The sequence below is a fragment of the Falco peregrinus genome, chromosome 3 (genome assembly GCF_023634155.1).
Source record: "Falco peregrinus isolate bFalPer1 chromosome 3, bFalPer1.pri, whole genome shotgun sequence".
NCBI lineage: Eukaryota > Metazoa > Chordata > Aves > Falconiformes > Falconidae > Falco > Falco peregrinus.
In genome coordinates, this window is record NC_073723.1 from 103,540,804 (window position 1) to 103,773,791 (window position 232,988).

Here is a 232,988-nt window from a genome sequence, read left to right on the forward strand (position 1 = left end):
GTTGGCTGCCGTGGGTAAAGTGCAGCTGTGGCTGGTTCCTGCTAGTAGTTAAATAGCTCTAAGGGGGATGGAAGAGGGGCACTGGGTGAAGAGAGACCTGGAAGAAGCAGAGGGAGGAGAGAGAGCGCCCTGGAGGTAGGAGAGGCAAGGAGAGGGATGTAGCAGAGGCAAGAAGCAGGGTGGACTGGCCTGAAGAGTGTGAGGAAAAAACACGAACAGTAGATGAACTGTTGAAACCTTGTGGGGGATCAGTGGCCGTGCTGGGGCGAGGCGTGCTAACTACTTATTGAAGTTAACCTGGGATGGGATGGTAAAAGCCTTGCTGCAACCAGTCAGTTTTGAGAGTGCTGTGACAGTACAGTTGTTCCTGATGGCCCTGCGATGGGAACTGCAGCTCTGTGGTGCGTGCCGGCACTGTTCTGCGAGGCTGTGACCAGATCAGCCTGTCTGCACAGGCCGTGTGTTTCTGGGGAAATGGGGGACACGTGCCCCACTCTGCCACGCTGTACCCAGCCACTTCTATAAGGCACCACAACACAGGTGTCTGCATGTCACAAACACAGTGTTTGTGCTTTTTAAAAAAAAAAAGTGGGGTGCTTTTAAGGGCAGGAGGAGAAATCTGGCACGGTGACCAAGGCTGGACACTGTCAGCAGTCTCCCAGGGGAAGGCGAGTGGCAAAACAGCAGTTCATCAGGTCAGAAACTGTCCCCTACGGCAGGTCCTGGGGCTGCTTGCAGCTCAGTGGGGTGGTACCAGCCCCTTGCTATCGCTGTCGTTGCAACTAGAATTACACACGCCATCGAGCAGAGGCCCCTTACTTGCTTCAGTACAAAGGGTGGCTCTGCTCATCTGCACACCCCACCTACCCACAGGTGCCAGCTATTGCAGGGCTCAGTGGCAGTCGCAGACTTCTGTGACTCTTATTTTAATTGCCTTCATCTGACATGGGTGAGGCTAAGGCACTAGCAGCTGCAGTGGAAGTGCCAAGGAATAAGTCCGTGAGTAATTCCTGTTTTATCCCCAGCTTATATCATTTACCTCATTATGGTACTGCCTGCAGCCTTCAGCTGCTCTTCACTTGCTCAGTTAATAGATCTCACATGCCTCTGCGCCACGTCCCTGTCTCAGCTAAACTAACTCTGCGCAGGCACACCAAGGGAGCTCGCCGTGCCCGCGGCCGGGGGTTAGCATGCTCGCAGTCCTGCACCTGGGACGCAGCAGCTGCACACAGAAAATGTAAGGTGTTCAAAGAGCAGCCCCCAGCCACAGCACCCTGCCATGATGCAGCACACGCATGGTGTGAGCAGCAATGCAGAAACGGCTGCTCGTTTCAAAGAGCAAACGCTGATGGCATTGCCCATGCAGGGGGGGAGCCAGACAGACTGAGCTGCACCCCAGCTGCCTCGGCTGCAGCGAGCCCAGGGAAGGGGCATGCAAACAGCCCCCCTGCTCCGGGCTCTGGCAGGGCTGGGGGTAGCAAGCCCTGTGCCAGCATGACCCGTATGCTCCATCGCCCCGCGTCCTCAGCTGGAATCCAGGTCTTGGTATTAGGGCACAAATTGGGGGGCTTTGTTCAGATCCTGCCATTGCCTGTTGTGTTGGTGCATGGCCCTAGTGCTGCAGGGGGCTGTGGGACACCACGGGGCTCCCAAAGGGCAGCTCCCACCTGCCGCACGCTGCCGGGGCTCCTGTGCTTTGAACCCTGAAGGCTTCCAAGGAGCCCACGCTGGCTGAGGAGGTGCTCTCTGGCATCTCTGGAAGCTGTGATGGACCACTTTCTGGCTCAGAGGTTGGAATTCAGAACTAATCCAGGATGCTCTTCTAGGTCATTGTGCATGCAAGCCAGTGGTATTTGGAAACCTGGAGAGCACAGAGGAGAGAGTACTTTCATTGCTGAAGAGCTTCCTGATGTAACGTTGAAGGCTCAGTGCCTGCAGCTCCATTGTTACGATGTTCACCTGGCTTCCTTGGAAGTCATTTAGCTAATCAGTATACTTTAATACGTTTGTATCTCTAAACATAGCTGCACAACTCTTGCAGTGCACTTCTGCTACAAAACTGCTACTAACCCTCTTCCCATTTAAAACTGTAGTTTCTGGCATCTACTAACTACAATAATTTAGTTTGCACTTTAAGAAAATGGAAATTTTTTCCTGTACTCCTTCAAACTTTGCTTCACCAACCTGAAAGTATGTCCTGGCTGCGCTGTGAAACAAGCACAGCACCAGTAAGTGTACCTGGAGATTTTTAAGCTAAGCTCACAGCTTTGTGAGGGTTTATATGAAATTCTGCATGTGAGGGGCTATGAATAATAGTAACAGTGCTCTTGAGGCAAGTAGGTGGAAAGGTGTAAACAATGTGAGATTTCCCCACTGGGCTGAAATGAGGCTCCTTCAAGTCTTTTGTGAAATTTCGAAAACTGAAAGAAATGTTTTCTGAGCAGCACATGGACTGCAGTATTGAGAACAGGTTCTTCCAGCGTCAACAAGCAAGCATCCTGCCTCAGAAATTGCAGCCAAGCATTCTCAGAGCAGAGTATCTTTTATATATGTGTGTGTGTGTGTGTGTGTATATATATATATTCACTCTATGTTCTGGTATGTGAGATAGGGCACTGGAGGATGCATCTGTTTTCCAGCAGAGAGGATGTGAACAATGTATTTTGAAGAGGATTTAGATCTCAAAAATAAAGTCTTGCTATGAAATATTCCATGAAACAAGGAAGCTAGACCAAGACTCGGCAATACTGGGCTGAGAGGCACACAAACCACCCCAGATACCAACGACTTCCATGTAGTGGCACAAATACGGGGGTCTCACAAAACTCATGAGCATCCGTCATCTTTCAGACAGCTTTTGGCCCCATAAAGACTACCTGAGATGCAGGCTGAGTGCAATCTCTTTGGGGCAATTGGCCAAATTTCCACTTGCTATTTGCTATCCATTACTCAGGCATTTTGGGCCAAACATTTTAAAGTTTTTTCAGTGTCCTGTAATTGTCAATAAGCAATTCTTCACCAGTGTTTGCAAAGGTTCCAGGCTGCCTGGCTAGCTGCATTCACACGAACCAGCTAATCAAAGCGGTGGTGTGTCCTGCTTGCGCCTGCCTCTCCAGGGTCTGTCCAGGCCCCCAGCTGCAAGTCACTGTGGTCCCTTGTGTCAGCCCAGGCCAGGCCCCGTGTCAGGGTCGGTCTCAGCACAGGCTGGGGGTGAAGGGATGCAGAGCAGCCTGCGGAGAAGGACGTGGGGGTGCGGTGGGCAAAGCGCTGGATGTGACCCAGCAGTGCCCACAGCCCAGAAAGCCACCCATGTCCTGGTGGCATCACCAGCAGTGTGGCTGGCAGGTGGAGGGAGGGGGCTGTGCCCCTCTGCCCGGGTGAAACCCCCTGCAGTGCGGGGGGCCCCAGCACAGGACAGACATGGACCTGTCATAGCGGGTCCAGAGGAGGCACAGAAATGCTCCAAGGGCTGCAGCAGCTCTGCCGTGAGGGAAGGCTGGGAGAGCTGGGGTGGCTCAGCCTGGGGAAGAGAAGGCTCCGGGGACACTCACCGCAGCCTTCCAGCACGTAACGGGGGCTCACAGGAGGGATGGGACAGACTTTAGCAGGGGCTGTAGCGATAGGACAAGGAGGAATGGCTTTAAACTAGAAGACGGCAGATTCGGACTGGATGTGAGGAGGAAATCCTTGATGATGAGGGTGGTGGGGCACTGGCACAGGTTGCCCAGAGAGGCTGTGGGTGCTCCATCCCTGGGAACATCCAAGGCCAGCCTGGCCGGGGCTCTGAGCATCCCGATCCAGCTGAAGGTGTTCCTGCCCATGGCAGGGGGGCTGGGCTAGATGGCCTTGGAAGGTCCCTTCCTACACAAACCATTCGGTGATTCTATGACAAGCATCAAGACCCTGGAGCTGAGCTGCTGCACCAAGTTGATTTGAAAACTAAATTTTGAAAATATAAAAATAGGCTTTTAGCAGCCTGCCTGACAGAGGCAGAGATGCTGTGTGGGCAAGCTGTTCCAGAAGATGGCTGTGCAATGGTTATTAAGAGCTGTACTTCAATAACAACAGTGCTGGGAGGTTTCCTTATTAGAGTGATAAGCAAGTTTCGATTTCTTCCTCACCGAGACCTGGAGGCAGCGCTGTGCTTGGTTAGCTCTGGTGCATTATCCTCTAACAGCTAAGCAATATACTTCACTTGAAGGATAAATAATAGAGTGTTTTCTCTCTCTCCCCCTTGCTCCCCCTTTCAGAATAGCATCTTCTATTGTTGGTTATTGTCATTATCATCTAATTTCCCCAACCACTGCTTTAACCATCATTTCCTAGCTTCTAGGCATTAACCAAAGATTGCTGCAGCATAATTAGATTAATTTAGAGACTGACTTTGAACAGCATAATTGATTTGAATTTTATTCTGTTTTCTCTAGCTACTTCTTTCACTAAAAATCACAATGTGGCCAGGCCTGTGAGCCCAGGCATGGGCTCAAGTCTCCTGCAGGCAAAGCCCCTGTTAGTGGGAGTCCCACCTCGTGAAGGGGGTACCTTCAGCCCTGCTCCATGGCCCCCACCTCCAGGCAGGGGTCCCCACTGGGCTTTGTACCCCTTCCTTCTGCCACCCTCTGCAGGGCTTCAGGTGCCTGAGAAATCAGAAACCAACTTGCTCCTCGGGCATCACTGTGGGGCTCAGGCTTATTGTTGCTTGTGGAGGAGAAAACGAGCTGCGGAGGAAGCAAGAGCCAGGGCCGGGGTGGCGGGTGGCGGCACTGCAATTGCCTTTTCACGGTGAGGACTGCAAGCCCTGCTCTCGGGCCGTTTGGCAGGGACCGCTCAGGCACAAGGACGAGGGATCCCATTCGTGTGAAGGTTCCAAAGGCTGCTCCTGGGGCAGCACTCACCCTGCCTGTCACTGCCCTTCGCAGCTCTGGCGGTGCTGCCCGCTCCTCCACCGGGCTCATCGGTTCTCCCCTGCTGCAGCTGGGCCTCCGCAAAGCCCCAGGGGTCGGGGTGCCAGCATGGCAGATGGTGGCCTTCACAAAGGGAGGAAGGCCAGGGAGCTGAAAAGAAGCACATTATTTCCTCACCCGCTGATAAGCACTGCCACGTGCCTCTGCATCCTGCAAGCTGGTGGGACCGAGGTGACAAGTGTCCCCAGGCAGCAGCCCGTGGGGCTCTGAGGGACCTCATGCTGCACAAAGGGCTTTGTTTTCTGGCACAGCAACGTGCACATGCTGCGGCACGGGGCACGGGTGCTGCTGCCCACCTGGCTGTCCCCACGGGGAGCCTGCTCTGGGGGCACTCGGCAGGCTTGGCTCCAACGCCATGGTGGCATCTCCAGGCATTTAGCTGTGTTGCTACCGTACCCGGCACAGGACGCGATGCGCCCTGCTGTGATTTCTTACCGAGTTTTGATTCCCTCTGTCTCCTACCCACAGGCACAGGGCAGGGATCACCCCACAGATGATGCTGTGTTCCCCAGGCTGCCTTGCCGGGTCCTTGCAGGGGACACTTCCCAGGGATCCCCAAAACAGGCTTCCCGGCTCACCCCCAAAGCTGGCTTTTCCTGTGCACATCTGCTCTTGATTTTTGTCATACATCTTCACCAGTTGTTAGGGAATGAAAAGCCTTGGGGTTTTAATTATAAAGTAGATCAATTCAGCCGAGCAGTGTGGCTGCAGCCTGTCCTCCTGGGTAGCTCTGAACTCCCAGTGCCACCTCAGCCCCCCTCGGCTGACCACAGGGGTTTGCAGAGGTGCTCAGCATCTGCCCTTCCAGGTGTGGGAAGGGGCTTGTCTGGGACATTCAGGCAGCGGTTACCCCAAGACAGACCTGCGCAGTACTAGGTACAATCCCTGCATGAGTCACTCAGGCTTGCAAATATTGCCTGTCATGACTTACAGTGGATGGGGTTTTTGAATTCCTGCCAAGCCCAAGGCTGCCATCCCACTAATCTCAGCAAAGCCGAGATGTCCCTGCCCTGTGTTTGGAGAGTTAAATGCCAGCACTCCCAGTCTGACAAGCTTTGCCCCCAAGTGTGCCACTAACAGCACAGACCCTGGGATGCAGCACCCCATCCTTCCCAGCTGATACTGCACCCCGTCCTTCACAGCCAGGGCTTCAACCCTCTGCAGCTGCTCACAGGAGCATCTCCACCAGCCCCCTGGCCCCGGGCCTGGCAGCACTCACACTGCAGCTCCAGGCACTGCCTTGAGCAGTGAAAGCCCAGCGGTAACAAGCATGGGCTGCACCAGAGCCGCACCGGCGCTGTAGGGTTGCCTGTACCAGCAAAGGCGCCCGCAGACCGCCCACGCACGTATGCCCGGCTCTCGTATCCGTGCGTGGCAGTGTGCTGCTGTGGTCGCACCCCATCGTTCCCTCGCAAAGCAGGAAAGGAGAGGGAAAGGGGTACAGCTGTGTGACCGCTTCCCACTGTGCCAAGGAACAGCGGTGCTGGAAGTGCTGTTGGTGCCAAGGGCTTCAGACCCCTGTCCTTCCAATCGTTTTGGAAAAAAAGCAGTGACGCTGCCCAACTCCAAGCTCTAACATCCAGTCCCGAGAGGCCCCAGCTCCTGGGCCTGCCAGCAGCCTGGCATCCTATTTCCAAAGGCATTGAGGACAGCAGGGATGGAGACAAGTCACCCCCCACTGCCCAGCAATGCAGGGCATCCCCTGGAAAAATCGGCTGCTCCTCAGCTGTCAGTAGCCCCAGCTGCAGACATCAGCCCCAGGGCGCATGCACCCTGTGGCACTGCCGCCTGCCAATGCCATGATGTGGCAAAACACCTGCACCGGTGTCTTCCCATACCAAACTCTGCATGTGCAGTTGCAGCTGGAGTTCATGTCCTTTAGCACATAAAGGCCAGGATCATTGTAGAATTGTCGCTACAAAGCACATAATTGTTTTAACCTACTCCTCCTGCTCAGTGTTCTTTTGTAATAAATTTCTCAGTGGTTTGTTGAGTTAGTGGAAAGAATCCAAAATGAAGACATTAGCCATTTCCTTAGGGTGATGTTTCGCTGGAGTGGCCCCCACCAAACTGCTCTCCAGGAAACTAATCCTCCCCATAGCTGAGTGACAGCTTTTAGGGGTCAGCTTTGCCAGCTTTTGCTAACTTTGCTGCTTGCACTCCACCAATGCCAGGACTGTCACAGCCACAAACACGTCAGTCTTTTGTGGCTCTTCAGCTCTCAGGCTTTGGTAGGAGATGCACCTCTGTGATCAGCTCTAATCACGTGCCTTTGGGGCTTTGCCCCTAGCTTTCCAGCTGCTCCCTGGCAGCATAAAGCCAAGAAGAGAAAGGAACTCCAGAAGCGATGCTGCCGGGCCCACCCGGCGCCCCTACCTTAACACCAGAACCCCTCTCCCAAGTGGTCCATGTGGCTCAGCCATAGTCACACCTCCCATTGCCGAGGCAGAACTGGGCAGGGTTGATGTAAATCACTGAGACGATGCCTCTCTTTCCCTTGCTGAACAGGCTGATGTCTCAGTCCTCAACCTTGGCTGTTGCTTTTTAGCACCTCACTAGGCAGCGGACCTGCTGCAGCAGCTGCCCCCAGCTGGCCCCGCAGACACCCAAGCCTTCCTCCTGAGGCATCGCATCAGCAGGGCGCAGGCACACAACAGCAGGGCAGGTGGCTCATGCCCATCACAGTGCCTTTCCCAGTGCCTGGAAAACTTTATCCCTCTCCCATGTATTCCTCTTCATTCTCCTCCATATCATCGAGTTGCGGTCCCCTTTTCACATGCATGCACTTTCCACGCAGACATGAAGATTACGCAGGCTGTAACGACTGGAAGATTTCTTTTCCCTCCTCCACAAATATCTAAACTTATCCCTAACTACCTAGCTAATCTGTCTGTCAGATCCAAGTGTCCCCAGCATTTTGGGGGTGTTAGGGTTTGGGATTCTAATTCGGGCTTATCTAGAGAAAACATTGAAAGGTCACTGCATTTTCCCTCAGCCAGAAAATGAAGCTGAAAGCCGCTCAGTGCTCCTGTAGGAACGTACCGCCAAAACCAATGCCTACCTGCAAACCCAGTGTGACTAATCTGCATCTGAAAGAGTTTTATGTAAGTATTGTTTTACTTTTAATGTTCTCTTTACTTTTCATCCCTTCCTTAAATCCCACCAAAGGCAAGCTTTCTCACAAGATGATGTCTTGGCATTTTCACTCTGATATTGGCTTCCTAATGGCAGCAGGGGAATAAACCAGTAGATTAAACTGTCCGATCAATTGCCCTCCTGCCTGTATTACGTGCATTATTTCCCACCATACCGTTACACTCTATGATCATTAACACAGTGGGTGCTGTTAGACAATGAAAGCCAGCAGTGTGCTAATAAAAGGTTTAATGAATAACATGATATCCTTACCAATAGATATGGAAAAGTTGTTTTAGGGAAACAGGAACCGTGTGGTGGGGCACTTCGTACATGAAAGAGGGTTGTCTGCGCTAATAAGCAAATGCTCCTTTATTGCAGGGCTGGCATTTCAGCACCAGCCCAGGGAGAAAACTGGGCTGGAGAGAAATATCCCCTTGGATCAGAGAGGTGGACGGAGCAGACGTTACCTCCCAGCAACTCGCCTTCTGTGCTTAACTGCTCAGCAGGACATTAAAGCCAAGAAATTTAACAAGCATTTTTCCAGTTTCAGCACTGCCAGGTTGCTAAGCCATAGCATCACTCTTTCCTCCCTAAATTTGCCATGCAAACCTTACCAGCTGCTCTCCTCTGCCTTGCAAAACGGGACACAAACTGCACTTCTTTCTGAAGAGCAGGTCCGCCTCGCAGCTGCCCAGTTAGGGCATCTTGTTCCCAGTTGACACCCTTACCCGCTGGCACCCTCGTCCTGGCCAGGCTGAGGATTCCTGTGGGCAGGTGCGGGGCGGGCTGGCTTTGGCACAGCTGGGTGTGCGGGACGGGGAGCACCCTTCAGCACAGCTCATCGCCTGAGCCCGGCAAGGCGAGGGCTGCCCTGTGGGAGGTGGCGGGTGACTCGTGCCCGAAGGAGTCCCACAGAGAGCGAGCAGCAGCTGAGCAGCCGCGGGCAGGGCTGGGGCACGGGGGCAGCACCGGCCAGGGTCTGTGACCCGCTGCCTCGGTGCTGCTGGCTGACGTCCCCCTGGCGAGATGTGGGGGGCCGGGGGAGGGCAGGCAGCACCGGTGACTTCTGGCTGGGCAGCCGAACCTGCCCGCTGCCGGCTGCCTTCTCCTGCACGCTTTGCAGGTTTTGCACGGGCCAAGCGAAGTTTCTTTCATTCCGTCCCTGGTGAGACCCCTGCGCGAGCAAACAGAACAGCATTTGCTGCCGGGAAGGGCCTCCAGCCTGGCCTCCTCCTTTCTTAGTTTCACCTGTTTCTTTATGTTTGCTTTGAATTTGCCAGTGAAGTCCCTTTATCTACCTTACGTATAGGTTTTATGTATTTCAAGGCTATTCCTTTGTTCTCAGGCCGTACTTGTCTCTTAATCTAAATAATCTAATACGTTTTGAAGTCTTTTCATTCTTCCTTGTAAATCAAACGTTGGACCCTGATGAATCCATTTGCTGCACTGATCTGAATTCCCTCCCATTTATCAGATCTTCTTCATCTCACAAAGAAATGAACAGGCTCTTCCAGGTGTGCCTGAGAAAAGATCGTATCTGTGTTTTCCAGCCTCATTAGATGTTGCTCTGGCTGCCTTACCTTGCTGCCCCGCATTGCAATTACAGTCCCCTAAGATTCTTTCCATGTCATTTCTTAACAGGTTTGTCTGATTGTGCGTGTCTTAGATTGTTATTTCCCCTTGTGATTCAGAATAGCTTGTCATTTTGACTGGATTTTATCCCATAAATGGTATCTCATTTTCTCACTTTCTTCCTGTATTTTTTATCTGGACAAGTTCTTTCCTATTTTTTTCATGTCTCTTTTCTATTAGTAATCTCCCTCAATTTAATGTATCTGGGACTTTCATTAATATGTTCTTTATCCTCTACTTTAGATAATTAGTAAAGGCATAAAAGAACAGATGCACATTGTTTAACAAATGTCTCTGCTAGTGTCCCTGCTGACCTGTAAGTAATTACCAAAACCATTTGTTTATAATATTTAATTTTCTTTTTAGAAGATGTGATCATCTCTTAACCCTAGTAAGTGATGCTGAGATGAAGATTCAATGGACACTCTCATAAGATATTCTACGAGTGACTCCAAACATAGCACAGGGAGGCGGCCGCATGAGACAGCCATTGCAGGCTCCGGTGTCTGCAGGATCTGCGTTACAGATGTTATTTTCTCAGAGCTGTTTGTTTTGTAATTTTGCTGTTATCTATTAACCTTGACAAAAAAGGATGCTCAGAAAGACATGGCATTTCTGTGCTTTGCATTATTGACCCTTTCTTTTTCTTTTTTTTTTTTTCTTTTTTTTCTTTTTTTTTCTTTTTTTTTTTTTTAATTAAATTCTGTGGCTTTGGAAGGACATTACCTTTCAAAGGAAAAAGTAGACTGTCTTCCTTCTGTGGCAACCTACACCAGACTACCAGAGACGAGAAATTACTTTTTCTGGCTTCAGAAGCTCAGCAAAGAGCTTTCACGATTATTTGTGTTTTCAGTGAAATTAGTCAAAAATCTGGCCTAATGCTGACTGCGTATGGAATCACCCGCATGAAAGATAAAATCCTGGTTTTCACAGTATAAATCAGGGTTCTGCTTTTTGAAGCATAATTCAGTTCTTCCAATAACTTATTGGAAAATGATTAGTTTCCTCTACATTTTTCCCTGTTTCAAATCTTATGTACAAGAATAAAAAAAAAAATAAATTTGCAATGCACTGTGAGCACCCTGTCCCAGAACTGCAAATATAGGTCATTAAACCCATGTCTTCAAGAGGAACAAATTATCCCTGTTTCCCCATTGACCTTTGTATTTTCCTAGCTGATGGACAAGCAGTTGCTCTCACATTGCTCTAGTTCCTCTTCGTGCCTCTCCGCAGCACTCCCTTTGTGCCCCCCACCCTTCACACCACCATGAGTGTCCCCAAGGCTCCCAAGAGCTGCACGAGAGGTGGCTGTTCTTTGGCTGGGGCTCAGGCCATAACCTGCCTGGAGCAGGAGATTAGGCCTCTTCTGAAAATCCTGCACAGCTCTTAACGACCTTTAACCTTCTAGAAAGCCTTGGGCTGTGCCACGTTTGCCATGTTCAGCTGTGATACAAAGGGCGTAGTGGCCAACGCTACTGGAGCCCAGCTGGGCTGCACTGACTCTCGCTGTTTGGGGGGAGAAGGTTGCTCTCAGGCCCCTAGGATGCTCCTCCCCACCCTGATACTGAAGGACTTTGCAAAATCTCTAAGTCTTTGCAAATCAATTCCTTATCAATATTTCTTTTAATAATGGTTTTCTCCCTGCTGACTCAGAAACAGCCTAAACCAGCCACACGTCTCACGCCACCATAGCTGGCTGTGTAAGCAGCGTACCTACACCACACCTTCCCTCTATCTGTTTTGCTTTGTGATGGAATATTTTTCCATGCAGCCACTCAGCAACAGTTTCACTTCAGTTGTAAATAGCATTGCAGAATTGCTCATGCAAACGCTGTAAAAAAGATGGTTTAAAGTACATGAAGGTCTCAGCTGAGCAATCGCTGCCTGCACAGATTGTTGTACTGACACTAAGTAGCTTTGTAGGCCCTAAACCAGCACCAAACATTGCCAAAGCAGGCCTGATTTGTTCCTGCAAAATCAAACTCGCAGCAAAAACACAGTGTCAGAAGTGCCTTGAACTCATCTCAGATAAACGAGGACACTGACCACACATTCCAGTGGCACAGGACTGGCGGTGGGCAATGAAGTGCCCCGCAGGGTCCGTACCTTGGTGTCAGCCCCTAATTACATAGACTGAATGGATTCGTCTGGAAAAAAAAAAAACAACAAAACCGGCGGGGGTGGGGGGGCTGGGGGAAGAAAAACAAACCACTAAACCAAACAACCCTTCTCACTCAATGGGTGGATATTTCCTGCTGAAGGAGATGGCTAAGCGATAGTGCACGGTTTTGCTAGTGCAACTTGACCTTTTTGCTCATTTTTTGCTCATTTCCCCCTGGTAACAAGCAAAGCCAATTAATCTCAGATGGTGAGCCAATGAGTAACGGTTCTTTTTAGGAGCAGTCATGTCATATGCTGGCACATATGCCAGCGCTTTCTTTAGCTCTATTAATCGTACAGAGCCCAATGACAGTTTAGTAGATTTTGCCGTTCAGTAATTCATCCAGTGATTTCAGATGGCTTAAAGCAGATCTTGCACAGGAAGGCAAGACTAAACAACAAAAACTGAAGATTTGTCCATCTTTTAAAATAATGATTATACAGCACTAGTGTAAAAACATAAAAGAAAGCTTCATCTTAGCCTTGAAAAGTGGTTTTAAATTATGTAAGCTGTGTGTTATAACACAGAACCCTCAAAATATGTACTACAAAATCACAAGCACCTATACCTATAACACATTTCCCCAGAAGAGTTTCTGAGCATTATTGATGCTTTCTCCTATTTCCCTTAGCATAAAAGAGAAGCAAAATTTAATTGCACTGAAGAAGGAACAGCAGAGAACAGTGTTGTTCCCACTGGGCTAAGAAACCACTTGGTGCCTGGCTGTCTCCTGGCTGGAGCCCACCAGCCTGGGGCATGGAGGGGCTGCAGGCAGCGGGGTCTGCTCTCTGCCAGCACTCCCGGGGGTACCTGGGGCCAGCCACAGCTCCGCCGTGCCTCTGCTCTGCTGGGACCAGCTCCTGTTTAAGGGCTGCCTGAGCTTCTGGCTGCAGCGCTAGTCTTGCCCCGATGGGCCAAAGCTTTTTCTTGATGCGGTTCTGCTCCGGTGCTGGTGCTGCTCTGGCTCCCGGCCAAGCCCTTGCCGGCTCTGGCTGACAGATGAGCCCTGCCCGCAGCTCCCACTTGCCTTCCTGAAGCCCACCGCAACTGCCCAGATCCTCACGCTGGTTCCATCTCCGCTTCCCGGAGGCAGGAGCCCCTCGGCACCGTGCAAGCAGTGGCACAGGCAGCCCCGCACACCCAGCTCTCTGTCCGTGCCTGGTCCTGCCATGAGCAGCCCCGTCTGCTCAGCCCGGCGCACCATACCCGGGCTGCCAAAACTTTCCTTGGGAAACAAAACGACACTGTCAGTTGAAGCACAAGCTGGAAAACCAGCCACGCTGCACACAGACCTGCCTAAACCCGCACCGAGCTTCACCCCCAGCTCTGCGTAGCTTAATGACTGGTTTGATTGGAAATCTATATCCACCTGCCTCTGAGGTGCCATCTCTCCCAGCTAGAAGCTGCCTTGAGAATGCAACTGCTCTCCTTCGCACACCGGTTTTTTCATTGCTCACATGTTCTTCTTTTCGAAAATAATAAAATATTTAAGCCAAAAGGAAGAAAAGAAATGGAAACACATTCACTGAGACTCCGCTGACATGCTTCGCCTTGCACGCCGGCGGATGGCATTCTCTGCTTACCCCCACGTCGCTTGCCGGCAGCACGCAGCTGCCTCATCGTTTCTCTTGCAAACATGAACTGCTCCTCCGGATGCAGGGGGCAATCACTGGCTGCTCCTCACTGGGATGGCATTGTCTGCCAGGGTCTTACCAGCGCCAGAGCAGTTTGCACTTTAAAACACCGTGCATGTGCAAGGGCTCTGCTGGCCTGGAGGCAGGGAAAGGAGAGCAGTGACCACAGAAAGGGAGACTTTTTAAATGCAGTTGGTAATTTTGCATTGCACTACGATGCTGTGCACACAAAAATTCCTGGCCGGTCCGTCACTCCCCCAGACAATGTCGGGAGCTGCTCCGAGGCAGGCTGCCAGCAGCTGCTGCCTCCCAGTCCGCGGGAACTCTTTTAAGACAAGCGGTGAGCACCTCGGGAGGTTAACAGCCAATTTGCTGTATCAGTTGCCCTGGCAGCCCGATTATTACAAAGGTGAAAGCTGAACCGGGAGATCCAGGAGGGTTTCTGACAGAGGCAGGCAAATTGGCTTTCAACAGGTTTCTGACTCCTGTTGTAGAGCACCTTCATCACCCACAAAAGAGCTCTGCAACTGAGCAGTGACCCAATTATTAAATGCTGCTCTCAGAGGCCCTGCCTCTTGTTTGCTGTTTAATGTCTTTTTGGTAAATTCTGCTTTAAAGTCATTTTCTTTCAATTTTCTTGAATCCCTATTCTTGATCTGCGCTTATGCCAACAGCCGTTGGGCTTTGTCTATACTGAGTCTGGAAATCATTCTCTCCCCTCTCCCTAAGCCAACCATGTTCAAACACGGTGCTCATGGAGAGGTGCTAATGTGTTTTCCCAGGCCTCTTCAGACACAATTTAAAAGCTGGTAGTTAAAAGCATAAGTAGAAAAATGCATTTCAAAAAGGATACATTTCTCTCCCACTTATTTTTTTTTTAAGCAGAACTATCTAATTTTCTCTGAGAAACTGAGCCAGAGCTCATTTTACTTTGTGCATACTTGGTTATAGCTGAGTTACAATTTAATTGCAGATGTATTTTATCTTTTTTAATATTTTTTTTTCAGTTCACCCCTGTTTAAAGATCTGTGATCACTCTTCTTCAGATTTTACCTGGGTCATCTAATGTCCTCTCCACCTCTGGATCAGTAATGTGAATAACGTGTTACGAATAATGAAACTGCAAGTGGTAGGTTCCATTTGAAAAATGGTGCCTTCCATTTTAGAAATAAAATATTTTCCTGATTTTTCACAGTCCAATGTTTTCTGTAATATCCAGCTCTTTGGGCATTCTGTTCTTTCTTCTGATTAACTCTTTCAGACCATCCATTTTTCTGTCTGTAACTGTAGTTTCCTGCTCAAGCGTTATCTTGGTGTTCAGTTTTCTGCAGAAGAATGCTATTTTATGGTCACGTTTGCAACTTGCAAAGATGCAATAACCCATTCTCTCTTACTAGGCTGGAAGTTTGGCGCTTACTTCTTCGTTTCACTGTGCACCTTTGCATGTGCCAACACTATTTTTCCTGGGGATGAAGCTCCTCTTCTCTTGCACTCCCCCAGCCATAGTTGCCCCCACCCCTCTCCAGCTTCCTGGTACACTGTGCTGAGGGGTCAGGCCAAGCAGCCATAAAGTGGCACTTGTTGTGGTGATTTTTCTTATTTCCGTACCTGCCTTTAGCCTCTGGACATAGACCATGGCTTCCCTTCCTATCCAGCCGTTTGAGTCAATGTGCTGGTGACTCACTGCTGTCCCACCATGGCCAGTCCAATGGACCTGGACAGGGCTTGGGCCATGCTGGCGCTTGGCACGGTGCCTGTCAAAGCCCAAGCATCTCATGCTGCCGGAACCAAAGCGCTTATGATGAAAAAAAGAAGACAACTATATGTTTAGATGTCTAAATCCTGACATTAAATTTATCAGCTTAACTCAGCCCTCACTGACACTCCTCCCACAAGAGGCAGGTCTGAAGATAACTTCCAGGGTCTGGTGAAAAGTTAAGCTGCAAATGTTGTGCTAACGCCTTCCCTGAGACTAGTTTGATTCAGGTTCTTGGATATGTTCAGCCTGGAATAAAATAGATTGAACTTGCATATTAAACACTTTCTAACACAAAGTGGAACAGTTTGGAGTGAGTGCCATCTGTACAGCCTAGCCTGGAAGTGATGGGGAAGCATCTCCTGCAGTCCCTGCTTCTCTAGGCTGCTACCCAGAGCTGCCTGGCTCTGCAGGAATGTCCCAGGGTGACAACTGGGGACACACATCCACTGTCCCCATTAAGGTGGCTACAGGCCACATGTGCGAGTACGTATTTCTCATTTGGTAGCTAATGACCTGTAATTCATACGCAAGAAAGAGCTACTGCAAAATATTTGCAGATAAAAATAATTTTCTTGTATGCTGCAGTAAACTGCATGGGTTTGTATCACGAATAGTGAAGTGCTGGGGAGGGCACCTTAAGTATAACCTTTTCACACAGGTGTCTGTTGTTTGATAATGGTTGAGAGGATGTTGTCCTGGAGCAAAAAACACGTGGTTTGTTTGTTTCTGTCAGAAATTTACTGAGTTAATTTGCTTCCTGCATATGAACATGTTCATGCTCCTGGGCAATTGCTGTATTATTATAAATTGATTAAGTAGTAGGATGGAAAAAGCATTTGGATAGATGTTGCTTAATGTGCAGAACATATAACAATCTTGAGCTTTATTATTATGCTGCATCTTTTTAATTGATACCCCAGCTGAAGAGTTTCTTTTTCCCACTGCCAAGCTAGCTGCTAGATGCTGTAGCACTGCAAGGTTATGTCTGTCCAGCAACGGGGCTCTGGTACATGATGCTCCTCTGATCTACCAGGGTGGTTTCTCTCTAGAGCTTCAGGTCAGGGAGCAGATTAACAACAGCTGGTGGTGCCATGAGTTCCCACTCAGATGACTGGGACCCTCAGCCCCAGCTGTGGGAGGTCGTCTTTTCCCCTACAGCAGTGTCCCAGTGTCCCAGGCAGAATGACCTGTAAATTAACTGGAGGGTGAGGGTGGGTGGGAGCTGGTGATGTGGAATCTGTTAATTTGGTGATTACAAGTTCTGCAGAGTGCAGGGAAATGGGAAGGTTTTAGCAGCAAGGGGAGCAGCACAATGAGAAACACACACAGAATTGGTATAATTCCGTGGTGCAAGCTCAGAAAAACCTGCTGACTTCAATGGGATTAGAGCACAGCATGGCACTCTTTCCAACAATAGAGAGTGAAATGAGAAATAGCATCTTTGGTAATATCACAAAAAAACCCCAAGTAGATATATTTCTCTTAACTAGAAATTATGATTAACTGTGGCTTTTATTGGAATAAGCCTCAGAAAGACAGGTCAGAGAAAAAGCTGTAGCCCTGGAAGGCAGCTGTGTTGGGGTTGTCACCTGATAGCAAACCCAAGGGCAGCTGCTGCAGCTACTTCCAGCCCTCTCAGGCAGCAAGGTCTGAGCCTCAGGTCTCTGCAGTAGCTTGCTGAGCACCCGCACTGCCGCCGCAGCTCAAGGGGCACACCATGGGCATATCATGGGCACCGTGTCTTCTGTGCTGCACTGGGGTAGCTTTTTGTCATAGCAAAACTTAAACGCCTTGTTTTGTCAGTGTGTCAGCTTCAGAGATAGTGGGTGCTAAGAGGTTAAAATGGAATTGTTTACTATATTAAAAAAAAAAAAAAAAGAAGATGGATCTCGTTGACCTACAACCTGCTTTGCTTACAGCTTAGGAGCCCCATGGAGAATAAGGTAAGTGTGTCTCACTTGTACTGCCTTGAGAAAAATCAGGGGGTTTGAAATGTTACTGTTATCCAGAAAGTGTGAGATTAATACTTTTTGCAAAAATGATAATGAAGAACACACCCAGGGACCGGTCACAGAAATTACAAATATTTGGAGGGTGGATGAAGAAAGAAAAACACTGTCCTTGCCCCACTGTCCTGCTTTCCCTAGCAACACAGAAAAAGTTTTCAGTACTTTAGGTGGGTTTCTGTTCTAACAGACATTCTGGTCTAACTAACATCCCCCCTCAGAACCACCAGGGACAGGGACAGCCTGCAGCCCCCCAGCTAGCCATCGAGCCTCCCTTGGGCTTTGACTGGGGCAAGCTGACCCCCAGGTTCATGTGCCCCATGGGAGCGATGCCTGCTTGGGCTCCCTAGCCAGCATCCCTGTAAACAGCAGCATCATTCTCTGGACTCACCTGGGGCAGAGAACCTGTAATTAGAAGAAAATTCTTTACAATAAAGCTTCTAGCTTCTGAAGCTATTCGTGCTCAATTTTCATACAGCTTTTGGCAAAGTAACTGGGTGTTTAATCAATTTTAATTTCCATTTAGGCTTTGAAACAGTGTTTTGCCATGTGTGTTGTAAGGAAGCAATAGCACCATTGAACTAAAATAGTGAAATAGGATTTAATAGCAAATTACTCATAACAAAGATGAGTCTTGCGTGTCTGCTCATTCACTCATGGAACCATTAATTAAAAGGAAAAGTGCAAAGGCTATTGATGACATTTAATCTGTCACCTTGGTTTTACTGAAGACAGACAGCTAGGAGGAGGAGAGATGCCCTGCTGTAAGGTGACCTTCTCCAGCCAAGCAAACCCCCTTTTTTCACACGGCACCCAGAGCTGTCTCAGCTGGAACTCCTCTGACTGTTTCAGGCATGTTCTTGGGCTCTAAATGAGCTGCCACTTCCCCACTTAGAAAAAGTAAAAATAACCTGGCAAGATCTTTGTGAATAGTTCAGCAAAGATGCCTTCTCAATGTGTACCATCAAACAAAAAGGTTTATGGGGTACATCTATCTAAAAAAAAAAAAAAGGCTCAAAAAACAGTATGAAAAGGATTGTTGGGTTCTGTTTAAAGTAATAAAACTGCATCTCCAAAGTATCTGAAAGAGGGCAATGGAAAATGAGTGCGACCTTTTGCCTGCAGGCATTCAGCTCAAGAACGCCCCAGCACGAAGCAGGGTTTGATCAGGCTGCTGGCAGTGCCGGCAGCCAGGTTATAACCTTGATCAGTGAGTCAGTCTTGCACTCCCCAGCAGTTTCATCTCTGTCATGACCATTATATGACAATAAGCATTTCACAAAGGAGTGGCCTCATCTTGTGGCTCGGGTTAATTACTGGTCAAGAAGGGGCAGCCCACCAGCTCCCAGAGCACCCACTTCTCCCCAAACTGGCTGCACTTCAGAAAACGAGCCAAAGGCGCCCAAGGTGGCTGCAGCTCCTTGACAAGCCGCCTCCCTCCCTCCCCTTGCTGCTTCCCCATCCTTCTGCTCTGCGATGGTTCCCTGCTGTGGAAGTGGAGATGGTTCTTCCATCGCCAGGAGGGAGCAGAGCCGAGGGCAGGCTGCTCCGGTGTGACGCCTCCCGCTGACAGGCCCCCACAGGGGCTTCTCCATGATCATCCCAGCCCTGCGGATTCTGAAAATCCCTTTTTTATTTGCCAAAAATACTGCTGGCAACTGGGCATTCATTATGTGGTAACGCAATCACTCAACTTCCCTGACAATTTTCTGTTTGTTTGTTTTCAGCAGCTCCACTGCTAGTAAGCAGTAAATGTGATAAGCGCTGTAGATAGGACATCAGTCTTGTTCTCATCAAGACTAAACACTGTGAGAAAAGCCCCAGTTATCGCACAAATCTGCTTAAATAATTCTGCAGGTAGCACTGCTGGAATTACTCATGTTCTTCACTGCAGTGGCTTTGTTCTGCTTTATGCCATAGCTCAGCCACTGGCATTTGCGGGAGAAAAATAAATAAATTTAAACATCATTCAACTTAACAACTCGTGTAACATACGTCAGGCCTTCCTTTACAAGTCTTAGCAGCATCTTATTTGGTTTTTAAAGACACAGCATCAATGTAAGCCATGCTGGAATTAATGGGGTGACTGCATTCCCTCCCTCTTCTCCAGAGCAGCCTCCTCTGGACGCTGGCATCTGTGCTGCCTCCTGCAAATCCCAACTGTCCCTTGCTGTCGCAGCCCATAATGTTCACAGATGATGCGATGTGCAGCTGGCTGCCCCAACCTTCCCGTCAGCAGCCATCCCCACCTCTCTCCTGCGATTGCCACCTGTAGGAGCAGGCTGGCATCCACAAGAAGAACTCACGAACAGCCCCCAGGTTGTCCAAAGCCACCTGAATCCCAACAGGTGCCCTAGGGGGGTACCGGAGGTTTGTGCACAGCTCCTTGGGACCCACCTGTGGCCAGCTGTGTTCCTCTCAATCTGAATTGCCATGTAAAGAGCAAAACCACACTTGCAGAACCTCACTGTTCTCTCTAATTTATGTTGCAAGCCGCTGGAACGGTAGGTCTGTTGTTTTCTTATGAGAAAGATGCCACACGTGCCAGCAACAGCACCATGAGCAAATCAGTTACCTCATTTTTTCTGTTTGATGGCGAAGTGGATTCACGGCCAGAAGATGATAGTCACAGCAATGTCCATAGCTAACAAACACAGCACTGGAGTCAGGGGTAATACATCCCTTCCCCTCAAATGTGTTTCAAAAGCTCTGCAGTAACTTCAGCTTACATAAAGAAGCTGAAAATGTTATTAATAATAATATTAATATTATATTATAGGGCATGTAAGACCCATCTGTGTATATATACACGTCAGGCTCATCTTTATTATGTGTAATTTGTTATTAATTCCTATTATATTAATAATAATTAAAAGACCCAGGCAAATTCATTAAGCCCACTGACCTCTTGCTTCACAGTGAATTCAGTGGGCTGCACGTTCATTACGTATAGAAGTCCAGCGCTTGCGATGCCATTTAGTTTGTTGTTTCTGGCGGCAAACAGGCTGGGGGAGGGAAAGCTCCAGGGCCAGTTCTGCGTGCGCTCTTTGTAATGTGGTTTGTGTGCCGTGGTGCTCTGTGTGTGCTGAGCAAACTCTCTTCCTTCTGCTTCAAGTGCTGTGAGCGCCTGAACGGTGCCACAGGCATCAAGATGGAAAGTGCTTTTCTGCATCCTTTTTTCCACAAAATGGGAAACACCAACGTCTCTGCTAACCCCAGGAGCGCTGAGCCACCCGCCAGCAGGTCTGCAGGGCGCTGGTCACCCCAGGCGTGCCATGCAACCAGCCTGGTGTCAGACCAGCCCTTCCATGGGTGCCAGGCTCGGCTTGGCAATGTCTACACTGGTGTCGTGGTTCGGATTAGGACCGTGCTTTCAAAAGTAGTTCCTTCACTCTCCCCATTTACTGTGCTCGGGCTCACACTGCCCAGCCCAGGGTCCTTCTGCAGAGCTGGACTGAAAGGTGCCACCCAGCTGCTAATGGGCTTTGGGTCCCCGGAGCACCCTACAGCTGCGCGGGAGGAAAAAACTCCTGAAACACAGTGTGGATGCCAGGCATCGTTTTGCTCCTAATTGCAGACATAGCCATCGTTTGCTGTTTGTGCTCTGACCTGCTTTGTACCCATGCAAAGCAAGCTGAATAATGCATACATTGTGCCCATCTGGATGCACGCCTATAGAGGAAGTTACTGTGAAGTGAGTGAGGGGGACTCTGAACTTACCATAGGCTAACTCCTTCTGTAGACCACCCCTAGCAGTAGTTTACTCTTCCCTGAAAATGGTGTATTCGCCTTCCATGAAACTCTAAAAGCTACTTTGCAGCACATTGTTTGCCATGTTCGTAAGCCTCCAGACAGCCCGAATGCTGGGTGATTAAATATTAATCTGAATCAACTTTCAGAGTCGTTTAGTTAAACTGTTTTAAATTTCTCTGTATTGACATTCAGACTTAAAGGGGATGTACGGTTTTTGGGGGGTTTTTTGGTTTGTTTTTTTTCCAAAATGAACTACCATTTACTGTGAAAACCTCTGTTCTGAATGACAGTCAACACAGGAGCTTAGCTTTGTCTAATGATCCATTTTTTAAATCTGAAACTAGTCAATTTGGATTATTTTTTTCCCCAAGAACCACAGTGTAGATAAACCCCACAGAGATCATCCTGATGTTATGCTTCTCCCATTGTCCTTTATTTTCAGCCAAATGGCTTAGGAGAACCCTTCAGACCGCAAAGCCTGTGATGCAGCAAATACAATAATTTTAGGCACAATGTTGAGTTTACACAATGAATTGTATTTAAAAAGCATTAACTCTTGAGCTTGAAATCTTGCCCAAATCAAGACAGGATCGAGCTGAACACTGTTGGATTGTTTTTCCATGTGTTTGGCTGCCTGACCATGTCTTTATTCAGTAAGAAAGGTTTCATCTTTGGAGCTTTGGGTCCTGGCATTAGGTCTGAAAGATGAAAGCTAATTTCAAAACTGCCTGCAGTTTATGCTCTGTGTTTCTTCCCATTTATAGAATGTTTTCTGCCTTGGTACTTTGAGTGGGCAAATCCCAACACAGGCAAAATATCTTTCCAGCCTGAGCACGGCGGCTGGGATTTCTTATACCAGCATGGAGGCTGACTTATGTTGATTTTTACATCCAAAGCCTTTGCAGGAGAGCAATTCCCGAACACATGGCATGGCCTTGGGCCAGGGCACTCTTGCCTGGGTGGGAGGTGCAGGGCAGCCACCGGCTCTGGCAGCGCGGCCACAGCACGGGACACGCTACAGAGCCGTTTGCATCTGCTCGGGGAAAAAAGCAGCTGAAATCTAACTACATGCCATGTTCTCCTAAGGCTCCTGTTTTGATAAATGCTGTTAATATGGATACTGGGGTCTCATGTTCAAATCAAAGAGCCAAGTAGCTAACAGTTTCTTGCTTGGCAGAGTTACTTGCCCCTCCACCACCCCCGTGACTCTGGAGATCAACACAACAAGAGGAAAATGAACACCCCTGTACGTAACAAGCTTAATGAGGTTTCTGTTTCAGGGTAGATTTGCACATACTACCTTAAAATTGAGTTTAGCTTTAATTGCAAGGTGGCTTGTATGCTGTTTATTATGACTGTGGTCTTGCAACTGGATATAGGAGATTATCAAGACCTGAATTGGTTGCTGTGACTCTCAGCAAAGCTGCAGTAACGTAACCTGGCGTCTAATAAAGGAGGAAATACCAGAGCTGTAACTCACAGCAATATTACTGCCACACAGAAAAGATACGGAGTGTTTACAAGCCATCACCACAGTACCTCTATGATGTCTTCCATGACTTTCTTAATTTCCTTTGTTTATTTAACTCTTGTGATTTTCCAACCTGGGTAATTTTCCCCGGAACAATTTGAAAAATTGACTTTAATATAAAAAGTACATCCTGCTTGCAGCAGGTTATATGATTTCTATATATAGTTCGCAGAAAACTCTAAACTCTCCTTGTTCCTACACAAAAGAACATAAATACACAGAAAAAGTTATATTTGTGTAATATATACACATGGCCACTGTTGTAATAGATCATTAATGTTTTACACGTGCAAATGACCACTTGATTTACAAATCACTTCAGGGGGAAAATACTGTATTTTCTCTACTGCTGTCATTGGTGCAATGGTACTATCCCTCCCCACTGCATTGCTATTTGCAGCATTATTTCTTAGCTCCGAGAACTTTGTTCACATCAGCTGCCCTGAACAGAATTGGTTGCAGTCACATAAATAGAAGTTCACCTTAATTATTCTCCTGTTTGGAAAAAAAAAATAAATCACTCTCACCTGAAGCAAGCGATGCTTCATTTCCCTTTCTTGTTTTTTCCCCCATCCTTTTCCCCTCCCTACAGCTACAAAAAACAATTATCTCCATGACAGGTACCAGGATTTTGCTGTCTGCATCTCTCCCTTCAAAAGCACACTCAGCAATACTTTGTGACAATCAAGCAAAAATATTACAACAATAGTTTTTAACATAGCCTTCACCTGCATGTTCACCCACCCATCTCCGGGAGGAGCTGAGGACTGGGGGGCAGGCTCCCAGGGGCTTTCTTTTGTCCTTGCCACCGATTCTGAGAAGCGAGTTTCTACATCCATCCCCACGGCCTACACACACCCCAGGTGCCCCAAGTTCATGGGCACTATCACCTTCCCTCCCTTTTTGTGATTCCTCATTTTATCTTGGAATTATTTAACCACGGTGGCTCAGTTTTTCAATCTGTAAAACACATAGATACTTACAAACCCCCTAATCCCTAGTGCTACTTACCCAAAGGAGCCCCAAGAAGCTGAAGATATTAGAGGAGTTCTTTTTGACTCAGCTGAAACATCTTACTGACCTGTGACATCCTTTCTGGATTAGATGATACAAATCCCTAAACCAAATTCATTGTGGCAGTAATAACAAATGAGATGATAAAATAATCCAAAGAAATCAGCAAAAAAGCAATGCTAAAAGTCATCACATTGTGAGTCTAGAGGAAAAGTTAACTTTTTGTCTTCGCAGCTCTGGGATAACAGTCCAGTTTTTTCTCAGCTTTCAGGTAAAAAACCTGTAAGTATTGCACTTGAAGCTGGGGGGTGGGTTGCTTTATGAAAGTTGCCCTCAGTGAGCACTGCAAGCATATAAAGCTAACGCTTTTAAGTTTATTACTTTTTTTAAAAAATCTGAACATATTTAAGAAATTTTAAACTAATTGAACAAATTAAACTGTGGTGTGCCCTAGCTTCTGTGTTTGCCCGGTCACTGCAATTGTAGCTGCCATCTGTGGAACAGAAGCAATGGCAACACTGGTGGGATGGATCGGGACGAAATGGGTAAACACACCTGCAAAGCATTTAATCACACTCCCTTTGACATAATGGGGGCTTCAGGTGGTGATTTCATTTGGAGCAGGACCAGGTCCAACTAGAAACCAGAATTTTTAAACTGGAAGACTGATGAGGCTGCACCCACACTCCCATGTAAAGACAGCTCCTCACAGAAAACCATATATATCCTTTTAACTGCAGTAGGAAGGCTTGATTGTAAACCAGAATCAATTGCATTTACTCCAGGCAAGCCTGGGAACATGAATAAGAAGGACCAGTGTCTGTCCCACTCTCCTACAGGCCTAAGTATGAAACCAAGCTGCCATTTTACCCTTTGCAGCCCACTTTTGCTGCTAGGGTCTGCTGCTGCAGCCACAGGAGGCAGGGACTGGCACACACGAGGTGGCCTGCAAGGAACGGGGGCACAAAGCAGTGCAAAAGCGATGCCACCGCATGAAGACGGCTGGAGCCAGAGACCCCGATTTCCATCACTTCTGCCAAGACTGTTCAAATGTGATCCTGTCCAAACCAGCTCACTGCTCCATGCAACCTTTTCTCCATCTGCTCAAAAAAGTGGAATCATATGATGTTTGAGGGTAAGTGGCATGGACCCCATAACGGGGGTCTGGCATTGGCCCTCATTATCACTCTCCACTAACTATCACCCGAATTATTGCACCTAGTAAAGTATTTGCAACTCAGTGGAACTTGGTGGAGGGGAGGGATTATTTTTAATGCTTTGGACATATTCAAAAGCAGAATTTTACCTGTGTAGTCATGCTTGCTATTTGCTTCTGGGGCCATGCAATTAACCACACGCAGCAGGGCTTGACCCAGTTCAAGCCAGAAGGTAACCTCTGAAGATAACAGAACCCCTATCGGTTTGTGAACAGAATTGGGCTCCAAATGTCCATGGCCTTGTCTAATTACTGGTTAGGAACTAGAGGGTAAAAAAAGAAGTAATAGAGGCTTACCTCTGTGAATTTTAAGACAGAAAATTTTGAGGAAGTGCAAGCCATATACAGATGAAGCTAAATGGATAAATAAACAGAACAGGCACAGAAAAGTAAATGCATGAAAATCTCATGCCAGCCAAAATATGTCCCAGGCTAGGTGTGCTGCCAAGCAGCAAACAAATTAAAATAAAAAGATCTTGCTGTACGAGAAAGGCAATTGGTTTCAAATGGTTCTTTAGTACTGGTAAAACCAAGGTCAGATATTGTGATGCCTGTCTTGCTTCCAGACTTTAGCGGGAGAGCTGAGGGGAGAGCTGGCGGAGAGCATGCCAAAAGCAGTGCCAAGATGGAGCTGAGAAGGTTGAATAAGCAAGGCTGAATGGGCGGTCCTGTTTGTCTTTTCGTACTGCAAGAACAACAGAATATGAAATTAAATTAGAAGGCAATATGTTTAAATTGACAATTACCTCTTCAGTGTTACCTTGAAAACCAAGTAGTTCAAGAACAGTGAAGCGTTACCTTGAAACCTGATAGGTTTTGTAGTGAATGAATGTAAGCAATAATCAGTAAAAGCATGAAATGCGTATGTATGTACAAAGGAAACCTCCCTAATACCCACAGATTGTATTAATAAAACTATACGCTGGTTTCTTTCCCTGCGACACGCAGAGCTGGCTCCTTGCAGGGTCAAGGGGCTGCCTGGGACTGGTGGTTTTTATCCAGTTGGACCTGACCTTTCTTGCAGCTGATGCACTAACTGAGAAAAGACACTAATTAATGCATACATAATCTTTACTTTGGTCTTAAGAGGCAGAAATCATGACAGATGTCAGAACTAGCCAGAAGTTTCCACAAGGGAGGGAAAAGGAAAAATTAAAAAAAAAAAATTAAAATGGGATGAATACCAGGATACACGGTAAATAAATTAAAGGATGTAAAGACTGACAGAACTCCGGAGCCAGATGCTGCCAGAGACGTTCAGAAAGGACTGGCCGGAGCTCACGCAGGTGCCTCGGGAAATGTGTTTTAGTCCTTGCAAGTAAGTTGCAACTCGCTGTAGTAGCGGGGGGAGCGGGTGCACCAGGGCACCCCCGCTACCGGCGCAGCGGAGTTGCGAGGGCGGCGCTGCCGGCCCGGCGGGGGGGGGGGCGCAGCACCGGGCACCGAACGGGGAAACGGCAGCGCCGAGCACCGGCCGGGGAGACAGCAGCGCCCGAGCGTCTGCGGACGTCGCTCCCCACTGTGCCGGCCGGGGGGACCCGGCAGCCCCCGGCCCACGCCGCCCCCGGAGCGGGGCCCGTGCAAGCCCCCCCCCCTCCGCAGAGACACGGCGCGGCGGGGCTGCGCGGCTCCGCTCCCCGGCCCCAGCTCGGCAGCGCGGCGCTCCGCAGCCGCGGGCGCGCAGCCCACGCACCGGGGGCTCCCCGGCAGCGCCCACCGGCGGCGGCTGCGCTCGGCGGCTCCGGCGGGCCGGGGGCCCGGCCGCGCGCGCAGGACAGCCCACCGCCGGGACAGCGCGGCCGCTCCCCAGAGTGCGTTACAGCGAGACTCGGGATTAAGTTTTTGGGCGAACGGCGCCGGCAGCTTGCGGACGAGGGCTGCCAGCGGCGGGACGCCGGGGGGCGGGGGGGATAAATTGATTAACCGCGATGTGAACGCCGCCGCCCCCTCGGCGCTGAGCATCGCCGCTGCGCACCCCGAGCAGCACCGTGCTCTGCGGGCTGCCCGGGACCGCCGCTGACCCCGGCCCTCCCAGCCCGGCGGCTCCGGGCGACCCCGGCCCCGTGCCCCCGGCGGCAGGCGGCGCTCTGCGGCCGGGACTAGCGGTGGCGGTGGGGCCGCGCCGAGCCGGAGCCAGGCGGGCCGAGCGGGGCAGCCGGGAGCGGACAGTGGCCGCCGCCTCCCTCCCCGGCCCCGGCGGGGAGCGGCCAGAGCCCCAGGTGAGCGGACCGCGAGGCGGGGTCGCCCCGGTGGGCGAGGGGCGGGGGATCGTGGGTGACTTGGCCGCTAACTTACCGGCTCCCCTCCGCGCCCCGGGCTGTGCGCGGTGCGAGGGGCGCAGCCGGAGCCCCGTCCCTCCGTGCCGTCCCTCCGTGCCCCCCGCGGCGGGACTCCGCCGCCTGGTCCCCTCCGTGCCCCCAGCCCGGGCTGCGTGGTGGCCGCTGCCGAGCCCGACGGTCGTCCCTTGCCGGCGCTGGCAGCGGGGCTGGGGGCTGCGGGGGGCGTAGCGCCTGACCTGCCAGGGAACGCTCCCCTGCCTGCTCGGGTGGGTTTGGGGGGACGTTCCGTCCGAGTTACAGCAAGGGGTGGCCGGAGCGGAGGGTGGCCGGGCGTGCAGCGCCCTCGGCTCCGCGGTGTGGCTCGGGCAGGGTCCCCCGCGGCTCGGGTCCCCCCCGGTGCGCACAGAACGGGCCCTTGGTCAGGTTGCAGCGTCTGCTCAGCGACGTGTCCGGCTGGCGTGACTCCGGATTTCAGCGTGGATCCGAAGCAAAATTTGCTGCGAATATGCGCGTTACTCACAGTTAATGTTTGGTGAACGTTACGGATAATTGGAGCGCGGCTCCTCGGTGGGATCGGGCCGCCGGTCGTGACGGAGCCCGGGCTCAGCGCACCGCACCGTGCGTGGCTGAGGGGCTGAGGCTCGGCCCCGGCCAGGGGGGCCCGCCAGCCCTGGGCAGCACCGGGGGGCCCCGCCGGCACCGGCCAGCCGGGCTGTGCGTGCACCGATGCTGCACGCGCTTCTGCGAGAGCTTCGCAGCGCGCCCCCCTCCCCGGGGGGGCTGCCTGGCCCCAGACAGGGGGCGAGCCCCCACCCCAGGGCAGGCTTTCGGCTCAGCCTGCGGCAGCAGCGTTATTGCGGAGGGAGAGGTGCCCTCAGCTCACCCCCCCGATGTTCTGCGGTTCGAGGCGCCGGAGGGTGACCTTCCGTTCGTTGCTCGGAGGACTCCAGACCTCTTTTATTTGCTCATCTTAAGGCTTCCCTAAAACAAACAAGCGGAGCATTTGGAAGGAGACCTATGGCTGAATATTCAGCACTTCCTTTCCCTGGGAAAGGCCGGCAGACGTTCCCGCTTTCCGGGAAGCGTTTCCAGCCAGGCAGGAGGGACCCGAGGTGGCCCGAAGCAGAGCGCGGTGGGGCAGAGCAGGGCAGCGGTTTCCCATGCGCCACGCCGGGCGTGGAGAAACTGGCTTCGAAACCAGGCAAATTGTCTCGGTCTTTTTTTCCACGACACTTTTATTTTGGTGGGTTAATCAGCATATTGGTTTCTGTGAAAACTCAAGACTTCTTCCTTTTAAAAAATACCGGCAGTATCCCCCGACATTGTCAGGCAGTGGGTATCTGAGGCACTGCTGCACTCACTGGGACGTAACAGCATCTGGCCTTGTGCCCCTGGTCCTGTGCCTAATAATACATCGTGGGAGCACTGCATTAACTGTCAATGGATGTCTGTCATCTCTTCGGGCTTAATTACAGAGTGGTTTTAAAACAGCACACAAAGGAAAGTTTCAGCTCAGCTTTTAAATGTAATATAGTCCTGTGTATGAATAACTCTCATGGTGCCTGGATCTGTTGGCAGTGTCCCCATTAATTAAACCCAGCTTTGTTTACGTGGCTTGTTCTGAAGCCCTAAAATGTGCAAGTTCATTTTTTAATTTCCCTTTAGCAGCTCTGTGTTGATAAAACTGACAAGAGTTGCATTTCTTTGCTGGTTGTTTAGCCAGGATTGTGGTGGTCTTCAGATGATTCTCATCTTTCCTTTTTCTTTGTCATCATCATGTTTGGTTCTGGAAGAAATCCTTTCAAATGCATGACTGCAATTTCAGGACAGTTTAAGAAATGGCTCCCAGGCAGTCAGATTGCGCCTTGCACTGAACGCAGTGCCGTCTGCAGTCAGACGGGATCAGTAATCAAGTCGGCATCGAATGGGGTTTTTTATGCTGTGGAAACCCTCGTAGCACTTCTGTGGCACAAGACCAGTCTCATCAGAGGAGCGTGAGCCAGAAAAGCTGCCAGGAACCAGCAATGCTGTAGCTGACCTGTGCTAACATCGTGCATGGGTACTGTTGGTACAGGGTAAGAGTACCCAGGCAGTGAATGGATCTGGAGTGTTGTCTCCTGAATGCTCAGCAGAGCTTTTTGCTTGTGAACTTGCATGCAGACAGCTATTCGGTTGCTTGTTTTGAGCAACTGGGGGAAAGACCAAACTGGATGTGATCACCGTGTCCTCAGATTGTTTGCAAGGCAGGAAGAGAGGCAGCATTTGGAAGACTGAGCAGGTGATAAAAATAAATGTTCAATTTGAATGGTATTAAGGGAAGAAACAGAAAACTGGAGGTAGTGAAAACTCTTAAACGTTTTCGGAAGGTCTAAGTGATTGGGGAGCCAGTTTCCTATTTTAAAAATGACATAGGCAGTCAAGGACCAGAGTATTAATTTTGTGATACAGTTGGGTCTCAGCAGGGGTTGAAAAACTTTGCAGATGTATATAAGTGATAAGGATGGAGATTGTTCCTTTTAAAATTTTTTGTAGCTCTACTAAAAAAATGAAGAAGCCGTATCAGCTCTGGCCGGGTGTCTTTTTGAATATTGCGTGCCTTGCATTGCATTTGGTAGCTTATTTGTTTAAGACATCAGTTTTGAGTTATGTGACTTGCATGTTTCCCTACTCAGATTAATGCCCTCATCAGACTGATTATGGCACATTTTATCACCAATGGTCCTTAATGCTTTGTTTGTCAGGAATTTTTAAGTACCTATTGATTAAACCTAACAACTTAAGTTGCTTTGTACTGCTTTCCTGGTGCATTGTTACTGTGCGTCACAGCTGAATCTATGTCCTATTTCAGGTGGCAGTTTAGCCATACGGAAAGTCAGTCGCTGTTGCTCCTGTGCCTCTTGTGTAGTGTCTTGTCTGTGGAAGACCTCTTCCTTGCTCCTTGCTTTTCTGTGTGGTTTGGTTAAATGGTGAGCAGAATAAAAAAAAAAAAAGATTTTTGAAGGCTGGTGCTGGTCATACTGGCTGGTGCAAGACGGGCAGCTGTCCCCTTGATGTCCCAGCAGAATGGGCGCACGTTCCCCGTGTCTTAAGGTGAGAGAGGGGCCGGGGTCCCTCTGCTTTCTTAATTCTGTCCTTCTGCCCTTAGCAACTCAAAAATCATCTGTGATGTCTTAGTAAAAGCTGATGAGCTTTAGGAGGAGTGCTTTACATTTTCAACCGTTCAGTGCTTGCACTAACTTTAGGTGCACATCTTCCACTGAAGAGCAATTTCTGGAGCATTATTCTTCTTAAAAACTTAAAATCTCTTTTATGTTTTTCCACCTTGGAAAAAGATAAGTACAGTCTCCCAGCTTCTTCACATGAACTGGCATCTCTGACAATCATTCAGGTTATACCAACAAATTTGCCATTTCACAACCATTTGGTGATAAAATCTAATACTTTAAAGCAAAACTGAGGTTTGTGGTATTTTTTCCAAGTGACAGAAAACTGAAAGAAGAGTTTTTACAGGCTACAGTAATTGAATCAAGTCACTTTAATATGTTCCTACTCCTGAGTAGAAAAGGTCCCAGATGATCTCTTTCTCGTTGTCTTTTAGGATTCTACATGACTACATTAAAAATAAGGATAATAAAGGCTGCTAACTGGGATGCCACCTATTGGTAAAAATAAATATAAAGCCACTATGTTTGCAGAATATCTACGCAAATAATGGTTCTCCATGCTCTGTGCTACTCGGTTAACTGGTGTCTTTCATTTTGTGAGCTCTCTTGGTAGCATTCATGAAGTTTGTTGAAAACAAGGGATCCAACTAAAGCGTGTTAAATTAGAGTTCTGCGCAACCGGCAGGAGGTAAATCAATATTAGACAAATGGGAAAGAACATGAGCATTTAAAAGGAAAAATGTTGTACCCAAGCTTCTAGGAATATTAAAGCAACTGAGACAAAACAGAAATAAAGCATTAAAGATGTATCCTTTCAGTGTTGTTTCAAAAGAATTACATGTGCTGGTGATTATGGAAATTATTCTCATCATCTTTTTCAGAGCTTTGTGTTTCTTGAAGAAACAAATAGTGCTGAGACTGAGGTGGTATCCACAAGAAGCACTTTGTAAATAGTAGTGATGTGGGGGGTTTTGACAACTGAGTTTGAACCATTTGTCTCAGCCTTCTATAAATGGCTCCATTAGCAGAATAAATAGGCTGATGTCATCTGGACAGGGAATAATGGTAAGATCCAGCCCTGTCCGTGTGTGCAGGGCTGTCTCATGCCAGGATGCCTGTGCTCACCCTTCAGGGAATAGGAGCTCCATGGGAACACCTGTGAGTGCACTGGTGGTACCCTTCTCCGTCTGAACTCCACCACTCCCTGGGTGCAAAGGGGTGCTGACACCTAATAGAATCATTTAGGTTGGAAAAGACTCTCAAGATCATAGAGTCCAACTGTTAATCTGACACTGTGAAGTCCATCACTACATTGGCTTTGCTTGGTACACCTAGGATTTGAGTGTGGTCTCCTTGGAGCTTTGGAGAGGAATGATAAATGTGTTTATTTTCTGAGAAGAGCCATGCTGAATGTGTATATATCTGGCCATCCTGTGATTATTTTTTCTAAAATGTTTCTAGTCAGACACGTTACTGGAATGAACCGAAAATGAGGTTTCTCGGATGGACTGTAAAGCAGGCATCATGCGTTGGCTGTGAAGCAAGTTCCTCACACGTGCCATCATCTTTCACATACTTACCCCACTGTCTGTATTACAAGACATCTGCAACTATAAAATGTTTGACACTGGGCAGATGAAGGAAAAAGGAGAAGTAAACTGGTCAGATTTAGGATAAACCATCCTCCAGGGGTTTGGCACAGCTGTGAAAATAATTTTTGTGCCAAGCCTTGTACCCCTGAAAAATATACCAAACATCTCCAGTCCAGCTCATTTCTGAGACTGGGATTTTATCTACCCAGAGTGTTGAACAGACCTGGGTGCTGAATGGGAAGCTCATTTCCACCCACTTTTTAATTTCTCCAGTTAGAACTGGATGTAAGCTATTGCTTTTAAATCTTTGTCACATCAAACCAGCTTTGAATCAAGGAAGATTCTGCTTTGTTACCTGTTCAGCTGAAAACAGGTGTCTTCTAGGGAGATCTGCTTACTTGGGTGACTGAAGGTGTGAAAATTTGCATCATCTCCCAGTCTCTCCCTTTCGCCTCCCTGCCCCTCTTCGTCCCTCCCTTGCCATGGGACTCACTGTATGCATCATGAGCCCTGATTTCTGTGCCTTATCCCACTGCTGGTTCAGGTGGGATTGGGATTTCTGGGCTGTTCCTGGCCTGGGATGGAATGGTTTCATTCACAGCTAAACTTGGAATTTGGTTACAGCTGAAGTGATGCTGAATTGGGTGCGCAGCAATGGCAGAACACCATATACAGCGTCAACAACGATGGGAATGCTCTATTTTAACCACACAAGTGATGTAGATTAATGAAGGAAACTGTATGTGATTCCCATTAATGAGTTGAGCTCATGTGGCTTGCATGGTTTTGCATGGTTGGTGTGAAGCAATGCCAGACAGGAGACAGCCCAGCTGTCTGAAGTTGGTTATCACACTGATGGATGGATTTTTCAGTGTGTAGAAAAATGTTCTTTTTTTATATATATTTAAAAAAAAAAAAAAAAAGAGGAACATGCTGCTTTGGAAATTAGATGGAAACAATTGCCAGAGAAAGTGCATTGTCAACACTCAATCGCTGAGCAGTCAAAATAATGGGATAAAGGGTAGACTGAGCTTAGGGAAGATGAGGTGTTTTGAACTTCTCAGGGTGAAGTGCAAGAACCCCAGGTACTCCGCGCTGAACAGATTGTGATGAACAGCAGGAGAAACAGTTGTTTTCCTTCAAATTATCAGTGCATTTTTCTCAACTGGTGAAGCTGGGAAGCTGGCACCTACATGGAGACTCTGCAATCACAATATAAATTCATTCAACAAAACTCTTGAGTGAAAACAAAGTCTCTTTAGTTTAGAGCTTTTCAAATATTTCAAAGGCTAAAGTCTGTATGGGTTAGGATTCTACTTTATTCTGACCTGCCAGGTTGAAATTTTTTACTTGGTTTTCAAGAGTGAATTCTCTTTCCTCACAAGCTGCCTTTGAGAATGTTATGGAGTTAAGGAGGAACGACTTTAGAAAGCAGGTATGTCCCATGAGCACATCCTCAGAAATTTTAGTTTCTAATTCTGACATCAGAAATTACTGCTTTTGGAGATTACTGTAATTTGCTTCTAGTTAATAAGGATTGTGATAGACCATCAAGATTGATACTGCCTTTCCTTATTTCATGCTTCCTTTCCTCTTTTAGTTTTTTCTTGTAGTGAATTTGCAGTTCTGTTTTGATGGCAGACTTGCTATGTGCCTCCATGGACAGGCTGGTACCACTTCATTGCCATTACTGGACCTTTTGCCATCTTTTCAGGCTGCAAGACATGGTTGTTCAGCTGAGCTCTTATATTTGTGTGCAGTAGCACACACTGACCTAGTTCTGAGCTCACCCCGGTGCTCAGAAGAGTGACCAGCCTTACCTGCCAGACCTGAGCCATCAGCAAAGCCGCAAGGGGCTTGTTTGTGATTTCTATTGATGCTTATGGGCATGCTTACTTTGAGTGACATCACTTATATGATGTCTTTCAATATCCAGAAGCAGACAATAAAGTCTTGACCCTGTTGTATTTAATCGTGGCCACAGTTCCTGTGGCAGTTCTCATGTTAATATATTCAGTCTTAGTTCCCAAGGAAGTTTTATGTACCTTTTCCAGCTTGTCATTCGGCTGAGCTTGTGTTCATTGCTGAAGGGACCTTCACAGTCCCACATCAGTGCCTTGGGGATGTCTCTGCTCTTCAGTCTACAAGGCAGCAGGAGCAACTCCCGTCGTTCTAGTTCTAGTTCAGACACAGCTGATTTGCTCCACGTTCTGTACCTAGAATAGTTTTCTTGCTGTGTTCTTGTCTCTCATGTTTTTCAAGGTCGTTTATTAAGGTTTGCCTTTGAGTTGTAGTTTTTAACGTTATTAGATGTCTGTAAAGTCTTCAAAGGTGTTTCAGAAAGGACTTTTCCAGGTATGACTCTAAAGCCTTTGAAAATATGCATGGGTTAGGGAAGCTGATCGGGGTTACTTATGAAAGAGAGAAATAAGAGAAATGTAGAAAGTCTTTTCATGACAAGTTGAAGTAGTCTTGAAGCTGGTATAAGGCTCCATTTTATCCTTACTGATTAGGAACAAAAGGTTGGGTCCTTTGAGGCCTGGAAATGCACAGTATGCTCAACCTGTTCTTCAGCCGCCGAGAGCCGGAGCAGCACATCTCCCCGGCTTTTGAGAGCCCCAGCATTTGGTAACTGTAGACTGCGAATCTCCCCTTCTGTGTATATATTCTTCAATGTAAATGTCACTAAAATATTTCTCAGTTTAGTATTAAATCTAGTGTTTCCCTAAAACCCATATTCCACATTCAGCTTCTGCTGGTGGTCTTGGGGGCTCCTTGCCGTGAGGGCTTCCCCAGCAGCGGGCGCGGGTCTGTGGCGGGAGCAGCCCCTGGCTGGGCGGCAGGGAAGTGTTCTCTGCTACGCTGAGGTGGATCGAAGGAGCCTGCCCAGATCTGCCATGGTACGAATGAGAGCATATCTCAGCTCTAGACGTTTGTTCTTGTATCTCTTTGTATTTGTACCGTGGTCTGGAGTTAAAACCTTCAGAGTTACAGGCTACTAATGTGTTGCCCTTAGGCTAAGCAAGAGTAAAACTTCTAATTTTATTTCTTTTCTAGCTTTAAAATAAAAGTTTGTGAAAAGGGCTTACATTCAGTGCCTAATCTTGCCAGACTTTACCCTTTCCAGTAATTCTTAATGCACGCAAGCAATCCTACAGAATATATCGGCATCCTGGAGCTGATGGAGACTAGTGTAAGTAAGGGGTTTCAAGAGTGTTACAGAACATTTAAAAGCCTTTTATTTATCAAATCTCATACATTCTAATTACTAGTTCACAGTTTGTATGCTTTGTCATGTTAATAAGTGTGATGAATCATTTTTAATAGCCATTGTGTTTCTCTGCCGGCTCTGATGGTGCCTGTGGTAGCTGTGGCAGATAGTACCTGCTCAACGCTGTGACCTGTATGTGCGTGCTTCTCAGAAATACGCTTTTTTGTTTCATACCAAACACGGTCTGTTACGCAACAACCTACTACAGCTGTAAATGCTGATCTCTGTTTTCCTTTTTTTTTTCTTTTTTAATACTATCTAAAATTAAATTATTCCCCAAATGAAGGGATCCTCCTTTAGGTTAAGTGAGAGAAGACAGGTGTATGATCCAAGACTCATACTTCAATGTGTTTTCATGAACTGGATTAATTGAGATGCTTATAAAAAGTGTTATAAGGGGGGCACATTGCTTGTATCACTGTGAAAAACCAAAGTCAGATGAGGATTTCTCATGTACAACGGCAGCAGCCTGCTTCTTTTCTGAAGGCTCTGGAGTGAGCATTTCCCTGGGCTTTTCTTGCCTCCTTCTTGGTTGAGAAGATTTTCCAAGCATGATCTAAAGATCAAAGAGAGTTGGTGACGTGATTTTCTTTCCCCGAGTTTTTGCTTCCTTGGCATCCTTTGTTCTGATTACGCATGCTTCAATATCCTTGCAAAAAGGATAGTGTCTGTTTGCTCTTCTTTTACCCCAGGAAGTATGGGTGAATTAAATTATTACAGCTGTAAGCCAAGGGTGCTCTTGCTTGTAGAAGGCTAACAAGCAAGAGTGAGATGAACAGTAGGTGCAGTGGTGGCATGTGCAGTTGGTGAGCTGTTAATACCTGTTCAAACTCGGATCACGTCTTCCTGGAAGAAAGAAAAGCCAGTTACCATCGTCCTGGCCTTCATGGTGTCAGCAGTAGCTTAGACAGGGCTAATTAGACAGGGAAGATTTCATCTTCCCTTCCAGCACCTTTCACCACCATCACCTCAGAGATCTCCTCAGGGTCCTGGCATAGTCTGCTGCGGTCCTTGCCTTGAACTTTGTCGCAAGAGCCAAACAAGGCCTGTAATGACCTAGTTAACAGGATTGTGATAGTGCTTTCCTTCCCAATGGCCTAGTTATTGCCTGTGGGTACCTGCCTTAGCTCAACCAACCTCGGTTGCAGGCAGAACTGTCGAGGAGCCAGAGTACAGGTCTCAGAGAAATTCACAGAAATAATTTGCAATCCTGATAGAGCGCAATATTTTCTTAATTGTCTTTTTCTGTGAATCTCAATAATCCACTAGAGTATGTCAGTTTATACCACTCTTGGCATTCTCAGAAGTGGACTGTTATTAAAAAGAAAAGAGAAAAAGCAATTGTACCACAGAAAGATCCTACTCTGCAATTTTTAAGTTATTCTATGCATCACTGGAGATTTCAATGCAAAATAATAAAGCAAGAGACACAGCTGCAGTTATACTAAATAGCATAGAAAGGTATAAAAGAAATCAGACCCCTTATTTTCAGAATGTAAATTAAAATGCACTGTTTGGGTTTAGGAGCAAAGCACGCCAAAGAGCAAGACATGTCATGATTGCGCATTATGAGGTTCCTTGAAACTTCCAGTGAATTGTGTGGTATCAGCTACTGCTTTTCCCATCCTATTTCCATTTATGAAAGCTGGTAGAGATCGTCTGACTCTGAGGCATCCATTGCTGGCATTTCAGCTGGCCATTAAATGTATTCAAATAGTCATAATATAAGCGTAATGATCTCATTTCATTTAAAATAAGTTGGTGTAAAATTGCACAGACTGGTATTTTGGCTTACAGTGGTACCAGAACGAAGTGGAACAGCAGTGTTCTGGCTGTTCAGCTGTACATCTGGCATTATTTTCTGTCCTCTGTGTCGCGAGAAGTTTTGTCTCCATTCATCTTGTGCGTTCGCTTCCCGATTCACAGAGGTAATGGGTGTCTCAGCCCCTGATGTGGCTTCACAGCCATCAGCTGCATGTTCACAGGGCTGCCTCTGAAAAAAGGTGCAGTTCCTTACTTGCCAGGCTTGGCAATGCCTGACTGGAGGTTTCTGAATGAGCTGCTAAGCCCCAGATGTGGTTCCTGTGCTGCCCGTGGGTCCCGGAGCGACCTGTTCTGTAGCACCCACCCACCACGCTCCCTGGTCACTCTGCTGCAGCGTACATAGCTCTTGCACAATGTGACTGAAAGCGTGACCCAAAGCTTTTCTGCAGCCTGCACAGCTGGGTTCCTGCTCTTGGAAACCAGAGTACTGCAAAGTGTGGGAACGGGCAGGAAAATAGGGATCTGGAGCTCTTCAGTGTAGATTCCGGGTGCAGCCAGTTTGCAGAAAGCGCTGCAGCCTAGGCGTTGTCATTATCATTTGTTGGTTTTTTTCTCCACAAGAGTGTTTCTGAACCCCTGCCGCATAGCCAAGTCTGAGTCAAAGCTGTGAGCAGGTACCTCCCTGAGTCCCGTTAAAATGGGGTGGTCGTCAGGCATAGTTGCCTTCAGCCCCGGGGAAGGACAGAGCAGAGCCTGCTGTTTCCTTTGGAAGGGCAGTGGGGTGGGACAGCAGTCCCTGAGCTGGAGCTGTGAGGCTGGGAACTGAGCTGCCCTCCGGAGTGAGAACTGCCGATTCCGAGCCTCTGGGTCAGGGTCTGGCTTCTTGGCTGGGTGTTCCCTTCGACTCCTGTCATGCCCCCCACACCAGAAACTCTTAGGGCCGGATGGAGAAGGCAAAGGCAAGAGGGACCACGATACTGTGCCCATTTTCCTGGTGGCAGGCAACTTGCTTCTCATGCCGTGAGAGTGAGGATGGAAGGTAATGAATGAATGTGGTAATGGAACGAGTATCCCTCTGCCGCTTCCATAGTCTCATCTGAGCCAACTGGTAAGCGTTGGAGTGCCAGGAAACAACATGTGGGTTTCTAGGGATCCAAGGATGGATTTAAAAACATTTTTATGTTGCTTATTCACCCACTTTACATTTTTCTACACCAATCGGTTCTCAACAGCACGGCAATAAGTATGGTATTAGTACCGTTACAGTTAGGGTTTTGTGATTGTGTAAAAGCAGTTTCATTTATCAGTTTTTATCTCCCACCCACATTTTCTACTGTGTGTTCTGAGATGCTGTGAAGTGCCTCTGGAACAAACAACGTGGTAGCAGCAGAGGTTGTTAAATCCATAGTCCTAAAGGAAACTCAACATTTTTAACAGAAAATCTGACAGAGCTCCTTAATGAAATGTGTGTGTCGGGCCGGGCACTTTCTTCCTTGTGGTTGCACTTAGCAGCTCCGCCACGGCCCTGTGCCTTTCCCCGTGGGGACAGCCTCTCTGCTTCCCGGGGGGAGAGGGGCAGCGCGTGCGACGCCGTCCCCAGCCTCCATCCTGTCTGCTTTGGCACGGGGGCAGTCGAGGGGGAGAGGCAAAGCCCTTGGGCCCACGTGCCGGTGGTGGGAGGACGAGGTAGGCAGGCAGGGGTGCGGTGGCAGCAGTGCCGCCTGTGACCTGCCGCACAGGACGCAGTGGGAGAGGAGGCTTAGGGGAGGTTGCAAGAGGGGGATCTTGGCTGGAGCTTCCATTTCAAAGCTTTTTCAGGGCAACGGGTTTATTGCACCTGGGGAGAGCTGAGAAGCTGGCAGTTGGGTACAAGCATGGCTGGGGAAAGCAGGGACGGAGCTGGAGGAGCTTTGAGGATTGTTGCACTGGGCAGCACTGACTCCTTACGGGCACTGGTGTGGCAGAGCACTGAAGAGTCTGCCTTTCCACAGGGGCACTGCTCAGCCTTGATGCCACGTAGTGAGGCAGTTGGTTTGCTACAGCACATGGTAGGGATAGATTTAGGCTGGGTCTAGCAGAGCTTCAGTCTTCTCCCACTGCCTCTCTCCCCTGCTCCCCTGATGCAGGGCCAGGGAACCAGAACAGCGCTGTGGCTGCCCTTCACCTCAACCCTGTTTGCTACTCGCAGAGAATCAGAGACAAAAAGCCAGTGTCACACATGGAGTGAGAGACTGTCACTTGTCCCCCTCAGCCACGGTGGGTGTGTGACTCAGCCTGCCGCGGGCCCTCGGGGGAGTCCGTGTCCTTGTTCCATCACCTGGTGCAACATGTGTGGGAAAGGTGCATCTGCTCCTTCCTACAGCCTGAACACATATTCCAGCACCTTGGGGTGGGGTGAGAAGACATTAGCCTACATCTAGACACCTGTTGTACAGGGCCCATAGCGTGGGGCAGGTGGCGGGGGGCTGCAGCACCCAGAGCTGGTTCCCCAGAGGGCACGAGCGGGGCGCAGGCGGCAGCATATGGCACGTCAGTGTGCAGCCAGCACCTCCTCCCGCAGCGGGTCGGCTTCCTCGGCGGGTGCCCTAACTTGGTTTTGTAGAAGACCTAATTCTTTCCTAGATAAGTGAATGGATTTGGTCTGGAAATAGAGAATCTCATGGTTCCTCTGACTGAAGTTTTTTTCCAAAGTGGAAAGACACTATCAACTTCAAGGCAAATAACATATGTTGGAGAAGAATTTTGGGAGGCAGCATACCAAGATTTTAGGCCAAATGCTGAGAAAACATTTGGAAAGTATTTCAGAAGTAACTAAATGCAAAAGAAAGAATCGGGTGGGGGGGGTGGGGGGGTGGGGGGGAAGAAGTTCTTTTATTTTCATCTGCTCCTGAGCTGGACAAAATCAAAGGAATATCTTCACTTAACTGTGGACACATCTTGGAAACATCTGCAGGCTGATAACCTCCTTCCTCTGGCTCTGGAGCATCCGCTGCTGGGGGGAGGTGCAGGCAGGAGGAGGCAGGGCTCCGTAGGAAGAGGAGCCGTGTGTGCTCCGGCCCGTTGCACGGTTCGTTGTGGTGTGAAGCGACCTCAAGCTCAATGCTCTGTGAATCGCCTTGAAGAAGCCACCGAGCACTGCCATGAGCGGGTGACCCATGGCAGTAAGTCACCGACACAGCTAGAGCGATGGTGCTGGAGCAGAACCAGGAGGCCAGATACGACACAAATATCTCAGTGTAGCTGACAGGGTTTGTTTTCCTAGATACATGGCCCTGTTATGGCCACGTGATTATTTCTCAGGTTTCAAATGAACATAAGATTTCTGAAATACTCATTTTCAGAGCTAAAATTAAGGCAGGAGGTATACAGAGTATTTGGTTAAAGTTTGACTTTCAGGTATGTTGTTAGTCTAGTATAAAAATTGCTGGCCTCACCCTTCTGAAGAAAAAAAAAAAAAGAAGATATGTTAAAATAATCTGTATCCATCTGCCTCAGGGAAAGCAGTCAGATGGCGTGGTTTCACTCAAAGTAGTTGGAGTATTGCAAAAGTGAGGAGGAGGAAAATTTGGAAATGTTTGTTTATTCATTGACTAGGAAAGGGAAGGAAAGATGTTTTTCTAGGATAGGAAGGAATGCACGTTTGGTTTTGTGGTGTGGGTAGTATGCCCCAGTTACACTTCAAGGCATTGAATGGCAGATGAAATAAGACCGGTCAAGATAACTAGACAGGTGTGCTCAAAATTTGGCATTATCTCTTGTCAAGGTTTTAGACTGTCCTTATCTCATCTTGCACCGGCGTTGAGTTTCAGCAGACCAAATTTTTAAAGTTTTTAGAACTGCCAAGTGTAATCAATTGTGATAAATTGGTGGAGGGGAAAGAAGCTGAGGGAAGCTGAAAAGTGTTGACAGGTTTTTTGGTAAACTGTATGGCTAGGGGTTACACCTGCCATCTAGCAGTAAGGAAGAAGAAATAATAATAATAATAATAAAAAAGGAAATTTGATACCAGTCTTTGTCGTAGAAGGTAAATGATTATATGAGAAAGAGGGGCTTATGGAAGGTTAAATGTAACTGTTGCAGATACTTACTGGAAGTTGCAAGCAATAAAATTTTCAAAATTAAACAAAAAGAAATGGGAGGATTTAAAGTAACATTTATTAGGACATAAAATAACTCATAGGTAAAGGTTTTAAGAGCAATAGGAATATAAGCCAATAAGACAGAATGACTCGGAAATAAAGTGTAATGTGCCAGTTGCACGGGTTTGCTTGTTGTGTTTGTGGGAGCTTTTGCACATTCTGAATTTTATAACAGTCTCTGACCAGATTTATTTTCGATTACTCAGGTGTAGGGGTTTTTTTAATGCAGAAACTGCAGGTGTGTAAAGGGATACCATAACAATAATTCACAATATTAAAACTTAGATTGTGTTACTCAGTATGCAATATCCTCTAGATTAAATAGCCAAATCTTCATCAGACTTCCGATTTGTGTGTTTGCAATCATTCAGATATGAGAAATCTACGTTTTAGCATACATACAGCTGCACTTGAAAAGGCATTTGAATCGCTGCAGAGCTGATTAGCTGATACAATTATGTGGGCATATTTTGTACATATGAATAAGGAGGCAGTGGAAATGTAACATTAAATATCATTTATTTTCGTCACTGTTTTGTTAATTAAAAAAGCTATTAGTCATTGCTTATTGAAGACGTCAGGCAAATTTCATGTGTTGCCCACGTGTTCCCTGTGTGACTGCCAGCCCTGTGGCACAGCAGACCGCAGCGCGGGGATGGAGAGCCGGTGTGGCGCCAGGCGCAGAGCGGTGCGTGAGGGCGGGGGTGCTCACCTTCTGAACCAGGGACCAAAGAAAAGTTTACCAGACGAAAAGGTGATTTCAGCATTGTTTCAAAAATCAGAGTCAAGGCCTGTGGGAATGAGATCACCATAGCCTTGAAAGGAGGACTTGGGTACATAAATGACAAATTACTGCTTCCAAAACCCAGCTTCAGTAATCCATATTCAGCCAACTTTTGACTCTGCAGCTTAGATATGATGGGTATAAATATTTGGGATGAAGTTCTGTGGTGGATAACAATTGCAGCTCAATTTTTTAGAACATATGACTACATGGTAGATTATTTATATATGCTGTACCGCATAAATGTAATCATGCTTGTCACTGTGGAAGGGAAAATGGACCTGGTAATGACGAGCTAGAACTGATGCTTGGCGTGCTGGTACTGTGAGACATGTACTTGGGGTGAAAGGGTCCATAAACAGAAGAAAAGTGTGTTTGCTCTAGTGGAGGGTAACTTGGAGAGAGAGAGTAAAGAAGCTACTTAAAAGGATATTTGCCAGATTATGAGAGGTAAGGAGAGATATCACAAGTGACTCCTTTGCCTTTCCATTATTAGGAAAGAAGCGGAAAAGAGGCTAATAGATTAAGGTGTTTTATTCTTTAGATTTAGTTTTAGAACTCAGTATCTGGTTGAGGGGAGCAAGCATTAAACACTGGCAGGGGTGTAGGAGTGGATGCCCGTATGGGAGGTGCTCAGCAACAACTATGGCACATGCAGGAGAATTTGGAATGAAAATGTCTGTAACATCTACAAAACTGCTGCTCCCTGCTGTCTGTCTGGGATGGCTTGGCTGGGGGTAGTGGGCTTTCACTGCCTCTATCTTTTCCTGGTGGAAGTAGAGGTATTTAGGAGTGTGAGATGGCAGGGAAATGAGGATACATATTGTCTCTTCTTGTCCCCGTCTTGTCCCTACAATTTTGGATGGGGTATTCAGGAAGGCTCCTTTGTAGTGGTTTCTAATTCTTTGCTTTCTCTTCTTCCTCTCATTCGGTGGCACCACATAGGATCCAGTGGGTCTGCTGGAGCTGGGGAAGCACAGGTCTCTGTGTGCAAAATCATCATCACTCTGAAAATCTTAACGGATTTACATGCAAAAAAAGCTAGGATGCTGTACGCCATTCTGTATCCAGAATTAGAACGAGCCTTCTTAATTTAGATGGAAGTAGCCTGTCCATGTTGCAAGACTGCATCTACAGTCTGGGCATCTTTATTAGCTGTGTATTTGTGGTGTTTTAGGACAGTGTGACAAACACACAATAGATACCCAGGCATTCTGAAATGGCTACTCATTAATGTGTGACACCTGTACGTACGTTACGGAAAGCAGCTTGCTCTACTGTCATGGGCTGGTGAGTTCAGGGATGCCAATTTTCCTTTCACTGTAACAAATCCCCAGTTGCCTTAGGTCAGCGAGAATGCAGAGTATACATGAAACAGAGGCAAGGGGCCAAAAGCCTGAGATCCTCACCTATGTATTACAGAAAGGGATCGGTGTAGCTTTACCTTTTTTCTTTTTTTTCTTTTTTTTTAATAGCTGGGCTTTGGTTTTGTATAAATATAATGAATAGTAGGTTTTCCAGGGTTTGGAGGAAACCAGCGTTGTTGTGTTGTGGGTCCTGGAGACTGCAGTTTTGTTTAAAATCCTTCTGCCTCACTGTACCTGCCCTGGATTGTGAAGGCTATTTCTGATTTTTAGACGACAAGGTTTATCCAGCCGCAGAAGCAGTAACACCGACTGGCAGGGTTTGACCCTGTCACTGGCTTCTCTTGGGCTGTCGGTCCCTGTGTGTGCCTTGGGAGGGCTGTGTGGTGCCCTGAAAGGAGAGCCACAGCCCTGCCATTGGCAAGGTTTGCCACAATGCCATGATGTGACCAAGGTATCTTCCCTCCAAAAATAAGGAATAATATGCTCTGTTCTTCAGCTTAGATACACATTCGTAGTTACAGATATGCACATAGGTATTTCCAGCTGGTTGTCATGACCCTTGTGTGAGCAGACCCCTGACCAGGCTATGGACATCAGAAATGTGCACACGCAGGCTGCAAAACCAGTATCTGCAGGCATCACATGTAGCCTGGGAGTTAAGGAGTTATGCTCCATAATACAAATGTGTTCAGCTGGGATAAAACAAGAAGCATTCAGTAATAAATATAGCTGCCTAATGTGGATCTTACGGAAAGCTTCTTCCAGAATAGCGCTTAACTTTAATTACTGAGCGTTTCAGGTTTACTTGCACCCCAGCACAGCAGAAATCCATTGATTTTTATTTTTTTTAAACGGCACTTCTGCTGTTTCAGTGAGTACCTTATCTCCATGGAGAAATCAGTCGATACGCAGTGCTGACTTCTGATGTGAGAGTGCCATACTTTAAAAAGTTATGAATATGGAGGATCTTTTGTTGCTTTGAAGAAATTAAAAATAAATCCCCACAGACTGCGTGTGCAGAGATTTTCAAAACACCCAAAGTTTTTGTTGCTCAAAGATGAGCATCCCATGCTCTTTTAGATGTACTGGCACATCTTGTTTGGCATCCAGCTGTTGTTCCACATCTGCCATCCTTGACTACCCCAGGGTGTCTCAGATTGCACGGGGTGCCCCTGTGCAGGCACCAGCTTCCAGCTCCTCGCTGCTGGTGGCTGCCAGTGGGAGCTGGTGGCTGCCCTGGGGGGTTCCCTGGCCCTCACGCCACAGAGGGCTCTGGCTGGAGACCCACAAGCGTCTCACGTCTCACATCTTATGTCTGTCGTTTCTCTGCCTGTTCGGGGGAATATATATATATGTATGTGTATACATAGGTATATACTTATATATGTGTAGCATATTTGGGGGGGGAGGAACTGAAAATTTTGTAGCGGATTATTTACATATATTTATGTATATTTAGGCATGAGCTTAGTACCAGTTATGCATTTACTTGGCAATGGTTTTCTTGGGTGATATAGCAGACTAGGGTCCTGATTCTGAGAGGCAGAGGGCTTCTTACAAGCTGCTTGGCACTTGCTGACTTACATGAAAAGCACAGGGATTCAGCATATGCTTGGATTAGGCTCTAAAATAATGAAGTGTCTGCTTCGTACTATATTCGTCTCTATTCAAAGCCTTTCATCCTTCACTTCTCCTCTTCCTTCACAGGGTTTCAGGAAATTACATGTTTCTTTTTGGTTCATTAGTTGTTATAAGCATAAATCCACCATGTGATCTTAGTTCACTGTCATATTTTATCAGAAAACGGTGCAGTTTACATTTCTTAGTTGACCGCAAGAGGTTTACCTAAGTGCTCTCTTTCTGTAAACCCATCTGTGTTTGCTCTGGCCTCATAATTATTTCTAGGTCATTCTAGATCATGAAGCTATCCTTTACAGCCACAAAAACGTCCCTGTAATGACTACAGAGACAGAAATTCATATTATGAACTGGACTGACTGTATAGCACCAGTAGGATCTTCCCAGTTCTGTCTGGCCAGCCTTCCCGGGGTGCCCTCTGCTCCAGCCCCTCCGAAGCCAGAGGACCGACCTCCCTAGGAGCCAGCTTCCCAAGCCCCTTCAGCTCCTGCTGACTCAGCTGAAGCTGGGACTTGTGCAGTGCGGTGGTACACAGCTGCATGGGGCTTCTGACGTGGAGGGGGGCCTCAGGTTCCTGGCAGGGTGCAGAAGTATTCAGCAGCCAAATGGTTATTGCGTGTAATTGCATGGGACTGAGTTTGGAGAGCAAATGTCCTTGTTGGGAAGGGGACTGAATGAACTGGAGAGCAGCTGCTTGATCAGAGCTGGAGCTAAATGGTTCTGTGTCAGAGTGAGCTACTGAGACTGAATGCATTAAATAAAATGAGGTCATTTAAAGTGTAAAATAAATAATACAAAAAGAATTATGCAGTACAAATCAGATTACATGCTTTCCTTTCAAGCATCCCCATTAAGTATCTGTTATCTACTTATTTACTGATCTTTATTCAGATTTTTAGATGCTGATATCCATGTTTACTTTTTACTTGATGAGCAAGCAAACAGGATATGAATTCATATTTTATGAGATGTTATTTATTGAAAACTTTCAGGAGGAGAGAGAATGAAAGTTATTTTTGTGCATGTTTCTTCTAATGGCTCTTGTGTGTTAACAGTAGAGGCTGATTGTTAGCAAGACTACAATAATAAAATAATGAAGTTTTGTTTGGAAGTAATGCTCCTAGGTTAAGTAAAATGGAGGTGGCTAAATCTCAGCTGTTCTGTTGTATCACAAACATCGCAGAGCTGTGGAGCACATTAGAAGCGTTTCTAAGGCGCACTGCTTTTCAGTGCTGTCACTGTGGAGGGAGAGGAAAGGGTCTTGGTAGGGACCAGGCTCCAGACCCTTTGGTGGACAGGACATACCTACTTCCCAAAGTACAGGCTTGACACTGAGCTGGAGCCTAGCTTTTTATTAGTGCCTGTGACTCTCCATTCTCACGTAGCCAAACATGAAGCTTTTTTCCCCCCTGACCATGCTGGTAACTCAGTGCTCCAGCAGCCATGGCCCGATGTGTTAGACCAGCTTACTCCTCATCGGAGCACCTTCTAGGGAGCCTCCTTTGGCAGTCAGGCACTGTAGTCTGAAAGAGAGGTGCAAAATCATTCCTGCACTTGGCAGTCTCCAGCTTCTTTGAGAGCCTGTCGGAGCTTCTGGCAGCAGGAGAAAATCAGAGCAGCTTTCCGTTGCTGGAAGTGAGAGAGCACACGTGGCCCCGTAGCTGTGCGATGTGCGGGCTGGCTGCTGTGCTGGCCTCTTGGGTAAGGGTGTAACGGAGAAGCAGCAGGCATCGTGGAGCGGTGGAGCGGGAAGGGGGAACTTACAGAAGCAACTTCTTCAGCCCTGCTGTCCCAGAGCACCATGTTGGTCACCCTCTTTTTTTCCCTTGTTGCCCTTTGTAGATCTGGTTGTGAGCAGAGTTGTCAGGGCAGGCACTTGGAGCGACAGTCCTGCATGGGTATGCAGCATAATCCAGGTGCAGTGTAAACTGGTTTGTGTGGTTATACTGCTTTTGCTGATGTGAAAGCCTGTTCACATGTCTCCATAGTTCTGTAGAGACAAGCTAGTTATGTGGTGCTGTGCGGTACGGACAATGCAGTGGGAATTCAGAACCAAGTGAAAAAGCTGCTCCACTGGCAACCCTGAACGAGCCCTGCGTGCTGTAGCGAAGTCTAAACACCTCCTGAACAAAGCCCTTGGCTGGGGTAATTACCTCCTAATTTTCTGTCCTTAACTCATGAGTACTGCAGATGGTGCAGCCTGTGGACTCCTCATGGGAGGGGAAGGCTGGGTGGCAATGAACTGGAGTAGCTTGAAATTCCTGGTCGTCTTTCTGATGGTAATAAGATTTAAAGCATGACAATGTAGGGAAAGAAACCAGCAGCCTGGCGTGTGCCAGAGATACTGGGATCTGGCAGAATGATTTATTGTTTATAACACTTGCAGAATAATATGTGCTTTATGAGTAACAACATGTCCATTTGCAGCATGAAAATAACTGCTCAGAAACAAAACCCTGTCAGCAGTAGTGGCGCTGTAAAATGAGCTCCATAGCTGCATTTTATCCCGGTGTTTCTGTGTGTCTCCTGCTGTTGCAGGTAGGGCGGTGGTTCTGGCAGAAGCTGAAGGAGCTCTGAACAGAGAGATTTCTCGCGGAGAACAGGAGCTGTTCATTTGCTGGCCCCGTCACAAAAGCAAGTATTAAATAAATAACTGCCCTGAGCATCATGCAAAGGCCTGGATTGTTTTCTTGATGTTGTTTTCGTACCTGCCTTCGTTGACCCAAGAACTCACCTCGTTCAGTGGTTCATATAAACTTGTTAGGTCAAAAACCTCTGGGCAGGAGGGACTGTTGTTAGGACTGGGCTTCCTATGTTTCTGTCACTGAAGCAGTTTGCTGGAAGCGTTCTGTCAGCACGTGTGTTCGTGGCACCTGGTCTACCAATGTTCTCCAACAAGGTGTCAGCAACATGTTTTCATCTGTTGCACACATGATTCATTAGCCTGTCAGCCTACCTCTTGTTTCTGTTCCAGTGTTTTTGAAAGGGGAGGTGATTTTTGAATGAGTCAGCACGATTGTTGAAGCTATTAGACATAACTGGATCAGTCATATTTTACTTGATTTTTAAAGCCATCATCTTCACAGTGGAATCCATTCATTCCCACTGCATTGTGCAGGTAAGTCCACTGAAAGTACAAATTTATAGAGAACAAGGTCTTAGAAATGCTAACACCCTGGCTCTGTGAGCCTTGTGAGCCATCTGAAATAATTGCATTAGAGAAAATATAAAGTTTTCTAATCCTTTTGGTTTATTATTAAACATTAAAACTGAATTCTGATAACATTTATCAGATGATCCTTTAAGTGAGCAAGCGTGTTTAGTGAACACAGAAGTTTCTCTAGGGAACAGAGCAATGACAGTTCAGTGTAGGGGGAACTGGGTTGCTGGTGAGAGGAATTAACAGAGGTGCCTGAGACTATTATGGGTCGTTTTCATCCTTTTCTATAGCAAGGCAGGAATGGGGAAACATACCTGTAACCCTGAACTGCAAAAGGCCTCTGCTGTTGCCTGTCTGAGGGAAAAAATCAAACCATCTCCTGCCTTTGCAAGAGCCAAAAGCATCAATGTTCCCACCCAGAAGTTCTGGCTTTGTCCTGTCAGGCTTTGTTGGGAAGGCTGACGTTCCACCACAGGCATCCATCTAGGAGGAATTCAGACTAGAAAATGTCGTGAAATTGACATTTCAAAATGGAATTTTGTGTTAAAATTAATAAAAATACATGAGCGGTACTATCCTTGTTATAGTATTAATTTTCGTATTTAATTCAGAGAAAAAAATATTTTTTTTTAATTTACTTCAAGCTGCTGCAGTGTTTCCAGCTCGCCACACCTGAAAGCTGCAAAATGGGGATGTTCCCGGGTACAGACTGCACAGAACGGAGATGAAGGTCTCTGGGAGCTTCCTGCACCGGGCAGCCCTGCTGGTTCATTGTGGAAATGGAACTGGTGTACAGGGTGAGATCTGGAGCGCCTCCTCATTTAAAACCACGACGGGAGGACAGGGCTCTTGAAATATGCCCACAGCGGGAAGGAGGGGCAGTGCTCATTGCGGCAGCAGCGGTTATTTGTCGTTTGTCATTATCCCAGCGCTCCATGAGTGGCATCATCCTACAGAGTTAAAACTCCACTCTCATTGAAGGTCACTTCATCCAAGGGTTCTGGAACTGCAGCCTTATGTATGTCGTACTGAAATGTGCATGTGTCCCTATGGGCACAGGGGGGGTTACTGGGACAAACAAGGCAGAACCAGCAGTGAGCTCTGCAGGCGGGGGGGGGGGTCTCACCCAGGGGTTTTGACGTTGACAAGGTTCAGCTAGTGCACACGTGCAGCATATGAGCCTGCGGGTCTCAAGGTTGAAATAATGATTTACTAGTGTACCAGTGGTTTCAACTGCATGAAATTTTACTCGCCTAGTACATGGGGTCCATTTCCTCGAAGGGCAGTGCTGCTGTTAGGGGTATGTGCCTAGCACAGGTGGCTGGACTGGTGTAGGCACAACCTGCCAAGCTGCAGGGGCTTCTGCCTGGCTGCCCTGCTTCTCAGCTGGCTTCCTTAAACTGGTGTTTAGTAGAACTTGTACCTGCCGTGTGTTCCGTGGGTGTTGGCTTTGACTTCATCAGCTGCTGAGTGGTTGGACAGCATCTAACTCAAGTCTTCATTTGTTGCCGCTTTTTCTTGGAGCAGGAGGAGGTTTAATCTGTGCACAGCAGAAGATGTAGAAAATACTCGTGTTTTCACAAGTTGCTCGAGAATGATTGATGGGAAAGAAGTGTGAGAGGGAGGCAAAGGGGAGAGGGGTTGGTACAGTGTAGAGGATAAAAAGAGATGGTATGGAGGGGATAGGAAAACTAGGAAAGCTTCAGTCAAGTCAAGGACATAAGACAGGGTCAACATGTGGATGAGTTGGGGCAAGTGGCAGAGCTCCCTTGGCAGCTCCAGCTTCTTCTTTTCCTTGTGGACTGGGATCTGGCAGGCCTTGTCTGCCTGAAGCTGTTTGAATTCCCTTCCAGCTCCCCAAAGAGCACAGGATTTTCTTGAGAGTCTGCCTACTCCTTTCATCCTTCCTCCCTTTTTTAAAAGTGTGTTCAAAGGTTCCCTGCTCTTTCAGCCATGTTCTGGAGGAGGGAAGGGCTTACCGTTTGGTGGCATTTCATTGTTCTACTAAGCACATTTGCATCTGGGAACCTTCTTCCAGTCCTGACTTCTTCCCAGCTTTGACATGAGTCAGTGCAGACCTAGTGCTCCTGGATAGGGAGTCAAGACCCAGCGTTTTAGCAGCGTGCTTCCAAACACGCAATGCAGAGACGGGAGCAGGTGCTGAGAGTGAGCACACATGCTGCCTTACCAGCGCACCAGAGTGCTGGCACAGGAGAGCAGGTGGGAGGTCCCGGGGTCTGTGGCTGTCAGGCAGATGGGATCGTTTCCATAGCGAGTTGTCGTTCAGCAGAGCAGAGCACTGGGGTGAATGGGCTGCTTGAGTAGGACCCCAGTGGCAGATATGTCAAATGTCAAGTGTCTTCCCAAGGCTTCAAGTTATCTTCTTTTCTGCCGCGTTTCTGCTTTCTCTTCCCCTCTGACAATGCCTGCCTCTTCTTTTGATCCTACTGGCTACAGATGTAATGGGAACTGTTTCGGTGGTAGCTTTTGTGCCCCTGAAGCTGAATGATTCCTGCTGCAGAACTAGATCACTTGGTCTACTACAGTCCTTTTTGTAGTGTCCATAATAAAAGTTGCCTGCACCTGGGCTTGAATTAAAAGCTGAGGCTATTGGAACAAGTTCTCCATGGGATCTTTATGCTGTATATAGGAATGAGAATTAAGAAAGCAGACCAAGCCATAGAGGCGACAACTGGAAAATGACTTCCCCAAAATCAAGTTTCTGAACATGTAAGCTGAGAGTTTGCTTCTCACTGACTAAATACAAACTGATCATTCTAATCTTAGGCTGCTGAAATAATGTGTCTGAAATCAGAAAGTGTGTCTACCTCCACAGGACAGTAGAAACCATTTGTGTATTGTAATGTTTTGACATCAAAATGAAGACTTACCATAATCACCTTTTGGTTTTGTTTTACTTTCTCTGTTTCTTTTCCATCTGACCTATGCTTGAATCGTATGTGGTATTCCTCTTCCACTCTTCTCACTGTCTTTTCTCTAGCCTGTGTTCTGTTCTGCCTGTGCTCCTCTGCATTCATAGCGGTCAGAGAAATGCGAGCAGCAGGACTGCAGTCCCTTTGCCTCATCAATCCCCACTTCTCTTCCCTCTTCTCTGCGTTGCAGGGAGCTTGATGCAATAGCAAGAGCAAGCTGTGAGCCGTGTTACCGTGGGGTGGGGTTGGAACAGCTCTGTGCCATCCCTGTCTTGCCCATTTTGTTTCTGTGCTGATTAGACACCCTGCTGAAAGGGCTGAATTTGAAAAGTTCACAGTGTCTTAAAATTTGGAGTGCTTTGACAGTGTATTTCAGTGACAAGAAATGACTGTGTCCTAAGCAATAAAAAACTAGTAGAACCTGCAAAGATCAGGCAGAAAAGTTTTTCTCCACAGAATTATTATTACTTTCTGTAAAAAAACAGAGCACAGTGTTCAATCAGTGTTTTGTTTAGCTGTGTCAACCCTCATATATGTGTAAAATATGCTTGCATCGTCAGTTCATATTTCGTGAATATTTGGACAGAGACACCAGATACTCACCGAGTGGGGGGCTGAGACGACAGACTTCAGACGAGGAGCTGTGCTTTAACTGGAGCCTGAGGTGATGAGGTTGTACACGGAGCTTTGTTTGATCCAGCTCTGTTAACTGCAACCATGGATTAAGTAGACAGTCTTAAGAGTCTAAAATTAAAAGGTGTTCTATGCAATGATGTTAATAATTAACTAAAATTATGTTGAATTCAAAGGTAGACTTGTGTTTAAACAGAGATGGGAATATTTTTGAGGTCAATGCACAACTGACGTATGAAACACACAAAAGCAAGAACATCATCTGCAAGAAAGCAATGAAGATGCATAAACCCCAGTGTTAACTAATTAAAGCTAAAAAAAAGAGCAAGATGCATCTGTATACAATTTATCTTCTCTGCAAAGGATTTAATGCAGAAGTTAAAAAGCCTCGATCTGTTTCTAAAACCTGCGAGCACTTGAAAAGAAGCATTTATTCATAGAATCATTTAGATTGGAAAAGATCTTTAAGACCGTTGAGTCCAACCATAAACCTAGCACTGCCAAGTCCACCACTAAACCATTTCCCAAAGGGCTGTCTCCTAAATACCCCCAGGGATGGTGACTCCCCTCATCCCTGGGCAGCCTGTGCCAATGCTTGACAACCCTTGTGGTAAGGAAATTTTTTCCTAATACCCAACCTAAACTTCCCCTGGCACAACTTGAGGCCATTTCCTCTTGTTGTATTTGAACATGTATATTTAACAACCATTCATACCAACCTGTGAGTGGCCCTGAAAGAGACACAAGGCAGGTACACCCATCCATTTATTAAGAAAAGTGCCGCAGCAAATCATCATAAACATCTGAGTGTGAAACTGGGCCAAGAGTAGCATCACGCAGCCGAACCCTCTTATTTCCAGTCAAATCCAGTTGCTATGTTTTGTACTAAATGAAGCATGTTAATCATCTGGGTGGGAAGCTGCTAAGTATAGAATTGGAGAAATCAGTAGGATAGATCAGAAATAAAAGATACTGCTATCAGTGTCAGTGAGGGAGCAGAGCTCATGCTAAAAACTGCTTTTCCCCCTGCAGTGATCTGTAGATCCACCAGAACACCTGAATGTTAATTCTGGGATTTGAAAGACACCATAACTCATTTGGGTTTTCACTCTTCCAGAATTTTGGCAACAGACATGAGACAATCTGTTTAATTTCCTGGGTGAGAGGAGTAAATAATGCTGCTTTAACATACTACACAGTCTGTCACTTTTGCGTTTGGTGGTGCCGTTCACGTTGTACCTTGGGCCAGCTGTGGGCGCGCAATCTTGATTGGCGCAGGTATATAAAAAACTGGGGTTTGATGGTTGGTTATTCCAAAATACAGCAGTGTAAGGGCAGGGAAGGAAATGTGTCAGACTGGCAACTAATATCATAAAGTTTAGTACCTTATCTGAGCCTCTTAGACAGGATGCTAAAAGGATTAATCGTTACGGCTCCTAAAATTAAGCCTGTGTATGACCCAGGGAAGGATAAGAAACATCTCCATATTGTGGCTGCTGGTTGTGGCCAAAGTTACCTTGTTAGCAGGGTCCAGTCCCTGGCTAAGCGAGTGCAGACCAAACATGTTTTAATTTTAGGCTCTTGAGGCTGTGTACTTGTCCATGGTTGCAGTTAACGGGAACTGGATCAAACACATCTCCACACGCAAGCTCCTGACCTCGGGCCCTGGGAAGTGCTGCTCCTGAGCTGAGCCCATTCCCTGCAGCCCCTCGCCCACCCGGTGCCTCTCTGCGCCTCTGTGCCGGTGTTCGGCAAATAACTACAGGGGAGGAAAGCACAGCTGAGATAAACGTGTGGTTTTCTTGTAACCAGGTGAGGGTTAATACACCTAAATAAATAAAACGTGGCTTGAGCACAGTGCTCTGGTTCCTACCTTATGTAATAATAGTTCTGTGGAGAAAAACTTTTCTGCCTCATCCTTGTAGGATCTGCCTAAACCTGGCAGGCTCTGCTAGTTTTCTGTTGCTGGGAACAACAGACAGTTCTCTATAGTGAAATGCACTGTGAAAGCACACTATGTTTTAGGACATTTGTGACATCTTGAAGCTCGCCAGGTTGCTCGGAACGCGGGAATGCTGTGGGCATGCAGCAGCATGTGGTGCCACCCCTGCCTGCCCTGCGGCTGGCGTGGCCGCATCCATCCGCCGGGTGGCTGGGCGTGCAGGTAGCTTCGCAGAAACAGGGGCAGAGCACAAAGCTAAATGGGCGCTGAAAGCTTGTGGAAGTGCAGAAATAGGTTGGTTTGTGCTGTGGGGAGACAGGTAAAGATCCTGTGCCTTCAGGTGATTAGTTGGACCAAATCTCTGATTTCATAAAGATGTTGCAGTGTTAATACTTTCACTGTACTGCTCTGACAAGTGTGTAACGTCGGATAACTCTCAATCTGTCTAGTGGAGACAAACAGCGATGGATGCATGTCAGAATAATTAGCGTTGAGTCAAGTTAATTTGATTTGTTCATTTAACAAATTGAATTGTTTCAGCTAATTACATAGTGTGGCATAAATGCAATGAGGGATGTTCAGAGAAGAAAACCATCCCTTTTCCCCTCCACTAAATTAATGAAACTATTAAGGCAAACACGCAGTCAGAGTATGCAAACAGTGTCCAGTGTCACATGCCGAGTTGTGCGGCCTCCCTTACGCCAGGGCTCTTCCAGGGCTCCCTGCTGCACCAGCCAGCGCAGCGTCCTCCAGGCTCTCTGGAAATGCCTGTCCCAGCTGTCCTGCGCCCCGAGCAGCCTGCCTTTCCCTCCGAGGTGGCACATCCCGGCTAGGCAGGCAGGTGAGGTGCACCCCTGCCCCTGTAGCTGAGGAGGAAAAGCCCAGAAGGAAGGACTGTTGAAAATTCTAGCGTCTTTCCAACTTCTTGGACTATCGTCTTTTCTAAGCGGGAATGATGGTGGCTTAACACATTAGGGATATTAAAGTTTACTGATAATAAATACAGAAATATGTGAAATTCATCTTCTTGGGGTTACACAGAAAATACCCTGAGTGAAATCAACCTGGACTCTCTGTACTTTGCAGTGTGTCCTTTTGGAGATTATAGCAGTTCTACTCTGTTCTAATTGTCATTTGTTCATGGGTTTGGGTTTTTTCTTGAACATTTTGAGATTGAAGCTGGCAACATGTAGCAAACAAGATGTATTTACATATCTTCATGATTTTTAAAATCTAGACTCTTCAAAATTACTTTCAGCAGTGATTCCTTTACTTCAGAAAGCTTGCAGAAGAATGCTTTGATGCTTCTGGTTTAACCAGTTACTTCATCTCACTTTCATTCCTCATGAAACACTTTCACGACATAGAAGTACCAAAGCAACAGGGAGAGTTCAGCCCCCTGTTGTGCTTGGTGGGGCACTAATATGCTTAGAAAACTTGAAACAAAAATCTGAAGCAAAATGTGAGAGAAATACTGTCTGTATCTTCGTATAATGATTCTTTAGCAGAGATTGGCGCACTGAGTTAGAAAGTCTTGGATCTGTATAGCGTGGTTGACCTCTTCCTTATTTTGTGTCCAAGTTGTAGTCCCTGTCAGCCTCACTGCACATGCCTTGCTGTGTTCTTCGGTTCCGCTTGGGCACACGTTGAATGGTTCCCTTAGCAAGGGGATTTGACATAGACATGACATGGTTGCCAGAGGTAGCGTAATACAGCCTTTGCAGTTCTGAGTGCTCTGTCTGCATGGGGAAGCATCAGGCCGTGTAGCGGTGCCAGTGTCAGGTCTCAGTGTGTCAACCCGGGGGCGAGAGGCAGCAGCGCTGGGTGCGGCGGTGCCCGGTGGGCCCTGTCGGGGCCGCCCCTGGAGCCCTGGGCTCAGCTCTGGGCCCCTCGCTGCCAGAGGGACGCTGAGGGGCTGGAGCGTGTCCAGAGCCGGGCAGGGGCTGGGGAAGGGGCTGGGGCACAGGCTGAGGGGGGAGGCAGCCTGGAGAGGAGGGGGCTCGGGGGGGCCCTGATGGCTCCCTACAGCTGCCTGACAGGGGGCTGTGGGCAGGGGGTCGGTCTCTGCTCCCGGGGAAGGAGCGACAGGAGCAGAGGGAATGGCCTCGAGCTGCGCCAGGGCAGGGTTAGGGTGGGGGTGAGGGGACATTTCTTCCCTGGAAGGGTGGTCAGGCACCGGCACAGGCTGCCCGGGGAGGGGGCACCGGCACTGGGGGTGTTTCAGCGATGCGTAGATGTGGTGCTTGGGGACAGGGTTTGGTGGTGGCCTTGGCAGTGCTGGGTTAACTGTTGGGCTCGATGGTCTTAAAAGTCTTTTCCAATCTAGATGATTCCATTATAATGAGTATGTAGGGAGCCATATTAGTCTTCAGTGTGGACAAACTCAGAAGCCAATTCCCCCAAACTGGGCAAAGAGTCTGCTTTCTTGCTAAGCTGTGTCTGGTTTATTGTTTCCATATCCTCCTGGTCTCATTTTCCATTTTTAAATCCATATATTGGTTGCACCCCATCTTTTCTGCACTGTGTACGCCTCATGGGCTGGTGCTCTCCTCCCCTCTTCCTGTTTCCACAGTGCCTGTCAGGGACTAGTATCTGTGAGTCCAGGTTCTACTGGAATGTAGCAAGTACAAGAGTAACCTGGACCTCCTGAACCTTTCCGTCCAGAGCGTTAGCTGTAATGCTACCAAACGTATGGTCAATTGCATGTGTAAGCTTTACTACTAAAATAATTGCGTGCGTTGTAAAATACAGTGTCATGGTGAGAAGTGGGAATTGCTTTGGTCCTAGGCAGCAATGTCAGGTTCCAGCACGTCTCCAACTGGAAATGGCTGAGCGCTGTCGAGTGGATTCACTGACTCAACTCTAGCTGGACTTGACGGAAAACATCTTGTGGTTACCCTAATCTATCTTTTGTGTCTGTTGCTTGAAATTACTACACAATAACCAGTTCTCTGTCGAAGTGTTTCATTTCACAAAGAAAATCTTAAAACATTAATTACTAAAATGTCTCATGGCTTCCTCTTGCTACCATGGTACAAGCGTAAACCTTCGGTACTTTGTAACTTACAGCAGCAGTTAAAAAGAGGCTGTTCACAAAATCACAGGGCAGTTCAGGTAGGAAGGGACCTCCAAAGTTCATCTGCTTTAACCCCCACTGCTCAAAGCAGCATCAGCTAGAGCCAGTTATTCAGGACTGTGTTGGGTTTTGAATATCCCCAGGGATGGAAATGACCTCTGCTGGGATCCCGTTCCAGTGTTGGATTGCCCTCATAGCACCAGTTTCTTCTGTGCAACTGTGCGCAGACCTTCAAATTCTTCCCCTGTGCTCCCTGGCTGCCTGCATTAGTGTGCGGGTGCTTCAGAGGCACCTAGTCGTGATGCTTTCCCAGCAAAGGAATGAGCACCCTGCCCGTGACGCTTCCCTGTAGGCATACCCTCATTTATACACAGACATTAGATGCGGTCACTCTTCAGCCCTCTACTGCTCACGGGGTCTCTCCTGGCCATGTGACCCCCCACCAGCTCCACCGCTTCCGCCCCATCGTCACAATTTCCAAGCTCTCCTCACCAGGCTGGCCAGCCTGTTGGCAGGGGTGTTTTTGCCACATTTTTCATTCTTGCTCAAGGCAACTTGGGACCAGTGGAGCCACATGCAAAGCCATGTAGGACTTGGATGCATCCCTACTGATAAAACGGAGGGGTGAAGAATGTTTGGTGAAGAACAGTGATGGGAGCAGGCAAGGTGAAAAGACAGTAAGGAAAGAAATCGCCCTCTCTGCATTGAGAAAATAGTGCAACAAAAAGGACAATGTGAAGCAGCTGTATGCTTGTGACATTTATTCTTTAAAATCTTTGATGAGAAATACCTGCATTTTGAGGATCTCAACTGTCTGCTGTTGACAGAATTTGGCTGAACTTGTGTGTGTGTAGATGCACACATATGCATACATAGATAGCCAAAGAAAGTATTTCGTTGTGAATAAATTTGTGTGACTACTTAAAAAAAGAAAAGAATCCACAATATGTATGACCCACCCTGTGTATGATCATCAAACTGAAACATTTATGCAGCATTTCTCCCACAGTTTAAAATGATGAACAAAAATAGAGTCGAATTTTGTCCTGTGTCCCTGCAATGGGCAGCTTCTTGCAGACTGTGTTTTAATAGCCTTTCTTGCACGCATGTGTCAGATTAAATGATAGAAATGCCAACTGGATGATAATGTAGCATCATTTCTGGAAGTATTGGCTTTTAAAAGTAATCTTCAATGGGATGCTTTACATGTGCGTACATTAGATAACCTTGGCATGCAGAGAGTATTTTAAGACCCGCATAATTTTGAAACACCCTTTAATATTCAGTGGAGGTCATGATACATTCCATGCACATAAGATCAGAAACAGACCTTCCAGGCTTATTTTACTTCCCAGGATAGATGCCAAACTGGGAGCTCACAGTGATGTATTCTGGTTTTCTGTAGGACAGTTGAAGTGGCACAGCAGGCTTGGCCATGCTGTTCCACTGACACCTGCACCCTGGTCTGGGGCAACAACCTCACGGAGGTGCCAAGGAGAGTAATATGTATGGCTCTCTTCATGTGCTTCTTTCTTTTCTTTTTTTTCTTTCTTTTTTTAGCTGAGATTTCCAAAACAAATCCTGACAGCTGGTAATGTATACTATTATGGATTCTGGGATCTTGAAGCGTGAGGTCAGAAAATTCACCTTATTAACTAAACTCCAACATCTGATGCTACCAGCAGTGTCCAGAATCAAACTGTTGAACCACAGGCAATACCATCTGTAGCTACCTCTGTTATCACTTTCTATTTAACCACTGATGATACAAAAAGAAAAAAAAAAAAAAAAAGGGAAGAAAATTAATAGCTGCTTGCTGAAACTTTACATTTAGTCAACATCATTTTATATCCACAAAACAGAAGACTAACCCTCTGTAACTCAGAGATTTTGTAATGAACAACATGCTTACAGATTTTCACATTGAGTTGGCTGCTGCTTAGAAGAAGGAAGAAGCGCATGTAGGATTAGATTCAAAATAATTCTGTGAAATGTATCTGGCCCCTTTATGCAACAACCATGCACAAGGGAGAGAAGAAAAGCAAATCCTGGCCTTGATGTCAAAATAATATAAACTACTTCTTGTATGTTGACTTGTGTAACAAGCGAGGCATGAAAATAAAAGCACAGTGCCCTGAGTGGTGGCAGTCAATATTTTATCTTACCAACAAAAAGCAGCAAGAGACTAAATCCTTAAAGCGTCTGCCGTGCTGATGGTGTGCTCTCCTTGTGACAGTGATGGTATCTGCAGTCCCAGCACCACTCAGGCACCCATTTCTCAAGACACGTGGTGCAGCCTCTTGTCCTTTCCTGGCCCTTAGCCAGGTGAAGGAGCTTTTCTCTGTTGTTCATGTTGCCCCGTAGAAATGGATGTTTAAACAACTTTTTTGCCCAAGGTGAAATTGGAGAGATTTTGGCATCATTAGTTCTTTGGAAATTTTCACAGTGCTGAGAAGTATCTTTACGTGGCTTTAGGGTTTTTTGTATGTAAACCAGCCTTTCTCTGACTCTTATAAATACCCACCATAAATGCCCTTCTAAAATGCAGTGCCTGGATCCTCACAGAAGTGTTGAAGTAGGAGTGCTGCTGCTGTTGCTGTGATTTGGTTGTTCCAGTGTGGTTGGCAAGAATATTTAGAGGGTGATCAGGGCTGTGAGTAGCAAGCATTTGCTGCTTTCTTGACTGAGAGGAATGAGTTAAGAGTCAGTGAGTTGATTACGGATAAAGGAAGCTGCTGCTCTGAGATGGTGTTTGAATGCATGTGCTCTGCAGTTTTCCCTAGCACCCACTTGTTCTCTGTTCCCTCCGGGCTGAAAGCATGCGGTTCAAAGAAGACTGGAGAACATCGCTTATAAATTACAGAGTTACTCCCTCATGGTTACTGTCCTGCCATCATAGTGTCAGGCCATCTTTTGCAGCTCAGTTTTTTCTCTTGTCCTTTGTCAACTTGTAAGGTTTCTACATGCCCTGCTTCAGGTTGTTGCCCATCGCTGCACCCCTTCTCAGTCCAGGTCTTCTCTGTCCTGGTCCTACAGCAGTTTCTTTGTTCGTACTCCATATTTGAGCAGTTCAGGAAGTGCTGGGTGATTCACTGATGCGATTACATACTGAGCATTCCAAGACATCCATCCTAGTACTGCTTTGGAGAGACAGCTTTGGAGAACCTAGCGGCAAGCTCCAGAGAAAGTGAGGAAGCAATGTGGCAGGTGAAAAGATGTGTTCAGGAGGTCTGTGGATTGTGGTGTGGTAAAGGAGGGGTAAGCAGAAGGCACAAATGAAATCCTGGAATTAAACATAATGCACATAATTCCTGCTAAATGTGAGCAGTTGGGTTCTGCGTCATCCAGAAGTAAGAGCAGCCAGAAGGTTGCTTCCAGCTCTGCTTCGTTCTTGGGTTCAGTCTCCCATTGCAGAGCTGCTGCCAGGCCCCCTGCCCCCCTCCCCCAGCCAAACCCACTGCAGAGCCTCCAGCAGCCCCGATGAGCAGGGCAAGCTCTGGTCCCCACTGTGAGCTGGGCTGCTTACCACTCTGCGGGAGATGCCACCAGCCTGGGTGGCAGGCACCCCAGCACAAGAACAAAAGCTCTTCTACCTTCTGGAAGTGGGGTTGTCCAGGCTGATATGCCCAATACAGCTGTAATCCCGTTAGTCGGGGTACCAGTGGCAACTGGATCTGTAGCACACACTTTGTGCTCAGGCACCCAAACCGCTTGGCCGCAGGCTGGGTTCTCAGCTCCCACGTTGTCTTTGCTCTTGGTACCTGAGCTTGGTGGATTTAGATTGGGAATTGCCAACATTTCTGCAGTCATGTTTCTGACTGTACTGTAGGTAACCATTGCATCCTCACACTACAGGCATTTTGTAATAGAAACATTATGTAGACTCACTAAAATAAACAAAAACTCATTTGCAACTAAGTTTCTTTGTTAAGTTGCTAAAATATAAATCGTCATTATCCAAAAGACCCATTTTCCTTTCCTGTACCTACTGATGCCCAGGATATAGCTCAAACCTCTAGAAAGGAAATTTCTGAAAATGATAGTACACTGGTTTTGTTTCCATTCATTCACTGACTAAACCATCTAGAAGTATCAACATGGCTTCTGACCTTATCGCAGTTTTAAGTTCTTTCCCCAAGTGATGATCAAGCAAAGATAGGCCTAAAAGAATCGAGGAAGAAATAGTACCATGGAGAAAAGTTTCTTGGGATTGAGAGGATAGGATTGTTTTTCATCTAGCAATGCCCTGATTTTATTGTAATTTTAAAACTCTGTTTTGTAGGTTGACTCTCTGCTCGAGCTCCAGATGCATTTGTTTGAGTAGCCTTGACCTCCCTATGGTCTCAACAGATGTATCACAAAATGGCATTGCTCACTGGGAATGCAGATCCTGAGTTCAGCTACTCCTTCAATAACTTGGAAAACCTGTGTGAAGTGCAAACCAAGAAAGGATTCTTCTACAAAAAGGCCAAACTTCTGCACCCTGGGGAAGATTTGTGCTGCTTAGCCCACCTGGATGACCGGACCAGGTTTGTGATCATCAACGTAGGTGGTATTAAGTACAAAGTTCCATGGACCACCTTGGAGAACTGCCCCTTGACCAGGCTTGGGAAGCTGAAGTATTGCAACAATTATGATGAGATCATGAACATCTGCGATGACTATGATGTTAGCTGCAATGAATTTTTTTTTGACCGTAATCCTAGTGCCTTCAGGACAATCATGACTTTCCTGACAGCTGGGAAGCTGAGGCTTCTCAGGGAGATGTGCGCTCTTTCTTTTCAGGAGGAGCTTGTGTACTGGGGGATAGAAGAGGACCACCTGGAGTGGTGCTGTAAAAAGAGATTGCGACAGAAAGAGGAGGAGGCAGCTGAGGCCAGGCTGTACGAGGGGGAGATGGTATTTAGTGAAACCACGCAATGTGCCTTCCAGGACAGTAGCCGACTGAGTTTGTGCATGCGAAAGCTCAGGGACATGGTGGAGAACCCCCACTCGGGGATCCCAGGAAAGATCTTTGCTTGTATTTCCATCTCTTTTGTTGCCATCACTGCAGTCAGCCTCTGCATCAGCACCATGCCAGATGTCAGAGAAGAAGAAGATCGGGTGAGTGCAGCTTTTCTTGGAGTAAAGCCTGTTTGCGTTGTTGCCTCCTCCAGGGAGGTGATGGGCAAAGCCACTCCAGCAGGTATCGCGTTCGGTGCTGGTGGAGGGAGGGCTGGCGGGGAGAGCGCAGAAAGCGTTGTGTCACTGAATAGTGAGGAAAGATGGGGCCAAACTCTGCCTTGCCAGCGCAGCTTTGCAGGGTCATGCCAGCAGACAGCTTTGCCCAGCTGGTTTGCTTTCTGGCATCTCGGACCAGATGACAAACTAGCTGTTGTGTGTATAAAAGTCAGCCTTGCTTGAGGCTTAATGTTTTGAAGTTATGTCAAGAGCTAACGGATCAGTTTTCCTTAAAGGTCCTTTGACATACCACTTCCAATGGATTCTCAGTACCCCACTGTAAAAGCTACAGCTGAAATCTTTTGATGCTGTAGGTGAGGTAAAGGGCAAGGGCGCTGAGGCAGCAATTTAACAGTAGCAACAAAGCAAATGTCCCAATTTTCAGACGTGCTTAATATTCTCAAGTGTAAACTTTGGATGCTTCATGCCCTTGAAAATCAAGTACTATGGATATTTTGTTTATTCTTTAGTTCAACAAATTTCCTGAGGGTTTAGTCCCTTATTTCTGCAAGCAGTTCAGTTTTCTAACATTAGCTGTATGTAGGCCAGTGAGAGCTCCTCTGAAGATCAATATTCAGGAGAATATTCACATTTTCATTCAATACGTGCTGAAATGCAACCTACGGGGTTTGGGTGGCAGAGACTTTTCATGCTCTCCTTAGTTTTACTCAAGCCCAACATCAACAGTAAATGTTTCGGCTTATTTCATGGCCACGGGGGCTGGGAAATGTGATTGTGAAGTTCAGCTGCCCGGACAGTGCTTCAGCCTGCCAGGTCCTGCCCCGGGCAGGGGGCTGAGCCCCCGACCCCAGCACCCTCTTGCTGCGAGGCGCTGCCCTCCCTGCTGCCCGCAGAGGGGAGGAGGTTGTCACCTGGTGGGAGGCCCCCGCTGGTTTGTAGCACTGCGAGTAAGAAGCGTGCTGGTGGAAAATGGGTGCAGCAGCACCAGAGAGAGCCCTGCGTCTGCCCGAGCACCTGCCGATCGACAAGAGTTGTCCGGTTCGGAATCGGGCTGGTTCAGCAGCAGCCAGAAAGAAAAAGAGACATTTGGTGTGTTGTTTGATCTGTGATTTGTTATCTTTGTTTTAAAGGCTTTTTCTGGTCTAAAGTTTGAGGATGGTAGTACTGGGTACTAATTAAAACTATACTGTCGTAAGAATTTTGTAAAAATACTGTTTCCAAAACACATGCCTTTTACTGCAGTTAGCCAACAGTGCGCTAGTATGCTGGCATTTTAAGCATAAGGGATATCTTACAGCAGAAAACTGAGAGGTACTTAGTGCTCAGATGTTCCTGGGTTTAAGCGAGAGCTGAACAATCGCTTTCAGAATTACCAGAGCTCAGGCACTTTGTATTTTTCTAATGAACTGACCATAAATAGGGACTCATAATAACAGGCTAATAATATTTGTTGGGTGGAGCAGGGTAATAATGAGGATAGAGCAAGCCTATGAGGGAAGCTGGGATTTCTTGGTAAGCTGGGGTCGTTAAAAGGAGCACGTTTTCATAGTCAAATGCAAGTTTGTACAATAAAGATGAATGCAGACTTGCTTTGGCAAAAGCAGAGTCTCATTCCCAAATGGGACTCTAAATGGGATTTAGGGTACAAGCAATTGAATGCAAGTTCCAATTTGTAGCATAAAGTCAGAAGGGTTAATGTGCTCCTTGAATACCTAAGCTGGGGAGTAGTGATCAAAAGCTGGAAGATGATTTTGTGCCAGTACGCAGCATCGGTGAGACCGACACTAGAACATTGCATTCAGTTCTCATGTTCATATTTTTAAATGGTGCATTGAAAAATTGGAGAGGGTGCAAAACCCTATAAATATTAGACACCTGCAGAAAATGCCATACAATAAGAAACTTTAACATTTTGGTTTATTTAGATTATCAAAAGGAAGATGAGTAGATTAAGCACACATAAGTGGTTTTTATGGGGGGAGGAAAACTGTATCGTCTAAAGGACCTTTAAATTAAGCAGGGAGAGGATGCGTGGTTAAAAGCTGAATCCTGATAAATTTGTATGGGAAACTAGGTGCCAGTATTTAATACCATGGTGATTAATTACTGGGGCAGACTAGGAAGAGTGGATTTTGTATTTTTTAAGTTTTCAGTTCAAAGCTCACTGCCCTTCTGGAAGGTAGCTTTCAGCTAAACACACTCTGCTTCGATCAAAAGTAAATTACTGGTTTCAGTTCAAGTTACAAAGGTGAAATGCGTGCAATACAGAGGACCTCAGAAGAAATGATCTGCTGTTTTTCGGTGCCCTTAAATTCTAAAAGCCCAGAGCTCCTGCAAATAGGCTTTGTTCTGCCCTTTGCACAGGGAAGGTCTGTGGACAGAGCGGGAACTGTTTTCTGAGACAAAGACAGTTCTCCAGCGCAGGGGACAGGTGAAGCATCACTCCTTACATTGCTTAGTTCATCCCCAGCGTTCCTCGCCTGCTCCTGAATCAGTGAAGGTCAGCGCTCTACTGCAGCTGTAATTAGTCATGTAGGAGTCACACGGAGTGACTGGTTTTGGTCCTGCACAAATGGATGTCAATACCCATGTAGGTCTCTTCAGCCTCAGTAAGACTGGGCAAGGAGCCAGGCATCTGCCCACATGGAGCTGCTTGTAGGATCAGAGGCCTGGCTGCAAACTCCTTGCGTGTCATCTGCGCGTGGTTCAGCGAGCCCGTGCAGCTCATCACATAACGGGTGCGGAGAGAAGAGAGCTTGCATGGATTCAGAGTCGTGTTCATCACCCTGAGCTGCATTCCTGTACCTAGTTTAAAATTCGTGCCCAGGGATAGCTATTTGGTCTGGTTTTTCAGTCTCCTAACAAGCGCAAAATGCATGTACGTCCCTCCTGGCTATGGAACAAATAAACAGTCAATGTTATTTCAAGGACGCACCGTAGCCTGCGTGTACGTTTTCCAGGCTTGCGGGCTGGCATTGCTGTTGCTGGGTTCCATGTTGAGCTGTGGCGGATGCTCTGGCTAACAGGCAGTGGGCTTTTCCTGAAGCTGGTGTTTTCCAGAAAACAAAAGCTTTATGTGCCGCCTATCTGTCCTGTTGCTGCTTCAGGGAAAGGACGACGAACCAACCATGAAAAACCTGTGCTGGAGAGCAGGGTTCATACCAGCCCCAGTAACGCCCCAGGAGCGGGCCAGCTGTTACACCCAGTGATGTCCTACAGAGGTGTCAGTGACCTACACAGATGCAGGCGTGGGACCGCAGAAGTTAAAAGACGTTACCAAGTGGGTGAGGAGATTATTTGAGGTGCCTGCCTATCTCTTTTAAATACAGAAGACTCAGTCATATGTTTTGTCAACTTTATGAGCGGCTCCAGATGTTGTAGATGACAGTGGCAATCCCAGGTGCTTTAGCAGGAGCAGGAAAGATCACGTTCCTGTGTACCGTAGCCAGCTTACTAATGGTCACCCTGATTTACCTCAAGTGTTACTCCGTTTTGGAAGTAGTATCGTGTATTTCAGATGCTGTGCAATTATCAATAAAATTAACAGACCTAAACTACTTTTTACTTACCAAACTAGGACAAATATTTTGTCTTGTCAAATATTTTTCTTGTTTAGCTTTTATTTATTGATTAAATAAAAACCACCAATCCAGTAATGCACATAATAGCTGCTTCTGGAAATTTCAGAAAAGGGACACTTCAAATGTATAAAGAAAATGAGCCTGTGAAGAGAGTCACATTTTCCATGTAAAATAACAAAGCAATAATTGGTTTTTAATTTCAGAATTATTCAGAATGGGAGATTTCTATGCAAGATCTAGATTTAACGGTGAAAAGTCCCCTCTAAAGGCAGAATACTGCTGAGACAAAATCGTAGCAGGAGCCCTCAGGCACCGAATTCTTTCAAAACCACCACAAAAATGATCTCCAGGTCGTAAATAGAGCTAGAGGCATAGATTAAGGCATAATGCTTAAGGCATTTTAGGCATATGATCCCTTCAAGTGGGCTTCTCAGCTCTCTAAAATGGCAGGCAACGGGTGACTCAAGGAAGGCAGCTAATACATCACAGGAGCCTTAAACCAGTTGGGGACACATGACAGCAAATGCTTTAGCAAACTGAGAGCTGATCAATCAAAAGACATTGAGAGATTCAACTGAAAGCCAGGTGGTCGTCGTAGTAGACACCTCCTTTTTCCTTGGTGAAAAAAGAAATGTCGACCATTTCTATATGAAGAAGAATGCTTCTTTCTTTTCTTAGACTGTCTTCCCCATCACAGAAAAGAGGTGGTGGACTCAGAGATTAGCATCAAGCATTTTGTCCTGATTCACAAAAGCGTTTATAGGCCTGAGCCACGCTGAGCTCATGCATTTGTAGCACCGCAGTGTAAAACAGGAGAAGAGCAGAGAGTACCTCCTTCTGCACCACGCTTTCCAGCGCATGGGGAAAAGCTCGTCAAATTAAAGATGCTGGGATAGGAAGTTACAGTTCAATAACCTTCAGCTGAAGAACGTTACAACAAAGAGAGAGACTCATAAATAATGAAGTTAATAATAGCTCATAAAGAAGCCTGAAACTATTTAACCTCGAAACTTAATTTACACACTGTGCTTCAACTATCATGTTGGTGAGGATGGGGAATAGATAAATCGTGAATGTGCGTTTCAAACCGTCTTCTGGCTGAAGATTTCATTTCACAAAGGTACACAGAAAAGTAATTTCAGACAAGGTTAAGGGAGTGTCGTATAACGATTCTCAACAACTTTCCGTGACGAGCTGATGCAGTGACTGGACAAGCGGCGAGGTGGGTTGGACACGGGCTGGATGGCCAGGCCCTGGCAGTGCTTGCCAGTGGCACAGAGCCCAGCTGGAGGCCGGTGGCTAGTGCCGTACCCCAGGGCTCCGCGCTGGGTCCCCTCCTGTCCAACGGCCTCATCGGTGATCTGGAGGGTGGGCAGAGTGCACCCCCAGCGAGGCGGATGACGGCACAAGCTCTGGGCGGGTGGCCAACGGGCCAGAGCTGTGCTGCCATCCCGCAGGACCCGGGCAGGCTCGAGGGACGGGCTGCAGGAGCCTGGGGAGGCTCGGCAAGGAGCGGCACAAAGTCCCGCACCTGGTGAGGAGCGGCCGCAGGCACCAACTGGGATGTGCTGGGGGCCGCTGGCTGGAAGGCGGCTGGGCAGGGCAGGACCCGGGCATCCCAGTGGACACCAAGTTTTCCATGATCCAGTGCTGTGCCCTTGCAGCAGAGAAGCGGCCGGAGTTTTCCATGATCCAGTGCTGTGCCCTTGCAGCAGAGAAGCGGCTGGACCGGTATCCAGGGCTGTGTCAGGCAAGGAATTGCTCGTGGGCTGAGGGAGGGGATCCTTCCCCCCTGCCCGCACCGGTGAGGCCGTGCCTGGAGCCCTGCGTCCAGCTCTGGGCTCCCCAGCACGTGAGAGGTACGGGCATGCTGGAGAAGGTCCAATGGGGGGGCCAGCAAGATGACTAAGGGACTGGCGCCTCTCTCCATGAGGAGAGGCTGGGACTGTTCAGCCTGGAGAAGAGAAAGCTCAGGGGAATCTCATCCGTGTGGGAGGGTGCAAAGGGGACAGAGCCAGGCTCTTCTCAGGGGTGCCCGGTGACAGGACCAGCGGCAGTGGGCACAAACACGGGAGGGTCCCTCTGAGAGTCAGGAAACACTTTTTCATGGTGAGGGTGGCCGAGCACTGGCACAGGCTGCCCGGGGTGGGGGGGTGGGAGTGGGATCTCCATCCTTGGAGACACTGAAAAGCCTGGGCAGGGTGCCAGGCAGCGTGGGGGCCCTGTTTGGGCAGGGGTTGAGGGTCAGGGGGGCAGGACTAGGTGACCTCCAGAGGTCCCATCAGGCCTCAAGTCTTCTGTGATTCTGTGCTTATTACTATGGATTTGTTTAGGTTTGCAATCTAAATAGGTAGCTAAATAGGAAGAAATACAAGTATTCAGGGCCTTGGTGTGTCAGAAATGACAAATATTTTATTGAATGAATGGTGTCAGCTTGTCCCAAAACTCTTGCAGTTTGAGGTACTTCTGGGTGGGGAAAACTGTCATTTTTACCTTAAATCTTCCGTGTATTTCAGTGAGAAGTACTGTAAAGGAGTAAGACAGTTGTTATTGTTGGTGCTGCTTATCCTAAGATGGCACTCCGCTTGAGATTCTGGAACGAAGCTTTTCATTACTGGGGAGCTCGTTTTTAGCACTTTCTTTTGTGAGTGTTCAGCTGTTTTTCTGCATGTGGTGCTGAAACCTTCTTGATTTTAGCTCAGAGCCACATGTTTATGTGATGCATAGATGGTTTGTTTTCATGAATGAAAGTCAATAAAATTGCAGCTTGTGCTTTTCCTTTCTTTGTGGAATAAACTGTTCTAGAAATTACAGCACGGTCCACATGAAACACGTATTTTAAAAAATCTCCCCGCTGGTATTATGGATAACTATTTATAGTGTGTAGACACTGAGGTGACTTTTTATAAAAAGAATCTTGGGGAATTGAGCTAGCTAATTTCCCCGGGGAGCACCTGTGAATTTGTTACACTGTTCTCTCAGCTCTGCTGTTGAAAAGCAAAAGCCATGTAACAGTAGCACCAGTGGTGGCCTTGGAACTGATGTACTGACATACTGGTGCCCTGTGTGGCTGGTTTGCATCCCAGGTTGGCTCGGGACAGTTCAGGCCACAGCTGGCCAGAGGTCAGGGAAAGACCAAAGGACTCGGCAACAATTGTCACCTGCCTTTGCTATGACATCGAGCACAGGGAAGTTCCTGTAGACGAATGAGTTGTGTTCACTGTCACATTCGCCTCCCCTGGCTTGAGGGACGTGGGACTCGCAGCACTGCTGAGCTGTATTTTAACTAAAAGTAAGGTGATTCTTTTTTTTTTCTTTCATAAGCTTAAAGGAAGCTTTCTTTTCAGATGGTACAAAACTGAAAGTGGTAACACACAGTCCAGCTCACGAGGTTTGAGAGCATCCCTTACCCACAGCCTTAGTCATTGGCAATAAGAAAAGGTTTGCTTTCTTGTTGGTGTGCTCAGTCTGGCTCGTCTAGTTTCATCACCTGTCCAGCGTGGTCCTGCTCTTGGGTTGTGAATGCTTTGGGACACACTTAAACACTATAATGGCTATAACTATCACCATAACAGAAATAAAAGTTACATCTATGCTGTTCAAGTCCACGGGCACATTCCTTGAGCCTGGGGCTGCAGGCTGGGTTTCTAAGCAAGGAAGTTTTTTTCTTTTCCTGAGACCCACTTAGTTCATGCAAGATGCAGTTACTGTGCAATACCCTTAGAGTCCAAACCTGAGGAGTAACTGCAAAGTTCTGCAGTGCAAGTCTGAGTCATCATAGCGTGCTCTCCCAGCTCCTGTCTGATGGTCAGAGAAATTTGCTGTGCATGTTGCCTTTCAGACAGCTCGCGTTTGCCTGAAAGCAGTTGAAGTGATGAGGCTTGAAAGATAAAAATGGTGTTGCTTCTGTGGGACACACAGAGAGCTTTAAAATCAAGGAGTTGAGAACCTCTGCACTGCTCTGTCTAAACCTTAAATGTTGAGTTGTGTGGTTTTTTGAGTGGTGTGCATCGTTCATCTGACTCCCATGGAGTTTGCAAATATAAGACTAATAGCAAAATGTTCTTTGCAAATATCAAGAAGTGGTGATTATGTCCTTTGATCATTTTGCTGGGAACTGCACTTGTCTATGAATCATCTGAATGATACAGCCCTTAATGTAAAAGAAATACATGTATTAATCTTTCCTTTGTGGGTCTGAATCTAAACCTTTCCCAGCTGTTAGAGCCTATCTCTGTCTCAATTTATCTTACCGAGTTCAGGGTTGTTGTAATCTCACACCAGGGCAATACATTTGGTGCTGGGAGCCCTGATCAGCAACGCTGTGGCACAACATGCTGCCCGCTGACTGGCTCTGCTCGCCCCTGCCAGGGCTCCAGCTGCCTGGGACCCCCTGGTCAAACAGCACACCACCCACCAGGTTTGCCAGCTCTTTTCAGAGACAGTCTTTCCCCTTTGCAAGGCTGCCTCAAGCTGCTAATGAGTAGAGAATGTCTGAAGGAATGGTTGGTTATGCTTGGTATTGGTTGTGCGGACAGAGTGCTGGGTAACAACTGCGTTTGGAGAGCTCTCACCATTTCTTCTCAGCTTGCTTGCTTCTCTTGGGGAAAAAAAAAATAGATTTTACTTTGTGCAGTCCTTCCTCCCCTGGAGAAAAAAAAAATATCCAGCTTTCCTGCTTGACTGAAGCTATTTAAACTTTAGCAGACGTATCTAGTTCTGTCATGGCAGCTCCTTCAAGACAAGATAAAGGAAACACAGTCCCAGCAAGAAAATCTCTCTCTGTTGTGTCAGGGGCGTAGGAGAAATGTTGTATTTTCTTTCATTAAGAGTTGACTTCAGACGGGGGGGGTGGGGAGCTGGCTCGGTGGAACAGGTCTGCCCGGAGCCCCCCCGGTGAGCCACAGACCCTTTGCTCAGAATTCCCCACTCGGCAGAGTTCGTGCCCGGCTCTCGCCAGCTTTGGGTCGCACTGCAGCAGCATCTTCTGCCAAGTGGCTTTTTCTGAGTAAAGAGAGAAATCCTTATGGGACAAGGGGCTGCCCCGGAGGGTTTTGAGGGCAGCAGGTTACAATGCAGACTTTGGGAACCACCCCAGGCTCTCTGCAGTGTTTCAGGCTTAGCAGGCAAAAAACAGAGAGTATTTCTCTGCGCTGTTAGCTTGGGCGTGAGGCAAGCGTTGTATAAGGCAAAATTCCTGTTGCCTTGTTAATAACTTTCTGTTGTGCCAGTGAACTCTCAGCCTACAGGGTATCTTCTCATGAATAAATAGCAGGCTCAGGTCTTCTTTTAAATATTGTATAAATATGCTGCAACATAACATTAGTGATAAATAATTAAACGCTGCTAAGACTCTGCCATAAAAGCATTGGTAACTTTGTCACATTGTTACTGGCTTATGTTTGGTGGGTCACCCAGCAAAATATGCTCCATATTTAATTTCTTTAGTATTTCTTTGGTTCCGCCACCATAACTATCTGTACCTACTAGTGGGTTTATTCTCCTGACTTCCAGGTAAATCACCCAGGGAGTCTCTGAAGCAATCTCATGACAGTAGCTGCATGGCTTCCACTCATGTTTGTAGAATTACTGCAGGTACTCAGTATAGCCTGCTCTGTGATACCCTGAGGGTACAGCGTAGCTCCTTTACGCCAAAGGTTGCTCCACCACCTTTTGCAAGAGAGCTTGTGCTCTGTGGGCTTGTTGAGTACTGGCCTGATCTTCTGAAAGAGACATCTTTCATTTCTTTGTAATAAAAGTATCATCTGGAAATTTAATCTCAGAGCTCCAGGGTACGTTGCTATCAATTCTAGAGGTTTGGAAAGAAAGAAAGCAACCAGATTTACGTTTGGCTAGACCTCCAGTAGCTAGGCTGAGGTAATGAGCTGATGATTCATGTGTACAGCACTTAGAAAAATTGCGTTAAATCCTTTAACATTATAAATGCTTACATTTTCATTGCTTAAAATGTAGTGGTTGAGATGAAATGTAGAAGTTTTTGAAATTGGGGACTTTTTGCAGTATCCGTGGAGACATTAGATTCCAGACAAATTAAATTATGAGTGGTATAGAAATGGAGAAAAAGAAAAAAAAAAGTTAAAACATTTTTTGCAATAGGTTTTTAACAAAGGCTTAAGAAAGGGCCAGGAGAAAACTATAAGGTTGTTGGATTTTCTAAAGGTAAGCATGTAAAACCATGAAAAAGATGGCACTGAGTACTATCAGCAGCATTTTTGAGAACAGCATAGTTAATTCTAGTCTATGTAGAACACCACACTCAGTCAAACTTAGTGTAATTTTTATGAAGTTATAAAGTTTTCTGAAAAAAACACACCTTCTGATGTAGATACTTCTGTGAGATGTTTGAATTAGTGGCATACAAGACCATTCTTTAATAAAAATGGCATTTTCAAAAACTTACCTCCCTTACTAAATGTTTTAAAATTTTCTCTTAGATCTCGAAGTAGCAGCAAACTAACATGAGAAATCACCATCCAGTGGCAGTGCACACAGGCATGCAGGTGTCTGGTGTTAGCCCAGAGCTACTTGGTGTTTTGCTGATGACTGGGGAGAAAGCATAAAACAATTGCAAATGAAATTTGCAGGTGGCACAGAAATGACACACTGGTCAGGGACTGGAGGTGTCTGGCACAGTTAGCTGATGTGAACTTGTGGAGGTAACGATGTGCATCGAAGTGCGACCTGTAAGTGTAGCGTGGAGAGGGCGAAAGACTCTTGGGCAGCAGGCACTTAGAAGGGATGTTGAGACGCTGGTGGCCCACTGGATGTATGCAATTGCCCATCCAAGCTGCTAGTCGGGAGGGAGAGCATGACGCTTGGCATGCTGTGTCTGGTACCCATTAAGTAGGTAAGTTGCAAAAAAAGTCAACTATTTAAAATCTGAGAATTCTCTTTATAGTGAGACACTAGAAGAGTTTTTCATGCAGTAAAGAGCAGAATAAAAGAATGTCTGTGGACAGCAATGAACAATAACTGGATCCTGCAGCTCAACAAACTCATGTTCTAAATAAAGAGTATTACAGTGTGGGTAATTAACAATGGAAACCATTTATCTAGAGATGCTTGAGTACATCTCATGTAGTTGTTAAATGCATTCTGTCAGTCCTTCTAAACATGTCTCAGCTCAGTGGGAACCATGTGTGTGATTCATGAGCCACTTGGTGAGACACTCTGCTCTGCAGGGGGTGAGCTCAGGGGCCTCTTTCTGTCTGCAGGGATGGGCGAGCCATCACTATCCCGTTCCGGACTCCTTGTGCAGGAGCTCTGATCTGACCCCCTGGGCAAGGTGCCAGCATGGATGCTGCACGTCTGGGACTTCCTTGGCCCTCCTCTGTGGTCAGACCTGAAGTCATCAATACAATGAAATGAGCAGCGGCAGTTCCTAATTGTGATTAAAGCCAGCTGCCTGAAAGCCTGGAAGCTTTCTGAAGAGGAGTGGCATGGCATGAGTCTGGCCCTGTGAAGGCAGCATCCCAACCAAGGTACCAGGTCCAGCACTGGCTGCGTTTGCGGGGGGTGCTGCAGGGGCTGGGACACATCGCTGGTGGGGCTCGGTCCCAGCATTAGCTGCTGCTCAGACTTGAGCTTGTGGGTCACTCACAAGGTGGGTGCCTCAGCCAGAAGGGGCTGTTCCCCAGGGCACATGCTAGCCAGCCCTCTGGCCACTCACTGGCCAAGCCCCCGTAGCCCACCTGCCCACACAGGCACATGCGTGCGCTCCCTTTCCCTCTGCTTCAGCTCATTTTCTGAGCCCAGATATGAGTAGGAAATTGAGAGAACAATGTGAAGCCATCCAATACATCCTGAGCCGTGTTGGAAATTTGGCACATGCTGCTCTGGGTAATGACGGTGACAGAACAGAAATTGCAGCACCCTCCTGAAAGGTCCGCGCACTGTCTGTGGGCAGGAGCTGTGGGTATATTCCCCCAGCCCACAGCTAGTTGCCTTCATACACAGTAGAAATATTAGCTGATTTAAGGCAAGGCATGCAGCTCTTGCATTCAGCTCTGCTGTTGCTGTTGCCTTGAGCAGAAAGAGAGGATGTGGGAGAGTGCAGGGGTTTGCCGGGGTCAGATCCACCTTGCAAAAGTCCGTCCACTTTGCAGGCGCAGGGGCAGCACTTACAGCACATCAGTGCAAGGGCGGTGGGTAGCAGGCTGCCAGCTGCGGCTGAGCCGCTACCAGCGGGAGAGCAAATCTGCCCACAGGCAGCATAAGCAAATCCTTCACTGCCTTTCAGATAATAGGATAAAGGGAAAGAGGCCGGGGGGGGGAGGTTGGGGGGGCGGGCGCGGAAATAGGTTTGGAAAAAAATGTAAGAGGAAAAGAGTGAGCTTGACTCTGTCCCCCTTTCCTCCAAGAGAAAAACCAGATACCCCCAACTTTTCTAGCAGGTTACAGGGTTGCAGGAACCAGTGAAACTAATGTGGGTCAGTAAAATAGAACCTGCGATGAGTGGGAGGCAGGAGGAGGAAAACTGTTTCTAAAGCAGGGATTGAAAGAAGGGGAGGACTGGGAGAAGTAAGAGGGAAAATATACTTTAAAATTCTGAAAAGAATCAGTTGTTCTTAATACAGTTAGTAAGTGAGAGAGGGAGAGAGAAGACTGAGATTCTCTTTTAGTATGAGACAAGCTTGAGGAGAAGAAGAAAAGAGGATGGTGGGTTTGGGAAGGATTCTAGACACAGCCAGGTGCCACCACAGCATCGTCTTTTCCCAAGCGTTGGGTAGGTGTGAAGGTGTTGGGAATGCTGCTGCTTTGTAACGCAGCCCTGTATCTCCGGGGCTGGTCCTTTCAGAGGAAGGTGCAGGGTCTTGGTGCTGTCACTCCCTGGAGAGACTGATGGGCTGCGCTGCGGGTTGGTGCGGGCTCGGCCCCGCTCGGGTCCTGCTGTGTTTTGATTGATGCTGCCACTTAGGGGAGACACCCCCCACCTTTGTCTGTGCAGTCCTGCTGTGTTTATGAGGAGCAGGTGTGCTGTAAGGGCCAAGTGCCATTGCTCAAGTGTTTTCAGCAAGAACTGTGTCTGTCTTGCTTTCCAGCACTAGGATGGAAAATACAAGCTAAGATTATTCTCCAGAAATCAGGAGATTTGCTAATTTGCAAGGTAACTGGGTTTCTTCACGTAAAAACTCAGGATCAAGCATTTGCTTAGGTTTGCAGAGAATGGATTTTTACAAGAAGCATTGTAGTTTCCAAGCCTTGAGGGGTACGATGCCTCTATCAGACCTAGAAAAGAGTGGGCTGAGGAGGAAGATTTCTAGTTCATGTGAAATCAGGGGGAGAGGGGGACATTCGTCAGCAGGGAGGCTTCTGGTGCTTCATTATTCTCTTGTGGGGTTTCTTTCTTTCAATTTCAGTGGATAAGTGGGCCAAAACCAAGCAAAACTTTCTGGAAATCTGAAAATGGAAAATTCCAAGGGATTTTTTTACTCCAAAATGCCAAGAACATCAGTGTTTCTAAAGTGAAGCTGTTCTTCAGAGGACATGGTTGCTTGGTGAAATCCTCATTCTCTTCTCTGTGCGGCTGCCCTGCCCATGGCAGTGACTGCGGCAGCCGAGCCCCGTGCCGTGTGCCCGTGGTGCACCTTGCACCGGCCCAAGCACGGGGGCTGCACGGGGGCCATGGCCACAGCAGCACAGCTGTGCCACATCTGGGCGTTCCCTACGGAGGGGGTCTGCCACAGGGCAGAGCTGCCAGAAGGCAAGCGATAGTGGCCCATGGCACCCTGCCTCGAATGCCGAGGCAGTTGATGAATTTCAAATATAATACCTTGTTCTTGTGGACCCTTGTCTTCTGTAGCCATTTGTCTTCAGGCAATTTCCAAATGAGACCAAGATGTGGTAAAATCACCAAAGCAGACCCCAGGTACAAACCCACCCTTTTGACTCAGAATTTTTGTTTAAACAAAGGCAGCAAACCTATTCTTGTACGTATAGATTGTAATTATCTAAATATAATGAATAGCCTACTAGTGTCTTGCACGCATGACAGATGTGGACAGCCAGGCAGGGCTCCCAGACCCCCTGAGGCCCAGCTCCAGCAGCATCAAGCACATCGTTTCCTTTGCTGGCTGTACGGTGAGGGCAGGTAGGACTTGGAGGGGTCCTCTGAGGCGAGTGTGGTCGCCTCATCTTAAAAGGGCTCTGGCCTTCCCTGTCCTTGCAGAGGGGTTCTTTTGGAGCCTCATGTGCCTGCTAGAATCCGCATTCCAAAAGCTGCTATAGCTGTTTCTTCTCCTGCCAGCACGGTCCTTTCAGTTAGTGATGGGTTCTCCTTGCGAACAGCTGGTGCAAACTGAGTCTGTCCGGGTCCCTCTCCTTCCCCTCCTACCTCACTGCTGGTTGCCATTGCTGAGCTGATGGCGTTGCCTTTCCCCACCACTCCTGAACAAAACGCCAGGGTGACTTTGCACTGAGGAAGATTCAGGAGTGATCACACGTCCCATTCTGTGGGCTGAACTGCGGATTTTAAACAGGCAGGTCGTAGGTGGCGACAGCAGTGCTCACAGCAGGGCCGGGCAGACCTGCACGAGAACTTCTGACCGTGCCGTTGAACAGTGCTTCTCTTCCCCCTTGGTATATTTGTAGACAGCAAACGTGTCTCTTCTCAGCCTTCATTTGGTGATGGTAAAGTAAATGCATTGAAATGTCTATTTTTAAGATAGGTTTCCCATTCTGCTAGCCATCCAAGTAACCTTGGGTTGCTCTCCAAACTCCTTCCAGTTTGAATCATCCTTGTTGAACGTGGGGGGTTCCTGAACAAATCAAATCCTTCACTTACATACAGGGACCTACCACCAAGCTCCAAATAACAAACGATGGTTGGTTTGCATGCGTGCATTTGGTGAGCAAGAAAGAATTGGTGTCAAAGCTGGTTTCAGAGATGAAGAGCACAGGTTGTGAGACGCTGCCTGTCCTCATTGTAGTGAGGCAGATTACAAACACGAGAAAACCAAAGAAATGTGAAGTGAAGGGAATACTTGCCCATGAGGAGGTCACTAAGGGTGAGCATGGAGCAGAGTCTTAAGAGGTGACCTCAAAGAAACGTTACCCAGGGTGTATTGCCCCTCCCTAAGTTGGAGTGTAGCCCCTCTCCCGGTGCATGGTGTGGTCAGACCGGGAGACAGCAGCTCACTGCTGGATCATACTGGTCCCTCTGGCTGCTCCCAGCTGCAGTCACAGTCTGAGGAGTTTTAAGATGTTCAGTGTCTTTACACACACACACACCCCCCCACACACACACGCCACCCCCCAGCCTCTCCAGGTGAGTTGCTGTGCTGGTCCTGATAAGCATCTCAAAGTCAGGCAGTTGATGGTGTTCTGCTTCATAGGCACTTATGGTCTGTTTTATTCTTTATATATAGTTTCTTGCTTCTTACAGGTTTTAGGTTTTGGCTGCTTTGCATAAAGTAGAGCCAGATAACATTTGTTTCCCTCTTACAAACGCTGTCGCTTTTGGAGAGGTGTGTGCTAAAAGTAGGTGCAGGTGTGAGAAAAGCTGGTTGAGAAGAAATTAATGAGGGGGCATTTCGTGCATCTGTAGTACTACTTGTGTGCTTTCCATGCTTCCCAGCACCTCTGCTGGGGCAAAGAGAAGCAGGAAAGTGGACTGAAGAATTTATCTGCTTGTGGCAGGGACTGTAAGTGAAGGAGGCAGGGGAATGGAGTACAACAACATTCTGACCTGGTAGATGGTTGATTGAATCTCCCGTGTCTGTGTCTTCTTCCACACACAGATGCATATGCCACACCCATGCAGCCAGAGTACAGCTGGTCAGACATCTACAGCGTTTGCAGGGGAAAAGGTGACAGTTAAACAGGTCTCAAGGCTCAACATTTAAGGCTTAGAAACCCTGGTCCTACCTACGGCATCTAATTCTGGTGGTGCAGTTTGGGGCTGAGGGGGCCCGAAGCAGTGGGCTGCCGGTGGCTTGGGCAGCCCGAGGAATACAGCTGGTTGCCCTGTGGCCACCTGTGCACGCATGCCACCTGCCGCCCCTGCCCCTTGCCCGCCAGCCGCCACCCTGCGTGGGTGAACCCCTTGCGCACGTGGTGGTCTTCTCTTCCCTCCCGCTGACTGCCGGCCGCTTCCAGAGCTTTCCATGAATGCAGCAGCCATTTGGCTCTGTGGCTGCATCAGAAGTGCAGTCTGAGGCCCCAGTGCAGGGCGCGTGCAGGTGTTGCTGCCTCCCTAACCCCTTGGGTGCACCACTGCCACCGCACAGCTCAGCCTCCGACCTTACACGCTGATCAGGCTCCGCTGGGGGGTTCAGCGCACCCCAAAGTTACCTCCTAGCAGCTCCCGTAGTCAGCTGGCATCTCCCTCGCTCTGCTGGTGTTCCGTGTGGATTTGCAGCTTCACTGGCAGAATGAAAGGGACAGGCTGAGGGGTTCTGAGCGGTGGTGTGGGACTGTGCTGTCTCGGGATCAAAGGGAATCCAGAGAGCTAAGGCTAAAGCAGGTATAGCTCCTGCCCACCTCCTTGCCCTTTCTTGTCAACAAAGCCAGGTTGTACAGGAGCGGTTGCACAGGAGCTACCTTTTCTCCACGATACACCTGCAAGATGTTAGCGGGAGCCCTCCCTGCTGAAGGCGATGCTTGCTCTGTGGCTCTTCTAGCAGCTGGGCTGAAGATGAAGCACGAACTAAGCTCTACCTACAGATCAGAGTGTGTACAGCAAGAAGCAGAGGGCTCTTTCGTGGCCCCTTGGTGACTTTCAGAACAGGAACTGTTCCTTTGAATTCACAGCCAGCCAGCTTTAAGGACAGACTGTGCAGCAGCTGAATCATCTTTGCTGAGGAGCACAAGGAACACTGAGAGCAGGCTGGCTGCGAGTTCAGCCTGACCCTGGCTGCAGTGGCAGATGGGCGCTCGCCAAGCCCATGGGTGGTCTGTGGTGAGGGGAGCGTGGTTCGTGCAAGGGGAGCGTGCCTGTGCCCGAGGGCAGGGAGCGATGCTGCCCTTCCAACAGCAGGTCACGTCGCAGGAGTCACGCAGTCACCCTTACTGTGAAAATTATCTGGATGCTTTCATCAGAAAATCACTTTGCATCAGAAAATTGCTTTCCATCAGAAAGTGCCAGTGTGAGCACAATCATTAGGTTTTGTTGGGGAGGCAGATTTTGGGGAATGTTGCCGTTTTACTGGAATTTTCCTTGGGGCAGGGTCCTTCGTTTCGCAGCAGTGGCTGGGGCAAGGCTGTGCCCCAGCGCCGGGCACCCCAGGCTGGGCAGAGCAGCCGCAGGCTCCCACCAGCCGCTTGGCAGCGGGGGCTGCGCCTCTGCCACTCCAGGCAAGTGCTGCAGGTGCCGAGTGGGAGTGGAGGGTCTGTCCTCTGCATCCCCTGCGAGCTCCATTGGGAGGTGGCTGAGCATCGCGCCCACCCCCACCGCGGTCACCCGTAGCCGCTGGCTGGGAACTGGCCCGCTCTGGGCAGTGCTGTGGCCAGGCTGGGGCAGACCTTGTGCAGCAGCCTCAGGGGCTTTGGGGGTCCCTCCAAGCTGATCGCCGGTGCTGAGACCTCACTTACGTCGGAATTTCAAGTTCCACATTGTTAAAAACCAGAGAACGGTGTGCAGAGAAACACTGGAAATGCATGACCCCAAAGCCTCAAGGAACAAGGGGCAAGTGGAAGAGAACAACATCATTTTAGAAATGTTGCAGTTTTAAAGCTTATGTAAGTATTTTTATATGCAGTGCCTCTCATGTTGGGGGCACGGGGGTCTTAACATGCGCGTTTGCCAGGGAGGGAAATCTTCACTACAGGGGCAAGTGGGCAGCACTGAAACTTCTTCCCCAAAGGTACTGCTGAGCTGCTGAGCTTACCAAAATGTGTGTGCAAAGCACCATGAGAACTGGGGCGGTTAGAGGTGATCTGGCTTTTGACATCTTCTAACGCCAGCAGGGGAGATGGTGTCAAAGCCTGCACAAATCTGAAGGAGAGGCAGAATTTCTTCTCAGGAGATGGGTGGACAAAGGCAGGGTCACAACATCACACAGTGCGCAGGGCAGAGCGTTCCTGAGGCGCAGCACAGGGAGGTACCCGCGGAAGGGACCCCACAAGCCCAACCAAAGTGTTCCCGAGAGATGCCTGTGAATTTTAGATGGACCATGCAGAGCAACGAGTGCAGCTGAATTTTAACTCCAGTGACACCAGCTTTCCTTTTTGTAATTTTCCTTTTGGCAATGGAAATGTTTCTCCAGAAGAAAGATACTGTGGTTGGCTTTTTGACAGCAAATTTCTATAGATCCTACTGAAGGAGACTCACTTTAATTTGACTAAACAGAATTCCTTGCTGAGACCTTCCTTTCTTTTCTTGTGCCCTGAGATGACATTAGTACATGTCCCCAAAATCCTGTGCAACTGCAGGTATTTCTCCATACCCAAGTAATTTCTGCACAGGGAAAAAAAAAAATCTACTTGCTGTTTGAAAAAAACCACATGTATGCACATAAACAAACATACACATCTTGTTAAGAACAACTGTTTCCATATTATTTTTTATTATACCACTTCTTTTGTAATCAAAAACCTAAGATATTGCTTCTTTAATGGTACAGTTATATGCATATTAAAAAATAAAGAATGATAGTCTTTTAATACTAGAAAAATGCAAGGAGGGGTGTCCTTTATGATTGCCATTCTTCCTGGTTTTTGTTTAGACCTCTAAAAGACAAAAAGAAATGCAATTGTTATGAAAACTAAAAAAAGGTTTTCCTCGGGCCCAGTTTCATAAAGCTGTATATAAGAATGTAATTATAAAAATGTATCCATTAGATTACAAGATGGAGAACTAGCTGTTTTGCTTGCAAGAAGTAAAAAGGCAGTATGTATTTGTTCATGTACATGTTTGTGGCCTGGAGTTAATAAAACTTGATCTTTTTTGAGAACACACAGATTTGCTACAGCTCTGGTTTTGGCAGGATGCTATCCTATTCTGTTAGGACTTGTTTTTCTCATATTCCAATGGCTGATTAATTCTTCATTACTTTTTTCCATTTCTGTGTGTGTTTCTTTCTGCATGTTTTTGTTCTGTTTTCTTGAATGGAGAAGAATCTCAAAACCCTAAGCAGAGTTACACCATCCGGTTGGACTCTAATACACAGTTAAAAGTTTTAGAAAGAGAAAAATTGCCTTATTTTTTTCTTTTTTTTACATGCTGTACTCAAGGGGAAAAAAGAACAAGGAAAAGCAGCTGCAGCTGAAAAGCAAAGCGCAAAGAGCATGAAACGTATTTTTTCTCATATTGTTTTTGATTTCATGTGAGGATAATAATAGCTTATACTTAGATGATATTGAAACATGGTCCAGGGGACAGGAAGACCTTTAATTAGCAAGACAAAGGCTTCTGGCAGGTTAATTGATACACAGGGCTGTTTTCTAAAAGCCTGTTCAGACCCTCTTACTCTCAGGACAGCCTTTGGACAGAGCCTGGCTTGTTCAGATTGCAGTAGGTTAATAACGATACTGAGGAAGACGAGCACTTTGCTGAAGATAATTATGCATTAGCTAAAAAAGGGGATTGTTTCATCCCATTAAAATGAACTCTGTGTAGCAGAGCGTCATCGCTCCGCTATACTGACCATAAACATCTCAGCATTCACAGCGCTAGCTGCCAGCTGTGGGTGCTGGGAAGAGTGGCGAAGCAGCAGAGCCCGAGGTCAGCCTCGGCTGGAGCAGGCAGGACCCCCCCTGCACGCGGGGCACGGGGGCCAGGTGGGTGCCACCAGCCCCTGGTGCCCAGCCCAGCGGCTCCTGCGCTGGTGGGCTTGGTGTTGTGCTGCAGGAGGATCAGAGACATAAATAGCAAAGCTGTGGGTTTGTGAACCTACACAGGATAAACATGTCAGCGTGTGGGAGGGCAGAGAGTCTTCTGAAAATCATCTCCACTGGTAGTCTGTTAATGAGGAGCAATTTTCACTCTGCTTTGCTCCCACACCGAAGCTCATGCACAGAAGGACTTTGGAGAGTTGCCTTTCCTTATGCACCAAACAGCGCCGGGGGAATCAGGTGCTGAATTAGCTACTAAATGCCTTCATGTCTTTGTAGCTCTGCTCCAGCGCTAAATTCTCCATAGGCTTCACTGACTTTCTTAAAGTTCTAGTGGCATGAAAATGATACACGTGCACGTCAGAATCCAGAATGCTTCCCTCCAGCTAGGTCTCCTAAGGCAGCCTACAGCTCAGTGTCCATCCGTGGTGGTCCAAGCCGTGATGGACCTTTCAGAGGAAGCAAATGTGCACATCGGGGTTTTTTCCTTCTTGCCACTGCTGCCACTTGGCTCAAGCCACAGCCATTCCTCTATGGGCCATCGTCCTTCTCAGCCTGACCCTTTCGTCCGTGTGCAAGGACAGCACCAGGAGCTGCAAATCACCTGCAACCACTGCCCTGAGGCACGAGATCAAGATATCCTGCTGTGAGATTCCCAGGCAGGGGGCTCTGGGATGGTATCAGTCTGACGGCTGGTTTTTTGGTAATAAGGTGAGAAGTCACAGTGGCACCAGCCGTGTCCCTCCACTGGCCCTGTGGCCTTTGGCTCTGGCCCCCAATTGAAAGTGGAATAAAAAAATAAATATCTGTAAATACAAGGCGCTACAACCTTTCATTGTGTTAATACAAGGACCACAGATGCCGGCTCTGAGGATTTTCACGTTCTGTTTTCCTACTGACATCTCCTTAGTCATTGTCTTAGTGTCTTTTAACCGTGGGGTGGGGAAGGTGCCTTGGCCTTTTGGTTATCGTAGTGCAGTAACTCGAGGCTTTGTGCTCGGTGTGATGCTGCTGCTGTGGCTGCTGGCAGTGCAGCAGCCCTTGAAACGTGTGTCCATGTGTCCAGTGTCGCGTTGAGCCTGACGAGCGGGCGGAGCGGGCGGGGGTACAGCCCTCCCGCCGAGCCACCAGGGTCGGGAAGGACCCCCGTGCTTTCCAAACTCCCTGGCGGGAGGAGTATGGGTGCAGCTAGATCCAGTCCTGGTCCCAGACCTGGTCAGTGTTTTAGATCTGAGGGTTTCTATGTCCAACCACGCATCAGAGCGAATGTTTTCCTGCCAGAGCCCCATTTAAGGACTTTCACTGAAACAGTTTCACAAAACTGAATAGAAAATAGATGCTTTATTGAGGCAACAGATATAGCAAGTTCAGAATTGCCACTGCAATATAGTCTTTATATATAAAGTCTTACTATATAAAATAATAGTCTTACTGTAAAAAATCAAGCTCAAGTTAAGTGTACAGTGCTTTTGTTAGTAATATTGTCCCAGGTAACATCCAACATAGTTGGAGGCACAAACCTTACCGAAGAGGCATCGTTGCTTGGAGAGGAGAGAGGTCTAGGACCGTCAGCCTGTCCCATAGGGAGAGTTCTCATCCTCGAATCAAAAAAAAAGATTCTAACATGCCAGGTTTTATACTTAGGGCACAGTGGGGCTACGTCACTTGCTGTGTGCGGCTTGGCCCCGAACGAGGTGTTGGCTCGGGAGGGCCAGCGCGGAGCAGGGGGGCTGCGGCGCAGGCACAGGCACGGTTGCAGATGTGGGGATCTGCCTGCCTTCACCACAGCCACACAGGCTGGGACGCCCCCCCTCACCCCGGGCATCACTCACTTGGCTTGCCTGTTAGACCACATCCCTTACCAGCCGTACAGGCTCGTCATGCTGCTCACATCGTCCCAGATCCACTCTGGGCTGGACCCAGTGGTTGGCTCTCGGGTGAGGATGGGGCAAGCCCAGCCACCCCGGCGGCCTGGGGGACGCTGTAGGGAGCCCACAGGGCAGACATCTCCCCCCTCCTCTGCTGTTTGCTGTCACTGCAGGGAAAACCTGGGCACGGGCGCTTGGGGAGGGGTGAAGTTAGGATGCGGTGCTGTGCAGTTAAGATTTCCTCATCTCCGCCTAGCAAAAGGCACCTGCACCGAGCGTGTGGGCAGAGCTGTGTATAGATGTGCGAGGTTCTCAGATTCCCCAGTGGTGAAAGGGCAGACAGCTTGGCACAGCCTCGCCGCGTCTGAGTGATATTTTATTGCTGTAATTTAGCATAGGCGAGCAAAATGATGTTTTACATTGGTACCTTTTGGAATCAGTGGGAGTCTCACACCCCACTCGTACGGATGGACTCCTACGTCCATACAAGAGTTTTCATGAATTGTTCAAACTGGCTCCCCAAATAAACATACACTTAAATATACACATGCCTTCTGCTCAGAGACCCCAGAGCATTAACACTTCTACATGAGCATTCAGAGGAAACAGCACTAGCACTATAATTGTCCACATCAAAATCTGTTTATTTAGGGAAGCTGATGATTATTCAGCTGGAGCTCCTAACAGTGATGTAGCGGAGAATTGCCATAGTATTTGTGCTGTTAAATTAACAGCCAAGGAGCAGCCGTCGCCACTGTTACTGTGTGTTGCCGTTCCGATGCGCCGGGGCTGGCTTGTTTGCAGGCAGCGTAAAGGGAAAGAGCGAACCAGGGTTCTCTCCCTTTGTTGTCCAGCGAGTGAGCCTGCAGGGAAGAGCACCTCTGCCAGTGTCTCAGAAAGCCTGGGGAGGGCATTGGGGTCATTAGTTCTTACAGGTGAGGTAATTAAAAATCCTTATCGCTCCAGGCCCTCCCTCTATTCTTGTGGTACTGATTTCTTTTAGAAATACCCACATTTATCGATATACTCTGTATAAGCTTTTGGCTATAGGGCTAGTGCGTCAATAAATGTTCTCTGGAACATAAAAAGTATTCTGTGTTCTGTGGATAATAGATTATAGATGACTCTGAGCACGTAACATAAAATGCTGCAGGTGTTTATGAGCCATTTATAAGCAATTCCTGATTGATCAGGAAGGGAGGGAAGGATCACTCATTTATTAAAAATCCATGTATCCTGCACTGATCCTCCCTAAAGGGTGTTACAGGCTCGGTTAGAACCGAGGTGTGAGCGCCGGGCGCCTCAACAGGCTGGCGGGCAGCTGATACCACCGCACTGCATGCCGGCAGCCCTGGGGTACTCCTGCGGGTCCGTCGCCTGTCCTGCAGCAAACACGTCACTGGTAGCTCTGGTTTAGTTACGTGCCCCAGCTGCTCGTGGCAGCCCTGGTTTCACTTTGGTACCTCGTAACGCGTGGCAGTTTCACGTGGGGCTTTCCTGTAAGAACCCCGACTCTCTGTTTCTTTGGTTCGCTCTCTGGCTAAATCTTTTTCTTCCCCCTTTCTGTGTTTCCCTCTCCTCCTCCCCAGGGCGAGTGCTCGCGGAAGTGCTATGACATCTTTGTGCTGGAGACGGTGTGCGTGGCGTGGTTTTCCTTTGAGTTCCTGCTGCGATCCATCCAGGCAGAGGACAAGTGCGCTTTCCTGAAAACCCCGCTCAACATCATCGACATCCTGGCCATCCTGCCTTTCTATGTCTCTCTCATTGTGGATATGGTCTCCACGAAAAACAGCAGCAAGCCCGGCGGGGGAGCTGGGAACAAGTACCTGGAGCGAGTGGGGCTGGTGCTGCGGTTCCTGCGGGCTCTGCGCATTCTGTATGTGATGAGGCTGGCGCGGCACTCGCTGGGGCTGCAGACGCTGGGGCTCACCGTGCGCCGGTGCACCAGGGAGTTCGGGCTTCTCCTGCTCTTCCTGTGCGTTGCCATGGCCCTCTTCTCCCCGCTGGTGTACTTGGCTGAGAGCGAACTGGGAGCCAAGCAAGAATTCACAAGCGTCCCCACCAGTTACTGGTGGGCTGTGATCTCCATGACAACTGTTGGCTACGGGGACATGGTGCCTCGTAGCATCCCTGGACAGGTGGTGGCCCTAAGCAGTATCCTGAGCGGGATTTTGCTGATGGCTTTCCCGGTCACATCCATCTTTCATACCTTTTCCCGCTCCTACAGCGAGCTGAAGGAGCAGCAGCAGCGAGCAGCAAGCAGGCAGCTGCGCCAGCTGGAAGAGAGCACCGAGCTCCCGGGCAGTGGTGGTGCGCAGGGGCTCGGTGCCACATCCCCACCAGGTGCTGCTGGGCAGGGGGGTCAGCCTGTGGCTGAGCAGGGGGCTGAGAGAAGCTGGTGACTGAGGAGCTGAAGAGGCGCGTTGGCAGCACAAGAAGCGGTGGACGAGGCAGGGCCGGTTCTGCAAGGGGGACCTCCGGGACTGCATCAGTGCAGGGAGGCACACGCAATGTGGTCTCTAAGGACCAGCCTCTGATCTGAAGGACCCTCTGCAGAGTGCCCCTGGAAATACTGAGCGCTGCACCACTCCCTTGCTTCTTGTAGGGCTTTTCTTTTCTATTGGACAAGTATTTTTTGCAAGCCCCAAGGAGCAGCCATTGAATGTAGCCTGCCTGGAGAGCGGGGGACGTGCCGGCTGCGTGGGGTGCGTTGGGTGCCCCCTCCTCGCGGCTCGCGACACCCCTGTGCCAGGCCCAGCCAGGGGCTCCCCGGCCACGACACCCCACGCCAGGGCGTGGGTTCGGGCAGCCCCACCGAGGAGCGCAAACCTCAGACAAGCCGAGGGCAAGGGCGGGAGGGCAGAGCATCCCTTCAGCTTTGCTGGGGCCGGGGTCTGCCTGTAGCGCAGCCCGGGCAGCACAGTGCAGCTGCCGGCTCTGGCTCCTGCTGGCACCGTATGCATCAGTTAGTAAATACGCGTATTTACCGCCCTAAGCTTTGTGTCTTAGCCCCGTGTCAGAAATATACAGACAATCTTCCTGGCTATGGTACTGAATGTTAACTTGGTTTTTTTTCCTTTGCTAACAGTTGAATATAACAAATGTCTTTACAAGTCATGCCATTTCTCCTTCTGTTACCTATTTCCATCTCTCATGTATGAAAAAAAAAAAAAAAAAAAAGTGTTTAACAGACAACTAAACCTGTATGCTCACAGCCCGGGAAGGGGAGGGTGGCGTTAAACCAGCAGCAGCAGCTCCCGGCTCTGCAGCCCCTTCCCCAGCGGCTGCGCTGGCTGCGCCCGTGTGCGAGCGGGGCGATGCCCGTCAGCACCGTCGCAGGCTCTGGCCCCTGCTGCAGCGTGGCGCCGTGCTCCACCTGACCGGTAGTCCTTTTTTCTTTTTCCTGCTAAGAAAAAGACAATCTTGTAATCTAAAACCTACAATTATTGTTCTGCCTCTTCTTCCTAATTCTCAAAAGACTTAATTTAAGGGGAAGGTAAATCCTATGGTGGAATCTGCATCTTTGTTAACCGGTGGGACGCCAGGAGTGCCAGCCCCTTCCCTGGCAGAGCTGTGCCGCTGGTCCAGGCTGGCATGCTTGGGGTCCGTCAGCGCGCTTGCAGGTGGGATCCCATCAGGGGATGGAGGGAAGTGGAACATAACCGCCTCTGGTCCCCATGCCCCCTTTGGCAGTGAAGCCAGGCAGTGTCACCCTCCATATTCTCCTGCCGGGAAGGGAACACAAGCTGACGTACTGAGGATGGGGTTTGTCTGGTTTGGGTTTTTTTGCCTCAGCATCTGTTGTTAACACCAAGCCTACATTAGCAAACTCCCATGTTAAGCCGTTCCTTACAGGAATGGAGCAAGGGAAAATAAAAGGTTACACTATTTTAATAAAACCGAGCAGCTTTGTTGCTGAATGCTCACAGCTGGTGATGTGGGGGTGCAGGAGGGAGGCAGGGTGCCACGGTGCTGATGGGAAGCCGTGCATGTGGGGGCTGCAGCCAGAGCCCCACGCCATGGGGCTCTCTGCCCCACAGCAGCATCGCTACAGCACCGCCGCCCCACAGCTCAGAGCAGCAGGTGCGTTACACAAACAGCCCGCAGGCGAGTGCTGCGAGAGATGGAAGCAGCAAACCTGCCCCCGACCCTGGGTCCCCAGACCCCCAGCCGCATGGAACTGAACGCAGCCGCGCTCGCCCAGGTGCTGCTGGCCGGTCATAGCCCCACCAGCGGGACGGCAGCCCTTGTGCCGGGCCGGGGGGGCGAGGGCTGGGGGCTGGTGCCTGGGCTGACTCAGGCTGCTGGCAGAGCGGTACCAGCACTGGGCTGCTGTGAGTCATGAGAGATTTTCATTTTATTGGTTTTATTTAAACGTGGTTTCTTGCATTAAGGCTTATTAAGATTTGGCTTCAGGGGTACAGCTTTGCAGCCAGCCAAACGTAAATCAGCAGCGAGCGGTGGGGGGAGGGCAAAGTGTGGCATGGTGCTGGGGGGGCAGAAGGGCATTTATGGTGGTGGTTGGGTGCTCGGTCTGCAGGTGGGACCCAACATGCACCAGGGGAGCCCGTAAGTTCACCTTCCGGGTACCTTGGTTCTTGTGCACCAGGTGCTGGCTGATGCTCTGCCGCAGGTGTGAATGCAGGAACCACGGCTAGCGTGCACGGAGGGGGCAGAATACATCTCCTCCAGCAGCAAGGCCCATGAATGACCAGCAGCATGAAGTTTACTGTTAGAAGAACCATGCTGGAGCAGAATGAAGAGTTTGACGCTCGTGGTGCTAACGAACAGCCATGAATGAATGCTGCCTTTGGCCCCGCAGCACGGAACAAACCAGCACCAGGACAGCTAACTGCAGCTCAGCAGCTGTTTGGAAAACAGACTGATGACACACACCATGTTATTGCTCTGCTCCTTGAAGCTGCTATTGTCCTGCAATAGTGAGTTCTTTATAGTTTTCAAAAGGCACATAATTAATTCCAACACACACGGAGTTTTAATAAAGTGACAAAACCTCCTCATTATGTCTGTTAGTCAAGGCCTGGCTTTTAATAAAGTTTCATTTTATCTGTTGAGACGACAGATGAGGAAACAAATATAAACCAGGAACTTTTTAAACAAATTATTTTCGGAAGCTGTATGAAGTTGCAGTGCACACATTGCCAGGCATGAGCAATCCCCAGAGGAGAGCGAGTCGCCGGCGCAGCTGTTGTTACGGGTGATGCTTGTTGCTTTGGATCAGCCGCTGGAGAAGTGTTGCGTTTGTTGTGTGTGGTGGTGGTTGGGTTTTTTTTTTCTTTGACACAGCACACACATGATTTAAGGCCATTTATCTCTAACGATAATAAATGCCACACTGCTGCCTGCACACATGCCGGTGCCAGCAGGCAGTTACACACATTTCTTTGAAATGCAGTCTGGTGCTTCATGTTTGCAGCACACTGCTTTTGCCCCAAGGAAAAAACAATTCCTCTCTCCAATGGGACAGACTCACAGCAATGTGAGCAAAGCCGCCTGCTCTAGACGGCCATCTCGGTGGCAGCATGCGGGGGCCTGGGCGGACAAATTCTGGCAGCTGGCAACAGTCATAATCTGAAAACTGTAACCACGTTTGAGAGCTAAGGGTGCGGTAACTGGTAAAGGGGAGGGAATGGCACAAAAGCCAGACACAGTTCCTCCTGCTCGTGCAGCACATGCAGAGCCATCACCTTCCGCCTCACAGCAACCCCAGTTAAGGAAATGCAGTCATCGTAAAATCTGTGATGGGGTATCACCGCCTGAGCAGCAGCGTGGGCAGAGGCTGCTGCCTGGCGCCAATGGGCTCAATCAGGCACGGTCTGCAGCAGCCTCACAGGTGCTTCACGCGGCGAAGCATCCTTGGCTCTTGCAGGGCCTGGCACCCGCAAGCTACAGCCTGAGAAGAGCATGCAGCCTTGGGGTGGAAGAGGAGAGAGATGGATGGAGGGTCTCTGGGGTAGAGAAATCCAGCACGGTTCTGCTGGCCCACCTGAGGCTGAGCAAAGCCCTTCGGTCTCCCAGCACAGCTCAGCCAGCACCAGCCAGCTCCATGCAAAGGGCGATGCAGAAGGGGCAGGATGGGGGTCTGAGGTCCAAAGTCTGCATTTGCTGTTGGGGTGTTTCCAGATGCTGCTGTCCGCGTGGGACCCGGCCGCGTTACAGGGCTGTTGGCGGCAGACCTGCCCCACCGCAGGGCATGCCTCACGTTTGGTTAGAGTCCCCGTCGTATTTACTGCTGCTGGCACAGGCACCCAGGCAGCGTGTTTATTACTTACACGTTAACATGTTCTTTCTGTTGCAGAAAGCCACCAGCAAAGCCACAGCTATCAGTCAGGTCCCCGCAACCTTCCTGGCATTCGAGCCGGTGTTAAGGATCACCACCAAATTTAACAAACAGCATCTGTGGCCCAACTTTTGCTCTACTACCCAGTGCTGAATCAGAACTTTGCCTTTCATCTTGAAACATTATTTGCAACGACATACGTGGTACAGGCACCCTAACACCCAGCCATGGGGCCCTGTGCCCGCGGAGCCACCTGCCCAGCGCGGCTGAGGGAGGCCCTGCCCGCACCCAGGGCCAGCGCTGCCCCGGCCAGCGGCACACGGGCCCTGCGGCAGCACCCAGAGCTGCTGCCGGCGTGCCCACGTCCGGAAGGGGCTCCCCGTTTTTTCATTTAGGGCCAGTCCTACCGTTAGTTTCCCCTCAGTGAAGGCCAGAGCAGCGGCCGGTAACACCAGTACAATTTGGTGCAGCCCCTGTGGGTAATGAGCAGGCTCGGCTGCTGCAGGAACCGCTGGGGCCACTGCCCCCCGTGCTCTCCATTGCCCACAGGTTCTGAGAGCAGGCAGGTTTTGCTCCCCACCCTCATCTTCTTCCTCCTTTACCTGCAATTCATTGACTTACCTACCTTTGCCCTTCCAGGTCTTGGTTCTCCTTCCTTGCCTCCCCCACAGGAGCCCCTCCCTTCAGCCCCTCATTTGAGCAAGGTCAGTCTCCCCCACGTCTCTCCCCTGCGCCCGCAGCCCTCTCCTCACCGACTCCCCTTCCCCAGTTTCCACAGCCATGGCACGCAGCAGCAGCAGCCCGGCAGGGCCCAGGAGCCATGCCGGCCACAGGGCTGCTCCGACCCCTCCTCGCTTCTCCCATGTCCTGGGTCACAGGGAAAGGCTCCTCCTGGCACCGTGGCTGGCCATGAGATGACACACTCGGTTTCCCGATTTTCTGTGCAGAAGCTGCAGAGCATGTCCCTCAGCTGTGTCCAGTCTTTGACCTCATTATGCAGTTTGCATGATACAGGGTTTTTTTTAAAGCTACACAATAATAATAATAAAACTACATCATAATAATACATAGTAATTTGTTTTCACTGTGAGCATCACAAGCATGGAAGAGTTAAATGGTCATGAAGGTAAGTTTACCCCAGGATGGATGCAAAAGCAGGGGACAGAAATCCGGAATCCTGCATCACAACCTTAGGACATTATCCCCCCATCAGGAGCAAAAAGCATGCTAATTATTCCTATAGACAGTGCTCCAGACAAGGTGAGTTACAGTACGAGTTAAGCAGCTCGCAACTCTTATCATCTGAACAAAAGCCACACTACAATTTATATATAATAGGTAATTTTTATTTAAAAAAACATTGCAACTGACAGAGAAAATAAACTCCATGAAATGTGCCATACATTCAAAGACATGTATTTAAAGTAATTGATTTCTTATTCTCTGAGGTGATCATTGATACAGATACTTAAATGAAAGAACAAAAACAAAGTTCCGTAATATTCTGCTCCTAAAGTATCTTCCAAGATGAAGTTCAAGAGTTCCTGGCCAAGAGCCCTACCTTGCTAAATGCCACATACAGAAGATGACCTGGACATGGTTTCACTGGCTTCTCTTCCAGCATTTGCAGCTCTGGTGTGAGACTGGTCTGCAGAGCTCACTGGTTTGGGTACTGGTGACAGACTCGGGAATCTGCCCAGGGAAGAGTCCCAAAAGGAAAAAACAACAGTTGTTTTATCCTCAGTAATACCTGTAGTTCAAAGCCAAAGAGGTGGCCAAAGCTGCGCACTCCCCGGTGAAGCTGTAACATACAGAAGTATATTTCTTAAGAGCCATTTATTTATTATATCCCCGTTTCATAGAATATTAGAAAAAGACCACCATATACAAAAATCTAATCATTACAAGTTAAAAAAACCCCTTCAGACCATTAAAACACACAAGAAGGTCTTTGTTTGCATACAGTAGAAATACAATCCTCATTAAAGCATCATACTGGAGAAGCCAGTTGTTAAGTAAGTTTTCAATTAAAAAAGACAAAAGCCCAGATGCTCCTGTAACACAGCCAGGACACTGGAGAAAAGAGAGGAACAAAACATTCATAGTCTGCCACGCCAGGTACATAGTCTTCGTAAGGTCACTTCAGGCCTGAAAGAACTGAACATACTCTGTTCGGTATGGACCAGAGGGACAGCAGGGACCTCCTGAGGACGCCCCTCCCTCCACCCCCTGCACTGCCCCCGCCAAAGGGCTTGGCCACAGGGCAGGACTTCTGCCTGCGTTTGGGGCTGCCCCTGCCACCACCATGTCCTCCAGAACCAAGTGGCACGTGCAGTGGGAGCCCCGATGTCAGCCCGGGGCTACCTGGGGAGTCAGGAGGGCACAGGGACAGGGACAGCCCGCTCTTCCCCATCACGTGAGAGACATCCCCAGCCCAGCATCACACAACCACTGCCGCAGCCTTGCTGACGCCTCCCCTCCAGAGTACACTTTGCCACCAACGAGGACAGTCCAGACTCAAATCACGGGGTTCCCAAATAAAACCAGGCAGGGGAAGCACCTAACTTACACACTAAAGTTACTAAACCTCAGACTTGCTGCCATCAGTACAAAAACATAAGCTCTTGGGCTAATCCTGCAGAAAAAAGCGATTCTTGAAAACCTGTGACAGCTCTGACACCTTGCCGTGCTCAGCAGGACTCGCCTGGCAGCAGGGAGGGAGCCTCCCAAAGCAGCGAGGACCTGCGGGTCCCCACCACCTGCGGCCGCCAGCTGCATGCCGTTCTCCAAAAGGGCACGGTGACCTACACTGGCAAACAGCCACTATAGACAACATCTGTGTTTATAAATAAACTCTCTGCTCTTGCAGCTTTCCCAGTCTAAGTACAGGCTGCTGATTATTCTAAGGGCCTAGAAGATCTTAAGCAACAGAAAAAAGAAAAATGTGGTCTCCCTTCCTTGTCGAGTCAGTACAAGAAATACCCCAATGGTTCTTGTTTGGCATTAAATAACATGAAGATGAATCTCAGCCTCAGCAAACGGAGCTGTCAGATGCTAGTCCTGCTCCACAGGATACGGCTTTTTCTCTGGCTCAAGCTTTTTCACTTCCCCTTCTGAGGCAATGGAAGCGGAGTGGCGTTTACCTTTGTGGCTCAATTGCCATCTAGAAATAACTTGCCTGGCGATACAGGCAACATGCATCTGCTGGCCCTTGTTTGTGAAAGACTCCTGCAGCCCAGCTCTGCGCTGCGCACAGCTGGAGGAGCAGAGCTGCCCTGGGCGCGGGGCGGGCTGCTCAAACAAAACCCATCGCTTCACAGCACGACTACCAAAGTTACCTGCAGTCTCCTGTTAGCTCCTCCTTTGGCTGAGCCCTTGACCAGCTGTGCCTGCTCTAAGCACGGCTCCAGCACCGTGCATGCTCAGACCACCTTCATCACCTCATGTCGAGCGCTGATCCACTGCGGGGTGAACACCTGCCATTCACTCCTTAGTGCACCGATGCTTTACGCTGCACCTGGCGGGTTCATTTCTGGCTGCTCACCTCTTCGCGGGGCCTCCCGCCCTCACCTTCTCTGCTCAGCAGACACCCTTCTTCAAGGCAAGAGAAAGCTCCTGCACTTGCTCTTCAATGCTTCTTCCTACATCACGGAGATACTGAATGCTAGCATATGCCACGGACCTCCTGCTAATATACAGACTTTATATTATATAAATAGGTAAAAGTTTCAAACAAAATATCCTATTATTTTTGTGGTGTAACATTTTTAAATAGCATTAAAAACACAAACCATCCAGCCCTTGTGATTAAATATACAAACATTCGTGAATGTATAAGGCTCATAGGTACATATGCAAAAATAAAGTGCCCCTCCCCCACCAAGAAACAGTTCTGTACAGCGAAGTCTGAAAACAGAGAGAGCAAGTTATTTAAAATAAAACCTCCCGAGGTGGAAGTGCAGCCAGATTTTCAATCCTTGTTCTCATTTCTGCTTTCACCTTGGCAACACAGGAGTATTTACAGTGGAAGAGGAGCCGCCGTGGCTGGCTCTGCAGCGCCGCCGGCCTGCAGCCTGTCCTGCCAAGCCCCTCACAGGGCCTTGGTGCTGGCTGGGTGTGCAGTGTGGGATGCGGGCTTCTGAGGGTACTGGCTGTACAGGTAAACCTGCAGGAGGATAGTGATGTCCACAAAAACCTGCAGGAGTCCGCAGATGGAGAACTGGAAGGGGGCCTGATTCAAGATGAAGTACACAGTCTTGAATGTGTCCCCGCTGGTCCACATCAGCACCATCTTGACACTGAAAGACAGAAAAGAGGGGAAGAGTATTTACCGAGAAGAACTTGGCTGGTGATTAGACCTGCCACGCCAGAGGATCCTCCCCCCCCCCAGGGTTATACCCAGCAGTGGGCTGGGACTCCCCTCCCCCTACCAAGGGCAGACAGCCTGCCGAGCAGGAGTGCCGTACTTGGGAGGATCAGATTCTCCACCCCACCAACTGCAGCACTCTTATCTCAGCAATTACAGCTCCAAACGCCTGTGGCTATGAAGGTACCCAACATTTTAAAACCTCCAGCCAGGACAGGACTCGGCGGTGCTCTGTAAACAGAACTGCCGCATGCTGACAGCACTGCCCACGAACCACAGCAACACAGCCCACCGAGAGCCACGGCAGCCGCCTGTGCAGGCCGTTTTGTGCTCACACAAGGTGAACTGACAAATGGACTGTACCCTCATGCACACCCGCTTTGTTAGCATCTGCTGAAACAAACGCTTCTGATACCAGAAATCACCACAGAAAACACAAAACCAAAAAACCAGGTTGTCCAGTACCACAGGGAGAGGGGAAACAACATGCCTGCAGCTGTTACTGGAAGGACAAACATCACTAGGGATTTTTATCAAGGACACAGATCAAGAGCAATGCTCAGGCTTCCTTTTAATAGCCATCCTTGCTTTCATCTCGATGTACTGCTGAGCCATCCCCTGTTCTTGCAGTCCAGCTCCTGCTCCCCCCCACCAGGAGGAACTCTGGGGAACAGTAGCAAATTCTTCACACAGATCAATTTTTTTTTCAGTGCTTTCAACAAAATGTGAACAACAAGATCCTGAAGGCTGTTTCCCAGCTTTGTACACTTTAACAGGAGAGCTTTTTAAGCAGCTGGATAAGCCATAGTGGACAAAAGCTTTGTAGTTCACAGTATGAGCATTGCGCATGATTTGTCATAATTATAAGCAATTACATTTTGCCAGCACTGACTCCAATTCATCAAATGCAGTCAGGCCCATGCAGCGGGGTAGGACTTAATGTTCATTTCTCCAACATCAGGCAGGGAGCTAGCACAATTTGTATTTTGGACGCAAGTACACAACGCTGTCATAAGCCAAATGCCGCAGAACCCACTCTCCCCCTGTATGGGAAGGGCGGCCAAGAGCACCAGCTCGTACCGCCCCGCCACACACGGAGGCACGAGGAGCCCCTCGGACAGCCGGGAGCGTGGCACGGGTCTGCAGTCCTGGGGAGCTTCCACTGAGGGGGTCTGCGTGGAAGTGCAGGCAAGGAGATGGGGTGGAGCGAGCAGTCATTCCCACCCAAGGTCATTCTAAAACTGTAAATAAATCATCAGAGAAGGAAAACGACTGCTGAGCCCAGTGTGATTTGCGCTCAGTACACACAGCCTGCACCACCTGCCTTGTGTGCATTCCCAGCCACACCGACTCACCTCACATCACATGTAAGGGAGGTTTACAGACACAGGTGATGGTGGGGATTGTTTGGGATTTTAATCAGGAAGGGCAATAAACTCTGAAGGTAATAAAACTGGCACCTTGCTTGCAGGCAGCCAACATTCCCCATCCTCTGATTTTAAGCTTATCAGTGTGTGCTGAGCAACTGATCACAATTCAGTTGTGAATCTGTCCTGCGTGGTGGGGGACCCTCACTAAAAGCACATGCTAAACCTGCCAGGTCAAACTAACTGCTGACTGTTGACAGAAAGGCAATTCACAGACACCACAAAATATTGGAACAGTAATTTTACATGCGAAGCATATTTGTCACATATTCCCCATGGAGAAAGCTACCTGGGTTTTAAAAGTGACCCCACAGAGCAGTGCAGATGTGGAGGAGAAGGTACAGGCTGTCAGAAGATGTACAGCCTACAAAAGAGTTTACTCCCACAAAGGAAGAATCATCACTGGGGGAAGCCGTACGGACACGTGCAGCTCAGCAGCAGCACAGGATCAAGCACTAGAAGCACACCTCTCCATGTGTCACCTGCTGTGCAGAGTTTGCCAAAGCAATTCTGGGTTTAGCTAGGAAGCCGCCTGTGAACTCAACAGCCTGCAACACTGACTACGTGTTGGTGCACCCTCCCGTAGCCTTTGTGTGTTCCAGAGCCCTGCTCTTCAGGTCGTACACCAGGCACTCGAGGAAAGCAGCATCACACCTGGAGTTCTCACTGGGACATGGCAGAAAAACCTCAACTTGTCCTTTACAAAAATGATTTTAAAGAACCTAATGAACAGCTGAAAGAGCTAACACCACTGGTCTGTCACTGAATCAAAAAATACGCATGCTTCTCTATCCAGTAGCTGGACAAAACAGCACAGAAAAGCTGAAAATCACCAAGGTACTATAAAAATGCAAAATAAAAATATACAAAACACTTGACGGTCCACAAAACCTTAGGACTGCAGCTGCACCAAGGTTCTCGGAGCCCAGGGTTAACGCAAAGCAGTGGCTGTGGGAGTGCTGGCTGCTCTGCAGAGAGGCTGGGAATGGACAGAGGGAGCATGCCCAGCACAGACTTAAGAGTGTGGGGAAACCAAAAACAGCTCAGCAGGGAAATGGGGACAGTGTCACGCAAGAAGTGAGAAGAGGCATCAACGAGCCACAGAGGAAAGCAGAGGAGACATCAGAGGAGCAGAAGGTGGTCAAGTGAGAAGGGGGTAGGAAAAAAAGGGGGGAGCAGGACAGGGAATGACAGGAACAGAAGAGACCTGGGAACTCAGGACACAAGTCCTTGGAAACGATCTGAATTTGGGGTGGACAGATGGAGGAGTACAGCCTGGGACAAGGGCGTTCAGGGTTGTATTGGGTTTGCGTGGCAAGGTGTTTTGGTAGTGGGGGGCCACACGGGCGGCTTCTGTGAGAAGATGCCAGAAGCTGCCCCCATGTCTGATGGAGCCCACACCAGCCAGTTCCGAGGTGGACCCACTGCTGGCCAAGGCTGAGCCCGTCAGCAACAGCAGCAGCCCCTCTGGGATAGTGTATTTAAGGCGGGGTGGGGTGGGGGTGGAACTGCTGCCTGTGGAGGAGCCCATGGTGAGGCAGGCTGTCCCTCTCAGCCCATGGAGGTCTGTGGTGGAGCAGACATCTACCCACAGCCCATGGCAGGCCCCATGCTGGAGCAGGGAGATGCCCGAAGGAGGCTATCGCCCTGTGGGAAGCCTGTGCTGAAGCAGCTCCCAGCAGGGCCCATGAACCTGAGGAGAGAGGAGTCTGGGCTGGAGCACGTTTGCTGGCAGGGCTTGGGACCCCACAGGGGACCCGTGCTGGCTGGAGCAGTCCATCCCTGAGGGATGGCATCCCATGGGAAGGATACGCGGAAAGGACACACAGTGGAGTGGTTTGTGAAGAACCACAGCCCGTAGGAAGGACCCACATTGAAGAAGTTCATGGAGGACTGTCGCCCATGGGAAGGGACCCCAGGCTGGAGCAGTAGAAGAGCACGAGGAGGAAGAAGCAGCAGAGACAATGTGCAATGAACTGACCACAGCCCCCATTCCCCGGCCCCCTGCGCTGCTCCAGAGGGGAGGAGGCAGAGAAACCAGGAACGAAGCTGAGCCTGAGAAGAAGGGAAGAAAGGAGGGGTGGGGCAAAGGTGTTTTGAGATTTGGTTTTATTTCTCACTGTCCTACTCTGATTGGCAATAAATTAATTTCCCCAAGTTGGGTCTGTTTTGCCCATGACAGTAGCCGGTGAGTGACCTCCCTGTCCTTACAAAAGGCTCACGGGTTGAGGTATTTTTCTCTTCCCTGTCCAGTTGAGGAGGGGGAGTGACAGAGCAGCTTAGTGGGCACCTGGTGTCCAGCCAAGGTCAACCCACTACAAGGATGAAGCTCTAGGGAATGCACAGAAGAGGCGTGCACTGGACCAGGACCCCGCACCTCATCACTGTAATGTCTGCAAGCATCCCCGAATGCCCCCAGCACCCTCTGCAATTAAGTACACGTCTCATTCCTCACGTGCCCGCCTTGGGGGGGGGAGAAGCGCCAACTGCTGTCAGCTCTCCCCCATCTCAACCAGCACCCGTTTGCACACACAGCCTGAAAGTTTCACCTTACCGAGAAACCCATCGAGTGTCTGCATGGCATCTTGGGGGCAAACAGAGCTGCCCCTGCCCCCACTACCACATCATGCTTCAGGAGGCTGGGAAAGGGGCTGAATGACATTTAAACCAACATTGTGGCTTCTGCCACGTCCTAATTTCCAGGCACTCAGGTACAACAGTAATGGTCATCGTCGTCGTCCCTTTATTTGGGCTGTGCGACTGCCTTGTCCTTGCTGCATACACAGATGCCATTCGCAGTAATGCAACGGTGCGTGCATGACTATGCGTGACCATCACTGCTCTCGTACTCGGAGCTATCACTGTCACTTCAAGGAAGCCACACAGGATAGAAAAGCCAGGTTTTGTCCGCAGCTTCTCAACCTCACCCAGTCACTTGGGGAAGAGAGGTAACTCTTGCTATTAGTCTTACTTTTGGGGTAGAAAAGAAAGAAACCAACCTATCCTGGGCAGACAGCTGCCTCTTACCTGCCCCACAGGAGAAAAGAGCAGTGTCTGTGTGAAAAGGGAGTGTCTTGCTGCCCAAAAGAAATCGAAGTTTTCAGTTGGTTGTGGGGAAGGAAGAGGAAAAAGGGGAAAGCACACCAAGTCCTTCTTCCACTGCTCTGCTGTAACCTCCATTTGCAGAATGAAGCCGCGGTCCGTTCCTGTAAGATCTGCAAGGCTGATTTTTAAAAAAGCTACCAATGCATCACAGGGGGCATCCCTCCAGTCTCAGCTTTCTTCCCCTGCAGGACTCCATGTGCCAGGTGACAGAAAATCTGTGGGATCAAAGCAACAGCATGAGTGTCCTGGAGAGCCACATGACACAGCAGCAGCTCCAATGCAGGCTGCCAGTGGTGGCCAACAAATCCTCCGTGTGGCTCTGCTCCTTTGCAATGCCATGTGCCATCAGCTGGCAGATCATAGCCTGTGGGCATACGTCTGGCCCTTGGCCCCACGGTGCAAGAGAAAATGCTGCGCTATTAAGGTATGTGAGGCTTTGCTGCAAGAGCCGGTCACGGCCCACTATCAACACTGTGCGAGACTGGACAGCACCACACAGCAGCAAAAATCTTCCAACCTATCTCACAGGGATCAACTTCATGCTGTATCTTCCCCACATCTGCAAAGCCATGTGAGCGAGGCTGTTCTGCACAGCACTGGCTACGCAGCAAAGCAGGCTTTCAGAGTTAAGAAACCGGCGTCTTTCCTGAAAGAGCCTGAAGCCAAGCTGGGGAGATGTGGAAGGCAGGAGCTGCTCACCTCGCTGATACGGAGGATACAGTCCAGCGGAGCAGCACAAATGAGTGAGCAGGTTAGAGGTGAGCAGTGCCACAGAGCAATTTGGGGAGGCAGAAATAAACAAATGGCAGCATCTGGTTGTGTGACAACAGAGATGCCAACTGGAGGGGCAGGAGGCAGGGACTGTGCTGAAATAGCTGGTATTGCCAGAGGCTGGAGCAGACTTGCAGTAAAAATAGCACTTCCCAGTAATGTAAATCAGTACTGCAGTATCCAATGACAACAAACCTAAAAGCAAGCACCTTCCTCAGTTGAGTTTGTTACAAGGAGTTGCTAATGTACTACCAGTCAATGTCAAGTCTGTGTAAACTGCAGCTGACCACAAAGAGGAAAAGCCGGTATTTTTCAACTACTCTTAAAATCTGAAAGAGCACTTATTTATTCAGCTGCTGGAATTAATTCTCAGAAAGACACCATCACTTCTGATCAGACACCAGACTAGGGGTGGGTTGCTAAATGCTGGGCTTTAGTATGGTAATGTAAGAATACCCTACAGAGCTGCCATTCTCTACCACCGATGGTAGGTTTCAGAAAGACACAGTACCAATCTTCACTTACTAAATAAATAAATGGCATGCTGAAAAACAGCATTCCCTTTTCTCAAGGAACAGCTTGCTTTATTCAGGTTCCTTGTATATTTTGTACTAGTTCTGAAGTAACAGCAACTAGAGGTAAAAAACACTTATTAGTACACTGTATTTGCAGTCAGCCAACAAACTGTGATTTTTATGGAACACTCCTGAAATTATTCAATGTAGAAAGAGCTTGTAAAGTGCAGTCAAAAAAACCCAACGCCTTTCCGTTGCTTTTCTTTGAGAAACTGTACTAGAGGCTGACTTATTTACAAAACAACGGGATTAGCCAGATATGTAGGCTTAATCCCCTTTATCCAGGACTAATGCTACTCGAATCAAGCTTTTTAGCATCTTCATCCTTTTGCTCAAAACCTGGTTGCAACAGTCTCAAGTGTCCGATGTTCCACTGGAGTCTTTGCACACTCTGCTCAACGTTAGTCACTTCTTGGTCATTACACCTTTCTTCTTCCTTCATCGAAAGGGCAAAAACTACCAAAAAAAAGGGTCTTGTAAACAAACATATGAGATGTGAAGCCCCCTCTTCCCTCCTCCCTGGTAAAACAGTCTGTCTTAAGACTGGCTGCAACCATGCATTAAAGTCCGTCACAAGTGCAGCGCATTTGCAGAGCTGCAGAGCAACAGCCTGCAGCACACGGGCTGTACTTGGCACAAAACCGACACAAGACGACAGACACGGTGGTACTCGCTTCCCGTTTGCACTGTTGATTTTCTCACACCGACGTTATGACTCTGCATGTTTGTAGCTTAACACACAAACCAAAAATACCCTGCAAGCTGGAAGACACACAGAGAATCAAACGTTAGACAGTGGCTTCCGCTGAGAAATTCTGCAGTGGTTTGACCAGACGTTTCAGCACAAATAGCAACAGGAGGTACGTGTTGCCCTGATGTAATTACATCCTGCTACAGACACAAACTTAGTGCTAATTGTGCTTAGACAGCCAATGAACTCAAAAATCGTAAGTTATTTTCAATAACAGAAAAATTAATACAATTTATTGACCTTTATCTACTTTGAAAGTTGCGCGCTTTTTTTTTTCCTTTCTTTCCATGCCAGGCAGCTGGAACTAAAAAAAGGATAATTAGCCTGGACTCTTTTTGTTTAAAAATTAGTGAAGTTGGCCACAACTTCCCCACATCAAGGTCAAGTGCTAGACCAAGACCCAGGGGATGCGGATTCAAAAATGTGAGTTTTTAGACTGACACAGTGTCAGACATTTTTTCATGTATTGGCACTCGACTTTCATATATGTTAAAAAATGGTGACAGTTCTTTAACTGACTGGGCATACAAAAGCAGAATAAAATCATTTAAGAGCTGACAAGCTAGTATTTCCTTCAGGAATAAGGTCCACATCACAACTGCCTGTCAATGAGTATTTTGAACACTGCATTCGGTTTTGGGAAGCGAGGAAGTGGGTGCAGAAGGTATCTCTCCTGCAACCTTTTAAGCTGTTACCTCCCACAGCATGGGAATGTCTGGAAGAGAAACCAGATTCAGTTATAACATCCTGGCTTTGGAAAACTTTCAGCTCCCATTTGCAGCTCCAAAATAGTCTACTTAGAGAAGACAGCAAGCATCCGTAACACTGCACTTCAATCAGAGGCTGGCCTGCCTTCAACAGTGAATCACAGACCAGAAAACACAAAACCCAAATGCCATGGTATTTTTAACACTGCACAAAACAAACAAAAATTAATAAATAGAGCATTTGTTCCTAACAAAAAGCCATATGGCTTAACAGAAAAGGAGCTCTCCTGATGCTAACCAAATTGTTTAGCCTGCCAAAAATTATTAAAAGGAAAAAAAAAACCCCACCACTGGGATCAGATATCCAAAGTGCAAGTTTGAAAATCTGGAAACTAAACGTGCATACGCTGAGACAGGTCACTCTGTGTAAGTGAGCACAGACCTCGTTTTTAAATACTGCACAGCCAGCTGAGAATCCAAGCGTGAAACTCCACCAGCCCTACGTGCTCTGCCGCGGAGAGAGCACCTTACCTCACTGCTCAGCAATCCCTGAGCTGGGGCAGCGCTGACCATCCGCAGAGGGAGCCAGCTGCGCAGGCCCGCAGTGCTAGCGGGGGTCAAGAGGCACGCAGCAAGAGAAATCCAGCATTTATTTTGGATCTCTGGAACCAAGCTAAAGCAGTTGAGTTAAAGCCACATCCATGAGCACTGGAAACCACAGCCAGCTGCCATACAAGAGCAAGCTGTCTGAAAGCTCCTGTGATTTTCAAGGTCTGTACATGTCACTGAGGAAAGATGAAATAGAGGATTTCCCTCTGGAACACCATCAGGCAAACAAACCCAAAAAGATGCAGCCTCAAGTGATTGATTGTTGGTGGCTTCTTTTTTATTACATGCATTATATGCAGGCTCACAAATAAACAATGTTTTATGGAAAAATAGCGTAAACAAGTATTTGACAATTATTTTTCTTCATGAACATCTGCTTCCTGAACTCCCAAGAGCGGCAGTGTGTCAGGTGTTTTGACGCTGCTCGGCACACCCAGCCAAACGCCGGTGTTTGTCAGCACATGTCTGTCACGGGGAAACTGCAGGGCATGCAACACAGGGCTGGTGGGTAGTCAGGGTCACTGCACGGCCTCTGGCTGCTCCAAGCAGCTATGCCTGAAGTTTTGCCTGTACGGGTCCAGAAGGTGGTAACCCTTAACAGCTACAGAATGCTTCTAGTACCCTACAACTTGTGCTGCAGAAAGAAGGGCAGCAGGTCTTAACAGCCTCCAACCCCTGCGTCTGCATCAGGCACAAAAATACATTTTCTGTGGATCAGAGGAACGACCTGAACCCCTCCAGGCCCTTCCTGCCTGCAGACTCGAACGGGTGCTGGCCAGGCTGCAAAGCTCAGGGCTACTCAGACACGTGCTACGAACACCCATGAGACGGGCTCTGCTTCTAGCAGGTTTGGAAGCTTCAGGACCTGCACGAGCAGCTTTCCTTGGGTGCCGGGCAGCAAGTCGTGCCCCACGCTGCTTGCGGTAATACAGTCAGCTGCCAATGCACACAGCAGTGTCAGCTTAATGTAAATGGTGCAGAGCACACCTAAATTACACCACCCTTCAGCATTTCACTCGTGAAGTTGCTCTTGAGCATCTGTCCTTCTCTGTCTCACACCTCCCACTCAAGGCTTTAAATCGATGGAGCTGCGGGCACAGCTGCTGGTTAATGCTGCTCTAGGTGCTCTCATGCTGCCCATTTACTCCCCAGCCACTCAGCACAGCTAGCTGAACCAGCCACCTTGCCTCCCCGGGGCCCCACAGCCCCCACCCAGCAGCAGATCCCAGGAAGCAGCACCCTACCCTTCCCACGGCTTGCCTCCCTGCAGAGCAAACCAGCCCGCAGCCCGGCTGCTGCCGCTGCCTGAGCTGCACCGCTGCTGCGCCCTGCAGGGCCCTGCCAAGGGACGGCAAAACAATGTCCCCATGTAACACCACCCGTCGTTCTAAATAACCTAGGATACATTCAATTTGAAAGGTAATAAAAAAATGGGAGGGAACAGAGCTTTGCTTCAGCACAGCTGTGCATCCCAAGGCTCAAACTGTAACACTTCTAAATCTTCTTTTTTTCCTGCCCTAGACAACAAAGAAATCAGACTCCTCATCCAATTTAACTTGAGGTCATTTGAGCACATTTTTCCCTTCACCCTCCTGTGGTAAGCAGCACGTAGCCCGAGCGCACCTTTAGTATTCCAGCTCGGGAACTGCAGTTGTCACTTCAGTGCCATACAGGAGGAACGGCCCCAGCTCTGGTACTGACCTTGTTCTAGAGGACTGGCGTTCGGTGGTGGTCTCCAAAGCCAGTGCCCCTGAGGACAAAATCTAATAATATTGCAGTCATTACTTTTCATGAATTAATCACATCCTTCAGCTAGTAAAATGCTTCTCACATTCTAAAAAAAACACTGGAGAAATGACAACCCCAAACACACTAGTGTGTAAGTAAGAGTGCTCACTCAGGGACAAAGTCCTACCTTCCAGTCAGCTTATAGCCTAGAAATAAGTTAAGATTTTTGCAGGAAACAAAGCTCACATTCTTCTCAAAAGCACTTTACTGCTGTAAGGAAATAATCCCTCGCAAGCTCTGTATGAAGGTATGTCAGCACCTGAGTCTTCATATGAAATGCCAGGTTCTGCCCTCTGCTTCCACACGCACATGCATGCACACAGGTGCAGGTGTGAAGCTCCTGGTGACAGTGATGCACCACGCGCCCGCGTGCTGCTTCTCACAGCAGAGCCCTGCGGGAAGGCTGGGCTTGGTCAGAAGGTGCCACCACAGACCTGCGCCTTGTGAGCCACGTCCCACCGGCAGCACAACCCCAACCCGCGGCAGCTGAGGGCAGAGCTGAATGCTGTGGGGTGGAAACAGAAGTGTCACAATCACAGCCCATACACTGTAGCATGACACAAATCTTAAAATTTCATCCCGAGTAGGGTCTTTGCAGCCCAGAAAGGACTGACAACCCCCAACCGATCTTCATTCCCAAACTGCTGCCGTTTGCCCCTTTGCACACTATGAATTTCGATTTAGGAAAATCTCTGATACAAGATTTAGTATCTGAAGGGACGGGACTTCCATCACTATCCTGAAAGCTTACCTGGCAATGCCAGGACATCTTACTTGGCATATAATCCCATTCCCTTATGCAGACATATATCACTCCCGGCCATCCTCCCTAGAATAAATTAAAATCCTACCTTTGAGCCTCGTTGAAACAGCATTTTCTGACACCAGGTTAGTTTCTTCCTACATCCCACTCAAAGAATGCTACAAGCACTTCCTCCCATCTCAGTTTTCGGGCAGATCATCCAACACGTCAATCACCACACTTCTCACTCTTCTGCCTGCTTGCCCCTCTGTGTCTGAGGAGCAGGGGACGAAATGCACCATTGCAGGTCAGCTTGTAACAGAAAACCTCTCGTCTTTCTTTCCTGACCATCCTGCAAAGTCACTTCCCAGCCTAAGCTCCACCAGCCTCTCTTTCCTGCTGTTCTACTTCATCTATTAACCCCTTAAATTACTCACCACCCTGCTCACTTCACAGATCTTCATCACAGTCAGTATTATCATTACAGGTATTCGCATCCTTGCAACTCAGCCTACTTTTCTCCAAACCCAAATCTCATTTTACCTCCATTCTGTATTTCTAATCCCACTCAGCCCTCCTGCACTGAGGGAGGCAATTCTGCAACCGCACAATTGATAACTTACCCCACTTACACAACTGGCTGTGGTGAACTCTGGCAAAACAACACAGGTGCTGGAATTTCAAGAACTGAGGTACTTTTGTTCTCAAATTTGTTAGGTAATAGAGGAAAAAGACATTTTTAGAAAACTTTCATCTCTCAGCTGCCTTCATGATAAACTCAGTTCTGACTTTTTGTGACTTGGCAAGACCTGACCATAACTATGCAAGGCACCTTGCATGACACTTGCCTGCCAGCAGAAAACGGAGTGCCCAAACCTAATGGAATGTTTTTGTAACAGACATACAATACATTTTCTTATATTCATAATTTTCAGGGCACAGACAAAAGCACCAGCTGAGGAGAGCACTGATTAGAGATGCCAGCAGTGCTTTATTCCCAGTACTGTAAAGAAGCCTTGAACTATTTGTAAAAGATGAATGCTTTTGGTTTGAAATATTTGCTTTGAATTTACTTTTTGAACTGATGGGATGAGGTCTCAGGGGAAGAAAAATGAGAAAGAGGTTCAATATGTGCAAGGGCTTTAGCTGTCCACACTGTGCTGCAGTCTGGGTGATGCTGAAGAGAAGCAGATACTGCTGCTCACTGTCAGAAGTGCTGGGAGGGCGAGGGAAGGAAGGTCTCCCACTACCTCCTGGGTTTTTTTACCTGCCTCTTCCTTCAGTTCCTGAAATTCTCAGATGTGTTGAGTGCACAGGACACAAAGAACTGTCTTTGGAGCCTCATATTGTGCTGCTGGAGGCCTTAAAAGAACAACTCTAGGGAGACACAGCAGGCAAGCACAGAGGTGAATGCGGTGCTGGCCACACACATCCACAGACTCAAAGCAGAAAGTGCAGGTCCTTCAACCTGGAGCACGGATCACAGGCTGCTGTAACTGAAAAGAGGGTGTGGAGGAGACAATCGATTTGCTTCCTGGGATCAAAACAAAAGGGTTTCATTCTATCTGTTCACATGCTGACAGCACTCTGCCCTCATCCTGAGAGCACTAAAGAAAGACCAAGACTGTTTACTTTCCTGATGTATTAACACTTCAAAGGGAAAAGAAACCAGAAATTTTTCGAGGACTTGAGACTACTTTTTTCAACCTCTTAACTTTAAAACAGCCAGATTCAGGAAAGGAATATGATGTTCCTATCTGTTAGAACCACAAATGAAAAGGGGAAGAGAGAAGTGAAGCTGTAAGTGGTAAGCCTTACAGTTGTACAAAAACCTGGTCCATCCAGTCATGAGAATTGTTTCCTGACTACTCTCCAAACTCCTGCAATCCTGGATGTGTATGCAAAATCCAAAAAATGAGAAACCCTGGGCTATTTTATATAAGGGCCACCACAAAGGACAATAGTAACCAGCTGATCAGGGCCACAGTAGTGAAAGAAATGTCACCAAAGCAAAACAATGAAACAAGTAAAACTTCCCCAGAAAATGATATGAATGCTGGCTGGAGTCCCAGAAGCAATGACATCGACTTTTGCAGACCCACAGAGAAAACTAAAGATCTGAGTAGAAAGAAATGGCACTTAGGAAGATGAATAATATAATCACAGAACTACAGTGAGTGGTAAGAATAGTTTAAAATATGCAGTTTGTACGCACAGCGATAGACAATTTTGATTAACTTAGTACAATATGAAAGGCAGTGAAACTGAGAAATGGCCTGTAAAACATTAAAGATAAGTACAAACCACTTTTTAGTAGTATAATAATTTTGCATTTACCCAATGTATTTCTGGCTCACACTTAATACCTTGATTTCTCCATTTGCCAGGGTCCCAGATTTACCTTTTAGTTCCTAATTATTCTCTTGAAAACTGCCTTCTCTTTTATAACTTTGTCCCCTACGATTGTCCATACAATGCTTCCCGTAATGAAAACCTGCTTCTCAGTTGGGTCAGATGACATGAATCCACAAAGCCATTCTGCTTTTTTTCATATATTCTTTTTTCTTAAACTAAATGTCCCCCACTTCCACCTTCTCTGTTTTGACTGTTTGATATATAAAGCAGCTGCTATTTTAAGAATAAGAGCAGACCCTGTTATACCAGCATTCAGAGGCTACAGTTCCAAAGCCTCAGGGAAAGAGTTCTCTCTCCTCAGCATCTTCCTTGTGTTAGTCCCAGACCAGACACAATGCACTGCTAACTCAGGTCACCACTGTACCAGCCAGCGTCCGCTTTATGTATATGGCATACTCAGAAAAGGAAATCTCTCATGTAGTCATCCATTATCCCTGCTCCTAGTTCTTTCATTTTGCTCTTATTCATGTAATTTCTGTCACTGAGAAACAGGAGCGGGAAAAAAAAAAAAAAAATCAATACTGCCATTGCCTGCATCATCTTAAGTTTTCTTCTTTGTAGCACTTAAGTCATTTTCCAGTTAGTTTCTCTTACTCCTTTACTGAACCTCCCCAAAGAAGCACAGATACATAACAAAGTTGCCATAACAGATATTGATTGCATTTAACATCTCTCTTCAACCGAACTATATTTATTCTGCAGTTAAGCAGCTAATGCACAGTTAGCACCTGAGCAGAAATCCACAGCTCTTGCTACTTCTCTCTAGCTTAGGATTTTGTTTTCTTTTGAACAGCAGAACTCCAAAGTAACTCACTCACTGGAGCTGTTTTACCTATTCGCTATTCAGAAATTCCCTCAGGCTAAAAAAACCCCAAGAAAACCCAGCGGTGGCATTTTTAGAGCACTTGCCCAATCTCTTTGAATTTAAAATCTCACTAGAGGAGGTGGCCAGACATTGGCTAGCTCGTCCTGAATAAACCCTTCTACATCCGTTCATCACAGTACCTGGCTAATCCAATGTAGGCAGAAAAATCTAGCAGCTTGCATTAATCTTCACAGAGTTTGAATAAAGCCAGGATTTGACTGTGGGACAAACACTGTTGTCAGAAGTCAAAAGCCTCTCAAAAAAGTATATAGAGCTGCATGCATCATAAAGGAAAAAGCCATGGAGCAGTACCAAATAAAAGCACCCCACAATAAAATTTTATCTCCCTAAGAAATACTGTCTTCTAGTCATTTTAATATTATGTGTAAGGGGAAAGAGGAAATAATATCTCAGGACATACATTTTATACAATTTCTTTCTTTCCTACCTCTTTACACTGCACTTCTGTGGATACGCTTCAGATAAACACCTGGTCATAACTAGCTCACAGCTGCATTGCGCCTCATAAACCACTTCTGGACGGGAAAGCATTCTCAAAACGTGCATCTCAGCTCCAGCAGCTTCTGAGACAGTAAGCGACAATTGTTTCTCCCTCAGTGACTTGTGGTTTTTAAAACAGGATGATCTCCATGACCAACCCAGTACTGCCACAGAAGGGGCTAAATTCTTATTTTCTTGATTTCATCACACAGTAATCTGACTGAAGGCAATACTGAGGTTTTCCTTATCCAGCCTTTGCAGGCTAGATGTCCTCAAGACGGGCTCACATCAACACATCAGCAGAGTAACTGATTGTGCCGACAAAGTTCTGAGCCTTTGACCCAACGTCAGCAAACATGACACTCAAAGACGTGCAGAAAGGAGGTTCCTTTCAAGCAAACTGAAAACCAGCCCCAGGCTAGCAGGGAGACTCCAGAGAGAGCTCACAGAGGGACAAGCTGCCTCACATCCTGCATGCAGCCAGCAAGAGGCAACCGGGTGCACCGGGCACTCCACAGCTGCTGCAAGACCACCTTGCTTGGGGGACCCATGTGCTTCCAAGCTAATCACTGACGGGCACATTTGGGTATCACCTGGACCGTGGCTTCTGAGACTTCAAGATACATAGCCCAGCTCAGTCCTACTACCAGACCTCCCTCTTCGACCCTGGGAGATTCTGCCATCCAGCGGCTCTGGCCTCCTAGCACCGACTGAGAAGAAACCATTGCTCCACAGGGTTTGGAGCAGCAGCTCACAGTCAAAAAGGGTCACCACCAGGTCATCTTTATGAGCTTTTGTGAAAAACTTTCAAGGAAGGGCAGACAGGAACGCAATACAACACAGCACCCTGGAGCAAATGCACCCTTGTGCAGCCCCGGGGTTAACACACCCTTGGGCAGGACAGCACACCTACAGCTTTGCACAGGCGTGCAGAGGAACACCCCCCTCCTCTGGCATCGCAGTGAGTGCGTACCACCACCAGTGCCTGCACAAGCACACGCCTCCCAGAGACGAGGCTCTGCCGACCCCTGCGCCACAGCACATGCTCCCCCGCTGCAGGAGCCCCACAAAAGCCAGTCTCCCCACAAGGACGCAATTCTCCCAATGCGCTGACCAGCAGATCCCTACCTCACGCTGAATGCTACCTCTTCTCATGACTCCAGGTTACTAGAAGGGGAAAGTGGCTGGGAAGCAAGTATCTTAGAAGGAGCGGGGACACAAAGAAAAATGACAGAGGAAGTTCTCGCCTGTATGGTTTTTGTCACAAAGGAAAAGCAGTTAGTAACACAAGCAGCATCAGATCCCAGCTGCAGCAGTCAGCATCTCTGCCTCCTGGAAGACAGAGAGGGGGGTTGTATTTGCTGCCATGATCTTGGTATACTTTACCACGTAATAAAGAAAAAAAACCCAGCTACAAGTGACAAGCAGTCTTTTAACCTCCCAACGCCTTTTCTTCCCCACGTAACAGTATGCCTCCTGTATTCCAAAGCTCTCAAGTTTTGATGTTGCTTTCCTCCTTTTTCTAACCAAAGCAAACATAAACATACCCATGATCCTAATCTATCCCAACAACAATTAATGTACTTACTCTTTTACTAGGTGACTGGACAGAACCAGCTTAGTTCTTGAACTGAATGGAGATTAATTTAAAGTGATTATTTCCTTGATAGGTATTAACACAATTCACTCAAAAAGCACTTCTGTCAAGGTTAGTACCATAATTAATAGAACTATGGCTGTACTATTTAAGTACTTTTGAATAGCTGCAAACCTAAATGCTTGAATAGAGCTCTAAGTTTCTACAAAGTACTGATTCCAAAAGCAATCCAGTGAACTGCCAAAAAGAACATCATGAAAATTTCTGTTCCTTTGACTGGCTTAGTTCTGTTTACTTAACCATGGGGAAATTTCCACCCTTCAGTCACCAGCCCACCAGGACATACTACACCACCTTCCCCCCACAAAAAAGCTGTTACTCAGTGTGCATCTCCTTCCTGCTTTTATTATTTGCATCTCTTTCCAACTTCTCCTTTGGTCTCTGCCCTCTGAGAACAGAGGAGGAAACTACAGGACTTAATAGTGGTATTCCTACAAAAAGAAGGAAGATCAGAGAAGTAGGGAGAAACGAAGACCTAAGAAAGATAAGAAGTGAGGAGCTGTATCCAACGGAACAGATACCAAAGAACTGGAAGACTTAAATCTCAGGAGCACTACAACAAACGTCACTGTGATTCCGTCACTCCAGCCATGCCCTGTTACAATAAACATAACTGACTCAGCTACAGATGTCCTCTGGGCTTTACCTCAGCTGAGCACGTTTTCAGCAAGGGACTTCTCGGGCAGTAGCAGACTGAAATACAGAGGCAAGGTGACGGGACCCCTTTCACAGCAGATCCCAAAGGGTCCCCTGCCTGCCACCACAGCCACCTGCCCCCTTATATCTCTCACGGCCTCTGGCCTCCAAGTTTGCTCATCAGGACATGACTGCTACCTCAAACATGGGATGTCCTCAGTTTCTCTCATTTAAGCAGAAAGGGGTGACTGGGGGCGGCAGGGGCCTATGGGGTTATTCGATGCCTTTTTTCAGAAACAATACAATGTCTGAGGAGTCTGGCAGGATATCCTGACCAGGTGTGGCCACGTACCATAACCTTATTCTCCATTTCTATTTTGTCAGTTTACATTTAAGAAAGGAATTATTTTCTGAAGTAAAACCAGACAACATATCAGCTGCTGTGTCCCGTTCCGCCCCAACTCACAAGACAGACGCATGTTGCTGCTTTTGTCAGCCAAGCCATGAGGATCTCCAAACCACCCCTCCTCTGGCAGTAGTAAAGGCTCTGATGTTTATCAGGGATGCAGGCGCCACTCACACACCACAGGTGACAGAACTACTGTGGTTTAAGAAGTTACCACCTCCAGAACGTGATAACTGTCCAAAAGATCACTAAATAGAACAGCTTGGCACTCACTGCTCTCCTCCTTAAGCTTAAAGCCACAGAGGCATTTGAACTCATCTCTTTCATTTTTCCGCTGAGGCTGGCTAAGAGCATATCTGGCAGCCAGCCGTTATGGCGCGGCCGATGGGCAGGGGTTCACCAGTGCAATTGCTGCTGACCGGGTAACCATCCACACGCGTGCTATTCTGCACCCAGCAGTACGTAACAGCACAGAGCAGTGGGCACTAGCCAGCCCCCACCTGGGAATACCCCTGCAAGTGCAGAAACTCAGTCCTATCAGTAGCCTGGCTGGACTGTTAGGTGCTCCTTTCAGTGCCCCCTTCAGTGCCCCCGCACGGGGGTCTCTCCTCTGCCACGCTTTTAGACACAGAAGCCGGCACAGGGAGGGAAGTTCAGAGGAAACATCCCCAGCAGCTCCTTCAACAGAAAGTAACACACCAGCAGAATCTCTCACAGTAGAAACAGCCCGGTAACACTTAGAGCCCATCAAGTCAACGCAGGATTGCACGGTGCTAGAAGGGATACGTGGTACCTGCAACATACATAAAGCTGCAATATAACCTGAAAAAAGAAAGGGTATTAACATGTGCATTTGCATGAACATACTCCAGCTGCAGTAAAGCAGCATAAGCTGTATATGGTCTCATCCGTCCCCAGAGCCATTGGTGTCCAATGCCAAGCAAAGTGCTGCTGCTTCAAGAGCAGAATTAGAGCGGGCAATGCATTCTGAAAACCTGCGAGCACAACTGATAAGGAAGGTGACAATCGCTGGACCCGGTTCTGCTTGATGGCAAGGAAATGAGAGGGTTTATGCTATTTTCTCTTGACTAAACACAGCACACTTGCCAAGCAGTCTTGAGAATTCTGCAATTCTGTGCTTAATGCTCTACAAAAACTGTTGTTGTGAAGAACAAAGGGGGTTTTTTTCTCCTTTTGCTAAATAGCATATACAGGAAATTGGAAAATGAAACTCTGAGAGAGTCCCCAGAGAGGCACTAAGGAAAAGCTATCATAATATGGCATTAAGGCAGTATGATTCACAGATAAAAAACGTCAAGGGAAAAGTCAAACCAGAACAAAAAGAAGGACTACTAGGTAAACTACATTCTGGATACCAGAGGTACAGAATTTTCCAAGGCAGCGTGTGCATGAAAAATACTCCAATATTTTGGAAGTAAATTTGTACTAAAGGGGCTCCCAATCAGAAAACGCCTTAAGTGTCTAAGTAAATTTCTGAACATTCCCTCAACAACATTTCAAGCTAAAAAAGAACTTAAAGCAGCTAGTGTTAGTGTCCAAGCCAAACAAGTAAAGGGAACAACATCAACAGACAAAGGAACTAATTGCTTTGGTTTGGGGGCAGTGGCTATTTGTTTTGACCAAAGCAAAAATTATCCCGGCAAGTTTAAAAGCCATGAAAGAGAAGTCATCCCAAAACAATAAAAGACAGTTAGGGTCACAAATGATCCCAGCACTCCATGAACTTAATTTGCTGCTGTACTGTTTCTACAGACCAGTGCACTGATGCATCACAGTGGACATTTTCTCTCTTAAAAAGCTTTACTTTACTAGTTGCCTCTGGGATTTGGAAATCTTCATGTTATCACTGAGATATCCAGTAAACCGTATGAGAAGATAGCCTAGTTTAACACCCCAACAGTGGGCACAAGATTAAAGCTTTCTGTCACACACTTGTTTACAGAACGTTTCCTAGTCATGACTATAAACATCTCATTGGAGCTTTTTTAAAGGTCAGTTACAAGTTTTGATACAAAAAATAAATACTTATGTCATTTGCTACATACACAATAATGTGTGACAAAAAAGTGATGAGTAGGTATGTGAGAAAAAGTGATGAGCTGATATGCAAGCTACACTGACAGAGTTATTCACTGCAGGCTCAGGCTCAAAATATTTTCTTCCTCTTCATTACTTTTGATATGCAAGATCTCTTTAGTCCATTTCTAACTACCAGTGCAGCACAGTTTGAGTTGAACTGCAATATGTTACTAATGGCAACAGCAGTAGTTTTTCATGTTGGTTTCACTAAAATTGTTTCACCTTGGAACCGTGCAGCTGGACTCGGACAATAGGTCAGCCCTCGGAGGTGTGACAGGGCTGCTGCTGCTGTCAGCAGTGCTGTGCTGGCTCCTACTGACAGGGAACTGACTCCGACAGCTGCTGTGTTTTCCAGTAAAATTTAGAAAGATGACATTGCCCTTCCCAGGAGAGTATTCCCACACTACAAAAAGATTAACCTACATGCACACACTTGTTTTACGTAAGACAAACATACCTCATTCCTTCTGTAGACCTGTTCTGGTAGTTACGGTAGAGCTGCGGAACGCCTAACATAGCCTCGGTGAACACTGCAAGGAAGCCCAGCGTTTCCACAAAGAGAGATGAGTCAAGCCAGAGGTAAGTGATGTAACCGGTCACACCAGTGAAGGTCAGGACACACTGCACATAGTCTGTAAACTTGCTCCAATGCCAAAAATAGTTCAAGTCAAAATCTGCAACAGAATAGGAACGGGAGAAGAATAAAATGTTTTCCCAACTGGACTCAAAGTTAACCATGGTGTAACTGAGAACTGGGAAGCATGAGGGAGTCACTGTCAGTCTTTGGAGGTAGGGGAAGGTAGAAAATGAGGGAAAGGATTAAAAAAATAAAAACAAAACAAAGAAACAAAGCAACCCCCCCCCCCAACCCCCATCAAACTCAAAAACACAAGAAAAATACAAAATAGGAGTCCTGATTTGGAAAACATTCTTTGGGTAGTGTAGAATAAAGAAACAATAAAACAAAGACCTGCAAGCTACCAAAATATTTATGAAGATGACTTTCAAAGAGAGAGCATTGACCTTCACGTATCAAATATGACGAACTCTGGATACGACTCTAGCAGAGCTGGCATAGGAACTGTTCACAAAAAAACTTCACAATACTAAGTACCAGCCCCAAGCACATGAACGCAAGCGCTCACTCTCTTCGCTCACTCTCTCTTCCTTCAAGCTGCCTCAATCCAAGCTGCTCAGAAGGTGGCCGAAGCCCACAGCTCCATTCCCTGTTGCGGTGCAGCTGCCTGCGGCGAAGGGCAAGCTGCCATGTGCAGCTGGTAGAGCTTTACTGAGATAGGTGCAGGACTGCAACAAGAATGCCCACTGGAACAAGACCTCCCACACGTCACCGCCCTCCACTGCAAGTGCAAAATGCGCTTCGCTGCTGCCTTTGCCGGTACCCATGAGTGCAGGGTGCACACACCCATTTCTGCATCCATCAGAACAAAACACTCCACCACAAAACACTGTATCCTCTCTTGAGAGCAGAAGGGAAAGAAAAAACCAACCATGGCATTTGCTTGGCACATTAACAGCATCCCACTGGAAGATACGTAGCTATCTTATTTATGAATAATAAAATATACATACCCATTACCATTGACTGTATAGCAAAAATAATAACATAATTTTCAACATAAGAACTCTGAAATAACTGTTTATTAGCAGGTGCTGTTCATGTCTTCCTTTCGTAAAAGCACTTGAAGTTAAAAATTACCCACCTCAGACCAAGTGGATTCTGTTAATTATCAAGACAACGAGCCATCATCCTTACATGGTTATTACAACCAGCCCAAAAATGTGCAACACCCACCACACCACTACAAGATTTCTGCTGCTGCCTCCTCAGCAGAAGTACAGAACGCTACAAAAACGTCTTGCTGTTAACTCGGGTGAGGAAGACACTGACCTCCGTTAAGACTAACAGCAAACTGAGTGAAACGGGACTACAGGCGCCCAGCTACCGAAGGCTACGTACACGTGCCAAGTAACAGTTTCATTTTCTGCATCTTTTCATACTTTCATATTACCAGGCTGCCCCTCAGACACCCCTCATTAACTAGCCTCCCCTTTTTAGTACCTGGCACAGCTGTGCCTCAGGACAACTATGGACTGCATCAGGCTGAACCACAGTATGCTGCCACACAAAGAGGAAGGGCAGACGGGCCAGGAGCCATGTCCAACCTGTACCATTGTCCGTCACCACCCAGAACCAAAATTACATAATCTGTGGCAAAGCCACTGTCAATGTAATGTTGACCTTCAGTGTTTTACAGCAGTGGCTCCTCAGCCTCAGAATTCAGGGACACAAGACTAAATAAAAGGTAGACCCAGTGCCAGCAGAGCCCACACAGCACATGAGCATCATGCATTTCTGGAGGTTTGTGAAGGCTTTCCTTTTTGGAGATGAAGAAGGAACAAAACAGAATGAAGCAGAATAAGGACAACCACAAAAGCTGGAAAAAATGATCCATTTTAATTCATCTCTATTGCATTTTCTGGAGAGGAGCAGAGTCAATGAGGACCTCTGACAAAGTAGATGGAGTAAAAGACACCTAAAACTCCCATTCCTTTCACTTTGCCTGACCTACACCTGCATAACATAAAACAGTGAGAGGCATAACAGAGTAAATTGACACTCATTTTGTTAGCCTCACGAGCAACACAAAGCGAACGGCCTGACCCCACACAACAAATCTGACACTACGCAACTGCCACGCTCACAAGAGATGCTCTCTGGGACAGGCATTTGGCTTACAACAGGGACAGAACAACGAACAGCAGAAGAAAAGGGGATGAAGACAAAGATACAAGTTGGTGAGGTTTCAGGCCATTTAAAGAAAAAGCAACCTAAAGCACTGGCTTTTAATACTCAAAATGGCAAGCGTCTCATTTTAAGTCTGAGCTCTTGCATTCAAACATGCTGGGTGGAAAACCTGCGTTTACTTTCCAGCAAGGGTCATTCAACTTCGATAGCATTCAACAGGTACCATCTCAGACCAACGCCTACAACTAGCAGCTGCTGGCAAGAACACGGGAAGCACACGGACAGTTTCAGCCCTAGAAGAGCCCATCTTAGCCCTTCAGATTTCTATATAATCATGACACCTCAAATCCAAGACTCGGTAGCATAACTTTGGGTCTGGCCACCCTGCTGCCTTGGGCATGCGGGACCCTTGGCCCCTCACTCCTGAAAGCCTCCCAGCAGCTCTCAGGGCTGGCCTGCATATGCTGTATTTCTCCTCCCACATTCTCCACATGCTCAAGGATCACTTTTAAAATACCCATCCCTGTAAACCAAATCCTTATATCCCCAACTTCATTTTCATAATAGAAATGAAAGAACTATATCTACATGGGGGTGCAGAAGTTTCAGAAGTTCACGGAACAAAAAAGCCAGCATTTGTACAGCTACCTTGAGGCCAGCTACAGAATCCATGGATGCAAACACTCAAAGACGAAGTCGCCTCCTGACACACCAGCTGTTCAGGTGCGTACTCGGTACTGCTGCCCCGAGGTCCATTTCCATTCACCTAACTACTAACACCCATGACCTGGCATTTGGCAGCCAAGAAATCCAGTAATGACGAGAATTTACTCATCATCTTTTGTCCAGAAATCTTAAGTATTATTTCTATTATAATAACATGCATAGATGAGAAAACTTATGTGAAAAAGGACTTCAGGTGAAGGAGGAGAGTTAATTACTAGCACAGGAAAGAGAGCGAGATTCTTTTTTGCTCAAAACTATCATAAGCTACATAGTCTCCATTTCACTATACTAGGTTATGAGCAAATTCTAGTTTCTGCTATAAATTTTGCTTGGTAATGTCTTCCTGAAAGAAAGACAAACAAAATAAGACAAGAACAATCATAACCTTGCTAATAGTCTTACAGAAAAACATCTTAATTATTTTAGAAACAAACCAATACATAATCACTAATTGCTCTATTTAACAGATTTTCCAAACGCAAAAGCCTATTTTGGGATGCTATACATCACCAAAACTGCATTACCAACTCCTTCCAAGAAGAAGTAAAAGAATGACTGAACTTTAAAAAAAAAACCCACTGAAAAAAATTGAAAGAAAAAAAAAAAGGTAGAGAATGGCACACCTGACCTTTCATACAGGTCATAGTTTCTCTGGCCCTTACTTGAACTGCTCAACTGTTTTGCCACATGATTGCTTCTTTTTAACCAAGGCTGAAGCTCATCTTCACTGACAAATGGGTTCAAAAATTCAGAGGGGAATAAGAATAACATACCCATCACTTCAAGGTTCGGAAATAAACTGTGACTCATTTTTCCAAGTGGCTCACTTCTCAAGGGGGCCCAAACACAGTAGTTCTGTAATAGAAGCTATATACTTCCAAAGAAAAAAATGTTGGCTGCACTGAGTACTGTGGCAGGTATACACAAAAAAGGCTTTTAGATGCTTAAAAACAAAAGGGAAGTCTCCCTTAAAAAAAGAAGTTTTAAATATAGAATAAAATCCACATGTCTGTGCAGATCAGTCCCATCACCATTCATACAGAGCAACCCACAGCAGAGGGGAGAGGCAGATGTAGCCACAATCATCTCAAGAAGATAGCTGGAGGACACCAAGCAGTGCCTTGGGCCAGGCATCTGAGGCCCAGATCTGAATAAAGTTATAAATATTATTGCAAACATTATTCACACTTGAAGAGAATTATGAATAATAAAGATGATACTGGGATTTTTTTGCCCCTCTCCCCCAGTAAACAGTTCCTTTTTTTTAAAGTGACAAAACAAGAAGTCCCACTGCACCACAATTTATTTCTATTAAATGTCTTAAAATCTGTCCAAGTTAAATCTGTGTATCTTTCTATTCCTTGAAATGGGAAGGCACCGCTTGCACAGCTCACTACCTTGCACATTTGCTAGCTCCCCATCCTACCCAGAGAGAAATTCACAATGCTAGTCTGCAACCACACTCTGTTGATGCAGTTCAACTGGTAACTCCCAGTCACTAACGTCCTGGGTTGATCTGAATTGGCATTACTGCACTGGAAGGTACTATTATTGCCCATGCCTGACCTCTTTAATCCACTCAGTGAGCTGCATTTTAAGCATGTTAATCCATTGATAGATGAGAGATTTATGTTGGAAAATCCTACTGATGCTCAGGGAAGGAGCAGCTCAGTAGGTTCTTTGTGCACTGACTGGAGAAAAGTCTACACAGCTCGAGGGTGAAGAAAGATGAGATTAAAAGACCTCCTCTGGGAGGCACATGCAATGTAAAGCAGGCAGAGATAGCATTGCAAATAACCATGGTTAGCACTAGTCATGCCAAAATGCAAGTCGTAAATTCAAGATTCTGGTGTGGCATAGATGCAAGTGACACAAAGAAGAGTCCACAGTATCAACTTTCACTTGAGGATGACACAGAGGTCCAAACAGTAACATTATTTTTAGTCAAGAAGTATTTTATACCAAGTCAACTACCATGCTATTTCCTTTTGGGAAAGTGAAGCAAAGACTTTGACATCCTAAAAATTATTTACTGTAGCTCTCAATTTCTCTTCCTAGCAGCATCTTATTTTGTGCCTTGACCTTTCTAATTCTGTACCCACATCCTGCACTATTTTCATTTATACTCATCTTTAGTTATTTGACTCAGTTCCCACTTTCTGTTTGGTTCCTTCTTGCATTTGATGTCAATTAAAAGCCTGCAATTTACATTCCCCGTCTTTGCAAGGTGGGAGAGTTTGCATTTGAGCCCTTTGTATAGCTGCACCAAGGAACCTAACTCCTTCCTTCTTATGAAAGCTACTGGTTTTGTTTTACTGTGCTCCCTCCCACTTCTTATAAACACCATCAATTCACAGCCGTGCACCCAAATTCCCTCCCATAATCAAACCCTTGACCTCCTGTATGAAAAACAGTGCTCACTAACTTATTCTAAGAGCATGCTGGACTGTCTCTGCTCCTGAGTGCCTTCCTAAACAGATGCCTGGGCAGTGAATCCTCTCTCCCCTGGCTTACAGCAGTCCTGTGCTTTGGGAGACTGCAGTGCTGTTCAGAGAACCTGCACTTTCCATCATCTAACTCTGCACCACAGTGCCTGCCCACCTGACCTGACTGCTCCCGTCACAGCCTACTTCTGCACGCAATCAAAGGAGTCCAGCCCAAGCCATCAGATGTCCAACGCTTCCCTTCACAGCACCAGAATCTAAAACCTGAGGGCTTAGATGCTGTGAAAGAGGCTGATAACGGTAACTCAGCCAACCTGGAACAGTTACAAAAGGCAGTCATGGCTGGAAATTATTTCAGGTTATTATCCATAGTCTGTTTACTGTAAAATGTACAGACAGTTCAAGGATGCAGGAGTTGGAACCTGCAACTCTGCCCTGCCGTGGGCCCTAGCCACTGAGCTACGGTGCAACAGGCTCCCTGCTCTTTTGCTTGTCTCAAGAAGCCCATGGTCTCCACTGTAAAAGGGGCTCGGCTCTGAGCAGCAGGTCAGTGCAATGCCCCTCCTCATCCCAGCCTGGCAACAGGGACTTTGCACAGCCCGAAGATGCCAACTTGCATCCCCAGGTTGCCAAGAGAAATTATTTCGGAGCTCTCACACCCTGAGTGAGTGCTCTAAGCTACACACAGGCACTGCACTCAGCAGTTACATCTTAAAATAAGTAAGTTGTGGCACATGCTCTGAAGAGGACCTGGGAGGCACCTGCCACAAGAGGTGGGGCCCGGGCAGTGGGTTCTGAGCAGGGGGCTCTTACAGTTGCCGTCCTCCAGCTGCAGCGCCAGGCACTTTCCTTCGAGCGTTATCCGTCTCCCTGGCAATCCTGATTTCAGATGCCTCATCTCAAAATAGCAGCAGGATTGCTGAGAAGCACGCTGGCTAGCACTTGAGCACCTTGCTCATTCTGGGCAGCCACCAGCCAGCAGGTGGGTTTCTCCAGTCTTCTGTTCTGAAATTCCTGCATACCCCACAAGGCACCCAGGAAATAACTGGGATGACAAGAGAAGGCAGGCTCTGCACGACTGCTACTGGGTGATCCACATCATCTACACATCCAGCTAGGCACTTTCTTCTTTCCTTCAGAAAGGAGGAAGCAAGCAGCATTACAGGCAGACAGTGAGAACTGATACATTTAGATTTTCTTTCTTCCTTTTTTAAGAAGTGATAGAAACCTGCAAAATGCTGTCTGAAGCCAGCACTTCTTTTACAGTCACTGGGACTGAAAAGGGACTTGTTATGTTCCATTCATGCTACAAAAGAGAAGAAATAAGAGCTTAGCATCACAAACTTCTAGCTCTGATCCAAACCGCTAACCTTTTGGAAAAAAAATTAAGGAATCCACCACCTTGCATTGTCTATATAAATATGCTAATATCACCATTCTCCATCTCCGTGTTCCTTCAGGCCTCTGACCCAGGAATTTCTGCATCTCTGTGTATCTGCACAGCCCTGTCACCACAGTACCTAGGCATCTCTCCATGTGCCTTTACCTTACAATATTCCCACCTACAGGCTACTGTCATCTGGCCTTCACACCGAGTAGTACCCAAACACCATCACTTCATTCTCTCTAGCACATCTAAGGTGAGAGCAAAGTATTCCAGAGGGTCTTGAACCTTCTGAAAGTACCATCCCAGCCTATACCGAACAAATTACTGTCATATAATGAAATCCATTATTTACATCCCTTGGCCCATACAGTGCCTTTCCTTGGCCACATCTAGACTGATGTCAGGGTTTCAACAGAGCCAATCTTCTTAGTATTTGACTCTCCTTAAAGCCCTGGCACAAAGTCCTTGAGTCAACAAAAAAAGTAACCAGTAGATTTTCATGTCAGTGGGGTAAAATGTCAAATCTTAACTGCAGAGAAAAAGAGTGAAAGCCTGACCCAAACAAACCTTGAAGATTCATACAAAGAACTCATGTTTTAAAAAGCTCACTGGCAGTTTTGCTGCTTGGTGGAGGACTGCTGAACACCTGAGATTAGAAGCTCAAGTCTGACAAAGCTTCCTCTACATCAACATTATCAGTCTCCCTCAGTCTTCCGTAGTTTGAAGGCAAGTACTTGCCTTGGTGCTCTTTGCCTCATTTCACGTGGTGTCACCAGCTTCTAAAGTCTCCTGTGCTGGGTCTCCGTTTTGTCACATCAGGTTCGTGTTTTTTCCCCACAATCAGGGTTATTGCTCACTCTTCTTCCTCTTTCTCAAAGAAGTTTTATGTAAAAGGGATGAAATTTTTCCAGCACTGTCCTCCCCTCGGGGATTCTCACTTATCTTCCATACTGTCCCCCAGGACAACACACCTCCCAAGCATCAGCAACTGCTCTGCCTTCCCTCTTCAGGTCCTAGGAGGTCCACTCTACTTCCTCACCAAAGGGAATTAGTAACTGCAAGGCTAAGAGATACATGTTAGTTACAACTACTTTAAAAAACAAAAAAAATCACACACAAATGCACTGGTACATATAAAAAAGTCAAGCAATCCAAACTATTTCATAATACCCTGCCTTTCCCATTAATTTGCTACTTTCCTGATTTTATGGCCTTTGGTTTAAGGTAAACCTTTGAATACCACTGAGTACAGTGGTCTGAGCAGAGATACTTAGCAATAACAGCTATATTGACCATTTGTGAACCTTAAAGAACAGCAATTAAAAAGTTACATTTAGTCTGAAAGTTTTACCTCTGTTGTTACTAACACAAGGACAAGTAAGAGTGAAAACCTAAAACAAAATATTCATAACCTGGGTACCTCCTGTGCAGCTGATACCCTTTGCTGTGCTATCCACAGTGTAATTTGTTTTCTACACAGCTTCAGTTCATGGAAGTTTCACAGTAAAGAGGGGGGGAAAAAAAAAAAATTTTAGAGAAATATGCAGTTATATAAACCCACAAAATTAGGTTGACCTTTAACTCGTCTTTGACATTTTCCATTGTCTTACAACAGGATGCAGAATTGTTTACATCCTTATGCTGCACTGTTACCAGCTCTGTCAAAATTTTAATTTGTGTGTGTTTATATATACACCTAAAAATGCTTGCACACACATACATACCTCTTCCTCACAGTATAACCGCTAACATTATAAGCATTAAAAAGAAAGCAAAATTATAAAAGGGTTTTTTCTTCTAATATAGAGGAAGTTTCAGCAAGTATGGTATCTGTGAACAAGGCTCCAGCTGTTGGGCTCAGAGGCTGCCGGTGAGTGCCAGCTGTCTGGGAAATCCACATGGAGCAGCACAGCTCAGCGCCGCCATCCTGCACGGTACTGCAGAACGGGCAAATCAACACTGGGTGAGCCAGCAGCGAACTCCTGCCCTGCTCCCCTCCAAAAAAGCTTGCAGAAGCGTACTCTGGACTGGTCTCTTCCAAAGCAAGGACGTTTCTTGGAGTCCTCTTGGAGTTCTGCAGATGCTGTCAAGGCAATCTTACAGGGGGCACACTTGCAACCCCTACTGATTGACCTTGTGCAACGTAAGCCATCCAAACTCTGTCTTCTTCGCAAGCCATTCTGAGAGAAAACACCGGGTCTGTACTCCCAGAGCAGGCCAGTGAGATTAGGAGAAGAAAAAAAGGCAGAAGCCACCACTGCAGATACACACCAATAGTGCTACTGGGGCAAGGCACTTAAGCCTAGACATACCTAAATCAATGCAGTCATAGGGATTTCCTCAGCGAAGACTGACCTCCTCAGCAACACTGCTGCTGAAAACACCTACCATGTACTGCTGCTTTGGCCTGTTCAGTGCAGAAAACTCTCGCCTCTTTCTATCCCAATGTACTGACCGTGCTCAGTCACTGTCTCCATGAGACTATCCTGGCAGCCAGCAAAAGCAGCTACCAGCTGGCCTACAAGACGACTGATGAAGAACAGCCTAGTAACTAGGTAGATGTGGGGCTAGGAAAGCCACTGGCATGAGGCAGCTGTGACCCAAAGGAATTTGTGTTACAGAAAATAAGCTATGTATTTGAAACGTGGAGTGAAAGCAGTATGAACAGCTTCAGAAACCACATGAAACAGAGAGAGCACGGACTCTGGGAGGAAGCCCTCCTCTCCAGACGCAGGGCAGGAGCAGAACGGGAAGCCCAGGGAGCACCACGGCAGAGTTCTGATGACTCCGGGCACCCAATGCCTTTGCTACAAACCCTCCTGGTTCTGCTCACCTCCTACACCAAAAGCATCAGAAGTCCCAGAGCAGGACAAGCTAAAGGAACAAATCCCCCAGCCCCTCACCTGCAGGCACAGCTCTGAAGTAAGGCCGTTGCTCCCAGCTGCGCTACTGATGGAGGCCACAGATTAGAGCCAAGCTCGCTCTTCTTCTGGCTAGATACGCCTTCCCATGCTAACTATAGAAAGAGACTTCTTTTTCTGACAGCAAGCTAAGCAAGGGTGATGAGAATGTCACAGCAAGAACGTGTAGTACCAAGTTACTATTTTTACAATCTTTTAGACAATATTTTACTCTATCCTCAGCATGGTTTATCGAAGCTAGCACCCCCAGCCCTACCATGCAGTACACAAAGGCCTCCACACAAAAGACTGAAAGGGAGTAAGTCAAGCACTGCAGAGCAGGCAGCCTTGGCTCTGAATCCTTAGAGTTATAAACTCACTATGAAAACAGTTTATTTTTAATAGTACTGAAACTTATTCTTTGAAGCTAAAGTCTCAGAAGATACCAAGAGTACTATATTAGAAACAATATGCACTTATCATACTCCTCCTCATTCAAAGACTGCAATTAAAGAGACAAATAAAAGTTCTTTGAAATATTACAAACCCAAGATGTGCATTAGCCCAGACGCAGGCTGCCTCTGATCCCACCATGCCAGGGACTACAGTGCCAGGCTGCGTGTATAACACAGCAAGTTCCCCTGAGAAACGCCAAAGGTAGCGCTCAGGTGATGCTTCACCCCCCTTTGAATTGCACATCTCCGGGGAAAATGCTGACTAGCCAGTAACTTGCCTCAAGAGAAACAATCTCTCTCTTTTTCAGCTCCCTCTGAGCTTGACATACCTGAGACCCTACCTCCTCTATTGTGAGGACACCACAAAAAGAAAGCATTTACGTGATTTTTTTCTTTTCAGATACTGCAGTCAGGCACACATACATGCACATCTAATTATGTATACAACACAAAGCTAAACACTCCTAAAAATATAAACTACTCTCCTCATTTAAGATTTTTTGTGGAAAGTTTAATCCTTGTTTCCTAGGTAACCCACCACCACTCCAGACAAATTCTAGCCCCCAAACTGGCCCTGCTAATCTAGCATCCAAACACAATAATGCCCTGTGCAACTGCCTCTTTTGCCAAAATAATGTCAGGTGGCCTTATATACATCTCTGGGCAATTGCCTCAGTTAACTACAGAATGACCTATTTTAGTATTGATAGTTGAACACTTCAAAATTGTAACAAGCCCACAGAAAATGGTAGGAAGCTTTCTGCTCTTTTTTTCCCCACTTGCCTTGCTCCTCTGCCCAGTCCCTGCTACACACACGGAAATGTCAGACTATTTTTTAATTACCTGAACTGTGTTACAAAGATGCTAATATCTCAAAATGAGTGCACAATCTACTCCATTCATCAGGCTTCCTTTCAAATGTCTATTGTAGTTAAGAATAACAGGGTAGGCTGGCAAACAAGAATCCCATTTTGAAAAAAAGAAATTGTTCTTTCTAGATTTTTGCTCTACACTGCAACAAAAGCAAGACTTTGGAACACCTCGGGAAGGATGAAGAGGAAGGGAAACAAACAGCTGGGATTTGGGAAGTAAATTCAAGATTTTAATGTCTCTGATTTGAATTAAGGACCTTCTGCCTAGGTCTTTCCATGTCCTAAAGGAGCCTCCAGCCATGAGGCTATTGCCCAGTCAGGTTAGGAAGTGTCTCCTCTCAGCATGAATTCTGCCCTTGCCAGACAGTTTTACCAGGCAAATTCATTTACATGATTTACGTATGTGTTTGTGAAGATGTGACTATTCACCAATGACAACCCTTAACCCCAACAACCAATTAGCAAATTTCTGGCCAGCAGTAGCAGAAAAAACTCAACTTACAATTTCTTATTTGCTACCATAAATATCATTTAAGCACACTGACATTTGTAAAGGTGACTATGGAATTTCATCCACTTTTAAAAAAAAAAATGTAGGTAGATGAATCTGGGAGTAATTTCAATCTCCATATGACTTTCTAGGGAAAGGGGGAGAGAAAAAAAAAAAAAAAAAAAAAGGACTTCTGGTAGCAGAAGGTTTTCCAGAACCTACATGCCTGCAGCGTTCTCTCACAATCTTTAAACCAAAACTCGCTCTGTTCACAACAAATCTGCACAAATCTAAATTACTGTATACTGCGACCAAACAGGAGGAATTTCCATACAAATGACTTCACTTGCATTAGCAGGAAGAATTTATAGGGAGGGAGACCAGTGCAGAGTTTCACTTGAGTGCCTGCAGGCTGCCTTACTGATTACAGCACTTGTAACTGGAGGAGCCAAGCCAGAGCGAGCTACCCTCAAACAGAACTACCCTTCAACCTCCCAGCTGCTCAGCTTGAACGAGAGCAATCCCCCTTTGATGTGAGCCGTGGTTACAGAAGATGCACTCCGGAACACCACAGCTGGTGAACACCTTGTGCCTGCAGTGCAATGCTCCACAGCCCATGGATCTCCAAGATCCGCAAAGAGAGGTATTAGGGTTAAGCAAGTTGATCTGTCATGAAGAGTTTGGTGGTGACCCAGGTGTGCACTCACAAATTGTTCACATTGCTCAGCAGAAGTTTAAGTCCCTCTCATCCCCCTCAAGCTACAGCACGACAACTGTTTAGCTCCCTGAAGTGTTTCTCATTAAAGCCACAAAACATGGGGGTTTTTGTTTGGTTGGTTTGTTGTTTGTTTTTTTTTTAAGATTTTACACACAAAAAAGAACAAGCCAGATCTGTGCACTTATTTGGTTCAAAACAATCCCACAAACCATTCTGTCAGTACAACTGAGGGGGCAAGAATGAGTGGAGGTGAAAAAGAAAGAGAGGATCAGGAATATCTTAGACTGCCATTGCTGCCAAATGTCGCGGCACCCAGCCACTGCTGGAGGCCAAAGACTTTGACTGTTATGCCCCCTTCATAAATATGATTAGTTTTAAAAAGCACAACAAAGAAAACTCCACACCAAAACAGGCAGAAGACAGCATGCTGGCAGCACTCGCCAGTGAGATGACTCTGCCACGACAGGGTACGGCCCCTCTCTTCCTGGCCTAGTGGCACGGCGACTTGCCCTCCATTGCCGCGTCCCTTACACATCCCATGCTCCCAGTGCTGGGGACACAGAGAAAGGTGACAGGTCAGCCATCAGCAATGAGCTGCCAAACAACAGTTCTGTCCACAAACTCATTACACTTCTGTGCTCTTCAGTGAAGAAACAGTAAATTTCTTCAAAGACTAAGCAGTTCTTTGACATCAACTGTACACAGAAATTTAATGAGGAACCTGTGGAAAAAACTATTTTAAGCCATTTCAGTATTAAGTTTGCTGTATTCCCTGAGAGCACAGTTACTTGTTCTTCTACAACCCAATCCCAACAGGGGGTGAGGAAAGGCACAAGGGAGTAAATAGTGTCTCTGAAGAGACAGTAAAAAAATTCAAGCCAAATGACATTTTCTGAAGTAACTGCTCCTGATTTTTACATGCCAAGGGATGCAAAGACAAGAAAGGTCAGCAGTGTAAAACCTTAACATAAGCAAGGAGTCATTCCAAGTTTTTTGTTTGTGTAAGCGGACAAAAAACGGTGGTGAGAGGAAGCAGAGAATTTCAAGACCAGCAACCATTTCTTTTCAAAAGCTATAAAAACTGGAGATAAGGAGAGGGGAAAAAAAGATACCTGGCAAAAACTGCACAGTTTGTGATATTTAGAAAGAACCTATCAAAAAGTCACTTTAAATAAGGAGGGGTTGGCAAAATTTTCATTACTATGACTATAAGATACACTTCAAATTTTAAAGAAAAGTGTCCACACACAAAATGCAGCAAGCTTACAAAAGCTACTGAAGTGTGTATAAAAGCCAAAGTAGTCTTTGTATTTTAGAAATGGTGGTATCGGTCCTGATTTTGGGGGGGGGGGGGGGGGGGGGGGGGGGCCGGCGGAACCTGAAATTCGTATACCTTACATGAAGAAACAGCAATGTTCTGAATATTTAAAATGTTGCATCTCCCAAGTTCTCATCAGGCTTTTGAGTTGCCGTAAGTAAGAGTAAAAAAGACAGCTTTAAGCAACTATTAAAAATAAAAAATGTTTCCCTGAAATACTCAGGATCTGTCTTGCTTTCACTAGTTTCTATGTCTCCATGGAATCATCCAGGATGAACAAGACTTGTTTTTTTAAATGTACAATGCAAGTAAAAATAAATCTGTCAGAACTGAATTCTGGGATTTGGAATGTTTCCCCTACCCATGGGAGGGAACATAGGATCCCAGTGCAATAGATGCAATGCATACTGATCACAGAGCAGAGCAAAAAGAAAGTAGGGCACAAAATAAATGCACATGAAAGGAGATGTTCATAAGTTCAGGGATAATGGTGGTATAGTTCCCTCCACAAGGAGGGAAATATGATGATTACTAGCACTCTGAGCATCTGGAGGGAGACTGCATGCACCCTGATCCTCACTGTAAATTGATGATTCACTGAAAAATTACACCTCTTCCGTGTTGATCCAACAGACGCAGGAAGCACCTTCGCGTGAACAGCTAAGCTACACTCCTTCTCCCCAACCCCACTCAGTATTATGTCATCTCCCCATATACTCAGAAACAACATATAACTCTTCTAGTAACAAGATAAAACAAAATTTAAGTTAAAAATATTTACTCAAAAATAAAACAAATTAAAATTTTAAAATGTGACTATGCACATTTCTAATGAGGCCTATGTCTGCCAGTCTATTAATATCATTTAAACCATTGAGCATCTACCATATAGCTTTAACGAGTCAAATACTAAATCTAAAGAATTACTGGCTGATGCACCGGAACCAGAGCTTAGAAAGCTTTGTCTGCTTTTGCAAGAACAATTTTTACTTTTTCAGTTTAATAAAAATCTCATTTATTCAAACAATAAGAAACTGATTGGGAGCTGAGTAACACCCACTTTGTTCCATTTCTGAATAGTGGCTGAGAATATAAATGGTCGAGATGACCAGAAAAGTAAATGAATTTTACTAAAAATCTATCTAGAAATAATACATGCTTTATTTTTTTTTAAAAAGCATGTTTCCACAGAAGACTTGGTACAAACACTGCAGTTCATTTGCATTTTTAAAATTTGAATAAGTTATTCGTTTTTCTATTTTTTCTATATTTTCTACATGAAAAATATTTTCTATAAGAAAAAATTCCACATTTCTATTTGAAATCCAATTTTAACTAAAACAGCTTGTTATAACTTACAAGTAATCTAATACATGGCTATTTAACGTATTATTAACATGACAAGAAACGTAGTTTGAACAGATCACCTTATGCTGTTGCACTGGGTCTGGCTAAGCCCCACAGCAGCCCGCTGTGCCGTGCTTGTGTGGGCAGGTGGGAAGGACAGGGTGGGCAAGGCCTTGGGAGGGGGCACAGCCGGGACAGCTGGCCCAGGAAGGGATGTCCCACGCCACATGGCACCTGCTCAAATACAAAAGCTGAGAGAGAGGAGGAGGAAGGGGGGGGCATTTGTCATTTGTGACGTTTCCTTCCGGAGCATCCGCAACGCGCGCTGAAGCCCCGCTTCTTGGGAAGCGGCCGTGCATCGCCTGCCCATGGGAAGTACGGAATAACATCTTCTGTCTCACTTCGCTTCCGCACGCACCACCTTTGCTGTTGCTTCACTAAACTGCCGCCTTCTTGACCTGCAAGGGGGAGTTTAATCTTATTTTCTCCTGCCCTACTCTGCCGAGGAGGGCCGTGATGGAGCAGCTTGGTGGGCACCTGGCATCCAGCCAAGGTCAACCCACCACAGCTGTATCATTATTAAACTGTATAGGTACCACACTTCCTTCATCAGCAACAAAACCTACTTCAGCATAATGACTGTATTGATACAGACGTCACCATGTGAACTAAGCTTGCTTTACTGAAGTAAATGAAAGACACAATGATGTATTTTATTCCCGTATCTCCTACTTGATAATTCAAATTGTTATTTGCAAAGGCAGCTCCAATCATCCTCACCAAGAAAGAGGAAACAAATCTTTTACAACATAAGACTTCCTCACCACAGCTTCAATGAACTGAAGTCTCTGGAAATCAAAGAGAGATGGCTTGGGCCTTAAAGCAGGAACAACTGTTTGTGGGACGACTCTGAAGTGAATTCAGGAACAATATGGCTTGCAAAAAAATCCTTCTGCCTTAATTCTGTCTCTTCCTCGATGCAATGTCCTGCACAACCCTCCAGCAGCCCAGGCTGCAATCTGGAACATGACTGTAAGCCAGTGCTGCTGAACGTTCTGCACTGTCACACCGCTAAATGTCTAAATAATTTGTCCCAATACCTAATGTAATCATCTGTTTGGAAATAATCTATTTAGGGTGCATGCAACAGTAAAAAAAAATAATCAAGGGGGTCAGGGAAGAGAAGCTGCCTATTTTTGAAATGTGACTGTCATCTCAGTAAGATGAGACAGAGTATCGGTACAGGAAAAAAGTTACTTTTAATACAAAGTTCAGAAGAAACAAATGTCTCCTATTGTTAGAGGTACAACAAAGGAGGGGGGTTTAGTTGTTAACTACTATACATAGGCCAAGTCTGTGCTATGGCAGCATTCCCATCAAACCACCTCCAGGCTAAATCCCAAGAAGATCTATGTCATTGTTCCCAACAATGCCCATCTCCCCACCTGAATGAATAATTCACGAACAGATTTTTTCTCTTCAGCATTTGTAAGTTGTTCTTTGGGCACCTATTATTAACTGCCAAACATCAGGAGTGACAATTTGGCATTCACCCCAGAGGGTGTTTGGTTTGGTTTTTGTTCTTCAGCATGCCTTGGGCTTGCAAATTCATAAGAAATTACTCAAAAAAATAAACATAAATAAAGGCAACCATGAACTTACTGTCCCAAAAGCAAATTACTAAGTAAAACTTAGTAAGGCAGTGGGAAGTTTTCCATGATGCAGTGCTGATCCCAGCACCACAGAGGGTAGTCCTCATCTCACCAGGCTTGGGAGATGGGAGCCCAGCCCACCAGCCTGCGGCCGGGATGGGACACAGGCCCCTTGCCTGCCTCTGGCTTCTGCGGGCAACTCGGAGGCAGGGGCAGAGCCAGACTGGAGGCCTTTCTCTTTTATGGGAAACACCGAGATTCCAGATGTTTCTCCATGCCAAGTCAGGATAAAATCACACTCTTTCAGACAATCCCAAAGACAGGGAACACAAGTATCAGAGAAGCCTCAGGGCTAGCGTGCCTGCCTCAAGCTCCCACCGGTCCCGCTCCTGCCTGCAGCCTGGCTTCCCAGGGGACCCTCAGAGTGGCTTTGCTCAGAGGATACACTCGGAATTACCTGTGCAGGAGGAACCTCCATCTCCACCTCTCACAGCCCACGCCAGGGCCACAGCGCTGCCTTACAGCCTGTATGGCCGGGCTGTTTCAGCTGCAGCCTTTACAAGGCTAAAAGCATTCGGGGGAGAGCTAAACAAGCTAAACGGGGGCAAAGGCAAAACAGAGCCAACTGCAGGCATCCTTTTTGTGAGGGCAAGAGGGGATCAAGAACATGCAGGAAAGCAGGAGCACCTACACCTCCCCCCCCCCCCCCGGCCCTGATTCACCCTCACTTAGCGTGCCCATGGGACACAGGTAGTGACCACCTAGGTTCCACTGCTCAGTCTTCCCGATTCACAGCTGGGACATAAAATGGAATTTCCTGCGTCATCTCCCAAAAGTGAACAGCCCAGGTAGACCAGCTAACTGGAGTGTAGCAAAGACCTTTCTTCTTTCTCACTTGAGGTGTCCATCTAGGGCTTGAAAACCCTTTTCCAATAAATGTATCTTTGGTGCATCACTGCTTGCAAAGCAGGAGTGGGAGCTGGGGGAAGGTGGGAATCTTTCAGTAAAATAAAACTATTCCTAATTGTTTTCAGTCAAGGATGGTCAGCATAGCACATTACAGGTTAAAAGCATGACATTTGTGTCTAAATAGATAGGGGTTTATTTTGTTTTCCCTTGGTACATCAATGAAAATGGCAAAGCACTGCTGCTTCAGTGATAAGTGCCTTTCAATATCCAGCATAAGGAAACATCTTGTTAACATGTCATTATTCATGAAAGCTTCAGAAACTTAGACATTAAACATGTTCCCTATTTCTAGCTAGTAGAAGCTATTAACTTCATATTCCCAGTGCACTTTAAAGAAGGCTAATAAAACACATAGGACATAAAATGTAGTGAAAAAAATAAATCAGGCTGAGTGCAACAATCAGGTTGTACCTTGAGCATCACCTTCACATATAGTTTGTAGAACATATTATGTCAGCTCAGACATCTTACTGTCACACCAGCCCCTTGTAAACACCATTTTAATCGGGACCAAGTGAGAGCTGGCACCCAGCATTAGACGTTGGGTCACCTCATGGTCCATTCCTCCCACTCAGTATACTACAGTGGGTATGGTATCTCAGTGGGCACATTTCCAACGGACTAAGACAAACTGTAAACAGAAACAAAAGCCCTGAGCAAACGATGCCTGCAGGGCCTCAACATACGAAATGAGCAGCGTCTGCCTTTCATAGGAGTCCGCATACAAGAGCCAGCAGCAGAAGCTGAGGGCAGCCTCTGCCCCCACCTCCTGCACAGGACATAACTCTTGATACTTTGACACTAATGATGTGTTCGTGTGTTGAACTGTTGATTCTACACCACTTACACAAATGCAAAGGTAACATTCTTTAAGAATACATGAAACCTAGAAAATGGGGATGTGCCAGGATCTATAACAAGATCCTAAAAATGTGCTGCAGCCAGAAATTTTTTCCCTAGCAAGCTGTCTAGACAATCCATTACATCTGAGCAGGCAGTGCTGGACCACAGCACTTCTTTAAGCATGCACCATGTCATCCAGTGTTACAAACCAGTTAGGGGGAAAAAAAAAAAAATGAGCTATCACTGCATCTGTACTAACAACCAAAACCACCTCAGCTTGAAAGTTTCTTATGATGTCTGTGGAACTGAGTTACTCTTTAAATGTTTCATTAATTATACCTTTTGCACTAAACTGGCAACTTAGCCATCATCTAGAAAATCTACAAAAAAATTTCTCACCTGTTTTGCTTACAGAAATTGAAAGACATCAGACAAGCAGCAAAGCATGATATCATAATCAAAGCTAGTCAACTCATTGTCACCATGGCTTTAAACTTACCTATTGACTTCTTGCATTAATAATGCCTTAATGTGCTTTCACTGGTAGTGTCTGCCCTCTGCAGTTTCTGAGCTCTACTAGCAAAGCTGAGGGAGTGAAGCAGCAGCCACAGAACAGGAAGGTATGAGTTTGGGAACCTCTAAATTGATGGATTTATGCAAGTCACAGGACACAGACGGGAAGCACCTGAGGGTCTTGAGGGTACAGGCTGATGTCTTTGCAAGGCTGCTTTATCATCTCTGAAAGGTCATGGTGATTGGGAGAGGTTCTCTATGACTGGGAATGGGAGAGAAAAAAAAAAAAATAAAATCACACCTGTCTTCAAGGAGGAGGATCAGGGGAACTACAAGCCAGTCAGCTTAACCTCATCCCTGGGACAGTTATGGAAGAAGTCCTCATGGAAGTAATTTCAAAGCACATGAAGGACAAGAAGGTGACTAGTAACAACCAGCATGGATTTACCAAAGGCAAACTGCACCTGACTGACCTGACTGCCTTCTGTTATGAGATTACTAGCTCAAAGGACAAGAGGAGAGCAGTGGATATTGTTTACGGTGCCTTTAGCAAGGCTGTTGGCAGTCTCCTACAGTATCTTTATTAGTAAAATATCAACTGATAAGCGGACAATAAAAAGGGTAGAAAATTGGCCGGATCATCAGGAGCAAAGCATTTTTCCTTTCAAAGAAAAAGCATACAATTTATGACCAGTTACAAGGCAGCACAGTGATCCACACTAAGGCCAACACTCTTCAACATCTTTTATTAGCAACCTGGATGATGGTAAGTTCATGAACAATACCAGACTAGGGTGAGTGTGTGATAAACTGAGGGACAGCACTGCTATTGAAAGGGATCTTAGCCTGGAGACGTGGGCCAACAGGAATACCATGAAATGCAGGGCTGTTGCACAGCTGGGAAGGGGTAACCACACACCACAGTAGAGGTGCAGGGGGCTGAACCACTAGAGAGCAGCTGTGCAGACAGATGAGCGGAGGGCAGCCTGGCAGACTATTTGAGCACGAGTAAGCATGTGGCCAGCAGATGGAAGTGTTTATTCCTCTCTATTCAATGTCCACAAGATGGTATGAGGAGTAACATGTTCGGGTTTGGGCTCCCAAGTACAAGACAGACATTGACCTACTGGAATGAGCCCACTGGTGGGGCCACAGAGGTTATTTAAAAACTGAGGTACATGGTGTACATGAGAAGGCAAGAGAACCAAGTTTGTCCAGCTTTAAGAGAAGGCTTCTTGCTGCCTACAGCTATCTAAAGGGAGAACGTAGAGAAGATGGAGGCAGGCTCTTCTTGAAGGCAAATGGTGGCAGGACAGGAGGTAACAGAAATGAGTTACAGCAAGGGAAATTCCAATTACATGGAAGAAAAACTTTATCATCATGAAGATGGTCAGACATTGGCACAGATGCCAGAGAGGTGGTGCAATCTCCATCTTTGGAGATAAAACTCACCCGGCCAGGGCCCTGAGCAACCTCATCTGACTGGACCTGCTCCAAGTAGAGCTGGACCAAATAACCTCAGCCACCCCTTCCAAGCCAAATTATTCTGTGACCTTGTTTAAAGAACAAATCTCACCGTTCAGATCTAGATGTGACCAAGTATACAACGGCACGTGACATGCGCGAGAAGCAGGCAACTGCAAAAGCTTCTCGCATCTACCAAAGCAAAGCAGCAGCTTTGCTGTATACATGTTCCCCGACCCACAGGATGGGCAGACAAATCGGTTATTTGGAATGTCTAAATGTTCGTTGCCGATGTTATCAAAGCACCCAGCTGTTCTTTCTCTCACCACGGAGGAAAAGATTTTTTCAAAATCTCTGTTTATTTGCTATTTTTACAGTTACCCACTCAGCCGCGGGAGCAAGCTCGGCAGCCTCTCGCGGGTTCCAGCCGACGGCCCGGCAGGCAGCTCGGAAAGCCAAGGGCACCCTCGTGTGGCTACGCGCTGCTGCGAGCAGTCCCCGCCCCAGGTACGCTGTACAGCACAAGCAAAATCCACATTTTACTCCCTCGTCTATTTCCCCCCTACACCACCAAGCGACAGTCGTGCCAGCCTGCCACCAGCAGTTCTTCCAACAGTCACCTCCTTCCTACCCGCCTCCAGCTGGGTGACACGGCGGGCTCACCCCCGCCGAAGGGCCGGGCAGGGGCACCAGCAGCCAGCCCAGCGCCGACCCAGCAGCTCAGTGCTGAAGCCCAGGGCTGAGCCCGGCCTGCCATGCCCCTTGGTGTCACTGCTCATGCCACGCTGCAGAACCACCTTCACCACCTCTCTCTTCTTCCAGTGTTAAAGGACAGTTTTCCCTCAGTTTAAGATAAAACTAGAATTTCCTGATAGCAAATACGGATTTTTTTTCTGTTCCCTGCCCACCTTTTTCTTTTCAATAAAAAGAGGCTTAGAACAACAGCTGCACTCCTCCATCCCCGCTCCCCCCGCCGCTGTGATGGCTAGGCTATGCATTCAACCCCCATTATCTTACTGCTGTCAACACAAAATGATTCACTTCTAGTGAAGTTAGGTTAGTCATGTATCTGTAACTTGTATTAATGACTGTCTTGAAGGAGAACTACAAGCCTGATAAGGGGAACCTCCTACCCCAGAAATGTCAACAGCCAGTTAATTGCAACAAAGACAAGAAGTCAGCAGAATGAGACTAACTAGTGAAGGCAAAGGCGGCAGGGGGAGAGCACGACCACCAACTCTGTTCAGGACTAAAAAAGACTCACCCCTCCACCTCCCTCCGGACATGCGCAATAAATAAAAATACACTGTAAGTTTAAATATAAGCAAGATATTCATAGACCAATAGAAAACTACCAAGCATAACTAATTACCAATGTACCCTTTAGGTAGACTTTGGAAAACACGTATGTATAACTAGACTGTGTCATTATTATTCTTCTGAGTTCTGGGCTTGCTTTGTGGAATACTACCTAGCCCCCAGCTTTTAACAAATCTGTAACAAATACCTCAGCTGTGTGTGTCAACTGGCTCCCACCTTTTGGACAACTGCCACGTGTGTCACACCGCATGGCAAAGGCAAGGTCCCCGTGCTGCAGGAGCCTCTTGCACCGCCTAACCCACCATCCCCATCCTCCGTGAGGCAGGCAGGGTGCCAGAACAGGCACGGGCCATCACATCCTACGTTCAACCTGGCTGACCATTTGAAATTATAAACACAAGCACTGTAAACTGCGTTAGAACTAAATGCATGGCCTGCTTCCCTTTTCTCGCTGAAGCCATTCAAAAGCAGTAGCAAGGCTGCTGCAAAAGGAGGGGTTGGAACACCCATAACTCCAGTCTGAACATACTGCTCTACCCCCAAATAAACGTCTTGCTGAAACCATTCTGACTCAGCAGAGTTTTTACAGGCCTCTGGCTGGCTGTTTTCCCTACTGCCTGTAAGCTGAAATCTTAAAAAGGAAGCTAAACAGTATTTCCAAAGTGTGGTAGCCCCAAAACCAGAACACTGTCTTCCAGGTTCCCAGGCCTGATCACTAGTGAGCATAGGTAACATCATCTTCTCAGCTCCCTGTTTTAGGAATACAGATGTCTTTTGTTTCCCTGCCTGTGCCGGCTCACACATTCATCAAGTGATCACAAGAAGTGTAAGCAGCATGCTCAGGAGGAGGAAAGGGGGTGTTTGGAGTGATGGAGTTTGTCGCTTCCCAAGTAACTGCTACCCATGATGGAGCCCTGCTTTCCTGGAAATGGCTGAACATTTGCTTACTGATGGGAAGTAATGCACCCCTTATTTTGCTTTGCCTGTACACACAGCTTTTGCTTCACCTATTAAACTGTCTACCTCACTCAGCCCATGAGTTTTCTTACTTTTACCCTTCTGATTCTCCTCTCATTCCACGGCAGGGGAGTGAGCGAGCGGCTGCGTGGGCTGAGCTGCCCACCAGGGCAAGCCTGCAACACAGCAACAGGTGTGCTCCTCCCTGTCACTTTACTACAACTACTGATATTATGTCTGCAGTTCATGAATAGAGCGACGCATCTGAAACCTGCTTAAGACTTGGAAGCTGTTGCCTCATACTTTATGTATCACTCATGCAGGTATTTCAGCCCCTTCCCCTCCTATTGCCAAGTTCATCCACGCCTCCCATGAAAAGAAACTGCTGGTGATCCATCACCTTTATTCCCACGCATCTCATCGCTTGCCTCTCACATCTAAACCTGCTACATGCCATGCATTTCCAGAGCAACTTGCCCACCTGGGTCCCTCATCACAGCCTCTAAGTCTATGGACAGGCTCCCCCTCCCCTCCTTGCTGCACCTCGCAGCCACGTGGCACAGCTGCCTCCGGCACAGGGCAATCAGGGAACGAAAGACAGTATCGCTCCGTGGCCAGGAATGTGCTTTCACAGAGCTCCGCGTTCCACCCTGTAACAAGCACACACGCACACAGCAAACATACTGGCCTTACCCCACCGCCTCACCGGGGGTGGGGGGCACACCTGCATTTCTGGGGGCCTCATGTTAAGGAAACTGCAGCCTACCAGAGACAGGGATCACAGCTGCAGAGAGACCTCAGCAATCATAACCTAATATTTGGGTTTCTCCCTTCCCAGCTGTCTTTTCTAAAAGGAAAATGTCCCTCTGGAATATAAAATTTAAGTAGATAAACTTATTCTTTCCTTTCATAACTTCTGAATAGCACCAGATAAACTGCAAAAAGGTATGCCCTCCTACTGGATAACTTCCAACGCTTCAACAGGACAGAAAAGGCCGCAGTACAACTTCTCACTCAAGGCCTATTAGCCTGAGGAGCTGAAGATTTACACTAAATGGAACTCAATCTTGAAAGAGAGTATCTACAGAGAAACATTACACTGGCCCCAGAAAACACTGACACAAAACCATTTTTTTCAAGCTTTCTGAAAGAAAAGTATTTTAGTGTTGGTTTTGCAATGGTTCAGGAAACATGAATTCCCCATGAAAATAAAACAACCACCTTTTTAATGAAACTATTCCCTCTGCCTGCCTGCATCTGTAGTTTTAAAAAAAAGTTATCTGTTCAGGATGCAAAAGATTTGTAAGGTCCTTAAAAAAAATTAGTAGGTGCTCTATTTGGACTGAACTATTCTGAAATGCCTGAAAACTTAAGACCTCCAGCACAGACCCATACCTAGATAAACAGATTATTTTCCAGACTTCTATTTGTTTCATCTGTAACATCAACTAAGAAGAAAACAAAATTAGGTATCCAAAAAAAACCCCAGAGATTCTACAGTTTTCATCTTAAGTATTTCCCATATAACAAACTGAAAATTGCTACCTCATCCTTAGAATCTCCATTTTCTTTTCTGTTCTGAAAAGGCCTAAATACTGACGCAGAGAAAGATGAGGGGACATAACTGTTCCCACCATACACAGAACTACAACCAAAGTGCCAATGCAGCCAGGTGCCATTTCCTTAAGCAATGTAGACCTGAATTCCTCAACAACCAGAACTCCATTAATGAACAAGAAACAAAATCTCTTTGGCATCCCAATTTCACACAGGGTTGCTGTTACAATCCCTCTTCTGCACACCCTCCCCAGAAGCTCAACAAAAGCACTCCGAAATTAGCCTAACAAACATACATCTAATCCTGGCAAGGAGGGGTCTAAACGCTTTCACGTGCGTGTGCAGTTACACACAGAGGTGGTGGCAGCCGCATCCCAGCAACAACTGTGCTTTCGCTAGGTGTCTGACTGCGCAGCAGCTGTACAGAGAACTCGGCTACTGGAGAGCATGGCGTAGAAATCACACGCTTCCAATGAAACCCAAGTGCTGCCCACAGCCGCCCAAGGGAACCGTCCCTCGGCTCTGTCCTCAGCTCGGCTCAGGATGCCGGCACCCGGACAGAGGAGTGCACCGTGCGTGCTGCTGCCAGAGCACCCATGGGAAACCACAGTGCACGCCTGCACGCCCCTGCACACCCACACAGACCCAACACTGAACAGACAGAGCCGAGAGCCCAATAAATCCTTTACGTCCTCCGTGGCACATGTAATGTATTACTGCTGTTCTGGAGTATGCCAACACCTAATTTATCATGAGCCAGCCGATGCCCTGAGTTAAGTAAAGAGTGCAGACAAAAAAAAGAGGCGAAAGTTCAAGTTATTTACCCGGCTGTCAGGCTGCCAGTGGAAACCATGTAGCAGATGACTGCACCTGCTTAATCCACTTCACTATTCTCTCTTCATTATTATGCAGATACTAACTGTGCAGTTAACTACACAGACATTTCACATTTTTTCCCACCTAAAAAAGAACTAGTTTTAAATATTTTTTTCAATGCACATTTGGTGAATTAAGTTTTTGTCGTTCACTACTACTGTTTTAAAACTTAACATTACTTGGATAACTTTTTGTTTGAGCTAAAAGCAAGGTTCGGTAATATGGCCAGTTTTAAAACCAACAGAGGTTTGCAAGCCTTCAGAGAAGGAAGAAAAACCCTTGTGATCCATCAGAATTGTCCTTCAAAATGTTTAAACATCTACCTGGAAAAAATCAAACAAGCCACATCCAGTTTGAGACTTGCCTGCCACACCAATAAGACCACTGGAAACAACTTCAAAAGATACACAGCCTCTTTGGAGCAATGCCTCCTTTAGTGTGCTGTTACTTCTGCCCCAACAATCTCCAACACTCACAGGGCTCAATATATATAGAGAGGAAACTTCTCTTTTAGTGCAACAAATTAAGGCATTTATCTAGATCTGTTCCAAAACACATCATCAGGAAAACCAAAACAAAATAGCAAACATCACTCAACCGCGGCTTTGCTCAGCCTCAGCAGTAGCCATCAAATGCTAGCAGGCATTAGGTAGAACTAGACACTTGCATTAGAAAACAAAGGGAATAAAGCATTGTTCCTTCAGAACTGGAGCTCCTTAATGCTTTCTAGTCCTTCCTTTGCCTAGAAAAAGAGGGAAATAATTTTATTTGTGTGAAATTAAGAAACCCTACACTCTGAGGCCCACCATACTGTAAATTCTATTTATTTTACTTAGGGCAGTGGAGCCACAGCAACCTTCCCCCACACCCCCAACTCCCCTCAGCACTGACTGCTCAGAAGTCACAGTCATGTGCCAGATAAAGGCTTTTTCAGATAATAAGTGGAAAAACAGTGCCATTAAGTGGTTTGTTGGATTACTGACAATAAAATATACTTAAAAGCAACCCCAGGGAGCACAGCAGGAGCTCAGTTCCTATTCAAAGGCAGGCACCAAACACATGCCTCAGTATTTATCTACCAAGTTCACCTGAAATTCATTGGTAGGCCAGCACACTTTCAGATTAACAGTTCAACAGTTCCACAACAAAACAGTGTTTATGGGTAGTCAATCTTCAATTATGAACACAATACACAGAGTGCTTACTATGTAACCAGAAAGTAATACAAATGGTTTCTGAAGCCTAAAAATACATCGAAGAACATTTTTTACACCACTAAAATGAATAGGGGAGATGAAAAAGATCAAAACTTATTAAAAAGACATTGTGAGGCATGTCAAATACTCCCCTTACCTAACTTCAAGCAGCTTCCCCAGCGCTGCAGCAGAACACAGCACTGCAGGATGCAACTCAGTTAAGTCCTCTGCAAACTGAGGTATGAGTTACACTGTGACAAAGCACCAGGCAGCCCACTCTTTAAACCGCCAGGACATACTTCTATAGCTACGTTATATACACAAACACCTCAAAACATTTCTAGTTTGTTTACACCAGTACGAATTATCACATTTCAACAGACTCACCCACCCCAGTCTTCATCTGAGCAATAGCATAAGAGTATCCTCTTTCCTAGTGGCAATTCGATTCATCCCATTTTGCTAAACAATTCCAAAGTAAACTTCAAGTTTATTAACCAAAAGTTTCAAACTTAAATAAGTTGGATTAAGAGTTATGGTGCTTTTTTCTACAAACCAAATTTTTAAGCTATGAAACTTACCAAACAAATTCCTTTTTAACCAACAAATGACAAGGAAAAAAACACTAAAATAAATACAAGGTCACATTAAGTTATTTATTTCTGTTTAACCACTTGATGCATTTTTAAATAATCCACTCATAACTAGGAGCACAGACAGCTGTTTCTAGCGCTGACACTGTAAATAAAGCATTGGTGAATACTAGTAAAAGACAACAGAAACACAGGCACAAGGAAGACACCACTTCTTAAAGCTTATTTCCATAACAACAAATTCCATTGGTTAGTGTTGCAAGCCAGTGAGAATGACTACAAACTACAATTAAAGACAAACAGAAAACCAAAACAGTTTGATACCAAGTCCGGAAAAAAATGTTTTGAAAACACAAAAGGAAAAGGTGCTTTGCAAAATACTGGTATCAGACCAAAAAAAAGGTAAATTTCTCAGAGCATGCATTTTGCCCCTACATCTGGACAGGGGAGACACAGATGAATCATTAAAAGAGAGTCTATTTAACCTTAGCAGGAATGGTCTTATGGCTTCAAGAAAGCATTCAGGTTAATATTAACTCTTTGGTAGTGTTTCTCAGAGCTAACTCCAGTTTAATTAACTGTGTCTGTTGACAAATAGAGACTCTGCTTCTGCACCAGTAATATTATTCTTTACCCTGTATTTTTTCAGTTGACCCCTTACTAACTCAAGAATTGCAAGACAGCATAGCCAGTATCAATGTGGAATTCCAAATCAGTTCAATCAAAAACAGCCTAGAAGTTGACTCTAGGGAACTTCTGTATCTCTAGTCAGTATAACTTCCTTAATGCAATGCCCCAACTAATTAAAACAGAAGTGCCATTACTTGGGTAAAACTGTCTTCCCAAACTATTAAGAATTGAAAATACTGCAAAGCTGGTTTGCACCTAGTATTTCCTCTTCCTTAGGCAAACTAAAGAACATAAACTCCAACTCTGAAACTGAAGATTGAAGCTCTCACCTTAAATGTTACTAATGCCCAAGTAACAATTTTGAGGCTGTTCTAATGAAAGACAGGGAAACAAGACAGAAAATTTCACAAGGATGCAGGCATTTTGCTTGAGTATCAAGTGTTGTGGGAAATTTTTTATCTAGCATTCTGAACACAGTGCTGAAAGATACTCCTGTATTTTTCATAGTTTCCTGCAGAATCACAGCTGGAAGAGGAGAAATATGAGTCTGAAGAGATGGATCCCTGTATCATGTATTTGCTTGTCTAGCTTGGGAAAAGAAAAAGGAAGGTATCATTGAGACACCAATGCGGTGAATTCAACTGTCTTCAGAAAACTGGTTTCTGAAATAGAGCTGAAAGCATCTTTTCCTCTATGAAAGTTAAAACTGGGGAGGGGAAAATTAAGAGGAAAAAAAATCACGCACCAGGTTTTAGTATGTAAGGCAACGCAAGCATTCTGTATGGAAATGACCATGCAATCATTTCTAAAAATGGTTACAAAAGGTAGCAAAGCACAAAATACATAGTTGAGAGGACAACTTCATGCAGAATGGGTTTGTACAGTACATACCCAGATAGGATCTCTTGGGAGGTGCTTTGATTTCTTCATCCTTACTATCTGCAGCTACGTAAAAAACAGTTGAGGGGAGGAAGAAGGAAAGACAAACAGACTTGTATGATTAAATGCAACAGTGGGTCTTCTAGTCACAGTTTAGTCAGTTAGTATATTTTGCTTATAAAACAATAATAGCCAAAACAAAACATGCCAGAAATTTTAGTCTCCGTGCTTTCTGTAAGGCTCCCACCCCAGGATGTTAAGATAGGGTCAAGCAGTAGGAAGGCCCAGAGCAGTCACAATGCAGAACCCACAGCATGAAAAAATGGAGGCTTAAAACCAGTGAAACGGACAGCTTAACTCTTACTTATATACTCTTCGTGATCAGAGAAAACAAGCTGTTACCTCAGCAACACTGAGCCTGCGGATATGTACGTATAATCAGCTAAGACAATACAGTTGCCTTGCCTCCCATGGAAAATGCTGTTCTAAAAGAGTTTCAAAAAGCCTGAGGTCAAGCCAATCATATCAAGGATGGAGCAGACCCCATCTGCAACCATTCTGCATGCTAATTTTTTTTCCCTCTAGCCCTCCTCTGCCAGTTGAAAACCATATATTACACGAGTGCTTTCCAGTGCCAAAACCAGAGCTCTTCAAGGGATCAGCGTGCTATAATAAGATACACGTTACAAGGCAGGTTAAGGCAACTGGCAACTGGAAGGAAGACAAGTCTGGATGAATGACCAGAGGAAATCATCTTCACAAAAAAATACAAGAGCCCATGTTCTACTTACGGAGCCTGGGCTGTACTATAGTAAGAGATATCTAAGAGTCTGTTTTTAGCGAACACTGTGCACTGGTTTTCAGAATAGTTCATACATTCAGTGTGCTTGACATCTGTCACAATGTCTTCAGCATAACTGACACTGAATCTTTGTTGGAGAGAGGTGGAAGGCTTATTTGGGGAAAGAAAAAGAGGGCTCTTCATAGGGTGTCTGTCTCCACAGGAACATTAAGAGACTGCTCTGGCCTGCTGACGTTTTCTCGAGTGACAAGGTGGTTTTAGCTGCCGTATCTGTGAGAACCTCGCTGCAGCCTGCTCTGGGCTCTCGAGTCGATACACGGCATGTGCACATTCTGCTTGTCACCACTCAGCTCTCCAGCCTGGCAGCACCATCATGCCCCAGAAACAGCACAACCCCTTCAACAACAACAGAAACTACCACGGAGCCTCCAGCCTTTCTGTACCGAGCCAACCACACAGCACACACAGGGCTGTGAAGACACCAATTTAACAGTGGGCTAAGAGTAAGGAGAGCTGTTATTACCACAGCAATGGTAACAGGAGATCTGCATTAAAGCAGCCAGGATGCAATCAAAGTGGTGTTAAATAAAGGATAAAAGGAGGTATTGTTCAAGTCTGCCGATTTCATCCAGAGACTCCTTCACATAGCTTTCAAAATATTCATACACAGGAGAGAAAACTGTCCTACCATTGGAGGTTTTAAAATAAAGTTGGGTTTTAATGTTGTTTTCTTGTTTGGAGGTTGGTTAGGGTTTTTTCCAATTCAGACCAGTTAAAAACAGGCTACCCAGTCAAAGTTTAAAAATAATAGAACAGCTGGATATACAAAGAGGACTTACCCTGCCTTCAACCAGTACACGTAGTTGAAGGATAAAGTTTATGTATCCAGAACAAAGGCAGAGAAGGCAGCAGCAGCCAAAGATGGGCTCTGCCACTTTCAACTTACTTTCACTTCACAAGACTAAAAAAGGGGAGGGGGAGAAATCCCACAACTGAGAAGTAACTGAGAGAAAAAATCAGATTATGTGAGTTTTCCTAGTAAGTTCTTTATATAGAACCTACCAGAAATAATCAAGCATTAGTGGAAAGTGTCTGGGGAGACTGTATATTTTCATGCTATGATAGTTACCCTATAAATGAAAGTACAAGATCTTGACTGAACAACTTTATGTCTATGTTCTGAGTTACTGTTGGTGTGTATTTTAACCCAGTAACACCACAAAACAGGCTACAGAATACAGAACAAGCTTGTCAGAATGAGACTGCTCCTTACTTCTTGAGGATGTTTTAAAGTAGATTCCTTCTGAACTAGTTATTATTTAAGGAACCTTATGCATGAGAATAACAAAAGCAACCCCAACATAATTCAAAACGAACTGGTAAACATATACTAATGTGACTGGGGGAGAAATACCACATTTAACACTAATTTAAGAGCAACCTCCCTTCCACTGAAATATTCTATTCTATTCACTTTCTAACTATTTTGGATTATTTTGCAGAAACATTCAGAGGGAGGATAGAAATTAAAGAACAAAAAGGTTTAAACTGAAGACCAGCCATGTGGGAAATAATAAATTATATTATCATACAGAAAATTTGCACCCTCCCCTCAGGATACGACAAGGTTAATGAAGAACACTGACTTCAAACCTAGCCTCTCACTGCCCTCTACCCTATGAGGAAAGAAAGTAAGTACACAGATTTATCAGCTTGCCTAGATCACCATAAAACTTAGGAGGTAAGATTAGGCGTAGGATTAGAAACACAGATCTCACTCCTACTCATACTGTGCTTGAAATACAAACCCATCCTTCTGCCCGTCTTGAAAGGAGCTTTGTATGCATTTACATGTCTATTCTGAGCCATCACGTTACAGTTGGCCTTACTAAAAATCAATCACAGGTAAGAAAAAGATCTTAGCTGTTCTCAAAGGTTGTGGAAGGATGCAAGCCTTTTGATGAAAACAAATAAATAAGGGCCACAAGTAGGTAAAATCAGTCTCCCCAGTTAAACACACACATGACAAGCAGAGTTTCAGGGAAAAGGATCAAATGACACAATGTGACCTTGAGAAGTTTCTGTTACCTGCTCAGGGAAAGACCGATTACCCTTTAGGAGACTGCATGTCTTTCAGGGAGAGTTGTTTAAAGAGCACTATATACAGAACTGAATAGCCCCTCCTTTTGCCCAAAGGTTACCAAAGGAGCCTGCAAGAGTGTACGTGTAAATGTGCACAAGGACAATCTCCCTTCAGAAAGGGCAAACAGAGAAACCGTTCTGCCACTTCAGGAAACGCCAGCACGGAGAGCAAAGGAGGGAGAAAACATCCATGTCCTTCCCAAACGCTTCCTAGATTTTACCTGCTGCTACACCTGGCTGAAAGCAGTTTTTAAGTCGTTCATCCCGCCAGACTAACACCCTTGTGAACACAGCAGCTTTTGTTTGGGAGCTGGAGTGCAGCTCCCCCTCCACATGGATTCACTTACCTGAACGGTCCCACACTACACTCCACAGTGAGCAGGAATGGAAGCAGCTTCCTTAGCTATTAGATAAATTACCCTACTGCACAGCCAGTAGCTGCTGCCTTCTAATGATGGCTGTGGATATCTGGAACTGAATCAGACCCTCAATTATAAGGGAGTGAGAGAAGAGAACAGATGGAGAGAATAAATTATACATCTATATTGGCAAAACAACTGACAAAAAGCTGATAGCATTAATTCTGTTATTGTTGGTGATAAGCTGCAACATAAAATGTTGTAAGTCAAAGTCAACGCAAAAACTACCCCTCTCATTTTTTATTTGGGAAAAGAAGCAGGGACTTCCCACTAAGCTTGAACATTTCATTAAATAAACAATAATACTCTGGCCCTAACTGAAATTATCAATGCCTACAAATTAATAAATAACCAAAATAAAATGTGAAAATTTGCATAAATCCCAACTAAACGCACACTAAAACCTAAGGAAATTGTACACAAAAAGACATTGTTTTGTAGCCATATGACAGCACCTCCTATTTTGACTGCCAGAAACTCAGTAAGTAGAAAATAAATTATGTACAAAAGCAAATGTTTGCAATTGAAAAATAAAATTTCAGATAAAAACATACGACCATAGCTAAGAACTTGGTAGAAAGTACAGCTAAAGAAAATAAATTCTTATTCTGGTCAAGATCTAAAAAAAACACAGGCTAGCACAATGGCATCACAGCCAGCTCTATACTTAGGGCACAGTGTGAAATATTAAGGAGAACTCTGATTTCTAGATTGAACCAAGACCCATCTGAAATAAAATTACAGCTTTACATATTTACCTGTAAAAAAAGCAGTTTCAAAAAAGACGTTCAGGAAGTGCTACACTGAATTATATATGGATTGCAATTCAGACAGAACTTCTGTCCAAAAAGATTTATCCTGCAAAAGTCAGTCGTGTCACTCACCTGCAAAAGAGCGGCGTTTTATGTTCAGCTCGTTGGATACACGTACTTCAGTGCACAGCTTCAGCATCAGTAACATAGTAATGATCATGATAATGCTTTGCCACAAAAGAGGGGATTCAAAATGCCTTCCAAACCTAAAGAAAAGATAAAAGAAAATACATAAAACATCTCAAAGATGACAAGTGTTGTACTCTGTTTCATTCTTTGATCCTATCTAAGCACCTGAAAAAAGAAATCCTAACAGTAACAGGTATAAAAGCCTGAGTTAGACAAAGTCACCAGCCAAACCTAGGTGCACATATAGTAGCTCAAGAGTCACAATCCCCTTGCAGGAGCACCGGAGAACCTTATTACAACCTCCCTGTGGACTGATCCTAGAAATTCTGAAACCAGAAGTTGAAGTCTCCGTTTCCAAAGCCAGCAGCAAACGTATTATTTTGAAAAGAGAAGCAGATTCATTGAGCAGTGAAGGCAGTACAGAGAGACCAGAGAGTTATGCTGCATTAATACCAGTTGTGTGTCCTTGCCACATACACACTCAGTAGATTTCACAAGAACTGTGCAAAACTTAACCTTTTTCAGGTTTTCATTTTTAAGGTGAAGTCATAAAAACAATAGTGCTTGGCCTATAAAGAAATAAATACCTACAGCTATTAGCTTGCTAGGTTTAATATAACATCTTCCTGGGGGTGAGAAGTATGATACTTTGCCTCTAGACTTCTGAGTGGAAAGACCAGGTCTGCAGAACACACCAATCAATTAATCAATTTGTGTCTAATTTGGACCAAGGCTGGGGGAAGTAAGCAAGCCCAAAAGATGTGGGAACCAAACATACATAATTTGTCCTCTCCTGCCCTCCACCCTTCCCACAGTTTAATTTCTGCTTGCTCACAGATGATGCTTGGTGGGGACTACTGACTGAGCCCTTCCTGCATGTAACACAGAGGGGTGAATGTGGAGTTTCTTGTCACCAGCCAGTGCTTCTTGCAGCCAGTCTTGACCGAAGAGCTTATTCTTACGCGATTGCACAAGATTCTGCCAGAGGAAAACGGGACCCTTCAGCAAAGGCCAGTGATGCTCCACACTCCTCTTCCTGAATTCCTCAATGAAAGCTCAGCAGTCCTCACCAGACACACTCAGTAAGTGCATTAGGGCTACAGGGTGGAAGCTGTTCATAGGCAGCCCTCAAAGCATATTAGATTTAGAATAGGAAGGCTGCACATGCATCACTGTGAGCTGCTTCTCTGTGCTCAGCTCTGCCAGGTTTTATGCCCTGAAGACAGAGGTGTTGAGGAAGGGATTTGGTGAAAATGGATTGCTATGTTCCCCACATCCTTCAGCCCGCACCGTGAGGCACGCAGTCTTTCCAAATTTCCTTCCAGCATAGTTGCTTAAAGCCATTCTCTGAGCACATGAAGCTGCCCGAGACCTCAGCCTCACAGGCATAGCAACCATTGCCCTCTTCTCGACAGTTCCCGTTTTACAGCACCCTGGCAAAACATGATTTCTTACGCTTGGGCTACTGTCATGGCAGGGCTCCATGTTGGTAAAAAACAACTAGGTTCACCACCACGCTCTCTCACAGAATACTTCATCTCCACTACAGCCATTTCACCAGAGAGATATTTTTTGTTATGAGTCAACTAACGAGGAACAGGAGAGAGACTGGAAAGTCCTTGACTAGCTTTCTTGGAAATCTTCCTGTGCAGAACAGCCAAGCAGCCTACACCGATGCAAATGGCTAAGTATTTCCTGCCTAACGGCATGCAGCTTTGGAAAAGTACGACAACGCTTGAGCCTCCACACCACTCCAAAGACACCATCAGCAGCTACGTGAAGATACAGTATTTCCACATACCTTAGTCCCCTCCCCTTCTTACTACTACCGATGCTAACAAATTTGCAGGACGCTATGAGGAAGGAAAAAAGATGGACGTAACCATAGGCAGAGCATGCTCTGGGTAAGGCTTTCCCTACACTAGGAAAAATGCACGGGAGAAGAACAAGACTTTGGCCCAGCCTATTCACTGTGCCCATGATCCCAAAGCTCACTCAGTCCCTGTTGCTAACTGTGGCCAAGTTCCCCCAGGTTACTGGAATTCACTACGGGTTATACGTCTCTTACTCAGGGAATGAGGAAAAAAAGTGCGAAAGACTTACTCAGAATAACAGAGCAGTTAGAGCTGTTTACATCAGGTTTAGAAAAAACATCTCCAATTACAAAAGCATTTGCATGCAAAAATATAGTAATGCCTTTAATAGGGGCTGAGCTAGCAGCAAATAAGCTGGAAGCTGTTATGACGGTAAAGTCAGCCTCAGGTCAGCTTCTCCCAGCTGATGAGATATTTGGCCCTTCAGTAACGGGTGCCTCACAAAGGTATTGCTTGCACTATAAACATCCACCCACCACCACCCCCCATAAGCATGGCCACCTGCTATCTGATCATAACAATGTGCCATCACCACAGCCTTACTGGAAATGACACCAGAAGTATTGCTGCAGATCCTCTACCCCTTAGAAATTGGAGGGGGGGGGGGGGGGGGGGGGGAGGGGAAAGAGAGAGAACAAAAGTTACAATGCGCAAGAGAGGCAAACTGAAAATTTGAAAATTCTTACAGGGACTTCAAACAATGCACACCACCTGCAGATTTCTTTTTTACAACCCTTCAGCCAAAGACAGTAAGGGTTACAGAACAAAACATACTCGTGTGAAATACAAGCCCGCAGACACCAAGCCCCTGATGGAGCCCTGCAGGCTGCACAGCCCTCACGCTGCAGGACATCCACCCCGAGACCACGGGGCAGCACGACGGGGCACAGCCCACACACCACACTGCCCAGACCCAAAGGTGTACCAGTGTCAAGGAGCACTGATGGGTTCTCGAAGCTTTAAAAGTACAGCCAGAACAACCATTTTGCTCAGGATCACGGAAACAAACAGCACTCCAAGCCGCTTACTCTGCTCCACACTGATCTCGGGGCCTACCAAAGCAACACCAATCCAGCCTAAGGCTCCTCACACCAGCCTGAGCCAGAAGCGCTGCAAGCTGCGAGCCCCGCGGGCAGAGCGTGTCGTTCTACCACATTCTGCTCACCACCTGCCCTGCAGACATCATTCCCATCTTTGCCTAAGCAGGAACCGGGAGGAGAGGAACATTAAAGCAGATGATGAGCGAAAGATGAAGAGCCCCAGGACAGCAGAACAGGCTTGCAGAAAAGAACAACACTGAAGTCCTGGTGATGAGGGGGTCACCATCATCATTCAGCATTTTCACCCCACAGCTAGGATGTTGTGTGAGAAGGTGAACGGGGACATGTGCAGTACTCAGGGAACTCAGACCTCATATGCCAGATTACAAAGAGATAAAAGCTGTTTACTCAATGCTGTAAAAACAAACTAATTCTTTTTTCCTGTACTAGTCAAATATGTAAATAAAGGGGGGCGGGGTGGGGCTTACATTTTTAATAGTAGTTCACAGCTTTAAAATGACCTATGCATGTTCAGGGCAATGAAGACAAGGGAAGTGAATGTTCAAACCACAGCAAAGACCGACTAGTCATTGAGAAAGCTACGTAATCCCATCAGCACTGCTTGATCCTGTTGCAATAATCCTGCTGTTCCAGCCCAGGTCTTGCTCAAAGCAGCAAACGCCAATTGTGCAGAAGCAGCCCAACTAGACCAAACACAAAAGCTTTGCTTCTCTTTTCCTAAGATGTTTCTGAGAAGAAAGTGACTGCTGTTGCTGCAACCAGATCCCCATCACCTTGGCCACACTGTCCCAGGCAGAGCCCCACAGCCTCTGCCCACAGCCTCTGCAGGTGCACTCACCACAAGCGTGGAAAACACCAGATTACTACCAGCCTCACTGCTCTGGGCTGACTGCTCCAGCTCTTCGGGAAGTCACAGATTCTAGACAACGTGGAAAGCATATGGGATACTGCACATGCCACCAGGGCAGCGACAGACAGCCCAGGGCAGCAGCACGGCAGTGTCCTGAAAGCCCAATTACAGAATTTAACCAGCAGGAAGAACAAGAAACAAACTAGTTTTACAACAAGATCTCTTGATAAGAGATTCTCCTCAACATGTGAGCTTCCAGGACTTTATGGAGACACAAAACAAGCTTCTCATTTGGGCACATCAATACCTGCTTTACTTGTACTTTTTATACAAAAGAGCAGCGCATTTTATCCTTGCTCTCTGGCATCTATGAAGAGGAGGAGGAATTGCGTAACACACTTCTGCTGTCAGTATCCGAGCAGGATTCCACCAGCAGGCCATATGTAGTGCAATCTTGTAAAGTTGTAGTCACTCTGTCAGGTTTGTTACAGCATCACACCACCTTCCCCACCTGGTAAAAGCTGGCAAGACTCATTTTAGTAACAGAAGTCTTAAAAGCAAAAGTTTCTCCTTCCTACATAAGTCCCACAGACAGACACCACTGGCCCACCGAAGCCAAAGCAGCACCAGACAGCACAGACCTGATCCACTAGTAACACCGTAGGTGTTAGAGCGCAATAAGTACGTGTGTAGGAATCTGCCCCAGACAACGGCAAGCTGAAGGTGTTCCTGTACATCATCTCCAGCTGCATGCTTGTCTCAGTAAACCTCTAAGCACAGCAGGGAGTGCGTTGCACTGGCCCCGGCACAGAGCCCCCAGTTCTACTGACATTACAGTTTTCAGAACCCACTTTGTTTCAGTGAAATGGGTAGAGGGTTACCTTTGTTCAAAAATAACATGCTTCATAGTTTTCATCTTTTGCCTGACTGCCAGAACTTGTTTCCACAGTTTGTCTCAAGGCAACTATTTTGAGAGAACTCCTCCAAAACTGGAAGGTTTTATTTTCTGTTCTTTGAATTTCTATGGTGTTGCCGTAGAGGGTTTAGGCCAGTGGCCCACAGAATCGTATCTCAAAACCTTTGGAGGGAATATTGTCTTCCTGGAAGATATACAAACCATATATCATACTACCGCATAAAGCATTTTATGGACTGCAAAACTGAAAAAAAAAGTCCCAAACCCTCTGGGAACTGGATGGAACATAAGTACTTTTGGCTGAACTCACTCAAGATACAAAAAAAAAAAAAAAGAAAACCTACTGCTGACTTCTAAGAAAACTGCAGTTCCCTTTCCTCCAGCTATTTATTCTGATTTTAATACTAAAAGAAACTGTAACTTCTCTCAACATAAGCTCTGTTAAAAAAAAAGAAAAGGGGAAGAGAGAGAACTCACAAGTAAGTTCTGCATCGTCCACCCCCAACTGATTACACAACTCTCGCCCGCCTTCTTGTTCCAGTTCTGGATGACAATGCAAAGCTTGTCAGCTGGCAGCCTGCAGGCCACATCAACCAAGGAGATATTCTGTCTTGGTCACAACTGAGTTCAAGTGCCATGGTGCGCCCTGAAGCCAGCCCACAACTTCAAAACCATCAGTAAGGCCCAGGGTATCCCTTGGATATTTTAACAACCAGTGTTGAACCAGAAGTCAGAGCTAACCCTAGCAAGCACAGTAAGGCATCAGCTAAAAAAAAACAGTAATTGTTTTAGTAAAAATACTGGGGGGGGGGGGGAGATGGTAACAGATTTTTTTGGAGCATGCCACACATCTTCCTGTGTACCAGAATTACAAAGATGCTGAGATTTGCACTGCCGCCGCCTCCTCCTCTTGACCCATAGCGCGGACCTCCACCAGGCTGACCAGTCCAGAAGTTGAACTCAGTGGAGAGCTGGAAATAATGACTTACGGGGTCTGGAGAAGACTGACAGGAGCAGCAGCACTGACAGCGGCAGAAGGACCAGAACAACGGAGCAGCTGGTACCAATCAGAAAACATGACCAGCAGCTATGTCGGCACCTCCAAAATAAGCGCTGCTTTGAAGTGTTACATAAATTTGTAACAATAGATTATTACTAAAAATTAAGTTAACTTGGTATCAAATCTAGTAACAGCACAAAATCTACTTCTCACACTGGTAAACAGAGACCTCATTGTATGATGCTGTGAGCAAAGTCTACTTTTCACATTTATTGGTTTTTTTCCCAGAATCCTCTTTAAAAGAACCAAAGACTTCACATCCAGTCAACTCACTGAACAAGTTTGCACAAACTTCTACTTCCTCTTCCCTAAAAAAAAAAAAAAAGCCATGTGTGCACAAACAAAGCTAAGTAGAATCATGCCCACTGTTATCCATATACAGTTTCCATTCTTGCAGAGCAGTCTTCTCCGACTGCTTCTCCACAAAGTTCTGGCATAACTCGTTGTTGGAACAGAGCAAGGCCGAACACACACAAGCGAAAGCAGAAAGGTCTCTTTAATGATGACATTTTGAGACACTAACAGAAAAGCATGAAAAATGACTTAACAGATAATGTGTTACTGTCATCAATAGCAAACAGAAGTTCTTTGAACACACCCTGAAACTAAAGGATTCAGTGGCAGGAAGACAAGGAGAAGAGCCACTGCACTGAGTCTTCTTGACTTTAAAAAGATGGCTTACCATTGGAGACAGTCTAATTGGAGGAAGAGAAACTGTGAAAACAGGTAACTGGAAACAGGTTTGTTATCCCTGATCTCATTAGTACTTTGTTCACTGGCTACTGGCATAGCGCAATACACCAGCTGCAACTCTACCCACATACAAAACGTGCCAAGATTAGGAAGTAAATACCCAGTTTGGAGGGGAGACAAAAGGTCAAACTTCACCCACTGCAAAACCAGACTTAGAAACAAACAAATTAAAACACCACTCTGGAGATAACCAAGTACAGTCCTAGGAACATGTGGAATCTGCCAATTCACAAATAGGAAAGGAGAGACTTGCCTGCACAGCTGAGATGAACAAAGCACTGTAGAGCCAGAGGGGAAAGGTGGACTGGGTCTCTTACCAGTGACAGAGATACAGAAAGACCAGCACTACTCAAGAGTGAAAATACAGAGAAAACATAGCATAAAAGGCAGGAACTGTCTGTTCCTGTTGCCATGCATCTGAAATACATAGCATTCCACTCTGTGAGCCTCAAATTCAAGAATATATGAAACCCAGGGAAAATCTGGAAGTAATGAAAGAAAAACTACATAAATGTCTTTGGAGTTTAAAAAAAAAAAAACACACACCAAAACAAAACAACCACCACACCAAAACAAGTTATGAGGCATCCTGATAAATAATTAAGGCCTGAAACGCAACACCATTAGAACTCAAAAGTTTTTAAGGCCGACCACTTTAACCATTTATTTTTGGATCAGCGTGGAGGGGAATTCAGGAGGGATGAATCTGGCACAAATCATACTCTTAATAACCAGAGGTAATGAAGAAAAACTAAAAACAACTGAAAAAACAGCAGCTGTATGTCAGTGAAGTTCTCAGAAGAGAGGCTTGGATTAAGGTCTGGACTGGGTTGCTAAAGGGAAGGAGGGATAATCTTACCAACAGGTGCTTTGAAAGTCAAATTGGGGAAAAATTATGCACAAAAAATTATTTGGAGGAACAGTTCTGTTCTGGCACAAAAATGGATAAATTATTTCACACATTTAAAACAAACAAAAAACCCCAACTTCTAATTCCCTCCAATGAAAATTAAAATAATTCTTCTGTTTATGTTAAACTATCTGGAGGGCTGCATCCCAGATATCACATCAGCCATAGCTGACATTAAACAACTAATGCAAAATTTGAATTGCCAAGCTGCTCCATGGGTGTATTTTAAACATGTTCACAGAAATCAGAGGCTCTTGCTCTGCTATCTGCCTTTAATCACCCATATGCCCAAGGATAACATTCACCCCCAGTGCTGCCTTCATGACTTACTGGTGTTTATAATGAACGACCACGGATGCCTAATCTTTGTAAGTAGAAAAGCAAAATATTCTCTCTCAAGGAACACTGGATTATCATTACACAAGTCTTCTTTTCTTTCCATTCAACAGAACTAGAAAGGGACAATTCATTCCAAGTACAGACAGCAAGGTTTCTGCAGGCACACACTCACATTTCCCCACAGAAGTGGCTGTACCACAAGCCAGCAGCATACCTTACACTCCCTGCTCAGCCAGACACACCTATGCACATGCTCTCTGAAGCCATTCCATGCCATCACGAGCTCCAAGATCACCAGAGCCTACGCAGAGCTAGTACGTGTCAAGAGAGCGATACTATTACATGGCTTAAATACTCACAGCAAAAAATTACATAACCTTATCAATGTAACTGCGTTCTTTCTCTTTTGAAGTGTTGACAAATTTTTTAACATAGACATAAATTATAACTTTTCATCACTCATAGTATTTATTCTTTTGCACATCTCAACTAGATATACTTAAAATCAATTCCGATTAAAGCTCTTTCTGTTCTTCCACAGCCAAAGTCTCATTTAACAGATGCGCTCACCGGGTTACCCAGAAACTGCCAGCATCTCCATTCAGGCCCAAGTCATTCATATATTTCAACTACCTCCAGTGAAACAAAAAAATCACACAATTTCTATTTCTCAGACTGTCAACTCAGGCTTTCCACTTCTCCTCCCCCCCGTCAGTTTCTCTGCTTCCCTTCTGCTTCCTCCAGCAGCTGCTCTGCGTGCTTCTCTCCAGTAAAACTACAGGTCCAATGCAACAAGTAGCTCTGATCTAGTGACAACTCCTCAGCCTGACTGCCAGCCCTGGCCCCAGGGGAGAGTCCCGTTTTCTCCACTCCGGCACAACTTAGATGTTGCATTTTGCTGTATAAGAATCCAGGAAGCTCCTTATACTTAAATGGTCAGAGAGGCTTTAAAAAGAAACTGCAAAGCACCAAAAGGATGTAGCACATTACCTATCAGTTCTTTCTGGACTACAAAGCAGCATCTTGTAGTCAAATAATTTTTAGAATAAAGCTGCAGTAATTTTCCAGACCATTTCATCTTTGGTTTCTCAAGCACGTTCCCAGTGCTGTAGCATCTATATTGTAAGTAGTAATACAGAAAATTAGTTTGTAAAATTCATTCATGGAAATTATGCCCTAATAACATTTCTTTTGTCCAGCGGCACAAGACCTAAATACAGTAACAGAGTTGCTTTTCAATATTGAAAGTGGTGCTGAAAACATCCTGCTTTGACAGATAATCCAGCTTTTGCCCGCTTATCTAAGAAAGAGTATTTTAGTCTGCAATTTAGCATGGAGCCCCAGAAGTGAACCTCTCTGGAGCCAAGTGGCGCCCGGGAAACATACAGCAGGCGTCCCAGTGCCGGTAACAGCAACCAGGTGCTAGAACAGCCGTGCAGGACGGGGCCTTCGCCCCGGGAGCGGAGCCAGAGGACCAGGGGGAGGCAGCCAGCCAGGAAAATAGATCTGACTTCGAACACACCTCTCCCTTTTACCAGCAAGCCGCAGGGCTCCTTCCCGGAGCCGGCACGAGTAACGGGCAACGGGCAGCGCCCGGCGCCGCCGCCCCGCGGACCCACGCGCCGATGGCGGGGCAGCACGCGGACCCCCGGGCCAGGGGCACGCGCAGCCGGGAGGCGCGCCCCCCGCCACCCCAGCGCCCCCCGCCACCCCAGCGCCCCCGCCACGGCCGGGCCCCGCGCCCGCCGCCCCACTCACCAGAAGAGGATGCGCAGGATGTTGGCGACCAGCAGCACCAGGCAGACGTAGGTGGAGAAGCCCTCGGCGTTCTGCGTGCGGCGGATGTCCCGGTACTGCGGGACGTAGGGCACCACGCCGCCGAACACCATGGCCCCCGCCGCGCCCCACGCCACCAGCTGCCGCGCGGGGCCCAGCAGCCACTCCAGCCCCGCCACCTCCATGGCGCGGCCGCGGCGGGCAGCGCTCCGGCGGCCTCAGCCCCGCGCGGCGCCCCGGCCGGAACGCGGCACCATGGCTGCGGCCTGTCCCGCGGGGCCGGCGCCTGCTGGGAGGGACGGGACGGAGCGTCAGGCGGGGCCCGCCCCTGGGCCGCCGCCCTGCGCCGCCGCCCTGCGCCGGGCGGGCCGGGGGCCGCCGCCGGCACCACGGGGGCTGCCCGCAGCGGGGACCGCGGCTCTGGCACGGCGCGGGGGCGGCAGCCACCGCTGAGGGGAGCGGCGGCTGGGCGGCGGCCCGAGGGGCGGGGGCGCTGCTCCTCCGCCCGCCGGGCCGTTTCCCTGAGGGGGCCCCGCCCGCCCGCCCGTCCGTCCGTCCGTCCGTCCGTCCGTCCCTCCCTGCCCGCCTGCCTCTCGCACAGCCAGCCCGCCCGCCCGCCGGCCGGCCGCTCCCCGCCGGCCCACCTGCCCGCGGAGCTCCGCCCGCCGCCATCCTCCGCCCGCCGCCACGCCGCCACTCCGCCACTGAGGGCCCGGCCCGGCGGCGGCGGAGCAGGGCGGCCCGTGACGTCACCATGAGCAGCCAATGAGCGACGGGGCCGCTCCGCCGATTCCCGCGGGGGCGAAGCCAAACGGGACGGGGGCGGAGCCAGACCGGGGGCGGTGGGTAGGGGGACACAGACCGGCGCGGGGCAGGCCCTGACCGGCGGCGTCAGGCGCCTTGTTTTGCCGAGCATCGCCGCACCCTCTGATCGCTCCGCGTCCTCGTGTCAGACGCCGTTTGCCAGGCGCACTTGGAACGCGCCCGCAAGGCTCCTGCTGGGAGCGCGGCGAGGCGCCACCGGCGGCGGAGGCGGCAGAGCCCGTCCCGCACGGCCCCGTGCCACAGCCGGGGCGCGCCGGCCGCCGCTGGGGACGGCTGCAACCCTCAGCGCACTGCGAAGGGCCGTTGCTTCAGGCAGGCACGAGCTTTTTCTCCCAACAGAAGCAGCCCAAGAACGGGGTTCCCACAGCCCCGGGCTTTGCACTGCTGCCGTCGCTCACCCATTCAAACCCCCCTGTCAGAGCAGGTACAGCTTACTGCATGCCTGCTGTTCCCCAGGGGTATTCCCCATATTTGCCCAAATCCACCCATGTCTTCTGCAGCTGCGGTGTTTTCCACTAATCCAAGGTGAATTTAAACCGCTCGTACCAGAAAAACACTCTTGCTGCCTTCTCGGGGCAAACTCCCTGGAGCTGCAAGGAAGCGTGAGCACGGCTGCAGGTGGCTCGCAGGGAGCTTTGGCCATGGCCCTTCCCAGCTTCTCGAAAAGCAAAATTTGTGTCTTCAAACAAACCGTTCCCTCCCTCACCCAGCTCCCAAGCCCCTCCAGCCACAGAAAATCCCCTCGCTGTCACACGCCACGCCACGTACTGCATCTAATTCCTGTGTGGGGATCACGCACTGTGCCTCGGCCCACGAGGCTCCTGGAAGGGACCCACACAGGGTGTGGGGTGGGAACACGGGGCCGGACCATGTCCCTGCACCACGGCACAGCCCCTGAGCGGCTACCACAGCCTCACCTGCTGCACGGCAGCTTCATCCTGAAGGGTCACCATGCACTGACACCAGTGCAAGGAGCAAGGCTGCAAGGTGAGGCACACAACCCCCAGACCCCGTGTCAGGTGTGCCACCAGGGCCACGAGGCTGCAGGGACAGACCCTGCTCCCTTTCCCATAGCGGACAAACACCTCCAGCCCTCCCCAGCCTCTCGGGAGGGGAACTGCTCCATGAACGCTCCTCCATGCCCCCTCTCCAAGGGCAGCAGGAAAAAGGCTGGAGCAAAAAGCAGTGTCGGAAGTAGCATCTCAACATGCCCGGGAAACAGAGCCAGAGATTTCGGGACCATCACCCCATAACGTGGCCGGCAGCAGCCAGCCGGGTGACCGCAGGGCCACATTAGCACAGCTCCCCCAGGGCCGAAGGGCACTGCCACGCCAGCCCCCATGGCCCGAGCACCCGCAGCAGTCCTGCTGCTGCTGCTGCCTTTACCCCAGGCGGAACCCTGCCAGGGAAACGCTGCCCTGTGGTCAGGTGCAGCCACCGGGCAATACAGTGCCCGCAGAGCACCCAGAGAGCACTGTCACCCTGTCAGCAGGCGTGCTGGAGGAGCTTGCCGAAAGGGGCTGCCCCAGCAAGTCTCACAATAAGGGATTTGTGAGCAGCCAAAAAGGAACACTTTCACAGACAGCAGAGCACTTCCATCAGGGATCAGGTTTCCCAACCGCTGGAATTGCCCTTTTCTCTTCAAAGATACAGAGCCTGAAATCTGCACCGTGCACAAATGCACAAGCCTCTACTGTTCACCTCAGATGACCTGTCTATGACAGCAGCACCACAGAGCCAGACGCTGCTGACCCGGACCCCTTTTCCCCATGCCTGAAGGATCCATGTTTCACTCGCCACATCTTGCCATGCTTTGAAATAACAGCACCTTATTACTTCTACTGATGTTACCAGATGAAAGGATAGGGAAGTCTTCACCAGTACATATTCCAGTGGAACAAGCTTTCAGCGAACTACACCATGCTAGGTCAGGAGAAACAGGTAAACATCAAATAGCTTGCTTGCAAGAGCCATCAGCACCATTTAGGATTTCAGCAAATAAAAGCTGATGACCCAGCAAAGCCAGATGCTTCTCCTGCACGTTGCGTCCCTCTGAACAACGACTGCAACATGACACACAAGAAGCTTGCGACGAGAGGGGAAGACCAGGCACAACATGACACACAGACCCAACCCTGTCACCTGGGAGCAAAACCACCACAGCTGCGGTGCCAGGGCTGGCTTGTACCCAGCCCTTGTCTCGTCAGAGAAAACTCCTACAGCTGACCATGCTTCTGCTGGGGAGGGGCAAAAGCAAAACCCAAGAAACGTGCAGTGTGACTTGCATCCTGCCACCTGACCTACAGCCAGCCAAGCCGCCATGGCGGCCCAGGAATACTTGCCACCTTGTCCCCTTCCAGGACTAAATTCCCTGTTTTCTTTCTTACTACATGCAGAATATTAGGCTTTTTTTGTTTGTTTGTTTGTTTTGAGGTGCCCTCTCTCTGTCCCCACCTCCATTCCAAAGCAGCCCTGCGCCAGACATGCTTGGAGTACATGACCAGAGGATTCCTGACCCCTGGTATATAAAATCTCATTTGTCAGCAAAGAGGAGAGGGAAAGGACTTTATGTAACATCCAAACACCACAAGTAATGCAATTCCTTTACCCTTCCACACCACAAGCTTTTATGGCACAGCATCGTATAGTAGTGGCATTGAAGTTGGAGCTTAGGACTATAAATGTTTAAACACACTTTTATTTCCTATGCTGCTACCCTGACTTCTCCATCCAGCGCTGGCGGGACCGGCATTTCCCCAGGATGCAGTGAGAGCAGCACTCTTTGGGTGCCACCAGCACGAAAGCGCAGCCTGAGGAGCTGACAGCACAGGCCTGCGATCCCGACACAAGCTGGAAGCAGATGGTTCCCCAGCCTCTAGGTCACCCTGCTTTTTATTTTTGTTTCACGTGCCTCATACCAAGAAGATCTATTTAAATTGAAAGTAACTGAAATCTAAGCTTTTTACTGAAAGGGAACAGCATAGAGCGTATTTAGGCATGGAAAATGAATTTCTATTGTCAAATTTTTGTTCTTGCTCCTCTCTCTAACCCCCTCGAGATCTGTTTTTGTATTCATTGCCAACACAAATTTATTGGTACCCTTTTACTAAGTGAAGTATTCTTTACTTGTTGCAGTAAATGCTTTTAAGAGCACTGGTAGCCCCGGCTGGTAGCTGATTCTTGGCTAAGCCTCTGCTTTTGAAGCCAACAACAAAAAACCCGAAGCTTTTTGGCTCAGCTTCCCTTAGCATGTGGATGCATGCCTGACATGGGTAACTGCTTTTAAAACATGGCTTATCTTCCATTCCCAGATTTCAGACCCTAGAAATGTGTAACAGCCCAACTCAGGCAAACTGAGCCCTCTGAGGCGGGAGAGGACAGCGGGGCAAAGCTGCTCTGTTCCAACAAGCTCATTGTTAAACAACATCTTTTGGTCTTGCTCTTTGTCTTTTCTGTTCTTAGGTTTTCTGAACTTTGGAACTTTTCCACAACCAATTTTGGCTTTACAGACACTTCAATGTTTATTCCATAAACCCAGCTGTGGACTACTGGCCTAGCGCAGCTCAGGGTCTGAACGGGGAGGGCCCTTCGGGTCAGCTGCGGTCGCCACAGCATAAGCAGACCAGACCTTTGGAGGGGGAATGCAGGGTCAAATATTCCCTTCGGTCTCCTTCATGCTTTTAATTGCCCTTTCTCCCTTGCTGTGCTGGCTGGATACCATGTCCTTTTCTGACCCCACTGACCTGCCTCGCAAACAGGAGAAGCTATTTGCAAAAAGCCTTTACCAAGTTGCGCTTGGCTTCAGCTGAACTCTAACCCAGCCATTGCTAAAATGTGGCACTACGAAGATTTAGGGCGATTCTGGCGAACTTGCTAGCTGTCTAGCGCTTGCTCCTCCACATTTCCAGCTGTTTCTTCACCCCTGCAAACCCTTCACCGCAGGACTCCATGACTTTGTAAGTGGACAGCCCACTTTGATTGCCCCCAGGGCAAACCTCTGCTCCCCAGAGGGAAGCCTACCTAGCTGCCCAGCGGGAAGGGGGGCCATGCCTGTTCTCATGAGCCAAAATGCAAATACCAGCTCTACTATCTAGCCCTAAGGGGCACGAGGTTTATTAGCAACAAACGAACAGGCAAGAACGAACAATTGTTTCTTATTATTTACACAACAGAACAAAAAAGCTGTGTGGTCGCAGCTAGCAGCTATGTACAAACTCAAAGCCTATCTATACAAATATTATTGTTCAAATTCATTTATCTAGAGGCTTTCAGAGTAGCAACACTGCTGGAGCACTCAAGCTCTGTAAAACTTGCTGGATTTTTCTTTCTGCAAGGCAGAAGGCGAAGAGGACCATCCGCAAGAGTGGAGAGACAAGGATGCATAGAGGAGAGGCCGCCAGTACAGGAGGCAGGCGGACACGTGGAGGGGTGCTTTGATGCTGGAGTCTCACCACAGAGATTGACACCCCTTCCCAAAGGAGGTGGGAAAGGTCAAGAAGGAAAACAAATTTATTCAGAAAGATTCTAAGTAGTTGGCTTAAAGCAGATAATCTTTCCAGCCTTTGAGGTCACTCCTAACTCAGGTGAAAAACTTTTTGCAGGTGAGGGCACTGGTACATGTGGCAAACCTGCAGGGCCATAGCCTTCCCTCGTGTGTTACTGAGCAGGGATACTCTGCTAACCATAGAGGCACAGAAAACTGAAAACTTCTTCAATTACGTTAGGCGCCGCAGGACCCCGAGGCAGTGCACGATGCCTGCCTGTGCTGCACACCCTGCCTCTTCTGCCATTCTGGTGCAAAGAGCTTCAATGCCCACGGTGGTTTTACTGCCCTGTATTGCAGAAGTCATCACAGGGGCAACAGGAAACAAACAAACAAAACAAAACAAACCAACCCACTCAAAACCCCAAAAAACCAACACACACCCCCAAACACCAAAACTAACTAACAACAAAAAAAAACCCAAACCAAAAGAAAACCTCAAACCAAATGAATACCAAACAAAACACACAAACAAACAAACAAAAAAACCTGGAAAAAACCCCCAAACCAACTAACCAACAAAAAAACACACCAAGCCGAAACAAAAAAAAAAAACCAAACAAGCGAAAGGAAAACCCAAACCAAAAGTAAACCAAAACAATAAAAAAAGAGAAACAACAACAAATCAAACAAGAAACAAAAAGAAAACCAACCCACCCACCCAAGCACCCGGCGGGGCGGCTCTGGGCCCGCCGGCACGGGCACCCCCCGGAGCGCCGCCGCTTCCCCTTCGCTGCTCGGGAAACCCCAGCGCGATCTGCCGGCGGTGGCACCGGCCCGCGGGCAGCTGCTCCCGGCGGGGCACCCCCTCAGCCCCTCCTGCCCGCCCCGGGCCCCCCCTGCACCCCCCGCGGGCGGGCTGCTCACAGCCGCCGCGCTGCCCTGCGAGCCGCTGCGGGCGGGGGGCGCAGATGGGGCCGGGGGGGCCGCTAGTGGCGCCCGCAGGAGCCGCCCCGTCCGTGGAGTTTCCCCAGTTCCCGGGCCCGCCCGCCGGGAGGGGCTGCGGTACCGCAAGGGGCAGCCCCCCGCCTCGCCCCGGGAAGGGGGTCCCGCAGGGCAGCCCCCCCCTCACCCCGCCGGCCGCTGCAGACACGAGGAACCGGCGCCCGAGCTGCTGCGGGGTCGCCTCGGGATAACGCAGCCTCCCGCGCGCTTCGTCTGGCGCTAAACGGGAGTGGCTGAGACGTCTGGAAGAAAGCGCTTTTTTTCCCCCTCACAGAAGAAAAAAAACCCTACAAAATTTTAGTATTCTTATTTATAAGTAAGTTATCTTTAACTTTTTCCTGGAAGAAATGGGCGAGGGCATTGAGAAGCGCGTTGCTGACCTGACGACAGAAGCTGGGACAGAAAACATCGACAAAGAGTTGAAAGTAAAGAAACTGAATTTTCACTGTATTTTATACATTTTATATACATATATTAGTTTTGAACTACAGGCAGCACCTAGCATGAAAATGGTTAACATGTTTATCACCCCTGCATTTACTTGGATTTTGAAGTATACTGAGATTTAAAAAAAAAAAAAAAAAGAAAATTACCTTGGATTTCTTTTTGCCAAAAGCCAAAGAATGCTACTGCTTTTTCAAAACTAGTTTGCTGCACATGCCCCAGCTTGTGCCACACGCAAGGGGTAGCGCAGACTAATCCTGCAAACATAAACTGATGCTGTAAATTCATAATAAAATGTGTGTGGTTTAAAGTGCTCCTGCCCCCCATTCCTGCCCCTCAAGCATGCCAGCCTGGCTGACCGAGGATTCTTGCTGCTGTAAATTCATGTGCATCTGCTTGTGAACCTGCTCCAGCTTCCCAACACAGCTCTGAGCACAGCCCCGGTTCGCTCTCGCAGCAGCGGGATGGGAAGCTGACCGCAGCGCCGCGCTCCAACGCTCTGCACTATGAAGTCACGCACAGTGCAGCACCGCATGCTGCCGTCACGCTGCGGTCTGCTGTCAACGCCAGCCCCTCGTCGGGGTTCTTAGTATTTAGGAGACACTGTCGCTTCCGTGTTCTGTGGTGCGAGTGATGGCATCTTGCTGTTGTCGCATGCTTTCCTGGCTCAAACTGAGACATGTCAGCTACTCTTGTCGTTTAGAGACCACTTACCCAGCGAAATGCAGGAACACCTGTAAATATACTGAAGCAATTTAGGCATCTATTTGTTAATGATGCCTTTTTTGTGATAAGCTGTGAAATGATCTTCACAAAGACAGGAAAGATATTGCAATGGTCTTCATGAAATACACAAAAATGTATTTAACTGTATAGAGATCTTCCTATTTTTATCCTGAATCACATTCATGAATAATTAAACCACTGACCTACTTACTGTGTTTTTGCAGCACCAAAATGAGGATGTGATAAAGACAAAGAGAGAACAGCACCATGCTGAATCTGGGAGCTCCCAATCAGTGTCACTAGTCACAAAAAGCATTAGTGAAAACAAACATGCTTGCATGTCACCACACACAGTAGAATCTCAGTTGCTTTTTCTTTTTTAAACCATTGCCCCAGGAAAAAAGTAGAAAGCTGGTTTTATTCATCTACATGGGACACTATTTCCTGTAACTGGGAAGGAACTGCTAGCTTCAGGGAAGGCAACGCTGCTACTTTGGATACAAAACTATATCCTATAGAGTGAACTTCACCCATTCACAAACTTGTTCAATGTATAAAAATGTCTTTCATCGATTTTAATATTAAACTTTCCATCATATTTCTCTGTGGCTTTTTTAACATGAGCATTCTCAGAATAACAAGATCCTTCTATGACAAAACTTTTCCATTTGCATGTGCTATTTTGATGCTTCTTTAAATGTTTTACAATACAAAATACACCTTATTTGATGTTACTACAAAGGTACCTTGGCAAAACTTCACTGTCCCACTGAATACAAACTCTTCTGCACCAGAAGTGGCAGCACTTGCACAGGTTACAGCTATTCAGTTATTACTCTTTTCACAAGCCCACCCGAAGCTGTGCACACTTGTGCAGGTCTCATCATCCATGTATGCACCCTGTGCCAATTTCAGTTCTTTATTGTTAGCCATTTTGATAAAAGAGCCTATTTTAAAGACTTTTGAGTTAGATAAGGAATTCTAGTTATGAAACATGTCCTAAACAAGACATGGTAGAGCCTAAGAAAACAGGACATTTGCACCAACTTTGAAGGTTCTTATACACCAAAGCTCTGGCGCTTTTCACAGAAAAGATTCTGTTTGAAACTTAATGGGAACCTCTTAAAACAGAGGCAGCAAGTGAAGCATTACCAGGCAAATACCTCATCTAAGGAAGAATAAATATGCTTTTTAAAAACTTTGACAAGTGTCAATACTTAGCATCTATTACAAGTCTTTATTAATAAGTCATTCTAATCAATGCTTTACTCAGTGCAGATCTGCCTGCAGCGTCAAACTGTGGGGAGAAGCTGACAGGCTGAAGGGCGAGCTGGAGACAACAGGCCAACAGGAAGAATGGGCGCCCTGTAGTTCGAAGGCAATGCCAAACCTTGCTGTAAGCCAGGGTAAGCTCGTGCTGCGGGGCAGCTCTGAGGGGCTGGCAGGCACACAGCTTTGCAGGAAAAGGGTGGAATCTCTGGCGGGCAAGTGGAACCCGTCAGCGAGGTGTCCTGGCAACAAGGCTCAGCTACAGCCTGGTCCCTGTCAGCACAAGTAGGGCCAGCAGGTCATTCCCCTCTGGGAATACTGTGTCAATTTCGCTGCTCCCCAGTTCAAGAAATACCTTGTTACAAGGGAGTTAAAACAGAGAGCCACCAAAATATGCTGGAGTCCAAAGCATACAAGGGTTAGACAGAATTCTGTTAGTTCAGCCTTAAGAAAAGACTTACGGCTTCTTGCTGGCAACCACCACCCCGTGGCAGAACATGGGCAACAGGCTCTTGTGGGAGGTGTTTTACACAAGAGCATTGGACACAAGCTGGAACACAGGAAACCCCAGCCAAGTGCAAGGAACACTTTTTTCAACTACGAAGATGCTCACACAACAGAACAGGCTTTTCAGATAGGCTGAGGAATCTCCATCCTTAGAGATACTCAACACTAGACACAGTCCTGGGCAACGTGAGCAAGTGGGAACCACTTTCACTGGGAGGTTGGTAGTCCCTTCCAACATAAATGATTCCATAATTAACAACCACTGAAAAGCAGATTAACTTAAGCAAAAATTGGGATTCTGTGTTTTACTTCCTTGACTCATTCCAAATCCTCTAAAACACACCTAATGGTAAAAAAGCATATTCTACTTTGTCTTACGACAAACTGGACCAAAAGTAGTTACCTCCTTTCTGCATAGTCTGGCTTGTTTCTTCTTACTCCTTTAAATAAGCATGTAACAGTAAAAAAAACCCACAAACCCAAAACAAAACGAAGAAAAAACCACCACCAACCAAAAACCAACCACCCACACAACACCAGCTCTATTACCACAAAAACTGTCAGAAATGCAAACGGAAACTTCAAAAAGCTATGCCACAGTGGAATTCAACCCAAGCCTCATGAGAACGCATGCATTTTAGTATATGCCGTTAGACAAACGAGGTCAAATGACTGTAGCCAGCTCCAAAACTGCAATTACCCTTTGGCACTGCAGAATCTAAAGGGCTTCAAACTGACTGCTGTACGCCTCAGCACCAGGAAAAAGTAGTGCATCACCACAAGCCAAGATGATTGGGGGTGGGGGTGTGTAGGTGCGTGCACAAGGTCATAGAAGATGTTTTCCCTCAATTTAACTAAAAGCTCATTCTCTTGAGTTTTGCTAGGTATTAACAAATGCAACTTGAAGTTTTTAGTGGATACAGATGACGAAGATACTATGCAAGGAAATCCTGACAGAAGCGATAAGCCTTTACTTCCAACACTATGCCTTTGCATACATTATATTTGTTTTCATTCTCAAATTTAATCAGCTAATGTGGAACAAAGGCTGCAGAAGCACGGCCTTAGAATCTCTGAAGATCTGCAATCCAGGCCTGGTATTAGAATAGGCCTGTAATCAGAATTGTACTGAAGTTGCTGTGCTGAAGTTAACAAGAAAGGCAGCCTTGAGCTATTCTTGAATCCTGAGACCAAGTAATTATGTTGTGCCAACAGGCTGTGGCTGTAACAAGCTACAGCTGCTGGGAAAGCAGGTGCAGGGCCAAGCAAGATAGGGACCGGTATGGGAAAATAGGGAGTAACAAACTACAAGGCTGAAGCACAGCAACACAATTAGCTACATGGATAGAATGCTTATTTTAGTCATGATAATTAGGGGTGCGAGAACCGCACGCGTTGAGATACTACTAACTAATTATATTTCTGCTTTACAAATATGCATGCATATCGGTTCTATATAAGTAGTGTTAGAAACTATTTAATAAAGTTGAGCAAGATGCATAACTCATATTGAGCATCTTCTTGACTCCGGAGAAGGTGTCGGGTTTAACAGCTCGGTCGCAGATTTTTTAATGGGCACAATTGTGCCTTTTGCAGACGGAGCGCCGAGACTAAACAACCGGGAAGACTGCGACTCGGAATCCTGACCGAGGAGGTCTGAGGCAGCCACAGCCATTTTTTTTTTTTCTCCGCAACCAGGGTTCGTAAATGGTTTATGACCTCCCGGCAGGCAGTCCCCAAGTCCTTGGCCGACTTGCTGCCGCTAAGGATCGCATCGCAAAGGGAATCCCCAACCTCTCGCCACTCAGTCACACTAAACAGCAATTGCGGGTCTTTTAAGTGTCCGTGTTCAGCCGCCCACCTACAGAGCTCATGGAGCTTCTTAGTGCTCACGCTAGCCTCTCACTTAGCAAGAATATCAGTTAATAGCGTGAGTGCCGCTTCCCTTTCCATCATCGAGGGAAAAACGGTCTTAGGGGTGCAGGTCCGCGCATGATGTCAATGCCAGATTCAGACGCCTTTACTCCTTAGGGACATCTTCCTGCTCGAACTCTTCACAGTGACTCCCAACTTTGCAAAGCCCACCGTCGCGATGCAAAGGCAGAGTTTTCCCAGCAATTACCAGCTTTCCCGTCATTCGGGCGCCAATTGTTGGAAGAAGGGCTCGCCGGAGTCAAGAAGACGCTCAATATGAGTTATGCATCTTGCTCAGCTTTATTAGTTTCTAACACTACTTATATAGAACCGATACACATGCATATTCATAAAGCAGAAATATAATTGGTTAGTAGTCTCTCAACGCGTGCGGTTCTCACACCCCTAATTATCATGACTAAAATAAGCATTCTATCCATGTAGCTAATTGTGTTGCTGTGCTTCAGCCTTGTAGTTTGTTACTCCCTATATTCCCATACCGGTCCCTATCTTGCTTGGCCCTGCACCTGCTTTCCCAGCAGCTGTAGCTTGTTACAGCCACAGCCTGTTGGCACAACATAATTACTTGGTCTCAGGATTCAAGAATAGCTCAAGGCTGCCTTTCTTGTTAACTTCAGCACAGCAACTTCAGTACAATTCTGATTACAGGCCTATTCTAATACCAGGCCTGGATTGTGCAATCTTCAGAGATTCTAAGGCCGTGCTTCTGCAGCCATTCTTCTACAAGCTAAAGGAAATTAAGGTAAGTGGAACTCACTTTATTCTTTTAAAAAAGCTATAGCATAGTTTTCCCAGATACTTGCATAATAGAAGTAAAAAAAAAATACTTCATATGTTTTTCTGCAAACAGGCCTTTTGTGTACAAAAATACATAATACCAAAAGCACAAAGTCAAGTCATCAAAATACAAAAATAAAACCCCCAAGATTCACCTACAGTGTTACTGCAGGCAGACAGTTCCAGGCTTTGTGTCTTCTACTTTTGCAAACAGAATTAAAACTTTTTAAATAATTCAAAAAATGCTCAAAGTTGAAGGATTTGTAGGTTTTTTCTTTTAATATATATATATATGTACACATACACAACAATAGATTTATGTGGATGTAGGGTTAAAAAACAGAAAGGCAGCCCCAAAGAAATATCAGTATCTGTATTTTGTGGAATAATCTTTTGGCGATACCACCAAACCCCGACCTTTGCGGGCTCCTCTATAAACAGTTTCTATAATGTCAATCATCTCTTGCTTATCTTCCATTGCCCAGTTGATCTTGTTGTTATTACCTGTACCTAAATCAATCATGATGTGTTTGTTCCTTTAAAGGGAGAGAAAAAAAACCAGACTAGTTAATATGGTATAGTAATTCAGAAACAAACCTTTATATCCCCCACAGCAATGCTCTGTAGGACTTAAAAGAAGCCCTTATAACACAAACAGCCTTGCAAAAGAAGCCTGAGAGAGCGTATCTGCTCCTGTCACTCAAGTTGACATCTGACTACCTATTTCTAAAGCTAGAATAAAGATTGCAAACACCCCCCCCAAGACTGCTACTTAGTGCAATTATCCTTCGGCATATTCAGCATTGTTTGTATTTCTTTCCCACTGCTGTCTAACACCAGAGAGAGTTCCACACTTGTCAGCAGCCCATTTTCTTATCACTGTAAACACTGTAGGTCCACAAGACTCCCTAATAGTTTGGGTATATCTTTAGAGCAAGTCTGACAAGCTTGACTGCCATATTACCACGGCGTTCTATACAGGGAGTTTCAGATTCAAAACTAAACACAATGGATAATAAAACCAGTTTCCACTATCACTAATTTGTACTCTATTATCAAAACACTATTACTAGACTAAATGGAAAACAAGCTATTTTTCTATTGAATCAGTTTACTCTTTTGTAGAATAATTAAAATATCAGCATCAATATGCTAATGTGCATTTAGAAATGATCTATTGAGACACTGAACTTGACACACACACAAAAGAAAACAGTAACTGAGTTACACTCTAGAACCACCATGTACCTGAAGAAAAACATGACAGTACAAGGATCGTACAACTCGTACATCTTGTTGAAGTCTGGTACTTCAGTGATATCCACAAGATAAATAACAGCAAAGTTTTTTACCTAAACAGAAGAAAACAGGAAATATAAAAGGAAACATATATTACCAAGTCTTTGATTATTTGTATTACTGATTAAAAGACATAAGCTTTCATTACTGCAACATTTATTTTCCAAAATATTGACAAAAAATCACAGTAAACAGTAACCACATCAACCAATGAAGATGGAAAATATTTTTAAATAGAGCCAAGATGCCTATTTCACATCCAGTACTAACTGGGAAGATACTATGCTACATCAGCGCCCACAGAAACAAATGCCCTTTATATACAGCTGGGACCTCACAGTGACATGCACGGCTCTAAACAAGGGGAGTAACTGCTCAGTGCAAGCCAAACTGACACATTTTGCCTCTGTCATCAGCTGCTTATAGACTTCAGCAAATTAATGACCTGAAAGGCCCTGGTGTCTGCCTCCAAGCATTCCCCCTCCCTCCATCTAATTTGTTTAACAAAGCTCATTAAATGAAAATAAAACTGATAATTTAATAATAAAAACTGATAGCTTTTTTGAGAGGTGTAAAGCTTAAAAATTTAATTCATAATGAAAAAAAGAAGCTATTCTCTGGGCAATTCTGGTAGAACAAGCTTTTGTTTTACAGAGTTAACGGAGTTAAATGCAGAAGAACTCTTCCCCTTTAATGTCATAGTTAATGCCTTCATTCCTGAAAGAAAACCATGTCATATTTTTGTTTCCTAGATGTAGCACATTTGACCTTAAGTGGAATTAGGGGAGGTTTTTGTTTCTAAACATAGCTCATACATGTACAGTAGAAATTAACACACATAGACACTACAATATGGGTCAGTAGGCATCTAGATTACACAAAACTTTAACTGTAAGGTGTCTTACCAAATATTCATTCATTATACCATGCACACAATCTTGCCCCCCCCATCCTTGCTTACACACAAATACAATTTTGGTCCTTCCTATCTCACTACACAAAATTACCAGTCTGAGGTTAACACATATGGTCTAAGATTTATGACAAACTTACTGTTTGTCACAGTACTTCCCACTTGTTAATTCTGCTATCAAATGTGTGGAAATCCTATGAAAAGTATAATTTCTGCTTGATGTAAAGATGCTTTATTTTAGTCAACAGGACTAGACAGTACCAGAAAAACATTGTATATGGTGTACCCTGTACTTAAATATCCTAGCAAGTACTTTCATTACATAAGTATGGAGACATTTGTTTACAAAAAAACCAGAAGCACACAGTAAATAAATTTTGATGGACTTCTGCTTCAAGTCAGTTTCTAAATTATATAAAAAAAAATTAAGTCACACTCCAAAGATGTAAATATGTATTATTAGCGAAGAAAGTACGATCTCTTCTGGAGTGAAACAGCACTTAAATAGTTTTTACTATGCTTTTGTGGAGCCAGTTATAATCCTAGACTCTATCAATAATCTAATGAAAACATCCCATATTTAAGCCATGTTCCAAAACAGGCAAGAGGTAAAGCCTGAAAACCCCAGTTAAGTCACAGTATCAAACTCTAACAGCCTCCAAAGTGATCATGCATATCTATTTCAATTTTATATGAAAGATTCCTAAGAAACCTAATGGGATGTTCAGAGTCAACGATTTAGCTGAAAAGTGATTGAAGTTACTTCCTGGTTAGCCTTAGGAAGCAAAAGACAGTTATTGTGTCTGGTTTGGGGGGTTTATTTGGGGGGTGGGTGGGTGCGGTGTGTTTTTTTTTTTTTTAACACAAACAAACAAAACAACCACCAACAAAACCTGAAGAGCCATTTTCATTTTCTTCTATCATTTCCTCTTCCCTCCTGCTGGCATTTTCAGCATCAGCAGCACAGCTTCACCATGTGGGGAAATTTCTACAATACATTTGGCAATTCTGACAAATTAAATTTAGAACAATTATTTAATTTGGATATTAGAAAATAATTTTAAGTTGAACCAAGCGTTAAGTCAACATTCTTAGGACCTGCTCTGTGCACTGAAAGATTAGTCCAAGGAGACTACAATGTTATTACACCAGAAGGCTACTACAAAAGCATTGCTAAACCAAAATTTTATTTCCAGGAACAGGGTACTCCACATAGTACTGGAACAACAAAACTTTTAAAGTTAGTTTTACATTATATATGTTTAATTTAGTGAGCTCTTGCAGAACCAGAAATGCTTGTCACTAACAATGAACACCAAAAGCCTAAAATTTTAGAAAAGAGAACAAGACTATCCAAGTCTTAAATAAGTTATTATATAAACCTTCCTCAAAAGGACCAGAGGATTCAAACCACCCTGGCACAGCATATATGCAAGTTATCACTGTAATCAAAGTATCTCAGACATTAAAGGCATCTTCCTTCTCTCCTACCATTACAGAATTGAAACTGATGATAGTTACCTGCTCAAAGGCTTGCATGAAGCCTACATCAGGCCTCAAAGCCAGCTACAGACTCTCAAATTTGAATCCAGAACTTTAAAGTGGCTCATTCTTTACCCCTTCCTTTCTTAATTTCAAATCTGACAAGATTAACACTCCAAAACCACTCAGTTTACAAGTGCATGGAATAGGGATGTGTTTGGTTGAGTTTGGACACCACCTGCCAAGGTTGCCTGTGACATGGGCCTTGCCATGCCACACCCCAGTACACGTAGCAGCAGGAGACTGGGATTCAGGCCCAAAAACAAGCTAGATAAAAACATGGGTAAGATGCTAAATACGGAATGGGTGATGCAGAAGCACTGCAGTGGCCATAATACCTTTTACTGGCCATGACAGACTGGGGTGGCTTGTCCCCAAAAGGCATTTTAATTCAAGACAAGCCCTGCCAAACTACTTAAATGTCTCTGCCCAGTACTGACCAGTTTTAAAGCCTGAAGCAGCACGTATGTCTCTGACAGAATACTGGAGCCAAGATACAGCAGTAGAGAGCAGCCCCTGAGACAGCTTTGCACACAGCCAGCTGTTAATTCACAAGGCCTTAACTTAGGCTTCATTTTAAGCAAAAGGAATCAAAGTATTTCTGGATTCAGGCTGGTATGGATGCAGGAGTTGATCTATACTTGAGCCAGTAAGGCTGTGGAGACAAACCAAAGCTTAACCTCTCCCTGTCCACTGGGACACGAATCCATTCCCCAGACAGAGTTGTCAGTTCAAAACCCACATTCCTATACAGAACAAGTTTCACTACCATTTCAAGGCAGTGGTGGCTAGGAAGCTCTCTTTCTGACTTCTGAGTGCTAACTGGGGATACAGCACAGAGACCTCAGAACAAGAGTTCAATGTAACTCTGAGTAAGCAAACCACACTAAATAAAAGCAGTTGCAGTTGTTAACAATTGAGACTACACTGAGGTTGTTAATGTAACCCAGAATTTCACTGTCCAGACAATATCCAAAAAAACTTGTAGTACCTTAGAAGCTGGACACAATAACACAAGTTTATTCTGAAAGTACTTTACCTCATAACAAACTGCAACAAATTTACTATATTTTAGTAAATCAGCTGCTTTCTGAAAACAAACAAACAAAAAGACAAAACCAAAAAACCAAACCAAAACCAAAAAAACCCCAAACAAAACCCATCCAACTCTAGCAATAGATCTCCTTTTGGACAGCTCCACACTTGTTCAGCACCTGAAGATAAAAACATTTTCAGCAGAAAACCAAAATAGGTATTAACTTTTGAACTTATTTATTTCTGACACTCTGACTTCCTTTTTCCACCTTCAATTCAAAACTTGCTCTGCCCTACCAGGCCATTGTAGCTGCTGTCCATGGGGACAGGATGGAGTAGGAAACTAGGAGTCAAACAACAGCATGGATTCAAACTGTTATCAGACTTACTTTCATGGGTTGGGCTTCAATTTTGGTTGTGGGTTGGGTTTTTTTTCCTTAATTACTGTAGTTCCACAGATTAGTCTACATTCTTCAATGCACATGTACAAAACCCAAAAGTACATTATTGCCTAGCCACAGTTACAGGCTATTTTAGTATTTCACAAAACCATAACTGCTTGGGTGGACTCCTATTAAATCTTTAAACAGAATGGCTCAAGACTATAAAGCACTATAAATCTACAGGGCTCCTTAACATTAGGTACAGATTCTGTATTCTATCTTGATCAAGACTACCCACTTAGATGGTACTCAGGAAACACAGATGTAGGAAAAAACACATGCCAGGTGAAATAAATCTCATTTGTCCTCTGAAGTTCTCCCTCCTGACCTTCTCCATTAACAACGTAAAAAAAAATAAAAATTAATGTATTTCTACAACACAAGATTGCCAAAGCATTATCATCAATGACTAGGAAGAATGGCAACAATCGTGACATTTCTTACATTTTGCTAGGGATAATACTTTTTTTTTTTCTTCTTCCCTTCAGGAAGCAAATCTCACAGCCATTTGTTACTTTGTGGCCCAAAGTGAATATAGCAAATACCTAAGAAATCTGAGACCAGATCCAAGATTCCACCTTATCTTCCTAACCAGTTTCTAGACAATGTTTTTAATGCTTAGCTGTCTTTATGGACAGGGAACTCATAGGAAAAAAACACACAGAAACTGAGACTAGCTTTTGCAACAAATTTTTCAAGTTGAAGGTGGCTAGCAGACTTGCATTACTGAACTGAAAGAGGCTGCAAACGCAGTTAGTACAAACTTGCAAGTCTGTACTGTCAACACTTACTTCAATTTGTTTTCTTGCTAATTATGCTGTAAATTAAGGTGATAAGTTTCCAGAGGAAAAGAGAAAGACAGTATACTGCTGAGAGCAATGCTTACAGCTAATAATTTTGAAAACTAGACATGAGTAAATGGATTAGCTTTGCTCAACTTACAGCAGTAACTATAATACCAATACAATAGGGGTTTTTATACTTCCCCCTTCCCCTGCCCCGTTTCTTTTTCTCTCTGACTTTTCAAGGAATCTTAATAGAAAGGCAGAGGCACAACTAATGTCTGAGCAAAATCCACAGCTACCCACACTTCCCATAACGGTTAAATAAACATAAGTAGTTTGAGCAATCCTCCCTAAACCCACATTGACCCAATACAACCTATTTGTTACAGTGACCTGGTCTCACAAAAGGTTATCAGATTTACAGTATTAGTCCCAGGTAAATCATGGGTTTTAAAGAGTTCTTAAAAAGAGGGTATTAAAAATAATTCAGCAGCCAAAGACCTGTGTTTCAGGGGATGGGTTTTTATAACTGAGTCCTTTTTTAAAAAAAGTGCATTTTAAAAAAGGTATTCCAGAGGAATTTTGTGAAACTTAGTTCTTACACGTTTGGTTGAAACCCTGACAGAGCAAAACCCTAACATCTTACACTTATCATTTGTTTGAAACTCAGGGAAACCTTGCTTCTTTTCCATGTAACACTGGGGGTGGACAAAATTAAAAAAAAAAACCAAAACAGTCAACTGGAAGTGGGGTACATTTCAGTGAAAATAATCTGCTTTGTATTTTCATATAGTGTTCTAGTTTTTCTTCTCCCAAAAGATTCAAACTGAAAAAATCCTGTTTCCTATTATAAAGTACAGATAAATATTACTGCTACCCAAAAATATGCTGCAAACTGAAAAATATTGCACCATGGTAACAAATGTAAAATATGGCTACATTTTCTTCAAATGTGGCCAGCAATTACAGCACATTAACATTCTGTATTATTCTCTAGTATAAACACCTGTACAATTGGAACTTTTACTCACTCTTTAACACAGCAGAGATCCAAACATGGCTTGTAAGCAAGAGGATGAGGAAGGATCTCCCCCTTTAATTTGCCATTTCTGCAGAGGGAGATTTTTAAATAAGAAGTTATATTGTTCTTTCTTCCCCCAGTCACCCCTAACTGCCAATGTCTGCCAAACTGCCGAGCATCCTGCCAAAAGCAGATACTAACAGTATCTGAGCACAAGACACTCCCACCACGTTAAACACAAAACAACTAAATTTAACCACATCACAACTCCTTACTGTTTTCTATTATGCCTCAACATTTGGCTATAGGTATACATCTTCCACTGTAGGGATCTTTGAGGCTGAAGCTCATTTATTTAAAAATAACATTAAAAGAGAAATGAGTACGCCATAAGAATTTGGCATCAAGTTACACAGCATGCACACCATTTTACATGAAGATAGCAGAGTCCTTTTCCTACCCAAGTTAGCACTTCTGGTTCAGATTTTACTTCATTTTCTATATAGCACAGTTAAGGAAGAGCTGTCAATTTTCTACATCTACCACCATGCAAAGCCCTTACCAAATACATCAAAGGTAAATTATAGCTGACTGTGTACGTTAGCAATCCAATTTTTCTTCAGCATCTATCTTAAGTGAGTGACCAGCTGTCAGCAGGCATTCAGTTTCCATCTGAAAACAGCTTCAGAGTTTGGCTCCTAGAATTTAATTCAGCCCACAGAACTCAATGGAATGCCATCTGCCTCCATGAATAATATCATCAATAGATTACTCAACACCATCCTGTACATTTTAGAATCTCGCCATTTTTAAAGAGTCAGAAAGAAAGTAACTTTTCAAGTTAATTAAATGGCAATCTGAAGCTACTATACATTCTTATTGCAAAGAGACAGTGCTACATTACCTATAGCCACGGCAGTCCTATGACTGAGCCCTTGCTTCTGCTTGAATGCTGACATTCACTAAATGACAGATTATTAACAAGCAACGATTTTGATTTTAGAATTTGCAACGGTTTTTTCACCCTATTTAACTACAAACGTCAGGGTAGTCGCTGACTTTAGGAGACACTCATGAAAGCAAACCAAGTGACTTTCTAGCTGCCTTCTAAAGTGAGAATCCCTCCCCTGAAACCGCGTTACAGCCTGCCTCAGGCTTCCTGTGAACCACCTGAAACACAGCGCAGAATGTGGCGGCCTCACCTCCCAGCTCGCTCACCTTCTCAGCAATGCTGTACAACACCTCATCCATCTTCATGCAGGTCGGGTCCCAGTCGTGCCCGAAGCGGATGACCACCACCCGGTCCTCTTCCGAGAGGATGGCCTGGTCCACCTGCCAGCCATTGTGCAGGTGCGGCAGCATGTACGACATCCTGGCGGGTTGGCGGCGGGCCTGCGGGGCGACAGCAACCACCCGGGGGCTGACGGCCTGGCCTCGGCCTCGCACCGCGCCGCCAGCCCCCCCCCCCCCTCCGAGGCCCGGCACAGCCGTGCCGCCGCCCCGCCCGCCGCACCCCCCCCCCCCCCGAGCACCCCGGCCTCATCCCATCCCCGCCGCACCCCGTGGGCGTCCTCCTCTCAGTGAAACGGGGCAGCTCAGCGCCGCGCGGGAAGAAGCGGAAGTGCGAAAACGCGCTTCCGGCGGGAAGACGCTTCCGCCCTGCGACGGGGCGGGGCTCCCCTCAGTGGGCGGGGCCGGGCGCCGAGGGGGCAGGGGAGGCGGCTTAGGCCGCACCAAGTGTGAAGACGGGGGGGGAGGGGCGGAGCGGCTCGGAGCGTACCAAGGGGGTGGGGGGCCGAGGTAGGGGGTCGCTGCCGCCCTCGCTCGTCGCCGCGGCAGTGACACGGCGGGGCCCGCAGTGCTGCCAGCGCCGCGCAGCCGTGCCTGGGGCCGGGCAGAGGGGGGATGCGCTCGGGGGTCTCCATACCCCCATGCCCTGCGCTGCGACGCCAGCCCCAGCCTGGCGGGCCCGGCTCCGGGGCCATGGCCCTGGGCGCACCCAAACGGGCGGGCGGCTTGTGCCAGGCCGGGCAAGGGGCCGCGGAGCCGGCCCGGTGGGGGGTGCTGCCGGGTGCCAGTGAGACAGCGGCCGCCGCAGCCCGGCCCCCTGAGCCGCGCCGCCGGCCGCTCCGCGGGCCTTGCCGAGCGCCCCGTGCTCCCACGGACCTGGGGAGGAGGTGGAGCGGCGGAGCGAGCCCCCCGCACCGCCCAGCTGTGGGGGACCCTGCCCGCACCTGCCCCCGCCCAACGGGCACCAGCCTGCCGCCCCGCTGGCGTCCCCCGCGCTGTCCCTGGCGCGCCCGGAGCGAGCCCGGCCCCCGGCGGCGCCAGCTGCTCGTGACGCTCGCTCGGCCCGAGCGCGCCTGGCGGCCGCCGCAACTTAAACCATCAGCGGGGACACCGGGCCGTGCAGCCCTCGGGCTCAGGATCGAGCTGGCCATCGAGGTGGGGCGGCCCAGGCCAGTTTCTGCTTCCTGAGAGGCATCTATGTTACCCTGCACCGCGCTCATTTAAACGGTTAGCTTGCAGCCGACTGCGAGAAAAGCATATTTTCCGCGACAAAAAATCCAGGCAAGCTCGAGCTGGGGCTGCGGGAACAGTCCTGGGACCGCAGCGTGAATTTGTACCAAACCGCTGTGCTCCGGAGCTCCGCAAGAACCGTCCAGGCCCGTCCTCGCCCTGCGCTTCCCCCTCCAGAGAGCTCGGGGCCGGGGGCGGGAGGGCAGAGGCAGCGCCGCGCCCGCCAGCCGCAGCTCGGCCCGAGACCCGCTGAGAGCCCCGGCCCGGTCCAGCGCCCCGGCAGCCCCCGGCCCGGCCGCCCGGCGGGCCTCAGGGGAGCGGCGGGGCTCAGCAGAGCTGCGGGGCGGGGACGCTGAGCCCCGGCTGCCCCGGGGTCGGGATGGGGCGGAAACCGAAAGCGATAGTCAGGAAGCAGCCCTGCTCGATCCGTTGGCTGATACTCAGGTAATCCGTTCTCTTCTATACAGAAGTTGTTGGGAGGGATCTATTCTGCGTAATGCATGGATAACTTTCGTTTAAAGCAGAGCTAGGACAAGCTATGTAGGTTTATTTTGCTCTGGTCTGGCGAAGAAGCCCAAAGTGATACTGCAGCGCCCGCCCGCCCGTCTGCGAGCAGTGAGTCAAACACCACAGGGGAAAGGCCAGCACCAGTTAGCACTGGAGTTCATCCTTAACGCAGTCCTTTTTGTGTGCCATTTCTCTTAATTCAAGTCATATTTTCAAAGTTTTCTTTGCAATGTAAGGGCCAGAACTTAATACATATATGTTTTATCAATGTGTAATGTATGATTATAGAGATACACATACATGGAAGCAGATAATCTTATGTAAATAGAAAACATGAGGAGAGACAGCTTTAAAAAAGAGAGTTAGTGATACTGCAGCTGATACTGGTCCAAAACCAAAACTGTCGTGTCCTTAACAGGTGTTACATTTAGCACACTGGACAAGACATCTGATAACTGAATTATGTTAAGGAGCAAAGCATTCAGTCTGTTAAAACCGATTCCCTTGATGTCTGGCCAGTCAAATTTGGTTTATAAGCTTACTCATCCAGCTATTGCTTCACATGGACTTCACTGTCATGGAAGGATTGCAAATTACAGACAGAGATGCAAGACATGCCCATGTAATGCTGGAAGACGAACAATTAGTGCTACTCAGGCCAAGGTTGGTATCTGGAGAGCCCCCTTCCCTCTGCCAGGTTCCTTTAAGTGTTTTAGTTCACTACTGTCGGTATAATTTTTTGAGATTGTACCTGGTGCTTGCAGAAGCCTAGTTCTGGAACCAAAGCTGCAGCCTGGCACTTTTCTATTGCATGAACCAGTGTTCACACGTGTATCAAATGTGGCTGAAATTGTGGTGGACTCAGCAGGTCCCTGCTAATGAAAAGATGAATTACTTGCAACTAGCCTGTTTCTAGCACACCAGCTGGTTTGTTTAAAGCTAAACCAGCTCTCGCTGCACTGCACTGCTTCCTCATGGATCACCTTTCTGCTTATGAAGTTTAGGAAGCGCTTCTAAAATGAATGCTGGTCAGACTCTTACCTTTGTGAGTGGTGTATTGTAATGGAGGAGGAAGCGGTGATAAAAGCAAGTGGTGTCAGACAGTGCTACCTTACTGGCATCAGCCAGTCCATTGATCATATTTGGTGCTGTTTTCCATCACTTAACAACAGAAGGTTTAGTTGCCATCCAGTCTAAACAAGTTGCTGCAGGAGCATCAAGGTGTGATCATCAAGAAGATGGACAAGATCATCATAGTACATCAAGTCTTGTCTTTTATTTATTCTATGCGTCATTCATTCTGGAGGATGAATCTAGTTTATCTTTCTAAGGTCATGTTGTGTGATACACATAAGAAATTTACAGACTACAGCTGGGAACTTTGCACAATTTTCACAACCATGTGGGGCTGGCAGGCTTCAAAATACCTCAGCTGGCAAGAAATACCTTAGATATATTTAAGAACTTGGTATGCCTTTGCAATATGGTTGCACTGTTCATCTCATAGCTTTGTTTGCTGCTGCTCAGAACTGGTTCATGTTATCAGAGACACTGTTTGTGGTGAACTGCAGACCTGTCCTAACACGGAGGCTCCTTCTAGCCCATGTACTGCAGCAGAGTGGAACTGAGGCAGAAATGCTGGTCAAGGCCAGGACAAAGCAGTATTACTGGTGTCTAGATTGTAAGCATTTAATAGACCCAGTTGGGATAAGCCCGAGTTTGCTCAGGACAAGGCTAAATATAGTTTGAGAGAAACTTCCAACTGTATTGACACCTTTTTTGGGACAGGTTTGAATCCTGGTTACTGGCTGAAGGCTTGTGTGAGAGGACTGAAGAACCAGAAAACTTCTGCCCAGCCCTGTGTGCCCAGAACAGATCAGCACACTGCCGTGGGAAACTGTTCAGGTTCAGTTAGCACAACACAGGTTTCCTGGACGCAGGTCTAGGGCACAGTATGGGACAGAGACCTGAAGCGAATGGAGCACAGGAAACAACTGTAGGACATTAGACATGACTGTTTTTAAGGCAGGCAGCAAACCTTCAGCTGCCATTTTTGTCAGTAAGGGCTGCCTCTGGTTAGGTGTGTGGCCACCTGCGCAGCCCCTGTCTTGCTGCAGGATACGATTTGTGTGCACAGGTGTTGTAGAGGACTGGGCTCAAAACTCTGTGGGCAGAGAAGTTCCAGTGTGAAGGTCTGTATTGTCAGTGGGGTTTGCAGTATCTTCTCGGTGCTCTTCCCCACTGGTTCAGCATGTGGGCATGGGTGTGCTAAATCTTGCAGGAGGTAAGTTCAGGCACAGGTCTGGATGTTTGAAACACTGAAGGCGAGCAGTGTGGCAGCTGCCCAAGGATGGCCCTTAATCGTGCAAATTCGTTAGACCTGAACCATTCCTGACAGGTGTTTGTCAGACCCGTCTGAGCCTCAGTGCCTCCCTACGCCGCTACCTGCAGCTTCTCCAGCCATAATCAATACGCAAGAAACTTGGAGTAACTTTCTAGCAGCCTGTGTTTCATGGCACTGCTTGCAGAAATGAATTTGTGAGTAAGGTTGAGAAGCTAACAGATCTGTATGAAATCAGTATTGCTTCAGGACTGAAATGAAACTATTTGAGAACACCACCTCATAAGACTGGATTTAGATCTACATAGGTAGATATTCCTTAGTGTTACAGTCTAAATCAGCACTCAGTGAAAATACTGGGAAGTTGTCTAAGGTACCACACAAGTACCAAGTGACTGGATTTATTCTGTATCATTAAAAGCAGTACTGAGTTCCATCAGTTCCCTGCTTTACAGATGTGAATTTAAATGACCACCACAGCATTGCTCCTTTAAGGGTGTTCTCCTGCACAAAGGAGTCTTTCTTCTATTCCCCTGTTGCAGGTCATGGCAGAAACAGAGTTGCCGGGCATTTTGATTCTGGATATAGGAGGAACTCATGGTGTGTTGGAAAACCTTGCAGCACTTTTGAAGAAACACTTTCACCTTATCACCATGAAGGAATTTCTTGAACACAAAAAAGAAATGAGCAAAAAAATCCAATCTGTTTTCGTGTTTGAATGCAGACCAACTATTGACCGGGAGCTCCTAGAAAGCCTGCCTAATTTAAAAGTAATTGGAAACTCTGGGGTTGGAGTTGATCACTTAGACGTGAAAATGATTTCTGAGTTTGGTGTAAAAGTGACCAACACCCCACATGCCGTGGCGGACTCAACAGCAGACATAGGAATGGCCTTGATGCTGGCCTCTGCCAGAAGGCTAGTGGAAGGTAAGGTTTTAAATTTTCCTGGCTCTTAGCTACTTCTTTAACATGTCTCACTTTTGCTACGATACAGATGATCTTTCAGAATCAATATTTGGGATGCTTATACAGGGGAAAAAATGTCTGAGGACTCCGTTTTCAGAGGCCTCTACTCCTGTGTCCCACTTCTTTTTAAGGCAATGGTGACGAGAGTAAGGGCTTTGTCTCAATTATGCATTTTAAAGTCACTTGTGACATCCTGTTTGGAATAATGTTTGGGGCTTAATTCTCCTCTGGGTGTTCACTGGGTGGGTTTTTACAGTTTATAGCTGTAAAAACTGAATACAAAATGCATCCAAATCAAATGTCACCACTTCTCCATTTCCCCACGGAACAAGCATTAAGAGCTATGGGGGGGTTCAAAGCATTAATGGTCATGTCCCCATCTCTAAAGCAGTAACTGGTATAACTCTTCATTATTTTCCTGCTTCTATGAACAGTTTGTCTAAACCAATGGGTTGTATTTCCAGAAAAGCATTAGCATTATTATTGAAATAGCTGCTAATCCTTCTGGCAAAGTTATTCCAAAGAGTACCACCGTTAGTCCTTGTCAAAGGCAGGCCCTTTCCCCACATGCCCTTGCTGTGCGAGTGCCTTGCAGGGTAAGGAAGGTGTCAGTAGAGACTATCACAAGAGGTTGCCTCTGTCTTCAGGGACTCATAGTCTTTCTGCCACGGCTGCTCCACCCCTGACCATGAAATAACACCTCTTTTCCCGTGATATTTTCTCACTATTGCATCTTGCTGGACCTCAGGTTCTTTGTAGAAAAGCTTATAGAGATCCCTGGCTGAGCTGGAATTTGCAGCCTTCACCCCCACTCAAGCAGTGGGGCTGCTTCGGGCTGTGACTGAAGAGAGAAATGGTGAGATTTACCCCAGCTAAAAAAAACGTGGGGTCAGTGCCTGACAGGTGGTAAGTGTCAAAGAAGATATTATTTGGCTTCCAAGAAGATCCTTCAGCCACAGAAGAGTGAATTGCATGAGGAGCCATTCCTCCCAGTACAGCACCCACCAGGGACCCCACTGTGGCTGTGTTACTGGCTCCAGCCCTGGCTGCAGGGAATAGCAATGTCCAGGCTTTTCCGTAAACCAGTCAGAACTGGCAAGGATGTTTTGCAAGGGGTGCTCCAGACAGAGCCCTGCTGCTGTGGTGGTGAGAAACTTCATCTTTCCCCCAAACCTACGCGTATGGTTGGTTTGTACCCATTTAGCATGTGTTTACATCCAGGCTGCCAGGTGGCCGTCTCTCCAGACACAAAGTGTTTTGCTGTTGACTGGCTGGGAGTGGAAGTAACCAGAGCGACGCTTGGCATCATTGGGATGGGCAGCATTGGGTACAAAGTGGCTCAGAGGGCCAGAGCCTTCGACATGAGGATCCTGTACCATAACAGGCACCAGAGGTAAAAACATCTGGTTTCTGCATGTAGTTAGGGGGCAGTGAGGGAAACCATGGCTCTGCTCTGCATCCCTGGTCCTCCTAGGCACTTGTGACAGTTGTCAGCAGCATGAGGAGCACCAGCATGCCGCCACTTCCTCCCTTTGGCTCCTCGGGAAGCAACTCCCCCTCACCTCCTGCGCTCGCTCCACCCTGGTTAGCTACTAGCCCGTTGGAATAAGGGCTGTGTAACCTTCCTGAAGATGTTGCCCAAGCAAACCATGCCTTGTGCCCTTGTTATGTCCTCTGTCCTGCCAGACTCTTCTTCTGGCTTCTAGCAGCACCCCTGAGCCACCCAGCTGGCCACCGCTCTCCTTAGCCCAGCCAGATCGCTCATCACACCAGCATCAGTGACAAGGATCTTCACTTCTCTTAGCTTCATAGTTCCATTCCTTTTGGACTTCTTGCCCTTCATCCGTTTTCCACTCCCAAGTCCTAAGGCGCATGTCACACAAGGAGAGACTCTACAGGGATTGGCATAGAGGCAGGAGAGAAGAGCGGGGTCTGACTGCATCAACAACCTCCTAATATTGCCTGCGTGCTTTGCTTTCACACATACATCACTCCTTCAGCATCCCACCAGTGCTCTAGCTCTTGCTCCCTCTAGCCCACATCCTTCCTGCCTCCTTTCCACCCTCTGTACCTGTCAATGTCTTTTCCTTTACCTTGGCCTCAAACCTCGTGATCTCTGCGCTGTTCCAGGTCTCTCCTAGAGCTGATTGATTGTTAACACCAGTGAGAAATAGTTGTGTCAGTTTGGGTGTGTGCATATTTTTCCTTCAGGAGCCAGGAGGAGGAAGAGGCAGTTGGTGCCCACTACTGTGAGAAGATGGAAGACTTGCTGCAGCAAGCTGACTTTGTTATGTTGATTGTGAACCTGACTCCTGAGACTCACAAACTGATAGGAAAAAAGGAGCTGGGGCTGATGAAACGCACAGCTACTCTTATAAACATCAGCCGAGGTAGGATGATCCAAAAGCGGTGTTTATGGCTCTGCAGTTAAGACTGTGTTTTGTCTGATTATGTTGACATTCCCCCCTCCAGCCTGTCTGTGATGTCGCTGTGTTGTTTGAGTCATGAAGCAGCTGACAGTCTAGAAATGAATGATTTATCAAGGTCAGATGCTCTGTGTTCAAAGGTCCTATGGAATTTAGGGATGCTCAGCAGGTGTTCTGTTCTCTTTAGCCTTATCCTAGAGATAGCTTTATTCAGTGGAAATAATTGAAAGGTTTATCATCACTGATGGGGTACAGGGAAAAAACTAAGTTTCATTTGGAACAGCTATATAGAAAATAAACCTCCCATGCGATTATAGATCTGTTGGCACTGAACAAGCATATGAGAGAGATCATAGTTTCAGTAAACAAAGCCGAGATGAATGAGCAGAAAGTTTGAAGAGATTAAATTATTTGCCTGTAATAGTACAGGAAATCATTGTCAAAATGAGGAAAAGACTGAAACCGGACACATCCCAGAAAAAGCCTTATGCAGTGGACCATAATCCTCCTCTAATGAAAGATTAGCCAATAAAATCTCTTCTTTGTTTGGTAAACGGTTATTGGGAAGACATCCTATTTCCTAACAAGACAGAGATCCTGTTAACTGTTCTCGCTAGACCCTTGAGACCTTTCCCTACTCCCAGGTAAAAATGTGTTCATTAACTCATCACCACAGCACGTTTTCATTTCTCTGCAGGTGCCGTTATTGATCAAGATGCGTTGGTGGAAGCTCTCTGCAATAAAGTTATTAGGGCTGCCGCTCTGGATGTGACATACCCTGAGCCTCTGCCAAGGTAAAGAAAAACCTGTTTTCCATTCTATTAATCTGAAAGGTTTTAAACTGTGTGCAGAAGTGTGCTCATAATCTTGATTTCTCCAGGGAGTCTCTCTGTTTAAGTCCACTGTTTAAGGGCAAACCCTCAGCCTGTCTTGCATAATCATAAATAAATGCCAAACTGTTCGCCTTTCCCACCTCTGTCAGTTCCTTGCCAGCCTAATGGACAGGCAGGGCAGTGAGACGGGTAGAGGGGAAGAAGAAATGGTTAAGCCAGCTCCCTACAGCTCTGCTGGTTCTGTGCTTGTGGCCCTTTTATCTCAACATGCCACTGCTGTTTCCTGAGGTTCAGTTCTTAACAACTAGCATTGATAGCTGCAGAGTAAATTCGTGTAATACATGCTGTTCTTTCTGTTTCTTACAGAGATCATCCTTTATTAAAATTAAATAACATCATCATAACCCCTCACATTGGAACTGCAACAGTCCAAGCTATCCGTATGATGGCGGAAGAAGCGATAGCAAATATGCTGGCTGTTCTCAATGGCCAACCCATCCCAAGTGAAGTGTGTCCCAAATGATGCGTGCCAGATGGCATTGCTGAACCTCGTGTGTGTTGGAAGAAGGGCTCGCCAGAGTCAAGAAGATGCTCAATATGAGTTATGCATCTTGCTCAACTTTATTAGTTTCTAACACTACTTATATAGAACCGATACACATGCATATTCCTAAAACAGAAATATAATTGGTTAGTAGTCTCTAAACGCGTGCGGTTCTCACACCCCTAATTATCATGACTAAAATAAGCATTCTATCCATGTAGCTAATTGTGTTGCTGTGCTTCAGCCTTGTAGTTTGTTACTCCCTATTTTCCCATACCGGTCCCTATCTTGCTTGGCCCTGCACCTGCTTTCCCAGCAGCTGTAGCTTGTTACAGCCACAGCCTGTTGGCACAACATAATTACTTGGTCTCAGGATTGAAGAATAGCTCAAGGCTGCCTTTCTTGTTAACTTCAGCACAGCAACTTCAGTACAATTCTGATTACAGGCCTATTCTAATACCAGGCCTGGATTGTGCAGATCTTCAGAGATTCTAAGGCCACGCTTCTGCAGCCATTCTTCTACACGTGTGTACGGGAAGGCACTGTTTCTTACATACCACTTTTAAACTAAAAAAAAGCAACCTGTTCCTGCACTGTTCTTGTCACGATACTGCAAAGCTATCATCTCACAAGGCTTGATCTGTACTGTTAGTTACAATTCTAAAAAATAAAGAGGAACTAATTAAAGGGTTTTGTTTGAAGATGTTAAACTAAGCAGCTATGCATTTTGATCTTTTCAGTCCATTATTTCAGTGAATACCTGTGTTCTGTTCCCAGTACTTGCTGCTACATAATGAGAAGTACACCAAGCAGTTTGTGTATATATTAATCAAATATATTAAAGGTGAATTGAGCATTAATTCCCCACAGAAATTTGACTGTATCCCGAAACACTTTTCAGCCAATACTGCAATATTCTATTTTTACAGCAAAACACTGAAGAAGGCAGACTCCTTTGAAATGACTGTAGGCCTCAGGTCTTCTCATGTAAGAAGAGCTCTGCTTCATCTACGTGTTAAATCAGAGCAAAGCCAATCACTGCAAAAGTATCATTGATTTTCCTAAGGGGATCCTTTGAAAACCAAAGTAAATCCCAAGAGATTTAGTTCCTCCACGCGACAAAAATGATATTTTTATCTTGACTGGCCATGAAACAATAGTGGATCTACCCCTGAAATTGCACGGGTGAGGGAACAGCCTAAAGCAAAATTAATGATCCTAACTTGCAGCCCACGGCCAAGCTTTTTCTTACATTCTCTTTCCTCTGAGCAAGCAACAAAGTTAGAAAATTCAGTAATTTGTCACCTCCAAAAGATCAGGCACCCTTTCCATTATTTTGCAGTGTGGTCAGCCTTCTGGAAGGGGCAGTAAAACAAAGTTTTAGCACAGGAAGCATAGACAGGGCAAGAGTTAGATATTCAGATGCAAATAGTGAAATACTACTAACAAGACAACAGCAAGTACAGCTATAGGGGACTCCAAAATCTTCAACCCTTGAACGACTCTCCTTGGAGCTCTTCCTAAAGTTCCTATGGAAAATCAACGGTAGCTGTAAATAGTGTATTTTTAAAAACCAAATAACACAAAACCAAACAAACAACCCTACTGCCAATTCACAGACCTTGGGGAACCGCAAACAGGTAATCTATGATTCCTGAAGAAAAAAACCCACATTTTGAGTGCATAAGTCCTTGGGAAACACTTGCCTTAGCATCTATTATTTAAATAACTGTTGCTAACCTCAGAAGAAGGCACTGCAGTTAAGAAGACACGAGTGTCTCTTCAGGCTGCAAAAATGTCTGCAATGAAGCATTTAAAAATTAACCTGATAACTCAAAGTTCATGGTGAAAAAATGCAATTTATTTTCACAATCTGTGTTTAGTCCAACATTTTCCTAAACTGCTTAGACATGGTAATTTGTGATTTCAGGATAGAGAAGGAGGTATATTGCACCAGACTATCGATGGTCTGAAACTAAGTAATTAATGAGAAATAATTGTGTGTTATGAGCCTGGTGGCAGTGATATGAAACCTTACAGACCATGAGGGACAGAATTCCAGACTTCCACAGTTTCCTGGACGTGTGAACAGAAAATGGAAAATCAAGCTATACCTTTTTTATTCTTATCATATCTCACTGTGGTGTCACATAACTCTACCTTTTGTTTATTTTTTCCTCATATTTTGAAGTTCAGGAGTGATCTTCTTGAAACTGAATGACTGGAGGACCAGGGAATGTGTACTTGGCGCAAAATTGCAACTTGGCTGATTAACTTGAGGGCTGTTCTTCAGAAAACCTTGTTTTTTTCAACCCAGTAGGAATTTTGTCACATATTTAACTCGATTTCACCCTTTATTCCTAGCCCCTCCTAAGTTACGTATCTGGGAATCTGACCCTTGTTAGAGATGCAGCACAGGGGCTCTTCAGTGCCAAGGTGAGCAAGACCCCCTGTACAACTCACAGCCGTTGCAATCAGGCAAGTTGCAGCCAGCAAGGAGAGCAGGGGGCTGCTGCTATAAACCATGCCCTGCCCTGCCAGGGCTTTGCTCCCCTGGCTGAAGGGAGAAGCTGCAGTGCCAGTACACGTGGACCTCAGTAATCTCCATACGCAGACTGTGGAGGGAGGGTTACTGCTCTGGCTAGTCCTAAGCAAATTGCAAGGGTGGATGAGGCCAGAAATTTCTAGCCTTGCTTGGCATTCCTATTACTTCAGGAACTGTAAAAACAGCTGTAATGTAAAAACAATCAAAAAAAGTACTAGTGAACATCCTCCTTAAGATCTTTCAGAACTTCTTCATAAGCCACAAAAAAGAGAAAATAAGGCACAAATACTTATTTTTATTTTTTTCCTATCACTAAATCCCTCTGTAATATTTTCCAGTCTTTACAGTAATATTTATGTAAGAGTGCTGTGATGAATAATCAACGCATAGTGCAGCAGAAATGAGAAGCCTGCTCGTTTTAAAGTACATTAACACTTCAAGCTTATGTGCTGAAGTGAGATGCACTCTGCATGCTGTAGTTCCAGTGTGTTCTTTACCCACTTAATCTCTCATTGTTGACCTGGACACTGGAAGAAAACAATGAAACACATTCATTAGGAGACACGTGGTCCAAGGTTACACTGAAGATATTTTCTCAGTGTGACTTCCTTCTTTATTTCTAGATCAGGGAGCAGAAGACTGTACACACAATCTCCTATTATTGCTTCTTTAGTTCCCAAAGTTCAGGCAGCTAAATTTACAAAGAAAAGCTTTTTTTAATTCTGAAAAGTTTAAATTAAATATCTCTCTCTACTTAGGTAACATTTTGTGTTGAACACTTCATTTTGGGAATGTCCTGGGGCAGCTAGGAGCCTGCAAAAGAGCCCCTTGCTGATTGCACTCATCAGAAAATGACGGGTTTGCTGGAGGATGCCAGCAGGATGAGGACCACCAGCTCCCTCAGAGCTCATACGGATGAGTTCTGGTGACCAGCACCACTCTGGTTTGAGCAATTACAGCGTCCTGTGGGGTGCGCCTTCCCCACAGGGCACCCCAAGGGATGGACCCTGTGCTGCCATCTGTTCCAGTGCTTAGCCTTAGTCCTCTTGCAGACTTTAAAAGAAGCCCCAGGACCCTGCACTGCAGTGGCTGAGGCAGGCATACAATCCATCCCCTGCTGTAGGGCTTGAAGCCTTCCAGAAGGTCCTAAACAGCCAGCGGAGACTGAATTCACCTTTGTTTGCCACCTGTTTGCTACATGAATGTGATAGTCAGATCCTTTAGTTTGTATCACTGAAGAAAATATTTCATGACAGATGCCATGAAATAACAATGTGGTCCTTCTTTTCCCCACCAGGAAAGAGCAAGAGGAGCAAGCTGTCAGAGCCACTTGCAGGGAAAAGATAGACAACTTGCTCCATCAGGCAGAGTCTGTGGCAGTGGTGGTGAGCCTGGCGCCTCAACACACAACTGATCAGGAAAAGAGAGATGGAGGTGGTGAAACCCCAACTACTGCTATTAGCAGCAGCAGAGGTACCCCAGAACTGCTGGCTGGCCTGATGGGATGGTGTGAGCCCGCTCCCGTCATGTCATACGCAGCACCACGCTGCACCGCCACGCACCACGGTGTGGACACCCAGGAAAGGTCAGGCATAGCACAGGTCCCTCTCTCTCCCCTTCTGTTCTCTTCTCACTCTGGGGTCGCTACTGCAAAGGGCACCCAGGGACACTCGCATTCCAAACCGGGCACCGCCGCTAGGCAGAGGTGCTGGTGACAGCTCTGTAGGCTGGTCCCATCAGGGCCACGGCTTTGGGTGTCACCCACCCAGAACCACTGCCCAGTGGCCATCTCTGCTCATTTCTCTGAAAGGATGGGTAAGCCCTGCAGCAGGCAGGGGTCTAGCAGAGGCAGCCCCCACCCTCCCTGGGCTGGAGGTTGGGGTGGAAGTGCCATGAATTCCAATGGGATGCAGCCCAGATATTGGGTCTGATAACAGGTCAAAGGGAAGCCTGGGTGACAGGTAGCCGCAGGAGGGGGCTTGTGTGGTGAGAGGAGCATTAAACACTCAGAATCAACATATGAAGCTGCAGCAGTGCTTCACTTACAAATTGCTGTATCTGAAGTTGCAGCTTGCCACGAATGAGTGGGAGATGCTGGAGCCACCCCTTCTCAGACCTGCTGCATCACTCAAGGTTCCCCTCCCACCAGGCTTGTTCTGCAACAGAGGGCTGAAGCACTGCAGACCTCTGGGGCCGGAGGCTGCCGGGCTGCTGTAAGGAAACACCTCTACCAGAGCCTGTGCCAAAACACCTCTATCAAAGCCTGTGCCAAAACACCACTGCTAGTGCCTGTGCCTCGTGGAGCTGGCGGTGCTTGGCTGCATTCTGGGCTGGGGGGAAGTCTGGTCTGGTCCCGTCTGTGCGCCAGGACATCACTGCCTGTTCTCTCTGTCCCATCACTGCAGCTTGGACCATGTGCAGGCTGAATGGGCAGGAGGCCACAATCCTCTCTTCGGACACAGTTCAAATTGCTGCCTAGTGGCAAAAGTCTGTTTCTGGGCAAAAGAGCAGAGTATGAGCTCTTAACATGTCCTTTTAATGTCCAAAATTACTTGAACGCAGGTGGTCAGGTTCTGTGGATGTAAGTGGGACTTGTAAAGTTATATGAAATTAACTTTATATGTAAATACAGTGCAAAAGCCAAAACAGGACCCCTCTTTATGTGGGCGAATAGTAGGTAACTTAACTCTCTCTTGTTTCCAGAGATCATGCACTGTTATAATCAAAGAACGTCATTTAACGCCTTGCCTCGGCATTAAAACAGACACAGCCACCTACATGGTATCAGAGGAAGCAGCTCAAAACGTACTGGCAGCTCCGGATGGCCTCCTCAAACCCAGTGAAGTGCTCCCCAGCTGAGGTGCAAAAGGCTGTCACACCTCTGTCTTCATTCTTCCCTTCCCCCTGCATCAGCTCTAAAGGTTTTTATTCTTATGTTTTCCATATTAAGAGAAACCTATTCCAAGTGGCAGGAAAGCTCTGGCTTGGTCTCACATGCCATTAAAAAGCAGCTTTTACATGTTAATTTGCTTGCAGACTGAATACACCACTTTTCACTTCCAACAGCAGATAGATGCATGCAGGCTCTAAGTGACTCTGGGGAAAACAAGCAGTTGCCAACACACTTCTGGCTAGGCTCCCCAGTCCTAAAGAAAATGTCATTTTAGGTTACCTAATTAACTTTGTTCCCATTCTATTGGCTATCAAAACCAGCAACAGTAAGCTATCTGGCTAGAAACACTGTTGAGTGTCCATGCAGAAGTCTCCATTTAAACTAGCTCCTGAGACACAAGATGCTGACACAGAAGTCAGTTTTCAGAAGTGTACTCAAAATCACTTATTTAAAGCAGGATTTTAGAAGGCAATTTAAAGTACTAGCACTGAGGAAATTTAGTTTTCAAGATGAACATGCTACTGTGTTTGTGACACCAAATTTATGTGCAGTCTACTTACAGATTTTCAACTTTGTGTAAATATTTGTAAGAACACTTAGAGCTCTCTAAGCCTCCAGTGCCATTCTGTAAATCAGTGGGCACACAAAAGTCTATAAAAACATGAGCAGCATTAAAATCCAAATCTATAAGTTTTCCTTTGTACCACTGCTTCTGGGCATTCACAACAAAAATTATATTTGAAACAAGATATGACAGGGAGCTTCACTACTGTAAAGAGAAAAAAAATACTTTGACAACTTGGTTTTGTTACTGCAATTATTACAGAAAAAATCAAAATCCCATGGTTTTCTTCCACTAGAAATGGCACCTATAGTACAATTAATTGTTCAAATTCCACAGGGGAAAGATCTCTTTAAATGAAGAATTCTCATTCACCTCACTAAAGCTTTGTAGGAAACAGTTCGCTGTCCTCTCGGCTGTATTTCTTACTCTCTGTTGTCTTAATACAAGTCCAAAAGACAAATGAACCAATACACAGCCCAAAGTGGCACCACTATGTGTTTCATTATGTAGCATGACTTTATGAATAGTATGATTCTTTAATCTATCAGTAAAATTTATGGCAAAGTTGCCATTAAGCGCAGCTAGGATTTTGCCTGTTGTCTCAAGCATCTTTACAGAGCCATTTCCACATCCTTTTCCTTGCAGAAGGTTGTCCCTGGTGCTTGCCAAAAGACACTTCCTCCCACTGCTTTAACATATGATGATGTTGCCGACTTGTGCAGCTCAGGGAAACAAGACACTGCAGCTTTTCAGGAGCAGTAGGTTGGCTGGCAGGAATTTCAGGACTGTCCCAGGTACCTCCCTGTTCTCTGAGGAACTGGTACCCAGTGTCCAGTGTGCCGTTCAGTGTCACCGGTATGACCTTGATGAAAATAAGTTGTTTGTTCTCTCAAAATAAAAGGCTAAGCAATAAATTACAGACCTGAAAACAAAGCTACAAGAAGCTAAAATGGCAGAGAGAAAAAAACACCAACCTTTTATGAGCTCAATATCTTAAACCTGGAAAACACACATAAGGTTTTGCACACACAAACTTTTCGCCAGGCGTGAAGCAGCCAGCATAGAATCAGCTACAGTACTTCACTTCTACATAGAATAATAGAACATGCTTGGCATTTGCCTGCAACTGTACTTCTCCTCTTTCAGACTTTTCAAGCACCTGGGCTGACCAGCTACAGAAGTGCTCCCTGCCAGTGGGGTACGTTGGGAAGAGCCAGCAGCAGGCAGCAGGACACCTGCCAGTCCCTGGAGTGACGGGCTGACACAGCACCTAGCCACTTGGCATGCCACGGCTGGAAACCATCACCTGAAGGACAGCTTCCCAAAATGTCTTCAGGAAGCAACTAGCTCTCCTTTCAAACTGCATTGCAAAAAGTGGCCCTTTTTTCCTGCCTTTCCTTCATCTATAAATATTTATCAAATGGTATCAAATGAACAGACATACAGTGAAGGAAACCTTCCTGTGCTTACCAGATGCTGTTTTCTGTCTCTGCTATCCTACTTAAATTGTCCTTGGAAAACACACTACATCCAATCTTACAGTTACTAACAATAGATCAAAACCCACAGTGGCCACATGAACAAAGAGATGATGCATTACAGTTCACTCCATGGATTCAGGTTTGTTTGAAACATTTTGATGGTCAAACAGTGCATGGTCTGGAATAAAGTGCTGCTACAGGAGCCTGCTGGGACCGCTGCCCTGAGCTGTGGCAAGCAGACGGGTTAGTGACAACGCTTTGTGGTGGTTTAGAGTCAGTGAAACAAAGTGCATTGCTTGGGTTGGCCTTGCCTGAAACAGTGGACACGTGTATATACATTCCCTGCCTCTGCTTTTTTGTCCTGTGAATCCTGATCACATAGAATATTGCTTTATACACATAACATAGAGATGGGAAATGTATGTCCTTACCCAGTTTCATGCTTAAGCTAGTCTATACATACCACCTGGGAAATGCATACATTATATCATACAGAAGTCTTTTAAGCTAATACTTAAAACAGCCTAATCCTAAGAAACAATTATGATGCGAGCACCTTATTGAGACGGCAAGCGTCAGTTTGCCCTGACGTGTTACATGGACGCCATTGGCAATATTTAATAACGGCAGTGAAGCTCGCAGACAGCACAATACTTCCCATATCCACAGACATTATTAATTTCAGCTTTGTTGCAATGCTGGTGTAGTAGATTCCTTTCCATAACAGAAACCTAACAGCGCACTGCAAGACTGTGTAATTCAGCTCCATGCGCTGCATGGAGGTCTGTAAGGTACTCTAAATATTAAACCTACGTAGAGCATGATAGTGCACCGGTGCAACACCCCCATCTTGTTTTACCTTGATCAGACTTCAGTTACGGTAACTGTTGTTTGGTTGCTGCCCACACTCTGCTCCATTCTGTGTCCTAGTGTTTTGAACAGCTCTTCAATCACTCAAAATATAAGTGGCTCCCTGCCCTCTCCTGCCACGTATACTGCTGTACAGATATATCTCCTACTGAGATACACCAGCTCCTGAACCAAATGTGGAAATTAGATGCTCAAGTTACACAAAAAACTTTGACGCTATCTGACCACCAAACACATCCATTTTCTTGACATTTGATAAGTATGCCCTGGATTTTTGCTTTAAAAAGAGTAATATTCTTTGACTACTTTTTTTTTCATCTCCTCTGACTAATTGCTCCTTCATTTTGTTCGTTTGAATTTGGTGATTTGATATACAAAGGGAAAAACTACCATGTCATCCTTCCAAAGCTGGTTTGTTTTGTTTTACCCTTCACTGCTAAAAGGACTCTGCCTTTGAGAGGGGCTTTGCGGTGGTCCTGGGACCTCAGGTATGGTAACTCCAGCACTAGGTTAAAAGATCACCCATTATGTCTTATCAGCAAACTGAAAAGCAGCTGATGTGAAACAGGGATTGTGTAAGCATTTTAGCATTTGTTGGGCTTATTTAAAGCCAAAGATTCAGGTAGACTTAACTAAGAATGTCGTTAATATGCTATAACCCCATCTTGCTAGTTAATGAATTTTTGCTTTAAAGTTTAACTGCCTGAACTTGAAATCCATGTAAGCAAATGATACTAAAAAATCATTGCCAGGATAACGAGAGCAATCCATGGGTTTGTGTAATTATTGCAATGTTTTGTTGTCCTTTAACTTTTCATTAGTAATTTTATAGAGGATTTGGTATTAAACTTGACTGCCTTGATGTTCAGCATGTTGAAACGCATTTGGCAGGCCTGAAGGAGATGTGGCTTTGCAGCCCATCCCGCTGCAAAACTCATAGGCTGTGGGCAGAGCCACAGCGGCCTCCCCGGCCCCCCACCCGCCGTGCCCACCTGCCCAGCTGGGGGTCTCTGCACACGTGGGGCAGCGGATGCTGGAATCATCGGGCAGCCTCCGTCACCCCGGGGGCTGCTCAGGTAACCCCACCGGCAGGTCCCGCCGCACCTCTCAGCTGTGACAGGCACAGCCAGCCCCGGGCTGCCCCGGCAGGTTCTCAGGGCGTTCTGGAACCCTCGAGGCTGGAAAAGGCCGTCCCACATGCGGGGCGCTGCCTGCCGCAGGCATTGCTGTGCCACCGTCCCCCACAAGTGCCACCATCCCCCACAAGCAGCGGGTGGATGGGTGGCGGGGCGGCCGTGGCGGGGTGCCCAGGCTGCAGTGCCGGGCCAGGGGGCAAGGTCCCCATGGCCCTGGGGCTGTGACGGTGCAAGGGCATGACACCTTGCCAAGAACACGTGGTGGTTACCTGTGAGCACCGGCTGCTCCCTTCCAGCACCCGCGGGGTTTGGGGGCCACCTCCCCCCCACTTCCCACCCACCCCCGGTGTTACCACTTGTCATTGTCTGGTTCGGCCCTGCAAGTGTGTAGTTGCTACGCACTATTGTTTCAGCTTTGCAACTATACAGTTACTGCATGTTATTGTTTGTTTCGCTTTGCAACGATGCAGGTGCCGCGCGTTACTGTCGGGTTTGGCTTTGCAGCCGCGTTGCTGCCGTGCGTTACCGTCCGCGCACACACCGCGGGGAGCTGCTGCCCACCCGCTGCGCAGCTCCTGCCGGGGGGAACGGCGCCCGGACCCCGCCGCCACCGCGGGGCTGCTGCGGGGCCGCGGGAACCGCTCCGGGGACCTCCAGACCCCCGCGGGGCAGCGCTCGCCGGGGGTGCGCGGCTGCGCCGGGGGGCGATGCGGCGGCGTGGTGACCCGGCCCAGGCTGGAAGCCGCTCCCCGCCGGGCCGCTGGGCGGTGCCTGCGGCCCCGCTCCGCCCCGGGGGCACGGCCGGGCGGCCCCGCTCCGCCTCCCGCCGGCGGCGGCGGCACTGGGACCGGCCCCGGGAGCAGGAGCGGCCCCGGCAGCGGCAGCGGGAGCGGCGCGGGTGAGCGCTGCGGGCGGCGGCGCGGGCCCCGGGACAGCCTGCGGCGGGTGGCGGCTGCCCGCCTGCCCCGGGGACCCTACGCGCCCCGGCGGGACCCTGCGCGCCCCGGCGGGACCGGGCGCGGCGGAGCACGGGGGTCTCCTCGCCGGGAGCGGCGGGGTCCCGGGCCGGGCCGGGAGGCAGAGTACGGAGGTGCCGGGGGAGCTGGTGGGCGACTGCGAAGCTCACGGCGGGCAGGGGACAGCGCGGTGCGCGGGGCCGGGCGTCCCCAGCGCCATCCCCAGCGCCATCCCCAGCGCTGCCGCCTCGGCAGGGCTGCTCGGGGTGCAGGATGCCCTGCTGGCGTGCGGCCGCGCTCTTAAGTGATCCAGGCGCTGGCCTTTAAATATCGACTGTCGAACAGGAGTAGCATCCGGTGGCTCTTTTGCCTCGGCATTAGCACAGCTGGCATGTCAGAAACAGTGTTTTCTTGTCTTATTGACAAGATCATGTAAAAATGGAACACGCCTTCAAACCACGCAGGAAGAACTCGAGAAAAGTTCTGTGTGTGGGAGCAAAACAGCACGGAATGGAGCCAATTCATTCCTCTTTCTTAAGAAGATATAATGGGTCACTTAAGGACATGTCTTTCTGCTTTCTCATTGCTTTTGCAGGACATGGAGGGTCAGGAACTGCCTTATGTGCTAATCGACCGTATAGGAGGGAAGCATGGAGTATATGAAGACCATGTTGAATTCCTGGAGAAACATTTTTGTCTCGTCACCATGAAAGAATATCTTGAAAACAAGACATTTCTCAGCAAAAAGATCACTGCCATTTATATGTGGTATTACAAGCCAGTTATCAATGAAGAGCTGCTCCAGAGCTTGCCTAACTTGAAGATACTTGCAAGCTCTGGCGTGGGAATAGATCACTTGGACCTGAACCTCCTCTCCAGCTATAGTGTGAAAGTGTCCAACACGCCATTTGCCGTTTCCACCGACACTGCAGACTTGGGGATGGCTTTGATGCTGGCATCTTCCAGGAGGCTTGTGGAAGGTAATAACTGAAATTATTTTAGTCTTTTTATAGGAAAGGTGACTCTTTCTTTGAAACATGCAGTTAGAAAGTGCGTGCTGATGCAAAAGTGACCTTAAAAGTTACAGCAAAATACAGCCATGAGGGAGAAGTTAAGACAGGTCTGTTGTGTCACAATAACTCGCATGCAATGCAATACTGTTTCCAAACATCAGCAAGGCAGACATGCTCCTCCTTTAGACAGCCTTAAATTCAGGCCTCTTCTCCCTCAGCCTGTAGCCACTTTTTCATTGTACTTATTCACTGCAGCCTTGCTTTTCAAGTTTTAATAAAAGGGGATTAAAAGAAGGTATTCTCAAGGAGGCTTGAAACCTGTTGTTGTGCTTTAACCCCAGCCAGCAACTAAGTTCCATGCAGCCACTTGCTTGCTCCCCCCGCCCAGTAGGATGGGGAGGAGAATCAGGAAAAATGTAAAACTCGAGGGTTGACATAAGAACAACAATAATAATAGTAAGAGGAGGAGGAGGAGGGGTAATGAAAAGGAGATAGGGTGAGAGGAATAAAACCTGAAAGAAAAAAATGAAGTGGTGCACAATGCAATTGCTCTCCCCTCACTGACCGGTACCCAGCCAGCCCCCGAGCAGTGCTCCCCCCGCCCCAGCCAACTCCCCCTGGTGTATATACTGAGCGTGATGCCCCATGGTATGGAATATCCCTTTGGCCGGTTGGCATCAGCTGTCCCGGCTCTGCTCCCTCCCGGCTTCTTGTGCCCCTCCTTGCTGGCAGAGCACGGGAACTGCTAAGTCCTTGACTAGGGTAAGCCCTGCGCAGCAACAGCTAAAATATCCGTCTGTTATCGATGTCATACTAAATCCAAAACACAGCGTTGTACCAGCTGTAAGGAAGAAAATTAACTCTCCCACCTGAAACCAGGACACCTTTGTCAAGCTGCCATGTATCTGAGTCATTACAAGCAAGCTGTCCAGAAACCTGTTCACCATGCTCTGTGCTTCTTTTCCCTGCCCACTTTGAGGTACCTGCAGGATAGCTGGGAATTGTATTTTGGCTTTGCTGAAAGTCTCGGTGACACTATGGCTGATTCAGCAGTCGTGCCGTTCCATGTTTACAATGTGGGTGACAGTCTGGCACCGCCAGTTTCATAAGCCCCACTGCTGAACCGCGGTGAGCTGCAAGGCCGTGGTTCGTTCCAGCGGCGCAGAATCTGTCCTGCCAGCAGAGAGGGACAATGGGCAGGGTGGAATGTACCGCGCAGGGGGCTGCTGCTGTGGCCTTGGCTGCCTGGGCTGCCAGAGAGGGGCTGGGTAGGTTTCTATCTTAAGCAAGAAATCAATGTCAGATGTCATACCGACAGTGCAGCATTATTCACTTCTTGTCCAAAAGCACAACAATATTATGTGACTGCTCCCGTGCTTCTGCCTTGTCTTACTATGAAAACTGGGGAAAAAGTAACCAGATGTTGGGGCATCCTTTACGCAAGATTTTTCCTTCTCTTCCCTCCTCCAAGGCTACCAGCTCGCGGTTTCCCCTGACACGGAGTATTTCCCCGCTGACTGGCTGGGGGCTGAGGTTTCTGGGGCGAGCTTGGGGATCGTGGGAATGGGCACCATTGGCTACAAAGTGGCCGAGAGAGCCAAAGCCTTTGAAATGAAGATTTTGTACCACAACAGGAATCAGAGGTAAAGCTGGTTACAGCTCTATGGAAATTGTGTTTTGTCACTGCTTTTAAGTGTTAGTTGTACCTTTCACTGTCGATCTGATCTCCTGTTCTCTCTGTGTTACGACAGGATGATGTGCTCTCTGCACTAACAGTCGTTTTTAAATACAGTTATTAAGTACTGTGCTGGGAAGAAGCAAGGGCCACAGACTATGACCAGGCTCACCCAAAAGTCCAAATCATCAGGCCAGCTCGTGGTGAGAAGGCAGGGCAAAGGCCAGACTGGGTCTGAGGGGTGCTGGGGACTAGCCCTGCTGCGGCATTACCAGGGCAGGGGCTGACAGCCCCAAGGGAGCTGCCGTGGCGTCCTGGGATGTGGGGGAGCCCTGGGGAGCCCGACAGGGACAGCCAGGGCTGGTGGTGCCCTGTGGGCCATGACAGTAAGTCACTGCCTTATCATTGGCTCTTTAAGTGGCAAAGTACATACACTTGCTTCAAGATGGTTGTTATTTCCCAATGTATGCAGAAACAAAGTGAGGAGGGAATTGGAGAGACATATCTCACCAGTCCACCTGTGAGTCAGGACTCCCTGGGCCTCCCTGAAATGTTGGTGACACTGCAATAGGCTGAGGAAAGGAGAAGTGGTCTGGGAGGACATAACTCCCATGACTTACATGGGGCAGGAATGCAGGCAGAGACAGCTCACCCTTTCAGAGCCAGCTGGCAATGAAGAGCCAGGTTTGCCAGCCTGCTTGCTGTCTTCTAGATGGGGTTCATGTGCCCTTCACACACGCCGTGACTCCCTCCCATCAGGCCTGTCCCATCCTCTCCTTTTGCAGGAATCTGATGGGAGCTGGGCAGTACGTGCCCAGACCCTGTCCTGACAAGAGACTGAACGCATCAGCAGGTCCTGCAGTGCATGGCTTCAGCGAACCAGCACTGATGCACACAGCAAGCAGGCTGCTGCTGGCACAAAGGTCTGAAGATTTAACCCCTACCCTGTCTTGGGGGTTTCCTTGGTAATTTTCGGAGGAGTTACTTTTCACAGAGTAGGGAATTAATGTCAAACATCAGTCTTGCTTTTGGATTGGAAAAAAATCTCCATTACCATCAGAAGGTGTGACACATGCATTTATTTTATGATTTATTCAGTGCATTTACACGATACTAGTTTCTTACTTTCCATCCCTGCAGGTACGGCACTACCCCTTTGTGTATAGTGCACTTAGTGTTGTGGGAATTAACAGCTTGACATTTTTATTTAATGAGTTTCAGTCAGATAACTGGCTAACTGTTTTGCACTACAGAGTGAAGAAAACTATCCAGAAACCTTTTCTTTAATGGTGATTTGAACTTTTTCTTTTTGCTTACTACTGGCCTTTAATTTTGGGTTTTTTCCCCTCAGAAACAAGGAAGAAGAAAGTGCTGTTGGAGCTATTTACTGTAAGAAGATAGATGATTTGCTCCGGCAGTCAGATTTTGTGTTGCTGTCTGTGAACCTGACTCCACAGACACGCAAATTGATTGGGAAGAGGGAGCTGGAGCTGATGAAACCCACAGCTACTCTCATTAATATCAGCAGAGGTAGGGTCCAGAAACAAAACTGCATTATGGTTTGCTGGTGTAAAAAGTCCTCGGAAAACTCAACCCTAATATAGCATCTGTCACTGAAATTTCCAGTAAATTCTCTGATTACTGGATTATTTAGATATCTGTGGTCATATCTCAGCAAAACATTGAAGCAGTTCTATAATTGTGAGTGAGTGGGTCTCTAAAATGTTAGTGAGCTTGGAGCACTAGAAGCCTGTATATATTTGTATAATCTCTTACTCAAGCTTTTTATTTATTTACCGCGGTGTTGCTGCTAACATATGTCAGTGTGGCACAGCCCACTCTGGTCTGGCACTGTACTTTGTTTTATGGTACTGTGTACTGTATTTAAAATTCCTGACTGTCCAACTCTGATGCACATACCCAAGCTTCCTCCTCCTGCTTCACCACACTCCCTCTGCTACCACTTCTGCCTTGTGAGCATCACTAGCCCTGTCGTTTGCCTGACCACTGTGCGCAAAAGGATAGGGAGCAAGCAGAACAGAATACGAAAATAAGATTATCCTTCTTACTGTAACCCAGGTCTGGTCGTGGATCAGGACGCTTTGGTGGAAGCCCTTCAAAACAGAGTTATTAAGGCAGCTGCTCTGGACGTGACATATCCTGAACCTTTGCCAAGGTAGGACGTGTATCTCAGTTAAAGGAGTCTGTGTGCATGGTTCAAACGAGTTTGCCAGCCTGTGAGAAGTGACATGATTTTGTTTAGTAGGTGTCCATGATGTATGTGCACTAGTCCTGCTGAAACAATGTCCCCCGTCCTTCCGCCCTAGCCAAACAAAATTCACCCTGACTCACTTGGAGGATTTGTTGCATAAAAAACGCACAAGCAAGGCAGCAGTCTGAACTCCTCCGAGTATGCTTGGGTCATGCAATTAGTTTCTATTTTTAATTATTATTTCCCTGGCTCCCTTCAGATGATGAAATAACAGATGAATGCTCTGGCAGTGACTTAGCTTGGTGTTTCTTTTCCTTTCCCAGGGATCACCCTTTGTTAAAGCTGAAGAATGTTATAATAACTCCTCACATTGGAAGTGCCACCAAAAAGACACGCCGCCGTATGATGGAGAACATGACCGAAAGCATAGAAGCAAGTCTTGCGGGTCTTCCTGTCCCCAACGAAGTGTTACAATAAATGGCCTGCATTTGATGTTAATGTCATTAGCGTTTATCCTAGTGTGTTGAACTGGTAATTTGAGCAGTCTTAATGTAATTCTCCTATGTGTGTTATACAGATAAAATGTGTAACACATGGGTTTGGTTTACTTAAATAACCAAAAGTGATTCGGTGTGGAAAACCGCAGTATTTTGCCATGAATGTCAATGAAAAACTCAGGAGTCCAGAGGCTTGCCTTGGTGTAATTTATTTTGCTCATACCCTCTTAAAATTGCCTGTCGAGGTCACACCAAGCCGAAGGCCAGCGCTGCGCTGCGTGGTGCAGCAAAGTGCGGTGTGTTGGGCCGACTGTGGCTGATCCCCAGCAGTGCCGCGTAGCCGTTCCTTTTGCGTTTAGCCATGTCCTGTTTCTGACTCCCTCTTCTGCATGATACTTCTGCGTGCTTGTGGTCAGACAGACTTTAACAGGGCCACAGAAGTGTATCAGTGATCTGCTTACTCTGCTAAGACCACTCATGAAGATACTAAATAAAACGGTCACTAGTGCCTGGGGAATGCCACCAGCGCACCGTCTCTGGTTTGCCACCACTGCTTTCAGCATGCAGGCCGTTGTCATATTCCATTTATTGAGCTTTTCATTCACCTGCCTGCCCTTGTCCTGGGCCTTGCCTTTTCCCACCTGACCCACCGGCAGGCTTTGCTGAAGTCTGAGAAAAGAGCTTTGCTGCATTTTCCTTGTCTAGGGAATCACTGGTTCTACAGCCAGTTGGGTGGGTCTGAGCCATCTCTTACAGATTCACGTCATGTTTCATTAAGATATTTTTCTTTTTATTTACCTCTGTAGATCCGATTATTTTTCAGTATCCTCAGACGTGCTGGGCTGTTTGCACCGCAGCAGGTCAGTCGCACAGCCAGTAGCTGTCCTTTGCCCCCTCCTGCTCTTCCCCTAGCGCAGCTGCTTTCCTTTGATCCTTTCGTCACCGAAACAGCCCTTCGGCGGGGCTCCCACAAACCAGGTTTACTTTCTCTTCCAAGGTCGCTCGGCCAGGCGGCCCGGGCCCCAGCGCCAACCCCGCTGCGAGGAGCCGCGCATGCCACGGCGTCCCTCGGGCTGTGCCGTGTCTGTCATGCAGGGAGAGCGTGCGGCGGCGTGTGCGGAGGGGCCGCCCCCAGCGCCGGCCCGGCCCCCTCCTGCCGCTGGAGCCGCCCCTGTTACCGCCGCCCGGGCCGGGCAGGGCAGGCCGCACCGGGGGCTCCAGCAGCATGTGGGGCGGCCGGGCGGCGGCGGGCGCGGCGCGGGAGGCCGCGGTGCTGCGGTGGTGCCGGGCGCTGCACGGCTCCGCCGCCCTGCGCGGCTCCAGGAACCTGCTGAGGAAAATGCTGCGGAAAAACAAGTGGGTGCGCGGCGCGGGGATGGCGGGCGGTAGGCCCTCCCGCCGGGCTGGGCCTCGCCGTGGGGTGAGGCTGGGGCGGGCCGGGGCTGCCGGGCCTGGGCGGCCTCCGCCGGTGGGGCCAGACCGGGCCGCCCCCCTCCCGCCTGCGGCCTGGCGATGGGGCTGCGCGCTCGGCCTGCCCGCACCGCCGCGCCGGGCCCTGCCGGGGTGGTTGCGGGGGTGCGGGCTGTGTGAGGGGCTGTGGGGCGCTCCCGTGTTCTCGGTGCACGGGGCAGAGCCCCCCGCCCGAGGGGCAGAGCCCGGTCCCCCTCGGCGCAGCAGCGGCGGTGCCCCGGGCTCAGGTAGCGGCGCCGCGGGGCTGTGCCCGGTCACCCCGGCCTCCCCGCGGGGCTGTGTGCAAGCCCGGGGCAGCTCCGGCCGCGGGCGGGGGGCGCTGCCCTCTGTAGCCCCCGCAGGGGGGCCGCCCGGGCCTGGAGAGCCTGGGGGACGCCATGCACCTTCAGGCGGTAGCGTTTCCTTGCAGGGGGAGCGTGCTGGTTCTCTTGAGCTGCTGAAAGCTAAAGCCGATTCTCTTTCCTTTTCCCAAAAGGAAGAAGTTATGGTATGATAGCCCTACCCTGGGATCGAAAATGGTAAGTGCAGGCTTTCAAGGTGCTGTGTTTGTCTGTGCCCCGAGGAACAAGCTTCTGCCGTCTTGCCTTCCTTTGGGAAAAGCATTTTGTGATGGAGCAATAGCGGAATGTTGTGGATGAGCACTAGGGTAGGGCTCCGCATGCCGGGATTGCTGCTGAGAGGAGCCGTTCAGCTCCCGGTGGCTGTTTCCTCTTCTGTGTTGGTCTTTCATCTGTGCCAGCACCAATGAGCTCTTGCACACTTCTGAGCCCATAGCAGAGAACTGATCCAGATTAAACCTTTTCTATACCAGCTTAGAGTCACTTTTACAGAAAACAAGTTTTTAGGTTTGTTTTCCAAACAAGCAATACATTTCAGTTCATACATGCTGTATCTTAGAAAATAGAGTTGTTGAGCTGTACAACTTTCTACAAGATAATAAAGAAACTAAGAAACCTTGACTGTAATACATGAAGGTCAAAGATACTGTGAACAGAAATATTCTGTGTTGAAACACCTGATATATTGAACCTATATAAAGCCACCACAGCTGCAGTAATGGCATTGTGAGAGCATACTTAGTAGTGTGCACAGAACTGTATATAATTGTCTAGTACAAGTTTGTAACTGCTAATTAATGTGTTTTGTTTTGTTTTTTTAAAGATGTATAAACCAACCCAGTTAGCCTCTCTAACGAAAGACAACCAGATAAAAACTAGGAAAGAAGATAACATACGCTGCAGAGTCTTGAATAGTCTTATTCATAAAGCTGTGGCAGAGATGATGACTACCCCCGAAGTTAATCAGGAACTTTATGATCTCAAGCTGGAAATCTGCAAGGCAAGTGCCAAAGCTACAGCTTGTGTTGAGCCGCTTTTGCTGATGCCTTGAGGTCGGCGTGGTGCCCCAAAGGAGCTCCCCCGGGTGGTGTGATGCGTGCAGAAGGAGTTTTACTGCATTGTTTGTGATGTGGCAGAGCACAGCAAGATGAGCCTCTGGATTCACCTCACCTACTAGGAGAACTTTGCCACTGTTGTACCTGGCTTAGTAGACCTTTGCCACTATAATGCAAATGCAACTTAGGCCAACTAAATTGTGATTCCCCTGGTATGACTTTTTTTCTGTTACTCAGACATGTACTGTTTGCCTTGCTCTTTCAGGAGGAGCAACCTGTTTTTACCACCATAAGTGTATCTTTCCAAGGGTCTTTTCTTTGTGCAGCTTTGTGAGAGTCGATACCTCTTCGTGTCCCTCACCAGCATCATTACACAGGCAGAAGACTTAAGTGGGGAGATTAATTAAAAATAAAAGGCAAGCCCTAGAGAATGGTGTTGGCAAGCAAGGTTCCAGAAAGAATTGGAATTTGTACTTAATTGTAGCTAGTGTTGTCGTAATTCATGGGTTTGAAAGGGATGTTAAAGTTCTGATTCAGGAGGTCGGTCTCCAAGTTCTTGTTTGTTGTCTGTAGTTTTTTTCTTATATATTTACTGTTTTGTTAAGATTAAGTGATACCAGTGTTGGCTTAAAAGCTGGATGGGCTTAGCTTTGTTAGAGGCATGGGATAAAAATTGCACCTCGTAGCTGCATCTATGACAAAGGGTTTGTCATTTCTGATTGAAATACATTTTTTTGGCAGCTGAATTCATTCTGTCATCAGACAAGTAATGAAAATTGCATGGGCAAGATGAATCTTTTGGCTCTATATGTGCAGTATCCTTTGTACAGTATTTCTCTCTCTCTAGGGTTTTGAGGATTGCTTGTCTTGACTCAGATGGCCTGTCTGCATAAAAGTACTAGCTGGTGCAGGCAAGCTGCAGCATTTCTAGGAGGGGTGGCTGTTAATGAAACAAGGTACAACATGAGAGAGGGAATAGAAACAACCTTCTTCCAGATATAGCACAGATTTTATCACAACTGCTTAGTGCTTAAGTGTTGTTGCTGCACTGGGACATGGCTGAGACTCAGTTCTGATTTGCTCTTGAGCCGTTTCTGGTCTGGTATTGTTACTTCTGTTATCAAAAGAAATCTTCAGTAGGCTTTCTGCAATCTGTCAGAATTTGGTTTTTTCCATATCAATAGTTACAGTTACATAATAGTAATACAAATAAGAATCATGCTTCAGGCCTGGTACATCAAAATTTTATCCACTAGATAGCATTACTCGTGTGATGATGCAGAAATGGCTTGGGTTAGATAGGGTTATGTGCTTACGTTAAACTTGGTGTGGGAGATGGGGAGGGTTGATCCTGCAGCAGAAACAGCAGTTAATGATCACAGTGGGTTTTGTAAGAGTTTGTAAGAGTCCTCCTCCTGAGGGAGGAGTTACTTGGTGGAAAAAATTAGTATCTGCCTTGGTTTTCAGGGACAGTCCATTCTGCCTTAGGAAAGAGTAGCAATGTCAACAGCAGACTGTGATAGAGTGATTTCACTTCTGGAAGTACTCTGGCGTTGTCTTTTCCTGCTGATGTATGTAGACACCTATCTATTTGAATTGGTTTCTGGACTAGATGACCTCTGAACTGTGCTTTCGAATGGGTAGTTTACGCTTTCTCCTCTGTCTCGCTCGGCCTCTTCCTTCGGTTGAGCCAGATGGGTTATTAGAACCTTGCTGAGTGTACTTTCCTAGCGAGAACCTCTTCTGTAAGATGCTGCTAGATGCAATGAGTGACAGTTATAGAAATCTTTCAGAATCCCATTTGTATTTCAGAAGTTTATTGTTCAGGGAGATTGTTAGTCTCTCTCATGTGTGCTTTGGCCCCTGCACTCCATGTGTTTCCAATTGCATGCATGACCGCTATGAATGCTGTCTGTGAGTGAGCTAGAGCTTCAGGCACTGGAGGTTCCCAGCAGGCTTTAGGACTGGAGAGACTCTTACATTACAGTGGCATGCAGAACATCCTTTTTTCTGTCAATATCAAAACCAAACTCTGGGTGACAACAAGCTGGGCAGCATCACAGGTCTTTCTTTTGCAGAAACTTAACACTTTCAACTGTATTCCAAACCAGCATGCCATAAATTGTCTTTCTGGACTATTTGCGATGGTAGCACTGTTGTGTTGACTAAATGTAGTGCTGTCAACAACATACAGGTGTTGGCAGACTTCTCCTCCATTTAGTTTCAGTTGAAGAAGAGATTAGGCAGCAACTTGTCTAATTAAAAAGTCCTTTCAGGTACTGAACGCAAATCTTACTTGGTGTTAAGCTCTGGCTCTGTGAAGGCAGGATGTAATTACGGTTCTTAAGAGCAGAGATGGAAGAAGAGATTCTCCTAAGAATTTACGTATCCAGTCTGGGTCACTGTATGCTTATTCATGAACTAGAGACTTTGTTACATATGAAGTATGTGTAGATACATAATTCTAAAGAAACATTGGTCTTTTTGCAGGTGTCCCTGTCATCAAACTTCTCAGCATGTCGCGTGTACTGGAATCCTGCTGCTACTATGGAGAAAGATAGTTATGTTGGAAGGATACTGCAGAAAAGTGCTCCGCGTATACGGTACTGCTATGGGATAAACAGTTAGACCACTTCAGAATTCTTAAGTATTTCTAACAATCTATATCTGACCAGTTAGGATGCTTTAGGTTTTTAGATGTTTGGAGCATCTCCTGCGATGAGCCTCACAGGGAGGGATGGCTGTGTCAGACCAGCTGTGTGTTCTGCTGGAGCACAGCAGGCTTATTTGGCTTCTGTGCTTTCCTAGGCTTGAACTGGGCTGAGCAGAAGAAAGAGGTGTCTGGGTGAGGTTTCACTTCATTGTACTAGTGATGGGGGGCTGGGCATACTGTGTATGACAGTAGGCCAGAACATGATGCTGCACAGGAGGACAGGCAATTACAAGTATTTCCTTACAGATTCACTGGGCAATTCTGATTGCTAGGGACAATTTGGATCCCTCCGGAAGGGATGAGTGATATTACAGAAATTCTTCAGAATACTGATATAAAAAAATAAATGTTGGGATGCTACCGTGTATTGTGATGCTTTTATGCATTTTTGACAGAGGGATATCAGAGATTTTTCTCTCCCTTTTTCCTTGGCTTACCTGCTCCTATCCAGCCAATCTGTTGGAGGATCAGGAATTCACCCCATGGGGAGAGCGGCATTGAAGCATACCCGTAGAGCCATTTTGTTTTCCCGTTTCCCTAGGCTGTGTAACTTCTGCTCCAGCACTGTGCTCTCTTCTCCTCCCAACAGCGTCCACTCTTTGAGAAGGAATGTTGCTGGCTGGGAAGAAGACGCGGAGAGCGCTGTCAGTCTTTCCTGCAGCTAGCATGTAGGGCTAGTTGTCTTGCCCTGCTGTGAGGGCTCTGTCCCCCACTGCCCACCCCTGCGGTGGAGATAAGGAAGCCAAATGAAGTGGGGAAGGACCCACGCCAGCCTGTGCGTATAGGAGGCAAATCTGTTCTCGTCAGTACTCAGTGGGATCTGCAGCTAGTAGTTTTTGTATGCTACACGTTCAGAGTTGGGGTTTGTGAATGGATACTGTAAGTTTTGCAAACCATATCCTTAAATTTGCAGTACTGCTGGAATTAATTTAACATGTTTTATCTGTCCTGGAGGTACTGTACTGTTACTTATACTGGTGAATGCTGTATTTTTGCCAGGTATCTTCTGATGAGTCGGCAGATTCTAGGAAATGTACCCCCAGTAGTGTTTGTAAAAGACAAAGAAGCTGCAGCTGTAAAAGAGGTAATTGTAATCTTTGACTCAATGTACAAATACAATCATTTGCAAACACGGTAACTTAGGGTACCATAATGCTTAGGAATGTGGAGAGAGATGATCATTCAATTGCTTTACCAATCTATATTAAAAATTAGTCTTTGCCTATACCCTTTCCTCTTCATGTTCCAAAGCATTTTAGCAAAGAATGCTGAGTAAGGCTGAGGCTTATGTACAGTGTAAAAGAGTCCTTGTAGCTATTGTCTCATGAACTTTTTTTTGATGTTACTATCAAAATTTCCAAAGTGAAGTTTAGAGAGAAGTTTGTTGGCCAGATCATTAGGCCAATAAAGAAATCCTAAAAAATGAATTTATAATTTTAAAGAATAATATAGGGTAGGCAGTTGTCTGTTGCATGGTATATGTGAGGTGAGGTCTGAGGAGGGGTCTTCCACCTTGTTTGTGTTACATGTCTTTAAAATTCCATTTAATCCAATTGGTGATTTTAAATTTTTTTTTCCCAACCTTTTTCCATCTGTGAATAGTTAAAAAGTTTCTAGGGAAGTGCAGATCTTTGCAGAGGACGTAAGCTCACTGATACTACTTCTTTTTTCACTTTTAAAGTTATCTTTGCTACTTCACATTTTCTGTGAAGGTGTTGATAGTTTTAACTAGTTAAAATATTGCTAGAATAACAGTGTTTTCTAGGAATTTGCTGTCATTAGGACTGTGAAGTGAGGCCTCTTAAATAGTGAGGTTTCCACAAGAGAAAGATGACTTCAGTGAGTAGAATTTCATGAAAAAAGTCTCCTCAAGGTGTTGATGTGAGTGGAAAGAATGTTAATTGAAAAGAGCATGTTCACACGCCTATGCCCTGAAGTGCCTTACTCTGAGATGTGTTACTATTACAACCAGTTACTGTTAGTGGCTTATGGGCTCACGCAGTGGGTGTTCGCAGAGCTGGAAGGGGTAACGAGAACTTCAGACTCTCTAGAAACGCAGTGAACTGCTTGACCTTTCTGTGGTCAGAACCATTCCGAGTTTCAGGCCACTATACTGATGCACAGTGCAAATGTTTTTCACCTGCATTAGCATCAACAAAAAGCACAAGAATAGAAGTCAATTAAACACTTCTGAAAGCTATTTATATTTATTATTATGCTCCTGCTAGTCAATGCAAGAAATTTTATGCAGCAAGTAACGAGTGATTATGGAAGCACTTTGTCATTACCATTACTCTGTAATTAACGTACCTAGATGGAGCTACAAGAATCTACTCCTGCAGGTCCTGCCTTTCAGGTCTGTTACTGTTCCCTTAATCACTGTTTCTCAGACTTACTCTTCTTGAAGAAGAAAACCCCTGGACTACCTTACATTCAAGTTCAGTGCATAGGCACCAAGAAAGTTAACCACAGAAGACAAGTAAAAACCTTCCTTGTATAGCTTCTGTCAGTGTGTGGCACTGGGAAGCACTTAGATGGATTGTCTTTTGACACTTTGCAGATCATTGGGTTGATGTAGTCCACAGGTTTGAGTAACAGGCCTTGAAATAATGTAGCTGAAGCTGATTTTTAAGTATTGGAAGACAGGGAAGAACCATCCAATTCAGCTCTTAGAATAAGATTGAATTAGAAGGGAAACACTGTAAAGAAAAGTAGGAATAAAAATTTCAAATGAGATAAAATTTTTACAATTGGGCACTGTCTGTAAGCACTGAATATACTAGATTCATAGCATTTACTGATTAGGTACCATGTTAAAAGGGAGTTGGGAATCCAGTATTTATATGTAATTGAATTGCAAACTTGCAGAAAGGGGGAAGACATGAAAAAAATGCTACTGTGAGGATGTTATTAAAAAGGATTTGCATGACTGAAGTAAGACCAAATAAAAATCATATATGTCACACAATCCCTAGCCAATTGTTAAGAATGTTCATAAGGCCAAAAAACTTTAGGAATCCCTGCATCGGTTATGCTGTTTGATACACTTCCCAGGCAAAAGGTAGAAGCAGTTCCTTGTAAATGGAGGAGGGGACTATTTTCGAATGGTTTTGCTAAATATTCCAAACACTTAGAAAATAAAATATTTGCTGTTAGATACTTGTGTGTTTCTTGTAGGTGTGAACAAAGTAAATTTCATACAAGACCTTTAATGTGCATTGTCTTCATGTGCTTATAGGTTGAAGAATTACTGTCAATTGCTGATTTTGGACCTCCAGAAGAAGAAGAAACATTATCTCAAAATTATTCTAGGTGGGTTTTTTGAATCCAAATTGTACAAGTGTCCATTTTCATCTCTGTTGGCCAACTTAAATTGGGTATTATTTGACATGGCAGAAAGTATATTTTAATTAGATGTGCACACTGTTGTTACCTCAGAGTTCAGCAAATGGTGTTAGGAAGAAGCAGAAAGTAGAAGAGAAACACTTTTTGAAAGACCTTACAGAAAAGGCATCTCAGCTTTTTAAAGAGATCATTTGTGCTCTTTTATTAACAGAGTAGGCTACAGAATAGTTTAGGACAAAACTAACATGTAATCCCAGAAATTAAATGTAGAGGATGGCATTTTATTTTGTCGCTTAAGCTTTCTTTACCAAAGTTACACCCATTTATTAAAATTAAGGGAAAATATTTCTTATTATGTATGCTCTGGTTTACTTTAATATTTTAGTGCAGTCACATTTTCATAGGCTGTTTTGTTGTTCTTGTGCACAGGTACCTTGCTGCAGACCACAGGTTTGCAAATATGGAAAGGGGAAGTATTTTTTATATGTGAAGTGGACCTCTGTTAAGTTGTGGAGAATGACTGAGCTGTCCCATGTAAGCACAGCACACGTGCTTTCAGAGGCAGCTGGCCCATGAGGTGGTACCAGATCACAGTCTTAGAAATCAGCAGTGTTTGATGTCCGTACTCAGAGCGATGTAGTTGTTGGACTTGTTACTTGCAGACCCAGTACTTGTTCTGGTATTAGTATCTTTACATTTATGAGGGAAATATTTTTAGAATTTCTAAGAATTCAAGACTTAACATGTTATAATTAAATGTTTTAAAAATGCTTTGCAGGAGTGGTAGTATTTGTTTCTTGCTGGTAGTTTTCTCACAAGAATAGAAGCTCTACATTTACCAGTACTCCTCTGCTTCGCCACTTTTTTTTGGTATAAGTTTGGTTTGTTATGCATGAGTTACAAGTTCAGTGACAAATCTCTTTAACTTAAAGTAAGTTAATTTAGCATTCTTCTGTAAGGAATTTTGGTATGGAGGGCTGAACAATCTATTGGAATAATGATTCTGTGGACAGGATGCTCTCAAAGCCAACAGCCTTGCACTTGTGTGCTGCAGTCTGTTGGTAGAAATGCTGTTTGTGCCTTAACATCTCACAGGACAGTTCCCCAAGTGCAATTCAGAAGGAGCTTCCTGGGGGAAATCATTGTTGTGACAGACTTTCCCACAGGGCACCTAACACTCTGTGTCTTGTTGAAACACCCAAGTCCAGCTGAAGGTGCCATGTGCTGTCATTCATATGTCTGCCTGTGTTTTGGGCATGGGTTGTTGCTTCTCACTTCTTGGAAGAGCTGGGAGAAGTCTAAACTTCCTTGGGGCTCCCAGGTCAAATGCTCACCCTGTCGCCTATGCACACCTTTTCCCAGAAACAAGCAGTTTCCTCTGTAATGCAGTTGCTTTATTGGCTTCCTCCCATTAAATCTGTTGACACAGCCTGTCCCTGGACACATAGCCTGGTGGCATCTCTTCCTTCTTAATGTAGGGAGCACAGTGCTTGACACAGTGCATTAATAAAGGCAAACTGAAACCTGCAGTTTATTTCTGTGTTACTCAATTGTCACAGTTAGCATTGCCCTTTAAAATATACACAGGGCAAAAAAACCCCCACAACATTGTTTTCTTTTCCACAGTAAAGCCTTCTCTTCAGCAACCCAATCTTCAGATTCACCTGTGCGGTCTAATCTTTTTGGTATTGATCATGAACTGCTGAATAAGCAGATAATGGACTACAAAAGACTGAAAGCGGCAAGACATGTGGAAGGCATTGCCTGGACAGAAGAGCAGGACCAGCAGCTTTCTAAGATTCAGAAGAAAAAGAAAAAACCAAGGAATCCTCCTGATGATGACATTACACCACAGAAGTACTTACTGGACAGATATGAAGCTGATTACTGGGATGATAACACCGAGTTGGTCTCAGACTATGAACTGGAGGGTGAATTACAGGAAGAGGCAAACGAATTGGAGGCAGATGGCGGCAAAACTGTAAGTCAGCCTGCTGATAAACTGCAGTGAAGCGAGAAAGCCAGTCCCTTTAAAGTGAAGGCTGCCAACAGCAAAAAAACAGACTGTTGTAGATACTGAAGGATTAGTTTTGAACAGCCTGTTCACCACTTCCTCTTTCAAACTAGCAGGTTTGCCACACATGGGGAGGTTTGCTAGCACAAGGGATGTAAGAAAAACAAAAATGCTATTTGTGACATCCTGTTAAGCAGCTTTCAAGCTGCTGCAGTTGTGGGACTTTCAACCAGAGAGCAGCAGTTTTGTAGTAACAACATGACGTAGTGCAGCACTGAGTTAAAACTTCCTGCAGTTCTGATGATTATTTCTAATAAAACTATGGTTTCTGTGCTGAAATAAAATGTCAGGGGTTTTTTTCTTTCTTTTTTTTTGTTTATTTTTATCCAGATCACTCAAACAATCACAAAGTGATGTTGTCTGTTTTTTGAAGGTAGGAAGGAAGAGGGAAGCAAATTATGACGGTGGTGTTCAAAGGGCAGCCTTCGGTGCACAAAGATCAGGACAGGGTATTCTCTAGAGGACCTCGTGTAATGGGGGAACTCTTTCCACAAGACAGTGAAACTCATTGAAATTATGGCCAATAAGAGTTACAACCCTGAAATAAAAAGAGTATTTATTTTACTGTTCAGGAATGTACAGTTGTGCAAGGGGAGCTTCAGCCAGAAAAGAATGGAGAACTGCTCATCTGTTGGGTGAAATTGGCCAAAGCATTGACCATGACTGAAAAAATATATTAAAACTTAAAGGCAGAGAAAAAGCAGCAGAGAAGAATGCCCCAGGAACTGTTTGAGATTTGGAAATGGATGGGGAAATCACAGAAAAAGTGAAAATAAAGCTTTCTGGCTCAAAGCAAGTAAACAATAGCATGGGTGTTTAAAGTCAGAAGGGCTGAAGCTTCCAAACAAGTTATAACTAACAAGGTAGTAAACCAGGAATCCTACCAGAAATAAGGAACATTTCATTCCATTAATTAATAGGAAAGTAAAGAGAGACTATGCAGGGGAGGTTGTACCTACAGTATGTTGCTCTAGATTATCAAAAAGATGTAAAAGAGAGCAAGTATAAGCTCCAGAATATAAAAACCAGTCTATAGAATTTTTAGGTTGAAGAGAGTTCAGGTCAGCAAAGCAAGCACTGAAATAACCATTGACGCATATTTGAAGATTTTGATTGCCTGTAAGAATATGGAGAGGATATGGGCTATGAATGTCCATAGGTGATTCCTGTAAACTGTATAGAGCTTGTATTGACTAAGGGTCAGGACCTTATAAACGTACGCATCACTTTTACTAGGATACGTGTTGAAGCTATAGCTCATGTTGGTACTTGCCCAGCTTGAGGTAGGTGAATAATCCCACAAATTTCAGCGTGCCTGTTCAGGCTTTCCAGGAGTTCTTCCTGAATTCCACGGGATGGACACACTTTGAAGTAGATGCTTTAGTTTGTTTTCCTGTGAGTGAAGGTATTTACCACGTCAGAAGCTGTTTCCGTGCAGTATCACTGTCACAGCCAGCCATGAACTTGCTGCAACTTGGCAACAAAGCTCTTTTACTTTTTGAATGAATGACAGGAACCTGTTAATTTGTACTTGCTAAGTGAATCCACAGAATACTAATGTCTGCACCTTTAGTTTCTGCTGTATAAAATGTCGACAGTCCTGACTCAAAGGTTAAAAGGAGGAAAAAACCCTCGACACCCGAACTACTCCATGTTTGGTTCTTGAAAGAACAGAGAACAAAGGTTATTACCTCTGCCTCTGGTTCAGTTGGGGCAGCTATAGACTGGGCTTGCACTTCAGGGGTTAGATTTCATCTGAAAACAACCAAACCCATTCTCGCCGTCAGCCCCAATACCTTTACCCCCCATTAAGCACATGAGGGCAGTTCACCTTCACTGCTTGCAGCAGCTGATGGCAGAGAAACCGGGCTCTGGCTGGGGTGCGCAGCGGTGGGACAGCCCTATCTCAACCTGACCGTGAGGAAAACGAAGCAAAAGCAACCGGATTTAGGAGAGATGGAAGTCTGAAAAAGTGACTAGGCGGGACAGACTGGAGGGAAGCAGCAGCCCAGGGGTATCTGGAGGATGGCCCAGAGTGGTGGGGGGAGCAGCTGCGGCCCTACCCCCGGGACCGGTGCTCAGCATCCGCTGCCTTCCCTGGGAACCTTCCCCTGCCAGGCTGCCAGCCTAACAGTAACCTCAAGGCTTTCATAGCCATAAAAGACGATAAATGAATGTAACACTCCGAGCAATACAGACTATAAGCGCTTGCAGAGTCCCTTGATTTGGTTTATATGGGTTGTGCAAGCACAGGTGGGGAAGGGACTCCTGGTCCCCAGTCCCCTACCTGTAATGGCAGCCGTGTGGTGCAGTCCTGTGTTCGGCTGTTATTCCTGGTTAGGGATACGCCGGTGGGACTAACCGCTATGGAACTTCGGCAGGACTAGACATGCAGCTGAATTTAAGCAATTGGCACCCCTGTGAGCATGTGCTACGCACTTGTGTTTGAATCAATGTGATTAGTCAATGACAGTTTTTTTTTAAAAAAAGAGCTTTCATTGCTTTCTATAATGGTCAATCCAAACCTTCCCAAACCCTCAGGGACCCTGCCAGTGTATCATTCAGATCTAAGTTTCAGACTGAAAGTAGAGGAATACCTGAGTTACACCTCCAAATCTGGTTATTTTCCTGAAGACCTGGTCCTCTAAGGTGCAATCTTGAAGGGGCAATGAGGGCATGCAGTTCCTCTGCTTCATTTTAGCCAGTCAGTTTGATTTCTCTGGCCCCTGTGAGACCTTGCCATGAAAGTGTTTATGCATTTCCAAAACAGAATTGTCTCTCCAGGAGAATGTCTCCAGCAGGCAGGCTGACAGTGAGAAGTCTACCAACTCTCTCCAAAGCACACAACTCAAGGAGGGTGACACTCTCCTTACTCATGTGAGTCAGAAAAGCCACTGACGAAACCGGCATCATGCCAGGGAAATTAGAAAACCACGACACACATCTCGCCAAAATCCCATTTTCTGTCCAAGGAATTAGTTATTTGTCATGAAAGCCAATGTACCCTTAAGCCTTGCTTGCATATGTAAAGCCAAGAAATGTAGAGTAAAAGCTCACCAAAGAGAAATAAATTAGTACATTGCCCAATGTGTTGCCATTTTGTCCTATACCTAACTCTGCAAGAGGGTAAGTGAAGACAAAAAGCTTTAGTTTTAAAGATTTCAAAGCTCTATAGAATGTGCCCTATCAAACCAGAAGGAAGTCTTCATTAACTGGAGAGTTACTGGGTGGCGTGCACGTTTTTTCTTGCATTCAGCCACTGCTGATAGCACATTGCTGCACTGCACTCATTTGTACTTTAAAATCTACTACGGTGAAAGACTGGTCATCCTCGTAAACACCAAGCCAACAAAGCATCACGCTTCACTCTGTACGAATAAAAGGGCAGAAATGTTTGTCTAGTGTGGTAATTAATTCTGACTTTTTTTGTAGTATGTTCTTCAGGTAGTCCTTACCTGGTGGGCTTTGCTCAAACTTGCTGGAAACCAAACTGTAATGGAGAACACCATTAATTTCGGTTAATTACTCTCTCTCTGGCTCCAAGGAGCAGGTAAAGAAAGCAAGAGAGAGGAAGCACAGCCATGGGCATGGGTGGAGCGAAGTGGCAGTGCTACAGCAGGCATGGAGACCTGTGGTGGCTGGTAAAGGAGCGAGTGCTGCAGCCCGCAGCCATGGGCTGCCACGGATTTCAGCAAATTACCTGGGACATCCGGGCATCGTTTCAGGTGATGATTGTTTTATTCTGTAGGTTCAAGCAACATTTGTAGCCTTTCATTGAACCATCTATAATTGCAAGGTTTATAAACCTTTGGTTATTGGTGGTGCTCAGTGGCTTTCCACATGCAGCAGCGCAGGTGTGCCCGTGCCTGGCTCCCACGCTAATGCCTGAAGTCAGTCCTTACTCTCTTTGGTGTGAGGGTTTCAAGGGTGCTGGGTGCTTGACTCAGGTGCTAGACCAAGGAGTCTGTGACTGTTTCTGCTGGTGTGTGCCTCAGGAGAAGGAGGCTTCTCTGTTTCCACTCTTTCCTTCTTCAGTGGATAACTGTGGTTCGGGAATTTGCAGTGGTCCGCAGCTGTGGATCACAAGACCTTACTGACTTCATTGACTTTGCCAACTAATCATCACCTGGTTGTGAGGAGAGGCTTCAAACAAACGGCGAGGGAGGAGCTGCTGCTGGACTCCAGGCAGCTTAATGCATCCTAGGCTGCAATCAGACCAGAAAGTCTCCTGGGAACACGGGGTGGCTCCTGAAAAGAGAGAGCCCAGTGCAATGGCACTTGGGTTCTCTGCTGGCCTGACAGCAAGCCGCGATGGCAACCGCAAAATCGCAGAACAGTGGAGGTGGGAAGGGACCTCCGTGGCCCATCTAACCCAACCCTCCTGCTCAGAGCAGGGTCACCGTGGCAGGCTGCCCAGCGCCGCCCCAGCCGGGTTTCAAACAGCTCCGAAGAGAAAGCTCTGAAATCTCTCGGCAATTGCTCCGGTGTTCAACCACCCCCACAGCAGGAAAGTGCCTTCTTTTGTTTCAGGCAAAATTTCCTGTGTTTTAGTTTGTGCCTGTTGCCTTTTCTGTCCCATGACAGCACTGAGGAGAGCTGGGCTCTGCCCTCCCTGTGCCTCCTGCCAGGTATCTTCACACACTGCTGAAGTCCCCCTGAGCCCTCTCTTCTCCAGGCTGAGCCCTCCAAGATCTCAGCCCCGCCTTCTACGAGGGATGCTCCATGCCCTATACCATCAATAAGTAGTAACACTGAAATAAATTATCATCTTAATGTTAAGCCTAGGTTTAAGTACCTGCTAAATGAGAGGCCAAGACTTGCTAAAGACAGGCAGCTTTTCTACAGCATATTCCCAAAGAGGAAGCAGGCAATTAAAAGCAAAAAAAGAAAACAAGCTACCATTCAGAAGCACTTAACCCAATTCTCGAGCAACTCCTGAACTCCAGGGAACACGTGGACAGATAACAAAAATCCCCATCTACTACAAGCTTATGTCTAGAAAATACCTGCAACTAAAGTGGTAAAACACCTATCCAGCACCAATTCTATGGCATGGAAAGACAATTGGGTCTCTGTCATTTGACAGGCCAATTGAAAAGAAAGGATCAGCTCTGCCAGAGAAACCTTGCACCTTCCTAAATGTTGAACCGAGCACCAAAGGAAGTGCCTGACATTTTGTCCTAGCCCGATGCTTTTAAACAGACAAAAAAATCAATGAGAAAAGTCTGTTGAAGATGAGGCAGCTCCATTCGCAGAGCGAACGCTGCTCACACAGTCAGTATGCCTTGCCCGAGTGTTTGGCTGGAGAGTAGGTCATCTTTCCTGAGCAACGATCAAGCCAAGCTTTAATGATTACCCACACAGCACAGAGGGAGGTTGTCAGTTACGAGACTCCAGAGATGCGTCGGTGGCCAGTTTTTCTGGGGAGGAAGCTGAACTCTCTCAAAATAACAACTATGTTCTTTATCTAACTTGTCACAGTTCATATATAGTGAAAGAGCCACCAAAAGGCTTACTTTGCATGTTTTCTTGCCCTGGGCAGCACAGCAGATCTGAAGAGGTGATACACAGGGTGGGATGCCGGTCGCTAGCACCGCGGGCTTTGCTTGGTAGATCTCACATAGTTATTATAGTCTATGGAGTGTGCACCTCCTTAAATATTCAAAAGCAAAACAGTAAGCAGTGACATGCTCAGATACCTTCTCTTCATTAGGAGGCATGAGAGCCAGATTGTCCATTGCTGCTCATGCCGTGCCATCTCTGCCACCAGGCAGGACCTCGGACACCATGGAAGAAGCTTGATGAGAACCAGGGTGTGAAAGCAAATGGTGCAGATACGCAAACACAGTTGTGCCAGGCTGCATGACGCTGCACCATGCACCTGCATGCTGCCACCTGCAAGCCCCAAACACGTGGGCTTTCTGCCCCTCGCAGCCCTGCTGCCCTCCCGGCAGCCATCACTGCATCTGCCGAGCGGGACTTGCAGCTTCCCAGCAAGTGGGTATTGGGCCCCAAACACCCACAACCGAGCACAACGCCCCGGTAGTGTGCTGGGGAGGCTTACGGCACAAACAGGAGCCCTTTCCATCTACCCTCCAAATGCAATGAGCTCTGCCCCAGAAGAGAGAGACATTGCCCAGGACACGGTTCCGCTACAAAAGGATTTGAGGTGGAAGCAGGAAAGTACCGTGGCCTGCAGAAAATGCACAGGAGTGTTCCCCGGGCTGGATGCAGTTATTCCCCTTCCATGTGCTCGGATCTCAGCCCTGCCTGGGAACTATAGCTACGCTGAGGGTCCCCTTTCCTGGGGGCAGCGGGGACCCCAGCTGGCGGCAAAGCCCACCCCTGCGAGGGGAAGGAGGCAAGGGGGGGGGGGGGGTGCTGCTGTGTCCTGCTGCCATAGTGCTGCTGCAAACCTGAAGCTGGCAGCGTAGTTACTTCAAGGAGTCTTTGTTGAAGAACAGGATTCCTGCAGCTGACAAGGAGCAAAACTGCAGATTTGGTCAATGGAAAGGCAGTTCAAACGTTTTTCTTCTTGTCACTGCTGAAATGCATAGCAAAAGGGGAAATGCCTTTCAGTCTTTCCTCTCCCAAACTCTTCTCTGTTTCCAAAGTTTCCACTTTGCAAATTAGACTTTTCTAAAAAAATATGTACTTGTATTTTTGGCAGTTTGTAGCAAAGAATGGCAGAAAACCCTGGGAGGGAGTGGGCTGGGACAAACTCGGCACGCTCCTGTGGTCACAGGCTAACAGAAACCAGCCAGGTGCTCTCTGTGCGTCACTCCGATTCAGATGCCCGACATTTACTTCCTCACTGGTACTCCCGGCTGCTTTGGTTAAGAGTTTGACGTTTTGTGCATTTCTACTTGTGTCAGGGCAGCAGCTGCCAGCGGGAGCCGACGCCGCTGTCGGAACAGAAAGGCACGCTGATGGCTTGTGCAGCCCCGGACACTCAGGCTGCCGTTACCCCTCCATGCACGACTCCTGGGAACCGCTTCCTTCTCATGGTAACATCTGTGGCTTGGAAATCTTTAAAAATCATTATTCTGAGTGCATTCCTTATCAAATTCTTACTTTTTATCTATGTCGAGAGGCTGTTTGCCGGCAGATTCATAGGACACTTGCCATGATAAACAAACCACAGTTTGCAAGGGAAAACAGTCAGACTTGCTTCTGCTGATCCCCGCATGGTTTGCCTTTCAGGCTGATGGACTATGCCATTGCTTTTGGGTTTTTATCTTTCTGAGGAAATTTTCAGTAGGTTTAGAAGTGGGATGGGATGCTGCAACTGCAGTGAAGCGAGATGAGATGAGCAGGCGCGGAACAGCGCAAGTCTGTGAAACACCACTGTGCCTGGTGCCATTGTGTTCCTTTTTCTGCTCTCCAGGTCCTAGGAGTTTTAATACCCAAATGTGTGCCACCTCCTGGGTGATTCTTGGCTGCAACAAAGTTTTGTTTGATAGTGTGCAAATAGTGTGGTTTCATGCTTGCTTCATGTTACTGGTTTTCCCCCCTTTTTGTTTTTGAGGCTACATTCCCACCTTACTTTATCTCTACAGATTACTGGCTTTGACAGTATCTGTTTTGCTTTTCCCTCCCCAGACGGGTCAGCAGTTTGAAGGTAAGCCAGACATTAGGGAAGCGTTGATGGTATATGGCTGTATACTAGAAGAGAGAAAGCAGAACACACTTCAAACCACTGCTTTTGTTCCTGCCATGCAGCCTGTGTGAGAACTTTTTCAGGTTCTTGCAGTAGCTGCAGCTCAGAGGGGGTTCACGTTGGGTTGGTACAGATTGCCTCGTCCACGCTCGTTGCTGTGGCACTGGGTAACAAGGTGAAGATCTGTTTAACCCAGAGAGGCTGTTCCAGGCCCCTGGCCGAGGGAAGGTCGTGCTCAGGCCCCTGTGGGACCTGTTGCTGCGGCAAGAGATGTGTCAGCGCAGCGGCAAGAGATGTGCTTGCCCTAGCTGTGATGACTTTCCTATCCCAAGTAAGCCAAGGTCCACTGCCCCAGCTCTGCTGCTCACCTTTCCAGCCTTTCTCCAGCTGCTCACCTTGATCACCTGGTGGTCACAGCAACCCCCAGGGCTCCCTACAGCCATGTCTGCCATCGCTTCCTCCCTGTTTCTGAGAAGTGGGTCCAGTAGCACCATACCTGGCCAGCCTACCTAGCATTTGCATCCAGAAATTGTCACGAGCGGAGTCCAGGAAACTCACGGGCTGCTTGCACAGCTTGTTTTGCTGTCCTAGAAGATACCTGCATGTAGAGGAATGAAGCTGGGTTAATTAGCATTGATAATATACAACTGTGGTCTGGCTTCAGGGGTGGTGGGTTGGCTGATATAGACAAGGTGCAGCTGTGGCTGGTTCTGGTAAGACGTTGTGCAGCCAAGAAAGAGAGAGCAGCCAAGGAAGAGAGGGGAGGAAGAAGCAGAGAAGAGGAGAGTGTACCCTGGATGAGGAGAGGCTAGGAGAAGGCAGCAGAGGGACTGGCATGAAGAGTATGTTGGTATGAGATGGTAAAAGACCTTGCTGTAGCTTGATAGTTTGGAGAGTGCTGCAACGCCCACATGAGTGAAATTCTATGCAAGGGTAAGGCCTTGCAATTGAGGGGCTTCTGATAGCTGTCTTTAGCTCAGCCACTTCATGCTCTTAGTCAGATAAGCTGTAACAAACTCCACCAGAATGTTATTTTCCATTTGACTTTGAGGTAGAGACTCTGCCAGCAGGTCTCCAGTGTCACACTGCAGCTCCATGCAAAATCCCCTACTATATGGAGATGTACATATGTATGTATATAATTAAGTATGTGTTGAGTGTATGCACTTTGGCATTGATTATTAGTAGTACTCTAAAATGCTAATTCAAGACAGGACAAAAAGTGTTGATCCATTTATTTACATCAAGATACAAAATACCTGACTAGCAGGGCAAAAGTAAAAGCTGCTCTTGGCTTAGCAGATGATCAGCGATGCTTCTAAGTCAGTGGATTCATCTGTGTTACCTAGAAAACAACTTATTTTTCTGCACCCTTTCCTAGCTGACTGTGATACCAATCTTATTCCACAAGACAGCGAATAATTATGCCAGCATGATAAAATGTGGGCAATCCTTGTCAGGATCCACTGGGATCTTTGTTTACTAAAGGATGTTGGAAAGGGAGACAGGCAAGTTGCAAGAGTGCTTACAAAGCTGAACAGAAAAGCCATTTTCTATTTCTCTTTAAAAGGTCTGGGCCTTTGTAAGTACGGCTTCTAAGTAATTAAAATATTTAAAGATCAGTTTCTCAATCTTCATACACAGTACTTTTTTTTTTTTTTTTTTTTTAATGGTCAAGAGCATTGAAGTCAGGAGAAACACTTGGCTGGAGTAAAAAAATTAATCCTGATGAGAAAACAGCCCAAGAGCCCCACTGGTCAGAACAGTACTGCTGCTATTGCTGCCAGGGGTGCTCAGCTCTGTGCAGGCTTAAAGCCAATTAAACGTCAAACACGTGCCTGACTGGACTTGTGTTTGTGCTGGACTGATCCCTGCACTGGCTCATGCTAGCAGGGACAAAGATGGAAAACCAACCCCGTTTACAGCTATGGGCAGCCTGCTGGCTTCACGACCCAGCTGACAGCGTAAGAAAGATTTTAGATCTGTAATGGCATTGTGCATATTGAGCTAATTGTGTTAGAAGACCAAGTAACCTGAAAACACTGTCTTGTATTCATATATTTGGCATCTTCCACTTTGAAGAACTTCAGATACTTAGCCCAACAATGCGAGTCTGTCACAAATAACAAGCAGCCTCTGAAAATTTGCTCATTTTCCCCTGGTCAGCTGCAGCACGGACCCCCTGGTGCGGGTGGGTGAGAGCTTCCCCCAGAGCCCTCTCCCCCAGCTCCCCGCACAGCTAAGGCGAGGAGCACCCTTCCACGGGCTGGGTGCCTGCAGGAGGCACATCGGCAGCCGGGTGTCACAGACACAAGCACAGGCATCACGGAAGGACTGAGCTCTGTAACTCCTGCTCACTCTCCAAAATTACTCTTTGGCTTTAAGGCTAAGGTATACATGAAGAAAGCCATTTCCTTACGAAATGTATGTACGAACACAGGAGGTGCGGAATCAACAGGAACAAAAATGAAGAGAGCTTTGCCATTCCTGTTTCTTCCTCCAGCATTTAAGCTTCCTCCTGTTTTGAAGGTGAGGAGCTGGCTGCTGCTCACGACCCCCTGACCAATGAGCCAGTCGGCAATCCTGCAAGGGTAGCCCTTGTGTTACCCTTCATGGGAGACGATCTGGAATTAGGGACTGCCACTTCTCGTCCTCTAGAAATGGTTATGGTTATCTAGATTCATGTCTTCTGCAGTCCTCTGTAGAATTTTTTTAGCATTTATTCAAATAAAAGGATTTTTGAGCTTTGCCCTAAATAATGAGGGGCGGGTTGGTCCCACTGTGGCAGCACTTACCACAAACCCGAGCTTGCCAGGTGACCGCAGAGCAGGTGGCCCTGGCGCTTTCATGGGCAGTCTAGTGGCCCGCTGCGGGACAGAACCTATTGAGCATTATTCAACTCCTGGCCAGAGCTGTTACATGAACCCTGTATTATATGCAGCCGCGTCTTTTACAACTGTGTCTGGAGTTAATCTACACGGCACGCTTCAGGCTTGTGTGGAAGCCCAGACACAAAGGTGGTGATGGGAGGTGGGTGGCTGAGGGAAAAATTGTGGCATTTCAAAGTGTGTAAGAGAGACCACGCTGGGCACAGTGGTTCTGTTGACCAACAGAACAGCCTTCTGTGAATCCAAGCCAGGCCTACTGGGGAGCTGTACAGAGTCCCCTGCTCAGGGACAATAATGGCATCTGGGCCTCTTTTGAGGAGTCCAGTGCTTTCTGTGGGTTTTGTGGGAGTCTGCTCAGCCCAAGGTTTGAAATCCCACCCTGAAGAGAAGTGCCTCATTTTCAGGACACGGGCAGAAATAGCTGATTGAAATGCCTTGTGATGAGTCAACACAAAAGGCAGGATGAGCAATCAGCCTTTGCAGGCCCTCGGACCCTTCTTACCCAACAGGCAGGCAGGTCAGCACCTGAAGTGATGAGCAGGACAGAGCCTGCGTAGGCAGTGGCTGCTGCCAGAGTCCAGCCCGGCAAAGGGGATGCAGGGGGGCTGGCAGGTCGGAGAGTGTTAAAAGCCCGAGTGCCTGTGTGCATACAACAGAGCAGCAGCAGGGGTCCAGCACGAGACTTAGGAAGTGGGAAAACTGAAGTGAGCAGGAAAGACTTGGAGACACTGCTCCAGACCATGCTCTCCTTGACCTGTGTTGTTTTGCCATGGTCCTGCTCGGGGAAAAGGGCTACAGGGCTGCCCTCCCTGCCTGCAGTTATGTAGAGTGGGCTTACCAAATTATATATTGTATGTTACGTACGTGGTTTGGTGGATAAACAAGCTTCCCCCAGTGAACTTCACTGAGTCCCACGCAGAGCAAAAGGACATTGTCTTCTCAAAGGGTTAGTGATTTGCTTTTAGCTTAGGGAAACTAAGGGAAACTGCTGACTGGCTACACAGCCTGCCCAGAAAGCTTTTAAACACTTTTGACTGTGCCAAAGGGATGTGAGCATTTCCAGAGAGGTGAAAGCTGTCAGTTATGAAGGGAAAAGTGCAAAAAGCATTAGAATTACCTCCCAAACTTTATTATACCTCAGTAATCTCTGGGAGGAGGAAGAGAATGTGAGTGGACCCACCCCATGGGTATAAAAATAGTCTGTTCTGCCGGTGGAGGAGGGGAAACGCAAGAGGGCTCAGTCACGGACCATGTGGGTTAGGTAAGAGGCTGGTCCCCAGTGTTGTCAGCTGGTGAGAAGGAGAAAAAGAGAGACCTTTCAGATTTCTTCTGAGTGGAGGCAGATAAAGCATGTTTTTCTTTAGTTATGGCACCTGCAAGACTTTGCCTGTGTTGCCTTTCTTAGATCTTGCAAATAAATCCTCCGTTTGTTTTAGCTGGCTGGAATTACAGGGGATTTGAATCTGGTGCCCTGGGAGCCCTCTGCCCCTAGGGGATGGCAAGCCCTTCCACTGCAACCCAGGCCACGCTGCAGAGCACCCACCTGAGGGTCTCTAGCTGAGCTGGATCGGCCCGTCCAGGAGCTGGTAACACAGGCATCTGAGTGACAAAAAGAAAGTCTCTCTCCATGGAGACTATCTCCATGTTTTACACAGAAGAAATTAAACGCTGAGCCTGCTGATGGAGGGAGGCAAGCACCTTTGGGCCAGCTGTCATAACTCATGGTGGAGCTCAAACCCTCCTGCTTTAAGTACATCTCATGCTGCTCTAGGCTTTTTATCATCTAGGATATTGATACCCCTTCTTCTGACGGGGAATCAGGAAGACCAGTCCTTTAGCCCAGACAATCCTCAACATGAAGTTCCCTGGCACTAATTATCTCACTGATGGTTGTTCAAGCAACTGTACCAACCACTTTGGGACTGGTTTGTACCTGCTAGCAAACAGGACTTTGATAGCTGGATCAAGCTTAGAAATAAATCCGGAGTCTGCTAGCTAGATGTGAAACATTGCTTCTTCAAGGAGAAGTTCCTAAGCATCCAGGTAGGATGAGAACTCCAGAGATCTGTGAGGAAGCTGAACAAATTATAAGTCTGGAGGGCTTTCATATCAGCTGCTTCAAACACATTCCTGGTATTGAAAACATGATCAGAACTAGAGTCCCCACAGTCAGCCCTGGGTGCTGTGCTTTGAGGAAATGTTCTTTCTAATCATCACTACACTGCTTCTCCTTTGCTGGCATTGAATCCAATTGGATTTGCTCAGCTGAAATAAGCCCAACTTCACAACAATCTCACATTTTTTTCGCCTTTCTTGAATGTTTTTTTATTGGCCATGAATCTGCTGCTGCCGCCTGTGACCTTTACAATTTTTCTAAGATTCCAGCGAGGCGAGGTGAGGTGTGTGCTCTTAGACCTTATACTCACAAATACAGGACTGGTTGGGGGCAGCCTTGGCTGCAGGGACTGTGAGATGGTGGCGTTCAGGATGCTGCATGGAAGAAGCAGGGCAATAAGTAGGATTGCAACCCTGGACTTCAGGAGAGTTAACTTGGCCTCTTCAAGGACCTACTCAGAGGAATCTCATGGGTTAGGGCTCTATAAGGTAGGGGGCCTAAGAGAGCTGGCTGATGCTGAAGCATTACTTCCTCCAAGCTCAAGACCCCCACGAGCAGGAAATAAGCAAAGGGGGCAAGGCTTAAGCAAACCTGACACCCACAAATCCATGGGCCCGATGGGATGCACCCCCAGGTGCTAAGGGAGCTGGCAGGTGTTATTGCTAACCCACTCCCATCATCTCTGAAAGGCTGTGCCGGAGAGGAGAGGTGCCTCAGGATTGGAGGAAAGCCAGTGTCACCCCAGTCTTCAAAAAGGACAAGAAGGGGGACCCAGTAAACTACAGGTTGGTCAGCCTCACCTCCCTCCCTGGCAAGGTGATGGAACAGCTCATCCTGGAGGTCATCTCAAAATATGTGGAGGATAAGAAGGTCATCAGGAACAGTAAACATGGATTCACCAAGGGGAAATCTGTAGAGGAGTGAAGGCAGTGGGTTGATGAGCACTGATAACATGCAGCTGTGGCCTTGCCTCCAAGGCAGTGGGTTGATGGACATGGATGATGTGCAGCTGTAGCTTGTTCCTGCTAAGTAGTTAAATAGCCCTGAGGAGTGTGGGAGAAGGGTTGGATGGGGGAAGTGGTGTGGTCTGACCTCTGGAGGAAGGACAAACAGCATGGACAGTAGAATCTGACTGATGGTAAAGCCTTGTTGCAGCCTGATAGGTTGCTTGTGCTGCAACAGTGGGTGTCCTGTGTAAGGCTGACTGAGTTGGGCTCTGACTGCAACAACTGGCAGCCCAACATAGCCAAGGCAAGGGGGAGAACCTGTGCCCTGTAACACATGGTGAGAGGTGAGCCCTTGCAACTAATTGATATGGGTGTATTCTGAGACTTGTTTTACATCTTAATTCCAATTGAACTGAAATCATGCCTGGCCAACCTGACAGCCTTCTGTGATGGAATGACTGGCTGGGTAGGCGAGGGGAGAGCGGTGGGGGTTGTTGTCTACCTTGACCTCAGCAAGGCTTTTGGCATTGTCTCCCACAACACCCTCCCCAGTAAGCTCAGGAAGGGCGGGTCAGATGAGCGGACAGTGAGGTGGTTTGACAGCTGGCTGAACGGTGGAGCTCGGAGGGCTGCGATCAGCGGCGCAGAGCCTGGCCGGAGGCCCGTGGCTGGTGGCGTTCCCCAGGGTCCGTGCTGGTCCAGCCCGTGCAGCTTACCGGCGATCAGGCTGAGGTGCAGACCGGCCCCTGGCACGTTTGCTGGTGGTACCGAACCGAGGAGCGGCTGGTGGCCCAGCAGGCTGGGGGGTCGGCAGAGGAGCCCCATGGAGTCCAACCACGGTCGGTGTCGGGTCCTGCCCCTGGGCAGGGACAGCCCCACGCACCAGCACGGGCTGGGCTGGCCTGCTGGGGGGCAGCTCTGCGGGGAAGGGCCTGGCAGTGCTGGGGGGGGGCAGCACGTTGCCCCTGGGCCAGCAGCGTGACCTGGTGGCCAAGGGGCCAGTGGGACCCTGGGGGGTGTGAGGAGGAGCGTGGCCAGCAGGTCGAGGGAGGGGATGCTGCCCCTCTGCTCTGCCCTGGTGAGGCACATCTGGAGTGCTGGGTCCAGTGCTGGGTGCCCCAGTTCAGGATAGAGGGAACCACTGGTGAGGGTCCAGCGAAGGCTGTGAAGGTGATGAGGGGTTGGAGCATCTCCCTGAGAGGGAAGGGCTGAGGGAGCTGGGGCTGTTCAGCCTGGAGAAGAGGAGGCTGAGGGGATCCCATCAATGCCTACAAATACCTGAGGGGCAGGTGTCAGGAGGACAGGGCCAGGCTTTTTCAAGTGGTGTCCAGCAACAGGACAAGGGGCAATGGCCACAAACTGCAACACAAGAAGTTCCACTGGAACGTGAGGAAGAACTTCTTTCCCTTGAGGGTGCCAGAGCACTGAACAGGCTGCCAGAAAGGCTGTGGAGGCTCTTTCTCAGGAGACATTCAAACTTGCCTGGATGCAGCTCTGTGCAGCCCTAGCAGGGGCTGGACTGGGTGGTCTCCAGACACCTGTGTCCCTTCCGACCCTGACTAGTCTGGGATTCTGTGATTTGGACCTCTCTAGCTAAACCATGGTATGTGGCAAACTCTCAGGATAAGATAACATGAAGACCATAGAGCAGTTGTAGACTATCACCTAAATCTGTCTCTTAATCTGTCTTCTTTCAAGCAATACTTACAATATGAAGAAATTCTATGCACCTAAATTATTTAGAATTTCCTTTGATGGATTGACAGAGGCAATCCAGTCTTTTTCCAGCCCCTTTATTTCTAGTCAAGACCAGCCACCAAGTTACCTCCTTGCTGTTCTGTCAGTCCGCCTGTGTACCTCTCCCATGCAACACTAACTTACCCGCTCGCAAAGCAGAAGGTAAACTTTTCTGTCTGCTTTAGCAGTAAGTCAAGACAAGACATCGGAAAGGTTGTGTAATGGAATTATCTCTTAAGCTTTTTTGATATTGTGATTTGGGGTTATATGTCAGCTTGGGGAAAGGGAGCAGCACCACAACCATTTTTTTCACTTGCTCAGCTGAAACCTCTCATTTCCAAGAGTAAGCCTGCCAGTCACCTGTGGTGGGCACAGGCTGAGCTGTCTAGGGGGACTGCTATGCTTCCGCACTAAGTGGTCTTTATTTGTTCGCCTCCCCCACCCCTGCAATATTTCATTAAACCTCTGAATCCATAGAAGAGGAGGGAGGGATTGTTCAGGGTGTAACATAGCTAAAGCACATTAACTGTAAATTTAAATGTCTGTTCTCTTGTGCAGAAGGCAAAGAAGTTTCAATGCTAGAAATATTCAGTTGGAAGCATTATGTTTTTAAAAGGAACTTAGGACTTTTTGAGATTGACCATGAACACTCATAGCACCATATTTTATGAAACTGTTAATTGTTTTGGACTCTGAGCTATTACCTTTCAAATGAATGGGAAAATTCCTTTACATGTGAGTAGCATAAAATCAAGTATTTAAATATAGAACAATTATTTCAAGTAGATATGCTGCATGCTAACTGGAAAATTGAGGCTGTAGTTTATTTCAAAGAACTCCACAAATATTGGGCTGGGACTGGCCAACATCAGCCCAGCTTCTTGGAATTAGCTGAAATGTGTTGACTTTACCCCTGGCCAAGGACTAGGCTTATTATCTGTTCAGTTAGGTAACTAAAAAAACTCCACTTAGCTACTTTGTGTGACTAGATTTAATGTTAGTAATTATGTAACAATTATTAATACAATATTAAATATTAATTAATAATTAGTAAGAGTTAATCTTATAGATTAGTCTGTGTTTCTGTTAAACATCAACTATTTTATGCTTTATTTTATCTTGCCTCCTGTCAAATAAGCAGCACGCCATGCTGAGCTGAGATGGGGGAGTCCCCCTGCAATGTTACCTTTCCTTAAACGCTACACCCTAACTACTGTGGCTATGTAAATAAACACATACATGAATTGCACTTATTCTAAGAATTCACTAAACGTTATTTCTGAACAAGGAAAAATACTTAAAATGTAATTTGTACATAATTTAGAAGGAAGCTATATGATACTGGCTTATTGCTTTCTCAGAATACTTGCTTGATGGAAACACCATCTTCAGTGGAATATAGCAGAAAGGCTGAATAGGTTTGTAACAATCTGCACATGTAAACATTTGTCACACAGATAATATGGGACATCAAGCACTATAGGAAACTTATTTGCTGATAAAACTTAAGGAGAAAATACAGGTGAGAAAAATATAGCTCATTCTTTGAATATATTCTCCAGGTCAATAAAGTTCAAAATAATGCAGAAATGTTGAAGTTCTAGTAGATTTTTATTAGCCCTACTGTGTGAACTGAATATTACTCCTACCGAGCTATTTGCCTTCCTTTGATGCTGGTAGACATACACCTGTGTACCTTCAGAACAACCTAGGGAAACCTGGTCCAAACTTGCAGGGGTGTTTGACATAAAAAGGCAATGACTAGCGCCATCTAACATGTTGTTATAACTGTTTTTTAATTCCCCTTCTAAAAATAGGGAACATCTGAAAAATGGAAATATCAGAATTGTATGTGCAGTGTTGGCAAAGGCAGTGGAGACTTTTTTCTAACATTTTCTTGTTTGCATTTCCAGACTTAAAAATTACGAAAAGGAGAGTATATTGTGTTTCCCAATGGAAATCTCAAAATAGAAATATTTGCATCTACTGAGGAACTGATTTCCTGCATTAATGCACACATTTTACAATTAAAATATTTTTGACCAAGTATAATCTTTCTAGATATGCTTCTTTCAAATTTGGCTAAAGTGCTTCTAACAAACTAAACTGAAAATTTGCTGATGATATTTGAAATTCAGAAATAAAAGATTATTTCTAAAATTAATTTGATTAATTTTGAGTGTGAATTAGTGCCTGAGATAATGGACTTGGAAAGATTCCTTAATCTTTTCTGGTTACTTCTACTTCTTAGTTTATCTGAATTATTCTTTCCTACCACATGACCTGGATTTTTTAAGATCTAGCTTACTTTTAGCCAAATAAGTCACATATTTTAAGAGTAATATTAAATGTATTTTTGTAGGTAAAACCATCTTGATATACGTTGTTTTGTTTAGTAAAGACAGCGATCTTGCTTCAGCAACAAGTAATTGTGATACATTTTTTCCTCTAGAAATCTTTAAATTATGCTCATATTTAAAGTATTAATATAGAATATGAGGTAATTTCATTAAGTATCCAAACGAATATGACTGATTTAGGGATAAATACCAAGGACAAGTTAATTCACCCTAAATATTGTACTCTGGCATATGACATGATCTATTGGTTTTGTTAATACCACTGAATGAAGACCCAGGCTAGAGAATGGCACACATTCATATTACTGTTATTAATGTGTCCAATTTTAGCACAGATATTAACAGCCTTTGTTTACGTTCCAAATGAGAGCTTGGGTTTTAAAGGGTTCTCCAGAAAATCTGGTGGCACCTAGCTATGACGGTGTCTCACAGCAGAGAGTGAAAACAGCAAGTTGTGATCAAAAAGTTTTATTAGGGTGAATGAGAGCATAGCCTCCCTGGAAAGAGCTTCTTTCTCCATTATTTTATTTTACAATGGGATTCAGTTTTTTTGACTGTCATTCTTTCAATTTCTCCAGCACTGATGCTGCAATGTGCTTTAAGCTGTAAAAACAACCAGACTTTTGGAATATGGTTACTTTTTGTATAACTTCTGCATGCCTGGCATTGTGCTTTACCTTTCCATTGTGCTTTGTTTCTTGACTTCCTTTTCTGCTTCTAGAAGAGAAGGTCCTCCGTTCATGATGATAACTTCCTTGAAAATCTGTTGCAGTCAGTAAGAGGCTTCCTAGACTTTGGCAGAATTTGGGGGTGATCTAAGGGAACAGGCTGTGCCAGCTTGATCCCCAGACTCTGAGCACAGTAGACATCCTGCTATTGTAATGGGATTTGAGTGAAAAGTACTTTAGCTCTTAATGCATAATTTTGTTTGAACTAAAAAGAATTCAGGAGTTGGAACTGTACCGTGTTGTTACTCAGGAAGGATGGATTAGGGAAGGCTTGCTGCAGGAAGCAGAGGAGTGGGGCACCAGTGGGAGACCGATGCGTAGTGCCTTTGGAAACTCTTCCCAGGTCTTCTGTTTCTCCAGAATCATGGCAACTCTACAGCAATCAATTAAACACCTTTTTCTGAAACATTAAACATATGGACTATGCAAAGGGAGAACTTGTAACTTCTGCTTGTTGGGAAGAGATTTTCTAAAGTAATTACATTAATCTTTAAACTTCTAGAATGGGCCAATGAAAATATTTATCAGGCAGTTTTGAAAATGGTCACTGAGACTGGTATGTGCTGCAGCATCTGCTTCAAAAGCAAGGAGAATTTTGCTACCATCACATTAATGTGAGTTGATGTAGAAAAGGTACTGAAGAGTGCAAGAGAAGATGCGTTGGCTGAAAATCTCTGTAAAAGACAGAGCTCTACTCTTGCACCTCCCCAGAAAAGCCATCTAGGTCAGTGACTCATCTGGGGTCTTACTCCAGGACCTGGAAGGCAGCTATAGGATTTTGTTCTCCTGACTCTTCTATAGACTCTGAGGAGCCCCTCCTGCCAACCCAGCTGTTGGCTGCACACTTGTGAGTAGGTGCTCTTTGCCTCTGCCATTCTGCTCAGAGGGAGCTAATGGGAAAGAGCTGAAGCTGCAAAACTTGCCCAAAGGAGATGATGGAGCCAAGGCACTCACAGGTCACTGGGGGCTGCCAAGGCACTCTCTTGTTGCTGTTGTTGCTTCCTCCAGAACTGAACTGTCCAACAGTGTAAGCAGAAATATTACTTAATCTGTTACTGTTAAATGTTACTTAAAGGGCATAACTTACTAAACAGATATTGAACTCTCATATGACAACAAAGCTTACACATGATTAAAACACAACCACCAAATTTCTTGGTGTGTCCTTGTTGCAGAAGTATTTGTCTTGAAATACATTTCCAAGGCAGATGACTAATCCCGCGGAATGCAGTTGACCTAAAATGTTACTTTTATCTAAGAAAAACTAACTGATCTTTTTACTCTTCTTTACATTGTATGTTTCTTTCTTCCCTCATGCTGTTCTCAAACTCACTTATTTTTATATTGCGAAATTGTTGTTGACTTATGGGAAAAATGGATATATACATTGCTCCTCCCTCTTAACCTTGTCCATTTTTGTTCTTTCAAGTCCTCTTCTTAAATTAATTTTGCATCTTGCTACCTTATTTTTCACAAGGTGAGAAATTTGAAGTCTAGTCACAGATTTGTCTTTGGAAGGTCTTAAGGATGTGCTGGAAGCTAACAGATCTAACTTTCAATGCGTGCAATTTAATGCTAGTCCCACAATGTGAAAAAGTAACCTCCTTTCCCAAGGAAGCGCTAACTCCACCTCACTTAAATAGGACCCGAGTTTGCTGAGTACACTGCATGATTTGACAGCTGGAGATCTGACAAACAGCTAACATTTACAACAAAAGCTGTTATGTAGGTATAGTTAATCTGCATGCTTTATAATGAAGCTCTCATTTGTACTACTGTGATAGAAAGCACAGGCTGGTTTCAAAAGCTGTCTGGACATGATCCTGGGGAACTGGCTCTGGGTGACCCTGCCTGAGCAGGTGGGGCTGGATCAGATGGGCTCCAGAGGTCCCTTCCCACCTCACCCATTCCCTGTTTCTGTGAGAAACTGGAGGTACTCCACAGTTTTGCTCCTGTGTTTGGCCATAAAAGACCCTTTCACAAGACTTAATCTTTCACTTAGTCTTTTTAACATACCCATTGTTTGAAACACTCAGCAATTATTTGGTGATGCTCTGTTGCAACAGAAGTTTAATGTTGTTGATTATGTGGGAGCCATTGGGCGTTTCCATTTGGGCAGAGCCATAGTTAATTATTTTGCTTCATGAACTATTAGACAGCAGCTGATTATTTTAAATGCTACATTTTTAACTACTGAGATATATCCCTCCTTGTGTAATAACAATTAATATTGTTATAACAGTAACAACAATTTTTTTTAATGTTGTGGTCACATATCTACAATGAATAATTTATCTTTCATAGATGGCTGCCCTTTTCTCCATTTAAATTGAGCCTTGACTTGCCTACACCCTTGCTGCACATACAACGGTGCAAAAAAGCACCTGGCTGATGAAATTGTATCAAATTTTTAAGGTGAGAAGTTTATCACTCAAAAAAACCTTAAAACTAAGTATGTTTAAATGTACTTAGTGTTGGCTACAAAGGTAAATAACTTTTGTGGCCGTTACTGTAAAAAAAAACCAGAAATTTTTCCTGCCGATGTGGATATTTTATTAGTATAGTTTTTTGACCAGATACCAGTCACTCTATGGCTGTGGCCTGGACAGACTTTGGTGGGAGTTGGCCAACATGTTGATGCACATTGAGCTATAGGTAGACAAACAATGAAACTGTACGGCTACCAAGGCCAGCGGCAGAACTCCCCTTGGCCTCCATGTGATAAGCACTTCCTTCACATGAACACTTACAGAAGCTCTAGTTAAAGCACCTAGTTGATGAACCCTTTGGAGATGGCCTGAGCAAAGCCAGGACAACCTCATGGGTAAGAGAAAGGTGACAAGCCATCCCAGGGTGATGGCAGGGAACAGGTCCTGGTGTGCTGAGATGGGATCCAGCATGGCCTCACGCACCTCCACTGTGGTGTGTGTCCCACCCAGAGTGACCACACTGCCCATGTGGATGGTTGTCTTGGTCCATGTGGTCTGGCTGCCACCTGCCAGCACAGAGGTCAATTCCCTTTCCATCTGGTGTTCGTGAGGAGCCACCTCCAACCACCGCTGGAGTAAGAAGTGTGTTTGCTGCTTAACATGGAGACACTAGGTAGACATGGCTCAAGGGATGGCCTACAGAGCCACACTGTCTATGAGGTTGCAGTG

The 232,988-nt window shown here is 46.8% G+C and overlaps 6 protein-coding genes and 1 long non-coding RNA gene across 16 annotated transcripts in view; 5 read left to right on the plus strand and 2 right to left on the minus strand.

Moving 5' to 3' along the window:
* The window catches only part of LOC129784155 (uncharacterized), a 10,687-nt gene extending 209 nt beyond the window's left edge, over positions 1–10,478 (plus strand). The window contains exons 2-3 of the long non-coding RNA XR_008746589.1: positions 7,960–8,068; positions 10,101–10,478. This is a non-coding gene — a long non-coding RNA (uncharacterized LOC129784155). The remainder of the gene's footprint in view (positions 1–7,959; positions 8,069–10,100) is intronic.
* Positions 10,479–26,265: 15,787 nt separating this feature from the next.
* On the plus strand, positions 26,266–87,945 carry KCNG2 (potassium voltage-gated channel modifier subfamily G member 2). Of its 2 annotated transcripts, XM_055800639.1 has the most exons (4): positions 43,321–47,924; positions 48,611–48,763; positions 60,833–61,653; positions 84,562–87,945. In XM_055800639.1, exons 3-4 carry the CDS (start codon positions 60,901–60,903, stop codon positions 85,372–85,374), a joined length of 1,566 nt encoding a protein of 521 aa, XP_055656614.1. In that variant the 5' UTR covers positions 43,321–47,924; positions 48,611–48,763; positions 60,833–60,900; the 3' UTR covers positions 85,375–87,945. The 2 variants fall into 2 exon arrangements, with proteins under 2 accessions (XP_055656615.1, XP_055656614.1); XM_055800640.1 differs by lacking the exons at positions 43,321–47,924; positions 48,611–48,763 and adding an exon at positions 26,266–27,027.
* Positions 87,946–90,331: 2,386 nt separating this feature from the next.
* On the minus strand, positions 90,332–156,069 carry SLC66A2 (solute carrier family 66 member 2). 3 transcript variants are annotated; one of them, XM_055799590.1, is made up of 6 exons: positions 156,055–156,069; positions 155,393–155,696; positions 145,815–145,948; positions 141,580–141,633; positions 113,152–113,368; positions 90,332–93,571 (listed from the first exon to the last, which is right to left on the minus strand). In XM_055799590.1, the coding sequence occupies exons 2-6, from the start codon at positions 155,593–155,595 to the stop codon at positions 93,364–93,366; spliced, it is 816 nt and encodes a 271-aa protein (XP_055655565.1). In that variant the 5' UTR covers positions 155,596–155,696; positions 156,055–156,069; the 3' UTR covers positions 90,332–93,363. The 3 variants fall into 3 exon arrangements, 2 of the variants coding, with proteins under 2 accessions (XP_055655565.1, XP_055655566.1); XR_008746463.1 differs by lacking the exon at positions 156,055–156,069 and adding an exon at positions 98,094–98,386 and having other exon boundaries at positions 93,441–93,571; positions 155,393–155,945; XM_055799591.1 differs by lacking the exons at positions 141,580–141,633; positions 156,055–156,069 and having other exon boundaries at positions 155,393–155,945.
* Positions 156,070–167,633: 11,564 nt separating this feature from the next.
* TXNL4A (thioredoxin like 4A) lies at positions 167,634–176,100 on the minus strand. 2 transcript variants are annotated; one of them, XM_055799633.1, is made up of 4 exons: positions 175,979–176,100; positions 175,638–175,811; positions 168,630–168,733; positions 167,634–167,917 (listed from the first exon to the last, which is right to left on the minus strand). In XM_055799633.1, the coding sequence occupies exons 2-4, from the start codon at positions 175,788–175,790 to the stop codon at positions 167,746–167,748; spliced, it is 429 nt and encodes a 142-aa protein (XP_055655608.1). In that variant the 5' UTR covers positions 175,791–175,811; positions 175,979–176,100; the 3' UTR covers positions 167,634–167,745. The 2 variants fall into 2 exon arrangements, with proteins under 2 accessions (XP_055655608.1, XP_013150408.1); XM_013294954.3 differs by lacking the exon at positions 175,979–176,100 and adding an exon at positions 174,430–174,507 and having other exon boundaries at positions 175,638–175,776.
* Positions 176,101–176,746: 646 nt separating this feature from the next.
* LOC101921998 (probable 2-ketogluconate reductase) lies at positions 176,747–185,266 on the plus strand. Of its 4 annotated transcripts, none has more exons than XM_013294953.3 (7): positions 176,747–177,383; positions 177,865–178,109; positions 180,330–180,714; positions 181,975–182,146; positions 182,965–183,143; positions 183,877–183,973; positions 184,379–185,266. In XM_013294953.3, the coding sequence occupies exons 2-7, from the start codon at positions 177,909–177,911 to the stop codon at positions 184,533–184,535; spliced, it is 1,191 nt and encodes a 396-aa protein (XP_013150407.1). In that variant the 5' UTR covers positions 176,747–177,383; positions 177,865–177,908; the 3' UTR covers positions 184,536–185,266. The 4 variants fall into 4 exon arrangements, with proteins under 4 accessions (XP_013150407.1, XP_027635021.1, XP_027635022.1 ...); XM_055799631.1 differs by having other exon boundaries at positions 177,291–177,383; positions 177,997–178,109; positions 180,512–180,714; XM_027779220.2 differs by lacking the exon at positions 177,865–178,109 and having other exon boundaries at positions 180,512–180,714.
* Positions 185,267–194,820: 9,554 nt separating this feature from the next.
* LOC101921314 (probable 2-ketogluconate reductase) lies at positions 194,821–200,587 on the plus strand. Of its 2 annotated transcripts, none has more exons than XM_055800044.1 (6): positions 194,821–194,944; positions 195,598–195,982; positions 197,487–197,658; positions 199,042–199,220; positions 199,770–199,866; positions 200,226–200,587. In XM_055800044.1, the coding sequence occupies exons 2-6, from the start codon at positions 195,601–195,603 to the stop codon at positions 200,377–200,379; spliced, it is 984 nt and encodes a 327-aa protein (XP_055656019.1). In that variant the 5' UTR covers positions 194,821–194,944; positions 195,598–195,600; the 3' UTR covers positions 200,380–200,587. The 2 variants fall into 2 exon arrangements, with proteins under 2 accessions (XP_055656019.1, XP_055656018.1); XM_055800043.1 differs by lacking the exon at positions 194,821–194,944 and adding an exon at positions 194,975–195,151.
* A 952-nt stretch (positions 200,588–201,539) lies between these two features.
* Positions 201,540–211,678, plus strand: RBFA (ribosome binding factor A). 2 transcript variants are annotated; one of them, XM_055800041.1, is made up of 7 exons: positions 201,540–201,755; positions 202,345–202,387; positions 203,031–203,207; positions 205,753–205,865; positions 206,975–207,059; positions 209,214–209,287; positions 210,947–211,678. In XM_055800041.1, the coding sequence occupies exons 1-7, from the start codon at positions 201,625–201,627 to the stop codon at positions 211,329–211,331; spliced, it is 1,008 nt and encodes a 335-aa protein (XP_055656016.1). In that variant the 5' UTR covers positions 201,540–201,624; the 3' UTR covers positions 211,332–211,678. The 2 variants fall into 2 exon arrangements, with proteins under 2 accessions (XP_055656016.1, XP_055656017.1); XM_055800042.1 differs by having other exon boundaries at positions 201,639–201,759.
* The last annotated feature ends 21,310 nt before the right edge of the window (positions 211,679–232,988 follow it).

Coding starts and splice junctions, on each gene's coding strand:
- KCNG2 (XM_055800640.1), top strand. CDS start 60,901: ATGTATCACAAAATGGCATTGCTCACTGGGAATGCAGATCCTGAGTTC. Junction 61,654..84,561: donor TCAGAGAAGAAGAAGATCGG/GTGAGTGCAGCT, acceptor CCTCCTCCCCAG/GGCGAGTGCTCGCGGAAGTG.
- SLC66A2 (XM_055799590.1), bottom strand. CDS start 155,595: ATGGAGGTGGCGGGGCTGGAGTGGCTGCTGGGCCCCGCGCGGCAGCTG. Junction 113,369..141,579: donor TCCCAAGAGATCCTATCTGG/GTATGTACTGTA, acceptor ATTCTGTTGCAG/ATTTTGACTTGAACTATTTT. Junction 93,572..113,151: donor AGGTCTACAGAAGGAATGAG/GTATGTTTGTCT, acceptor TCTGTCTTTCAG/TGTCAAGATGGTGCTGATGT.
- TXNL4A (XM_055799633.1), bottom strand. CDS start 175,790: ATGTCGTACATGCTGCCGCACCTGCACAATGGCTGGCAGGTGGACCAG. Junction 168,734..175,637: donor TGTACAGCATTGCTGAGAAG/GTGAGCGAGCTG, acceptor TCTTCTGTTTAG/GTAAAAAACTTTGCTGTTAT. Junction 167,918..168,629: donor ACTGTCATGTTTTTCTTCAG/GTACATGGTGGT, acceptor CTCCCTTTAAAG/GAACAAACACATCATGATTG.
- LOC101921998 (XM_013294953.3), top strand. CDS start 177,909: ATGTTAAGGAGCAAAGCATTCAGTCTGTTAAAACCGATTCCCTTGATG. Junction 180,715..181,974: donor TGCCAGAAGGCTAGTGGAAG/GTAAGGTTTTAA, acceptor GTTTACATCCAG/GCTGCCAGGTGGCCGTCTCT. Junction 183,144..183,876: donor TCTTATAAACATCAGCCGAG/GTAGGATGATCC, acceptor ATTTCTCTGCAG/GTGCCGTTATTGATCAAGAT.
- LOC101921314 (XM_055800044.1), top strand. CDS start 195,601: ATGGAGGGTCAGGAACTGCCTTATGTGCTAATCGACCGTATAGGAGGG. Junction 195,983..197,486: donor TTCCAGGAGGCTTGTGGAAG/GTAATAACTGAA, acceptor CCCTCCTCCAAG/GCTACCAGCTCGCGGTTTCC. Junction 197,659..199,041: donor TACCACAACAGGAATCAGAG/GTAAAGCTGGTT, acceptor TTTTCCCCTCAG/AAACAAGGAAGAAGAAAGTG.
- RBFA (XM_055800041.1), top strand. CDS start 201,625: ATGTGGGGCGGCCGGGCGGCGGCGGGCGCGGCGCGGGAGGCCGCGGTG. Junction 203,208..205,752: donor TCAAGCTGGAAATCTGCAAG/GCAAGTGCCAAA, acceptor GTCTTTTTGCAG/GTGTCCCTGTCATCAAACTT. Junction 207,060..209,213: donor AAGCTGCAGCTGTAAAAGAG/GTAATTGTAATC, acceptor ATGTGCTTATAG/GTTGAAGAATTACTGTCAAT.